Below are 288,358 nucleotides of genomic sequence, written 5' to 3' on the forward strand. Positions count from 1 at the left end.
AAGAAGAGGTTAGAGTTTGTCCCCTTCCTTCACATCTCTTATCAGTGGGTCTGCTATGCAAGGAAAGAGGATCAATCACTTTGAAAACAGCAGACTGTACATTGCCAGGGACCTTCCACACTCCTTCAGCATGGAAAGAGTGGAATCCCAAGGGTGGGAGGGATGAGGGAGCCTGCAAGGTATAACTAAGACCTTCTCCCTATAGTCAGAGTCACTACCTGGGGGTCGAGCAAGCAGGCTGTAGGCGACGAGAGATTTCTTGTGGAGGACCCCCCCACTTCAGGATTGTAGGATACGGTTCTGTCTTTTTTTCCTTTTATTTTATTTCTGAAATTTGCATTTAAAACTTGTGTGTACTTTTAAAATCATTGTAAAATCTTGTAACTATTTTCTAAAGCTCTGTAGTATTTCTAGGAATAAATAATACATATTCCCAGTTCTGGTTCTGTGTTCCTAAGACTCATTAGCCTCGGAAGAGAACGGCTGAAAAACGTTACCATTGTTATCTTGTATTGTGTGGTCAGGGGCGAGCCAAGCCGCCCCTTGCGCAGTTTCAGGCGCTAAAATCAGGTTTTGGCTGGTGGCAGTGTACCTCAAGGAAAGGACCCGAGTGTCCTGAGTGAACCCCAGTCACGGCCGGCGCTGCTCAGATTGACGTATCGGAGCAGGCGACCGGTGGGTCCGTGACAGTATGTAACACAGTCATCGGTCATAGTATGTAACACAGTCATCGGTCATAGTATGTAACACAGTCATCGGTCATAGTATGTAACACAGTCATCGGTCATAGTATGTAACACAGTAATCTGTCATAGTATGTAACACAGTAATCTGTCATAGTATGTAACACAGTAATCGGTCATAGTATGTAACACAGTCATCGGTCATAGTATGTAACACAGTCATCGGTCATAGTATGTAACACAGTCATCGGTCATAGTATGTAACACATTCATCGGTCATAGTATGTAACACAGTAATCGGTCATAGTATGTAACACAGTCATCGGTCATAGTATGTAACACAGAAATCGGTCATAGTATGTAACACAGTAATCGGTCATAGTATGTAACACAGTAATCGGTCATAGTATGTAACACAGTCATCGGTCATAGTATGTAACACAGAAATCGTCCATAGTATGTAACACAGTAATCGGTCATAGTATGTAACACAGTAATCGGTCATAGTATGTAACACAGTCATCGGTCATAGTATGTAACACAGTAATCTGTCATAGTATGTAACAAAGTAATCTGTCATAGTATGTAACACAGTCATCGGTCATAGTATGTAACACAGTCATCGGTCATAGTATGTAACACAGTCATCGGTCATAGTATGTAACACAGTCATCGGTCATAGTATGTAACACAGTCATCGGTCATAGTATGTAACACAGTAATCGGTCATAGTATGTAACACAGTCATCGGTCATAGTATGTAACACAGTGCAAATATCAGGCGCTATACAGAGTAATGTAACCAGTGGTACTTATCTGTATTTTCTGCTGCAGACCCTCGGCCACAGAAAGGCACTGCCCCAGGAGAAACTTCAGCTGCTGAATTGTAGAAAGCCCCCAGCTCAGCGGTGCCAAGTCTGCAGCCAGGAAGAGACTATTAGGTACTCTTTTCCTAGCACGGCGGTCATCGCGGGCATTGAATGCACTAAAAAATCGGGTGCGACGCGACCGACGCGATGCCCGCGATTTCCCATAGGGACCAATGTTAAATTTCTCAATTGACCCGATTTTTCTGTTCAATGCCTCAATTGACACGATTTTTCCATAGGAATCAATGTTAAATGGCCCACAGAGGCCAAATAGCCACCCTGAAGTGTGAAATGGCCCCCACGATTGTTAACGCCACCCCACGATCAACGTGAACCCGAAGCGTGGCGAGCGCAGCGAGCCCACGAGGGGCGGCGGTACGCGTCCTACGACCTTTTCATACCCCCACTATACACGTCGGCGTGGAGTTGAGAATAGAATAGTGTGGCGAGCGCAGCGAGCCACCGAGCCCGAAGCGTGGCGAGCGCAGCGAGCCCCGCGAGGGGACGAGGATACCTGTGAAGCCCGCGAAGGGACGCGTTTACCTGTGAAGGTATCCGCGTCCGCTCGCCACGCTTCGGGCTCGGTGGCTCGCTGCGCTCGCCACACTATTCTATTCTCAACTCCACGCCGATGTGGATAGTGGGGGTATGAAAAGGTCGTAGGACGCGTACCGCCGCCCCTCGCGGGCTCGCTGCGCTCGCCACGCTTCGGGTTGACGTTGATCGTGGGGTGGCGTTAACAATTGTGGGGGCCATTTCACACTTCAGGGTGCCTATTTGGCCTCTGTGGGCCATTTAACATTGTTTCCTATGGAAAAATCGTGTCAATTGAGGCATTGAACAGTAAAATCGGGTCAATTGAGAAATTTAACATTGTTCCCTATGGGAAATCGCGGGCATCGCGTCGGTCGCGTCGCACCTGAGTTTTAGTGCATTCAACGGCCGCGATGCCCGCGATTTTTTTACCTGCGATGCCCACGATCAAAATCGTGGGCGCCGTGCTAGGTAAAGAGTACTGACTATTGTGTATCAAGCTTCAAAAGTGATAAAAAAGAGAGTGATAAACAGCCAGCCAATCAGCTCCTACCTGTCATGTCACAGACTGTGTTTGAAAAATATCAGGCAGGAGCTGATTGGCTGGCTGTTTATCACTTTCCATTTTATCACTTTTGAAGCTTGATACATCTGGCCCAAAGAGAGAGATTCTCTAAGCTAGAAATGCGGTAAAAACCCCGTTATCAGGGTTCTTACCGCATTTTGGGATACTGTAAGCATCCCCCGCCGGGTTACCGCGGCGGGGGGCATCGCCAGAAAAATGGCGATGCCCCATAGAAGCCTATGGGCTTCTATCGCATCCCACTGCCGCCCCGCAACGACCCCCTGCCGCCCCGCACGGACCCCCGCCGCCCCGCCCCTTCACCTGTGTCCGGGCAGCACAGAGCTGTGCTGCCCGGACCTGTGACCTCCTCCCTACACTGATCCTCTTCCGGGTGCAGGGAGGAGGAGAGCCCAGCACAGCAGCAGCAGCGCCGGGTGTGTGAGTGAGGGGGGAGCCGCCGGGATCTGCTGGGACCCGGCGACTCTCACCGCAAAGGACAGCTCTTAACGCAAGAGCTGTTCTTTGCTATAATTATCGCATATGTTACAACATATGCGATAATTATAATTGCGAAGAGAGGCGAAGGGGGGGGGGGGCGGAGATTCTTAGAGAATCTCCCCCCAAAACCCCTGGTTCAGCAGGGAGACAATGGGGTAGATATATGAAGCAGTGATACGGGAGAGGTGCCTGGGGTACTTGTGTATTTTGGCGGCGCCCATCGCATCGCATACCATAAGGCATACGATGGTATGCGATGCGACGCGATATCGCGCAATATTGTACATGGCATACAATGCCATACAATGCGATGCGATGCGATTAAACATTGTATAAGCACCCTAATGGGTGCTTACAATGTTAAATGCACCCCCACGCCACCCCCCCCACTATAAACGTGAACCCGAAGCGTGGCGAGCGCAGCGAGCCCATGAGGGGCGGCGTTACGCGTCCTCCGACCTTTTCATACCCCCACTATCCACGTCAGCGTGGAGTTGAGAATAGAAAGTGTGGCGAGCGCAGTGAGCCACCGAGCCCGAAGCGTGGCGAGCCCCGCGCGGGGACGCGGACACCTGTGAAGCCCGCGAGGGGACGCGGATACCTGTGAAGGTATCCGCATCCCCTCGCAGGGCTCGCCACACTTTCTGTTCTCAACTCCACGCCGACGTGGATAGTGGTGGTATGAAAAGGTCGGAGGACGCGTACCGCCGCCGCTCGCCACGCTTCGGGTTCACGTTTATAGTGGGGGGGTGGCGTCGGGGTGCATTTAACATTGTAAGCACCCATTAGGGTGCTTAAAAGCACCCTTTAGGGTGCTTATACAATCTTTCATCGAATAGGGGGCAAAAATCGCATCGCATCGCATGCCATGCGATGCGACGCGATGTACTCATCGTGCGATGGAGATCGGGGGCGCCGCCAAAATACACAAGTACCGTGCCTGGTACTTTATCACCGGCCTATCAGCTCCTGACTGTTGGCCCATCTAGCCTGCCCATTTTATAAACATGTTACCTGAAACCATATTTGATCCTTTTTTCTTTGCAGGGATATCAATATGCCAATACCAAGCATGCTACCCCCTTTTAGCCTTGAGCTCAAAGGACGCGGACAGGCAGCACTTCTGCCAGCCCCTGTCCCACTGAACATCAATGAAAGGAGTTTTCCTTAGTGTCTGTCGCTAGCTAGAACACATTTATAAAATAAAAAATCCTAACAATTCTGGGGCTGCAGCACCCCCTCCCCCCCCCCCCCCCACAGAATATACACCCACTCATGTGGGCACCTACATAAAACGGAGGTCTTCTGGGATGCAGCAGGGGAGGAGCCTGCCACTTAGTGACAGTGTAGGTGCCCTGGCTCCTCCGGACCCACTACATCCCATGGTTAGCTGTTCCACCAGGATGATTGAAAGAGAAATGGGGGTAACATGAGCACCCTCAATTATTCTGAATAGCACCTATGAAGTATGAACCCAACAATTAGGAAACAAGGGGCATACACACATTGAGACGTGTGCGAAGCTATTTAAGGTAGGCAATTTCCTGAAGTCCATACACATGCAGCGATGTGTGCCTAATGATTTTGGGTAGTGGTTGGGGATGACCTAGATCGCGATCTCATCTCATCTAGTCAGATTGCTTAGAAAAGAGCACAACTTTGCTCCGTGTGTATGCCCCTTACGGAATACTGATGGAACAGTGTGGCCCTATGGCATGTAGGGACCACTACTGTAATATGGTGTTTCAAACATTTTGAAGTTGATAGCCTATTTAATAGTCTTATAAAAATAAAACAATAAATATATTTCTAATAGTACTGTACTTACATAGTTCAAGCAAATGATGAGAGGCTAGAATCTGTTCGGGAAGAATGGGGTGGTTCAGCAGGGAGACAATGGGGTAGATATATGAAGCAGTGATACGGGAGAAGTGCGGGGGAAGGATGGGGTGGTTCAGGATGTAGATCTACACTGTTTAGATAGACAGTCAATAGATCTATCACAAAACGTCAACAAGGTAAAAAGGTCGACAGATTCAAAATGTCAACATGCAATTGGTCAACAGGGTAAAAAGGTTGACAGAGTCAAAATTTCAACAAGGTCAAAATGTTCAACATTTTAAGGATGGATTTTTTGGAAGATTCACAGAAAAAAGAAAAGTGCACGGAGAGCTTTTTTGACCCATGGGAAAGCTATATTGCCACCTTAATCCCATTGCTTAGGGATCAGCTCTGGAAATGTTTCCATAATACACCATGGTATGAAAATATACTTCCAGGATCCCCTTCTGAAGGCAACTCCTTCTCTGGATGGCTGGAGTTTTATGTTTTTTTATCACAGGGATAATGCTTCCTTACTATAGTCCAGCAGGATGCTATAAGTGCATAGGCTGCACAACATGCAGTTCGATGCTAATTGGTAACACGGTAAATCATCCATATACTGGTAAAAAATTCCATATCAGGCATCCTGTCACATGTACAACCCGTTATGTGGTATACATTCTGACTTGTCCATGTGGTCTTTATTACGTGGGCAAGACAGAATGCCAATTCAAAGAACGTATGGCAAACCACAGACTGGCCATTAGACAGGCAGTGACTACTGGGAATAGTGATCAACCGGTGGCTAGACACTGTCTGTTAAAAAATCATAATGTGGCCAGTATCAGGACAAAAATAATTGATCACATCCCGATCCCAGCAAGAGGTGGTAATAGAACTAAAATGCTCTTGCAGGCTGAGGCTAAATGGATATTCCTACTGGATACCCTGTCACCCAAGGGGTTAAATGAACAACATGGCTTATACCACTATTTATGATTATTATAAAGTATTACTTATTATTGCGAATTATGTATATGTGTATAAGTGGTATATAACCATTGTCCCCTATGTGAGCACTGTCGGGATACACTTAGGCAGATCTGTCTGGTAGTTCTGACAGAGGCTCACGCAATGTGTATGATACGATTGTTCATAAACATCTGTAACATGATTTTTTAACCTTAGATGTGCACACGCATGACCCAATGGGTCTCTTAATGTGGCAATTGTAAGCCTCTTATATTCACATTTTTTTTGTATTTTAGATGTGTTTATTTGTTGTCATGACAACACCACACAGCAGGGAAGGAGACGCTTCCGGGTTCCAGAGCCAACTGCATGGACGTGCGTGATGACGTCAGGGGGATGAGCCGGACGGAGATTCCCGAAAGGCACCCTAAGATGACGTCAGCAACATGGGAATCCGTGCTGCGGCAACGGGAATCGGGAGACGTTGGACCCCCGCAGGTGAGGTGTATTTTATTGTAATTGTGGGGCGGGATTTTCTGTGAGTATTTTTACACGTGTGATGCACTTTGTATTTGATCCCTGAGGACGGGCCAGGTGGCTCGAAACATGTCGGATCTCTAAATATGCAATAAACTTGCATTTTCTTCACTGAAAAATCCGTGAGTGCCGCCTATTTCTGCGATTTACATGTGGGCTGAGAAGTCTAGTCAGGAAGGCACCGGGTAAGAAATTGATTGGAAGCGACTTGGGGAGTGCTGGTTCTTTGGACGATATATATATATATATATATATATATATATATATATATATATATATATATATATATATATAATGTCTTAAATAATGCTTTGGTTATATCTGTCACATGTGTATCTTATTTTGGATGATTTCTGTACTTATGCTTCAATAAACAAAAGACATGTTAACAAAAAAAGTACTTTTGTATGAAAGGACCTTCTGCCATCGGGACCCAGTGCATATCTGGAGTTCCATGAAAACATTAAGCTGGCTCAGATGCTTACTCATTACTCTTCCTTCCCATGCTACTCCCATGTAGGAGGCTATCTGGTAAGGCCTCTGTTTCCTGAAAGGGACTGGGATCTCAGCAGCCCACAAAGAGCAATAGGGAAGTGAGCAATTTTTTAGCAAATTTTGGCTTAAAGGGCCTACGAAGGGGGTGTTTAATTGCAGCGGCGATGGAACCTCGCACCCTTTGCATTTAATAGGCTCTTCCCCTTTGTATTGGTGTCCCACACAAGGCTTTGACCACTGCAGCTTTTAGATTTGTCAATAAAAGATTTATGCATTGCTTTATTTTGTGCCCAGCACTTGGGGTACACCACTTCACAGTCCTGGGACACTTCCCTGCCTAGCTGTGACCACCAGCCAGATAAAGAGGCGGAATTTAGCCTTTAAATGCTGATTGTACCGTGAGCTACTTTCCTGGTCCCCAGCATTCTGCCAAAACCATGGTGCCCACCACTCGACTACCCCTTCTGCAGCCTGGAGCCCCTGTGTGCAGTCTTGGCTGCAGTCGCTACCTTCTCTCCATGTCCTTAGCTTACATGGTCAGTCTGATGTCTTTTACTTGCACAAGCTGTGATGTGTCAGAGACGCTTGGCCCAATATAAAGAAAAAAATAGCTTCCAATACCTGAAAATACAATAAGAAAGATCTCACGTTCCCTAGCACCCTGACATAAACGTACAGTACATGGCCAAGCAGTATTACAGGAGGAAAAAAATGATGGAGAAACGCAAGTGTCTACACTTTCCATCAAGCAGAGGACTGCGAGTGATTTGCTAATGGAGAGCTGATCGTATTCCATCTGTGCAAGTGTAGGTAATGCTGCCCCTTCCTCAGCTCTGCGACGGACACAGGCTGATCGAGGCCGGAACAGACGTCACAGACCCTCCCTTAAATGCCACGCCTCATATTTCCAGACACTCCCAGAAAACGGTAGGTTGCCACCCACAAACACCGGTTTCCTGTCAGTCAAATTTTCAAGGGGATTGCGATTGGATTTGCTATTTTCTTCTGCTGTGTTTCCTTGCGCACCACGATCTGTAGGCATAGGCATTTGTTTGATAATCAATAGGATTGGGAATTTGCACAACAGCAATGAACTCTGAATTACCCCCATTATGCAGTAATGCATCAGACTCAGCATGATGGCTAATCTCCGCAGTTTGGCCTCAGCTCAGAATAGCTGTTCCTTGCAGTTTGCAGAAATGCAGCGATATATGCGATAAGGGTCGATATGCATCGCATGGAAAACACAATCCACACATACCGCCCATAGCGTGGACGTGGCAGGTAAGATCTAGGTGTGACCAGGTTTTTGGTTCTGCACTGAGTACTAGTCACCTATAGTTCCACTAATCCCCGAATGATGGGGCGACCCTTCTCTAATTCGGTATGGATCATATTGTCGACTCGACTTAGGTTGACAGGCAGCAAGGTCAACAGGGTTCTAGGTCGACCTGGGTTAGGTCGACATGGGTTTTTTCACAGTTTTTTTTACCCGAATGAAGACACAGTTGGAAGTCAACCGCTTCACTCGCGATGCTTCAGGCACGGAGCCTCGCTGCGCTCAGCACACTATTTTATTCTCCCACCACGCCCTAGTGGATGGCAGGGCATGAAATACCGCCTGTCGGCACATGTCAGCTCAAAAAAGTAAAAAAAAAACATGTCGACCTCGGAACCTGTCGAACTAACGCATTTGTCGACCTAAAACCATGTCGACCTTGTCCCATGTCGACCTTCATCCATGTTGACCTAGAACCCTGTTGACCTTGTTGCCTGTCGACCCAACGGTGTCGACATAAGTCGACAATACGATCGAGAGAGAGAGACATATCTATAGATATATATAGTGGCTTGTCCAACTGAAATATTTCCTAAAACTTAACTTTTTTTTTTTACAAAATGTAAAATAAAGGTCATTAGAAATGTATTAAAATAAAGGATGTGCAGATAAAATGATACATTATATAAATGATAAATTATAGTTTGTATATTTTGTGCTCTCTCACGATGTTATTGAGGTCACTGATTATTTCGGCAGGATTCGTGTCCCTCTCCTATTGTACTTTATAATAATACAATTCAAAAAGTACAATAGGAGAGGGACACGAATCCTGGGGAAATCATCAGTGACCTCAATACCATCGGGAGAGAGCACAAAATATACAAACACACGGAATCCCATTTTTAATCACCATTTCTACAACTTATTTTGCACATTCTTTATTTTAAAAAAATTGATAATAAAGGCTGTCCACTATAGTACCATGAATGCACCCTATCACCTCTCTCTATGGGGTTTATTCTAGTTCATTATTTCTGACAAAATCCTTCTTAGATGGACAAAACCATGTGCACTGCAGGGGGGCAGATGTAACATGTGCAGAGAGAATTAGATTTGGGTGAGTTTTTTTGTTTCTGTGCAGGGTAAATACTGGCTGCTTTATTTTTACACTGCAATATAGATCTCACTTTGAAGTAAAACCCCACCCAAATCTAATTCTATCTGCACATGTTACATCTACCCCCCTGCAGTGCACATGGTTTTGTCCATCTAAGAAGGATTTTGTCAGAAAGAATGAACTAGAATAACCCCCTATGTCCTTTCTTTTTGATGTATAAGATATAGGTGTGGTTTGGGGAGATCTGAAAGGAGCTTATTTTGTTCCAGCTGCGTCATCAGTGATAGTACCAAGTAGCTGTTTGTGATACAGAGAAAACCTTCACACCACTGACACTAAGGAAGGGAAGCAGCCATGAAACAGATTGTCCCGGTATCCAGGCGATAGGTTGTCCCGGTATCCAGGCGATAGGTTGGCCCGGTATACAGGCGATAGGTTGGCCCGGTATCCAGGCGATAGGTTGGCCCGGTATCCAGGCGATAGGTTGGCCCGGTATCCAGGCAATAGGTTGGCCACCTACAGTATGGTCAACATGTAACAGGTCGACTGTGTCTAAGTTCTACAGGTACAAAAAGTCAACATGACAATGATCAACTCACATGGTCAACATATTTTATTGTTACTTTTTTCATGCTCTACCATCGTAGAATAGTATCCAAGACATTTACGGCATGAAAAATGTTGTGTCAACCTTGTTGCGTACGTCTACCACAGACCCTGTCGGCTTTTAATAGGTTAACATAACTACCATGTTGATATTGACCATATGTGCATTGATCCACACTCATTTGTGCCCTATGTGTTACGGTGTTTGTATAAAACGAGGACAGCATTTCCTAAATCTAATTGGCTCCTGTTTGGTTCTCTGCTTTCCTGCTTACACTGACTTCAGTCCCACATTGTCACAGGACAGCTTTCATTTTGTTGTAAATAAAAAACATATACATTCCATATCATTTTAATATATTATTTAATAATTAAGTTCTAATTAACCACATTTTTAGATCAGTTTGTTTGACCCGACTTCCAATATACTTAAATCCATATTTAAAGGACAACTCCCCTTTATATAAAACAGTGAAATATGGTGGACCAGTCTCCTGACATCCCATTTCCCTGCTCTTGTGGGGTCCCCTTGATGAAACAGATGTAACCCACAACTATTGGCACATGACATTACAATGTTATTATGGCCTCAGGATAAATGTTGGTATATGAATTGTTAGCTCAACTACCCATAGACACTTAAAGGATTTCACCTGTATACATATAAGGAAACATTAAACAGGGGTGGTTGTGGGTAATTTCAGGAGAATGACAGTAATACATGTCTCTTAAAGGTTAACATTTACTGATTTTCCTTTTAAGATGACAGAAAAGTGCTTGGTTCATTTGGTCCTTGGCACATGTGACTGAAAGCATACCTCCCAACTGTCACGATTCCGTCGGGACAGTCCCGATTTTCGGGTCCTGTCCCGACGTCCCACCCGCGGCAGGCATTGTCCCGCTGCGGGGGGTGGCAGTTGGGAGACCCCCCAATCTAGTAGAATAGACGCTGTGCGCATGCGCACAGCGTCTATTCTCGTATGAAAATGAGGTCGCGGCTAATTAGCATAAGCCGCGCCCTCATTTGCATACGCCCCGCCCCCTTTTCGGGCGCTCGCGCGGCAAATCCCTATTTCCTCCGGACGGAAGTTGGGAGGTATGCTGAAAGGCTGAGAGCTGAGCTTGCATAGTGGATCACACATATGACTGTCTGCAAACCTGCGTAATTCTGGTATTCATATTTATCAGAGTCTGCAGCAGTAAAGGAATGGGCGTCATAATGAAGCAGATGCGTTTAAAAAAAAAAATGGAAACAAAAAGTTTAAAAACATGAGCATCAGTTTATACAAACCAATTCCATATGCTACGGATGTGTGCATGTGTACATGGCGTATTGCGTTAAAGTTCTGCATCAGGCCCCTAGTGCTTTGAGTCTGTCCCTTTTTGTTGAAATGAAAGAGACCTCCCCCACGTGCTTTGAGTGCCCGTTGTCTGGCACTTATAGACAGGTATTAGCTGTGTGCTCAGCTGCTACAATCTCTTCCTTTGGTCACACCCGCTCTGTATGACTCCGCACTGTCCGTGTTACATTCAGTCTATTATCAGATTATAGGCAATTTTATTGTCCCAGATTACATTCATAAAGGCAAGGGTTTAAGAGTTGATCACTGGAAGACATGTACAGTATATATGTATGTACAAAGCTATTAATGTAGGTCATCCTTTCCTGACAATACTCCTCAAGAACAAAAGCTCTTTATTATTCCCAGAACACAAATTAACGCCTAATTATTTTTCATTGCAAATATCTCCATTGCACAGAATGTTTTTTAACCCCTTCACAGTTTTTTTTAATCCATACCTGAATTAACAGTGGGTAAAAAAAAATCACTGCCCACTATGGAAATCATTTGCCCCCCCCCCCCCCCCCTTTCATTTTTAATTACAGTCTCACTTTTCTTCTTCCCATTTAATGTATCAAGATTTTGTAATATAAAAACCTTTCACATGTCTTGTTTTATATGCTCTCAATTACTTACTTTTATTTTCTTCTTCCCCTAAACAAAAGTCTCTGTTAGTGGTTTTTACCTTTACCACATGTATACACTTAATTCAGTGTTTGACATATTTTTGCAGTTGCATCCCACGGAACGTTCACTGTCCTTTAATAAATGACCAAACCTCCTGATTGTTTATTTTTTAAGTTGTATTGGCTCTCTACATCTTCACTTCACTGACCATCAATGACACAACCCTCCCATTTCCTGCTTTCTGCATTTAGTTCTCTGCTACTTTTGTACAGTCATCGGTTGTTTCTTCACAGTTGTTGGCTCCACCCCTGAGTATCTTGGCACCACCTTCGCGGGGCAAAGTTCCAGTGAATGCTTCTTCTTGTGTTCTTTTAAGACTCAGAACTTCTGCCTGAAGCTGTGCTCTTCCCTCTTGTTCCTGCACAACAGATAAATAAATGGTTATTACTGGTATCAACAAGCTATTTCTAAATGTATAGATATAATATAGAATGTACAATTCTTGTCTTCAATTTAATCATTTACTTTTTCTTCTTTTCTTATATTATTTAGCTTTCAACTTCTACTTTAACGCATGTTATCTGGATAGAATTGCTTGAATCCTATAGAGGAGCAAGTAAAACGAGTACGGTCGTTGTCCCATAATTACCCATAATAAGCACAGCCATACATCAAGTTAGCAAATGTAGTCTTAAGTCAATCTATTACAGTAATCAGATTCATGAAATATTATTAATATTTAAAGAATAAAAAAAAAATCTTAACCAAAATGCTCGGGACCAGAAGCATTTTGGATAACTGATTATTTAGTATTTCAGAATATTTTTATATTTCAATGAGGTATCTTAAATGTATATTGTATAAACACATGAAATACACACAAATATACAGATGGAGCCGGCCTCTTCCTTGCAGGGGCTGGCGATTCTATCGTCAGCCCCCACCAGCGGACGGCTCTCGCCAGGGGCTCGCACACGCCCCGTGGCTATGGAGCTGGCTCCGCCTTCCCCGGTGACCCTTGCCTCCCCGCTGTTCACCCTATCCCTGCCCGTCTCCCTGAAGTGGAGACGGTCAGGCACCCGCAGCGGCGTCATCCTGAAACTGGGACACTCATGCGTTTGAGAGGCACGCACATCCCAGTCAGATGGAGCGCCGGCGATCACTAACGGAGACATGCTGGCGATCCCCGGCCAAAGAAGAGAGGCGCTCCATCTGCATTTTATTTGTGCATGAAACAACAGTTTGTCTGCTATCTCAGGCAATGAATGTCGATGCCAAACACGTGTATGGCCAGCTTACGGGAGCACTAGAACTCTGCATGTTTCAGTTAGATACTAAAGTATATTTAATGCCAATATATGTGTCAGCTGAATGAATGTTTGTAAAACGACTGAACTTGATTACACTGTGATGTTAGCAGCTGAAAGGGAAAATCTCTGGAAAGATAAAGGAGGTTATAAGAGCTCTCTGTGATTCTGGTGACATCAACACTACATTTAAAGTGGCAATTCGTTATTAAGGCTGATTTTCCCTTTCTAGCCAATTGCCAGAATATATTATACAGCAGGACAGGCCAACCTGTGGCTCTCCAGATGTCGTGAAACTTCAAATCCCAGCATAACACTAATTTAACACTGCTTATACAAAAACTGTCGCAAGGCATGATGGGATTTGTAGTTTCACAACATCTGGAGAGCCACAGGTTGGCCAGGCCTGTTATACAGTATAACAACATAAATGATGTATTCATTAATATTTCTGATTCAGACACAACGTTTAGGGATCTCGCTAGAGTTGCGGAACAGATGCAAATCTACCAGAGTAATCCAGTACAGCCTCAGAGAGGGAGCAGTAGCTGTCCCCGCGATCCCTACCACTCGAACTTCCGCTGTTAGCAAAAGCTAACACCCCCAGTTGGAACGGAGCTTAGTCATACAATTGGCAAGGTTCTGAGGGAGTGGCCGGCCCCAAATGGATCTCTCCCAGTAAAATGGATCTCATTCCAATAGGAGATAGAAGTGGATTTGGTGCTGCAAGGTATGCAGGAAATTGGCAACATAACGAATGACAAATTTCACATATTAATAACCAAGAAAAAAAAAAAAGATGAATAAGCTTCTAAGGGCGAGATGTATTAAGCTGAAAATACGGTAAAACCCCGGTTTTTCCGCATTTTCCTATGTATCAAAACCCATCCGCACCGATACCGCATTGTAGGGTATCGCCACCTTTGGGAAGCCTCGCCGACCCCCCCCTCTCCCCGTCCCTCCGGCTTACCTTCCTGAAAGGTCCTCCTGGACCCCGGAAGGTAAACCCCTCCTCCGCCTAGTGAAGCAGCCGGACGTCCTTCCGGCTGCAGGGGGGAGGAGGAGGCGCCGGGGACAGCCTGCTTAGCTGTCCCCGGCGTGAGGGGAGCAGGAGGCGGCAGGAAGGTGACGGGAGACCCTCCGCACACCACAGTACAGGTATCGCGGGGGGCCTCCATCACTGCACCGCGATGCCAGCCGCATATGTTAATTCATATGCGCTGGCATCGCGGCGGGCGGGCGGCAATGTATTTTAATACATCCCACCCTAAAGGAGAAATAAATTAAAGTGCTATATATATCTCTGTACGATCACAGGGTCCAAATGCTTGTGATCGCTGGCCACTCGCTGTGTGATTGACAGCGAATGGCTGTATGGGGAGGTGACGCAGGCGTTCCTTGGCCGATGGGAGGGACTGCTGCTGATGTAATCTGCGGCCGCCTCCTCATCCTAGCCATCTAAGTGCTGAGTAAAGGTTATGCGAATTGGGCCCAATTTCACCCGATTCCGATGGATCGGGATGAAAAATCAGGTGAAAATCGCATGTGTCTGATCCAATGTGCATAATTGGACGCATCAGCAGTGCATCACATTGCATGGGGAAAATGCTCCATGTATGGGCACCTTTAGACTATCATTATCTAGACAAAATCGCTTAGTCAAAAACTCCAGTGCATCTAGTCAAAATCGATTAGTCAAAATTGGCCATTAGCCAATATCTCACCGTGTGTACACGGCTTAACACTTTATTAGACTGAGCTTCGTCGGCCTGTAGGCACGACACCTCGCCACTTATAGGAAACGGAATCCTGGTGTGTCAGAGCAAACGGAATCCGGGGGCGAAATGTAATAGGGTGCGATTTTTTTCGTAAGAAAAATATCGCACCAAATCGCACATTAAAAAAATCTCATTTTTTGACACGAATTTGCATATGTAATGAGATGCGAATTTGCGGCAAAAAAGTGCGATATGGTGCGATTTCGAGCGATATTTAGTCATAAAATGTGCGCATTTTAAAACATGCGATTTTGTGGGAAAAACAAAACAGGAAACAGGACTTAGAGAACCACAAGTCCCAGCATGTGGGGCATTAAAGGGCCCGCTGGCACTTGTAGTTCCACAGTAAAAGAAATAGTTAAACACACTGAAACCCATTAACCCCTTCCCGACGCAGCATGTTTTTGCCTTCCTGACAGAGGCCTTTTTTTCAAATCTGACATGTATCACTTAAGTGGGGATAACTTTTTTTTGCTTTTACTTATCCCAGTGATTTTGAGATTGTTTTCCCGTGACACATTGTACTTTAAATTAGTGGTAAATTTTGGTCGATACAGTTTTTTTTCTTTTTTGTGAAAAATACCAAAATGTCGTAAAAAAATGGAACATTTTGCTATTTGCAAAATGTAAAATTTTCTGCTTGTGAGACAAATAATCATACCACTCAAAATAGTTAATAACTAACATAGACCATATCTAAACTTTATTTTTAAATCATTATTTCAACCTCCTTTAATTTTTTTGGACACTAGGGGGCAGCAGAGTCTAAATTTTACACATCACACATTAAAACGCTGTTTTTGGCTGTTCACGTTTGAACAGCCAATCGCAGCGATCGCCCATGACGGGGGGCATCTCTGCCCCCCCCTGGGCAATGAGGGAGGATGTCTGCTGTCAGGGACAGCAGACATCGTCCCTCTGTCACCGCGTCTGTAGACGCGGTGGTACTTTGAAGTCATGACGTACATGTACGTCATGTGTCGGGAAGTACATCCCGGCCATGACGTACATGTACGTCAAATGTCGGGAAGGGGTTAAAAATAAAACTTTAATACATACAAAGCCCATACATACTGATACTTACCTATCTTGAGCCCGTCGGTAGGTCCCAGGGTCCGGTTCCAGTGCCTTGGTTCCGGTCATTGCTGGTCATCCTGCACATTCTCCGCACTGCCCCTTACTGGCATCACTTTTCCAGCTCTTCTGCGCTGACGGTCATCAGGTGATCATTGCTGGTCATCCTGCACATTCACCGCACTGCCCCTTACTGGCATCACTTCTCCAGCTCTTCTGCGCTGACAGTCATCAGGTGATCATTGCTGGTCATCCTGCACATTTTCCTCACTGCCCCTTACTGGCATCTCTTCTCCAACTCTTCTGCGCTGACAGTCATCAGGTGATCATTTCTGGTCATCCTGCACATTCTCCGCACTGCCCCTTACTGGCATCACCCCTTGTCAGGCTCTTCTGCGCTGACAGTCATCAGGTGATCATTGCTGGTCATCCTGCACATTCTCCTCACTGCCCCTTACTGGCATCACTTCAGCTCTTTGCTGCCACTACATTTACAGCATACTGTAGCTCTCCTGCCAGTGATGACTCAGGCAGCCCAGAGGTCTCCTCCCTCAGAGGAACGGCCACCAGGCTCAAGCACCGCTCACTGGCAATCACACTACCTCACACTGGATGATTGACAGTTGGGACACACAGCTTCTGGAATCTTCTCCTCTGTCCTGGTCACGGATGTATACACACTATTTTTGGCCTATACCTCAGTACACATATACGGTTTTGGTTTTTCTCTAGTGTATATACACATCCATATACATATACAAGGACATTTTACCTCATATACACTACACAGATTAAAGTGTTACACATAGAAAACGGTTCTTTTCAGAACTGGCTGTACATCGTACCTTCCCATTCAAGAATGGCTCTTTAACATACAGTTTTACAAATTACATTATCCATATGAAATACACCTTATACCAAATGCAATTTACTGTGCTCTCCCCCGTTCGATAATCTGCAGTCTTAAAGAGGTCCGAAAGCCAGATACACCCTCAGCCACATTGGCACACATATGTGTGTTCTCTGTGTGGGCATCGGGCCAGAGTGTTCAGGGACACTGACTTTAGAAAAAGCTTAAAATATTTCAACAATGCTACAAAAAGCAATAGCAAAATCTTATGTTACTCCAGGACTATAATACACAGTCCCATTGTTATAATTAATGACATTTTTATCTGAACAAAATGTAACTAAAAATTAAGATTTAAATTCCTGTCATGTTAACAAGAACTGTAGACGTAACGCAAGTAGATGGTTTGGCTGCCAACCAGCAGCATCACTTCTCCGGAGACATTCTGATTTCTATTTTATTTCTTACAAATACCACATGTTCCAAAGCTCCTGAGGTGATTTCCCAAAAACCACATTTACATTTAACAAATAAATCTTGTTTTAAAATTCCTCCACTGGCAAATATAATTTTATTCTAATATAAAACAATGTTTTATCCATATTGAGAGGTTCACTGCGTTCAGAGTTTTCTTAAAAATATCCACTGGACATCCCCTTTCTAAGATGGCATAATATAGAATATGGGTGTGGGTACTTGTGTATTATAGCGGCGCCCCCGATGTGCATCGTGCGATGTTTTCATTGCGTCGCATCGCATGGCATGCATCGCATGGCATGCCATGCGACGCGATTTTTGCCCCCTATGCGATGAAAGATCGTATAAGCACCATAAAGGGTGCTTTTAAGCACCCTAATGGGTGCTTACAATGTGAAATGCACCCCCATGCCACCCCCCCACACTATAAACGTGAACCCGAAGCGTGGCGAGCACAGCGAGCCCGCGAGGGGCGGCGGTACGCGTCCTCCGACCTTTTCATACCCCCACTATCCACGTCGGCGTGTAGTTGAGAATAGAAAGTGTGGCGAGCGCAGCGAGCCACCGAGCCCGAAGCGTGGCGAGCGCACGCGGATACCTTCACAGGTATCGGAGTCCCCTCGCGGGCTTCACAGGTATCCGCTGCGCTCGCCACGCTTCGGGCTCGGTGGCTCGCTGTGCTCGCCACACTTTCTCTTCTCAACTACACGCCGACGTGGATAGTGGGGGTATGAAAAGGTCGGAGGACGCGTACCGCCGCCCCTCGCGGGCTCGCTGTGCTCGCCACGCTTCGGGTTCACGTTTATAGTGGGGGGGGGGTGGCATGGGGGTGCATTTCACATTGTAAGCACCCATTGGGGTGCTTATACAATGTTTAAATGCATCGCATTGTATGGCATTGTATGCCATGTACAATGTCATACAATTTTAAAATTGTATGACATTGTACAGTATCGCGCAATATCGCATCGCATCCCATCGCATGCCTTATGGTATGCGATGGGATGGGCGCCGCCAAAATACACAAGTACCTGGGTGTGTTCTAATATGTGTTTGATGAGCAAATAATTATCCTACATGAACTCAATCATTATGCATGACTTATAAAAGGAAAGGTTTGCTGCCATAATATAGTTATCTATATCACAATAACTACTCACTGTGGAGGATATTGAGTCTCTTCTCTCAGTTTCTCTCTACATGATCCCATTCCCTCCCACCACCTCCTTGCTGCCTCACTCAATGACCACCTACAGCTCACCCACCTTTTCAAAGTTTACATCTTTTCCGGTACTTATGTATTATCTGGGCTCCCATGTTAAATGCACCCCATTTTTTCATACCCCTACTATCCAACTACGCATGGGGTTGATTTTATATAGTGTGGCGAGCGCAGCGAGCCACCGTGCCCAAAGTGTGCGAGCGCAGCGAGCCCCGCGAGGGGACACGGTCTCATAAGAAAAACGGGAGCTCAGATATTACATAAGTATCTCTTTTCCTCCTCCTTTAAAACATGCCCTCCTGTCCCTCATCCTTAATAACATTTGATTCACCCCACCTCTGTGTCAAAGTAATTTCCAATCTATTTCCTTCCCTTTACTTCTGGAATCCGTGAGGCTTATCTAAATCTCTTCTCCACCTTACACTCATTTAACTCCGTCCTAGACCCCTATAATCCAAATTTCCTCCCTTCACTCTAAATCAGGGGTGTCCAAACTTTTTGCAACGAGGGCCAGATTTGATGAAGTGTAAATATGTGGGGGCCGACCATTCAGCCTGACATTCTTTGAATCATTAATCACATCAGAATGGTCCCCCACTCTGCCCCCATTCACTGTAAGTCCCCCAGCCTGCCCCTCCTTCACTGTATGTCCCCCATTCACTGTATGTTCCCCACTCTGCACCCATTCACTCTGTCCCCCAGCCTGCCCCCCTTCTCTTAATGTCCATCAGTGCCTCCATTCATTGTATGTCCCCAAGCCTGAACCTCCTTCACTTTATGACTCCCACTCACTGTATGACCCCCATTAACTATGTACCCCTCTTTTCCCCCATTCACTGTATGTCCCCCAGCCTGCCCCCTTCTGTGAATGGCCATCACTGCCTCCATTCACTGTATGTCCTCCAGCCTGACCCTCCTTCACTGTATGTCCCCCGCTCTGCCCCCTCCCTTCCCTGTATGTTTCCCAGCCCCTTGTGTGAGCCAGAGGAAGGAGAGGCAAAGCAGGCACTGCAAGGACAGGAGATGGTTGGGCTCCCACTGCTGCCCTCCTCCGCTCTGCATGTTACGGGAGCAAGCTTCCCCCCTCCCCAAACACTGCTGTCACTGTGATTGTGGAGTAGGGTGATATACGATTGCAGCAGCAGGGGTAGGACGCCAAACACATCTGACTGTGGCGGCCTGCACCTCCTCAGCAGACAGCAAGGTAAATGCATGCTCGCCGGGGCCCCACCTTTAGTGTCCTGTGCTGTGCCTCCTACATCTGATGCTCTGCCCGATTCCAGCTGGAGGCTGCGGGCCGCTTGAAATGACAGCACGGGCCGCAATTGGCCCCCGGGCCTGACTTTGGACATGCCTGCTCTAAGTCCATGGGCCATATCTCGCCTTTGATAGCGTCAATCAAATACTGTATGTCTTAACTCAAATGGTTTCAGAGAAACAGTCTCATTCACTCCCCGGAAGCAGTCACTGTACCACTCCGGAACATTGCCTGAATTGGCCCCTTCCTCTTTCTCTGTAGTACCAATGCTTGCATACTCCATTTTCATCTCTCTTTTCAACTACTGCAACCTTAATTCTAGACTTTACCTCACCCTGTAATCAGGAAGCACTCTGTAATTCCTGACAAAGCCTGCCAGACCCATGGCCGCCGAGAGGGGGAGGGGGTGGGGGTGCGGGTACTAATTACACAGGCCCGGGCTTGCTGGAGGGGCCTGGCGTGGGCCTTGCTCCAACCCCCTTCGCCCCTCCTGGCAGCAGCAGCACACACGTACAGCAGCATGTGGTGTGCTGACAGCAGGCTCGGCGTGAGCGTCTGTACAGCACATGCTGTAGGTGTTTGCTGCTACTGCTGAAGGGGGGGGGGGGAATAACACTCCCCTCTCCATTTTTTTCACTGACCTCACAATAATTTGGGAGGTGTGGCCTCATCACGGAATGTCACTACGCCTTCCGCGGTTAGGCCACATACCCAATTTTACCAGAACCCGGCATTCCTCTCAGCAGCCCTGGCCAGACCAGGTAACATATGTTGGAGATTAGAGGAAATCACTTATTAAGAATTTTGCTGGCAACATATTAGTAGCAAAAGAACTTCCCATATGAGAACAGAGTACTCCCAGAGTAATGACATCAAGACCCAATGAGGATATGGAGCTGTCCAAAGTGGGATAACTTACTATGGGGCGAGCAAACATGATAGAGGGTTATTCTATTATGTCTACAACATTAGAATCACAACCAGGATTAGGATTATTGTGACGCTTTCAAAAACAAGTTAAAGAAGGGTTCAAAATCCTGATGGCCAAAATACAGAACACCACTGGCCGAGGGCCAAACTTCCAACAAGGTCAAAATAAGGACATGGTCAAAATCTTAAAATGTTGACAGGTCAAAAAGTAGACATGATTTTTTTTTTACTTTTATTGGGTGTCTATGTCAACATAAACACCATTTTTGGATGGCGTCTGCATGCCATGCTTCGGCATGGTGCCTCACGGGTAAAGTATGAACGTCGGTTTCAAAGAAAAAAACATGAAACTCGTATCGACTTTTTGACTTGTCAACATTTTAAATTGTAGTATTTTGCAGTATTTTGACCATGTCTCCATTTTGATCATGTCGGCATAATGAATGTCGGTATTTTGACCGTCCGCCAATGGTGGTCCACACTTTGACCATTTGGATTTTGACTATAGGTAAATTGACTGCATCCCTTCAAGAATTCTATCAGTATTTGTTATATGGTTTCATGTTTAAGTTTTGTCTGTGTTGTATTAGTAGTTTAGTTTTAAGGAAAATACCAATATTATTCATAATTTTATCGATTTAGGCAATATTTTTTTTTTAATAAAGCCAGTAATTACCTAAAAGAACAATATATGTGTATTATAAGCGGTGACACTTCCACCTGGTCATTATTAACTTGTAATTGTCAGGCATTCTGAGTATAATACAGTACATGTGACGCATTAAGCCTATATTACGCTATTGTTTGATATTAGTTTACTTTCTGTGCCAAAGGTTTACATTTATAGCAAACGTTTAAACAGAATCGTGAACATACTCTATAGTTATTACTTCCTAATGAACCTCTGAAGTAGGATAGGTTACCATGTGCTTGTGCTTAACTTATAATTCATATATGTGTAGGAAATGAATTGTTGTAAATTATACCCCTTTTAGACATAGTACCCAGGAATTACCCAGGATTTTGACTGCTGAGTCATTTTCCCGGGTGCAGCCTGCACCCTTTCACACTTACAGCAGCAAATTACCGGGTGAAGCAGTTCTACCTGGTAATTTGCGGAAAAACCTGGGTTTTTCTTATGTCTGAAAGGGTCAACCCGGGTATAAAATCCTGGGTCCTCAACCCAGGTAAAAAGAAGGGTCGGAGACCCGGGTTGTAACACCCGGGTTGACCCTTTCAGACATACCAAAATCCCGGGTTGATGCGCGTTCATGTGCAAAAACCTGGGATTTTGGAGTATGTCTGAAAGGGGTATTAGTTTATTTTTGGTATTCTTTTTATATTGTATATTAATAAATGTACTTTTATTGGCTTGATGATCTCAAGTTCTATAGAACCATTGATGCTGCCCATAGTGTGATTTTTGTACTGTATAACAAACATGTTCCCCACCAAAACCATTATGTCACTAGTGTTTGTCGGAATATTTCCCCCTCACCCTTCTAAGGTCTTCCTGCAGTTTCTTCAGCTTCATTTCCAGCTCTGTGACTTTGTCATTGAGATTTCTGAAAGAAGAGGGATGTGTATTAGAGTAAAGGAAGCTACAGCGATTGTCCCAAACAGAAAAGCCCTGAGAATGCCGTCTGCCTCTTACCCAGATGATGCTGGGATCGAGCTGTGAGCTCCTAAATCATTTTTAAAGGCTGGTACCTGTTCTGTAAAAACACAAAAAGTATAAAAACAAAATAAACCTCTTTATTACAATGTGTAACTGATAAAACATGTCTACAAAGTGTCTGAAGCCTAAAATATCTTATACTGTATGACAAATGTATTGTGTCGTTTCATTATATGGGTTATAGCCGGGGTAGCCAACTCCAGTCCTCCAGAGCTACCAACAGTGCACGTTTTCCAGATCTCCTCACAGAATCACAAGTGAAGTAATTAGCTCCACCTGTGGATCTTTTATAATGTGTCAGTCAGTAATGAGTGCACCTGTGAGGTGAGCTGGAAAACGTGCACTGTTGGTAGCTCTGGAGGACTGGAGTTGGCTACCCCTGGGTTAATGCATCCCCTACCATAAAATAAAAGTATATTGGAAGCCTAGAAGGATATAACTGACTACTCTAGAAACTCAGTCTAAAAGATGCAAGATAAAAGTGTAAAGTAACTGAAACAAAAATAATATATATTATGTGTGTGTGTGTGTGTGTGTGTGACAAAGACAGCACAAATTAGCATGGGGGTAGAATGGCAGAATTGTGGCTGAAGAGAATCCAGGCCAGGTCTTGCTGTTGTCCAGGGTGGAGATGCCATGGCTGACTTGTGAATCTTGCACCTGCCTGTGTTGAAAATAAATTATCTTGGATTTTACCCCGGTTTATGAGATTTCTGGCACATTGCCCATATGGGGTCCTTTTCTGGGAGTTTCTATGCAGCAAGAAACCGAATATTGTGACCAAATCCACAGCAGCAATATGATGCATTGCGGGACACTAACTGCTGCACATCTGCTAAGTAAGTCTACACCGCTAGGTCGACATGCATGTTAACACCTCATTGGGAGAAACGTGAAATTCTGAACAATACTGTCACCTGTTTGTCTCTGATTTACACAGAGGAGCACAGGAGGCCGGATTCAGACACTGCACGCATGTATGAGCCCTGAACCTGCAAGAGATCTTGCTGAAACAGGAGGTCGCAGTTTCGGTGCTTAAAAGGGTGGGGAAGGATCGCAGCGTTTTGTAGGAGCGGTCCGGACAAAGCAGGTGTATTTGGGAAAGGGGGGAGCATGGTTGACACATGACGCCGCTTGTAGCCACTGCGACCTGGAAAGTGGCCGACCTGCACCTGGTTCATAGCTGGGCTCCGCAGCCAGGGAGCAGCTGGTAATGTGCAAGCCCTTTGCTGTGTAGCCAAGGACTCACATTTTAGGTATGTGCCCACAATGTTTTATGGGCACATCTCAGGGCAGGTGGACTTGCCCAGTGCCGGATGGCCTCCCTACAGCCTAGCATCACCTTTATCAAAACTGCCCAAGGTCTGAATCAGGCCCTAGAATGCAAACAGGGCTTTGCTATAACATCAGAAGGTTAATTAGCCTATGACCTCCTATGTGACAGTCCCCATGACCTGTCCAAGTCAGTGCATTGTAGAACCAGGAGAACTCACATTACTATGACGTTCCTTGTCCATGCAATGTGAACGTGGAGTTCTAAAACCATGTATAGGCAATATATATAGGCGGACGTGGGGGCGGCGGCACTCGGAAATGAAACACAGCAGGCAGTTGAATTCCTGACGTTTCGAGACCTCTAGGTCCCTTTATCAAAGGTGCATGTTCTCACATGCACCTTTGATAAAGGGACCTAGAGGTCTCGAAACGTCAGGAATTCAACTGCCTGCTGTGTTTCATTTCCGAGTGCCGCCGCCCCCACGTCCGCCTACATACCTGACAGTCTGTCAGTTCGGAGGGCACCGGTTTGTTTGCTGACTCCCTTGGTGGGAGACAACATTGCTGCCATCATTGTGGAGTGCCGTCCCAGGACAGTATATAGGCAATATATATATATATATATATATATATATATATATATTACATTACACAGCAGGTTAATACACATTACAGTACATGATGACTACCGTGGATTTGTTCATGGTGAATCCGCTCCAAGTGTATCCTGTGCGCCGTGCCTCCGGCCACCAGCTGCTTTATAGTAGGCAGCCTAGAGAGATTCTAGATCTCTTATAGGAGGGCTCTAGAGCCTAATACTGTTCAGTTTGTGTCTCAGTTATATGGCTGCCTAAGGCAAATTGAGCTTCTAGTAAAAAAGCATTTGAACCAGGCTCAACGTCAGAAACTTAATTATGTCACAGTCTAGCTTCCCTGATGAGGGACACCAATTATTTGCAGTCCCAGCAGTGCAATCCTCTAGTTTTTCAAATGCTTGTGCATGATGAACCCCTAAGTCCAGTGAGGGAGTATTAATGTAAGCGGCTGTAAGCAGCTGATAGACAGCCGGAGTACCTTAGCTAGTAATCCAAACTCCCGTGTGCCGGCCGGACACTAGATGGGTAGGGCAAGTTAGGCTGACGCGTTTCTCCGCCTGCGTCTGTCGGCGGCTTTATCACTTTATCTTTGATAAAGTTCATCATGCACAAGCATTTGAAAAACTAGAGGATTGCACTGCTGGGACTGCAAATAATTGGTGTCCCTCATCAGGGAAGCTAAAGACACCCCCACCAGTTCCATTTGTTCATACATGCGCACACAATCTGTCTGTTTATTGTATCGGCCGGGACACTTTCTGAATAAATATTAAATGTTATATATTTTATTTTTATTTATTATTTTTTATGTGTTTTTTTATGTATCTAATATGTTTTTATTTACATTGAGAAATTAATATAAATTTATTTTTCTACAATTTATATGACTGGCATTATTGATTTATTCCCATTATTGATTAGTAATATTTTAGGTACTTGTGTACTAGCACGGTGCCCATTGCATCGCAGACTATAAGGCATGCGATGGCAGCCGATGTTATACAATTTAAAATTGTATACCATCGCATTGTATGCCATTGTATCGTATATACAATGGTATGCGATTTAAAATTGTATAAGCACCCTTATGGGTTTTCGCAAGTTAAAAGTGGCCCCTATAAGTTAATTAAACGTGTTGGGTGCTTACTAGGTTAAAAGCACCCCCAACGGCACCCCCACTATCAACGCCAACCCGAATCGTGGCGAGCACAGCGAGCCCGCAAGGGGCGGCGGTACGCGTCCTACGACCTTTTCATACCCCCACTATCCACGTCGGCGTGGAGTCGATGTTATATAGTGTGGCGAGCACAGCGAGCCACCGAGCCCGAAGCGTGGCAAGGGGACGTGGAATACATGTAAAGTAATACGCGTCCGCTCGCCACGCTTCGGGCTTGGTGGCTCGCCACAATATATAACATCGACTCCACGCTGACGTGGATAGTGGGGGTATGAAAAGGTCGTAGGACTCGTACCACCGCTGCGCTCGCCATGCTACGGGTTGGCGTTTGGGTGCATTTAACATAGTAAGCCCCCATTAGGGTGCTTATACAATTAAACATCGTATAGGGGGCTTATACAATTTAAAATCGCATCGGGTGTATGCAATGCGATGGCATGCGATGCGATTATATGTCATGCGACCTAATAACGTGGGCGCCGTGCTAGTACACAAGTACCATATTTTATTAATTCATTAATTTTATAATCATTTTAGTGCATCGGTTCCTAGCGCTACTGTTATTTTCTTTTTTTCCCAATCACAAGTGTCAGGCCACAGACTATTCAGTGCTGTCCTAATTGCAAGCACCTGCAATAAAGACAGCTGCAAAGGGATCTCGTCTTTGTCGCACGCATAATTACAGCCTTCACATTTCCATTCAACCATTGCGTTGCACTCTATGCGAACGGCCGCCACCATAGAATGTATGGAGTATAAGGTAATTTTTCCAGCAAGACCGTTCCCCTTGCAGCAAGGCAGTGGCATAACTACTTAATGTGCGCCCCCCACTGCAAATATTTCTGCGACCTCCTCTAGCATCCTCAAAAACTGTTGGGTTATGTGTCCAGGAACAGAGCATTTTGTCCCTCCTGGAATGGGTCATGAGAGGTATGGGGTTGTGATGTAAAGTGAGCGATATTGTGGTCACTATGTTCCATTATTATGAATGTACCAGTAAGGGTTAATGACATTGATTTGTTACTGTTGCCCCACATTCATCATCTGTGCAAATCCTGGTTACTATAACTTGCAAATATGAGGTAAGAATATTCAGGGTGTAGAACTGTGGTTGGCATACTGGCCTACCTAAATACACAAGCAATACTGTATGTATCATTCCCAATGCATACTCATAGGTGAGGCAATACTGCCCCCTGCTGCTTCATTATTTGTATTATTCTAATCATTTTTGTAGTCAAAACCCTTGGAGTATGACCGGTACTTCACAGGGCATAAAGTGGTCATGCAGAGGTGGGGGAACTCAGTTCCACCCCGTTCCCCCTCACTTTAAATCCTGGTACCTCATGTTGCTGGACTGTAGCATTATGTATCTAGAAAAAAGAATTATTAGACTATAGCCATTTATCACAGTAATGGAAAGACCACTAACACTGCAATTTAAAACTGAATAAGATGGTCACAAGCAAACTTGGGTGGATACCTGCTTCTATATATTATTATTATTTATACACACGCAACCTTTAGCCATTAAACCAGTAATAGGTTAAAGGTGCCCATACACAGTGCAATAGCAGCGCGCAATGCGATGCGCGCTCCCGCGGGCATCGCATCGCACAGTACAAAAAGTATGTGCTGGACACACTTGATTGTACTGCCCGCAGATCGCATCGCACGCAAATCGCATGCAAAACGCATGCATTGCAATGCGATCGAGCTTATAACGCATCGCAACGCATATGGGCACCTTAAGTGAGTAACATTGGTTATCTCATTACAGTGGCACCTGTCGATGGGCAGGATATATTAGACAGAAGGTGAACACTCTGGAAATACATGTATTGGAAGTAGATATACGCAGTTATGGATTTACGCTGTTATATTTGAATCTCTTATTGGATATCATGTGATTTGGATAACCAATAAGATAAATCCATATAAATCTGAACTTGCACTATTTTGGTAAAAAGGCCATGCAAATCGGAACCAACAGATCACTAGCTGAAAGCAGGAAACATGGACACACATCATAATTTGAGCGACTAGCAAGGGAAACAATGTGATGGCTAGGCAAGAGCAAGTACAAAATGGCCGACCTTGTGGGATGTTACCGGTATGCAGAGGCCAGTGCCTACCAAAAGTGCTCCAAGGGAGGAGAGCTGGTGATCCAGCAACATGCCCTCTGATGGGCATGGGGAATAAAGGCTAGCCCAACTGGACCGATCCCACAGAAGAGCCACTGTAGCACTAAATCTAAAGCCCCCCTCCCCCCATACACAGGTATGATTTGTCACGCTTTCATTTGATTCCAATGGATCAGATGAAATCTGGCCAAATCTGACAGCTGACATAACCTTTCGGCTGTCAGGCGGATCAGAGTCCTGCTGTCGGTGAGCTGCCCCACCCACAAACTTCACATCAGACTTTTGTAACTAAAATCTACAGTAAAGAACGGGGTCAGTTTTGGAAGAAGGAGCGCAATAAATTAAGAGGGTGCAGCCCTGCAGCACATATTACATTGTTTGACATATTTACTTATTGATCTAACTTACCTTCTTTAGACATGGCTTCCAGTATACTGTTACAGGCTAAAGTTAGATCTGATATACTCTGCCACTCATCTTCAAGAGACTGGGGAGCTGGTGAAAGGGCTGAAAAGGGGAAAGTAAAACATTAAAGTGGTTCAACAACTAATTTGTATTTCTTTTCTTTTGCATTTTATTCATATCGCCCAAGGGTTTGTCATGTCCGAACTGCTCAAATACAAGAATATGGGGTAATTGAACAACATTTTTGCGCACATTTTTCAGGTACTTCTGTTATGTCCGGTCTTTCGCCATTTTTGTGGCCATGAAAAGGGGCAGTTATCAGGGATTTTGTTTCAGCTAAGAAAGCAGAAGCTAATCCAGTCTATTCAGAATGAACACAACATGGCCAAGGAATGCCGATACCCGAACATCACACCCATATGTGTGATTAATGCGATGTTGGTCCCATTCCTTGCTGCGCTTTCAGCCATCTACTGGGTAGGCCATACAGTAGATTTTGGAATATGGCTGCAGGTATTTGACTCCAGTCAAAGGAGAGTGAACCACAGGTGTTGCTAAAGCAGCTGTATCGGGAGGGTGTGAGGCTCCCAAAAAGTACAATGGCAAAAGGTGAATAATCTATGATACAGTGCTAGGTTTCTATTATAATACATTTATTACAAATAAATAAAAAAACAGAACATTAATATAAAAATATCACAATGTATATTTCATATGAGAATTCTCAAGAAACACAATGGGGGGAATTTAAAACTGTAAATTAATTCCAGCTAGATGCAAATGCGTTGGAGAGGAGACTCCAGCTCCTGATGAAGGCGTGTGAACACCCCGAAACGCGTTGAGAAACAGCACCAGTATTCCAGCTCATATTTGGAGAGAAATCCCATTCCACACCTTTCTCCAACTTTGGAGCTATTATACCAGACCCCATCCGGACCAGTTTTCTGCCATCTCCTTGGACCTCATTGGTGAATCCACACTGCAGGACTCAAGCTCGGTATAGTTATATCACAAAACTGCACGATTCCAAATTGGAGTATCATTATTGGCACCCACCACTGGGCAATCACCGGGACCTTGTATAAGCTCTCATTCAATCAAGGACATCCACCTATTCTGGTAATTATACATCTATAGTGTTCCTGTGATAGCAACTGACTCTCTCCAACGCATTTGCATCTAGCTGGAATTCATTTACAGTTTTAAATTCCCCCCCTTGTGTTTCTTTGAGAATTCTCATATGAAATATACATTGTGATATTTTTATATTAATGTACTGTCAGGAGCAGACAGACAGATATAAGTGGGAACAGCTGACCAAGGCCCAGCCGAAGCTGAGTGGAGCCGGCAGGATAGGTAGCTAACGGAAAGCTATCACCGATAGGACTGTGCTGGACTGACTCCCTTTAAGAGGCCAAATAACCAATGACCTGAGGAGTCCAACTACCCCCCCCCCCCCCCTCCCCTCCCAGACCTGGTTACGCCAGCCGTGTTTAGGCTGCATTTACAGTAGACTGTGACAGCTCTAACAAGGAGAAACTTGTTGGACTGACTTGTTGGGAAGCTGGATTCCTATGACAATGTTCATTTAAATTCACTGTGATTTTCAGTATGACCAATCCTACTGCTAATGTATAAGTATGAAGAATGTATGGCTGTAAGCACCGAACGGGCAGGCCGACATACCTTTGGCCATGTATTGTACATGGCATAAGATTAAGGATCTATAAAATAATAAATGACTACAAGGCTACAGTGATGTATATAATATCAGCAGGCCGGTATGTAGTACACAGTGATGTATATAATATCAGCAGGCCGGTATGTAGTACACAGTGATGTATATGATATCAGCAGGCCGGCATGTAGTACACAGTGATGTATATAATATCAGCAGGCCGGTATGTAGTACACAGTGATGTATATAATATCAGCAGGCCGGTATGTAGTACACAGTGATGTATATAATATCAGAAGGCCGGCATGTAGTACACAGTGATGTATATAATATCAGCAGGCCGGTATGTAGTACACAGTGATGTATATGATATCAGCAGGCCGGTATGTAGTACACAGTGATGTATATAATATCAGCAGGCCGGTATGTAGTACACAGTGACGTATATGATATCAGCAGGCCGGTATGTAGTACACAGTGACGTATATAATATCAGCAGGCCGGTATGTAGTACACAGTGATGTATATAATATCAGCAGGCCGGTATGTAGTACACAGTGATGTATATAACATCAGCAGGCCGGTATGTAGTACACAGTGATGTATATGATATCAGCAGGCCGGTATGTAGTACACAGTGACGTATATAATATCAGCAGGCCGGCATGTAGTACACAGTGACGTATATAATATCAGCAGGCCGGCATGTAGTACACAGTGACGTATATGATATCAGCAGGCCGGTATGTAGTACACAGTGATGTATATAATATCAGCAGGCCGGTATGTAGTACACAGTGATGTATATAATATCAGCAGGCCGGTATGTAGTACACAGTGATGTATATAATATCAGCAGGCCGGCATGTAGTACACAGTGACGTATATAATATCAGCAGGCCGGTATGTAGTACACAGTGACGTATATAATATCAGCAGGCCGGTATGTAGTACACAGTGACGTATATAATATCAGCAGGCCGGTATGTAGTACACAGTGACGTATATAATATCAGCAGGCCGGTATGTAGTACACAGTGACGTATATAATATCAGCAGGCCGGTATGTAGTACACAGTGATGTATATAATATCAGCAGGCCGGTATGTAGTACACAGTGATGTATATAATATCAGCAGGCCGGTATGTAGTACACAGTGATGTATATAATATCAGCAGGCCGGTATGTAGTACACAGTGATGTATATAATATCAGCAGGCCGGTATGTAGTACACAGTGATGTATATAATATCAGCAAGCCGGTATGTAGTACACAGTGATGTATATGATATCAGCAGGCCGGTATGTAGTACACAGTGATGTATATGATATCAGCAGGCCGGTATGTAGTACACAGTGATGTATATGATATCAGCAGGCCGGTATGTAGTACACAGTGATGTATATAATATCAGCAGGCCGGTATGTAGTACACAGTGATGTATATAATATCAGAAGGCCGGCATGTAGTACACAGTGATGTATATAATATCAGCAGGCCGGTATGTAGTACACAGTGACGTATATAATATCAGCAGGCCGGTATGTAGTACACAGTGACGTATATAATATCAGCAGGCCGGCATGTAGTACACAGTGACGTATATAATATCAGCAGGCCGGTATGTAGTACACAGTGACGTATATAATATCAGCAGGCCGGTATGTAGTACACAGTGACGTATATAATATCAGCAGGCCGGTATGTAGTACACAGTGACGTATATAATATCAGCAGGCCGGTATGTAGTACACAGTGATGTATATAATATCAGCAGGCCGGCATGTAGTACACAGTGATGTATATGATATCAGCAGGCCGGTATGTAGTACACAGTGATCTATATAATATCAGCAGGCCGGTATGTAGTACACAGTGACGTATATAATATCAGCAGGCCGGTATGTAGTACACAGTGATGTATATAATATCAGCAGGCCGGTATGTAGTACACAGTGATGTATATGATATCAGCAGGCCGGTATGTAGTACACAGTGATGTATATAATATCAGCAGGCCGGTATGTAGTACACAGTGATGTATATAATATCAGCAGGCCGGTATGTAGTACACAGTGATGTATATAATATCAGCAGGCCGGTATGTAGTACACAGTGATGTATATAATATCAGCAGGCCGGTATGTAGTACACAGTGATGTATATAATATCAGCAGGCCGGTATGTAGTACACAGTGATGTATATAATATCAGCAGGCCGGTATGTAGTACACAGTGATGTATATAATATCAGCAGGCCGGTATGTAGTACACAGTGATGTATATATCAGCAGGCCGGTATGTAGTACACAGTGATGTATATAATATCAGCAGGCCGGCATGTAGTACACAGTGACGTATATAATATCAGCAGGCCGGCATGTAGTACACAGTGATGTATATGATATCAGCAGGCCGGTATGTAGTACACAGTGATGTATATAATATCAGCAGGCCGGTATGTAGTACACAGTGATGTATATAATATCAGCAGGCCGGTATGTAGTACACAGTGATGTATATAATATCAGCAGGCCGGCATGTAGTACACAGTGATGTATATAATATCAGCAGGCCGGTATGTAGTACACAGTGATGTATATAATATCAGCAGGCCGGTATGTAGTACACAGTGATGTATATAACATCAGCAGGCCGGTATGTAGTACACAGTGATGTATATGATATCAGCAGGCCGGTATGTAGTACACAGTGATGTATATAATATCAGCAGGCCGGCATGTAGTACACAGTGACGTATATAATATCAGCAGGCCGGCATGTAGTACACAGTGACGTATATAATATCAGCAGGCCAGCATGTAGTACACAGTGATGTATATGATATCAGCAGGCCGGTATGTAGTACACAGTGATGTATATAATATCAGCAGGCCGGTATGTAGTACACAGTGATGTATATAATATCAGCAGGCCGGTATGTAGTACACAGTGATGTATATAATATCAGCAGGCCGGTATGTAGTACACAGTGATGTATATAATATCAGCAGGCCGGTATGTAGTACACAGTGATGTATATAATATCAGCAGGCCGGTATGTAGTACACAGTGATGTATATAATATCAGCAGGCCGGTATGTAGTACACAGTGATGTATATAATATCAGCAGGCCGGTATGTAGTACACAGTGATGTATATAACATACCTCCCAACTTTGGCATTGTAGCAGTCGGGACGTTGCTGCTGCGCGCCGGAGGCGCGTCTAAATTTTCGGGGGCGTGACCTAATTTGGGGGGCGTGGCCTATATGCACGGCTCTACCGCGAGGCCACGCCCCCATTTTGCCGCTATGGGGGCATGACCCAGAGGCTCTGTGAGCCTCTAGCCATGCCCCCAGCCCCCTGGCTGCGGGAATAGACGCTGTGCGCATGCGCACAGCGTTTATTCCCTGCTGCTTAGCAGCTGACGGGGGACTCCCAACAGCCCCCCCCACACCGCGGGACACTGCCGCCCGCGGGTGGGACATCGGGACAGGCCCTGACAATCGGGACTGTCCCGATAAAATCGGGACTGTTGGGAGATATGATATAATATCAGCAGGCCAGTATGTAGTACACAGTGATGTATATAATATCAGCAGGCCGGTATGTAGTACACAGTGATGTATATAACATCAGCAGGCCGGTATGTAGTACACAGTGATGTATATAATATCAGCAGGCTGGTATGTAGTACACAGTGATGTACAGTATATAATATCAGCAGGCCGGCATGTAGTACACAGTGACGTATATAATATCAGCAGGCCGGCATGTAGTACACAGTGACGTATATAATATCAGCAGGCCGGCATGTAGTACACAGTGACGTATATAATATCAGCAGGCCGGCATGTAGTACACAGTGATGTATATAATATCAGCAGGCCGGTATGTAGTACACAGTGATGTATATAATATCAGCAGGCCGGTATGTAGTACACAGTGATGTATATAATATCAGCAGGCCGGTATGTAGTACACAGTGATGTATATAATATCAGCAGGCCGGTATGTAGTACACAGTGATGTATATAATATCAGCAGGCCGGTATGTAGTACACAGTGATGTATATGATATCAGCAGGCCGGTATGTAGTACACAGTGATGTATATGATATCAGCAGGCCGGTATGTAGTACACAGTGATGTATATAATATCAGCAGGCCGGTATGTAGTACACAGTGATGTATATGATATCAGCAGGCCGGTATGTAGTACACAGTGATGTATATGATATCAGCAGGCCGGTATGTAGTACACAGTGATGTATATAATATCAGCAGGCCGGTATGTAGTACACAGTGATGTATATAATATCAGCAGGCCGGTATGTAGTACACAGTGATGTATATAATATCAGCAGGCCGGTATGTAGTACACAGTGATGTATATAATATCAGCAAGCCGGTATGTAGTACACAGTGACGTATATAATATCAGCAGGCCGGTATGTAGTACACAGTGACGTATATAATATCAGCAGGCCGGTATGTAGTACACAGTGACGTATATAATATCAGCAGGCCGGTATGTAGTACACAGTGACGTATATAATATCAGCAGGCCGGCATGTAGTACACAGTGACGTATATAATATCAGCAGGCCGGCATGTAGTACACAGTGATGTATATAATATCAGCAGGCCGGTATGTAGTACACAGTGATGTATATAATATCAGCAGGCCGGTATGTAGTACACAGTGATGTATATAATATCAGCAGGCCGGTATGTAGTACACAGTGATGTATATAATATCAGCAGGCCGGTATGTAGTACACAGTGATGTATATAATATCAGCAGGCCGGTATGTAGTACACAGTGATGTATATGATATCAGCAGGCCGGTATGTAGTACACAGTGATGTATATGATATCAGCAGGCCGGTATGTAGTACACAGTGATGTATATAATATCAGCAGGCCGGCATGTAGTACACAGTGATGTATACAGTATAATATCAGCAGGCCGGCATGTAGTACACAGTGATGTATATAATATCAGCAGGCCGGTATGTAGTACACAGTGATGTATATAATATCAGCAGGCCGGTATGTAGTACACAGTGATGTATATAATATCAGCAGGCCGGCATGTAGTACACAGTGATGTATATAATATCAGCAGGCCGGTATGTAGTACACAGTGATGTATATAATATCAGCAGGCCGGTATGTAGTACACAGTGATGTATATAATATCAGCAGGCCGGTATGTAGTACACAGTGATGTATATAATATCAGCAAGCCGGTATGTAGTACACAGTGATGTATATAATATCAGCAGGCTGGTATGTAGTAATCTGCACAAGTCTGGAGTGGCTGGATCAGTGATCCCCAATACGTACATATCTAATATAGAAATATTTTTGGGATCTCCAGAGTTTACTTTAAGTTCAACTAATAAATAAAATATGTTAAAGTTTATTGAATAAAAAATGAAAGAACCGTTTTGAAATAATTTAGCAGCATAGAATAACTAAAATCTAAAATATAATCTAAGCACCCAGATTAACAATAGTTCACTTTGTACTAAACCATTGACGTGGTCACAAGACATAACATAAATACCATTCTGGTCAGCTCGGTTGTTAATACATAGAAATAGGAAAACACATTATACCCTTTTACAAGCTGGGTCACAACCGGGTATTTAAGCACAGCGCCAACCCGGGATGTGACACTTTTTACACAAGCTTCCCTACCCGGCATAATGCCGGTCAGGTGCCGTTACCGGAGGTGGGGCCTGTGCCAAGGCTGGGAGCTGGGAGCATCTGCCAGTGCTGGCTTTTCCATTGCATTGAATGGATGCCACCTGGGTTAACCGTTTACACTACACCGCAATCCGGGTTAAAACCATGTTCAACCTGAAGCGCTTCCCAGGTTGAAATCCCAGATCTGACCCTTTACCCTGCCTGCAAACCCGGGTTTTTGCACACTCCTGTGCAAAAACCCAGGTCATTAGGGCTGGTGTAAAAGGGGTAATAGTTATGTAAATTGATTTTACTGTTTTTGATGGGTTCCTGAGAAGAGGGTACAGGGGAGAGATCTTCTTCTATAACATGAATATCGGTTGCAATTATTTCTTCCTGAGAATCCTCAAAAGTGTCATCCATGTTCTAAAAAAAAGCCAAAAACAATTTAATATAATAACACTCTAAAAATGTTTTTAAAAGTGCAATACCCTATATTATAAACCGCCAGAAATATGTACAGCACTTGAAAAATCTATACATAGATATGTAACAATCTAACATAAAGTGATGACAATGTACAGTAGGACACAAAGTCAGTCATCTGTTAGAAGATGGGAATCATTCTCACCACGTCATCCCTTGTTGGGTCATGTTGTGGAATAATATCAGGAGGAGCCAAGTCAACATTATTGAACCTGGCAAAAGAACAACATGATACAATTTAGTACCAAAAAAAAGAGATGCAATTTAATTGCTAAATGTGAGCTTGCTTTCTGATGTAAACTGAGACCGATAACGGAAAATGATCATCGGAATTGACCTCCAAAATACTGATGCTTAAAGAAATATTTCACAATGAGAATAATAGCTGAAACCAAGGAAAATATAGTAACAAAATACCCCTATACAATAACTGCAGTTACTCCCATACAACATCCCTTCTAGCACCTATCACAGGCTCCCTTCACTACACTCTTCAAGTCATATATTCTATTCATGCTTCCGAAATACTGAAGTTCTGCCTACAAACAAAGTGATGTCTTATGAGGGCGTCTTCCTTATTTAGGGGGATCTTCCCTTCCTATCCCTCATCTTACTCTACACCACCTGACGGTCTTTAAAATAAACAATCAAAAGTATTTTTTTTACTATTTAATACCAGTTATTTATATAGCGCACACATATTCCGCAACGCTTTAAAGAGAATATTTGGATATTCAGTCGCCAATCGTAAAACATGTGAAATCGAGTCCCTCGTCACATAACTGAATATAAAGAGGACATAATAAAATTTACTTAAGGTAATATCTTTTTATAAATGGCCTAGGGACCGTGTACGTTAAAAATATTCTGATAATTTAGTGTTCCATCATTCAAATAAGTTCAGGAACCTCTGACATACTGCCAACAATACACTAGTGCCGTTTGGGCACTTTTCATTGGATTCCGACAGATAAATCGGATGAAGTGTTAAATCTCCCGATCTTTCCCCGAAGGCTGCACTAAGGATTTGTCATATCCGGAATCCCTTGCTGGGACCATATCCGGGCGCCCAGGAAGCTGGAAGGGGAATACTATGTAACCTGTCCCCTTGGTGAAGCTGTATAGTGTATGGGCACTTAACCCTTTTAGTGCCAACGTTGCTGTGAACAATCCTCAAAAAATCCACAAAAAATGCCAGCGCCGCTCACAGCGACTGTTCTTTCAGCGTAACTACATACAGATGCAGCCAGGTCAATTAACTGAAGTTTAGTAAAATATTACACCCAACAAGAGACCAGTCCCAGTGAGCAGCATTTTTTAACAGATATTTGAGGATCAATCAAAGCAACGTTTGCACTCAAAGGGTTAAAGTGGTGTAGGGCAGTGGTTCACAACCTCGGTCCTCAAGAACCCCTAACAGTGCACGTTTCTCAGGTCACCCGGCAGGTGCACAGGTGTACTCCTTATTCACTGACACATTTTAAAAGATCCACAGGTGGAGCTAATTATGTCGCCTGTGATTCTGTGAGGAGACCTGGAAAACGGCCACTGTTGGCGATACTTGGGGACCGAGGTTGAGAACCACTGGCGTAGAGTACTGGAATGTTTCAGCAGCACTGACATAGATCAGCTAATTCCCAACATCCTAGGCAAGTGCGAGAAGGACGGGAGTTTGGTCATTATTGTGTGGCCAATTCTTCCTGTCAAATATGGAACAAAGTTGACAATTTTTTTTAAATAAACCATTAAATTGATAAATGTTTATATTTTGTCTTTTCTAGACTTCAATGCATTGTGCTACCTGAAATCTGTCCTCTCCTCCTGCACAGAAAGAGTGCGCAGGATGTTCTTAGTCTCTGGAGCAGGATCTGCTTTTCTGGATGTCCCGTCATCCTTTTCTTCTAAATCTCCATCTGAACGTCTCAGGATTCTCTGTTCCTGCAGTGACCTCACATACAGCTCAGAGAAGCTCCTGAGGATCAAGATTTAAATAATGAAGCACTTAGACATTTAAATGGCCATGTAAGTAATTACTCTTGCTTTTATTTACCTGCGGGGCTTGGCCGATTCATCTGGCGGCAGAGTAGTTACGGTCACCTTCTTTGCACGAATGAAAAGAGAGCGGACATCCTCAGTGGTCAAAGAACAGAAGGGCTGCCCGCAAATGGCTACCAGTCTTGCTCCAGGACAAAGTCCTACAGTCTCTGCCATGCTAAACCTCTCCACCTCCGTCACAAAGCCACCGGAATCTGCATTAAAACCGAGCTGCCCAAGACCATTTCTCAGCAATGGAATTTCCCGGGTCTCACAGCCACCAGACACAACCTAAAGTGATAAATATATGTGGAGTTAACGAAGTTCAGGATAGAATGTGGAGGGATTTCAAAGTTGATAGTTTGGCTTCTTCACCTGCACATTTACGGTGTTCTCTAAACAGATATTTAAGCACATCCCATGAAGCAGACACACAGACTGAACTGAGACAGCAAGGCAATGTATACCCCTTCAGATGCTGCATGACCTCCACACTCTCTAACACTTCCATAGTTACATTACATGACCATAGGCTTCTGTTCTCTCTCTCGTTAGAAACAAAGAATGAAGTAGTCCCAAGGTGCAGAATCCTGCTGCCCCCATGGAAAGCGAGGGTCACCAAAAATCCTCCTGTGATCAACGTATTGAGAAAACCAAAGTTGTATAGGTGCTGGATTCTGGTTTGTCCAATTATGATGTATCAGATGTAGGTGTCTCACATGAGAATGTTATATACAAAAGTAAAAGAGAATTAAAAAATGGATTAGGTTGGCAATATGCAAGTGGGGAATGAGGGGGAGAGGATTCCCAATAAGATATCGTAAAGTACATTAAGGCGCTGTTTAACGTGGTCCTGGAGAAAAAGCTGGGAGTCCCCCAGCGAAATGCGTCAGCAACGGACACCCCCCACAGGCACAAACCCCTCATCACCAATCCTCTAACCTGTGGATTACAAACTTGGATTCCTGAACCAGGATGTGGTACTCAGCGCCAGCAAAAGTCTTTGGCCCACCAGCAGGACATAAAGCCATCGGCACCACTCCAGAGGGTCACCATCTTCATCCGCAACTCAGCGCATGACTTTACCCCGGAATCGTGAGTGGTTCAAAAAGAACTGTCCAGACAAATTTTTGGTGTACACAGTCCACATACAGGATCCCATATAAGAGGAAGCCTAACCCAGCAACTAAGCCTCACAGCTACTGGTTTATAACTGCACCACTATTCCAGATTGTCCATTTTTATTAATTACCATTTTTTATCTTTTTTCTTATTATTAATTTTATACCCACAAATTTATGTATTGTAATTAATGTAATTAAAGGTTATTGGTCTATAATAATATAAAATAACCATTGATACAGCAGGTTGTGTGACATATTTATGTCCTCTTTTCTCTTCCAGTCTATTGTGGTCCTGGAGAGGTTGTGACACTTATTTTACCTGCCACTGACCCCCTCCCCTCATTAGGCGGAGCCTGGGTCAGTGCCAGGGTTTTCGACAGCCCCTGCAAACTACAAATGTGTGCCCTACCTGCCAGCGGGCAGCAGTACCCCGTATTATGCCAGTCACTTGCATTGGTTTTGTCTATCACATTGAACATAAGTCATCTGATTTGGTGCAGAGCAAGCGAGAACGGTTATGGTATAAAACATCTGCAGTCATATGGTCGCCCACTAATCACGGTCCAAAGGTCGGCATTGAAAAGGTCGACAGGGTCCAAAGGTCGACATGTAAAAGGTCAACATGGTCAAAAGGTCAACATGGTCAAAAGGTCAACATGAGTTTTTAATGTTTATAGGGTGTCTATATCGACATAGGTTGACATGGACACTGTCTTAGTGTACCGCATCCACTTGCCTTACTGCACTCGGCACACTATTTTATTCTCCCACCACACCCTACTGGATGGTAGGGCATGAAATACCGCCTGTCGGCACATGTCGGCTAAAAATTTTGTAAAAAAATGCATGTCGACCTTTTTCATGTCCAGCTTTTGGCCATGTTGACATATTGTCTATTGAACTTTAACCCCTGTCGACCTTTTGAGTGTCAACCTTTAGACCCTGTCGACCTTTTGAGTGTCGACCTAGAGTCATTCTATGATCAGTCCGGATACCTTTGCGAACTATGGTCGCTTCAGGGAGATGGGCAACCTGTGCCATGTGACAGGATGAGATTGGAAAATGACAGTTAGGCGCTGATTAGTTGGTGGTTTATCACTCTGTATTTTGTCAGTTTTCAAGTCTTAGTACATCTCGCCCCAAAGTGTGGGAAAGGAGTGCTGCCCAAATAAGTACCAAACACACTAATCATAGTAAAACATAAAAACACTGTATCACTCAGAAGCACCGTTCTGAGCCGTATCTTTTACCATATCGCCTAGTATGTGCACTACATGTCCTCTATGCAACCTCTATGCTGATAATACTAAAATCTACCGCTCCCCTCCTGATCTCTCTCCCTCTATCCTCACTCACCTCTATGCTGATAACACTATAATCTACCACCCCTCTCCTGGGGCGGGATGCTATATAGCAGAAATGCGGTAAAAACCCCGTTTTCGGGGTTTCTACCGCATTTCTATATGCTATATGGCGCCTCCGCAGTGTCAGCGCTGCGGAGGGAATCGCCAGCTAAAGCTGGCGAATCCCTGCAGAAGCCTATGGGCTTCTTACCGCAGCGCTGTTTGAGGGATCCGTCACGGATCCCTCCCAGCGTGCCCTGCGGCCGGCGCCGGGGTCTGCGCATGCGCAGATGGACTCCCGGGTCACAGACCCGGAAGTCCAGTGCCGGCACCGCATCGCAAGGGACAGCTCTTACCGCAAGAGCTGTCCCTTGCATGAATAACGGCATATGTTATAGCATATGCCGTTATTAAAAATGCGATGTCCGGCGAAGGGGGGCCGCGGATGTTATAACATCCCGCCCCTGATCTCTCTCCCTCTATCCTCACTCACCTCTATGCTGATAACACTGTAATCTACCTCTCCTCTCCTGATCTCTCTCCCTCTATCCTCACTCACCTCTATGCTGATAACACTGTAATCTACCGCTCCTCTCCTGATCTCTCTCCCTCTATCCTCACTCACCTCTATGCTGATAACACTGTAATCTACCTCTCCTCTCCTGATGTCTCTCCCTCTATCCTCACTCACCTCTATGCTGACAATACTGTAATCTACCGCTCCTCTCCTGATCTCTCTCCCTCTATCCTCACTCACCTCTATGCTGATAATACTGTAATCTACCTCTCCTCTCCTGATCTCTCTCCCTCTGTCCTCACTCACCTCTATGCTGATAACACTGTAATCTACCGCTCCTCTCCTGATCTCTCTCCCTCTATCCTCACTCACCTCTATGCTGATAATACTGTAATCTACCTCTCCTCTCCTGATCTCTCTCCCTCTGTCCTCACTCACCTCTATGCTGATAACACTGTAATCTACCTCTCCTCTCCTGATCTCTCTCCCTCTATCCTCACTCACCTCTATGCTGATAACACTGTAATCTACCTCTCCTCTCCTGATCTCTCTCCCTCTGTCCTCACTCACCTCTATGCTGATAACACTGTAATCTACCTCTCCTCTCCTGATCTCTCTCCCTCTATCCTCACTCACCTCTATGCTGATAACACTGTAATCTACCTCTCCTCTCCTGATCTCTCTCCCTCTATCCTTACTCACCTCTATGCTGATAATACTGTAATCTACCTCTCCTCTCCTGATCTCTCTCCCTCTATCCTCACTCACCTCTATGCTGATAATACTGTAATCTACCTCTCCTCTCCTGATCTCTCTCCCTCTGTCCTCACTCACCTCTATGCTGATAACACTGTAATCTACCTCTCCTCTCCTGATCTCTCTCCCTATCCTCACTCACCTCTATGCTGATAATACTGTAATCTACCTCTCCTCTCCTGATCTCTCTCTATCCTCACTCACCTCTATGCTGATAATACTGTAATCTACCGCTCCTCTCCTGATCTCTCTCCCTCTATCCTCACTCACATCTATGCTGATAATACTGTAATCTACCTCTCCTCTCCTGATCTCTCTCCCTCTATCCTCACTCACCTCTATGCTGATAACACTGTAATCTACCTCTCCTCTCCTGATCTCTCTTCCTCTATCCTCACTCACCTCTATGCTGATAACACTGTAATCTACCTCTCCTCTCCTGATCTCTCTCCCTCTATCCTCACTCACCTCTATGCTGATAACACTGTAATCTACCTCTCCTCTCCTGATCTCTCTTCCTCTATCCTCACTCACCTCTATGCTGATCATACTGTAATCTACCTCTCCTCTCCTGATCTCTCTCCCTCTATCCTCACTCACCTCTATGCTGATAATACTGAAATCTACCGCTCCTCTCCTGATCTCTCTCCCTCTATCCTCACTCACCTCTATGCTGATAACACTGTAATCTACCTCTCCTCTCCTGATCTCTCTCCCTCTATCCTCACTCACCTCTATGCTGATAACACTGTGATCTACCTCTCCTCTCCTGATCTCTCTCCCTCTGTCCTCACTCACATCTATGCTGATAATACTGTAATCTACCTCTCCTCTCCTGATCTCTCTCCCTCTGTCCTCACTCACCTCTATGCTGATAACACTGTAATCTACCTCTCCTCTCCTGATCTCTCTCCCTCTGTCCTCACTCACCTCTATGCTGATAACACTGTAATCTACCTCTCCTCTCCTGATCTCTCACCCTCTGTCCTCACTCACCTCTATGCTGATAATACTGTAATCTACCTCTCCTCTCCTGATCTCTCTCCCTCTATCCTCACTCACCTCTATGCTGATAATACTGGAATCTACCTCTCCTCTCCTGATCTCTCTCCCTCTATCCTCACTCACATCTATGCTGATAACACTGTAATCTACCGCTCCTCTCCTGATCTCTCTCCCTCTATCCTCACTCACCTCTATGCTGATAACACTGTAATCTACCTCTCCTCTCCTGATCTCTCTGCCTCCATCCTCACTCACCTCTATGCTGATAATACTGTAATCTACCGCTCCTCTCCTGATCTCTCTCCCTCTGTCCTCACTCACCTCTATGCTGATAATACTGTAATCTACCTCTCCTCTCCTGATCTCTCTCCCTCTATCCTCACTCACCTCTATGCTGATAACACTGTAATCTACCTCTCCTCTCCTGATCTCTCTCCCTCTATCCTCACTCACCTCTATGCTGATAACACTGTAATCTACCTCTCCTCTCCTGATCTCTCTCCCTCTATCCTCACTCACATCTATGCTGATAATACTGTAATCTACCGTTCCTCTCCTGATCTCCCTCCCTCTATCCTCACTCACCTCTATGCTGATAACACTGTAATCTACCTCTCCTCTCCTGATCTCTCTCCCTCTATCCTCACTCACCTCTATGCTGATAACACTGTAATCTACCTCTCCTCTCCTGATCTCTCTCTATCCTCACTCACCTCTATGCTGATAACACTGTAATCTACCTCTCCTCTCCTGATCTCTCTCCCTCTATCCTCACTCACCTCTATGCTGATAACACTGTAATCTACTGCTCCTCTCCTGATCTCTCTCCCTCTATCCTCACTCACCTCTATGCTGATAACACTGTAATCTACCTCTCCTCTCCTGATCTCTCTCCCTCTATCCTCACTCACCTCTATGCTGATAACACTGTAATCTACCTCTCCTCTCCTGATCTCTCTCCCTCTATCCTCACTCACCTCTATGCTGATAACACTGTAATCTACCTCTCCTCTCCTGATCTCTCTCCCTCTATCCTCACTCACCTCTATGCTGATAACACTGTAATCTACCTCTCCTCTCCTGATCTCTCTCCCTCTATCCTCACTCACCTCTATGCTGATAACACTGTAATCTACCGCTCCTCTCCTGATCTCTCTCCCTCTATCCTCACTCACCTCTATGCTGATAACACTGTAATCTACCTCTCCTCTCCTGATCTCTCTCCCTCTATCCTCACTCACCTCTATGCTGACAACACTGTAATCTACCTCTCCTCTCCTGATCTCTCTCCCTCTGTCCTCACTCACCTCTATGCTGATAATACTGTAATCTACCTCTCCTCTCCTGATCTCTCTCCCTCTATCCTCACTCACCTCTATGCTGATAATACTGTAATCTACCTCTCCTCTCCTGATCTCTCTCCCTCTATCCTCACTCACCTCTATGCTGATAACACTGTAATCTACCTCTCCTCTCCTGATCTCTCTCCCTCTGTCCTCACTCACCTCTATGCTGATAACACTGTAATCTACCGCTCCTTTCCTGATCTCTCTCCCTCTATCCTCACTCACCTCTATGCTGATAACACTGTAATCTACCTCTCCTCTCCTGATCTCTCTCCCTCTGTCCTCACTCACCTCTATGCTGATAATACTGTAATCTACCGCTCCTCTCCTGATCTCTGTCCTCACTCACCTCTATGCTGATAACACTGTAATCTACCTCTCCTCTCCTGATCTCTCTCCCTCTGTCCTCACTCACCTCTATGCTGATAACACTGTAATCTACCTCTCCTCTCCTGATCTCTCTCCCTCTATCCTCACTCACCTCTATGCTGATAATACTGTAATCTACCGCTCCTCTCCTGATCTCTCTCCCTCTATCCTCACTCACCTCTATGCTGATAATACTGTAATCTACCGCTCCTCTCCTGATCTCTCTCCCTCTATCCTCACTCACCTCTTTGCTGATAACACTGTAATCTACCGCTCCTCTCCTGATCTCTCTCCCTCTATCCTCACTCACCTCTATGCTGATAACACTGTAATCTACCTCTCCTCTCCTGATCTCTCTCCCTCTATCCTCACTCACCTCTATGCTGATAACACTGTAACCTACCGCTCCCCTCATCATCTCTCTCCCTCTATCCTCACTCATTTCTCCATCTGTCTCTCTGCTGTCTACTCTTGGATGCCCCAGAGCTTTTTTAGACTTACAATATAAAACACTAAGCTGACCTCTTCCCACCCTCCTGCATAAAACCTGACCATCTCTCATCCTAACCTGTTTATGCTCACCTCTTTCCCTTCTGTGTTACCCCTGTCTGTCTAACCCTCCGGTTTAGAATGTAAGCTCTCACGAGCAGGGCCCTCTCTCCTCATGTGCCTTTATTAGAATATAGAAACCACTGCCACCCTGATGATTGCTTCAGTGTCCGGTCCCCTGATGTAACTATCCATATTAACCATGTACTTGTCCTAAACTGTCTTGTGCTGTAATTCGTTATGTGTTTTTGCTCATAACTATGCTCTGTACAGCGCTGCGGAATATGTGTGCGCTATATAAGAACCTGTTAATAAATAAATAAAATGTCGTTACCGATGCGGCGGGACCGTGCCTTGTTAATGACCCCCTCCCTCGTCCTATTTGTTCTGATGAGGAAGGTCCTGGCTGCAGCATGGTCATCGCTCCCCGCACCAACACTCCCTTCCCCACCGGCAAGTATGTATTCACTTACTGATGCCGCAAGTGTGTATGGGGATTTTCATAGGCACCCAACCCAAGAAAAAAGACCCAATGTCGTTGGCTTCTTAGCAAAAAATTTAATTGTGCTCAATAGCTCCATCTACTGTTTCATAGACTGCATTGCTTCAGTTATTATAGCAAATTTTACTGGGCTACATAAATGGAGGATGTACCTGTTACAAGAGGCCCCATTCTCAGGTTATTTGGCTATATTACTGCATAGTGCTTTGTGCAACATGTATTTAACAAAATAAACATGATAAGTTAGACATAAAGGGTGAGATTTAATAGGATGAGAGATTCAGAAAGTGAGAGATTTGGTAAGAAATCTCCAGTTTTTTAAAAGCGGCAATCATTTACACTGCAACATCAAACTGGTTTTACAATGATTGCCGCTTTAAATATACTGGAGATTTCTTACCAAATCTCTCACTTTCTGAATCTCTCATTCTATTAAATCTCACCCAAAGGGTAGGAAGTTCAGCGGCCATGCGGGGTGTTGGTCAAACGCAGGCATTTTTTAAAGGGGCAATCATTCACAAGTCATGGTTTTGCTTTGTAAATGATAGCCCCTTTAAAAATGTACACATTTGGCTGCTGAACTCAGACGCTATTACCTCCCACCCCAAGAATCTACAGCAGGCATGTCCAAACTGTGGCCCTCCAGCTGTTGTGAAACTACAAGTCCCATCATGCCTTGCCACAGTTTTGCTTTTAGGGAATACTAAAACTGTGGCCAGGCATGCTGGGATGTGTAGTTTCACAACAGCTGGAGGGCCGCAGTTTGGACATGCCTGATCTACACTAAGAACATGATTGGAGTACAGCATGTTCTCGCCTAGGTAATCTTCCTCCGTACCTTCCCTTTACTCGCTATGCTTCGGGAAGTATGCACAGATCTATATTCCCCCTCAACGTATAAGTGAACCCAGTGCATGATGGGAAATGTAAAAAACAGAAGTGGTTGTAGCCGCATCTCGTATTGTAAGTGCTCCATGGAAGAAGGAACAGCAAAAGAGTTGCACAGGCAGAATATACCTAAACAGAACTGTATTACTGTTTCTATGTTCTGCTTTTGAAAAATATCTGGTCTGCAGCTCAGCGGACAGGAAACCTTGTCCCCTGCAACATATGGTGCATGTCCTTGCTATGCCCTCATAGTGACCCTAATATGTTACTGTAGCCATGCTCCAAAAGTGCAATTACCTTTAATTATATTTATAATTTCTTATTAGTCTTATGTTGGGTACACACCAGAACGACCATGATCATGTGAAGATCGTGAAACGGATTTCCTTGAAATCATACAATGCTCGCCCGATGGATTGGAGTAATCTGGACACGATCGGTACCCAATTCAATGTAGATAACGAATCTTTAGTGCAGCAGGTAAAATCTCCAGTCTAACAAATGACCAGATCGGATCAGAATCGTACTGAAAACAGGTACAATTCTGCACCTACCCTTCCCAACCACACCAGGGCAACAGCTGCTGCAGCAGCCAGAGCAGGTCTCCAACTAGACACCTTCCCTTCCCAACCACAGCAGGGCAGGTGCTGCTGCAGAAGCCAGAGCAGGTCTCCAACTATCCACCTTCCCTTTCCCACCACAGCAGGGCAGAAGCTGCTGCAGCAGCCAGAGCAGGTCTCCAACTATCCACCTTCCCTTCCCAACCACAGCAGGACAGGAGCTGCTGCAGCAGCCAGAGCAAGTCTCCAACTATCCACCTTCCCTTCCCAACCACAGCAGGACAGGAGCTGCTGCAGCAGTCAGAGCAGGTTTCCAACTAGACACCTTCCCTTCCCAACCACAGCAGGGCAGGAGCTGCTGCAGAAGCCAGAGCAAGTCTCAAACTATCCACCTTCCCTTCCCAACCACAGCAGGGCAGGAGCTGCTGCAGCAGGTACAGCAAGTCTCCAACTACCCACCTACCCTTCCCAACCACGGCAGGTCAGAAGATGCTGCAGCAGCCAGAGCAACTATCCACCTACCCTTCCCAACTACGGCAGGGCAGTAGCTGCTGCCTCAGCCAGAGCAACTATCCACCTACCCTCGCCAACCACAACTGGGCAGAAGCTACTGCAGCAGCCAGAGCAAATCTCCAACTATCCACCTACCCAACCACAGCAGGACAGAAGCTGCTGCAGCAGCCACAGCAGGTCTCCAACTATCCACCTACTCTTCCCAACCACAGCAGGGCAGAAGAAGATGAGATAGATACATTTACATTGAATCATCACCCCCATTTCCCAGTACAAAATTTTCCAGCAAATCTCTCAGCTGAGGTCTCGTACAGAACCTGCTTGATGTACTAAATATTATTGTGAAAAAAGGAATGTATCTCCAGCCAATGTCTGCCTCAACAGCATAGCACAGCGATGGCTAACCTTGACACTCCAGCTGTTGTTGAACTACACATCCCAGCATGCCCTGCATCAGTTTTAGCATGGCCAAATAGTAAAACAGTAGCAGGACATGCTGGGATGTGTAGTTCAACAACAGCTGGAGTGTCAAGGTTAGCCATCACTGGCATAGCAGGTAAGAGTCACACACATGTGTGAGCCAGTTCAGCCTTTTACATGTGAAGAGAACTGGAAGAGTAGGAGATGCCCAAATCGGATGTGTTTAAGATCCCATCCGACCCCCATGCACGGTCCCAAGCGAATCGGATCTGATCATAGAGACTGAACATAAAATCTATTGGATCGGACCTATAAGCGATTCCGTAGGTGTGGGACATCTAGGGTGAGGTTTAATAGGATGAGAGATTCAGAAAGTGAGAGATTTGGGAAGAAATCTCCAGTTTTTTTAAAGCGGCAATCATTTACACTGCAAATATAGTTTGATTTTGCAGTGTAAATGATTGCCGATTTAAAAAAAACTGGAGATTTCTTCCCAAATCTCTCACTATCTGATTCTCTCATCCTATTAAATCTCACCCCAAGTGTCAAATTGTTAGGGAGTTCTCCTGAGGATATTGGGTCCGTAATAACCAGTGGCTGCCATCCTCACTTGAGGGACTTTCACCAATAGGTATAAGCTCCATCTTCTGAGAACAAACCATTTTTGCCTAAAAAACATTTTTTCTTCTTTTCCTTTTAATAAACCATCCAATACTTTTAGAGTCAGGGAAATGTAAATTTCACTATGCCAAACCTCATACTCAAAAATGGACCCGAGATCAGAGATGACATCACAGATAAATCCCATGATATCGCAGGTCCCAGCAGCTGTTTATCGGGGATTATGTTTTGTGTGCTTGAGGCACGTGAAGCATAATCCCAGATAACAGTGGGAATTGGCAGAAGAGATGCCGTCAACAGGGCTAATAGGATGCACCAACATTAACAATTTGATCATTTAGGGGTCTGATGGGAAAAAGTGTCACTCTGCAGCTTTTAAAGATCATCATACTCTTACCATTCTATTAATCTTCAGACCCCCATCCACACCCATATTACATTGACACTTTATGTACATATTTCAAGCAATTTCACATCTTTGTACATTCTTTGTAACCCTATTACTCACCTGCAGTCTCTTGACAATGTGGTTCACCTCTTCTTCCACCGCACTGTCACTGTTAGCAATTGGACAGAGCGACAGTCTTCCTGCCCGTCCGTAGTACAGGTCCAGTCCCCCTTTAGATGAGTATGTCCACCCAAGTACATCTCTGCATGAGCAGTGAAAGCATACCGCTCCCTCTCGCTCCTTTTTTGGATCTACTAACACAAGCATCTCAGACGAAATCCCCAGCATGTAGACACTTTCAGGAATGCAGACATTTGTGGCTTTAACTGTCCACACTAAGGCCCCAGAGCTATGGAATTCTGGAGGAACAGTGTATGCCCAACGACTTCCTTTTCCAGCTTTGTCCCCAGGGCCAGTGCTGCCAGCCCGGTCCCTTTTCTTAGAAAGACTCAAAATAGTGAGTTTAGAAGAGCATGACTCCAAAGTAGTGGTGGTAACATGATCGCAAGCTAGGTCCTTCAAGTATTCTTCTCTGGTTCGTGTGGCCATGGCTAAAAACTTTCCACCGCGCTCGGCTGCGTTTTCGCCATTTACAGCCTTAGAGAGCAGGAAGTCCCTAAGTTCAGGTGAGTGTCGGAATAGAGTAGTGGGCAGAGGCGGACCGAAGGGTGGTGTGTCGGCTGTGCGGGTAACAGCAACAGTGTAGGTGGTATGAGGAGTGCACGGATTGTGAACGCAGACCACAATGAACACATGCTGGAAATGGGACCGGATGGTCTGGGGAGTAAAGGGTAGAGCCCCTGGTTCTTGGAAAATAATCGTCACAATGTCATTACCAATATGTCTCTTGCGAAGCAACTGCAGAGAAAACAGATAAAAGTATAGTTTAAGAAAATGACAAGAAAAAAACTCTAGAAAACCCAAATCAAAAATAAAAGAAAAAATTCAGTAATTAATTAAAGTCAGTGATGGAATCAGTGTTCATGAAAGGTTACTATGGGCTCAGTACAGACCTGTCCGCTAAGCGGCGTGTATTCGGGTAAATGCTGCACGTATGGCCCCGCACTAGCATGCCACCGCGTATGTATACATGGGACCGAATGGAGGAAAGATCATTCAATGGTCGCACACCATCAAATGATTTTTCCACCCTTTGGTCCGAAATGGGGGCAGGCGCTGACGTGATGTGACATCCGCCCCAAGCAGAGATAAGGAGAACAAATGACACATAGAGATATAGTGGGTGCACCCTGAGACTACGTATTATAACCTAATACACTAATAGCAATTGCTTAAAACTTTTTATTTTGTATTTCAAGAAAATGATTTATAAAAATTAGAGAACCTGCAAAATAAATAAAAAAGTTAAAGGTGTGTGCACACGGTCAACGGCCGCGCTATTGGATCTCGATGTGATACTATATAGTATAGTCAATGCAGTCCTGTCTATCTGGCTTCCATTTGTGCTGTGCGGGATCGTGCATCGGGATCGCAAGGTAAAACTATATAGTCAAAATATCCTGCCAAATCTCCCCGTGTGTACACACTTAAACAATGTGATTTAATGTGCTGAACATTTCTAGGGGTGCACCCATGAAACGCTGAGCGGACCCCAGCGACCTTCCCCATCAATAAGCGAACTCCCCAGAGAGTGCAAAACTCCCCAAAGGCATTCATTAACCCTTTAATTGCCAACATCTCTGTTGAGAGATGCTCAAAATATTTGCGAAATTGCCAGCGTCGCTCACATTTGTTATATAAATCCAAATAAAAATCGTTTTCCTATATAAGGTAAACATTACAGGTCATTACGGTGAATACAAATGTTTGCTTGGAAATCTTCACACCTATGTAGACAAATTCACTTGGCACTCAAACGGTTAATATAAAATACAATTTTGAGGTAATATCATAAAATCTGAATACATAATAAAACTCTTTTACTTTTTAGTAAGGTTTTAATAATGTCACCATATGTTGTAAACATTCTTTACAGCTATCAAATTGCTTTCATTCAATTATATTAACCCTGATACCGAGATATTATGTTATAATTTAATCAAACTCATTTTCATTGCTTAATATGCAAATTAATAAGTCTTACCATAACATTACAGTAAATGCGGATGGCCTAATATGAAGTACTACAGTATATCACAAACCAAAGGGATTTTCCTTTTTAATGAAATAAAGCATTTAACCTTGCCAACATCTTATACCTGTGGAATAATAATTATTAATACAGTATCTGAACAAACAAGCACACTACAATTACCCTCATATCCTACAAATAAGATTTTTTGCCTGAGTTTTTTTTAAACTGTGATCTGTGCCTTATTAGTGTAAACCAGTGGTGTATTTATAAAGGGACAAATGTGCGCGTTGCACATGGGCTTCTGAGTTCAAGGGGCCCCACACAATACACACATTTTCTGAATACTTACCCTCTGGAGTCCCATGATGAAGGCAGCAGCACTGCTGCAATCGCCGGTAAAATGTCCGCTGCACCTTTTTTCAAGAGGTCTGCACATGTGTAGTACAGTCTGAGCGCTTTGGGCGGCGCAGCGCATCGGCTAGCAGAGAGGAGGGGCCCGAATTAAGGAGGCTGCACATGCGTAGTACAGTCTGAGCGCTCTAGTGCTCAGACTCTACTGCACTGGGCGGCGCAGCGCATCGGCTAGCAGAGAGGAGGGGCCCGAATTAAGGAGGCTGCACATGCGTAGTACAGTCTGAGCGCTCTAGTGCTCAGACTCTACTGCACTGGGCGGCGCAGCGCATCGGCTAGCAGAGAGGAGGGGCCCGAATTAAGGAGGCTGCACATGCGTAGTACAGTCTGAGCACTCTAGTGCTCAGACTCTACTGCACTGGGCGGCGCAGCGCATCGGCTAGCAGAGAGGAGGGGCCCGAATTAAGGAGGCTGCACATGCGTAGTACAGTCTGAGCGCTCTAGTGCTCAGACTCTACTGCACTGGGCGGCGCAGCGCATCGGCTAGCAGAGAGGAGGGGCCCGAATTAAGGAGGCTGCACATGCGTAGTACAGTCTGAGCGCTCTAGTGCTCAGACTCTACTGCACTGGGCGGCGCAGCGCATCGGCTAGCAGAGAGGAGGGGCCCGAATTAAGGAGGCTGCACATGCGTAGTACAGTCTGAGCGCTCTAGTGCTCAGACTCTACTGCACTGGGCGGCGAAGCGCATCGGCTAGCAGAGAGGAGGTGCCCGAATTAAGGAGGCTGCACATGTGTAATACAGTCTGAGCGCTCTAGGGCTCAGACTCTACTGCACTGGGTGGCGCAGTGCATCGGCTAGCAGAGAGGAGGGGCCCGAATTAAGGAGGCTGCACATGTGTAGTACAGTCTGAGCGCTCTAGTGCTCAGACTCTAGTGCACTGGGCGGCGCAGTGCATCGGCTAGCAGAGAGGAGGGGCCCGAATTAAGGAGGCTGCACATGTGTAGTACAGTCTGAGCGCTCTAGTGCTCAGACTCTAGTGCACTGGGCGGCGCAGCGCATCGGCTAGCAGAGAGGAGGGGCCCGAATTAAGGAGGCAGCACATGTGTAGTACAGTCTGAGCGCTCTAGGGCTCAGACTCTACTGCACTGGGTGGCGCAGTGCATCGGCTAGCAGAGAGGAGGGGCCCGAATTAAGGAGGCTGCACATGTGTAGTACAGTCTGAGCGCTCTAGTGCTCAGACTCTACCGCACTGGGCGGCGCGGCGGCTAACAGAGAGGAGAGGCCCGAATAAAGGAGGCTGCACATGCGTAGTACAGTCTGAGCGCTCTAGTGCTCAGACTCTAGTGCACTGGGCGGCGCAGCGCAACGGCTAGCAGAGAGGACGGACATGAATGAAGGAGGCTGTACATGTGTAGTACAGTCTGAGCGCTCTAGTGCTCAGACTCTACTGCACTGGGCGGTGCAGCGGCTAACAGAGAGGAGAGGCCCGAATAAAGGAGGCTGCACATGCGTAGTACAGTCTGAGCGCTCTAGTGCTCAGACTCTACCGCACTGGGCGGCGCGGCGCATCGGCTAGCAGAGAGGACGGACATGAATAAAGGAGGCTGCACATGCGTAGTACAGTCTGAGCGCTCTAGTGCTCAGACTCTACCGCACTGGGCGGCGCGGCGCATCGGCTAGCAGAGAGGAGGGGCCCGAATTAAGGAGGCTGCACATGCGTAGTACAGTCTCTACCGCACTGGGTAGTGCAGCGCAGCGGCTAGCAGAGAGGAGGTCCCCAAATGAAGGAGGCTGCACACGGGCCACCTCCTCCTCCTCTCTTAAAGCGCCCCTGGTGTAAACTACAACATTGGAGCACATAAGTACATATACCTGCTTGCACAGATCACTTGTTACTATTAATGAAACCATTACTGTTTATTTTAGTTACCTGTTGACTGTTGTTTGCGGTAAAGGGAAGCATTGTTGAAACATGGAACATGATCTCATAGTCTTGGTAGCGAGTGTAAAGAGAGTGAGTACCCGTACTGTCAGCTGTGAACAAGTAGAGTGCAATGAGTGGGAGGAGTTACACATTAAAGTGAAAAATACATTTACAAGAAAAGTAACAAGAACTGAGGGGTAGATGTATGAAGCAGTGATAAGGGAGGGGAGGTGAGCCGGTGGAGATGTAGCCCATGGCAACCAATTAGCACTGAAGTCATTTGCATACATTATACAGAGCAGCTGATTGGTTGCCATGGGCCACTTCTCCTCCCTTATCACTGCTTCATACATACTGTATACACCTGGATGCTTTTCTGGTTTGCCTGTAAGTATGTGAAGAGACGGATCTCTTACTTTTGTTGTCCAGCTGTGCTCGGTACTTCTCAAACCCCTTCAGCCTGACTTTATCCCCCAATAGGCCTAGGAACTCTTGGAGGGCTGGTCCTGCCATCTCATTGTTATACATCTCTTCCTCAGATGCCTGTCCACTTCGGCAGTACAAAACACCAATCTTTCTCTGAAAGCTGAGCTGGAGCCAAAGAGGTAGAAATGAAATAAATAAAAATACTAAAAACATATACACATCCACAATTATATGTACACTGCATATATAAACATATTGGGTGAGATTTAATAGGATGAGAGATTCAGAAAGTGAGAGATTTGGTAAGAAAGCTCCAGGTTATTGCAGTGTAAATGATTGCCGCATTAAAAAAAGGTGGAGATTTCTCACCAAATCTCTCACTTTCTGAAACTCTCATCCTATTAAATCTCACCCCTTATATTCTTCACATTGGGACATTAATTATATTATATTATTATGCACACACACACACACACACACACAATACACAAGTTTTAGGCAGGTGTGGTAAGAATGCTGCAAAGTAAGAATACTTTAAAAAAAATAAGTTAATTGTTTAGTTTTTATATTAACAAAATGCAAAGTGAATGAACGGAAGAGAAATTTAAAATTTTTTTGTTGCAACCACCCTTTGCACAAAGTCAGGTATTTTGTAGAATTTTAGTCAGATGTATGATTAACCAACCAGGTGATAATGATCTTCATCTTCCTATGCAGGTTAAAACACAATACTTTAAACAAAAACCGCTGTGTATGAGGCATTAAACTGGGTGGAGAACAGGCAAACTCTGCTCCAAGGTGAGGTTGTGGAAGACCGTTTCATGTCACATGTCATACACCATAGTAACTGTATTAAGACACAGTATAGTTAAACTGCATCAGCAAGGTCTCTCCCAGGCAGAATTCAAAGCAGACTGGGTTTTCTAGATGGGCTGTTCAAGCTCTTTTACAGAAGCACAAAGTAACTGGCAATGGTGAGGACCATAGACAGGTGGCCAGCAAAGAAAACTTTAAGCATGATGTGTCTTTCATCTGATCCACATTTCCCTTCAAATTCAGAAGATGTCCAGAAGCACCAGGTTTTTTTTAAGAGAAGACTGGCCAGCAGTGGTCTTCATGGAAGAATTGTGGCCAAAAAGGCAAGCAACTCAACTATACCTAATAACATAAGAACTGGGGTGCAGAAAAATGGGAGGCGTTTTGGACTGGTGAGTCAAAATGTTCAATATTTGCCTGTACAGAAGGCAGTTTGTTTGCTGAAGGGCTAGACAGCGGTACGATAAGGCGTGTCTGCAGACAACAGTGAATGATGGAGGTTCCTACTAAGTTTAGGCTGCATTTCAGCAAATGGAGTTGGGAATTTGGTCAGGATTAAGAGTCCTCAATGCTAATAAATATACAGGCAGCTACAGTATTTATCCATCAGGCAATAACATCAGGGTCCGATTGGCTCCTGCAGCAGGACAACAACCCCAAACCCCCAGCCAATGTCATTAAGATCTATCTTCAGCGTAAAGAAGAACAAGGAGCCCTGGGAGTGATGATATGGCCACCACAGAGCCCTAATCTCAACACCGTCATGTCTGTCTGGGATTACATGAAGAGAAAGAAGCCTTCACAAACTGTGTGCAAGTGTACCTATAACTGAATTCATTTTGTTTTAAAGGGCAAAAGGTGGTCACACCAAATATTGATTTTATTTCTTCTGTTCATTCACTTTACATTTTGTTAATTTGCTAAAAAGAAAATATTGATAACATTTCTATCTTTGAAAGCAATCTTACTTTGCAGCAAACTTTTGTACAGTATTGTGTGAATATGTATTTATCATTTTTTATAAACATATCTATATCTATATCGGTACTCTTTACCTAGCACGGCGCCCATCGCGGGCATTGAATGCACTAAAAAATTGGGTGCGACGCGACCAACGCGATGCCCGCGATTTCCCATAGGGAACAATGTTAAATTTCTCAATTGACCCGATTTTTCCATAGGAAACAATGTTAAATGGCCCACAGAGGCCAAATAGGCACCCTAAAGTGTGAAATGGCCCCCACAATTGTTAACGCCACCCCACGATCAACGTGAACCCGAAGCGTGGCGAGCGCAGCGAGCCCGCGCGGGGCGGCGGTACGCGTCCTACGACCTTTTCATGCCCCCAATATCCACGTCGGCGTGGAGTTGAGAATATAAAGTGTGGCGAGCGCAGCGAGCCACTGAGCCCGAAGCGTGGCGAGCGCAGCGAGCCCCGCGAGGGGACGCGGATACCTGTGAAGCCCGCAAAGGGACGCGTTTACCTGTGAAGGTATCCGCGTCCCCTCGCCACGCTTCGGGCTCGGTGGCTCGCCACACTATTCTATTCTCAACTCCACGCCAACGTGGATAGTGGGGGTATGAAAAGGTCGTAGGACGCGTACCGCTGCGCTCGCCACGCTTCGGGTTGACGTTGATCGTGGGGTGGCGTTAACAATTGTGGGGGCCATTTCACACTTCAGGGTGGCTATTTAGCCTCTGTGGGCCATTTAACATTGTTTCCTATGGAAAAATCGGGTCAATTGAGGCATTGAACAGTAAAATTGGGTCAATTGAGAAATTTGATCCCTATGGGAAATCGCGGGCATCGCGTCGTTCGCGTCGCACCCGATTTTTAGTGCATTCAATGGCCGCGATGCCCGCGATTTTTTTACCTGCGATGTCCACGATCAAAATCGTGGGCGCCGTGCTAGGTAAAGAGTACCTCTATATCTATAGAGTAGGACCACAAGGGCTCTGAGTAGAACAATGAACCCTTCCAACATCCAGCATGAAAAAAATGAAAACCCTATTTAACTTGTATGCAAAGAAGGGGTATTGTTATCTGAGAAATAGGGCTGGATGTAAAGCATGGCCACCAAATTCTGACTGCCGTGCCGGGAGCCGACCAAACTCAGAGGTTTTTTTAAAGGGGCAATCATTTACAAGGAAAAACCATGCTTTGTAAATGATTGCCTCTTTAAAAAAACAATCCCCGTTCAGGCGGCACCCTGCATGGCCGCCAAATCCGACTGCATTAGGTTTAGAGTGCATTTTATATATTTTTATTTTAAATGTGCCTAAAAACATAAGCAGTTCCAAAAAACAGGCAGAAACCAGCAGTCATTTCATATATAAGCATATGAAGACTTGTGGAAGCGATTACAAAGTTCACATCAGTTTGTACCGTTAGAACAGCACTGTTACTCTGAATACTGCTACGTTTTTACTGCTACACAAGGCAAAGCCTTTTCTCACTTTGTGACGTGGGTCTGCAATGAGGTTGTACACTCGCTCTGTGTTTTTGTAGGTTTCCTCTGAGCTTTCACATTTCCTCTCACTGTGCAAACACAAACTAGCAGGTTTATTGGCTTCTCGGTAACCTGGGGTGCTGGGCTGTGTGTGTGTGGTGAGGATATATGTAGTAGGGACAGAGGAGTTTGCATAAAGTTTTCTATATGTATATAGAATAAGAATATGTCAGTGCAATGTAAATAAATGAGACTAAGAATAGCCTGCACAGTGTCTGCATTACCATACCCTGCCTAGCACAAAGCCAAGATACCGAAGAGCAAACCTGTATAATATAATATCAGATGTTAAATTCAAAGTAACACATAAAATATTCTGCAGAAATCTTCATTTTAGAAACAGAACAGAAACGCTGAGTTAAAAGCCTACCCCCTGTTCATCCAACTTTAGTAATGTTTCTGGCACTTTGGGGGAGTTGGATGCCAATCGCAGGTTTTGCAGGTTGACTTCTGGTACAATGTATTCCAGAAGTTTTTTCGGGGATATAGCCCTTGAAGAGTTAGGTCGGATTGATGACGGAAAAGCTTCCTCGAGTATGGATCCTCGAAGAGTCTTCAACTGCACATGGAAAAGAAAGCAGTAAGAAAAAATACAAACTACACACAAACAACGTAGGCAACATGGTATACTGAGAGCAGAACAGATGACCTCATTGGCACTCAACAACTTCTGGAAAATCAGAAAATGAAAGATGACAGAATAATCAGATTTCATAGAAACAGTTATTAAATGTTGTAGGACTTCAGTGTAACTTTTCTATAAACCCAATTAATGTTTGCAGTACCTATGACAACACTATCGTTACCATTGCAATATAAGGGCACATTACTGAAAGAATTATCTTACAGAACAATCAACTTTGATGAACAGAATTTATGTTGATGATATCACCTTAACTCTAGGAGGGAGATTTATCAAACCTACTAAGGAGGACAAGTGGAGATGTTTTCCATAGCAAGCAATCAACTTCTAGGGGCTAAATGTACTAAAGCTTCTAAAAATGAAAAGACATGATGTTGCCCATATTAACCAAACAGATTCTGTCTATCATTTCTCTATTGCAGTCTAGAAAATTATAGATTCTGATTGGTTGCTATGAGCAACATCATGGGTGAAATTCAATAGGATGAGAGATTCAGAAAGTGAGAGATTTGATAAGAAATTTCCATTATTTTTTGTAAAGCGGCAATCATTTACACTGCAAAACCAGTTTGATTTAGCAGTGTAAATGATTGCCGCTTTTAAAAAACTGGAGATTTCTTACCAAATCTCTCACTTCCGGAATCTCTCATCCTATTACATTTCACCCCATCTCTTTCATGTTTAGAAGCTTTATAGAATCCACCCCCTAGGTGTCAGTTTATAGTAATGTAGTAAATGATAGCTAAAACCTTTACCTCAGTTGTTCGAAATACAATTCTATAATTATACTGCATTCCTTGGACACCTTCTCTCTCGTCGCGTCGTAAGCTTATGGCCACAGGTCCCAGTCTTTCATCAACTCCAAAAAAGTTCTGATGTTCTAGCAAAAAAAAAAAAAAGGTAAAAGCAGGCCAGTCATACACATACATGGGATTAACTATATAAAAAAATACATTATAGACAAAAAAAATTGATAATTTTACTAACCTTTGCCATAAAAATACTTTCGGTAATATAGTGCACCCAGGTCTTGATATTCTACAAAGTAGCTGCTATCCCTAATCCTCTCCCTAGCTTCTTCTAATACAGATACAGATGCATTGGGACCTCTAACAGGACAACTTAAAAGTGGAGCATTTAGAGAGAACAGAGAAGAAAAGTCCCATCCTTCATCTTTTTGGTCCTCTGCTGCTTCTCCTGCCACTTCATTGCGGAAATACGGACAGCTGAGCAGGAGCTCATTGTCTTTTCCATCTCCAGGGTCCCCGGGATCTTCAGGAGATGATAAAGATCTTCTGGGGGAAGAAGTACAAGTTCTGATCTGAGAGGCCGCAGAAGCTCCACTTCTAACATTCTTTCGACCTTCAGATTCTCTTCTTCGAAAAGGATCAAACAATATACTTTGGATATCGTGGTGAGAAAAACTCTTTGGCCGAGGGGTTACGGGATCTACTTCAGGAGGCTTTTCCTTCACCTCATGGACTTGAGGCCCTTGGCTGTTCCCAGCCAGCCCAAGCAGTATGAAGGGATCTTTAAAACGTGGGGCAGATGGGCTGCCTGTCCCTTTATCCCGAAGTTCAAACTCTGATTCTGAAAGGGACCGTGCCCCACAGTTATGTCTATTGTTCCCTGTGGCTATCAGTGATTTAGAGTCATGGGAGCTTTTGTGAGGGGAAGATCGTGATGGAGGTTGGCGCAATTTACGTACAAAAAGGTCATCGGACTGCATCTCATGAGGAAGGACTCATTGATGTTGTTTTAAAAGGTTGCTAGTCTTCCATTTCTTGATGGTGTTTGATTATAATAATTGTTTCTTTTCTGTTTGTTTTTCCTATGTACTTTTTGACTTTGGTGCTGGGTTTAACTGTATACCTATCACCTGGCTGTTTGATGATTAACTTTCTTTGTATGTAACAAACTGTTCTCTCATATTATGTGCTGAAATATCTTTCTCAGAGTTTATCAGTTTAGGTATTTGCAATTTTCGTTGACTTTAGATATTATTTTCCTGTACCATACGAGAGGAAATTAGTTTTCTTGCGTTAGATTGTTTTTTTATGTTCTTAGTTCCTCTTATTGTTTCCTCAAGTTGGCTCTTTTCTTTTTTTACATCCTCTCTCTTTGGTAGTTTTGTTACTTTTATTTGTCCCCATGTGCTTTATGTTCTGTTGAATATTCCATGGCAAAACGAAGAGACTGCAGCAAACAATCTATCCTTCCCCCCATGCAGATTAGTCCACACAAAAGTATTCAGCTCTACAAAGAAATACAAAGGAAAATAAGAGAGCTATTAGAACAAATGTGCTCGGAGAGAATGTTTGCATACGACATAACATGACTGCGGCTTATCATGCATTACCCACCCGGTGCAGCAAGGATAAGGGGCCAATTCAGAACAGTTTGGTTGTGTCTGAATTTGGCCCCGGTTTTTAAGATGGTGGGGGTCTGTGAATATGGGCATGTGAAAACCCCCTGTGCAAATGCCTTCGGCAAGTATCACACTCGCCGAGGTGTTCGCATTGTGATAGGAGGCGTGGTGAGGCCTGCTGGGGCGTCAGACATCAGCACCTGCCCCGAATTCAGCCATCTCCGGCCAAGATAAAAGTATCGTTAGACTGACTTTTATCTGCGAATGGCGAAATTTTTTTTGCCCAGTTGGCGCACACATACCCTAGCATTCTACAGAGGGGATTTGGGCGGGCATTCAGCAGGGCATCGGGTGGCTCTTACCTGTTCGCTAGGCTGCAAGTATATGCATCCTAGCGAACAGGTCTGAATCAGGCCGTAAGTAAGGTGAACAGTGGAGTCCTGAATAGAATGGCGGCAGAAAGAAGCTTCCGGAGCTCTGGTGATGCTCAGGCCGGAATGAGTGATTTATGGAAGCGGTATTTAGATAGAATTCTACAATTCAACAGAACATTGGCCCTTATTCTGATCTGTGCGGCCAGATCAGAATATGCGGCCAGGACCGTGCAGGCGAATCCCCGCCTTCCATACGGATCGCCACCTCCGTCCGTACGCGGATATGTGGCGGTCCGCATGAAAGTGGACGGGGATACGCCTCCTCCATCTTGGGAGCAGCCCCTGCATTCGATGGTCGCCGAACATCGAATGCAGGGCCGCACGCTCCACCAGCGCCCGCCACCCTAGACCACACGGACACTTGTCCGTATGAAATCATGTATGGGGGCGGGCAGCTGACATCCGGCGATGTCAGATGCCCGCCCCCTACACATGCGTCACGGCTTCATTACCATGCATACGCCCTGCGTTTGCATGGGAACGCCCATGAAACGCGGGGCGTATGCATAGGGTAATGAGGCTAAGTAGCCCTTCACGCCCCTCTCCGCCCCCTGTGCGGCGTCTAAAGAATACGTGCGGCGAAACCGCTTGCACATGCGCAGAGTGACCTCTGCACATGCGCAGTCGAAAACCATCGGCGGTACGACCGCATGCGGAAAAATCCGCACCGATCAGAATAAGGGCCATTGTTACAAACCTTATAGAATAATACAATGATTTCAACCTGCTCCAGATCTTTATACCAATTGTTTGCTGTAGTATCGTATTTTTATGCATAAAGGAAATACATTTTAAGATTACATTTACTCCAATTAGCAGAGAAGAAATTACATTTGTAATCGCTCATTAAAAATGGTTCTGATGAAAATGTTGAGAAATGATAAATATGTAGATAAATATAGTTTGAGTGCGGATTGAACTCAGGAACTAATGCATGTAAAGCAGACCTGATAACCACCCTACTATGACAACATAACAAAAGGTAGCGAGACACTCTCCATTTTTTTAGTTGACTACAATCGTGACAATATTTAAAAAAATCAAAGGCCCCAATATCTGAGCTGCACCGATTGTAACAGATTTTCTGCCACTGAATTTGCCTTTGTACACCCACAGGGAGCATTACATAGGGGGTATTCAATGCGGCCTCTATTTCGGCCGTGGGAAATAGCGACCGTCGCCTATTCACTGCTATCATTTCCGACAGCATTGAAGGCAGAAACTGACAAAACAGATTTGACTTTAAAACAAGTCAGATTTGTTTTGTCGGAAACCGCAGATTATGAAATTCTAATTTTTCGACAATTTGATGCCATTTTCACCAACACGAACACGTTACAACACGCGACAGCCGGAACATTGAATTCTGGCTGTCGGGTTTCAGTCGAGCTGGGCAAAAACAGCCCGGGATTCCAACTATTGGCATGTTCCAACAGTTGGAATCCGGGATTGACTACAGCCCATAGTTACAGAAAGTCACATAGTCCCCACACACTGAACTATATTGTGGCGGAGATTTTCGGTCTTGGCCAACCAAGCTGATAACTGAAGTGGCATGCGAATGTGGCCATGATTTCTCTGGTTCATCTGCGAAAGGCAAAAACTATTTATTGTACACTCTATACAATACAACAACAGGACAAGTACCCTATTATTTCCGAATTGGAAAAATGATTGTATTGTGTGTACCTAGGTAAAGATAATTGTAAGGTGATCAAACATTTAATATAAAAAGACCAATAATATGTATATACATTTCAAATAAAGCATTTTATAAAGTGAATGATGTCTAACATCTTGTAATATAATTGTAGTGTATTTTATGGGAAGATTTTATTTATCAAGCACAATTCAATCTGATTGTAAACAATTTCAACATTAAACATATATTCTTTATTATAACCAAGAACATTATGTCGGAGGAACAGTCACTCAAATTCAGTTGGGGTTTCTGATAATCATATTTGGTAATAATAATGGGAAATCCAACTTAGCACCTACTGTAAAATACTTTCAATCACAAGTAGGACGTAATAAATTTGGCATTGTGTTTATGAAACAGTCCGTATGCCGGGTGGGATGCCTCTGCGGTCACTTCTCCACCATTGTGTATGTTTGGTTTTGTAGCTATCATCAGTACAAGTCCTATTCATGGTGTAAAATAGGATTGTTACAGCCCGCAAGTTTAAACATTCTCAATAATCTCAGATTACAGGAAAATGTCCCTTCCCCACTAGCTACAGTCCATCAGATATACATGGTGATACAACCAAACTGTATACACATCAGCAACACACTATGATGTGCATTCAACACGCATTTGGCATCAGTCAATCTAACAATCTATAATCAATACAAAAAAAAACCTAATAAAAAACGCACATATGTTTTTTAATCAAGAAGCCAAACAAACTAGCAGCAGTGTAGTAGTTATGACCTTTTATAGGAAAGTGAGATTTAGTAAGGAAAACTCCCCTAAAACCTAAATCTGAGGTGTCTATCATAAAAATGGGGGAGGGAGGAAGGAAGGGTTGGGGTTTAGGCACTGGGGGGGGGGGGGGGGGGGGCGTCATCAACAACTGGAGAGCCTGCCAATAGACAGTTAACAGACCAAGCATACCATGAATACTCTAAATCAGTGGTGCTCAACCTCTGTCTTCTGCTGGGTACACAACTCTATGATCACACTTTTGATACGATTTTACTGTCAATGCCACTTACAGTCGGAAGTCCCAACCACAGTGCTGTGAGGTATGTACACACCTGTACAAGCTAACCTGCTATCTTCAACCCCCATTTGTCTAAAATATCAGATGAAAAGACACAAAGGCACAAAAGCAGCTGGAAGTCAAGATGTTGCATAAACGGGACGGAATACTATTTTGGCTGTGGCCCTAAGTGTATCCATTGATACCTAGTAAACAATCACAGCACAAAATATGTTCATCTAGGTTCGGCATGGTGTTTTATACAGTACAGGTAGCTTCTGCTGTGTACTTAAATCATATTAGTAAAGACAAACAATGTGCAGACCATCCATCCTTACCTTGCACATGTTTGCCTGGTACCTGATCATGTTTCCTTTGAGGACTTACAGGCCGGAGTGAGGTCAGACACAGCTATTGTTGTTGTTTCTGGGAGTCACAACCTTGTCACTAGATGAATCGATTCACTGTAACTTGCCCACTGACCTCTCATGTACAGAACGTCTCCATGACAAGATACCATGAAGGTCATTTATCAAACTGCTGCCTGTTTTGTGAGAGCTAAGACAATAAATAACCCAGAGAGCTTTGGAATAGTGCAATAACGGTGTAAAGCACCTTCCTTAAGATAAGTCCAGATGCATGCCATACAGTATGTACCGCTGGTTTATATAGAACAATACACAGAATGCACAGTTTTCTCCTGCCATTCTGGAAGTATACTAAGAAAACACAATACTGTAATACCGCTTTCACACTGCCAAAACTTTTCAAAAACTGGTATTTTTAAACAGTATTTAAAACGGGTCTGAGCCTTCACATTGCAGTAGATTACCGTTTTAAATACCGTTTAAATACCATTCACATCAGTCAACCCGTTTAATCCCCTGAACATGTTTTAAGGCAGAATGCAGGGGACAGCCAATCGCAGGTCTGTAATCTGTTGTTTTTACTAAATACCGTTTCAGAGCCATTCTCACTGCATAATAACCGGCTCTGTAACGTGTAGGACTCTGCTTTTTAGACGTTTTGAAATACCGGTTATCTTTAACAGGTAAATCAACTCTGGCGCTTTCCCACTGCAGCCTTAAACGTTTAGAAATGGGGAAAAAATGGCAATATACCGTTTAACAAGTGCGGTGTGAAAGGGGTATAATACAGGTAAGTAACATCCTAGCATGTAGTGTTATGAATGAAGATGTCAGTGTTATACTGTATCACACACTTCTTAAAGGAAATATTTACCTATAATTAATGCTTTAACTTACTAAATATGATCCCTGATTACCTTGTGAGAATTGCGTGTTGTCTGTTTTGTGAGCTCGATCGCTGCTAACATGACAAGTTTATCATTGTAATCTACTGATGAATATTTGTGCAGCACACCGCAGGTGCATGGAAACCTGCAGGCAAGTACAAGCCTTACAAGTACAAGTAACCCTAAAGGTGCGAGAATCGGATCGTTCCCACAGAGCAAGGCAATGCTCTCCTATTCCCGAACACCTTCTGCTACACACGTATACACAATAATGATCTTATCTGAAAGGTTCAGCTGAATCTGCCATTTCCCTCTATACAGATGTACAGTATATGACATGGAATGTTTTTATTCGCTATACCCATTGGCACTGTAAGCTGAAACGCTGACCAGACACATATAGATGACACTGATATGAGAAGAAGTCAGGGTGCAGATCTTAGAACAGAAAAAGGGCAGAATACAATGTTTCACAGGGCATAAAGAGAAATAAACCTTACCTTGAAAATGACCTTGCCTCGGTCTTGTACAGTGTATGAGATGGAGACTTACTGAGACACGAGTGAGATAAAGGAGAACAGCAAAAGGTTGTGGTACATGATGGGGAAATGAAATTCCAATGAAAGATAAAGGAGGAACCAACAGTTACATAGGGGGTAGATGTATCAAACCATGGAGTAAGATAAAGTGAAAGGAGATAAAATACCAACAATCATCTTCTACCTAGACTGTTAGGCACATGTATCAAAGTTAACAGAGAGATAAAGTGGAGAGAGATAAAGTGGAGAGAGATAAAGTGGGGAGAGATAAAGTGGGGAGAGATAAAGTGGGGAGAGATAAAGTGGGGAGAGAGAGATAAAGTAACAGCCAATCAACTGCTAACAGTCATGCTACAGACTATGTTTGGGTGGTAATTTATCTCTCCCTCCTCTATCTCGCATCAAGTTTTGATGCATCTTCTCCATAGACACAGACACAAAAATTTGGCAGAAAAATAATGGCAGCTTATTATTAATAAGTCAAATATGGCAGCACAATAACCACACAACAAACAGTGGTATTCTACACAACAATAACACAAACAAAGGTCCTGCTATCCTGACAATCCACCTGCCGGGGTCGTGTCGCTGCATCTAACTGGCCAGCCAATGACTGGCATCGGGACTGGTGACCTACCATTCTTCCTGCTAAGAATATAATAGCCACTGCAACGGTATAGGGTCAGTAGATGTACAGCAACTAGGCAACAAGCATTAGGATGACACCACTAGGTCGACATGCACGAAGATAGACATGACTGGTGGTCGACACAAGCATTAGGACGACAGTCAAAAGGTCAACATGGCGGTACTTCATGTCCTACCATCCACTAGGTCATGGTGGGAGAATAAAATAGTTTGCCGAGCGCAGCAAGCGATGTGAAAAAAACCCATGTCGAGCTTTGACCTTCGACCTAATGCTTGTGTCGATCTAATGACCCGTCGACCTTCAGTCATGTCGACCTAGTGGTGTCTATCCAATTATCCCATTAACATCAAATCCAAGCAAAACAAATAGAGGGGGAGCAAAGCCAGATAAAGGGGACAATTGCCCCTGGTCCCCCCTCTCTCCCATATTAGGAAGAGGCCTTATTCTCCCAGGGCCACCCTAATCCTCTAACCAGATCCACTTGGCCCAAACTCTGCCGCTGTTCGGGACAATTCAGCACATCTCCAGCCGCCGCCGACAGCCCGTCAGCAGGGACTCCCCCAGCTGCAATGCAGCAACAGTTGCCATGGGGAGCTGCTGCTGGTAGCGAAGGCGAAAGATTAGCAGAAACAGGGGTCGATTTATTAAGCTTGGTGAAGTGAAAAACTGTCTGTTTTTTTATCACCGACCAATCAGCTCCTAACTGTGAAGTTACAGGCTTGGTTTGAAAAATGACAGGTAGGAGCGGATTGGCCGGTGATAAAAAACAGACACTTTATCACTTCAGCGAGCTTAATAAATCTCAGTCCTGGTTGCCACAAAGAGGTTAGGTAGTGTGCCCCTCTTGTAGGAGGACGTGTAGAACCTACACATGGATGTGGTGGGGGAGGGGTTACACAGCAGCCACCGCTACAGTAGTTGATGTAAGATTGACAAGGGGGGCAGGGGAGGTGCTGGGTATGAAGACATGTTGAGGGCCCCAAGCCCCGGAGAGGAAGGGTGGGAAGCACGCACAGTATGCCAAAGCCTAAACTACAAATACCTCCTAAACACACCATTTACAACCATAGGAATGCCACATGTGATGTACACACAAGCCCCAGTCTACAGGTTTGCAATCATCCAGTTCCCCTAATGTACAAACTGGTTTAAAATGTAAAATGATTAAAAATATATTGATTGATGAAACGGTTTGGTTGGGGTCGGTTTAGGAGGTAAAACTACTAAAAGAACAGTTAATATTAGCAGAAGTGCCAAGCAGCTATTCCTAATGGCATATTATCAGTACAGACAGCTCTATATACCAAGATCTTCTCCTGCCCAAAACTAACGCCAACACAGCAGCACATTAATTACATCTGCATCAACCTGACAACGGCACTCGCACTACATCTACATGTCATTTATTATGAGAACTTGCTGGAACCCCTTGCTGTCTGAAGAGGGAACACTACAGGAACATTTATTTTGCCTTACAGGCCACACTGTGACGATTGTTATTGTACACTGATATTGCTGTATGCAGGTTAAAACTAAATTCATTGAACATTTATTGTCACGTCACAAAAAACATTTAATCAACCTAAATACCAAAAAAAATGTCAGATTTACAAAATGTATTCCCCTGCGCCTTTATGTGAACAGCATCTTGTAGGCAGGTCAGTATTTCGTCATTTCTCTGTGCTGAACAATGTAGCTCTTATTTTGGGAAATTCTACAGCGGCCTACAGAGGTTTTTAGCTTGCCAAATTACAGTGAGTCTCCTGATACCACTGAAAACTGCTGCCTCCACCGCTGTGTAACTTGAAAGCAATACGCAGGATTATGTTGTATATACTGTAGTAAGTTACTGAATTCTTACAAACTCTCTATTGTGAGCGATGCCAGCAAAACACTTAATGCTACTGCATCACATTATTTGGACGTAATATTTAGTTGCATATTGAGAGATGGACGCAGTCGGTCTTTGGATGCAACACGATGTGAAAATCCGTAGCAGCAAACAGCTTGAGTAAATAGACGCCTCCTGCCTGCTTCTGTGATTCGCTATTGTGTCCGAAGACGGATCACGATACTCAGAATGGCTGGCCGTAGACACGGCCGGTAAATCTGTGTTGGAAGACACAGAGCCTTTCCTCGACACTCAGAAAACAAGCCCCAGGTTTCGAGAACGCTGCCATTCCAGTCCCCAAATGTCCGCAACCTCTCAAGGCTATGGCTTTGGGGAACTGAGAAAATATCTTGCAGTAAAAGACCGGAGCGTAGTACATATCCTGTGCATGAAATGATATTCTGACCTCATAGACGTTCGCACACCATCAGTTTACTACTCTGAATTAGGCCCATACCCCTCTGCACTCTGCACAGTTACGGAAACCGCAGGTTTTTGTGATGTCGGAACCTTTTTCACCTTTGTCATCTTCCAACCAACAAAATGCAAATGATAAACACGGAAAATAAACCGAAATACGAACCCACCACCCTAGTTGCATAAATGTGACACTACTGCTCCTGATGAAGACGTTTGATACGTCGAAACGCGTTGAGCCCCACCACTTTTAAGGCCCGAATCAAGAGCCTCAACATATATCTGCTCCAGCCCTTGCCATCGGTGTATTTACATTCCGGACCAAACTTCCATCATTGTGCTTCCACAGTCTATACCTCCTCCGCAGTGATATTGACAGTGCCTCATATACCATCTCATCTGCCATTCCTGCCTTACCATCGGAGGTACTTGGATCCACACACTGGGCAATTAGCCGGAACCAACATCTTGGCCAATTTATGAGGTTTCACCATTTAACCTCCACCGTCGGTAACTATATCCAAACCACTTGGCTTATTTGAACTGCCTATTCTATTTTTATCTGGAGCTTATATGCATGCTAATGACTGTCCATTAATATCCCAACGGGTCTTTTTATTCAACATTATCCCCATATTTTTTTTCTTTTCTTTTTTAGAGAATGTATTTTAATATTGTATAATAAATGTATGGTTATAATTATTTTACACAATTGTGATTGGTTATTATTCAGATCAACCTAGCGCTGTATACTCCCTTTTGTATCTCTTTTTGCGTAAATGTGTACACCTGAAGTGAATACTTTGTACATGCACACATTTCTTTCATTAAAGCAGTGTGTCTTTTTGAGTGTTACCTTCTGTACTTCCAATGTCCATCAAATTGCAAGGTGACCTCATGTACACAGCCCTCTTTAGGGTTTACAGTACCACAGATTTTCATTGGGATTAGGTCTGAGTTCTGTCTTGGCCAGTCTAAGGTGGAGATATACTAAGGCCATGGAAAGTGAGAAATTGAGGGGGGGGGGGGGGGGGGACTAGCAGTCAACCAGCTCCTAACTGCCATGCCCACAGACTGTTTGAAAAAATGTCAGGAGCAGATTTGCTGGTACTTTATCTCTCTCCAAAAATTAGTACATCCGCCCCTAAAACATTGATCTTTTCTTTTACGAAGGCAATCCTTGGTTGACCTAGGTATATTCCTTGCATGGCCGTCTTGAGGGCCATTCCAGCAGAGCAGACATACAGGATCACAACCGCTTAGAAGGCTCAATGTGGCTGCTGCTGGGAGCAACAACGGTCACTGACCACTGTCGCTAGTCCGTACATTAAACCTTTTAGGTCAGGTAGCTCAACTCCCGACACTACCTGGTCCATGACACATAATTGGTGGAAGCAGGAAGGTAGTTTGAGAGGTGAATCCTGGCGGGAAATTAGTCATGGAGCAAACAGGCCTGAGGCCTGTGACATCAATGGAGGTGCGGACTGCTACAGAGAGGTGAGAATGTCATCTGTCAGAGTAATAGAATAGAATCAACTTCATTGGCCATGTGTGCTTGCGCACACTAGGATTTTTTTGTGGATTACAGTGCAGCATCAAGCAGGGATGAAAAGGGGGGGAGGGAGACATTACATATATTACATAAAGACATTACAAGCATTTAATTTCTAGCTACGACTATGGTGGTCAGGTCGCCAAGTAGGGACACGTTGTTTGGCTGTTGATATTGGGATTGCATTCGCTTTGATTGGATTGTTCAGGTGATGGACGGCTAACGGAAAGAAGCTTCTTGCGGATCTGGACGTTTTGACGGGGATGGACCTGAACCGTCTTCTGGATGGTAGGATGTCGAACAGGTTGTGGCCAGGATGCAGCTTGTCGTTTGCGATCTTCTCAGCATGTTTCCTTACCCTGGATGAGAACAGATCCCTTATCGGGGGGGGGAGGTCGGTCCCTATGATCCTTTCCGCAGTCTTCACTACCCTCTGCAGTTTTTGTTTGTCGTTCTCGCTTGCACCACCGTACCATGGAGCAGCACCGAGAGAATGCAGAGGAGCCTGAGTGATTGATGTACTCCGCACACTGTATGAACAGAGCAAATAGCGTCTGAACCCAGAGCGGAGCGTCCCCTGGGAAATGCATCTGAGCGGTAAGGACCTGGATCATGATCACGTTTGGTTCTCCTTGGTGATTAGCACTTTCCACCAATGAGGTCCTCTACATGTTTGAAAACTCTGTGGAAACCATGACGACTTGAGAAACCAGCAAGGAAATCTGAATGGCTCAGCTTAGATTTATCTGGGTTTAATAACATTTAGTTTTACTTATTTCAGTTGTATTCACATTTTCTTTAAATATCATTCTGAATATGATTGGATAATCTGAGCACACCTCCAGGTCTTGTACAGTTTCATGCTCAAACTCTTCTTAAATGTCTTGTTTTTCTGGTTGATCCAATATGCCATTGTGATGCTACAGTACCTACTGTACGTGCAGTATATATACTGTTGCCACAGGAATCTGAGTAATATCTGGTTTTGGAAAAGCTTCGTATTCTGGGCAAATACTGACCTTCCTCTTTCAATTTGGCATGCCTGAAGCGGAGACTACTTTATGTACGAAACCACCAGTATGCATTTCAACAATAATTTTTATCTTAATGTTATCCTGACATGATTACATTTCACAGTTGATACCTACCAGCCATTCATTTAAATTATTAGACTAGTTTAAAAAATGTCAATGTACTTTCACTTTGAGCTGTGACAGTTTTTACATTCGCTTTGAGCTGTGACCGTTTTAGCCGACAAACTCTCCATCTACCCCCTATCTGCCCCTACCGCCGATCTCGGTCTTCACAGCTCCCACTCACTATATCCAGCAATTCTGAAACAGATCAGGGTCCCTGAAAAAATAGCTTTTCTTTCTGTTATGACATCTTTTAGCACACAAAGGAGTAGTTTGGTCCGTTGCGTGTCTTCTAGTGGTCAGTGGCGGTACTTCATCTCATAGAGGTGAGAAGTAGTTAGCCTTTTATATATAGACTGTACATGCAATTCAAAGTAGACTGTACATGGAAGATGTTTAACTAGCGGGAAATGTTTATATAAAAAGGATTGTACCTAAGATGATTTGCCTTTTGAAATTCTATACACAACAAACTCTGATTAAGCAACATTCAGATGTGTTTTATGCAACAATTTGCAGCAGGTTCCGGTCTGTGATGTAATACGGCCAGCGTTGGCTCTTTGCCGGCAGCCAGTGCCAATCCCTTGAGTAAGGCGAATAGAAGACCACAGTCTGTCGTTTCTGGTACTTATTTTTCAGCAGTGACATATTAATAGTGCCACGTCCCATGTTTTATTCTGTATATTATGTATATGTGAAATATTCACAATTCTTGTTTTCTAAATAATTGTATTTAAAGTGGTAATTCGTTCAGCATCTTACAAATAAAAGACCTTAAAACTGGATCTACAATCCTTTACCTGTGAAGAAAGAAGTCTGAGTGCCTGACAGGGATGCTATGTGCCCACAGCCCATATGTCCTGCAGCGGGTAGAATATGGCCACAGACTTTTATTTACAATCTTGTGATGTAACTCATAGGGTAAGGGGGCACACTGGCCAACGAACTGTAGAACGTGCCAGATAATACAAGAATAACACTTACATTGTCAGTTAAACACCTGCTGGTCAATCCGATCAACAGTCCAAAACTGAGATTTAATAATACCGGTAATAACCCAAAGCCATGGGATCTCCTCCAAACAATTCTTGGGGTGCCCCTCAAGTTTAACTGTGCACCATTACTTTAAGTGGGGGCAACTAAAACGGCAACATACAGTAAGCTGGCAACATAAGCTGGGTACAGACAGGGCGATATCTTTAATGATATTCACGATACTGATAATGTTAACGATACATTACGTCACTGACCGATATCGTGAAGTGTTCTCCCGCGGCACCGCCAATATAGTGAACTATAACGGCGGCCACAGGAATCAGTTATTGTGTACCTAGCAATAGAATGTGCAATAACATAAAGAACAACAAAATCTAAAAATTTTGACCTGGTTAATATACCCGCGGCTAATTCAGTAAGCCCCACAGTACAGTGAAGCGTTCGCAACTGTGCGACTGCAATATTTTACACTTGTGTCGAGGGGAGGGACCCGGCATGCAGGGCTGCGTACAGTCTGGCGCTGTGCCGGACTGACCCCCAAATACTAGTATAAGGAGTCGTAGTTTTGTGATTGCTAGTAAACTTACAAGTCATCTCCCCATATGCACGGCTGCATGCGCGTTCACAGCAGTGTACCGGGGCGAAGACCATGTAGGGGAAGAGCGATCGATGTGCCGGGCAGGTCTGAATCAGATCCTTAGCCTCCAGTGACAGGTGAGGATTCTCTCATTAAGCATAGAAGGCAGTCAGATCACATTGCGTCAGATCACATTGCGTAGGCTTTTAGCAAGATGGGACCTTTTGCAGTAGTTATATGGAGGGAGGTGATAGGTTGACCAAGCTTAATCTTCTGATAACTGGGAAAATAAATAAATGAGCCAATGAGTACAGATGTGTCCTCATACATCGCGCCTCAATATGCCATGCAGTGCGAGATGTGTCCTCATACATCGCGCCTCAATACGCCATGCAGTGCGAGATGTGTCCTCATACATCGCGCCTCAATACGCCATGCAGTGCGAGATGTGTCCTCATACATCGTGCCCCAATACGCCATGCAGTGCGAGATGTGTCCTCATACATCGTGCCCCAATACACCATGCAGTGCGAGATGTGTCCTCATACATCGCGCCTCAATATGCCATGCAGTGCGAGATGTGTCCTCATACATCGCGCCTCAATACGCCATGCAGTGCGAGATGTGTCCTCATACATCGCGCCTCAATACGCCATGCAGTGCGAGATGTGTCCTCATACATCGCGCCTCAATACGCCATGCAGTGCGAGATGTGTCCTCATACATCGCGCCTCAATACGCCATGCAGTGCGAGATGTGTCCTCATACATCGCGCCTCAATACGCCATGCAGTGCGAGATGTGTCCTCATACATCTCGCCTCAATACGCCATGCAGTGCGAGATGTGTCCTCATACATCGCGCCTCAATACGCCATGCAGTGCGAGATGTGTCCTCATACATCGCGCCTCAATACGCCATGCAGTGCGAGATGTGTCCTCATACATCGTGCCCCAATACGCCATGCAGTGCGAGATGTGTCCTCATACATCGTGCCCCAATACGCCATGCAGTGCGAGATGTGTCCTCATACATCGTGCCCCAATACGCCATGCACTGCGAGATTTGTCCTCATACATCGCGCCTCAATACGCCATGCAGTGCGAGATGTGTCCTCATACATCGCGCCTCAATACGCCATGCAGTGCGAGATGTGTCCTCATACATCGCGCCTCAATACGCCATGCAGTGCGAGATGTGTCCTCATACATCGTGCCCCAATACGCCATGCAGTGCGAGATGTGTCTTCATACATCGCGCCTCAATACGCCATGCAGTGCGAGATGTGTCCTCATACATCGCGCCTCGATACGCCATGCACTGCGAGATGTGTCCTCATACATCGCGCCTCAATAAGCCATGCAGTGCGAGATGTGTCCTCATACATCGTGCCCCAATAAGCCATGCAGTGCGAGATGTGTCCTCATACATCGCGCCCCAATACGCCATGCAGTGCGAGATGTGTCCTCATACATCGCGCCCCAATACGCCATGCACTGCGAGATGTGTCCTCATACATCGTGCCCCAATACGCCATGCAGTGCGAGATGTGTCCTCATACATCGCACCTCAATACGCCATGCACTGCGAGATGTGTCCTCATACATCGTGCCTCGATACACCATGCAGTGCGAGATGTGTCCTCATACATCGTGCCCCAATACGCCATGCAGTGCGAGATGTGTCCTCATACATCGTGCCTCGATACACCATGCACTGTGAGATGCGTCCTCATACATCGTGCCCCAATACGCCATGCAGTGCGAGATGTGTCCTCATACATCGTGCCTCGATACGCCATGCAGTGCGAGATGTGTCCTCATACATCGTGCCCCAATACGCCATGCAGTGCGAGATGTGTCCTCATACATCGCGCCTCAATACGCCATGCAGTGCGAGATGTGTCCTCATACATCGCGCCTCGATACGCCATGCACTGCGAGATGTGTCCTCATACATCGTGCCTCGATACGCCATGCACTGCGAGATGCGTGGCGTCAGTGAGCCAGCACTTCCCAATCAACTCTACCCTAACGTTTTGGCAAAATCTATCTGCATCTCCCACCTCGGCCATTCTGCCCTTGTAATTAGTAATAGTCGGACACATTGCTACAGACCCTTTGGGTCTCCACATTCTATACATCTATCCCTAATCTTACCTGAATAGTCTGCCTTCATTTCTTTACAGCAATCAGCACTATTTTATATGCTTCTTTGTTGCCTGACTTAAAAGGCAAAAGGTGCCCATACACTAGTAAGATTTATCTTCAGATCTGGCTGGTTGGAACAAAAACATGGTTATGGATGAGTGACAGTTTGTCAGTTTTCCAGCATTTCCAAGCAAATGGTCAACTGTCATTTGCCCTCATCCATTACCAGGTTTTTGTTCCAACCAGACAGATCTGCAGATAAATCTGCGTGTGTATGGCCACCTAAAGTCTCGTGCGTTTAATCGGACATCGCCGTTTAACAATGGCTTGTCATTAGGAAACAATGTAACAGCCTTACGCTCAGTTCCGCTTTCCACACAACACCCTACAATCAACAAAGTCAAAGATTCAACATCAATGGACCCACCCTCCATGTCCTCCTCAATAAGCATACTCCAATCGGTAAACCGGAAAGTATCTTGGAGTCTTTCCATGGCCCCCTACGGCGAAATAGTCATACATTTCTTTACAGGCCCACGTTCCTTAGCTAACGGTTTATCAACCGGAATTAAACAGAGATATGTGGTCTGAATTACCAATATGAGGACGACTCAGTCTCATATACAATCTGAAATTTTGGATAAACTTGATCTGAGATCTGATCACGTTGAGTGGGGCCGTAACATACTTGTTAAATTAGAAGTGGGACAAGGGGTCTACAGCAAATAGGCAGACAACCATTAGGTTGCATTGCAAAAAAGGTCGACACAAGCATTAGATCGACAGTGTCTAGGTTGACTGTCAAAAGGTCACCATTGGGGTTTTTCACTGTTTTTTTACCCGAATGTCAACAAAGTCAACATGGAGACCTTTTGAAGTGCACCGCATCCCCTTGCATCGCTCGCTGCACTTGCGATGCGTCGGGCACGGTGCCTCGCTATGCTCGGCACACTTTTTTAATCTCCCACCATGCCCTAGTGGATGGTAGGGCATGAAATACCGCCTGTCGGCACATGTCGGATCAAAAAAACTGTGAAAACCCCATGTCGACCTTTTGACTGTCAACCCAATGCTTGTAACGACCTTTTTGAATGTCAACCTTTTTGCATGTCAGCCTTTTTGCTTGTCGAACTAATGTTGTCGATCTAATGGTTGTTGACCTTTTTGCTGTAGACCCGTTGTCCGGATCCCGTTAAATTTTGGCAATGCTGCTTTTAGGTCCAATCCGATTAATATCTCCCTCACGACTGTGAGCAGGAGAAAAATGATTTTCTCCCTGTGTGCGCGGCTGCATGCGCGTTCACCGCGGGCACTAAGGTTTCTAGTAATCTTACACGGTCAACTAATGTCTTAACCATTTTAAGGAAAGTACAACAATGAAGAAGATTGAGAGCGGTAGGTGTGAGTAGAGACATTCGTGTAAAGTTTTACCGCTGTACCAGTGTTCTCGCATGTGGTATAATATCATGGTATGAAAACTGCACTAGAGGAGAGAGGGAGGTTAGAACGTCTTGTTAGGTCTGCAAGCAGAATGATAGGGGTTCGGCTATTTAGTGTGCGTGACCTTGGGTGTTGAAATAAGCCCGCAATATTATGCATGACCCGGGTCACCGACACACTGCGCTTTATGTAAAGTTGCAATCAAACATGACGTTTAGAGAATCAAAGTCTCGTCCCAACCGACTACATGATAGTTTTTACCATCATCTATTCGCTGATATGTTGATAAACAATCGATGTCCTGTGTCAGAAACAGTCCTTTCAGTATTTTCAGTGCGGTTCATGAAATTCGGTTTAACTCATTCTTGTTTTTTTAATGACAATAAAGCTCTTTGATTTGATTTGATTTATGACCCGTTTGGTTTTGCTCTGCTGCCCATTACGCAGACGCAAATAGGAGCCAATGAACAAATAGCTTTCATCTCTCTGTATTTATCAAGTGGATACTGCATATAAACCTCATAGTAATGCGCCAGGCTATGCTTATACATTTTTTTTATTAAACCAGCGGGAGGTTTACAAGTACTTACAAGTTTTGATACATATTTTTGTTTTCATTGTATGGTACAGGTTTATGGTGTATAATTGTTAATAAATAGATTTTTAATTAAACGGAGCACATCATCTAGTGCCACATAGAAGTGTTTTTGGTACTTGTGTATTAACCGGGGCGCCCATCACATCGCATACCACTAATTAAGGAATGCGATGGGATCCAATTTCCGGTCGCACAGACCCGCACTGTGCGATAAAATATGGCATGCGATGCAATATTAAATTGTACAGGCACCCTGATGGGTGATTACTATGTTAAATGCACCCCCATTGTTAACGCCACCCCCACTATCAACGGCCACCCGAATCGTGGCGAGCGGCGGTGGTACGCGTCCTGCGACCTTTTCATACCCCCACTATCCACGTCGGCGTGGAGTTGATTTTAGATAGTGTGGCGAGCGCAGCAAGCCCCGCGAGGGGACGCGGAATACATGTAAAGTAATATGCGTCCCCTCGCCACGCTTCGGGTGGGCATTGATAGTGGGGGTGGCGTTAACAATGGGGGTGCATTTAACATAGTAACCACCCCATAGCCTGTACAATTAAAAATGCGATGCGACCAAAACAATATCCTACGATGGAAATCTTGGGCGCACAGATAATACACAAGTCCTTTAGACTGGCATAGGCTGGCATACCTCCACTATTGTGGCAGCTGATAAACCCGTCTACTAGCTCACTAGCTGCTCTAGCGCCATATAACATACAGCAGTTTCCTGTCTTTTCTGCTAAAATTGTAATGATACTGTACCATTTCCAATCACAGCTCAGATGAGTGACTGCAATGATGAACTACTCACTAAAGTAACAACAATCTGTAAAGTGAAAGTTTTCAATAAGAGAACTGAAATGGCTGCTTGCTTGGGACCCACTTATATATATGTGTGTGTGTGTGTGTGTGTGTGTGTGTGTGTGTGTGTGTGTGTGTGTGTGTGTGTGTGTGCGCGCGCTTGTGTGTGCGCACGTTTTAAGGTGGCATCATATAGATAGAGCACAACAAAAAGCCAGATGATGGGCCTGATTTGATTGTGGCTCTGTGCAACAGTGTCCAACAGTGGGTGGACAGGGGGCGGGCGCTTGGGGGTGCCCAGTGTTTCCTGGGTATGCACACAAAAACTGTGGGTGCACCCAGGAAAACGCACCCACAATTCAACGACAGTACTGTATATTGATGTTAAAAGCTCTTTGCACTGTTGTGTGAGTATTGACGGACGATGATCTGTCCCTTCCATTCCCACTTCCAGCACTTGTTCCAGCTGAACACCAGGTTGCTCACAGTGCTTTGTGCCCTATTTATACCCCTTTTTATACACCAAAATCCTGGATCCGACCCGGTATTTGGAATACGGTTCCAAGCCAGGTCGGATACAGGATTTATGGTGCCGGCCCGCAGTGTAAACAGGGGTGGTGCTTAGAGATGACATCTCCAAGTGCCGGGGCACCAGACCACCATGCTGGGGGCAAGCCCACCACCAAGGTAATCTGCTGGACTGCCCGAGCCTCCGTGCACCCCCCTAGCCCCCTTCCGCAAGGTGAATGGATGCTGCACACAGGCACCGATTCACCTCCTCCCTGCCTCCGCTGCTGTCTGCACAGTACAGTAGCGGAGGCTGTGTGCGCCCCCGCCCAACCTCCATACTGACCGCAGGCCGCTGCGGTCCGGAGGCTGGGCATCCCCACGGCTGTAAACGGGAGCCGGGTCAGACAACCCGGCATACCAGTTTACACTGCCCGTGTTCCACCCTGGTCAGGACCTGGGTAAAAGTCCTGTGTAAATGGACCGCCACTGACCCAGGTCCACGAGTGAAAAACCTTGGTTTTTGCGACGTTGTAAAAGGGGTATTATTCTTTAGAATTGTTCCCTATTAATTCTTCAGTGTCATTGTGCTATTCTATAGGTAGCATACACCACACACATAAGCCACATGAATGCACTGCTGGTATGATTATTAGTCAGAGGAGTCGCTGGAACGGACTATTATGACCAAATTGAAATTCATATTGAAGACATATGAAAAGTGCCGAATATGATGAAAGTCCAGCCATCCTTATTAGAGAAGGGAGTGCGTGTATCAATTACATAAAATGTAATAATCCCAGAAAGACAGTCCGGACACTGGATAAAGTCACACAACATTTTCTGCTTTTCTGCAGCCGTCTGCCAGTATTAGGAATACGTTGTCTTTGCTGTTATCCTTGACATTGATTACATCATTTTACACCAATATTTATTTCTTCTGCTTGTAAAGCCGAACTTTCTGTACATGAGCAGTGATAGATACAGTACAGTGATTTACATATATACCCCACACACCAAGTATATAGTATTACTGCGCACCGATCACATTACCGAGAGAACTGCTATAGGTTCATACCACATAATGGATGCCTTTACTTTTTTGCACTTTACAAAACTACATCAATATCACTGTTTCAAGCGCTATATATGTAAATATTTTTTTTAGAATATAATAAATTGTAATAATGTCAAAAGTTATACAGAATGAATTCCTTTATAGTAAATGTAAGTTTAGTTACATTGTTTCACCGACATTATCTAATATCAAGGTGGCAGCTAGGATGTCGCTTCTTGTTATGTATGAATATGAATGGTGAGACGTATTCAGAGCACATTTCCTGTTCTTGCGACTTTACATCTGTTTCCTGGATTTAGAGAAAGTAGCGATTCGCACCTCTTCATTATAACCTTAAATATAGGATCCGAAAGTGACAGGACAGGCTCAATAACAGCCCCTTGTCTACCGATACATAGCACCTGGCTGTCAGGTTCATAAGACACCTACTTTTAGGGCAAACTGGCAGGAATGCTGACAATCTTCAGGGTAAACTGGCTAAAGAAAATATACAGTGTGCATGTAGTGTGTAGTGAGTATGTGTATGCGTGTAGTGTGTATGCGTGTAGTGTTTATGTATATGTGTATGTTTATGCGTGTAGTGTGTATGCATGTAGTCAGTATGTGTAATCGTGTAGTCAGTATGTGTATGCGTGTAGTGTGTATGCGTGTAGTGTGTATGCGTGTAGTGTGTATGCGTGTAGTGTGTATGCGTATGTGTATGCGTGTAGTGTGTATGCATGTAGTCAGTATGTGTATGCGTGTAGTGTGTATGCGTGTAGTGTGTATGCGTGTAGTGTGTATGCGTGTAGTGTGTATGTGTATGCGTGTAGTGTGTATGCATGTAGTCAGTATGTGTATGTGTGTAGTGTGTATGCGTGTAGTGTGTATGCATGTAGTGTGTACGTGTATGCGTGTAGTGTGTATGCGTGTAGTGTGTATGTGATGATAGTCTATGAGGAAGAATAATGGTTGCACTGATGCCAAACGAGCTGGAAACTATAGTGTTAAAAAGTGAAGTCATTAGTATAAATTGATAGTGCATGGCCGCATGTAACCAGAGATTCCGAACGCCATTCTTCCTGGAGATTAAGCAAAAGTGAAAACTTTCATTTACAGGCCAAGCATAGAAGCTACAACACAGCATTAGAATCTCTATTTGAAAAAAAAAATGCAATTAAAAAGGGACAACTACAGAATTCTAACACATTTTATTTTCTTCCTCTCCCCAATAACATCCCCGCCTTACGCTCTCTGAAAACCCAGCGAGAGTCTCTTATCACTGCCGTCTCCATTCTACGCCTATCTGGACGAGCCACAGCCCCTGCAATACATACAATTACATATTCTAGAACCGAAAAGACCACCTGGGCCAATCAATCATGTTCTACACAGATTATGGCACAGACGGTATGAAGGATGGATAGTAGGAACACAAAGGAGGATTGGTCTGCACCGGAAAATACATATACTGAGAGTTTCTTTCATTGACACGTCCACTAGAACACACACTGTTAATTAAATAACTGTTAGGTCCAAAAATAAAATGTGCCTAGCACATGAACAGAAGCGTGACAAGTAGTCAGTGTGGCTAACCTGATCATCTATCCATCTTGTATTGAAACCTCGGGGCACTCAGGTTGCAGGCAGTTGCGGGTGATCGCATATTGACTTGTCTAACACAAGTACAAACTTGCCTATGGTTTCAAATCCATTGTTGAATATGTCATTTTCTTCCACATTTATTTCGGAATCACAGCACTTAAGCCTTATACTGGATTTCTTGTGGTTTTTTTCTCATGTTCAAGTAACTTTTCTTATAAAATTAGCCTCAGTGTGAGTTTGTGTGACTGCTTGTGTGACTGTTTGTGTGACTGCTTGTGTGACTGTTTGTGTGACTGATGGAATGAGATGCTTGTATAATGTTCTCGAATGGCAGCACAGTCAGTGCCTGATTAACCAATAGGGCGCCAGGACTGGAGGGCACTTGGCACGTTGCAGGTGACAGCTAAAGAGTAAAACGAAGGCCTAATTTATTCCATGCTTGTTAGATACCACCCATCCCGATGTACTAGGGGGGTAAAGTTATTAAGGTGACTGCCATGTGGCAGTGCCAATGTTACACCTACTGATGGAATCATTACTTCATGTACATTGTGCTACAAACGCAGGGTTTTTAAGGGAGGGGGGGTCCAGTTATGCGAAGTGCTGGTTTTTGCCATGTTTTGAAACTTCTCACCAACCAGACCTAGTGCCTAGTCACTTGCTGATGAACTTGTTACTTTGGATCACCCCTTGACCCTCCCACTGAATCTGCAGGAGGACGTCGGACGGCTCCTCAGGTCAGTCGGCCTCACCTAGTTAGGGCAGGGGCAGAAAGGGTTCAGTTCAGGGCAGAAGCGGAGCATAGGGCCTGCTAGGGCAGGGGGGCAGCCCAGGCAGCCCACACAGGGCTGGATCTCTGCTAAGTGGGGTGGGCGGCGGAGGGCTCCGTCAGGAGTCAGGACACTGGGACTGGGGTCTGGTGTCAGCCTGCCCTATGGAGAACATAGAGTAGGAGGGCCCTGCTAGTACAGGGGCCCCTCAGCTGAAAGAAGAAGTGGAGCCACAGGCCCACACGGGGCTGAAACACTGCACTGGGGTGTCAGAGCCTAGGGCTCAGGATACTGGCACTGGGACAGGATGGCCACCACCATCCTGGTGTAGTGTCAGCGGCTGCCAGGGTGCCTTGTTGTGGAGAACAACCAGCATAAACAGGGAATAATAGGGAATAAGGGGTTCACATACCCCGGGGTGCTGCCTCACCCCCCACTTCCAGCACCTGGATCTAAGCTAAGCCGCAGCACCCAGAGACAGCAGCTGTAAGACCTGCCTCTTCACCATCATCATTTGCAATTATTACTATAAACACTTGCTCCTTCCCTCCCTTCTCCCTCCAGGGGTTGGAGCGGCTGTCTGTCAATCACATGCTGCACCCCCTGCCCGGCTCAGCAGCAGCAGCTCCACAGCAGCCGCATCTAGGAGACAAGGTCCAAGAGGCGCTATATTCACATACACGCCCCAGCTTTCTCTCCCGGCGGCGCACAGCATGCACAGTCTCAGCATCGATGAGTCAGTGACGCCGGCTGGTGATGTGCGCTCGGCAGAGGAGGAGACGAGGTGCAAGGTCCCCGCATTGGTAACCTGGGAGCAGAGCTGTGTGTGCCGACTGCTGTTGCTGTGAATGTGCGGCAGCAGATGGTGGCTGCAGACTACTGTATAGACCGAAACAGAGCTGAATGTCAGGGGGGTTTCCAGGTACTCTGAACCCCCCCTGCGTGCACCACTGCGCTGGGCAGTCTAAAGCCAAAGTCTCCTTCACCGGCCACAAGCGTTAGATCCTACATGCCAGTTGTATATCCCTCATTACATGCACATGGTCAGTACGAGTGGCGAGCCCCTGAGCGCCCATACACTGCATGTGTATTAACCTAGGGCCCCTGCCCTGGCCCTGAGCACAGTGGCACAATAGTTGGCTTGCTGCCTCACTGTACTAAGTTCTAGAGTTAGATTCTCACATGCTTTGTACTCACTGATCCACTGGACACTCCCCGAATAATCAGAAGTATTGATTATAGATATATCTATGTTCTCTATAATGACAATGGTACCAGAGGAGGTCCCAATATGGTGGACACAGATTACTGTACTAGGTATACAAGAGAATTTGAGGCCTGGGACAGGTTCATTAATCTATTACCACCACTGCGTTCACACGTATACAGTATACTCTTCATAAACAACATGACATATAAGACATATGTTCTGCAAGGAGACCACGGCTACCATTGGTCCTGTGTTGGGACTATACAAGCCTATCTGATTTTACATGGAAGCACCATGGTAATGTCTCTGGGCAGAATGTACTAAAGGTAAAATGTGGTGATATCTTCAGAACCCGCCATGTTATTATTGGTTTGCTGCAATCCCCAGTAATCCTTATTTTCCAGAGCTCGGCCTTATAGGCAGCGCCAGCTGTAGCTGATGTTCCCTATTATCTTCTGTCCTTTGTATCCCCAGCCGCTTACACATACCCAGACCAATGGGACTGCCGGGTCATAACCCAGAAGTCTTCACTGTGTAAAGGTCAGATTATTTTAGGAGAATAAATGCTGCTATGCATGGGGTAAGTGGTGGGGTGTATTGCATACAATCGGGGATTACACGGGGGTTGCACCTGCGCCCATTGTTGCAAAGTTCAGATCTTAGGTATTTTGCACAAGTACATAACCCATACTGCATGTGTGCGAGTGTGTGTGTGTGTGTGTGTGTGTGTGTGTGTGTGTGTGTGGAGAGGGGGCAGATAAGAGCTCCATGGGTGCCACAAGCCTCCAGATGTTTGGTGCTTTGATCAGATCCTCGGACCACAACTGCAGCAGGAGGCTTCTTATAAATGAACCTACTGTATCTGCGGAATTACCATATCACTGCTGCTTACAACTCCAACCGTACCTGAATGACCTCCCGCATGCAATGCATGATACATCCCACCACCTATGTGTATAAAGGTTTACACCAGTGGTTCCCAATCGGTGCGCTGTGACACCCTGGGTGCACCCTGAGGGACTTACCGGGGTGCCCTGGGTTGGTGGTCCATGACCCTTTCAAATGATTTATGTAATAGGTAAATTATGGACAAACAGCAGTGAATCCTGTCCCTTACCACATACTGGAACTGACCCTAACAATGGAGGGATTATTAACTTCATTTAACAGGTTTTATTTTATTTTGTCAAGGAGAAACTTTTGGCCTAAGAAAAGACATAATGGCTACATTTAGTATATTTATGCTGCTAAATGCTACTGATGAACTTATGGTTCAGTGACAGATGATGTAGTTAACGTTGGTGACTGGTTCTATGTTGAATATTATGCAAAGATTTGCACCCGTGAGAGACCAAGGACATCAGAGATGATAAATACATAGTAAGCACAATGTAGCAAGCTGGCAGCAAATAAAATGCCCATCACCACCAGCTGAAACATTTTATATATCTTCACAGTGCAGAAGATAAACAGGCCTACAGCATACAGCATACATCACAACCCATTCCTGTAGGGACAACAGGCTCTTTATCTGGACTTCACTCTTAATATACGATTGGCGTCACCAGTGTTGATTTAATTACTACTAAAGGAATTTCAAAATGTACGATTGTAATCAGATAGAGATTATTTTCTCCCTCGAGGAATGAATAAATTCAGGGGAAATGTATCATAGCGGCACTTACAAAAGTGGGTGGCTGGGTCCGAGGATGCAGGTATGTTGGGAGACTTGCCAGAAGGATCAACCAATTTTTGGAAGCTTCCCGGCCAATCTGGGAGAGCAGCCAAGTATGATATAAACAATAAAATGTAACAACACTAAAGCCCCCATCCACTACAGATAACCCACCATCTCAACCAGCAGCTCCCGCGCTGGAAGATCGCTTGCGAGAAATAGTTTGTGGCTGGCTGTGGGATCCAATGGATCCTTGCTACAGCAGTGACGATTTCCAGCTCCGATCCAAAGTGCTCAGGACCATGCATCGGATTGGAATTGGAATTAACATGTGATTTTTGCCATTTTTCATCAGATTCCTCAGCCCGATGCCTCGGAGCTAGATAGAAAGTGCCCAGATCGCGCAGGTGAATGGGAGTGCACTAATTAGCACCTATCCTATATGATATTGTCATTTTTAAGATGTGGAATTTCAGCTTTTCTTTTGTGTGTGATGCATTTAAACTCCTAAAATGTAGTATGAAATGTAGAGTCACATGGAATGAGCTAAGTGCACTGTATTCCCAGGATCATGGTAGGAGGCATACTGTAGATTCTATTGATTTTTAGGATGAGGCCGTGTTTTATTCTTGTAATTGGGCACTTTTAGGCGTATTCCACTTCCATTCTCGCAGTTCTAATGAGGTAAATGAGGTTGTGCCACTTGAACTGTGCAATGGAAACAGATAGGTTACATGAAAAAAGCATTATTCCATTTATAAATGACCAAGGCTTTAGATTGGTAAATCATGGGCACAACTAATTTAGCCATAGCTTATTATACAGACGGTTAACCCCGGTTAAATGTTGGTTTTACAACAAATGATATAGTTTGCTTACAAAAGAAAAGAAAACGTAGTTATATATGAACTTCCTCTATTTCCTCGGAACTATACACTGTACTTACAATAACCAACTCATTGAACTGTACTGGATTGTCTGATACTATGGTGCAAGAATTATATAAAGTCCTGAGACATTGAGAAATAGTGCAAAAATGTAAACGATATAATTGTATTTGCTTTATTCCACGTGAAATACTTCTCAGCCAAGTGTCGCCAATTCTCCAACCCTAAGTGTTTGAGGAATGTGTGTAAGCAAACAATCACTGCAATAAGTGACACACTATAAGCACCGGGGGTAATAGTCTGTGACTGTACCTGGAGAACAGCCTCCGACAGTATAATTATGTGACATTGCCCATTTTACTGTCTACGCCTACGCACAGGTAAAATGACTGCTATTGTGCCTGTGAAGGCCCATGCTTTATTGTGTTCTTCACAAGCACCTCTCACAACAGCAATGCCCCCTTTATGTATCTTCTAAATTCCACATTTGGGTTGTCACATACATTGTAAATCTGAAAGTAAATACGTTCTGTTATGTCACATACAATATAAATACAAAGTAGTGCTGTTTAGTGCACTAAAAGGGTCATTTGTCCTCTGTACAGCTCATATTAAAATTGTTTAACTACAAATGGAATCAGACATCAGTTGAGGTAATTCACATGTTGAAAACATTTTTTTATTTTAAAAAGGGTATTTACATTGGACACATTGCTGGAACAGTAAATGGCTATGCCACAGTCTGGCACTTCATTGTGAGAAGAACACATGTACACCTTATGAATAAATGATTATAGTACAAGATGAGGGAGAACGGGGGGGAGCAGATGAATCCAGTGGTGGGGGAAGATATGTGCTAACAATGATAAGTATTGAGGAGCGAACAGAGGTCTCTCTGTATAAGGAAACCGCCTCCTAGCATTACGTACTCCTCAATACTATCTAACCCAGAAGAGTTCGCGGAATATGTAAATAACCACATACGAGGAACAGAGCACAGAATAACACACACAACCCTACAGCAATATCTGGGAATGCCGGGTACAGCAATGCAAAATATACCAATCTGTCAGATCTAGAAAGAAGAATATTCATTAAATAAGGAGATCAAATGAACTGGGATGGATAGTACATAACAAGAGCAGAGGAATATCCCCATTACAAGCAGACTAGATGAGACTAGACAGTAGTGACACAGAACCAGCGGCCAAGACTACAAAGACCAGAATGCATTGCAAGCATAAGCACAAGGATATACTAAATGGTCAGGACCAAGCTGTACTAATGTCACTGGAAGTGACAAATCTCTCCCCCATTTGTGGATCACACATCTCGCTGTCTTTTCCTTTCCCTCCCTTATTTTACTGACATGCACCTCTCCCCTCCTCCTCCTCCTCCTCTCCCCCCATCTAGGTCAGTCACTTCCTCTGTCTGTTTCTGCTCCACATGCCCTTTTTCCTCTGTCATCCCAGCGGAAATCACAGACTGAACAAGAAAAATGACTTTCATGGATTGTGCATCTAAGCTGTCAGTTCTCTGCTTCATGCAAAACACATTCCCCAGAAAATCATCATTAATAGACTCAGCTCCCCGTGTGTTATGTACAATGTAACACGTGTATCCCGCAGTCACAGCTCGCTACAACCACAGCACAGCATGTAATACACTATAACATTCACTATGAACACCACTGACAGACCATACAGTACGTGTGACATCTATATTCCGAGGCGGATGGTGTCTGCTGGCAGTTTGTACCCACAGTGATACAAACACACCGCTATACGCTGGCACCACAGGAATGTTATATATAGGTGCCGCATACATACACACCGCTATACGCTGGCACCACAGGAATGTTATATACAGGTGCCGCATACATACACACCGCTATACGCTGGCACCACAGGAATGGTATATATAGGTGCTGCATACATACACACCGCTATACGCTGGCACCACAGGAATGTTATATACAGGCGCTGCATACATACACACCGCTATACGCTGGCATCACATGAATGGTATATACAGGCGCTGCATACATACACACCGCTATACGCTGGCACCACAGGAATGTTATATACAGGCGCCGCATACATACACACCGCTATACACTGGCACCACAGGAATGTTATATACAGGCGCTGCATACATACACACCGCTATACACTGGCACCACAGGAATGTTATATATAGGTGCCGCATACATACACACCGCTATACGCTGGCACCACAGGAATGTTATATATAGGTGCCGCATACATACACACCGCTATACGCTGGCACCACAGGAATGTTATATACAGATGCTGCATACATACACACCGCTATACACTGGCATCACAGGAATGTTATATACAGGCGCTGCATACATACACACCGCTATACACTGGCACCACAGGAATGTTATATACAGATGCTGCATACATACACACCGCTATACACTGGCATCACAGGAATGTTATATACAGGCGCCGCATACATACACACCGCTATACACTGGCACCACAGGAATGTTATATACAGGCGCCGCATACATACACACCGCTATACACTGGCACCACAGGAATGTTATATACAGGCGCTGCATACATACACACCGCTATACACTGGCACCACAGGAATGTTATATACAGGCGCTGCATACATACACACCGCTATACACTGGCACCACAGGAATGTTATATACAGGCGCGGCATACATACACACCGCTATACACTGGCACCACAGGAATGTTATATATAGGCGCCGCATACATACACACCGCTATACGCTGGCACCACAGGAATGTTATATACAGGCGCTGCATACATACACACCGCTATACACTGGCACCACAGGAATGGTATATACAGGCGCCGCATACAAACACACCGCTATACACTGGCACCACAGGAATGTTATATACAGGCGCTGCATACATACACACCGCTATACGCTGGCATCACAGGAATGTTATATATAGGCGCTGCATACATACACACCGCTATACGCTGGCACCACAGGAATGTTATATACAGGCGCTGCATACATACACCGCTATACACTGGCACCACAGGAATGGTATATACAGGTGCTGCATACATACACACCGCTATACACTGGCATCACAGGAATGTTATATATAGGTGCTGCATACATACACACCGCTATACACTGGCACCACAGGAATGTTATATACAGGCGCTGCATACATACACACCACTATACACTGGCATCACAGGAATGTTGTATATAGGTGCTGCATACATACACACCGCTATACACTGGCACCACAGGAATGTTATATACAGGCGCTGCATACATACACACCACTATACACTGGCATCACAGGAATGTTGTATATAGGTGCCGCATACATACACACCGCTATACGCTGGTATCACATGAATGTTGTATATAGGCACCGCATACATACACACCGCTATACACTGGCACCACATGAATGTTGTATATAGGTGCCGCATACATACACACCGCTATACGCTGGTATCACATGAATGTTGTATATAGGCACCGCATACATACACACCGCTATACACTGGCACCACATGAATGTTATATATAGGTGCCGCATACATACACACCGCTATACGCTGGCATCACATGTATGTTGTATATAGGTGCTGCATACATACACACCGCTATACACTGGCACCACAGGAATGTTATATACAGGCGCTGCATACATACACACCACTATACACTGGCACCACATGAATGTTATATATAGGTGCTGCATACATACACACCGCTATACACTGGCATCACATGAATGTTGTATATAGGTGCTGCATACATACACACCGCTATACACTGGCACCACAGGAATGTTATATACAGGCGCTGCATACATACACACCACTATACACTGGCACCACATGAATGTTATATATAGGTGCCGCATACATACACACCGCTATACGCTGGTATCACATGAATGTTGTATATAGGCACCGCATACATACACACCGCTATACACTGGCACCACATGAATGTTGTATATAGGTGCCGCATACATACACACCGCTATACACTGGCATCACATGTATGTTGTATATAGGCGCCGCATACATACACACCGCTATACACTGGCATCACATGAATGTTGTATATAGGTGCCGCATACATACACACCGCTATACGCTGGTATCACATGAATGTTGTATATAGGCACCGCATACATACACACCGCTATACACTGGCACCACATGAATGTTGTATATAGGTGCCGCATACATACACACCGCTATACGCTGGTATCACATGAATGTTGTATATAGGTGCCGCATACATACACACCGCTATACGCTGGTATCACATGAATGTTGTATATAGGCACCGCATACATACACACCGCTATACACTGGCACCACATGAATGTTGTATATAGGTGCCGCATACATACACACCGCTATACGCTGGTATCACATGAATGTTGTATATAGGTGCCGCATACATACACACCGCTATACGCTGGTATCACATGAATGTTGTATATAGGCACTGCATACATACACACCGCTATACACTGGCATCACATGACTGTTATATATAGGCACTGCATACATACACACCGCTATACACTGGCATCACAGGAATGTTATATATAGGCGCTGCATACATACACACCGCTATACGCTGGTATCACATGAATGTTGTATATAGGTGCCGCATACATACACACCGCTATACGCTGGTATCACATGAATGTATTATATAGGCACCGCATACATACACACCGCTATACACTGGCACCACATGAATGTTGTATATAGGTGCCGCATACATACACACCGCTATACGCTGGTATCACATGAATGTTGTATATAGGTGCCGCATACATACACACCGCTATACGCTGGTATCACATGAATGTTGTATATAGGCACTGCATACATACACACCGCTATACACTGGCATCACATGACTGTTATATATAGGCACTGCATACATACACACCGCTATACGCTGGCAGCACAGGAATGTTATATATAGGCGCTGCATACATACACACCGCTATACACTGGCATCACAGGAATGTTGTATATAGGCGCTGCATACATACACACCGCTATACACTGGCATCACATGAATGTTGTATATAGGCACTGCATACATACACACCGCTATACACTGGCACCACATGTATGTTGTATGTAGGCACCGCATACAAGCGACATGTCATGGACACACATATACACAAAGAATGACAAAGGAAGGTCCCTGAATGAGTAGAGGACGGACGTACCTCTGTGGTCACCATGTACCATCTATACTGTGCTTCTCTCCCGTCTGTGCTCTCCCCCAATCTGTCCCTTACACACAGCTGCAGGCTGCTGCTGCTGCTTCTCTCTGTCAGTTTCCTCCCATCAGCATCTCCTCCTCTGACCTCTCTCTTCCTCCACCCCCCTCCATTTCCTCGCTCCCTTCCTCCCATCCTCCTCCTGCAGGGTGTCATAGTGAATACTGTAAGCTTCCTCTCACTGGGGGACTCGTACTAAGAGCTATGGTAATATAGTATAATATAGTGATCTGTAGACGCCCAAGCAGTTATACAGTATATGAACATGTATTTCCAGCCTTCTGCAGACGTCACACATGTAACATGATATATGTCCTGTTCATGGTAACAATCATACACCCTACATCTTCTTTCTTCTCCCAAATAAAACGCCCTTTACAAGGTTATTTGGGTCAGTTTTAGCAGTTTTCTTGTTGCCTGTAAAACTGACAAAGGGGTGACGCTGACATTGTGGGCAGACCAACAGCGGGTATGGTCACTCACTGGTTTGTCTGTAACTTCAAGGTATATGGCAACAATACTATCAGTAATAATGCCAGTTGCCAGTCATAATGCCAGTTTCATGCTGTGCAAAGTGCAGGTGATAGGCAAATCTGTTATTATAAAACAGAGCAGAAAGCCCAGGGGTGGGCAATGGTGGCATCACAAAATGGTAAAAGGTCTCTGCAGTTACACAGTACAGATGATGCCACCGTAAGGAGATGTTTTCCAGCTGATTATGTGACTTTATTTGCATAGAGAAAAGATAAATACATTCCAGTACCTGTCACACAACCAAGACATGAGGTCACAGGAAGCCACAAACATGGTGCATTGCTTGTCAGAGATGTGCTATTGTGGTCATTGCACCAGACATTATACTGAAACAATATTACTTTAATGAGAAGTATAGGAGTCATCACTACACAATGCGCCTAGGAGATCATTCCTGCTCCGTAAGTGGTGTCCATTCCGCTCCCCACATCGTCACATCATGGCCCCACTCATTTTCATCATTCTTCTCACAGGCCTCTGTCTCTGGTACAGGCATGGCCGCCGAGAGGGGAGGGGAGCGGGTACATTTTACCGGGGCCCGGGCCTGTGAGGGGGCCCTGGTCCGGAGACACACATTTAGACAGCGGTTGCCCATGTGTAGTGGTGGGAGCGGGGGCCGGAGCACGGGTGGGAGAGGGGGCGGGCGCTGTATAATGGAGGAGTAGGAGAGAGAGGTCAGCTGTCACTCACAGTGTGTGCAGTGGCAGCGGCCAGCGGCAGCAGTCAGCCACCGCTACAGAGCTTCAGCGCAGGCAGGAGAATGCTCGCTGCTCCTGCTGTCCTGACTCCTCTGCGCAGCTCAGCTAGGCGTCGGGCGATAGGAAGATCTGGCAGGCAGGAGCTAACAGAAAATTACTGCCCACATGCCGGGCTACAAAAAGATGGCTGCCGTTGACCAATAGGGAGCCTGGTTTCCTTTCAATCACAAGAGTGAAAAAAGGGGCGGGGCTTATCGGGGCTGCTGCCTCTGAAGGAAGAAGAGAAGCTGTATCCTCCTGTGATCTAGAAGAGAGACTGACTGATCCATGGATTGGAGGAGAGAGCCAGAAAGGTAGAGGGAGTGCCTGCTCCTCTCCTCTTGCACATACAAACAAGATTTTGTATATATTGATTGTTGTGTATACAAATTATGTGGAAAAAAATTGCTGCCAGATTTTTGGCAAGCAAAATCCTACATGAGGATTTTTTTTTTAATTAGCCTGTGGATTATTGTCGATGCTGTGTGTAAGTGCAGGGGGATAGCGTAGTGTATGAGGGGAGTGTGTCCAGGTTAGAGGTGATAGTATAGTGTGTGTGGCAGTGGCCTAACAAGAAATAATGCGCCCCCCCTGCCAGGAAAATTATGGCACCACCACCACCATGACTGGTACAGATATACCAGGGTGGCAGGGGGAGGCGAGGTGGTACTCCATACCTATGGGTGCGGCAAAGGGGACAGAAGGGTGCCGGGGGACCTGGTGCGGCGTCCGCAGTGCCTGGGAACTGAAGTGCTGAGAGCGGACACTGCAGATGGAGAGAGGCGGCAGAGTTTCACAATTCAAAAGATAGGCCGCTGAGTGTGCGCTCTCTCTCAGCGGCCTCGGCTGACACTGCCTCCGTCCACAGTGTCCGCTCTCAGGGCTTCAGTTCCATGACACTGTGGCGCTGTTGCTTTATGCCGGGGGGGGGGGTGCGTAACAATAGCGCCCGCAGACCCCTGGCGCCCACACTTAGTCTGCGCCTCCCCGCCGTCGTGGGGTCTGCGGAGCTATAGTTACACCACTGGTGTGTGGGGAGCAGGTGCAGGGATAGCTGTAGTATAGTGTGCATGGGGAGCGGGTGCAGGTTTAGCGGTGATAGTATAGTGTGCGGGGAGCGGGTGCAGGGTTAGCAGTGATAGTATAGTGTGTGTGTGTGGGGAGCAGATGCAGGGTTAGCAGTGATAGTATAGTGTGCATGGGGAGCGGGTGCAGGGTTAGCGGTGACAGTGTAGTGTGCGTGGGGAGCAGGTGCAGGGTTAGCAGTGATAGTATAGTGTGCATGGGGAGCGGGTGCAGGGTTAGCGGTGACAGTGTAGTGTGCATGGGGAGTGGGTACAGTGTGCGTTGGGAGTTGGTGAAGGGATAGTGACTGTATAGTATGTGTGGGGAGCGGGTACAGGGTTAGCGGTAGGGTTACTAACTCATCCCTTTAATCCGGGACACATATTAATTACAGGTTAAAACCAGGTGAAATGGAGTCTTGAAGTCAGCCAGCCACAGAACCTGTGTAATTAATATGTGTCCTGAATTAAAGGGATGAGTTGGTCACCCTAGTTAGCGGTGACAGTATAGTGTGCAGGGTTAGTGGCAGTATAGTGTGTGTGGGAAACAGGTGCAGGTTTAGGGGTAGTGTGCGAAAGAAGCAGGGTAAAGGGTAGTGTAGCGTGTGAGGAAAGCTGGTGCAGGGTTAGTGGTACTATAGTTAAGGTAATGTGTGGGGAGCAGGTGCAGTTTTAGAGGTAAAGAGTTAGGGATAGCACCTGTCCTGTGCCTGGTCTATGGACAGAACTGCAGGTGAGCTATTAAGGACTAATTAGTTTAATTGGAAAATTTAATTTAATTAGTCGTTAATTGCATTGCAGAGCAAGTGCTGACCGTTTTTTCTTAAAATATGGATTTTAGGTTTAAACTGAGCTGTGTACATAGCTTTACACTAACACTATACTGAGCTGTGTACATAGCTTTACACTTACACTATACTGAGCTGTGTACATAGCTTTACACTAAAGGGCCCCATACACTAGGGCGACTTGTCCTAAGGACAAGTCAGCCCCGATTTCCCCCGGAAGCTTGATAAGATTTGGCACTTGATGTGCCATTTTTTACATGTGATAAATCGGATGCGATTTATCACATGTTAAAATCCAGGGAGCTGCAGGGGAGCTAGCGGTCCGTGGGAGCGGGGAGCGGTCCGAGGGGGGGCGGGAGCGGCAGAAACAGGCTGGGAGTGGGGACCGGCAGGAGCAGGCTGGGAGTGGGGACCTGTCCAGGGGAGCGGCACAAGATGTAGTGACAGGCAGGGAGCGGGGACCGCGGCGCAGTGCAGAGCAGAGAGACCGGGGGCGCAGCGGGAGAATAGAAAGAAATCCTATTCAAAAGACTGGGCGCCACTGATTGGCTGGGAACTCAGCCAATCAGCAGCCGCCCAGTCTTTTGAATAGGATGGTTTCTATTCTCCCGCTCGCCGTGGGGACCGCAGAGCAGCGGGAGAATAGAAACCATCCTATTCAAAAGACTGGGCGGCCGCTGATTGGCTGAGTTCCCAGCCAATCAGCAGCCGCCCAGTCTTTTGAATAGGATTTCCACCTATTCTCCCACCGCGCCCCCGGTCTCTCTGCTCTGCACTGCACCGCGGTCCCCACTCCCTGCCTGCAGCTACATCTCGCGCTGCTCCCCTGGACCGGTCCCCACTCCCAGCCTGCTCCTGCCACTCCCCCAGACGGCTGCACATGATTTATCTTATGTGCAGACCGTCCGACATCCGGATCTGATCCGATGCGCATCGGATCAGATGTCATACCATACGCAATTTGGCCAATGTCACTCGATTTCTCGGCCCAATCCTCCAGAATCGGGTGAAATTGGGGCCAAATCGCGTAGTGTATGGGGGCCTTAACACTATACTGAGCTGTGTACATAGCTTTACACTTTAACTATACTGAACTTTTGGGGTTATTCAGACCTGATTGCTGGGCTACTAATTTGCAGAGCCCTGCAATCAATCATATGCTGCCCAGTGAAATCTCACCCCATGGAAGATGAAAAACCTCCATATAAGGATGCAATGTTAATTATGGGCCAGTGCTCTGGACTGCCCCCAGGCCAAAAGTTGCCAGCCAGCGCCTGCTATGACCGGATGAGCTCGCTGCTCAAACTGATCCATTAACGCTGTCTGTTCTGCAAGTACATTTGTCTGCACTTGGTATATTTGATGCATCAGCTCAGACTCTGTGGTCTTATTTGCGAATATTTGAAAAGTTCCTTGCGTGCAGCACCTTTAGTATAGTGTATGTATGTATGTATGTATATATATATATAGAGAGAGAGAGAGAGAGAATGATATCTCCATCAATGCAATAACTGCCACTCAGTAAGCACCAACCTTGGAAGCAGTGGCATAACAACGGATTGGGGGGAGCCAGCGCCGGCGGAGTCTGCGGGGAGCGCCCTCCATGGGGGCCCTGGAAAGTTGTTGTACCGGGGCCCATGATTTCTCTTGACTGCCCTGGGTACAGGCCGGGTTAGACACGAAGACGCAGGGAAAGGATCAAAGGTTCAACACTGTCTAGACAAGCAGTCAAAAAGATTGTCACCAAAAGGTCGACATGCACAGTGTTATTGGTGTCAACATCATGCACAAGCTGTTAAGCTACGTAAACATGGAGCAATATGATCGCTGAGCAATACTGGCTTAATATTGGGGCAGTACGGACGGTGTAATGGTTACATTACTGCCTCACAGCGCTGAGGTCATGGGTTCTATCCCCACCATGTGTTATATATACAGGGCAGTACGGATGGTGTAATGGTTAAATTACTGCCTCACAGCACTGAGGTCATGGGTTCTATTCCCACCATGTGTTATATATACGGGGAAGTACGGATGGTGTAATGGTTACATTACTGCCTCACAGCACTGAGGTCATGGGCTCTATCCCCACCATGTGTTATATATACAGAACAGTACGGATGGTGTAATGGTTGCATTACTGCCTCACAGCACTGAGGTCATGGATTCTATCCCCACCATGTGTTATATATATGGGCAGTACGGACGGTGTAATGGTTAGCATTACTGCCTCACAGCACTGAGGTCATGGGTTCTATCCCCACCATGTGTTATATATACAGGGCAGTACGGACGGTGTAATGGTTAGCATTACTGCCTCACAGCACTGAGGTCATGGGTTCTATCCCCACCATGTGATATATATACGGGGCAGTACGGACGGTGTAATGGTTACATTACTGCCATACAGCGCTGAGGTCATGGGTTCTATCCCCACCATGTGTTATATATACAGGGCAGTACGGATGGTGTAATGGTTACATTACTGCCTCACAGTGCTGAGGTCATGGGTTCTATCCCCACCATGTGTTATATATACGGGGCAGTACGGATGGTGTAATGGTTACATTACTGCCTCACAGCGCTGAGGTCATGGGTTCTATCCCCACCATGTGTTATATATACGGGGCAGTACGGATGGTGTAATGGTTACATTACTGCCTCACAGCACTGAGGTCATGGGTTCTATTCCCACCATGTGTTATATATACGGGGAAGTACGGATGGTGTAATGGTTAGTATTACTGCCTCACAGCACTGAGGTCATGGGTTCTATCCCCACCATGTGTTATATATACGGGGCAGTACGGATGGTGTAATGGTTAGTATTACTGCCTCACAGCACTGAGGTCATGGGTTCTATCCCCACCATGTGTTATATATACGGGGCAGTACGGATGGTGTAATGGTTACATTACTGCCTCACAGCACTGAGGTCATGGGTTCTATCCCCACCATGTGTTATATATACGGGGCAGTACGGATGGTGTAATGGTTAGTATTACTGCCTCACAGCACTGAGGTCATGGGTTCTATCCCCACCATGTGTTATATATACGGGGCAGTACGGATGGTGTAATGGTTACATTACTGCCTCACAGTGCTGAGGTCATGGGTTCTATCCCCACCATGTGTTATATATACGGGGCAGTACGGATGGTGTAATGGTTACATTACTGCCTCACAGCGCTGAGGTCATGGGTTCTATCCCCACCATGTGTTATATATACGGGGCAGTACGGATGGTGTAATGGTTACATTACTGCCTCACAGCACTGAGGTCATGGGTTCTATTCCCACCATGTGTTATATATACGGGGAAGTACGGATGGTGTAATGGTTAGTATTACTGCCTCACAGCACTGAGGTCATGGGTTCTATCCCCACCATGTGTTATATATACGGGGCAGTACGGATGGTGTAATGGTTAGTATTACTGCCTCACAGCACTGAGGTCATGGGTTCTATCCCCACCATGTGTTATATATACGGGGCAGTACGGATGGTGTAATGGTTACATTACTGCCTCACAGCACTGAGGTCATGGCTTCTATCCCAACCATGTGTTATATATACTGAACAGTACGGATGGTGTAATGGTTACATTACTGCCTCACAGCGCTGAGGTCATGGGCTCTATTACCACCATGTGTTATATATACGGGGCAGTACGGACGGTGTAATGGTTAGCATTACTGCCTCACAGTGCTGAGGTCATGGGTTCTATCCCCACCATGTGTTATATATATACGGGGCAGTACGGACGGTGTAATGGTTACATTACTGCCTCACAGTGCTGAGGTCATCGGTTCTATCCCCACCATGTGTTATATATATACGGGGCAGTACGGACGGTGTAATGGTTACATTACTGCCATACAGCGCTGAGGTCATGGGTTCTATCCCCATCATGTGTTATATATACAGGGCAGTACGGATGGTGTAATGGTTACATTACTGCCTCACAGCACTGAGGTCATGGCTTCTATCCCCACCATGTGTTATATATACAGAACAGTACGGATGGTGTAATGGTTACATTACTGCCTCACAGCGCTGAGGTCATGGGCTCTATTCCCACCATGTGTTATATATACGGGGCAGTACGGACGGTGTAATGGTTACATTACTGCCTCACAGTGCTGAGGTCATCGGTTCTATCCCCACCATGTGTTATATATAAGGGGCAGTACGGATGGTGTAATGATTAGCATTACTGCCTCACAGCACTGAGGTCATGGGTTCTATCCCCACCATGTGTTATATATAAGGGGCAGTACGTATGGTGTAATGATTAGCATTACTGCCTCACAGCACTGAGGTCATGGCTTCTATCCCCACCATGTGTTATATATACAGAACAGTACGGATGGTGTAATGGTTAGCATTACTGCCTCACAGCACTGAGGTCATGGGTTCTATCCCCACCATGTGTTATATATACGGGGCAGTACGGATGGTGTAATGGTTACATTACTGCCTCACAGCACTGAGGTCATGGGTTCTATCCACGCCATGTGTTATATATACGGGGCAGTACGGACGGTGTAATGGTTACATTACTGCCTCACAGCGCTGAGGTCATGGGTTCTATTCCCAACATGTGTTATATATACGGGGCAGTACGGATGGTGTAATGGTTAGCATTACTGCCTCACAGCACTGAGGTCATGGGTTCTAACCCCACCATGTGTTATATATAAGGGGCAGTACGGACGGTGTAATGGATACATTACTGCCTCACAGCACTGAGATCATGGGTTCTATCCCCACCATGTGTTATATATACGGGGCAGTACGGATGGTGTAATGGTTAGCATTACTGCCTCACAGCACTGAGGTCATGGGTTCTATCCCCACCATGTGTTATATATACGGGGCAGTACGGATGGTGTAATGGTTACATTACTGCCTCACAGCACTGAGGTCATGGGTTCTATCCACGCCATGTGTTATATATACGGGGCAGTACGGATGGTGTAATGGTTACATTACTGCCTCACAGCACTGAGGTCATGGGTTCTATCCACGCCATGTGTTATATATACGGGGCAGTACGGACGGTGTAATGGTTACATTACTGCCTCACAGCACTGAGGTCATGGGTTCTATTCCCAACATGTGTTATATATACGGGGCAGTACGGATGGTGTAATGGTTACATTACTGCCTCACAGCACTGAGGTCATGGGTTCTATCCACGCCATGTGTTATATATACGGGGCAGTACGGACGGTGTAATGGTTACATTACTGCCTCACAGCGCTGAGGTCATGGGTTCTATTCCCAACATGTGTTATATATACGGGGCAGTACGGATGGTGTAATGGTTAGCATTACTGCCTCACAGCACTGAGGTCATGGGTTCTAACCCCACCATGTGTTATATATACAGAACAGTACGGATGGTGTAATGGTTAGCATTACTGCCTCACAGCACTGAGGTCATGGGTTCTATCCCCACCATGTGTTATATATACGGGGCAGTACGGATGGTGTAATGGTTACATTACTGCCTCACAGCACTGAGGTCATGGGTTCTATCCCCGCCATGTGTTATATATACAGGGCAGTACGGGTGGTGTAATGGTTAGCATTACTGCCTCACAGCGCTGAGGTCATGGGTTCTATTCCCACCATGTGTTATATATACGGGGCAGTACGGACGGTGTAATGGTTACATTACTGCCTCACAGCACTGAGGTCACGGGTTCCATTCCCACCACAGCTCTAACTGTTTGGAGTTTGTATGTTCTCCCCGTATTTGCGTGGGTTTTCTCTGTGTACTTCAGTTTCCTCCCACAATCCAAAAATATACTGGTAGTCTAATTGGCTTCCGACAAAATTAACCCTAGAATGTCTGTGTGTGCATGTACATGTGGTAGGGAATATAGATTGTAAGCTCCACTGGGGCAGGGACTGATGTGAATGTTCAAATTATTCTCTGTACAGCGCTGCGGAATATGTGTGCGCTATATAAGAAACTGTTAATAAATAAATATTGCACAGCAATCATAGTGCTCAGTGTCCTGTTTTCATCAGTGACCAGAGATGGTCGCTGATAAAAATGAGACACTACCTGCTCCTCCAACCAGCAATCTCCCCAGGGCTGTCACGGGGGAGCGCGTCCGGCGACCGTCGCTCCTCTGAAAACGCACCGCATGTACAGGACTTCATTGGTATCGACACCTGAGCATATGACCTCCCAATTAGTGCACTGCCTAAAGTAAAGTAGAACGCCAATGGCTTAAATCTCGTAATATGACTGATTTCCTCACATATAAGACTAGCTACCACTCCTACTGCAATGCTTTGGACTCTGCCATACAAACATATTTCCAATCTCTCATCTCTTCTCATGCCACCAACCCTAAGCGACTTTTTAACACATTTATGTCTCTTCTGTACCCTCCCCCTCCTCCCTCACCGGCTACCATCAGTGCACAAGAACTTGCCTCCTACTTTAAGGACAAGATTGATAACATCCGAGATGAAATGGTATGCTCCACAACCTCTAACCCTCTTTCTTCCCCACCTGAACCCTCTGGCACTTTCTCTTCATTTGAGCCCACAAATGAAAAGGAAGTATCCGCACTCTTCTTATCCTCCTACTCTACTACCTCTCCTCTTGATCCTATACCTGCACAAGTCATTAAAAATCTATCTCCTGTGCTTATTCCAACCTCAACTAAAGTCTACAATCTCTCTCTTGATACTGGTACTTTTCCTTCTCTGCTCAAACATGCAGTGATTACTCCCATTCTGAAAAAACACAATTCTAACCCTAACTCTCTCTCTAACTACTGTCCTATCTCTCAGCTCCCATGCCTCTCCAAGCTACTGGAGAGACTTGTCTACTCTCGCCTCATAAACTTTCTTAACTCTCACACCCTCTTAGACCCACTTCAGTCAGGCTTTCGTTCCCAACACTCCACTGAGACAGCACTGACTAATATGGTGAATCATCTTATCAAAGTCTAAAGGCCATTACTCACTACTTATTCTTCGATCTTTCTGCTGCATTTGACACTGTTGATCACACTCTTCTCATACAAACACTGCACTCCCTAGGTCTTAATGATACAGCCCTTTCCTGGTTCTCATCTTACCTATCTGAAGTGTTCACTTCTCTGACTACCTCCTCTTCACTACCTCTGCCAGTCGGAGTTCCACAAGGCTCAGTCTTAGGTCCTCTGTTTTTCTCAATCTATACTTTATCTCTTGTCAAACTAATCAGCTCTTTCGGATTTCAGTATCAATTGTATGTGGACGATACTCAAATCTATCTATCAACCCCAGAGTTGTCACCAGTGGTCTTGGGTCGAGTCTCTGAATGCCTCTCTGACATCTCATCTTGGATGTCTTCTCGTCAACTCAAACTCAATATTTCCAAAACTGAATTACTTATATTCCCACCAGCCAAGAACTGTAACGTGCGTGGGTGTATACAGCGATGGTGGTGGGCTGAGCCCTCAGCCGGGACCGCTGTTTAGAATGGCCACGGCGAAGCCCAACGCTGACTCTGTTGGCCATCCTGGACAAGTGACCGCAGGCTGCAAGGTGCTAGGCTTCTCCTTTAGTCGCCGCGTCTGAAGGAGCGAGTTAAGCCCGCTCCGACCAGGTTTTATGTTGGGACAAACCCACGGCGACTGTCAGGGACTGGACCAAAAGGAAGATCTAACTACCAGGGCCTAACTGAACAGAACACCCTACCTAACGGCACCTGACCAAGGACGGGGAGTGTGACCGAGTCACAGGCACTGGTACTACCAGCAAAGGGGTACCCCAAAACGGGTGTAAATCCCCTAGCGTGAGCCTCTCCGGACCCTGGAGAGCCAGGCAATGCAGGAACAGAACAACTAAGGAATAAAGGGCAGCTCGCCCACAAAGTAACGGATAAAGAACCGGGCTCCACTGGAGCACTTACATGACCGGATAGGAAACTCCAGTGGCAACAGATGGAGAAGTGCACGTCTGGAATAACTTGGCAGGACCAGATGACAATATCGCTGACCAAGGAATGACTGCCGGACCGGCGGTACGGCACGGGACCGGTGCACGGCAGCTGAACAGCAGGGACCGGGACACCAGAGAGCAGCAGACCCTCTGAGGGGAAACAATATCACCGGCGGGGCTGTATTAGGTCAGCTCCCTTAAAAGGGATGTGCTGGCCAATCAGCCTCCGCAGTAGGACCAGGCCCCCATGATTAATTAATTACAGCTGTCCGGGCGCACGCCGCCCAGCGTCCCCTGGTTGCCTGGCAACCCCCAGGCGACGCGGCCAGACTTTCTACATTGTCCCCCGACTGGGCGGAAGTGACGCGCCGCGGCCGGGCGGACGTCACCTCCTCTGCCCAGTCTCTCTACTGGTCTTCCCAAGAACAGACTCTCACCACTGCAATCCCTTTTATATGATGCTGCTAGGCTGATCCTCCTAGCAAGATGCTCATCGTCTGCTGATCCGCTCTGCCAGTCCCTCCATTGGTTGCCTGTATCAATATAAAACACTTCTTCTCGCATATAAAGCTATTACCCATACTGCACCAGCTTATATCTCTCTACTTCTCACAAAATCTCTCCCATCCCGACCACTCCGCTCTGCACAAGATCTGCGTCTCTCTTCTGCATGGATCACCAGCTCCCATTTACTATTACAGGACTTTCATCGGGCTGCTTCCATCCTATGGAATGCCCTTCTGTGCACAATAAGACTCTCCACTAGCCTCCAAACTTTAACGCGTTCCCTGAAAACTCACCTCTTCAGGCAAGCCTATCATATATATATACCACACACATAACCCTCTGAGGCACTTATGTATTATACAGCTTCCCTTCTGGACTTGCAGCGACTGCTATGCTATTACTGGTGCCTGTCCTTGTGTTTCCCTCCTATATCCCTATAGATTGTAAGCTTGCAGCAGGGCCCTCCTACCTCCAAGTCTGTCTGTTGTTACCCAGTTTGTTTTATCACTGTCTACTATTGTAAAGTTGCAGCAGAATCTGCTGCGCTATATTAGAAAGTAGATAAATACTGCCTACCACAAGGAAATTTGGAGCAGTTGTGGTGCAGACCCACCGCCATGGCGAATCCCTGTGCCTCTGCCAACGTATACCCTTGCATGTGCCTGCAGCAGGAAAAAATGATGTTTGAGCCTAATAATACTATTGTACTATGACAATGCAACAAGGAGTTCGCTTTCATCTGCTACATTACCAATATACCAGAGTGTGATTGGCTGTCATGGCATATAGAAAGCAGATGCATATTTCATGGCAGAGCAGTATAACCGTTAGTCCACAATGATGTTGAGGTCTCATCGGATGGTGCACGGTCTAGCACAAGCACTGGATCAGAAGAGATCGCCACTCTTCTAAAAGTAGTCAGGGCTTGGTGCGGGCAAAGGCTTGGGGGGCAGTTGTCATCACTAGGTCCAAATCTAAAGGTGCAAACTAGAACAGGCATAGACAAACTGTGGCCCTCCAGCTGTTATGAAACTACACATACCAGCATGCCTTGCCATAGTTTTAGCATTCCCTAAGAGCAAAACTGTGGCAAGGCATGCTGGGTCATAGCTGGAGGGCCCTAGTTTGGACATGCCTGCACTGGACTATTCTCTCCATGAGCGATATCGTCAATGATTTCCCTTGAACTCCCTGGCAAATTATATAGTGTATACACATTGTACGATATCATTAACAATATCGTTCAGTGATGTTACATAGTAGGTGAGGCTGAATAAAGACTCGCGTCCATCTAGTTCAATCTATGTTTATAGTAGCTAATCCCTTGTTGTATAGTATGTTCTGATATTTTAAAGACAGATTGTTACTTATTCATACCCATGGATGTTTTTAACCAGTAAATGTTTATCCAACCTTATTTTAACCGTATTTATAGTGTCTGCCGACACCACTTCTTCAGGAAGAGAGTTCCAGAGTTTGACTGCTCTGACTGTAAAGAAATGTTTTCTTCTAGATCTAATCTAAACTCGTCCTGATGTCATCAGGTCCCCGTTACGTAAATGCAACCATTGATGATATAGGGATAGATGTACTTAGCTTGAAAAGTGATAAAATGGAGAGTGATAAACCACATGCCAATCAGCTCCTAACTGTCATGTTACAGGCTGTGTGTGAAAAATAACAGGTGGGAGCTGATTGGCTGGTTGTTTATCACTCTCCATTTTATCACTTTTCAAGATTAGTACATCTGGCCCATAGTTATATTGAGCTGCATGTACACACGTTGGGGTGAGGGCGAATCATTCATATCGTACACACTAGGGGATATTTTAAATGATATCGTTAAGAAGGGTGAAAATGAGATATTGCATAGTGTGTATGCGCCTTAAATCTCGCTGCATTATTTTACATCTGTGCCAAGGAGCAAATATCTTTCCCGTACACATTAGACTATGGGCAACACCGCTGATATCATTATCGATAAGTGTGGCAGTACGATATTGTGCATACACACACTGAACACTATCGTTTACCTATATTGCTTAGTGACATCACCGGTCCCCCGCTGTGCATGCAGTCGCTGACGCAAACTAGAGGATTTTATTTTTTTAATGATATCTTTTAAAAAACTCCTCTAGTGTATATGGGGTTTAAGAATGCTGTTTTTTTGCTTTACTCCCACTCTCAGAATCAGGCCCATTGTCTTTCAAAATCATCGATGGTTCATGGCCGATGTTGAATACTTTTGCCATCGATGAGGGAGAACCAGATGGTCTCCCTCCATTGATGGAACAGCAAAACGATGTAATTGACGGGACACGGAACATAGCTCCGCCCCCGACACCAGCGAAGCCCCGCCCCCATGTTTTGATTGGCCCACAGGTCAATCAAACACAATGGATGACCATCGATATGTAAAAATATTGATGGTCATCCATTGCATAGTTTAGCACCATCGATTTGCAGAACTGCCATAGATGGCAACCATCAATGGCAACGATGGCCATCCCTAGCATAATGGTGGCTTATTGAATATACTATGATGTGCCCACTTCTCAGTGTACTGGGGGGGGGGGGGGGGGGGAGAATTACAGATTTACATGTTGTACACGTTAGAAAATAAAACTTCCTCTATACATCCGCTGTAACAGATACTGTGCGCCAAATAAAAGGTAACACTTGATTGGATGAATGAAACGAGGTGCCCTATTTCAAGCTTTTATTTCGTTATAAAATGACTGCCTGAAATCTTTCCAACATACTAAACACATTTGTATTTACATTTACTATTCTGTGATCTAAAAAGCAAAAACAACGGTCATTTCTACCCGCACAACACGATGCACTGAAGTAGGGACAGCACAAAACTCCGACTCTAATGGTGGAATGAGCAGCTCCTGAGAGCAATTATCTGCCCTCTCAGATATAGTGATAATTATAGGATGAAGTGATCAATCTCTCGCGTATCCATTAGTGTCAGAAGATGAAACAAAGAAGCTACTGGACGGGCTTCTGCCTCCCCTATGACAATGACACAATGGCAGAATGAAGCTATGGATGTACTCTACACCAGCCTCTCTGGCAGTGACAAATAGAACATTTCAGAGCAAGATGACACAAACGTAACTGAGCATTTTTCTTTTCAGTCTGTGTAACACCATCTGGGCTCCATGCGGTCAGAAGGAAGCTCTGCATTACTTATAAACGGACAGACAGGGAATGCAGAAATAGGAACAAACAGGGTAATTCTGCACTGAGACAGTGACACAAACAGCAGGAAGCCACAGAATGTGTCACTAATACAGAGAGAACACACTGTAACCCTACACTAGTTCTTCATTATAAAACGTGTAAGCATTTACCTCTGAGATACTGCGCACTTCTGTCTGGTCACATCACCTATTGCGTGTCTCGCTCACATGGCCTTGCACCGAAGTAACCACAGCTTCCTCTATTTCTCACCGGTAACCCACCCCCTGTGCTGCAACAATCACATCCTGAGAGTGCCAGGAAGCCTGAGACAATGAGACAGAGACAGAACCAAAGTGCAAAGGAGGGGAGAGAGAGAACAACAGTGTGCGAGAGAGACACAAACATCCTGCTACTATCCGCCCAATGCACCCCAATATGCTACGGTCAATACTACTGATCAGAAGAATTCAAAAATACTGCGTCCCCCCCACCCCCGGGGTTGTCTTAACAGGAATATAAGTCACAATTCCCAATAGATCCACTGTGTGAGTGTGGGAAAGTGTGTTTCACCAGCTGCTGCGATGTCTGTCCTCTTCCTCTGTGAGACCAGACAACAACTGAATAATACCATTCAAAAACATACAGTATGCATTATTTCATTGTTTGTGAATTAGCAATATAAGTAATGTGGCGTCACATCAATTGGGAACCGATACCTACTCAGTATTATCATGCTAGCAATAGCAGTGCATCTAGATGTAACTTTACATTCTGTATATCAATCTATCTGCATGTTTTTTATTATTGTTTTCTAGTACTAATGTAGCCTACACATGGGGCTATTGCGGGGCATTTTCTAAGCGATATAACTACACTTAGAACAATGATTTTCACCCTTTTTCAACTCGTGGCACACCAAACAAGACATTAATATCACCAAGCCACACCATCAGACCCCGACAGGGAAAATAACATTGGCTCCCACAGGAAAAAAAAAAAACTCATTGGCTCCCATATGAAAAAACGATCAGGTTATACCTCACAAAAATAAAAATACATTGGCCCTCACACGAACACAAGGTGAATAACAGTTGAACTGGTGGTGGCTGTAAACTGGCGTGGACATCTCTAGGTCTGGGGGCACACTGGCGTGGACATCTCTAGGAAAAATGCTGACTTAGAAGATGGCCATACACCGCTCTGTGGTAGGGCCATAGCGATAGAGAGGTGCGGCCCCGCGCGTTGCTATAGCCCGGCGATTAATATCCAGCATGCTGGATAAATCTATAATGCCAGTTAGGTCCAGTGTCCTCACCGGAGAACAGCGTCCCTGACATATCGCTCAGCATGCAGTGCTGACACATGGCCGTGTGCTGAACGATCCTGATCTAGCATCGCTCAGAACGCTCAGCAAATCTCCCCGCTTAAGCTTTGACCTTGTTCTGTTACAATTTGAACCCATTTGTAAATGAACAAAAGCCTTATGAACAGATCTAGGGAGTAATTGCTTAGCTCAGCCCAGAACAATATCTCAGAGGTAAACAACACGCCCAGAGGAACACAGGGTCCACGAGGGAGCCTTTGTCCAGGAAAGGAACACAGCTTAGGAAGGAACTCAGTAGAGAATACTTTATAGAGTTGCAGAATTTATTGCTGAGCATTGTTACAATGTATTAATGATAAAGAGAATAGAGATAAAGTACCAGCAAATCAGCTCCTAACTGCCATATCACAGGCTGTTTGAAAAATGACAGGAGCGGATAGACTGGCTCTGTACTTTATCTCTGCCCACGATATCTCTCTCCATAGCTTATAAGCCGATTTAAGAAATTCTCGCTGCCAATAGTTATTTTTGGAAGGTGCAGTATTGATGGCAACCACTTTTGCTAGCTTCCTCCACAGAAGCCAATTATACAAGCAGAGTGATATATTTTTTCACTAAAGGCTACCAACCCTCCTCTTATCTCATCTCCATCCGCCTCCTCCTTACAAGGTGTCCCCTTACCAGTTGTGCCTCCGTGTACCTCACCATGGTAGAATGTAAGCCTTTGGGCAGGACTCTCTTCTCTGTCTCTGGTCTCACTCTCCCCATCAGTGCATCTGACACGTCCTACTTGCCCATATGATGTAGACAGGATCAATCAATCCGATGTTGTAAATACAAAGTTCTGCAGTCTTCCTAACACTATCAACATCTCAGTATAACACAGGGTTGCCTACCCTCCCGGAATGGGAGGGAGGGTACCGGAAATCGGGTCCCCCTCCCGCCCCCCGTAAAGGGGGGCAACCCTCCTGCATTAACCCCAATCCCCCGCGATCCGCCCCTCGGCTGTGGGGGCCGGGAGTAAAATTACGCGATCGCGTCATTTTAACCCCGCCCCCCGCCGTACAATACCTGAAATACCGGCATTGCACGGCGGGGCTAAAATTACGTGATCACTGTAGGCACGCCCCCCCCAACAGGAAAGCCCGTCTGTGGCTCCGCCCCAAATCTGCCTCTTAAGCTCCCGGCGATAGCCCCGCCCCCCTGTATAACAGAGCTGGCTGCCCTCTCCCGGAAGGCAGCCAGCAAAAGTCGGCAAGTATGGTATAACACAAAAGTTATAAAAGCACAAACACCAGAACACTTGGGGGGTGATTCTAATGCTCTCTGAATGGAGCCCCGTTCCACTGGTTGGGGGACTGCACAAGTGCATGGTCTTTTACATGCACGTCCCTAGCGGGTACAAATTACCCAGGCCCAGGCTTGCTGAAGGGCCCTGGTCCAACCTTCCCCCATACCTTCCATCTCTCCCGGGCTGCTGCAGCAGCGCACACCTACAGCATGTGCTGACAGCAGGCTCAGCATTAGCGTCTCACTGACAGCATGTGAGCTCATGCTGAGTTGCTGTCAGCACAGCACATGCTGTAGGTGTGTGCTGCTGCTGAGGTGGGGTTGGGGGGCAATAACACACCAGCCCCCCTCGATGTGTTTTTTCACCCTCCTTAAACATTTTAGGGGTATGGCCCAAAATTTCAACAGGGCCCAGCATACCTCTCGGCAGCCCTTGCGCCATTGGTGCCTCCCCCACCTCCATTGCTGATCCTCTCAATCTCTGCTTGGGGAGGATCGGGGCCTCTCTTGGAGGTTCGGCCGCGCTCTGCAGTTCGTGTGTTCAGACGTCCAAACACAGGAAAGCCCAAACAGGTGAGCGTCTGAGCATCCGAGCGCTCCTAAACCGCCCAAGTGACCCTGAACTTCTCCAAGCAGGGGAGCAGGGGCTGCTGCAGAAGGCAGCGGCTGCCCCTTCTGTGGTGAGTATTTTTGGGGCAGGATATCCACCACTCAAGGGGTTAAGTGTCCACTGAAAGGAGTCTGTTTATTGTGTTGTATTTAGTGCCATCGAGAGGAGGGTGCTTTTTACCGGTGCCCGGGTCTGCTGGAGGGGCCTGGGGCCCGTTCCCCCCTCCCCCGCTGCAGAGACCAGGCCGCAGCAGCACAGCCTCCCCCCGAACCCCCCACTCAGTACACGCTGCTCTGTGTAGTGTGCTGAGCAGGGGAGAGAAAAATTGTTTTTACAGGGGGTGACCACGCCCTCCCAATGGCCACACCATTTTTTACCGGGGCCCGGAGCCGCTTTCAGTGGCCCTGGTTGTATTCAGAAAGTCATAAGCTTTCCAATGACACATCACAGGTGTATCAGTCCATAACCAATTATAATTATATGTGTACACACAAATGTATATAGCGTTATAAATCCAATGTATGGATTCATCGTCATTTACTGTATACAAGAAACATTTAGACCACACCCACACCACAATAGCCACACCCCCAGCACCTGTCACACCTCCTGACTAGGCACATCCTACATAAGTGTCAGCTCCACGCGCGGATGGAGCTCAGTCTGGCACTGGGATTACGGCTTTAACTTTTATTTCTTAATGATGTTCTGACAACAAAAATTCCAAACTGAAAGCAAATAGATATTTTTATACTTAAAAAATATTTATGATAAATAATGGTGCGTTATCTATTACACCTGCCACGTTCTCTGTGTTATTTACTTGTTTTCAATCAGATAAATCAGCAAATAAATAGAATTAACGTGCTGAAATGTATAATGTTTTGGTTTGTTCCCTGGGAAGCTTGTGGCACACCTAGTGGTCACTCTTGGAAAGACAACCTATATTAGAATGGCTTCATGGTGTGAGAAAACACTACAATCAGCTAACATTTCAAATCCACCCCTTAAATTACCAAAACGCAATATTAAAATGCACTACAGTATGGTGTAGTGAACACCACCCAAAAGCGGTCAGGTCTGGGTTGGTGTAAAGTTCAGTTATTGAAATGCACAGGGCACATCACTAGACATGGTAGTTTTTTTTATTTATTGAAGCATATGCATCTTAACCATAGTTGCCTACCCTCCTGCTTTCTGCAGGAGACTCCCTGAAATAGCAGCAATCTCCCTCTTTCCCTCACTAGTCTAGCAATCTCCCTCATGTCACGTAGTAGTACATTTATTTATAAGGCGCCGCAAAGTTTCCACAGCGCCGTACATAGCAAACAAAAAACAAATTACAAGGTAACGTACAGGGTGTGTTGAAAAATACAGTATGAATAGGGGTATAGCTGGTAGAACTAAAATCAGCATCAGTTCAGAAGTAGGTGTCAAAATGGTCGAGGAGACTGAAGATGAAGTAGAGGAAGGGAAGAACAGGACAGGAGCACAGGTGAGGTAATGAGGTAGGGTGAGTACGTGAGGAAGGAGGACCCTACGCCTAAGAGTTAACATACTAAAAATAGGTGGGTGGACGAACGAAAAACAATAGGATAAGTAGGAACGTAGGCAGGATAGGAGGATCAAAAGAGGTTAGGAGGAGGACCTAGCCCACATTACACTGTTACATCATAGTTACCGCCCCTCCTGCATTCTGCAGGAGACTCCCTGACACAGCAGCAATCGCCCTCTCTCCCTCATTAGTCTAGCAATCTCCCTCATGTCACCTAGCCCACATTACACTGTTACATCATAGTTACCTACCCTCCTGCGTTCTGCAGGAGACTCCCTGAAATAGCAGCAATCTCCCTCTCTCCCTCATTAGTCTAGCAATCTCCCTCATGTCACCTAGCCCACATTACACTGTTATATCATAGTTACCTCCCCTCCTGCATTCTGCAGGAGACTCCCTGACACAGCAGCAATCTCCCTCTCTCCCTCATTAGTCTAGCAATCTCCCTCATGTCACCTAGCCCACATTACACTGTTATATCATAGTTACCTCCCCTCCTGTATTCTGCAGGAGACTCCCTGACACAGCAGCAATCTCCCTCTCTCCCTCATTAGTCTAGCAATCTCCCTCATTTCACCTAGCCCACATTACACTGTTACATCATAGTTACCTCCCCTCCTGCATTCTGCAGGAGACTCCCTGACATAGCAGCAATCTCCCTCTCTCCCTCATTAGTCTAGCAATCTCCCTCATTTCACCTAGCCCACATTACACTATTAAATATTTTGGGGAAAAAGGGAATGAGAGGTAGTTACATTTACATTGATTCATCAGCACCATTTCCCAGCACTTCACCAAGTATAGTAGCTCTTACTAACGGCTTTGGGGCTCATCTACATTTGGATAGAAGTAATTTTCTAATTAAAACCCACGCTTCTAGGTGCCATGTTCAAAATCTCTCCATATATGGAACTTGACACGCCCTTTGGGTGGAGCATGACACGCCCCCTGAATGGGGAGCTGTCCAAAATTCTGTTATCAACTATAATCTCCCTGAAACTAGTTTTCAAAAAAAGGCAAGTATGATCGTAACACATCATTATACAATTAGCAAATATAGTACAAAACGGACACAACGAGGCAGAGTTAAGATAAACTTTACAATACAGTTGAGCTCAACTTCATTCAAATAATTTGCCAGGCTTGAAGAAATATAAACCAGACTGTATGTAATGACAATTAGCTGAGTAACGGATACAAAAGTGAACAAAACAATGCTGCTTTCACATTGCAAACACGTTTGTAAAGGTTTAAAAAAACGGGTGTAAAGCCAGTTAAACCCCTTCACATTTCATCTTCTAAATGGTAAATTACTGTTTCAATAACGTTTTGGGTGCACGAGGGGGGGGGGGGGGTGCAGGGTCTGGCGCTTACCCACTCTGGGAGTCTGCTGACTGGACGTGTGGTGGGGAGCAGGACTGCTGCAGGGGGTCCCTGCGCCAGATGGGCAGACAGCAGCGGGGTCCTTGCGGAGGATCCTCCGCAGGGACCCCTTCGATATCTGCCCATTCAGCGCAGGGACCCCCTGGTTCCCATCCTCTGCAGGGACCGTAGGGTCCATTCACACTACACACTGGATCAGCTCTGAAACGGGTAGGACACTGCTTTTAACCCATTTTGAATTACCGGTTTTCTTAAACCGGTAAATTCAGAATGGACCTTTCACATTACAGCTAGAACCGTTTTAAAGCCCTTATATTGGCAGTATACCATTTTTTAGCTGTAATGTGAAAGGGGTATAATGTACCAATCTGCAGTATAATCAGATGCCATGCTACTAACCACCTTAAATTTCTAATTTTCCAAACCAGAGGGAAAGGACTGGAGCTACGACCATATCTCATATCCTCGGAATATTGCATAGAATACAAAAACATAATACATTTTGGGTTTAAAAGGGGGGGGGGGGGCATGCGAGTAGTGTAACGTATTATGATTGTATACCTACATGAATAGAGGTCAAGAGGTAGACAGGACATAACTGTTTAAGTAGGTGTCAATGCCTATATGGCTTCAAACTCAGAATTATGTGAAAATATATATGCCAAGAACCGCTACATGAGACAAATGCTAAAGTCTAAAAGGCTATGGGGTCACGGCTGTCAAGCTGGCTCAACAGCCGTGACCCTGTCCCGTTCAGCTTGATCGAGAAATCGCAGACAGGACTCAATATCCCGCCTGCCGCTGGGCGAGAAAGGGGCGTGGCCATGAGAAGTGGCCAGGAATCTTCAAGCTGCGTCCGGGAGCTCGTCACTTCCCGGCCGTTCACAGCAGAACAAGCCCGACTGCTTATGAAGTCGGGCCCGTTCTGAGTGATCCCCTGCTCATTGCTGTTGAGGAAGACAGCATTGAATAGGGCCCGGCGGCCATCTCCCCGTCGAGAGGTGGCTGCGGGAGAGATTGAATATACCCAATGAAGCAGAAATAGAGCGTTCATAGGGAACACGTTGTGAGCAAGTACACTAGAACATTAAACGCTGGGATAAGTATTAAACATAATGACGTTAGCAACATTTGCCCCCTTAATTATTGAATGAGTTTAATTAACCAACAATTCCCCGAGACAGAACATTCAGAGGGGTTATGAAAACAAAGATAAGTTAGCAACAATAAAAAGACATTGGTTAAACTGGGAAAACTAAAGGTAGAAATGACATAACACAATCAAATACCGTAGTCATTTAGAGACAAATGAGAGGCCTTAAGGTGCCCATACATGTTACAATTATTGCATACAATATTGTATACAATATCGCATCTCATCACATCTCAGTTTTGCGATGAGATCTAGTACAAAAAGTATGTGCAGCACATACACACACACACATACACACACATGCTGCACATACTTTTTGTACTAGATCTCATCTCATCACAAAACCGAGATGCGATATTGTATACAATAATTGTAACGTGTATGGGCACGTGTAGGTGCTGTTGTTATATTATAGAGTGGCAAGCCAGAATTGTATGCACTTGTCATTCAGGTAACCGCTCCTGGGGGACTGTAAAGTGGAGATGGCATGGGTGCTATGGGGGGGGGAGTGGGTGAAATTTCCGAATAAACAAAGGTAAATTAAAAATATCCAGAGAGATGACACAGAAATTAAATTGGAAGGTTAAAGGTCTGTAGGTAACAGGCAGGGGTGTCTGAGTTGACCAAAAGACATCTGCCTTTGAGATAGATCTCAAGCTGCTAAGCAGGATCTGGTGGGAGACTAGAACAAGTTCTCACTGTCCGGACAATTGGAAGGAAAGCCAGGATTCAGCGGACATTGGGGCAGAAATCATCCCAATGGGAGACAGGATTAAAAAGAAGAGGAGCGTTCTCTCTTGTGTAATTGGTGATAGAACAGAGTAGTCTGATGGGAGGGTGGATTGAAAGGTGAGGTAATGTCTACTTCCATGAGCTGAGGTTTCAAGGAATTAGAATGGGGGTATTACAGGAGCGGGTGGGGCATTCATTATAAGCCCACCGATATCCTTCTGAGAAACAGTAGCATGAGGTGTAAGGTCGGGACACTCCAAGAGTCTAGGGAAGATAATATAGGATTGAATCTAGTATCCATATAAGGATATTATTATTATTACTAGTATTTCACTGGTGTGCTGCTCTGGGATTTCTAGCTTATGCTGGTATTTGGGGTGCTCGTAATGGACATCAACCGTACTGACAACATTAATCTGAAAGAAATTGTGAAATCACTAAAACTCACCTAGTTATTAAGAGCATCCTTAAAAAACCCACTATTAGATATTTTAGACTTAAAGCCGTTATAGTTAAAGCACAAACTGATTTCAGGGACTGTATCAAAATCTAATCCCTTGCAGAACGTATTATCTGCCGAATGGAAAAAAAACCTCCCAGCAATACCAGCAGCTGGCAGACAGTAACTGTCATCAATCGCATCAATCGCACCACCACTACACAGTACTTCCTGACAAGAGGAGATTACAGATGTCCATATGAATATATCAGCCCTACATGTATACATAAATATTATACAGTCCAATAGACCGGCACAGACCACAATAAAATCCAGCAACGTTCCCATTTCAAAAGGAAGGACTATGTCAAAAGTTATCCCGGCCATAGTTTGCCTTCCTGAAATCTTTTGGTATACATAGGAGTTTCACTAAGCTGGATCAATAAAAGCATTTGGTACTTGTGTATTATCATGGCGCCCGGCTACGCTACGTTTTCAGAGTAGCCTAAGGTACATTATCAGCGTAGCCTGCGCCGTGATAATACACAAGTACCAAGCATTTTCTCAGAGCGTGGTATGTATATCATGGACGTGCAGTCAGGGGAGGCAGTGTCTCCCCTGTCATAAATGATCAAACCAGTGGTTCCCAAACGGTGTGCCTAGGCTCCCTGGGGTGCCTCGGTGCACTTGCAGGGGTGCCTCGGTGTGGTGGTCCAGAACCGATTCAAATGATTTATGGTCAATGTAATAGGCGAAAGCAGTGCTTGTGGCTTCCAGTTTTATAATCTGTGGATAAACAAAAGTGAATCCCGTCCCTCACCACGTAACTGGACCTGAGGATGACATATAAGCACAATTTATTTCATCTAATACTGTTTTCTGAAATTCTCGGTAGCAAACTTTGCACCTAGGGGGATAAATATTCTGATAATCTAGGGTGCCGTGATGCAAAAAAGTTTGGGAACCACTGGATTAAACAAAATACTGTACAAATTTACATGGACACTGGGGTTATAGTAAATGCATACAATTAAACTGGATAAAATGTCAGAAATATACATTTTTTTTAATTATTAGTGCAACATTAACCCCTTCAGTGGTGGGGGGTTTTTTGTGAGCGCTCCCCACTACCTCCCTGGGTCCGGGCAGCACCGCGGAACTGTCAATCAGCCGCTGCGGGACCTGCGCCCCGGCACCCCATCCCCACGCCGGGAGGAGGAGGGAGGAGGCGGCACCGCAGAGGGTAGGCCTCTAAACAGTGGCAATCCTGAGAATTTTCAGGGCTTGCCAGGCTGGGCACTGAGGGGGTTATTCTGCTTGGTACGGTGGGACCGTATACGGGTTTTTTTTTTCAACTGTGCATGCATAGCTTTCACTATGCGCATGTGCGGCGACCTGACACCGCTCACGGACGGGTCTCTCCGTGCAAAAAAAACCTGTCCGCAAGAGTACGGTCATTGTGGGCGGCATGTGTGCGTTTTTATGGGAGCGGCCGGAATAATGAGGAAAACTAGGCGTAAATATGGGCGTACACGGGGGTGTGCACACAAAATGCATGGTGCCACAACCGCCTCGATCGGCGAACGCACCGTGCATTTTGGTCCAAAAACAGGAGGACGCCAAAGATTGCTCCAGACCACCCCTAGAGATACTGCATGAGAGCGGATGGCTGGGTCTGCTAATTAACGCTGATTACTACTCAAACACATACACCTGAATGTAATAAGCAATGCTGCAGCCTATTAAGTGAAAACCATGATTTCACTACCTGCAAGCCACACACAGCCCACAAACACATTGGAAGCTTATCTTTCTATCTTTTGTATACTTTAAAAAGCAGGACACTCAATTAACAGAAGTCGACATGTGTCAACTTTTTCACTGTAGCACAAACATGGATTTTATATGGAAAAAGACACATAAACCACGTCGAAGAACAACAATGATGTTTTTGGACTAAATTTTCTACTTGAACTGTGGCGAACGCTCAGATATACGGAAGGTGTCGGTGTGAAAACGGACGAGACCCGTCCGTATACAGTGGCGTACGCTCTGTTGTACGCCAGTTAACGGTGGCTAAGAGGAGATCCGTCCGTGCACGGTGGCGTACGCTCAAGTGTACGCCACTCCCCATTGTCGGTGTTTGGGACCGTCCGTGTGCGGCTGTTCTGTGGGCGGACTTTTGCTCACCGTCCACGTACGGGAAACATACGGTGAAACGGACTGTACGTACGTTTCACCAACCTAACCAGAATAAGGCCCCGAGGCGCAGCCCAGAAAATTCTGGAGATTGCCACTGAAGGGGTTAAGGTGCCCATACACGTCCCGATGCGGGTGTGCGTTTTGAGCTTAAATAGCACGCATCGCATGCCTTGCGCATGCAATGCAATGCGATGAAAAGCAAGTACACAGTATGTGCAGCACATACTTTTTGTACTGTGCGATGAGGTGCCGCGGGAGCGCGCACCTCAAAGCACATATCGCACCGCTGGGATCGGTACGTGTATGGGGACCTTTAATACTACAACAATACACAGGATGTATCACTCCAGTCACTGTGAGATTGTGTTGGTATCAATAGCTTACTGACCGATATCTTCATCTAGATGTCATGTACTATAATAATGTCTTAGTAAAAACTGTTAGGCAACAATAAATCTGTATACAATAATCAATAAATATTATTTCCAATGGGTCCATAACATTTTGCAATATGCCAGCTCTCTGTATATCCATGTAGTATTACGTTATTTAGGACACAATCCCTGCACCAGCTTCCCTTACCTGGATCTGCACCATCAGTCTCTGCTGACATGCTGGAACTAAACATATGGCAAGGAGCCAAGCAGAGAGCGAAGGTTTCCCTTCATTGTAGTCGCTGTCAGCCAGGTGCTGCATATACAGTAATACACCCTACAGACAGAGCGCCCTGCTGCTTCCTGCAGATCTGACAGCTTCTCATTCCAGCCTCACTGCACTGCTTCCTGCTCCCCTGCATGCTCCTGGACTCTGCACATGCTCAGTAGCTCTGTAGCTTGTTAGCCTAGTTACATTTTGCTACAATCTCTGTTGTGGCATTGCAATGCTCTGGGATCAGGTGCTACCAAGTTAAGGCTTCTAGTCATACTTGCCTACTTTTATTTTCACCTCTCCGGGAGAAGCCCGGAGAGTAGGGTGACCAACTCATCCCTTTAATCCAGGACACATATTAATTACACAGGTTCTGTGGCAGTTTAAAACCAGGTGAAAGCCAGACACAGAACCTGTGTAATTAATATGTGTCCCAGATTAAAAGGATGAGTTAGTCACCCTACTGGAGAGCATACTTGCCTACCTGACCCTCTCCATGCGGGAGAAAATGCTCTGTTTCTGGACTTCCCTGGTAATGTATGATTGCCAGCACCTGTGGGGAGCTAGGTAACTGATAAGAAAGGTGTCACCACAGGTGCTGGCAATCATACATTACCAGGGAAGTCCAGGAACAGAGCATTGTGTCCTCCTGGAGAGGGGGCATGCTGGGAGGTATGGATAATGTATGATTGCCAGCACCTGTGGGGAACTAGGTAACTGATAAGAAAGGTGTCACCACAGGTGCTGGCAATCATACATTACCAGGGAAGCCCAGGAGCAGAGCATTGTGTCCTCCTGGAGAGGGGCATGCTGGGAGGTAGGGATAATGTATGATTGCCAGCACCTGTGGGGAGCTAGGTAACTGATGAGAAAGGTGTCACCACAGGTGCTGGCAATCCTACATTACCAGGGAAGTCCAGGAACAGAGCATTGTGTCCTCCTGGAGAGGTGCATGCAGGGAGGTATGGATAATGTATGATTGCCATCGCCTGTGGGGAGCTAGGTAACTGATAAGAAAGGTGTCACCACAGGTGCTGGCAATCAAACATTACCAGGGAAGCCCAGGAGCAGAGCATTGTGTCCTCCTGGAGAGGGGCATGCTGGGAGGTAGGGATAATGTATGATTGCCAGCACCTGTGGGGAACTAGGTAACTGATAAGAAAGGTGTCACCGCAGGTGCTGGCAATCCTACATTACCAGGGAAGCCCAGGAACAGAGCATTGTGTCCTCCTGGAGAGGTGCATGCTGGGAGGTATGGATAATGTATGATTGCCATCGCCTGTGGGGAGCTAGGTAACTGATAAGAAAGGTGTCACCACAGGTGCTGGCAATCAAACATTACCAGGGAAGCCCAGGAGCAGAGCATTGTGTCCTCCTGGAGAGGGGAATGCTGGGAGGTATGGATAATGTATGATTGCCAGCACCTGTGGGGAGCTAGGTAACTGATAAGAAAGGTGTCACCACAGGTGCTGGCAATCATACATTACCAGGGAAGCCCAGGAACAGAGCATTGTGTCCTCCTGGAGAGGGCCATGCTGGGATGTATGGATAATGTAGGATTACCAGCACCTGTGAGGAGCTGGGTAACTGATAAGAAAGGTGTCACCACAGGTGCTGGCAATCATACATTACCAGGAAAGTCCAGGAGCAGAGCATTTTCTCCTGCATGGAGAGGGTCAGGTAGGCAAGTATGCCGGAGAGGCAACACGTCAGGGGGCGGGAGCAAGTCTGACAACCCTTCCCCCCCCCCCCCCCCCCCCATGCCGGAAAGCTCTGTTATTCGTGGGATGCGGAGAGGGGGCGGGGCTTAAATGATGTGAAATGTCGCAATCGCGTCATTTTAGCCCCGCCCCCTCTCCGCTGACCAGCGATTTCAGGTAATTACACCAGCAGGCATGGGGGGGGGGGGATCGGGGGCAATTAGCAGAATGCGGGAGACTTGCCCACCTTGCCGGGGGGCCGGGAGAAGGATTTCCGGGAGGGTAGGCAAGCCTGCTTTTAGTACCATACAGGAAAAAAGAACAATACTGATGCACACTCTAGGTGCTAAGAACACTGATAGTAAAAATAATTTTGATAAACTCTTACAATTAACATGGAGTATAATTGAAGTCCTTAGCACACATTTGCGCAAATATGTGGGCCCATCCACCGCATCCAGGTGAACTTCATTAGATGGGTCCCTAACATTTCTAATACTAACACATTATATAAATGTATCTAGGTCTTATCTTCAAATAGAGCCCATATTAACATGCGGTCAGCAATGTAGGAACCTGTGCTAATTAAAACACCTGAGGGTAGATGGGAGGGGTGCCAGTGCCAGAATGAAGGAGCCTTACCTTCAAGTGTACAATATATAAGGTAAGGCTCCTTTATTCTGGCACTGGCACCCCTCCCATTTACCCTCAGGTGTTTTAATTACAAATGGATTTCTCTGAAGATTTGCAGCCCAGCGAACAGGTCTGAATTGGCATAATTGTCCTGTGGAAATGGGAGAACTTAATGGGGGATCATGGTGGGCATGTGGGGGTAGGCTTCCAGCAAATTGCTGATTGCCATTCTCCCAAACATTACTAGATTTGACATGGAAACATACAATTTGACAGCAGGGGTGTAGATAATTAGATAGACTGGATTTATGGTGACAGTCATTAGTCAACCATTATTGGTCAAAACATGAAAAAAGAGGAGAGGAGGTGAGAAGATCGGTAGTCTCCTTACCTACTCTCCTCTTTGATTGGTGAAATACAACTGTCACTCAGCTAACGGTATAAATATATGTGGTATGGATGGCCATTTAGTTTCCTTTGATCTCCATTGTAATTAAAATATAGGTGTAGTGAATATGTGGGGCAGTGTGTCTGACCTTCAGTCCGCCCCCCCCCCCCCCCGCTCCGCTCCCACAACCCCCCCCCCCCCTGTACCCGCGCCTCCCCTTCCCCGGAACTCACCTCAGCTGACCTCGCTCTCGGTGAACACACAAGTCACAACACAGGCACAATTCTGCCTGCAGAGTGCCGAGCCCCTCTGTGTCCTAGGCTCGGCGCTCTGCAGGCTGCACTGTGTATCGTGCATGCCTGGCTGGGGGGCTGCCATGTGGGGGAGGCGGTGTGCGGGGGGTGTCACTGTGGGCAGCTGCCCGGGCCCCTCCAGAGGCCGGGGCCAAGGACAGCTGTACCCACAGCACCCCCCTGTTGGCGGCCCTGGTGGTGGTGATGTGTGTGTGTGTGGGAGGGAGTTTGAAGGCTCGCTCTCACCAGCTGCTCTGCTCAACAGTGCAAATGGCAAATAGATTCAGTTTATTCACTGGAGAGAGAGAGAGTGTGTGGGCATGCCAGTCAGGGCCGTCTTTCCCATTGGGCTTAATGGGCTCAGCCGCCCGACAGCTTTGATCCCCAATTTTTTGGTGTGCGCCTGTGACACCACAATCGGGCAGGCATTGTTTTTATAGTACTGCTGAGGGGGGCATTGTGTTTATGGCATAATTGTGGGCATTGTATATATATATATATAACACAGTGTCTATTCAGAGAGGCTGGAGGCACGGACAGAAGTTCTCAGATAATTGGCCATACCCCCATAGCGGGAAAAATGGGACATGTGGCCAGGACCGTCTTTTCGTATGGGCTTAATGGGCACTTGCCCCAGGTGTATAAGCACTATTCTGATAGCTGAGGATCTCCTTTTTCCAGGGATACCGGAATTGTGAAAATCGGCCCTGGGGAAATGGAGATATCCAACCTCAAAGCAGCAGTCCACATCCGACCTGTTAATTGCACTTCCCAGTCATATTTCTCAGGTTCTGTCTGACTTTTTCAGAGTTTTTCTGAGAGTATGGGGCAGATGTATTAAACCTTAATAAGAGATAAATTCAACTGTGATCAGGAGAGATAAACGTCTAGCCAATCAGCTCCTTTCTGACTTTTTTCAAACACAGCCTGTAACATGGCAGTTGGCAGGTGATTGGCTGGACATTTATCTCTACTTATCACACTTGCATTTATCTCTTGTTAAGGCTTAATACATCTGCCCCAATATGCCAAAAGCTGGGACTCTCCCCTTTCTGTCGACACTAGCCGCTTATCTTGCCCAAAACCAGAGATATCAGCTTTCCAGCAGCCGGTCCCCCCTCCAGCTCCAAACGTCTGGTGTACAGTTTTATATTTTTGTCAATGGATTGCTCTGGCTCCTGATCTCTGATCCCCAAGTTCCCAGCACCTCCTGAAAGTTGGGACTCTAGGTTTTTATACTATTGAAGGCTAAGAAATCTGATTCCAGATAACGGCGATATCTGCAGTCAAACAAGCTGCCCTTCCACCAGAAAATGACGAATATTAAGCCCACTTCATTATCCAACCCTCCCCTGCGTATAAATCACCCCCTACCTCCCTGGAAGTCATTTACAAGGGACCCTTCATTCAGCTCAGTGCCCCCTTCCACACGTTAGTGTTCCCCCTTCCACACGTTAGTGTTCTCCCTTCCACACGTTAGTGTTCTCCCTTCCACACGTTAGTGTTCTCCCTCCCACCATCTGTGCAGTAAAGGAGTAATTAGCAGAAGTTACTGCTCCCGGTCCTACATGTTGAGTGGAAGATAGAGCGCCCCCTGCCACCCGTGGGACATCAAAGCTGCTGCTGATAGCACCCCCCACCCCTAGGAGGGGAGAATGGGTAAGGGCCCCAGTGCATTGCTTTGCGCAGGGGCCCACACTGCTGTTAAGATGTCCCTGCATGTGGCCTCGTAGGAGTTCCATGGTAGTAGGTCATTTTGGGCGCATGCCTTCGCCACGCGCAGATGTCCCTTCTCCTCTGCCACCAGTGTTGGGAGGTTTGTATGCGGCATATTGGACATTGCAGTGTGTAGTATATTGTGTCTGGGGCATTGCAGTATGTGGCATAATGTGTCAGGGGTCTTTTTATATTTTAGTAGCTCTTCGGGTGGTTTATTTTGCCACGAGTAGCTCATGCCGCAAAAAAAAGGTTGGAGACCACTGGGTTACAGCATACCAGGGATGGCAGGAGAGTCAGGATTAGGCTGCAGGGGGTTATGGAGCATGTAGTGTAATAGAGCACAGGCCGGGGCATGAGGGACTGCGTAAGTATGAGAGCAAGAGCCGCGTGGTGAGGGAGCGCATCAGTGTGATAGAGCGCAGACTGCGGGGGGAGGGAGCATGTCAATGTGATAGAGCGCAGGCCATGGGGTGAGGGAGCGCATCAGTGTGATAGAGCGCAGGCTGCGGGGTGAAGGAGCGCGTCAATTGATAGAGCACAGGCTGCAGGGTAAGGGAGCATGTCAGTGATAGAACGTAGGACGTTGGGTGAGGGAGTGCACCAGTTTGCTAAAGCGCAGAGCGCGGGGTGAGGGAGTACATCAGTGTGATAGAACACAGGCCATGGGGTGAGGGAGTGTGTCAGTGTGATAGAGCGCAGGCTGCGGGGGGAGGGAGCATGTCAGTGATAGAACGCAGGACGCTGGGTGAGGGAGTGCACCAGTTTGCTTAAGCGCAGAGCGCGGGGTGAGAGAGTGCGTCAGTGTGATAGAGCGCAGGCTGCGGGGGGAGGGAGTGTGTCAGTGTGCTAAAGCGCAGACCATGGGGTGAGGGAGTACATCAGTGTGATAGAACACAGGCCATGGGCAAGGGAGTGTGTCAGTATACTAAAGCGCAGACCATGGGGCGAGGGAGTACATCAATGTGATAGTGCACACCCCTCCAGTAATGGGCATGCACTTCCAGTATATGTCCCAGCAAAGGGGGGGGTGATAGTGTTTGAGGGGGCCCTCTGAGATATCAATGTATGGGGCCCCAAAATTTCTGTTGCCGGCTCTTTTTATAGCAAGGAATGTAGCAAATAGTTCATACACACAAACCATGGTTGAACTCAATGGACGCACTTCTTTATTTGGCCTTAACCACTATGTAACTAAGAATTATGCAAAACTATTGTGATAAAACAAACAAAAGAAGGAAGTTAGACATTGAAAGCAAATGTATGAAATTGTTAAACAAGCATCCACAATTAGTTTTCATAGTGTGAACACAAGATGGCACTAGCTCCTCATAAAATTCCCAAATTTCTGGAAGTCAATCTAACACACACACACACACACACACACACACACACACACACACATTTTCTTAGAAATACCCATCTGTATAGTACATTGCTGTTAATGAGAATTCATAGGAAATGAGAACTATTTAGGAAACAGGCACTAACTGTGCCCAGATTACTTTGCTTTTTACAGATAAGGACCAGTACTGACAAACGTACAGGAGATATTCATAATGCAAATTCCCCAATTACAGTAACACCAACATGTTGAAATCTGTCACGACTAGGAGTTTGTGGACTCAGTCGTGAACTTGGTGGTCTGTGGTGGATACAATGTCTGCACATAAACTAGGTAACAAGGGTGTTAACAGAACTTCCTAACAGCGGGTGCGGGGTTTAACTGACCAGCGGTTTTCACTAGGAATCCCCGCAAGGAAGTTTAGACTCAGCTGCGTCTGGTCAGCAGGTCGCAGCCCTCTGCAGGAAGTACCCTCCATTAATCTAGTGTATGTGGTGTCAACTGAATGGAACTCCATAGGAGATATGGAGGAGGTGAGCTGTGGCGAGGACCATAGGAGATATGGAAGAGGTGAGCTGTGGTGAGGACCATCGGAGATATGGAGGAGGTGAGCTGTGGTGAGGACCATAGGAGATATGGAGGAGGTGAGCTGTGGTGAGGACCATAGGAGATATGGAGGAGGGTTGAGCTGTGGTGAGGACCATAGGAGATATGGAGGAGGTGAGCTGTGGTGAGGACCATAGGAGATATCGAAGAGGTGAGCTGTGGTGAGGACCATAGGAGATATGGAAGAGGTGAGCAGTGGTGAGGACCATATGAGATATGGAGGAGGTGAGCTGTGGTGAGGATCATATGAGATATGAAGGAGGTGAGCTGTGGTGAGGACCATAAGAGATATGGAGGAGGTGAGCTGTGGTGAGGACCATATGAGATATGAAGGAGGTGAGCTGTGGTGAGGACCATAGGAGATATGGAGGAGGTGAGCTGTGGTGAAGACCATAGGAGATATGGAGGAGGTGAGCTGTGGTGAGGACCATAGGAGATATGGAGGAGGTGAGCTGTGGCGAGGACCATAGGAGACATGGAGGAGGTGAGCTGTGGCGAGGACCATCGGAGATATAGAGGAGGTGAGCTGTGGTGAGGACCATAGGAGGTATGGAGGAGGTGAGCTGTGGTGAGGACCATAGGAGATATGGAGGAGGTGAGCTGTGGTGAGGACCATATGAGATATGGAGGAGGTGAGCTGTGGTGAGGACCATAGGAGATATGGAGGAGGTGAGCTGTGGTGAGGACCATAGGAGATATGGAGGAGGTGAGCGGTGGTGAGGACCATATGAGATATGGAGGAGGTGAGCTGTGGTGAGGACCATAAGAGATATGAGCTAGTTAGGTGAATTGGGCAATGCTCTGATGTAGACAGAGACTGAAGAACCTTGCTGCAAAGTGAATCAGAGACCTGTCCAATATACATTATACTGTACACAAAGCTGTTTGCAGAACAGATCACTAACTAAATCCATTAATCTGTAACTGATCCATTCCTATTAAAGAGATTGGAGAACAGAAAGAAGATGACGGTGTGGGAGAATACACTGTTGTCAAATACAGGGAAGGCTGCTATCAAACTATGGAGGGAGAAAGCATAAAAATACTATCCGCAAAGGTTTCACCTGCGCCTCCTCCATCTTCTCACACCATTACTGAGACAGAAGTTACAGGTGAGTGAGACACCGTACTCTAGGTGAGTAAACATTCAACACTTCACCACAGAGTAAAGGATATGTTTTATGAACCCTTCGAATGCCAAGTGAATTTGTCAAAAAAAAAAAACAGTTGGTGTGAAAATAGCCATTTTTTTAAACATTTTTATTCATCATAAGAGCTGTAATGTTACCTTTATATAGGAAATATAATCGCTTTTTAAACAACATTTATTTTATTTAAATTTATACAACAAATGTGGAATTTTTTGCGGATATACTGAACATTTATCACAGAGATGTTGGCACTCAAAGGGTTAAAAATTCTTTATTCAGAAAGTTCAATAATATATTAAAATGAAGGAGAATATAGAGAGAGGGGGAAGGAAGATTCTGTATCTGGACTTGGTTTCTTATCTGTTAGGAAGATTTACTAAAACTCCTAAACATGTAAAGTGAAGGTGGTACCCTGCCCACAGCAGCCAATCAGGGCACAGGTGGAATGGTGTACTGAAACTATAAGGGTATGGAAATGGAAATGTTGCTTCTTTCCAATTCCAGCATATAAGACTTTTGTAGCTGAACTTTTGCACTATTCTGCAGCAATCGGCGCTGGTATCTGAGGTCTCTTGTAGAAGGTGTCCTGTATCCTAGCACATACTTGCCTACTTTTTCAGAGACCAGACTGCAGCATGTCAGGGGGCGGGATGAGGAAGATGTCACCAAGCCCCGCCCCCATAGCAGGCAGAGGAGTCAATTTGCGGGTCCGTGAATTGGAGGTTGGGCTAAAATGACTTGAAATGACACAATTCGCATCATTTTAACCCAGCCCCTCGCCGCGGACCCGCAAAAAACACTATGTAGCATCTCGGAAGGGGGCTGCGGGGACAGCGTGGCTGATGTGGGACACTTGCCCACCATCCGGGGGACCGGGAGGGGGACCCGATTTCCGGGAGCCTCCTGGCCATTCCGGGAGGGTAGGTAAGCCTGCCCTAGCATAAACTATCCTGATCTAAAATTGTATGACATAACGGGCGGGATGTATTATATGTACTAACATATGCGGCCAGCATCGGGTTGCGGTGACAGAGACCCCCGCGATACCTGTGATGTGGTCTGCGGGGGTCTCCGTCAGCTCCCAGCGGCTGCCAGCGTCCCCCTGCGTCTCCTCCTCCCCCCTGAAGCCGGATGTCCTCCCGGCTGTGACACCAGGGGAGGAGGAGATCAAAGGAGGACGGTAGGGGGGGGGGGCACGGACGGCGGGCAGCGAAAGAAGCCCATAGGCTTCTATAGGGTATCGCCACCCAGAGGGTGGTGATACCCTGCCTAGCGAACATTTTCCTCAGTGTTTTCAGTTTACATAAGAGGTTCTGGTGTAATAGATTCTTATGTTATCGGAAATGCTCGATTATCACACAATGTGCCTGATTCAGACCCATCAGCAGCGCTATGAATACGCAGATCTGCTGATTATCGAACAACTGCGCATGTGCGAGCCATCCGTGCAAATGTTGGCATCGATCGATTTGTCATCACTGGCCGTACACAACTTGATTGACAGACGGCCAGCTCTTCTGGGCAGCACACCGGCTTTTGCTAGGAGTGCCCCAAAAATCTGCAGGCGGCATCTGGCCGTTGGGAGGGAGGAACGGAAGTCAGCAGCAGCCCTGATCTCCCAGCAGCCTTTGCAGCGCAGAGTATAGATTTACTACATGGGAACCCATTAGATGGAGGGTGATTGCAGATGGATTCCCCCCCGATGCGCACAGGGGCGGGGATCCACACTGGTGGGTCAGAAGATTCGCAGCCCAGCAATCAGATCTGAATCAGGCCCAATATTACTATCGCAATAGGCTTTCCTGGTGGTTGTTACTGGCAGAATCTGTGGCCACAGTCACTTATTATACAGTAGCTGCTATTTGGGGTTATATTATATTATAAACTCATTGTGTTTCAGTAAAAACTTCAGAAATTAAGGGGACGATTCAGGATCTAATGTAGCGATTCGAATTTGTCCCTAGCCCCATTTCTGCGCATGTTACACACTCGCCGGGCTGTTCCCTGCAGGGTTGGAGGGCCGGACAGGGGTGGACACAGGGCCGGACCAAGGGAACACCCAGCATTTTATAGGCGTCCCCATAAAAACATTCGGTGTTCCGATGGGAACGTGGGCGGGCCAATGCCGATACCCGCCCGTCTTGTTCTAGCGCTCATAAATAAAAGTCAGTTCAAACTGAATGGTGTCTCCTGCTACCGGCTGCATGCGAGGGGATGTGGCCCCGTACACATCCCTTCGCATGGTACCGAGGGGATGTGGCCCCGTACACATTCCTTCGCACGGTACCGATGGGATGTGGCCCCGTACACATCCCTTCGCATGGTACCGAGGGGATGTGGCCCCGTACACATTCCTTCGCATGGTACCGAGGGGATGTGGCCCCGTACACATCCCTTCGCATGGTACCGAGGGGATGTGGCCCCGTACACATCCCTTCGCATGGTACCGAGGGGATGTGGCCCCGTACACATCCCTTCGCATGGTACCGAGGGGATGTGGCCCCGTACACATCCCTTCGCATGGTACCGAGGGGATGTGGCCCCGTACACATCCCTTCGCATGGTACCGAGGGGATGGGGCCCCGTACACATCCCTTCGCATGGTACCGAGGGGATGTGGCCCCGTACACATCCCTTCGCATGGTACCGAGGGGATGGGGCCCCGTACACATCCCTTCGCATTGGTACCGAGGGGATGTGGCCCCGTACACATCCCTTCGCATGGTACCGAAGGGATGTGGCCCCGTACACATCCCTTCGCATTGGTACCGAGGGGATGTGGCCCCGTACACATCCCTTCGCATTGGTACCGAGGGGATGTGGCCCCGTACACATCCCTTCGCATTGGTACCGAGGGGATGTGGCCCCGTACACATCCCTTCGCATGGTACCGAGGGGATGTGGCCCCGTACACATCCCTTCGCATGGTACCGAGGGGATGTGGCCCCGTACACATCCCTTCGCATGGTACCGAGGGGATGTGGCCCCGTACACATCCCTTCGCATGGTACCGAGGGGATGTGGCCCCGTACACATCCCTTCGCATGGTACCGAGGGGATGTGGCCCCGTACACATCCCTTCGCATGGTACCGAGGGGATGTGGCCCCGTACACATCCCTTCGCATGGTACCGAGGGGATGTGGCCCCGTACACATCCCTCCGCATGGTACCGAGGGGATGTGGCCCCGTACACATCCCTCCGCATGGTACCGAGGGGATGTGGCCCCGTACACATCCCTCCGCATGGTACCGAGGGGATGTGGCCCCGTACACATCCCTCCGCATGGTACCGAGGGGATGTGGCCCCGTACACATCCCTCCGCATGGTACCGAGGGGATGTGGCCCCGTACACTTCCCTTCGCATGGTACCGAGGGGATGTGGCCCCGTACACTTCCCTTCGCATGGTACCGAGGGGATGTGGCCCCGTACACTTCCCTTCGCATGGTACCGAGGGGATGTGGCCCCGTACACATTCCTTCGCATGGTACCGAGGGGATGTGGCCCCGTACACATTCCTCCGCATGGTACCGAGGGGATGTGGCCCCGTACACATTCCTTCGCATGGTACCGAGGGGATGTGGCCCCGTACTAATCCCTTCGCATGGTACCGAGGGGATGTGGCCCCGTACACATCCCTTCGCATGGTACCGAGGGGATGTGGCCCCGTACACATCCCTTCGCATGGTACCGAGGGGATGTGGCCCCGTACACATCCCTTCGCATGGTACCGAGGGGATGTGGCCCCGTACACATCCCTTCGCATGGTACCGAGGGGATGTGGCCCCGTACACATCCCTTCGCATGGTACCGAGGGGATGTGGCCCCGTACACATCCCTTCGCATGGTACCGAGGGGATGTGGCCCCGTACACATCCCTTCGCATGGTACCGAGGGGATGTGGCCCCGTACACCACTTCTAGCATTTTGTACAGAGCAGCCCAACAATGTTCACAGTAAGAATCAGAGCGAGAACATTGTTTATCTAATAAGTATCTAACAAGGTGCATGTAGTGTATCTAACAAGGTGTATGTAGTGTATCTAACAAGGTGCATGTAGTGTATCTAACAAGGTGTATGTAGTGTATCTAACAAGGTGCATGTAGTGTATCTAACAAGGTGCATGTAGCGTATCTAACAAGGTGCATGTAGCGTATCTAACAAGGTGCATGTAGCGTATCTAACAAGGTGCATGTAGCGTATCTAACAAGGTGCATGTAGCGTATCTAACAAGGTGCATGTAGCGTATCTAACAAGGTGCATGTAGCGTATCTAACAAGGTGCATGTAGCGTATCTAACAAGGTGCATGTAGCGTATCTTACAGGGTGCATGTAGTGTATCTAACAGGGTGCATGTAGTGTATCTAACAAGGTGCATGTAGTGTATCTAACAAGGTGCAAGTAGTGTATCTAACAAGGTGCATGTAGTGTATCTAACAAGGTGCATGTAGTGTATCTAACAAGGTGCATGTAGCGTATCTAACAAGGTGCATGTAGCGTATCTAACAAGGTGCCTGTAGCGTATCTAACAAGGTGCATGTAGCGTATCTAACAAGGTGCCTGTAGCGTATCTAACAAGGTGCATGTAGCGTATCTAACAAGGTGCCTGTAGCGTATCTAACAAGGTGCATGTAGCGTATCTAACAAGGTGCATGTAGCGTATCTAACAAGGTGCCTGTAGTGTATCTAGCAAGGTGCCTGTAGTGTATCTAACAAGGTGCATGTAGTGTATCTAGCAAGGTGCATGTAGTGTATCTAACAAGGTGCATGTAGTGTATCTAACAAGGTGCATGTAGTGTATCTAACAAGGTGCATGTAGTGTATCTAACAAGGTGCATGTAGTGTATCTAACAAGGTGCATGTAGTGTATCTAACAAGGTGCATGTAGTGTATCTAACAAGGTGCATGTAGTGTATCTAACAAGGTGCATGTAGTGTATCTAACAGGGTGCATGTAGTGTATCTAGCAAGGTGCATGTAGTGTATCTAACAAGGTGCATGTAGTGTATCTAACAAGGTGCATGTAGTGTATCTAACAAGGTGCATGTAGTGTATCTAACAATGTGCATGTAGTGTTTCTAACAAGGTGCATGTAGTGTATCTAGCAAGGTGCATGTAGTGTATCTAACAAGGTGCATGTAGTGTATCTAACAAGGTGCATGTAGTGTATCTAACAAGGTGCATGTAGTGTATCTAGCAAGGTGCATGTAGTGTATCTAACAAGGTGCCTGTAGTGTATCTAGCAAGGTGCATGTAGTGTATCTAACAAGGTGCCTGTAGTGTATCTAACAAGGTGCATGTAGTGTATCTAACAAGGTGCATGTAGTGTATCTAACAAGGTGCCTGTAGTGTATCTAACAAGGTGCCTGTAGTGTATCTAACAAGGTGCCTGTAGTGTATCTAACAAGGTGCATGTAGTGTATCTAACAAGGTGCCTGTAGTGTATCTAACAAGGTGCCTGTAGTGTATCTAACAAGGTGCATGTAGTGTATCTAACAAGGTGCATGTAGTGTATCTAACAAGGTGCATGTAGTGTATCTAACAAGGTGCATGTAGTGTATCTAACAAGGTGCCTGTAGTGTATCTAACAAGGTGCCTGTAGTGTATCTAACAAGGTGCCTGTAGTGTATCTAACAAGGTGCCTGTAGTGTATCTAACAAGGTGCCTGTAGTGTATCTAACAAGGTGCCTGTAGTGTATCTAACAAGGTGCCTGTAGTGTATCTAACAAGGTGCCTGTAGTGTATCTAACAAGGTGCCTGTAGTGTATCTAACAAGGTGCCTGTAGTGTATCTAACAAGGTGCCTGTAGTGTATCTAACAAGGTGCCTGTAGTGTATCTAACAAGGTGCCTGTAGTGTATCTAACAAGGTGCATGTAGTGTATCTAACAAGGTGCATGTAGTGTATCTAACAAGGTGCATGTAGTGTATCTAACAAGGTGCATGTAGTGTATCTAACAAGGTGCCTGTAGTGTATCTAACAAGGTGCATGTAGTGTATCTAACAAGGTGCATGTAGTGTATCTAACAAGGTGCCTGTAGTGTATCTAACAAGGTGCCTGTAGTGTATCTAACAAGGTGCATGTAGTGTATCTAACAAGGTGCCTGTAGTGTATCTAACAAGGTGCATGTAGTGTATCTAACAAGGTGCATGTAGTGTATCTAACAATGTGCATGTAGTGTTTCTAACAAGGTGCATGTAGTGTATCTAGCAAGGTGCATGTAGTGTATCTAACAAGGTGCATGTAGTGTATCTAACAAGGTGCATGTAGTGTATCTAACAAGGTGCATGTAGTGTATCTAACAAGGTGCATGTAGTGTATCTAGCAAGGTGCATGTAGTGTATCTAACAAGGTGCCTGTAGTGTATCTAGCAAGGTGCATGTAGTGTATCTAGCAAGGTGCCTGTAGTGTATCTAACAAGGTGCATGTAGTGTATCTAACAAGGTGCATGTAGTGTATCTAACAAGGTGCCTGTAGTGTATCTAACAAGGTGCCTGTAGTGTATCTAACAAGGTGCCTGTAGTGTATCTAACAAGGTGCCTGTAGTGTATCTAACAAGGTGCCTGTAGTGTATCTAACAAGGTGCCTGTAGTGTATCTAACAAGGTGCCTGTAGTGTATCTAACAAGGTGCATGTAGTGTATCTAACAAGGTGCATGTAGTGTATCTAACAAGGTGCATGTAGTGTATCTAACAAGGTGCATGTAGTGTATCTAACAAGGTGCCTGTAGTGTATCTAACAAGGTGCCTGTAGTGTATCTAACAAGGTGCCTGTAGTGTATCTAACAAGGTGCCTGTAGTGTATCTAACAAGGTGCCTGTAGTGTATCTAACAAGGTGCCTGTAGTGTATCTAACAAGGTGCATGTAGTGTATCTAACAAGGTGCCTGTAGTGTATCTAACAAGGTGCATGTAGTGTATCTAACAAGGTGCATGTAGTGTATCTAACAAGGTGCATGTAGTGTTTCTAACAAGGTGCATGTAGTGTATCTAGCAAGGTGCATGTAGTGTATCTAACAAGGTGCATGTAGTGTATCTAACAAGGTGCATGTAGTGTATCTAACAAGGTGCATGTAGTGTATCTAGCAAGGTGCCTGTAGTGTATCTAACAAGGTGCCTGTAGTGTATCTAGCAAGGTGCATGTAGTGTATCTAACAAGGTGCCTGTAGTGTATCTAACAAGGTGCCTGTAGTGTATCTAACAAGGTGCCTGTAGTGTATCTAACAAGGTGCCTGTAGTGTATCTAACAAGGTGCCTGTAGTGTATCTAACAAGGTGCCTGTAGTGTATCTAACAAGGTGCCTGTAGTGTATCTAACAAGGTGCCTGTAGTGTATCTAACAAGGTGCATGTAGTGTATCTAACAAGGTGCATGTAGTGTATCTAACAAGGTGCATGTAGTGTATCTAACAAGGTGCCTGTAGTGTATCTAACAAGGTGCCTGTAGTGTATCTAACAAGGTGCCTGTAGTGTATCTAACAAGGTGCCTGTAGTGTATCTAACAAGGTGCCTGTAGTGTATCTAACAAGGTGCCTGTAGTGTATCTAACAAGGTGCCTGTAGTGTATCTAACAAGGTGCCTGTAGTGTATCTAACAAGGTGCCTGTAGTGTATCTAACAAGGTGCCTGTAGTGTATCTAACAAGGTGCCTGTAGTGTATCTAACAAGGTGACTGTAGTGTATCTAACAAGGTGCATGTAGTGTATCTAACAAGGTGCATGTAGTGTATCTAACAAGGTGCATGTAGTGTATCTAACAAGGTGCCTGTAGTGTATCTAACAAGGTGCCTGTAGTGTATCTAACAAGGTGCATGTAGTGTATCTAACAAGGTGCATGTAGTGTATCTAACAAGGTGCCTGTAGTGTATCTAACAAGGTGCCTGTAGTGTATCTAACAAGGTGCCTGTAGTGTATCTAACAAGGTGCATGTAGTGTATCTAACAAGGTGCATGTAGTGTATCTAACAATGTGCATGTAGTGTTTCTAACAAGGTGCATGTAGTGTATCTAGCAAGGTGCATGTAGTGTATCTAACAAGGTGCATGTAGTGTATCTAACAAGGTGCATGTAGTGTATCTAACAAGGTGCATGTAGTGTATCTAGCAAGGTGCCTGTAGTGTATCTAACAAGGTGCCTGTAGTGTATCTAGCAAGGTGCATGTAGTGTATCTAACAAGGTGCCTGTAGTGTATCTAACAAGGTGCATGTAGTGTATCTAACAAGGTGCCTGTAGTGTATCTAACAAGGTGCCTGTAGTGTATCTAACAAGGTGCCTGTAGTGTATCTAACAAGGTGCCTGTAGTGTATCTAACAAGGTGCCTGTAGTGTATCTAACAAGGTGCCTGTAGTGTATCTAACAAGGTGCCTGTAGTGTATCTAACAAGGTGCATGTAGTGTATCTAACAAGGTGCATGTAGTGTATCTAACAAGGTGCATGTAGTGTATCTAACAAGGTGCCTGTAGTGTATCTAACAAGGTGCCTGTAGTGTATCTAACAAGGTGCCTGTAGTGTATCTAACAAGGTGCCTGTAGTGTATCTAACAAGGTGCCTGTAGTGTATCTAACAAGGTGCCTGTAGTGTATCTAACAAGGTGCCTGTAGTGTATCTAACAAGGTGCCTGTAGTGTATCTAACAAGGTGCCTGTAGTGTATCTAACAAGGTGCCTGTAGTGTATCTAACAAGGTGCCTGTAGTGTATCTAACAAGGTGCCTGTAGTGTATCTAACAAGGTGCCTGTAGTGTATCTAACAAGGTGCCTGTAGTGTATCTAACAAGGTGCATGTAGTGTATCTAACAAGGTGCATGTAGTGGATCTAACAAGGTGCATGTAGTGTATCTAACAAGGTGCCTGTAGTGTATCTAACAAGGTGCCTGTAGTGTATCTAACAAGGTGCATGTAGTGTATCTAACAAGGTGCATGTAGTGTATCTAACAAGGTGCCTGTAGTGTATCTAACAAGGTGCATGTAGTGTATCTAACAAGGTGCCTGTAGTGTATCTAACAAGGTGCATGTAGTGTATCTAACAAGGTGCATGTAGTGTATCTAACAAGGTGCATGTAGTGTATCTAAAAAGGTGCATGTAGTGTATCTAACAAGGTGCATGTAGTGTATCTAACAAGGTGCATGTAGTGTATCTAGCAAGGTGCATGTAGTGTATGTAACAAGGTGCATGTAGTGTATCTAACAAGGTGCATGTAGTGTATCTAACAAGGTGCATGTAGTGTATCTAACAGGGTGCATGTAGTGTATCTAACAGGGTGCATGTAGTGTATCTAACAGGGTGCATGTAGTGTATCTAACAAGGTGCATGTAGTGTTTCTAACAAGGTGCATGTAGTGTATCTAACAAGGTGCATGTAGTGTATCTAACAAGGTGCATGTAGTGTATCTAACAAGGTGCATGTAGTGTATCTAACAAGGTGCTTGTAGTGTATCTAACAGGGTGCATGTAGTGTATCTAACAAGGTGCATGTAGTGTATCTAACAGGGTGCATGTAGTGTATCTAACAGGGTGCATGTAGTGTATCTAACAAGGTGCATGTAGTGTATCTAACAAGGTGCATGTAGTGTATCTAACAAGGTGCATGTAGTGTATCTAACAAGGTGCATGTAGTGTATCTAACAAGGTGCATGTAGTGTATCTAACAAGGTGCATGTAGTGTATCTAACAGAGGGTGTGTCTTCTCATTTCAGAGCAAAGGTCAATCCTATGGCGCAGCATTGGACGTTTCCTAATAACGGTCTTTATTTCTGCCCCCTTGTGGGGTTATGGCACCCACATTGCAAATGTCACAGTGCAGGAAGGATGGGATCCAGTGTTCTTGGCCTGGCTTTGCAGTCTTACATCTGCGCTAGCCCCTGTGCTGTGCCGTATAGTGTTGTGGGGACGCGGCGAGCAGAGTACCAGGTAAGCGTCAGTGATGATGCATAGACGCTCTTCCTTGTGTATGTATGTACCACACGCACTGGGTAAAGGAATTACATTATCCCTCCTGCGTGGTGCTCACAATAATGCTGACTTTGTTACAGAGAGACCATGCACAGGGGTACACATATTGGGTGACATTTAATAGGATGAGAGATTCAGAAAGTGAGATGAAATCTCCAGTTTTTTTTAAGGTGTCAATCATTCATACTGAAAAATCACACTGGACTGATTTTGCAGTGTAAATGATTGCCGCTTTAAAAAAACCTGGAGATTTCTTAACAAATCTCTCACTTTCTGAATCTCTCATCCTATTACATTTCACCCATTATTTTTTTCTCCTTTGAATATTAATAATAATAATAATAATAATAATAATAATAATAATAATAATAATAATAATAACAAATTAACATGGCTGAAACCTTTCTATTTTCTACCACAATTTTTATTCTATTTCTTTCTTATTGGATTATATTTGAATTCCTGTTATAAACCTAATAATTATATTATAGACACTACTGAATTTACAACAGAAATGTATGTAATGGGGCCAGTGATAGCACGCCGCAGAGAGACTCTGGGAAAACCCAAGCATTTAGTGGAATTTTAGTGCTTGTTATTTGTTTTTATATAAAATGACATTTGCGTCAAGACACGCGGTAGCAGGCTGTAGATTAATGAGGATTTACTAAACTAATAGGATCATCTCAGATTATTGATTTGACCTTATTAAGTCCCTCATGTACCGCTTTGAAAGTAATTGAATTATATTACCTGACTTATCTTCTTAGTCTCTGCCTCCTAAACCTGCTTTGTTCTTCCAGCTGGAAAGCTCTTGGTCCTCACAAAGTTACAGCCATGCTTGCCATGAAGAGAGTCTTTCCTGTCTGTAGCTGCTCTCTGCTTGCCTTGTCCCTCTACCTCCAGGCACTGCCAAATCTATGCACCTTAGAAGTAAATGCACTTTATTCCTGCAACAAGGCTTTGTGCTACCTTCTCTCCTGGATCGTACTAAGGGAACAATTTATGGGGGTCAGAGTAAGTAACACATTGTACCCATACACATTTGCCATTGTGACCATCAGCTATCCGTACATTCCTGTGCAAGGTGCAAGCAGATATTTGTTTCCAGGTTTTGGTCACATTATGCAGTGTATGGCATGTTTATAACTTACAACTAGAGGTCTATTTACTAAGCAACAGGGATAGTAATGATTTTCTAATAAGCAACTGAATGATGGAAATGACCAGGCCCAGGTCAACCATTGTGGAGGTAACTGAGATATCAGCGGACCAGGCCTCATATTTCTGTTCCTGGACCTGCTCCCCCATGGCCAGTATACAAGATTTCACCCATGCTATAGGCCCACTGGCCTGGCTTCTCCTCATTATCAAATGCACAGTCCTAGTGATACTTTCTGTAACCTGCAGACTTGTTTATTGGCCTACTGGCCCCCACTCTCCTGCTTTGCACTGGGCTCTTTGGCTGCCACCATCCCACCTGGACCATCTCCAAAGGCGGCCTAACTGGCTTCCACAACCCCATTTGGGCTGTACAGACACAACATGCATCCACACAGTCCCTCAGATCCCCCTAGCCCCACACATAAGATCGACTCATTCCATACAAAATCAAAGGTGTTGGATTTTAGGATTGCTGATTTTATAGTGACGGGAAAATGTGTAACCGATTCTTGGGCAGAGTGGAGAAACTTATGGTTTGGTGTGGTGTAACATGGTGCAATATGGTCGCAATACGGCTTAATACTGTTTGGGAAATTTACTAAGATGGATTCGTGAAAAAAAATCGTATTTTCATAGGAAAATACGATTTTGGGGGGGGGGGGCGTATTCGTATTTTTGGCATTTACTATGCCAAAAATATGATTTTTCGTATTCGTATTGATGGGACATTCGTATTTGTATTTACAAATACAAATGAATACACCATCGAAAAAATACGACAGGAATCACCAGTCAAAAGAATGGTGATTCCTGATTTACTAAGTGGCCGTATTGAAAATATGGCCGCTAATTGGCGTAAAACGGCCGCGAATGGCCAGGCAAATACGCCAGGAAAATACACTTTATTTTCCTGTCGTATTTGCCAGAAGCCTGCACGGATCAGTCAGATCCATGCAGGCTTCAGTGTGAAAAAAAAAAAAATATATAAAAAAACAGCGTGGGGTCACCCCCACAGCCGTAACCAGCACCAGGCTGAAAGAGCCGGGGCTGGTAATAAAAAATCAGGAAACCCGGAAAATAGAGGTTCCCCGATTTTTTTTTTTAAAACAAGCCCCAGGCTCCAGGGCCGGGGCTGGTTCCCAAAATACGGGGGACAACATGAGTAGGGGGTCCCCCGTATTTTAAGAACCAGCCCCAGGCCCGACCAGCCAGCAGGGTAATGTCACAGCCGGGGGACACTTATATTATAAAAGGTTGCGCGGCCAAAACATTCACCCTACCGACCAGTAGGCTTTCTCAGCTCCCGATTGGTCGCTAGGCAGCCAATAGAATCATCCAGAGGAGAGGCACTGAACATGAAACGTCAGCATCTCCCCTCAGTCCGTCAGCGGGTACCGGCCGGAATAGTCAGTTTTTTTTTTTTTAAAGAAGACCTGGACTACGTCGGAAAGAAGAAGGTGAGTTCTTCGCCGGAGGACCTTGGTGAGTAGGATTTTCTTCCACAGGTACCCCTATGGATTTCTTCGGATCCTGGACCATGGAGCCCCGGACCCAGGGACCTACCTATAGGCTCAAGATAGGTAAGTATCCGTATGAAAGGGCTTTGGATGTATTAAAGTTTTATTTTTCATGTGTCAGTGTGTGTGTGATTATCAGGGCTGCCAATAGGGGGGTGCTGTGAGTACAGCTATCCGGGGCCCCGACCTCTGGAAAGGCTTGGGCAGCTAATTTTGCCCACCGAAAGCCCCCCACCTGTCTCTGCTGCTATGCACTCAGAGCGCTGAACATAGCAGGTCCCGAAGCATTGGCTTATTCAGCCCTGGACGCCGGCGGCCAATTTAAATGCTGCACCGGCTTTTGAGCCAAACAGAATAGCTGCCAGTATGCGAGCTGTGATTGGCTCACCAGCCAGTGCTGCATTTTAATTGGCCGCCGGCATCCTGAGTTGAACAAGCCTGCGCTCCGGGACCTACAAGCTGCAGCTCAGTGGAAGAGGAGATGGGGGAGCAGGAGCTGGGTTACGGTAAGTCAGGAGGGGGGCCCGGACTGGAAATGAGTCCCAGGCCCCAAAATTGCTGATGGCAGCCCTGCGTGAGACTCTTCCAGGTGTGCCTCAGGTTGCTGGTCCAGAACCAGTTAAAGTGATAGGCAAAACAAGTGCTAGTGGCTGCCAATCATAAAGCATGTGGATAATCAGAAGCATTAAGGTGCCCATACACGGTACAATTATTGTATGCAATTTGGACTAGATCGCATTGCATCGGTTTTGCAAGGAGATGAGATCTAGTACAATGTGCAGCACATACTATCTGAGCTGTGCGATGAGATGTGTGACAGGTGCTGCAATTCAAACAAGTTTGGGAACCACTGGCATACACACTGAGCAATATGACGAACGACTAGACTTACCTGCCTGCAATGTGGATGAACGAACAGCAGGATCGCGCATCATCTCTCGTCGTTCGTAGCACACACACTCAGAATGATATTGGTCAAAAAATCGTATAGTGTATATGGACACTATAGACATTCATAGATAAGAGTGTGATTTTATAGCAATAATCCTCACATATACAGTAGGGCCTTATTCAGATCTGAGCTCAGTACACTCAGCCCCTAACACTGATGAAAGTTGATGATATCAAGGTTTCATTAAGTGACATTGTTAGAACCCATTACCTTATTTGAACTTACCCCTGATGAAGTCTTAGGATGAAACGCATTGAGTCTGTCTCAATCAATGATATTATCTGAATTGTACCTATGAACGTCTAAGACACCGAATCAGATGTATGATGCTGATCTTTTATGTAGGATCGGATTTATTTGCACGCATTAAGATGACAAAGTTTTGTTCCTTTAAAACTGTATTTCATATTGCAAAATTGGCATTAAAGGTTCTATATGGTCCATTGACGTTGCACTCTCCAATATCTTTGTGTGTATATATATATATATATATATATATATATATATATATATATATATATATATATATTGGCATGGTCATACCCCTCTAACAATGTAAAATATACAGCTTTGAGGTGTCACATACTGCTGGTGGGACCCAGGTAGTTATTAGCTGCCCCTCTCTGCACCACCAAAACAGGCTCATTCATATCTAGCATGGTGAAAGCAATCAAAGGCTATAGCCAGCGAATACTGCCTGGGGTGGGGGAACTTGGTAAATAAGGAGAAGGCCTACATCTGGTGGAAACAAATTCTCATCAGATTTATGTTTTATTCCACCTCTATGCGGCATGTAGTGCTATCACCTTACTGCTTTCCTGTCTTGCTCTCTCTTTATTGTACCTGTTATGCAAAATGTCCTGTAGGTTGTAGCTGTTATTTTCTGCATGGCTGGGGCGGTGATGATGTCATACACAGAAAGCAGTGATGAGAAGGCACCGATTGGCCGAATTCTGACGCTCTCTGCTGCTGCTCTTACAGCGATGAATCAGGTAGTGTAACAAGGATCTATAACAGATCACTATCTGTCGCATTATATTATCGCATTATATTAAGGAATGCCAACATGGTGTTTACTACAATAGTAAGGAAAGAGAAGCCTATTAGTAATACTGCGCTACTGTGTTGTTGTTTTATGTAAACCCGTTTTCCCTACTGTACTGCTCTGTAGATAAGTGCACGTGGACCCGCCTCAATGAACACTGCCCAAAACATTATCTGTGAGGGCACCAAGCAAGTTTTACCCCACTTCATTGGGCAAGCCGGACCACAAACAATATATATATATATAATATAGTGGGGCAAAAAAGTATCTGGACAGCCGCCGATTGTGCAAGTTGACTCACTCAAAAAGATGAGAGGTCTGTAATTTCCATCATAGGTACATTTCAGCTGTGAGAGACAGAATGTGGATAAATAAAAACAGGAGATCTCATTGTATGATTTTTAAACAATTTATTTGTATATTCTTGCGGAAAATAAATATTTGGACACCTGCAAAACAGCGACATTTCTGTCTCTCACAGACCTGTTACTATAAGGGCGGTTTCACACACTCCGGTTCTGACCGGACGGCAAAAAGCCGGATACACTTTGCCTGACATTTGTGCCTTTCACATGCACCGGCTCCCTGATACGATGCAGTAGAAATTTAGGGGGTGGGTTAAAACAGTGACAGGCATGTCCAGCCTGACGTCATGTAGGGCCGCCCCTAACATCACATGGGGCCGACCTTTATTACCTGGCAGTACCAGGTGTGTGAAGAGGACGGGACGGCCACGGCCGCTGCAGTGGTAAGATCCGGCTGTTACCCGGCGGCCGCACCGTGACCGTCCAGTATGAAAGACAGCACAGCAGCCCACTAGTGACTGCAGGGACGGCACGGCTTTTAAGCCGTGCGGTCTTATCCCACCCGGCGGCACCCGGACAGTGTGAAAAAGCCCTAAGAAGCTCTTCTATCCTCCACTCGTTACCTGTATTAATGGTTATCTGTATAAAAGACACCTGTCCACACCCTCAAACAGTCAGACTGCGACCTCCCCACCATGGCCAAGACCAGAGAGCTGTGTAAGGACACCAGGGACAATATTGTAGAACTGCACAAGGCTGGGATGAGCTATCCGACAATATGCAGCAGCTTGGCGGGAAGAGATCCACTGTTGGCGCAATTATTACAATATGGAAGAAATAGAAGATCACTGACAATCTCCCTCGACCTGGGGCTCCATGCAAGATCTCACCTTGTGGGGTATCAATGATCTTGAGAATGGTGAGGAATCAGCCCAGCCCAAAACTACGCGCGGGGGGACCTGGTCAATGACTTCAATAGAGTTGGGACCACAGTCACAAAGGTTACCATTAGTAACACACCTAAAAAGGCCCTACCCAAATCCCAATTGGTAAAAGCCGGCCAGAATCACCAGTGGAAAAACCATGCTACCTTCGGTCCTAGCTGACTCATTTTTCAAAAAGAGACTATGACCGGGAAACGCTTGTTCAACAAAAGAAGGATCTACAGTACTAACAATGAGAAGATTCCAGGAATTTGGTTTGTGATGTTTTTGTCGTTCTGTGACACTGACTAGAACAACAGGTGACTTCTGCATCTGGATAATGTCCACAATCTCTATCATGTGGACTTTTTCTAAGCATACCCTATGGTTTCACACAGTGCCTCAAAAGGGAGGCATGAGGCTTAGGTGATAGACATAAGAACCCATTAGGGCCAACATTCTTTTTCAGGCCATACACATAAGTAAATGAAAGAACAAGAACTGTATGTGCTTTGGAAAAATATTTGAGATTTATTTTAGCCGGTTTATATATAATTTGTCCGGGTCAAGTTCACCCATATATTACAGAGGGGACATTCTCAATGTGAGCTAATAGTCACATTAATTATACGTAGTCTGATTAATACTCTGACACAGACACTTATAATTAATTGTGTGTAATCTTTATTTCATCACACTTTTCGGTGGAACAAGAGGGGGGCATTGTGTTCAGTGTGAAATGAGTCATGTTATTTGCTCTGTATTTTTGGGGCCTTGCCAGTCACATCAACCACAGACAAGGATTTTCTTTGAACCTGGTACCACTTACTTTTGCAGGTACTATTCCGCCTTCTTGTCGGTAGATTGAATTGTCAGGATACAGCCACTTTCTTGGGCCTATGTGGGATTTGCAGCAGCCTGTTACTGTGGTGGGTTCCCCTACTGGTATATCTGAAGCAGAACAAGGACGATTCTGGGCTGTTGGTTACACCCCCCATGGACTATTTATGTGTAACAATATTCATCTTCTTTTGTAAGTACTTCTATTTACTGCTGTATGCTTTAGGAAAGCTCTACCAGATGATAACTTATTCCCCCATTAAGCACATACATCGTTATGATGATAACAATAATGTCCACAATGGCTGATAGTATGCCCGGAATAACTCAGTATGCGGATTAGTAGAGATGTGCGGGTCCGGATTCCAGCTCTTTTCTCAGAATTTATGGCAAGTTCGTATTTCTCTGTATTTATCTTATTAGGTATACAAAACATGAGCGTGCTGATAGCCAATAAGATGCTGTGTTGGGATCCAAGTATTATAAATCCGGGTAAATCCAAACACACAAATCTCTAGATAAAGGAATACAAAGCTAACCCCCCCCCCCCCCCCCCCCCCCCAATGTTGTCTCCCCTCTAGTATGTGTGGCTGAATTAGTGGAGTTATATTCTTTCATTCGTTATTACATTACATACAGTATGTACTATGTTATCTGACCCTTACAATATACCTAGAGGTAATATATACATTTCCCTAGATATTTTGATTAAAAGGATATCTCATTCTGTTTGTATCTGTCTGTATTATTACCCTGGGCCATGTTGGCTTTCTCTTGATGTATCACTACAGAGAACCTTGTTTGTGATAATTATATTGTTTATTATACTGAAAACCTTTAATCAACATATTTAAAAAAAGCGTTCCGAGTACAAGTTTAACCTCGATGGTTTATGTATTGCAGGACACCCACTATGGTGCATAGTACATGGCAGCACCTTCAGTCTGGTGCCTAGCCTAGTATATGTCAGAACAATTCAGCATGATAACTAGTAAGTGACAGGACTCTGTCTACTGACTGCTACTCACAAGGGTATGAATGCTAGCTGGCAGAAATATCTAGCTAGTAGCTCCTCACAGAGAGGGCCGGATGGACTTACAGGGGGGTCCACCACCCCAATAGAGAGAGAATAGAACTTGTGGGAAGCACAGCGAGCCACTGAGCCCCATAATATAAGGGAACCACGGTGGAGGAGACCTGGTAATTTGTCCAGTGGCAGCCCCACTTCTACTCACAGATACTGTGGGAGCCACTGCTGGTGGTAAATGTCTATAATTGAATATTAGGGCTACCCTCCATATAATGTGTAGGGGGCTGAAAAGCGCTAAACAGTGTAGTATGTTTAAAACAACACATGTATATACAGATACACCACCAATAATCGGGCACCCTCGGTTCCAGCGCTGGGCTGAATTATCAGTTTTGCCTCATTATTGGTGGTCTCTAGCATCATGATCCCCCATAGCCCAACTACCTCTCCATGCACAATCCACCTCCTCCATGCAGCCCAACTATCCTGCCGTACAGTACCCCCCCACTGCTTATCTCCCCTTGCTGTGCACCCCCTCTGTTGCCTCACTAAACTCGCTGCCCCTCCAAGCCCTCGCCCACCCGAATCCTCATTTCCCATGGCACCTGATGTGTCAGGATAGAAGAGATGTGCTGTACAATCGGTGGTCTACACGTATACACAGCACAGCGCAAACTGCTTAATAATAATTCTATATTTTCTGTCTACGCTCCGACATTTGTGAGTCCATAGCAATGCATCAGTTCATATTATCCTTTATTCACCTTTATTGTCTCTGTATATAAAATAAAACATTTTTGGCTTCTAAATTATAACATCCCAGACAAATGGCCTTGAAAGCTTCCAGATAAAATGTTCTGCCAGACTAACGGGTCTATGACAATTATTTCTCATTCCATCGTCCTTCAGTGTTGGAGCTGCTGGAGAAGATTGGAAGTCATTTGTTCTCGGTATCTGGAGTGTCTCTGGGTGTATTTCTGAGTGTCGCCGTTGTTCAAGGTGAGTTACTTGTAATTAACAATTTCAGATAAAAAAATAAAATTTGAATTGATGTCAGGAGGGACAGCAAGGATCAGCTAGAGTTGGTGTTTAATGATTGGGCCTGGATCAGAATTTAGCAAAACTGCAATCCTTGGCAATAGTCTGCGTTGGATGTTGGGAGGGGGGGGGCGCGATGGGGGCGGCCAGCACAGGGCAAGGCTACCCCACACGCTGGGTCATGCCCAGAGGCAAATTTTCCACCAGGCAACCCAGAGGAGCATTGCTCGACTACCAGGTGATGTCATGACATCACACAGACCTGCCCAACTCCCAAAGTCCCTTTAATGTTCTTTGATAGGATAAAAAATATTTGGACACACAAAATGGTGTCATCCACTGTATGTGGACAGTTAGTTTACTTTAAATGTGACACAGTTAGCAAGACTACTTAGAGCCGGATTCAGATTTGTACACAATTTATTATTATTTATTTACAGTATCTTATATAGCGCTTTACAATTGGTATCAACAGTGATAGGACAAACTGGGTAATCACAGACAGACATAGAGGAAGGAGATCGCTGCATCAGTGGCGTAACTATGAAATATTCTCCCCCTGCCACAAATCTTGGCAGCACCCCAACCCCTCCACCTCAACCCCGACCCCCCCAACCCCTCCACATAGTGCGGCTGCCTTCTGCCCCGGGACCTTCCGTCACTCAGAAAATGGCTGCCCTCATACAGCAGACTGTTTTTAAGGATGCTAGAGGAGGCCTCCGCCTCCTCTAGCTTCCTCAAAAACGGTCGGCAGTATGGGGCAGCCATTTTTTGTGTGTCACATTTTTTATGGCAGCAGGAGCAGGGAGAGCAGACTGATTCGCAGGCAGCAGGTCCCGGGCAGACGCAGCGGCTAACAATAGCCCCGCACGCCATGTTCCTCCCCCTTAATGCCGCGTTGTAGACCCTAGGGCTGCCCGTCATGTCTTCGTTGGCCCTCATTGGAACTTAAACTACTATCATGAGCCAATCCCAGTTTTAGTGTTCGCACCTGCGCATCTCTGAAAATCATAATCTGCATTTGGATCCGTGTATCCGTGTATTCTGTGACATATGTTCACATTGCTGTTATTTTGTTATTTTCTTGTATAATGCCACAATGTAAGTAAAATGTATATATTTCAGGGATGAGCGTGTTCGGATCTCCAAGATCCGAGCCCCCCGAACTTTACAATTGAGGCGGGATCCAAGCAGCTAAGTTGCAATGAAGACACACAATGGAGTATGATATGGGTACTGTGGGACAGAGGTGCTGTACCAAAAATTGCCCTCATACCCACCATTGACCACCCGCCAGTGCATACAGTGCAGCATCCCTATGCAGCATCAAACTCTCTCTCTCTCACATACTGTAGATAATAAAATGCTAGACAAGATAAATATAGGGTTAACTAAGAGACACCAAGACTATAATGAAATTGTTCCATCTTTGGAAATTCCTAATTATAACTGTACAGAAGCTGTAGATGGAGAAAATACTGGACAATATGAACATGTTGGGTATATATATATATATATATATATATATATATATATATATATATATATATATATATATATACACATACAATGCTTTGTTTATTGATCATTGTCATTTAGATGGCCCTTTCCTGCCTACAGTATCACACTTGGGAAAGAATATGATAAAAATCTTCCATTTTATCTCTTATGTTGCCTGAGGTTTATTGACCTCACTCACCTACGGTGGCTGGAACATTTTTCACATTTTTGGCATACACCACTGACACCTGCATTATAGAGTCCAAACATCATTGCACATCTGCATGTCCATACATTTTCTGAAAGTGGACACTTCAAAATGCATATCCGTGTTTTGGCGCTCCGCATTATGCACTGTAGCCCCCAACACGGGATGTAGTGAGACTATTAACATTGACAATCTCAACACCACAATGTCGCCCATTATGATGTCGATATTGCTAGAATGACATCTGACAACATTCTTAGCATAGGGCTATCCTGAGGATGGGAAGGTTAGTGTCACAGCCTGGTGGAGAGTTTATGGTTAGGTACTAGGGGAGTGATAGGGATTACAGTGAGGGATAGGATAATAATGCTGTAGGCACTAGGGGAGTGATAGGGATGACAGTGAGGGATAGGATAATAATGCTGTAGGTACTAGGGGAGTGATAGGGATGACAGTGAGGGGTAGGATAATAATGCTGTAGGCACTAGGGGAGTGATAGGGATGACAGTGAGGGGTAGGATAATAATGCTGTAGGTACTAGGGGAGTGATAGGGATTACAGTGAGGGGTAGGATAATAATGCTGTAGGCACTAGGGGAGTGATAGGGATGACAGTGAGGGGTAGGATAATAATGCTGTAGGCACTAGGGGAGTGATAGGGATGACAGTGAGGGGTAGGATAATAATGCTGTAGGCACTAGGGGAGTGATAGGGATGACAGTGAGGGATAGGATAATAATGCTGTAGGTACTAGGGGAGTGATAGGGATGACAGTGAGGGGTAGGATAATAATGCTGTAGGCACTAGGGGAGTGATAGGGATGACAGTGAGGGGTAGGATAATAATGCTGTAGGCACTAGGGGAGTGATAGGGATGACAGTGAGGGGTAGGATAATAATGCTGTAGGCACTAGGGGAGTGATAGGGATGACAGTGAGGGGTAGGATAATAATGCTGTAGGCACTAGGGGAGTGATAGGGATGACAGTGAGGGGTAGGATAATAATGCTGTAGGCACTAGGGGAGTGATAGGGATGACAGTGAGGGGTAGGATATTAATGCTGTAGGCACTAGGGGAGTGATAGGGATGACAGTGAGGGATAGGATAATAATGCTTACAGCAATACCAGAAGTGACTTGGCCTCTGGGACCTGGAAGCTTTGCTGGAGCTGCTGCAGCCACCAAGAGCAGGTACGTCACCTCTGGGCCACCAGGGACTATATGTCGGCATTCTAAGATGACTGCTTACATGATGAAAGGCGACGCGGTCCATATCAATGTTATGACCGACGTGCTGCCGTTGTCATGTCAGAATGATGAATATATACATACAGTGTCATACCACACCCTCCGCCCACAGTGACGCCCCCCCTCGGATGTAGTACCCCCCGCACAGCTGTGAATAGATTATTTACATAATCATCCATTCGGAGGCGGGGAAATCATTTGATTGTCGCCGACCATCGAATGCTTTCTCCCGCGCACGCAGTTCAGACAGACCTATATAGCGACTCTAAACTGCGGGCACCCTGTGCGAGGACGGGGCGGGCAGCTGATATCCGGTGATGTCCGCTGCCCCCCCCCCCGCATGTCCGGCACAGCCTAATTAGCCTGAGAACACCCATGGAACGCTGTGGGTTCCCATATGCTAATGGGGCTGCCCGGCGCCCCGCCCTTCTCTGCCCCCCGCTCAGCGTGTAGGGTGCGTGCACCCGGCGAACCGAAAGTTCACCGCGGGTGCACACACCCTGTGTCTGCACATGCGCAATAACGCACCTGCACATGTGCAGACAGAAAACATAAGAATCTGAATAAGGCCCATGAGGTAATATAAATGATGTCATATATTCGCCATCAGCTGATCACACGTCACGAGCTTGTACTCGCAGACATCACCATTATCATCAATGGACCAGTCCACAGGCACCAGCAGGTGACACAGACAATGAAGGCAGATACTGTGAGTCTGACTACTGTACGTTGCTGTCACATATTTACCTTCTATTCTAGTATTGGACACCAATAAATGACAAGGACATAAATACAGTATTGCTGTACATGGTGAGCCACCATAAGTATGCCTGTGTCCCTCTTGTGTCTATTAGTATCAGACCACTAGTTACTTACATAGGGACTGATTAAGACCTGGCCAAGCGATTATAGATAGACTGCGCCTGCGCACAGCCCATAGAAGGATGTACGTCATACTATGGCGTGTGGCTGTCCGACGATAAAATCCTGCTACGTTTGTCCCATAGTAGTGATAGGGACCTGTCTGATAGAGGTCACCTGGGCAGCCATCATTTATGCCAAGAACCTCTGAAATGCAATATAGCAATATTAGTAATAGGTTTAGCATTTGTACTCCCTGCCTTCTGCTTGCTGCACTACAAGTCTCAGCAGGCCTTTGAAGGAAAAATTGTCGGCCTGATTTTTATCAATTGGATAGCGTGAGAATTGGGGGCTTGCAAAGCAGTGCTGGTCATGGTAGCCATGTTAGGTTTATGGGAAAATTTACACGGTCAATGTTTATTCATGACCTGTCAATCACTCATCTAGAATAGAATAGAATAGAATTAACTTTATTGGCCATGTGTGCTTGCGCACACTAGGAATTTTTTGTGGATTACAGTGCAGCATCATTTTATCTAAGATAAAACTTTGGAAAGGATTTCTAAGTACACAAAACTTACGACTGACAACCAATGAAAGGGGATGTGGTATATGAAGTCGGCAATGTCTACATCGAACCAAAAAGGTCAACATGCACAAGGTCATCACTGGTAAAGGTCAAAATGTAAAAGGTAAGTACATAAAAAGGTTGACATGAGTTTCCTTGTTGTCAACGTCAACACTTGAGTAAGTAAACCGCCCTGCTTGCCATGCCTGAGACCTCGTGGATGGTAAGAAACTCTCAAAAAGTCATGTTAACCTTTTTAAATGTGTGGGCCTAATTCAGACCTTATTGCTCAACGGAAAATTTTCCAGACATCTGCGAATGGTAAGCTGCCAGACAGAGTTACCCCTCCTGGGTAGGCGTTTTTTCAGACACTCCCCGAAAACAGCCGGTTACCTCTCAGACACCTACGTTCTGCCCGTAAATTGTGAGAGGATTGCAATTCGGTATTTTCTCTGTTTCTGTCACCAATTTGCAGGATTGCGAATTTGCATAGTAGCGTTCAACTCTGAATCAGGCCCACAGCCTTGTCGACCATATATACGTTAACAATATGGTGTCGACCTATTAACTATCGACTTAGACATTGTCAGCCATTTGGGTAATAATAAAATAAATGAAAGAAATTGATATATATTGTAAATTGTAAAACATGTCAGCAGCAAGATTCCAATTGCTTTTGTTATTTTGTGTTGCTAGCTATGGAGAAGCAATGGCAGCTCCCCTCTGATGAACATGTGATGGCAATCTCGGCTATTGGTATAGGATTCTTCTTACTCATCATACCAGAAGACTGGCAAGAACATCTCGGTTTTACCCCTAATGAACAAGGTCACCATGAGGATACCCTCTTTGAAGACAGGGGCAGGGGCAGTATTCCAGCCATTTAAACTAGACACATTTCTAAACACAGACCTAATGCAACATACTGTATGTAATAAGAAGCACTTTTCACTTATTGCCTGCATTATTCAATGTCATTACTTTATACGATGATGAATTCACCTTATGTGAGACGGTGTCACTTAATCTACAGCCAGAAAAGACTGACACCTTTTGCACATGAACTATGCTACAAAGCGACTGTATAACATTACACAGTACAGTGTTCTATGTGAGTTTGTTTAATCTAAAGAAACCGCTTCTATATGTAAGAATGTATTTGTACTCCAGTAAAAAAATGTTCAATTTAAATAGTCTTCTAAAGTGATTTTGTTGCCTGAGACCTACTGAACAATGAGATTGTAACAACTCAGCGATGTCACCTACCTGTATGTAGAAGGGGGACTTCCACTGGCCGGACTGTTAGTCTGGAGAAGGAGAGGAGTGGTCCTGCCACTGCTCAGTGGCCCGCACACACACATGCCACGACTGGTGTATTCCCACAAGAGGTGGTTTGATTGTAAATCACAAACCATCGGCTTCTATGGACAACTGCATCAGATGCAGCCCATAGGAGCCAGCTAGGGCTGCGATCAATCCTGGAGTGGCTTTTTACAGTAAGTCAGCTCTCTGCTTATTGCAGCCCAGTCTGGCAGTCACAGATGGAGGAAACGGGATGCGATCAGCGTCCCAGTGGTTGGAATGCCGGCATTCAGTATAACGAACCTGGCATCTTGACTACCTCTGGGAGAACGGTGCTTGAATCCTGACATCAATTAGCATGCCGGCATCATAATCCTGACCTGGGGATGCCGAACAGTAAGAGCGTGGGCTGCACTAGTGTGCAACCAGGGAAAGGGGGGGTTATATTTAGGCATTACTTGGGGGACTTAGGGTTAGGCTGCAGGTAGGGGAAGGTTAGGGTTAGGCTATCAGGAGGGAGGGATAGACTGTGGAGTGTGGGGGGAGGTTAGGTTTAGGTGGTGGGGTATGGGCACTAGGTTTAGGCACAAGCAGGTAGGGTTAGGCTCAGGTTGCAGGGAGAGGGGGTCAGGGTGCTGGAAGGGAGGGGGAGAGTAAGTAGACTTATCTGACCCATGTTGGTACTCTAACTGATAGCATCCTGACATATGGATCCCAAGGGAACATCTCGTAATTGGAGGTCTAGGAAACAATGTATCAGAACATGTTTTATGCAAATAAAATCACAATTCCGTTAAAAAAGAAAAATTGTAATCTGCACACTATGTTGTATGTTTGTCCTTCCCCAAAAGGTAAAGGAAAAAGAAGCTGTACAGTATTTCAAAACATTGCACTGAAAAGCCGCCTTAGTATGGGTCACACCCCTGACCCATACACCATATACAACAAAAGTTGCAAATGGAACCAATCTCAGGTAGTACGGTTACAGAATATTAAATGAATAATACAATATGTTCCTTTTCGCGTTGAAGGGGGAACTTTTCCAAACGACCTCTTTGTGATCGTGCACTTATTGTAAAGTCGGATAATCTCCATAATAAATACGAGAAAAAAACAATGTGTAATAAAGTCACAAAAATGATACAATCCATAAACTGGGAGCAAAGAAGAATTAAGGTAAAAAATATGGGAGTACCCCACTCACAATACTCGATGTGGGAGTAGACGTATAAAGGTTTCTTTCTTTTCTTTACAGGTGAAACATGTAATATCTTCCCCCAAAGATTGTGAAGAAAGTGATGTGTACCCTGACTCACATAAAGATGTTCTGTGCCCGATGTCTAAAGGTATCTTTATGTGTGTAATTCCATTTGTTGGGGTCAAGGCAGTTTCTGTACAAAGACCCCAACAAATGGAATTACATCTAAGGGGTTTTACAGATGTGGCAGCTGACTTGCATGCAAAAATACTAAGAGCCTGGGCAATAACAAAAGACAAGATTATTTGATCAATGGGTATAACATCAAAGTAAAAGAATTCACATCCTGCAATTCTAGAAATGTTGTCTACATGGTGAAGTGCAGCTGCAATAAATATTATATCGGGAGGACATCCAGACCCCTGACAACCATTTAGGGGAACATCTCAGGAACATTAAAAAAGGGCTAGAGACCCATGCCCTGGCACTGCACTTCAAACTGGTTCATAACAGCTCCACCAATGAGATTATCGATTTTGGTAAGACAACCAGACTGCTCAACTATCTTAGCCAAAGCAGAAATGAACCTGATTTTTAATTGCAGTACTCTTATGCCCAATGGGCTCAATAGTGATTTCGAGCTCAAGTGGTTTTTATAACCACGGGGCTCCATACATATCCATTGTAAAATGTCACTGCCTTGTACTGCCATATCTGTCGCTCTGCATGCTTTTCCTGTCACATTTACAAATATTGAAACAGGAATAAATTGTATATGGGAAAAGAATTGTGATACATATGTAAAGTGTAATATTGGCACAGTCTGTAACTTTGTAACACCGCCTGCATTATATCTTATGCTTTGTTTATATACTTCACAGGATGTGGATGTTCGTTGCCATGGCGACAATACAAGCTCCGTGTCCTTTTGAGCATACTACTTCCGCTTTATGCGGTTCACAGCATCACCATCCTATCCAAATATCGCTTCCTAGTAAACGCCTACAGCGGAGGAAATAGATGGACGCTGTGCGTTCCACCAGCAACCTATCAGGAGAAAGGAGTTCCGGCGGCGTGCGTGTCACCACCGGAGCATGGACTTCCGGGTACACGGAGCTGCCTACAACTACGCTCTCTCTGCCGCATTTACAGAACTCCCGGCTACCTGAACATAAGCGCTGACATCGCGCTGTTCCCCTGCACTTTCTGATGTGTCTAAAAATTTATATCAGACAATTTACGGGACACTCTAAACGGAAGCCTAATACGTTTCCATGGCAACGGCCTTTGACATCTGCTCCTTTGGTTATATATGTGTATTTGGGTTCATAATTTCCTTCAGGCCCCTATGTGGGATCACTTTAGCCTATTCAAGTGTTTTTATACTTATGGTCCTATTGTAAAAAGATAATTTTTAAATTGTATAAATATATTATCTGACATCACTTCCTGTAAACTGATGATTGGCTGTTCACCAGTTAAATATCGGCTTCTCACTTCACTCCAGTACATCTTGAGAAAGTTCCTTGACCGAAACGCGTTGATGCCATTGGAGAGGAGTGAACAGCCACCACCCCCCGGATGTATGTATCAGACTTGGTTCTGCTTTTGTTTTTAACCCCTTCATGACAGAGCCAGTTTTTGCCTTCCTGACAGAGCCCTTTTTTTCAAATCTGGCATGTATCACTTAAGTGGGGATAACTTTTTTTTGCTTTTACTTATCCCAGTGATTTTGAGATTGTTTTCTCGTGACACATTGTACTTCAAGTTAGTGGTAAATTTTCGTCGATACAGTCTGTGTTTTTTTGTGAAAAATACCAAAATGTCGTAAAAAAATGGAAAATTTTGCGATTTGCAAAATGTTAAATTTTCTGCTTGTGAGACAAATAATCTTACCACTCAAAATAGTGAATAACTAACATAGACCATATGTCTACTTTATGTTGCCATCATTATTTCAACCTCATTTTCATTTTTTTGGACACTAGGAGGCTTCAAATATGAATAGCAAATTCTCAAATTTTCAAGAAAATTTCAAACTCTGATTTTTTTAGGGACCAGGTCAGTTATGATGTGACTTTGAGTGACTTGTATGTGAGACACCCCCATAAATGATGCCATTTCAAAAACTGCACCCCTCACAGTATTCAAAACAGCATTTTGGAAGTTTGTTAACCCTTTAGGTGTTTCACAGGAATTAAAAGAAAGTGTAAGTGAAATTTCCAAATTTCATTTTTTTTGCAGATTTGCAATTTTAATACATTTTTCTAAGGAACACAGTAGATTTTACTAGAGAAATGTGACTAAAAATTGATTCCCCCAATTCTTTGGTTTTCATAAATATCCTATATGTGGCCCTAGTGTGCACGGTGACCAAACCACAGGCTTCATAATAGAAGGAGCACCTACTTGATTTTGGAGCCTCCTTTTTATGAGATTATTTTTTAGGCACCATGTAGGTTTCTAGGCACCATAAGATGCTAAAAGTTAGGTACCCCCCCACAAGTGACCCCATTTTGCAAACTACACCCTTCAGGGAATTCATCTAGGGGTATAGTGTACATTTCAAACCCCCAGGGGTTTCACCAATTGTGGTACAACTGGGCAGTGAAAATTAAAAAAATTAATTTTTCATTTTCACAGCTCAGTTGTATCAAAATTGGTGAAACCCCGGGGGGTTTGAAATGTACACTATACCCCTTGATGAATTCCCTGAAGGGTGTAGTTTGCAAAATGGGGTCACTTGTGGGGGGGTTCCACTGTATGGGTGTTTCGGGGGTCATTCAACCAGAATCTGTGCTGCAAAATCCAAAAATCACTCCTATTTTCACAAGGAATGAAGGAGACAAAGCACCCCAAAATCTGTGCCCCAATTTCTCCCGAGTACGGCAATGCCTCATGTGTGACCAAAAAATACCAGTTGGGTGCATGGCAGGACTCAGAAGGGAAGGAGTGATTTTTGGTGGTGGAATGAATGGTGGGTGCTATGTCGCATTAGCAAGACCCCCGAAGCACCAATACAGTGGAACCCCCCCACAAGTGACCCCATTTTAGTCACCAGCTTTGGGAGGGGGGCTGGCGCTGCGGCTGGCGGGGGGGTGGGAGGGGTGCTGGCGCTGCGGCAGCCGGGTGGGTGGGAGGGAGGGGGGCTGCCGGGTGGGAGGGGGGGGGGGGGGGGGGCTGGCGATCGGTGGTAATCGGTGCGGTATACACACACACACACACACACATATATATATATATATATGTGTGTGTATATATATATAAATATATAAATATATTTTTCAGTGCATATGTTTATTTTTTTACTTTTTCTGCAGCTTGATGCTGCTGCTGCGGGGGGGGGAGGGGGGAGGAGGGCAGCGCTGCGTGCGCTCCAGACGCTCCGGGGGAGCCGCTGCTGCTGCCGGGTGAGTGCCCGGCGGGTTCGAGGGGGGGCTGCACATCGGTGGTGATCGGTGCTGTACTTGACAGCACCGATCACCAGTGAATCCCTGTGTTACCGAGCGGCTTAGCCGCCGGTAACACAGGAAACGCTGTGAATGGCTGTTCAGATTTGAACAGCCAATCACAGCGATCGCCGACCGGGGGGGGGCACCCCTGCCCCCCCTGGGCGGCGAGGGGGGATGTCTGCTGTCAGGGACAGCAGACATCACCTAACTGTCACTGCGTCTCTAGACGCAGTGACAGTTAGAAGTCATGACGTATATATACGTCATGTGTCGGGAAGTACTTCCCAACCATGACGTATATATACGTCAAATGTCGTGAAGGGGTTAAATTGTGTTTTTACACCATTTTGGTGTTCTATTGGACTGTTTTGAATGTTTTGAGCCATTGATGGTTTTTTTGCTCTATTTGGATGTATTGGATTAAAGCTTTTTGCACGCATTTTAAAAAAACGTAATCAGTATCCATTATTGGAAGGTTATAAAGAAACTGCTACAGGCGTGGTGCCGCCACCTTAAGTGGTGAGTAAGGTACGCCAAGAGTTTTTGGCTTATCTGATATCCATATATAATAGAAACAATATCTACATTGGGGATATACTTTCTCTTTATATGTGCCCTGGATGACATATGGTGAATAGTGCCCATCAACTCCATGCCTTGGTGAAATAAAGAAACCTTTATGAGTGGACTACCCAGCACACAAGTGTGAGTTAGGGTACGCCTGCCCCATACATTTGTTTCCAATTTTAATTGAAGATTGTGTAGTTTTGATATTCTCTGATACTTGGTATACCAAACTTTCCTCCGAGATAAACTGGGAGATCTCCATACAGCAACCTGAGGAGACAGATACCCTTACGTGCCTGAATAACATCTTAAACACCGTGAGTTGGGGTACGCCCATTTTTTCAATAAAGAAACCTTTACATATTTATCAATCTTCACTATTTTGTGAGTGAGGTACGCTAATCCAGCTCCTCACACATAATTCCCACGTTTTTGCACATGACAAATCTACACATGTTGCACTTTCTTTCTTGTTTTTCTATCTTGAGCACACCTTGAAAGAAATATCTTCTGCTTCAAGCAAAATATCTTCTGCTTCAAGCAAATTTTTTCGGAACACCACCAAAAGATACCTTTATAAGCTTCATATCAGCGTAAACAAACGTGAGTTTGGTACGCATACGTCACTTTGATCTTTGATTAAAATATATCTATTCTAAAGAAATAATTGAATCACACACTGTACATATTGTAAAAATTCTTTATTGTTTTGTTTATCCTTTGGGATCTCTATACATCGGCAACGGGCAAAAACGGTGCGGACCCCAATACCACCGAAAAGGGATACTACCAACAAAGGAGGACTATACCCTGTTGGATTTCTAAGCGCCTTACTGTATATCAGCTTCACAATTTTCTTTGTCTGTATGGTAATTTAAGTGTGGGTGACACTTACGTGAGTTGTAACTCGAGGGCAGCATAGCGCCATATATTATTTCTGTCATTTCCAGTTGTCTAGGGCGCCCACTATAGTTAGTACGCTCATACCCCCACTACCCATGTAGGCATGGAGTTTATGTTATTTAGCGTGGCGAGCGCAGCGATCCCCGCGAGGGGACACGGAAAACTAAGCAAAAAGCTTAGTGGGCGCCCAACTAACATATAAGTACCATCTTTTTTTGCATGTTATACATCGGATAAAATTGGAATAAGTGCTTTATTGCGAAGTGGAATAAGATAAAGCTTCTTAGATCTTTCTGTTTGTGTTGGTAACATGTGAAAGGGCCTAGGCGCATACGTGTTGGGAGTTGTTACTGTTTCAGGTACTTGTGTATTTTGGCGGCGCCCACATTTGCTACGCACGCAAGCGTAGCGAAATCGCGTCGCATCGCGTCGCGTACGATCGTATCTATGCCATGCGACGCTATGCGATGCGACGAGATTTCCCCGTTCCCGCTCTCTATGTCCCCCGCAAGTAGGCCCATCTGTACAAATGGGCAATATTTACCCACATAACAAAACATCTGCACAGCAACTGAGTTTTGATACGGCCACAGATAATGTGGCCATATCAAGTGTGCACAGTAACAGACTTTTGATTTGCCCACAGATATGTGTCAATATTTATAATTTTTCTCTGGCAACCCAGCCCCTTCTCACATCTGTCCTGCAATTTCTTTGTGGGTTAGTTGTTGACAGAGAAGGTGGTGTTTGAGAGTTACTGAGAGCTGGATTGATTTTTGGATTATATTTGCTGCTGTTTCTGCATTTGCCGGTGTTTCTATATTTGGTGCTGTTTCCTGATTTGCTGACACTGGTTTGCTGACTTGCTGATACTGGTACAAGACTGCTGATACTTCTACAGGATGGCAGAAGCCAAGCATCTATAACCTCCCTAAGGATGATGAGGAGGCTATTGGATTCCTGCAGGTGCATAACCTCCTACCACAGACGCGGACGTGCAAGAATGGGCACCCTATGCGGCTCGCAGTGAAGGAGGGAATGTGGCGGTGCCATATCAAGTCCTGCAGAGCCAAGGTGAGCGTCAGAGAGGGGACTTTCTTCTCTGGCTGTCGACTCCCTTTGTACACCATTGTGAGGTTCACCTACTTCTGGTCCCAGGAGCTGACCTCCATAGCATTTTCCGACAAGGAACTGAAGCTATCCAACAAAACTGTTGTGCAGTACAACAGGTGGATGAGAGAGGCCTGTACTGCAGACTTGTTAGCCCAGCCGCAGCGGCGCATTGGAGGCCCTGGACTCATAGTCGAGGTTGACGAGACACTTTACGTAAAACGTAAATATAATGTTGGCCGTGTACTTCCCCAACAATGGGTCTTTGGAGGTATATGCCGCGAAAGTGGAATGTGCTTTCTTGCACAAGTGGCTACCCGGGAGGCAGTGACTCTAATGGCTGTGATTAGAGACAATGTGGAGCCAGGCACAACCATAATGTCGGACTGCTGGAGAGGGTACAGCACGACACAACTTGAGGAGGCTGGGTACACACATGCCCGTGTGAACCATCACTTCAATTTTGTGGACCCTGAAACAGGCGCACATACGCAGACGATTGAACGTCTTTGGGGAGCTGCTAAATGGCGTAACAAGCGCCAAAGGGGGACTGCACGCCAACATCTGCAGTCATATTTAGAAGAATTCATGTGGAGGAAATGTTTGGCAAGAGACAAGCCGTTTGAGCGCATTCTGCAGGCACTGACTTTAATTTAAATATAGAATTTCTACTTATTCATTCATGAATGTTTTCAAATCAGTTGTTTTTTGTCATTCAAATGTTCTTTATTCATTATGTTCCAATTTTACTAAATTTATACTGTTTACCGTTCAAATTTTTTGTGGTTACTGTGTCAGAAGAATGATATTTAAGGTGTGAATGTGGAGTTGATGTGGATAGTGGGGGTTTGTAAAAAGTCGGCGGACGCGTTCCGCCGCCTTTTGCCACGCTTCGGGATGGCGTGGATACTGCGGGTGGCCGTGGATAGTGGAGGGGGGGGGGGTTGTGTTGATAGTGCTGGGTAGGGGGTGGCCAGGTATAGTGGGGGGACACCCTAAATGTCATCTCTGGTGCCATTTAGGGGTATAGGCCATGGCAAACCTCGGGTGCGATGTAACATCGTACACCATCGCATCTTGTAGCATACAATGCCATGAGACGCGACGAGATGATTGTATGTAATGTATTACATGGGAACACCCATTTAATACATTACAAACATAGCATACGATCATCTCGTCGCGTCTCATGGCATTGTATGCCACAAGATGCGATGGTGTACGATGTTACATCACACCCGAGGTTTGCCATGGCCTATACCCCTAAATGGCACCAGAGATGACATTTAGGGTGTCCCCCCCCACTCTCTACGCCCACCCCCACTATCCACACCATCCCGAAGCGTGGCGAGCGCAGCGGAACGCGTCCTCCGACTTTTTTCATACCCCCACTATCCACGTCGGCGTGGAGTTGAGAATAGAATAGTGTGGCGAGCGCAGCGAGCCACCGAGCCCGAAGCGTGGCGAGCGTAGCGAGCCCCGCGAGGGGATGAGGATACCTTCACAGGTCTCTGCGTCCCATCGCGGGCTTCACAGGTATCCGCTTCCCCTCGCCACGCTTCGGGCTCGGTGGCTCGCTGCGCTCGCCACACTATTCTATTCTCAACTCCACGCCGACGTGGATAGTGGGGGTATGAAAAAAGTCGGAGGACGCGTTCCGCCGCCCCTTGCGGGGCTCGCTGCGCTCGCCACGTTTCGGGATGGCGTGGATAGTGGGGGTGGGCGTAAAGAGTGGGGGGGGGACACCCTAAATGTCATCTCTGGTGCCATTTAGGGGTATAGGCCATGGCAAACCTCGGGTGCGATGTAACATCGTACACCATCGCATCTTGTGGCATACAATGCCATGAGACGCGACGAGATGATTGTATGTAATGTATTACATGGGAACACCCATTTAATACATTACATCACAGGTCTCTGCGTCCCATCGCGGGCTTCACAGGTATCCGCGTCCCCTCGCCACGCTTCGGGCTCGGTGGCTCGCTGCGCTCGCCACACTATTCTATTCTCAACTCCACGCCGACGTGGATAGTGGGGGTATGAAAAAAGTCGGAGGACGCGTTCCGCCGCCGCTCGCCACGCTTCAGGATGGCGTGGATAGTGGGGGTGGGCGTAGAGAGTGGGGGGGACACCCTAAATGTCATCTCTGGTGCCATTTAGGGGTATAGGCCATGGCAAACCTCGGGTGCGATGTAACATCGTACACCATCGCATCTTGTGGCATATAATGCCATGAGACGCGACGAGATGATTGTATGTAATGTATTACATGGGAACACCCATTTAATACATTACAAACATAGCATACGATCATCTCGTCGCGTCGCAAACGTATGGCATACATTTGCCATGAGACGCGACGAGATGATCGTATGCTATGTTTGTAATGTATTAAATGGGTGTTCCCATGTAAAGCTGGGTACACATATGTACAATTTCATTTTTCTTGCGACCGTTCGATCGACCGAATACACGTTCGACCGTCCAAAACATACGACCGATCTGCGCGTACACATATGTACAATTTTACTTGCGACGTCCGATGTACTCCCGTCCAAACAATCGCAAGAAAAAGATTGTACCACCGTACACACTCTCCCGATCTGGCTATATACTAACTATATCTGTCAGGAATGCACACACAACGATTATTTATTTCAAAAGGAATGCACACACAACGAATATTCTTTAACAGCATGGCGCGGAAAGTACGGGGGAGAAGACTTCCTGTTGTTTACATGCTGCGCTGATGGAGGGATGACGCAGATAGTCAACACCCACATGGGCGTGCTGCTTTTGGGAGGAATGATCGCAGGAACGGGCTGCATATCGATCGAACGTGCGTACACATGTCACTTTTCTTTCGATATGGAGCCGTCCTGTCGGAAGAATATTAAGCAGCAAAGAACCTTCGACCGACCGACCGTGGACGGCCAAGAGCGTTTTTGGCCGTTTATCGATCGCAACGAAGGGATCGGGACTGCGTACATATATATACAATCGAACGGCCGTTCGTCCGCAGAACGGAAGAACGGCCCGACGATTGTACATATGTGTACCCAGCTTAATACATTACATACAATCATCTCGTCGCGGCTCATGGCATTGTATGCCACAAGATGCGATGGTGTACGATGTTACATCGCACCCGAGGTTTGCCATGGCCTATACCCCTAAATGGCACCAGAGATGACATTTAGGGTGTCCCCCCCCACTCTCTACGCCCACCCCCACTATCCACGCCATCCCGAAGCGTGGCGAGCGGCGGCGGAACGCGTCCTCCGACTTTTTTCATACCCCCACTATCCACGTCGGCGTGGAGTTGAGTATAGAATAGTGTGGCGAGCGCAGCGAGCCACCGAGCCCGAAGCGTGGCGAGGGGACGCGGATACCTTCACAAGTCTCTGCGTCCCATCGCGGGGGGTGAGAGGGGATCATGTGCAGGGGGGTGGATGGGGGGGATCATGTGCAGGTGGGGTGGGGGAAGGGGGGGGTTGATGTGCAGGTGGGGGGATCAAGTGCAGGGTGGGGGTTTTGTTACCAGGTGTTTCATGTGCAGTGTGTGTTTAATGATGATTGTGTGCAGTGTGTGCTTAATGATGATTGTGTGCAGTGTGTGCTCAATGATGATTGTGTGCAGTGTGTGCTTAATGATGATTGTGTGCAGTGTGTGCTCAATGATGATTGTGTGCAGTGTGTGCTTAATGATGATTGTGTGCAGTGTGTGCTCAATGATGATTGTGTGCAGTGTGTGCTTAATGATGATTGTGTGCAGGGTGTGTTTAATGGTGAGGAAGTGTCAAGGGAGATATGTGCAGAGTGTGTATAATGGTCAGAATGTGTAGGGGTGCTATTGATGTGCTGTGATGTGTTGTTATTAAGGTACAATGTGAAATGCACCCCCACACTATAAACGTGAACCCAAAGCGTGGCGAGGGGCGGCGTTACGCATCCTCCGACCTTTTCATACCCCCACTATCCACGTCGGCGTGGAGTTGAGAATAGAAAGTTTGGCGAGCCACCGACCCCGAAGCGTGGCGAGCGCAGCAGATACCTGTGAAGCCTGCAAGGGGACTCCGATACCTGTGAAGGTATCCGCGTCCCCTCGCGGGGCTCGCTGCGCTCACCACGCTTCGGGCTCGCCACACTATTCTATTCTCAACTCCACGCCGACGTGGATAGTGGGGGTATGAAAAGGTCAGAGGATGCGTAACGCCGCCCCTCGCGGGCTCGCTGCGCTCGCCACGCTTCGGGCTCACGTTTATAGTGGGGGGGTGGCGTGGGGTATTGTATGCCATATACAATGTCATACAATTGTAAAATTGTATGATATTGTACAGTATCGCGCGGCATCGCATCGCATGCCTTATGGTATGGTATGGTATGCGATGGGCGCCGCCAAAATACACAAGTACCGACTTTAATGTCTACTTTATATTGTGTTTGCTGTGTTATGTTATTTATAAGGTGTGTACACACGGTGGCAGTTAACAATTTGTGCACATTGGTGGAACATTTGGGTCGCAAGGCCTAAAAATAAAATGTGAAGTGCATGTGACAAGGCTTCCGATGTTGACTATATCGCCAACATCGGAAGCCATATCTCACCGTCTGGGCACACCATTATTGTACTGTTGTAGCAGACTGCAGTTTTATGCTACGGTCAGTAATGTGGTATTTTACTTTTAAATTAGGCGAGTTGTAAGATTTTCATTGCAGTTTAAAAGCGAAGGTTGCTGTTTTATGATCTTATTATTTTACTGCTGTAGCATACTGTGTTGTCATGGTGTTATTGCGGATTGCTGTGCATGTTTTTAATAGGATAGTACCTACAAGTACATAATTTTATTTTACTGGTGGAGTAGCATGTGGTTCAATGTAATTAACATCTGCGGTAGATTTTCAAAAATGTACTAACATATTAATATGTATTTTTTTGTTTTTCACTTTTGTTTTGTAGACGCTGTTATCAGGTTGAAAATCCCCATTTTTTTTTTGAATTTTCCCCTTTCCAGAGATTTGGTAATTTTTATTAAATTCTGTTTACACTTGTATTTGTAATATTAACCATTGCAGTTCATGGTATTTGACATAATACATAGCCTTCATTGATGTTGTTTTCTTTCTATTTTTTAGTCATGTCACGGCCGATAGACAATCGCTTCTGGGGTCAATTTATTGACATGTACAAGGAGAACCGCTGCTTGTGGAAGAGAAATCACAGGGAATACCGTAACCCAGAGAAACGTAATCAGGCATACCAGAAAATGGCTGATTTCAGTAGGAAGTTTCACCGTGCTGCAGACTCTGCCTGGGTTCGGAAGAAGATTGCAAATCTGCGAACCGTGCTGGTAAAGGAGCACAAACGGGTCTTGGGTTCAGGATGTTCAGGAGCCGAGACTGATGACCAATACAGACCGAAATTGTGGTACTACGAGCGAATGAAATTTATCGTCGAGCAAGAATCAGGGAGAAGAACAGAGGGAAGTTCAACGGAGGAAGGCTCTCAGCACTCACAATCTGAGAGTGCTGACGTTGTAAGTTTTGGATATGAAATGTATTGTATGTAACCAAGTCTAACATTGATAGACATTATAATTAATTGTTTTTTTTTTCTAGGGATTTTCCCCTGAGCCGGAAGAAGAAGCTGGTCAACAGGCGGAAGCAGTGCCCTGTCCTGAGGCACCGGCAACATCTGGTGCTCCGCCAAGGAGGCTGAGGAGGAGACCTGTCTCCCAGCCGACCAGCTCTCTTCAGACGAGCCAGGGGTATTGCTGTCCGTACGCGGCGGAGGCACTCAGGAATCCTCCTGATTATTTCTCTCAATTTGGAACCCACATTGGCGGGGAGATGCGGAACATGGCTCCCGACCAGTTCTGCTTCTTCAAGCGTGTGGTGCATCTTGGTTTGTTACGCGCATCACAAGGAAACTTGACTGCTGCGAGTACCATACTGGAAGCACCATCAGCCCCCACACAATTACCCCCACTGCCCAACTACCCACAACACCCCCGTATGCACTCTGCGCCGGTTAACCCGCCGCCTCACCCTACTTTTTATGCGCCGGGCCCCCCTGCAGGACCCCCTGCAGCCACCACCTCTCATGATCCCTCGTCGTTACCTGGTGTCATGTACACATCTTTGATGTGTACACAGTCCCCGGCACCAGATAACAATAGTTCCTGGTAAATTGACACTGAATTTGTTATCATTATTGTTTAAGTACTGACAGCAATGCCCTTGTTCTTCTCCCTGAATTATTCGACGATAAAGTTTGATGCTCGTTGGTATCACAATTTCGGTTTGTTATGGTCACAGTCTGGGACTTCTGAACATTCTGATGCCCGGACTTGTTGTGCTCCTTTGACCACCACTGTTTGGCAGATTTGCAACTTCTTCTGAAACCAGGTGAAGTTTTCAGCACGGTGACGCCCTACTATATCAGCCAATCCTGGTTGAGATGCCGCTGGTTACGGTATTCCCTTCCACAAAGGCAGCTGTTCTCCTTGTACATTTCAATGATTGATCCCAGGTCCCCCCCTAAAGTTTAAAACATCCCCTTTTAAAAAAAAAAAAAAAAAAAACTTAAATAAAAAAATTAAGTTATATTTAAAAAAAACGAGTCGTGTGTACTTATTTTAGAATTGTAGTGTTATTAATTGTTGGTTGTAAGAATTGATGTCTCTAATTGTATTATTTATTCCCTCAGGTACTATGGGTAAGAGAGGGGTGGAAGAACAGATCCTCCAATGTACAAGCACCCATCACGACCAGATGCTGCGGTGTCATTGTAGAAGCACCCATCACAGCATATGTGATGGGTGCTTCCACAAGTTGTAATCACAGCATATGTGATGGATGCTTCCACAAGTTTTCAGCTGTTTGCACATCTGTTTGGGTGCAGCACTCGCCACACTTTGGGTGCTGCACGCAAAACTGAAATGATAGGGTGTCATTGTGCAAGCACCCATCACAGTAATTGCAATGTGTGCTTGTACAATTCATTAGTTTGCACATCTGTTTGCGTAGCCACTGTTTGCGTACAGCGCTCGGCACACTTTGGGCGCTGCACGCAAAAAAAACACCACACTTTCAATGGCATACAATGCGATGCGATTAAACATTGTATAAGCACCCTAATGGGTGCTTATACAATGTTAAGCACCCTAATGGGTGCTTACAATGTTAAATGCACCCCCACTATAAATGTGAACCCGAAGCGTGGCGAGCGCAGCGAGGCCGCGAGGGGTGGCGGTACGCGTCCTACGACCTTTTCATACCCCTACTATCCACGCCGGCGTGGAGTTGAGAATAGATTAGTGTGGCGAGCGCAGCGAGCCACCGAGCCCGAAGCGTGGCGAGCGGACGCGGATACCTTCACAGGTATCCGCGTCCCCTGGCGAGCTTCACAGGTGTCCGCATGGCGAGGGGACGCGGGCACCTGTCAGGCCCACCAGAGGACGCGGATACCTGTGAAGGTATCCGCGTGCGCTCGCCACGCTTCGGGCTCGGTGGCTCGCTGCGCTCGCCACACTAATCTATTCTCAACTCCACGCCGACGTGGATAGTAGGGGTATGAAAAGGTCGTAGGACGCGTACCGCCGCCCCTCGCGGGCTCGCTGCGCTCGCCACGCTTCGGGTTCATGTTTATAGTGGGGGGGTGGCATGGGGGTGCATTTAACATTGTAAGCACCCATTAAGGTGCTCCATAGCACAAATGTGATGGGTGCTTGTACAATTTTTGCTCGCATCGCATACCGTATACAATGATGTACAATGCGACGCGATATGTAATATGCGACGCGATGTCTCGTCGCGTCGCATTGTACACATCGCACACCATTGTATACGGCATGCGACGCGATGCAATGCGATTTACTTACGCAGAATAGCCCTGTACTCAAATAGCGTACTGGGCGCCGCCAAAATACACAAGTACCCTGTTTCATTTCATCCACTGTGGAGGGATTGTAGAGGAACCTCCTTAACTTCCCCTAAACACATTGCCCTGCCCGAAGGTGCACGATCTGTGACGCCAACCCACTTCACATTACACTTTCGATGGCCATCCCTACACACTACACTATCGATGGCCATCCCTACACACTACACTATCGATGGCCATCCCTACACACTACACTATTGATGGCCCATCCCTACACACTACACTATTGATGGCCCATCCCTACACACTACACTATCGATGGCCCATCCCTACACTATCGATGGCATCCCTACACACTACACTATCGATGGCATCCCTACACACTACACTATCGATGGCATCCCTACACACTACAATCATACCCTCCAACTGTACCGATTTAGCCGGTACAGTACCGTTTTTAAATGGTCTGTACCGGCTAAATCATAGTGTACCGAATGTACCGGTTTTTGGGATCCCGCGCTGGTGTCAGTGCGGTCGGGTGGGCACTGGCGCTGTATCGCCAATGCGGGTCGGGTGGGCACTGGCACAACAAGCTGGGCCACAGAACGGTGACTCCTGCTGCTCCAGTGTTGCCGCCTTCTCCTCCTCCCCCCGCACGCCCGGGACCGGTGCGAGCTTCAGCCGCCGGGCGTGTGCTACGTCGCTTGCTCTGAATGACACCCAAGCAAGTGCAGGAAGGGAAGCGCCGCACAGTCAGTATAATAGGGCTTTCTGTGCAACTACATGTGTGGGTGTATCGGTTAGTTTCTCGTCGTGGAAATGATCCTTCACTGCAGCCAGCCACTCTTCTCCCTGTACTGCCCGTGCGCACGGCAGCACAGGGAGAAGAGTGGCTGGCTGCAGTGAAGAAGACTGACTGAGCGGCGCTTCCCTTCCTGCACTGGCAGTGCAAGCGACGTAGCACACGCGCGGCAGCTGAAGCTCGCACCGGTCCCAGCGTGCGGGGGGAGGAGGAGAAGGCAGATGAACTGGTAAGACCAAGTGGGGTGTCTTGGGGGGTGGATGACTGCTCCCACTATAACACTACTTCCACTCTTCGTCTCTGTTTCCTCAACTTAACTCAGTAGTAGTCGCATCTGCTACTATCTCCTGTTGCGAACTACAAGTCCCAGCATGCACTGCTGGCCACTTGGCGCTGGGGATCCACTATAGTGGTGCTGTTATGGAACTGTAGAATATGACATCCGATGCTGGCTGAAAGGGGAGGTCCACAAGCAACAGGACCAGGGACACCATCAGCATAGGTAACCTGGGTAGTGGGTACATATACATGGGGTGTAGTAGTTGGTGCACAGTACACATTCAGAAAGGGGACGTGGCTGCAGCGGTTTTTTTATTTATTTTTTACCATGGCCACGCCCCCTTGTTAATGGCCACGCCCTCTTTCTGAATGTGTACCGATTTCTTATCTTCAAATGTTGGAGGGTATGTACAATACAGATGGCATCCCTACACACTACACTATCGATGGCATCCCTACAAACTACACTATCGATGGCATCCCTACATACTACACTATCGATGGCCATCCCTACACACTACACTATCGATGGCATCCCTACACACTACACTACACTATCGATGGCCATCCCTACACACTACACTATCGATGGCCATCCCTACACACTACACTATCGATGGCCATCCCTACACACTACACTATCGATGGCATCCCTACACACTACACTATCGATGGCCATCCCTACACACTACACTATCGATGGCCATCCCTACACACTACATAAGGGGCCCGCACTCGCAGTGACAGCAGGCCTGGCCCCTCCCCCAGGCCTGACCAATCTCCTCGGCAACGCGGCCCCGCTCTCCCGTACTCAGTCTCCGCTTCGCTCCGGCTAGGGGCGGGCTCACTTCCGTGACGCAGTTCTTCCCATCTCTGTCCCGCACGAGGAGGAGGAGCCTGCAATCCCATCGTCACCTCCCCCTCCCTACGTCAGGGGCGCCCTGGCCGCTCGCGGTCCTTATCCCGGCCCGCCTACAGACGCCCTGCGCCTGACGTCAGCAGGCCAGCACCACCCCCTAACCCGCCGGCGCCTGGCAGTGACGTATGCAGGTCCTTAGGACGAAGGGGAAGTAACCTATACCATGGCTTTACAGGGTGACGGTGAGCACTGAGACACATGTATATTATAAACGTTTGCGGTACGGTATGTGGTGAGATTAGACGGCTCCTTCATGACGCCGGGATGGGAAGTAGTAATGGGGCTGAGAGGTGACTGATGAGGGGAAGCACGTGGTTCGGGATAATGGCCCCGGCACACAACTGCTCCCAACTCTAAACATTGCTGTAAAAGAGGGCCAGTGCCTTATACCATACTCGGCTACCTGACCCTCTCCAGGAAGACAATACTGTATGATTGCCAGCACCTGTGGGGAGCTAGGTAACTGATAAGAAAGGTGTCACCACAGGTGCTGGCAATCCTACATTACCAGGGAAGCCCAGGAACAGAGCATTGTGTCCTCCCTCCTGGAGAGGTGCATGCTGGGAGGTATGGATAATGTAGGATTGCCAGCACCTGTGGGGAGCTAGGTAATTGATAAGAAAGGTGTCACCACAGGTGATGGCAATCATACATTACCAGGGAAGCCCAGGAGCAGAGCATTGTGTTCTCCTGGAGAGGGGCATGCTGGGAGGTATGGATAATGTAGGATTGCCAGCACCTGTGGGGAGCTAGGTAATTGATAAGAAAGGTGTCACCACAGGTGCTGGCAATCATACATTACCAGGGAAGCCCAGGAACAGAGCACTGTGTCCTCCTGGAGAGGGGCATGCTGGGAGGTATGGATAATGTAGGATTGCCAGCACCTGTGGTGAGCTAGGTAACTGATAAGAAAGGTGTCACTACAGGTGCTGGCAATCCTACATTACCAGGGAAGCCCAGGAACAGAGCACTGTGTCCTCCTGGAGAGGGGCATGCTGGGAGGTATGGATAATGTAGGATTGCCAGCACCTGTGGTGAGCTAGGTAACTGATAAGAAAGGTGTCACCACAGGTGCTGGCAATTATACATTACCAGGGAAGCCCAGGAGCAGAGCATTGTGTCCTCCTGGAGAGGGGCATGCTGGGAGGTATGGATAATGTAGGATTGCCAGCACCTGTGGGGAGCTAGGTAACTGATAAGAAAGGTGTCACCACAGGTGCTGGCAATCATACATTACCAGGGAAGCCCAGGAACAGAGCATTGTGTCCTCCTGGAGAGGGGCATGCTGGGAGGTATGGATAATGTATGATTGCCATCACCTGTGGGGAGCTAGGTAACTGATCAGAAAGTTGTAACCACAGGTGCTGGCAATCCTACATTACCAGGGAAGCCCAGGAACAGAGCATTGTGTCCTCCTGGAGAGGGGCATGCTGGGAGGTATGGATAATGTAGGATTGCCGTCACCTGTGGGGAGCTGGGTAACTGATAAGAAAGGTGTCACCACAGGTGCTGGCAATCCTACATTACCAGGGAAGCCCAGGAACAGAGCATTGTGTCCTCCTGGAGAGGAGCATGCTGGGAGGTATGGATAATGTAGGATTGCCAGCACCTGTGGGGAGCTGGGTAACTGATAAGAAAGGTGTCACCACAGGTGCTGGCAATCCTACATTACCAGGGAAGCCCAGGAACAGAGCATTGTGTCCTCCTGGAGAGGGGCATGCTGGGAGGTATGGGTAATGTAGGATTGCCAGCACCTGTGGGGAGCCGGGTAACTGATAAGAAAGGTGTCACCACAGGTGCTGGCAATCATACATTACCAGGGAAGCCCAGGGACAGAGCATTGTGTCCTCCTGGAGAGGGGCATGCTGGGAGGTATGGATAATGTAGGATTGCCAGCACCTGTGGGGAGCTAGGTAACTGATAAGAAAGGTGTCACCACAGGTGCTGGCAATCATACATTACCAGGGAAGTCCAGGTACAGAGCATTGTGTCCTCCTGGAGAGGGGCATGCTGGGAGGTATGGGTAATGTATGATTGCCAGCACCTGTGGGGAGCTGGGTAACTGATAAGAAAGGGGTCACCACAGGTGCTGGCAGTCATACATTACCAGGGAAGCCCAGGAACAGAGAATTGTGTCCTCCTGGAGAGAGGCATGCTGGGAGGTATGGATAATGTATGATTGCCAGCACCTGTGGGGAGCTAGGTAACTGATAAGAGAGGTGTCACCACAGGTGCTGGCAATCATACATTACCAGGGAAGCCCAGGAACAGAGCAGTGTGTCCTCCTGGAGAGGGGCATGCTGGGAGGTATGGATAATGTATGATTGCCAGCACCTGTGGGGAGCTAGGTAACTGATAAGAAAGGTGTCACCACAGGTGCTGGCAATCATACATTACCAGGGAAGCCCAGGAGCAGAGCATTGTGTCCTCCTGGAAAGGGGCATGCTGGAAGGTATGGATAATATAGGATTGGCAGCACCTGTGGGGAGCTAGGTAACTGATAAGAAAGGTGTCCCCACAGGTGATGGCAATCGTACATTACCAGGGAAGCCCAGGAGCAGAGCATTGTGTCCTCCTGGAGAGGGGCATGCTGGGAGGTATGGATAATGTAGGATTACCATCGCCTGTGGGGAGCTGGGTAACTGATAAGAAAGGTGTCACCACAGGTGCTGGCAATCCTACATTACCAGGGAAGCCCAGGGACAGAGCATTGTGTCCTCCTGGAGAGGGGCATGCTGGGAGGTATGGATAATGTATGATTGCCAGCACCTGTGGGGAGCTGGGTAACTGATAAGAAAGGTGTCACCACAGGTGCTGGCAATCATATGTTACCACATGTATGTAATATGAATTTTATATACCTTTGACACTAGGGTGACCAACTCATCCCTTTAATCCGGGACACATATTAATTACAAAGGTTCTGTGGCTGACTTTCACCTGGTTTTAAACTGCCACAGAACCTGTGTAATGGTACTTGTGGAGTATCACCGCTCCCACGATGGCCATCGCACAGGAAAAAATCGCATGCGATTTGATCGCATGTGTTTTTTTAACAGAAAAGCATCCAAATGCATTGAAATTAGTATCAAACATGTTCAATGGCCCCCAAATGTCATTTTTGAGGCTGTACCACCCCCACTATCAACACAAACCCGAAGCGTGGCGAGTGCAGCGGTACGCGTCCTACGACCTTTTCATACCCCCACTATCCACGTCGGCGTGGAGTTGAGAATAAAAAGTGTGGCGAGCCCGAAGCATGGCGAGTGGACATGGATACCTTCACATCGTTGTACACATTTATCTTTCTGAGAGTAGTTCCATACGATATGCCCCTTTATGTAATAAGCTGGATAAGCAGATGTACTCTTTAAGCCCATTGCTTCGCTGTCATGTCTCGTCTTGTTTTTGCTTCCCCTTAAGATTTAGTTTATTTTTTCTCCATTGACTTGTAATTCTTCTTCAGCTACTATTTGCTTTACCTTCATTCATATCCGTTTGCAGTTACTATGTATACCCTCATTACTGGGATATGGCATTGAAAAATGCTCAATCCTGGGATTGTCAGGGTCCCAGGATTGGCATCCCTAGTTAGCAGGTGTGTGTCCGCCCCCACACCGGGAGCGGTGCAAACAGCACTGGGTGCAGGGATGCACGGTTCCTCCAGGTGCGTGGCACTGGCAGGAGAAGGGCGCCACCGGACGGCAGCAGCAGAGTGGGTGGTCACCAGATGGCGGCAGCAGCACTCCGCTGTTCAGGCTGCACGCCGGGGTCGGAAACAGCTGTGCAGCATCTGAGCAGGTGCTAAGACACTGCCCAGCATTTGACTGCACATGCGCCGTCTAATCCGGAAATCCTGGGATTGTATGCTCCAATTGTATACAGAGTTTTTGGGGCCAGATCCCAGGATCCCGCCGATGCCAATCCCTGGATTAGCCATCCTACCCCTGACCATTATTGCTGCATACTGTATCAGATGGTTCACTAAGGACCAGATCAGCCAGTCAGTCAGCTCCTACCTACCATGTTACAGGATGGGTTTGAAAATTGTTTATCTCTCTCCACGTTATCACTTTTTAATGCTTGTTACATGTGGCCCTAAGGACTTGCAGTCTGGTTGGGCCAATATATAATATATAGTGCGTAGCTCAGGTATCAAGCTTCCGAGCATGGTCATCCTTACATCTATCCCAGCCCTGTTTGTTCATGTTGGCTTCCAAGTAGTAAAACACAACGAGGTACAGTATACAGATGCGGAATAAGTAAATGCTAATAATAATATGCCTCACTACTGGGGTACGGGATTGACAAATGCTCAATCCTGGGATTCTCAGAGTCCCAGATACAGATGCGGAATAAGTAAATAATGCTAATAATAATATGCCTCACTACTGGGGTACGGGATTGACAAATGCTCAATCCTGGGATTCTCAGGGTCCCAGATACAGATGCGGAATAAGTAAATGCTAATAATAATAGTATTGTCACTGCTGCGTCTTGTATACATTTTGTTGTTTAATTCCTGTACTTTTTATCAGGTGATGATACGTGGTCTCCTCCGTCTGAGTCAGAAATGAAAATTCTGAGAGCAAGGCGAGAACGTCAGGACAAAATTAGCCGATTGATGGGAGATTACCTGTTAAAGGGGTACAGAATGCTGGGAGACACCTGTGACATGTGTGGGGTAAGTGAATGTGAGGCGCAGTAAATACTATCCTTTTGCTGAAGTTCATCAAACTGACCTGTTTCCTCCTCACGTCTATAGACCATATTATTACAGGACCGACAAAAAAAATTACTCTGCGTCTCCTGTCAAGATCTTGATTCTGATACTGAAAAGGATAACCCAGGTAAAGAACGATTCCGTTTTCCACTGTATTTTCTATTTGCCTTCCCAGTTTTTTCTACCATTTTTAGGCAATGCCTTTGCGCGGGATACAGTAGGTTGACGCATTGTTCGCGAATACACGCTATAGCGCATATTTTGCTCTACTTTGCGCACCCGGGACTCAGTTTTACAAACTAGGCAGGTCACCCGGGACACAATCTGATGCAGCAAGTTGTGTGGAAGCTGCCGGGTGTCCTCTGAAGGGGAGCGGATGCCAAGCGTCCAGAGCAGGTGATAGAGACAAGCAGCGGCCGGTGCTGGGGACCAGGAAATCCGCTGATCTTCCCCCGTCGCCTCACCGCATTACCCTGTCAACTCCTAACCTCTCGTCCCCCCCCCCATCACACACCCCCCGGCACCTTTCCCTTTCTATTGCTCCCTGTTGCCTTGCCCCATCGCCTTACCTGTCACCTCACCCTGTATCACCTTACCCTCTCTCGTGCCATCTCCTCACCCCTCCCCACCTCTCCTCATTTTGTCTCTCTCCACTGTCCCCTTTTTCTCTCTCCCACCATCTGCCCCTCCTAGTGCATTTTGGCATCCTGTAACCATTATTTGTAGATCTAAATTGTCATTGTTTCTCTTGATTTACTACCTCCTGACATTTATCCATTATAGGTATATGGTGTGTGTGTGTTTTGTAATACAACTACGCTGTATAATATGTTTGTATTCCATATGTTTTTTTTCTTAGCCCTCAACCCTCAAGCTGCTCTGTCTCAGGTGCGCGAGCATCAGCTTCCTTTGCAAGACAACGATGTCCGGGATCTCCCGACTGCCTCAATTCCCAGAACAAACTTTGATCCTGTCCCTGAGAATCCTGTTAGTACCACCTCTAATGTCCCTGAGCCAATCCTTGCTGCCGAGACTGCTCTTATGGAGAAGATTACCTGGGCTTCTCAGCAACTCAAAGAAAACAGTTCTGTGGAATATAATTCCCAGTTATGTGCACTTATTGGCACTTGTGCCAAGAGCTTGCGATCTCTCAAAGATCTTCATCACTAAGTTTAAACCCAGAGTAACTAGTTGCTGAGAACAAGACTTGTTTCAGTACCTCACCCAGCGACCTTCAGCCTCTTTGTTTTCCAGTTTTTATTGCCGTACCCATTGGTCTTTGTGTCATTTGATGCTTGTGCTGGTTATATGCGCTTTCATACAACTGTATATGTTGCCTATTTATTTCACTTTAGTTGATACAAAATTTTGACTTAGTGAAAAGATTGTTTTCAGTTTTCACAATATTTTGTGATATAAATTCATGTATAAATAAATATAAAACCTTTCTGTATACAATGCTAACAACAAAAAATAGTAACAGTTCTTATAGGTAGTAATATGTTTATTGTCATCAAATGCCCACATACACATGAACACTGAAGGAAATTCAGAGGTACAATAACCCTTTATGCTATGCCCGCATGTATGTGTCTGTGTGTGATATTATACAGATGGAGTGGGCCTCGCTCTTGCAGGGGATGGCGGAAGATCCGCCAGCCGCCATCTGCTCTGCGAAAGGGGGCGGCATTTCCCCCGGGTCCCCGCTGTCCGTCTCCCTGAAGTGGAGACGGACAGGGTTCCCGCCGCCCGGAAACTGAGACGCGCGTGTCTCAGTCAGATGGAGCGATTCGCCAGCAAGAGGGAGGCTAGCTCCATTTGTATATATGCCAAAGATGGCACTCAATGTACTGATACATAGAGCATATTCCCTGTGCCCCCACGCACATTACCTCGCACAGCACAAGAGGTATGTGCAGCCCCCAGATCGCATCAATCTAGTACAATAATCACAGAGAACATCGCTCTGTGTATGGACACCTTCAGAAGACCTGCTCTTGTAAACAATACACTGCAGGTTCCAGATAATCAACGTTTCAGACAATACAGTCTAAACAACCTAGACCGTGTATATACCTTATATACTCCGCCACCCCAAGAAACGTGAGCGGCGTTCCATGACCAGACTTCCGGGCCAGGCTGATGCTGATAATGTATTTGTAGGACAAAAGAAGAATTTGTGCGATAGATGCGCACCAAAGACAAAGGTATTTTTTTACAGAGAAAAATACTTGTTGCTAATTTAAAATTTAAACTTTTATTAATCAATTGGAAAAAAAATAAAAAGTTTAAATTAGCAACAAATAATTTTCTCTGTAAACCTCTTTGTCTTTTGTGTGCATCCACCTCGCAAATTCTTCTCTTTCTCCTACAAATAAATTGTCCTGATTTTTGCCGGGCTAGCATCCCTGCCGAGTTATAACTAATAAAGGCGCACATACTCAAATCCCTAAAATTATAAAAGGGACACTGCCTATTTGTGTGCGGATCTCCAATCTCTCTCTCCCCTCAATATGATGCTGATAATGTTCTGGTCAATACCTCAGCCGTTGTGCCACCTGACCTCTGGAGCATTGCCTGGGGAACTATAAACAAAAATGTTAACGTGTGCAAAATGACTAAGGTTCCATACACACTGGGCAATTTTGTCCAGCATCTATGCTGACCGATGATGGGGAAAATCGCAGGGCTGATGACCGCTCAGTGCATACACACTGAGGGATTTTCGCCTGTTTTAGTGATTTTTCTGGGGGTGGTGTCGCTCATCTTTTTAATACCAGCTGATTAGTGGTTGGGCAATCGATGTGCAGCTCCCGTTTCCTGTCAGCAGCAGAGGCAGAGCAGCTTGTCACTGCTACTACAGGAAGTGGTGGTGAATATTGCACCGTCGGGTTCCAGTGCTGCTGGTGCATTTGAAGTGTGGAGCCTCACGCGGGCGGAAAGTGTCAGTATGCCCCTTTCCAGGTCCAGCGCTGCTGCATCTGTTTGGATCTCGCTTTACTCTGCAGCATAGCCGCACAGGAGTCCTGCTCCGGACCGTGCATGCTGCTGCATTTAAAACATGGTATTAAAAAAACGAAAGCGGGTGCAGGGGATGACCTGCTGGAGGATACTGATAGGTGCATAAGAAAAAAGTAACTTAATATAGAGCCAATAAACAGATCCCTTTCTGAAGCCACATTATGGACTGGGGGGGAAATAAATACAGCATCTTCCTTCATTGCATTTTATCTTTTAAATAATACAATATAAGATGTCACAGATCTTTCCTTTGTGGTTGGTAAGTGATTGGTACGTGGCAGGTATGTGGTTGGTACGCGGTTGGTATGTGGTTGGTACGCGGTTGGTATGTGGTAGGTACGTTGTTGGTTCGTGGCAGGTACGTTGTTGGTTCGTGGCAGGTACGTGGTTGGTTTGTGGTAGGTACGTGGTTGGTTCGTGGCAGGTATGTGGTTGGTACGTGGTAGGTACGTGGTTGGTTCGTGGCAGGTATGTGGTTGGTACATGGTAGGTACGTGGTTGGTTCGTGGCAGGTACGTGGTTGGTTCGTGGCAGGTACGTGGTTGGTTCGTGGTTGGTTCGTGGCAGGTATGTGGTTGGTACGTGGTTGGTAGCTGAACAAAACTCCAGCAAAGTGGTTCATTTGCATGTGCGCATAATGTTTCCATAGACCATTAAATTATTATAATTCCACATAATGTAAGTCATAGAGTATTAATAACAATTTTTGTGTTATTAAAGACACATGACACATTCCTATGTGGTATATTTATATATAGGCATTTTACAGCCTATTGGGGTGTTCTCAGTGAGCTACAAATGATTTCTATACACTATGGTTACAGCCGTGGTAATCTGCATGCAGCTGTCTCCCTCACTGAGGGCCTTATTCTAGTTCACTCTTTCTGACAAAATCCTTCTTAGATGGACAAAACCATGTGCACTGCAGGTGGGGTAGATGTAACTTGTGCAGAGAGAATTAGATTTGGGTGGGGTTTTTCTTCAAAGTGAGATCTATATTGCAGTGTAAAAATAAAGCAGTCAGTATTTACCCTGCACAGAAACAAAATACCTCACCCAAATCCAATTCTCTGCACAAGCTACATCTGCCCCACCTGCAGTGCACATGGTTTTGTCCATCTAAGAAGGATTTTGTCAGAAAGAGTGAACTAGAATAAGGCCCTGAGTCAGACGTATGTGAGGTTCATCCTTGTACTGTAAAGTTAGGTTATAGTATTGTATTATGGAGGTCATCCTGATTGACCCACGTAATGCGAGATTCGCGGGTCACCTAAATGTCACCCACACAAACGCACACCCAGCCGCCCGCACGCTGATTTCAACGGCACGCATGCGAATGATGTCGTACATAACCTTCCATTGGCAGCTTGCGTGCAGGGCAGAAATCATGTGAACGATCTAAGTCAGTCTCTGGTGACTGCAGTGGTGAGCAGCTGACATCCACTGGCACTCTCCTTGGGAACGCCCACAAATAGCTGAGCAGTCTGTGCCCACGTGCCCCTCACCAGCACTGCTAGGTGCGAAAGATCAATTCTCTGTGCCCACACAAAGCGGCTGAACATGCGCAATAATGCTTATGTGCAGTTGCAAAACATCGATGCCCTGTGCGAACGCGCAGAGGAGTGATTAAATCAGAACGAGGGCCGATATACGCCGTCGGGTGATGCACTCCTTGCTGAAAAACAAAGGCATTAACGGAGTTAACCAGGTATTTTGGGATCATAATAAATCTGATGGCGAGACTGGGTGCTTTTATTCCTAAATTACAGCCTGATTCAGGCTTGATCGGAAGGGGCCTAATTCGGCCCTGTTTTTGACGGTGAGGGTCTGTAGATTCACAGATATGCGCATGTGCAGACCCCCTGTACGAACATACCACACTTGTTGAGGAGTTTGCAGTGACGGGGGGGGGGGGGGCACCAGAAGAACGCCCATCGTAGTATAGGAGTCCCAATAATAATGCTGGGAACGCAGGCAGCCCATGACGTCAGCGCCCCCCCCCCCCCTCTCAGACATCTCTGGTTGAAATAAAAGACACTGAATGAATTGGATGAATCACAAAAATCAAAAGATTAGAAATCAGTGAAAAATTACAATAAAGTGATCCTGAATTTTCAAAGAAGAGAGAGGAAAAAAGAACCTCGCGTCGGCGGTGTGGTGGATGCCCGTAACATCATTCCGGCGAGAGAAAAAGAAAAACAGATAGAGAGTAATAGGAAGAGTAGTAAGAAAGTAGAAGGACAGAAAGCAAAGAAGAAAGAATGAAATAACGAACGGAAGGGCGACCTCCAACCAAGGTAGCAAAAAAATAAATAAAAAGGGGGAAATAAAAAAGTACTGATAATACTGCTTATACAGAAATGTATTCACTAGTAAATAAATGTAACTGGCAGAATCACATATATATAATGGTAAACTTGGGACCATGAGTCCTGGGTAGGGGTGAGTACTGGGCCCTTTTTCGGTTTTGGTAATGGATCTGGATCTCCTTTGTGTTTTGGATCTGTATTGGTTTTGCCAAAACCACGCTTGTGGGTTTTGGTTTTCTATCATAATCCTAAAATCATCTAAAAAATCATAGAAACAGCTAAAATCAGCGAAATTTGGGGTGTAGTATTATTGACCTCATTAAGTCCCACTCATTTCCAGTCTGTCCTAGAAACCTCACAGCTCACAAGATTATTTTTATCCAGTTTAGGCCAAATAATTGCACCCATGTAGCTGTATGACTAAGCTAAGAGACAGACGTGGGTGGTACAACACACATGGCACATCTAGGAGTGGCGCTGCAGAGGCAGACATGATATCTGTTTCATAAACTGCCCAAAAATGCTCCAAGCACAGAAAAGAGGCGCAAGATGGAATTGTTATTGGGACCTCCCACCCCCATTATGTTGTATATATTAAACAGGACAGGCACATTTACCCAACCAATCATTTCAGCCACAAGACTTAGAAGCACCCCTGGACGGTAGACTGAGATCGACACATGAAATAGATCAAGGTAAACAGGGTTGGAATGTCGACACACGCATTAGCATGGGAAGGTCGACAGTCAAAAGGGCAACATGAGTTTTTCACGTTATTTTTAGCCGGAATGTCGAAATAGTCGACATGGACACTGACAAATTGTACCGTGTCCCCTCCCATGGCTCTCTGGGCTCGCCATCCTTCGGGCGCAGTGCCTCACTGCACTAGGCACACTATTTTATTCTCCCACCATGCCCTAGTGGATGGTAGGGCATGAAATACTGCCTGTCGGCACATGTCGGCAAAAAAAGTGATCGACCTTCATTGGTTGACCCAATGCATGTCGACCAAAATAGGGCCAACTTAATGACCGTATACCATTTAACTGCCCTAACCCATGCTTGCCTACTTTTGAAAACTAGTTTCAGGGAGATTATGGTTGGTAGTAGAATTTTGCACAGCGTCCCATTGAGGGGGCGTGTCATGCTCCACCCAAAGGGCGTGTCTAGTTCCATATATGGAGAGATTGTGAAAAGAGATTGTGAACGTGGCACCTAGAAGCGTGGGTATGTACTGCTACATCTGAGAGGAATCTAGTAAAATGACATATCCAAATGTAGATGAACCCAAAGCAGTTAGTAAGAGATACTATACTTGGTAAGGTGCTGGGAAATGGTGCTGATGATTCAATGTAAACGTATCTGTCTCTAAAAAATGTAACAGTGTAATATCGGCTAGGTGACATGAGGGAGATTGGTAGACTAATGAGGGAAAGAGGGAGATTGCTGCTATGTCAGGGAGTCTCCTGCAGAATGCAGGAGGGGAGGTAACTATGATGTAACAGTGTAATGTGGGCTAGGTGAAATGAGGGAGATTGGTAGACTAATGAGGGAGAGAGGGAGATTGCTGCTATGTCAGGGAGTCTCCTGCAGAATGCAGGAGGGGAGGTAACTGTGATGTTACAGTGTAATGTGGGCTAGGTGACATGAGGGAGATTGGTAGACTAATGAGGGAAAGAGGGAGATTGCTGCTATGTCAGTGAGTCTCCTGCAGAATGCAGGAGGGGAGGTAACTATGATGTAACAGTGTAATGTGGGCTAGGTGACATGAGGGAGATTGCTAGACTAATGAGGGAGAGAGGGAGATTGCTGCTATGTCAGTGAGTCTCCTGCAGAATGCAGGAGGGGAGGTAACTATGATGTAACAGTGTAATGTAGGCTAGGTGACATGAGGGAGATTGCTAGACTAATGAGGGAGAGCGGGAGATTGCTGCTATGTCAGTGAGTCTCCTGCAGAATGCAGGAGGGGAGGTAACTATGATGTTACAGTGTAATGTGGGCTAGGTGACATGAGGGAGATTGCTAGACTAATGAGGGAGAGAGGGAGATTGCTGCTATGTCAGTGAGTCTCCTGCAGAATGCAGGAGGGGAGGTAACTATGATGTTACAGTGTAATGTGGGCTAGGTGACATGAGGGAGATTGGTAGACTAATGAGGGAAAGAGGGAGATTGCTGCTATGTCAGGGAGTCTCCTGCAGAATGCAGGATGGGAGGTAACTATGATGTTACAGTGTAATGTGGGCTAGGTGACATGAGGGAGATTGGTAGACTAATGAGGGAGATAGGGAGATTGCTGCTATGTCAGGGAGTCTCCTGCAGAATGCAGGAGGGGAGGTAACTATGATGTAACCGTGTAATGTGGGCTAGGTGACATGAGGGAGATTGCTAGACTAATGAGGGAGAGAGGGAGATTGCTGCTATATCAGGGAGTCTCCTGCAGAATGCAGGAGGGGAGGTAACTATGATGTAACAGTGTAATGTGGGCTAGGTGACATGAGGGAGATTGCTAGACTAATGAGGGAAAGAGGGAGATTGCTGCTATGTCAGGGAGTCTCCTGCAGAATGCAGGATGGGAGGTAACTATGATGTTACAGTGTAATGTGGGCTAGGTGACATGAGGGAGATTGGTAGACTAATGAGGGAGAGAGGGAGATTGCTGCTATGTCAGGGAGTCTCCTGCAGAATGCAGGAGGGGAGGTAACTATGATGTAACCGTGTAATGTGGGCTAGGTGACATGAGGGAGATTGCTAGACTAATGAGGGAGAGAGGGAGATTGCTGCTATATCAGGGAGTCTCCTGCAGAATGCAGGAGGGGAGGTAACTATGATGTAACAGTGTAATGTGGGCTAGGTGACATGAGGAAGATCGCTAGACTAATGAGGGAGAGATGGAGATTGCTGCTATATCAGGGAGTCTCCTGCAGAATGCAGGAGGGGAGGTAACTATGATGTAACAGTGTAATGTGGGCTAGGTGACATGAGGGAGATTGGTAGACTAATGAGGGAAAGAGGGAGATTGCTGCTATGTCAGGGAGTCTCCTGCAGAATGCAGGATGGGAGGTAACTATGATGTTACAGTGTAATGTGGGCTAGGTGACATGAGGGAGATTGCTAGACTAATGAGGGAGAGAGGGAGATTGCTGCTATGTCAGGGAGTCTCCTGCAGAATGCAGGAGGGGAGGTAACTATGATGTAACCGTGTAATGTGGGCTAGGTGACATGAGGGAGATTGCTAGACTAATGAGGGAGAGAGGGAGATTGCTGCTATGTCAGGGAGTCTCCTGCAGAATGCAGGAGGAGAGGTAACTATGGTGTAACAGTGTAATGTGGGCTAGGTGACATGAGGGAGATTGCTAGACTAATGAGGGAGAGAGGGAGATTGCTGCTATGTCAGGGAGTCTCCTGCAGAATGCAGGATGGGAGGTAACTATGATGTTACAGTGTAATGTGGGCTAGGTGACATGAGGGAGATTGCTGCTATGTCAGGGAGTGTCCTGCAGAATGCAGGAGGGGAGGTAACTATGGTGTAACAGTGTAATGTGGGCTAGGTGACATGAGGGAGATTGCTAGACTAATGAGGGAGAGAGGGAGATTGCTGCTATGTCAGGGAGTCTCCTGCAGAATGCAGGAGGGGAGATAACTGATGTAACAGTGTAATGTGGGCTAGGAGACATGAGGGAGATTGCTAGACTAATGAGGGAGGGAGGGAGATTGCTGCTATGTCAGGGAGTCCCCTGCAGAATGCATGAGAGGAGGTAACTATGATGTAACAGTGTAATGTGGGCTAGGTGACATGAGGGAGATTGCTAGACTAATGAGGGTGAGAGGGAGATTGCTGCTATGTCAGGGAGTCTCCTGCAGAATGCAGGAGGGGAGGTAACTATGGTGTAACAGTGTAATGTGGGCTAGGTGACATGAGGGAGATTGCTAGACTAATGAGGGAGAGAGGGAGATTGCTGCTATGTCAGGGAGTCTCCTGCAGAATGCAGGATGGGAGGTAACTATGATGTTACAGTGTAATGTGGGCTAGGTAACATCAGGGAGATTGCTAGACTAATGAGGGAGAGAGGGAGATTGCTGTTATGTCAGGGAGTCTCCTGCAGAATGCAGGAGGGGAGGTAACTATGATGTAACAGTGTAATGTGGGCTAGGTGACATGAGGGAGATTGCTAGACTAATGAGGGAGAGAGGGAGATTGCTGCTATGTCAGGGAGTCTCCTGCAGAATGCAGGAGGGGAGGTAACTATGATGTAAGTATAATGTGGGCTAGGTGACATGAGGGAGATTGCTAGACTAATGAGGGAGATTGCTGCTATGTCAGGGAGTCCCCTGCAGAATGCAGGAGGGGAGGTAACTATGCCCTAACCGTGAAGAATCCCATCCTTCTATTTGTGCAAAACCTTCTCTCCAGTAGTCTCAGTGGGTACCCTATGCCCTATGCATAGATCTAGGAGTATCAGATCTCCAGACAGTTCCTTATATTGACCCCTGAAGTACTTGTAAATATTAAGTATGTCCCCTCTTAAAGTCTATTTCTCATAGATCAGTGTCTCTAGGCCCTTTATCAATTTAGTTGCCCTTCTCTGATCCTTTTCTAGTTCAACTATGTCCTTTATATGTTGTGGTGCCCAGAACTGGACGCTGTACTCCAGGTGAGGCCCCACTAGAGCTTTATACAGTGGTGGTATAATTGGATCATCCCTTGTCTCTATACTCCGTTATATTCAGGCCAATGTCTTGTTTGCCCTGGTTGCTGCTCCTTGGTTGCTGCTCCTTGCTCCTTGGTTGCTGCTCCTTGCTCCTTGGTTGCTGCTCCTTGCTCCTTGGTTGCTGCTCCTTGCTCCTTCGTTGCTGCTCCTTGTCATGTCTCAGATCAGTAATACATATATTTTATCAACAAAATCGATGTAATATTCTATATGGCTGTGAGCTGCTCCGACTTATGCCATTGCTTTATGGGGCAGTGGGGTTGAGTGACAGGGACAGAATTAGTGTCACCTCTAGGAATATCTTGCAGCTGTCATGTCTGTCAGTTCCCCTTACACACAATGACAATGACAGGGGAGATGGGCTGGCAGCTGAGGGAAGGGGATAGAGAAGGGCAGAGGGGTAGAAGTACTTTAACCCCTGACTTCTCATTTGCTTAGCACAATCCTGCAGACTTCCTTATTGCTGAAGTAATGTTACTGACCCTATCCTTGTTACAGAAATCTATAGTGTGATTTCCTGAGTCTATCAGAATGTAAAACACTGTATAATATATGTATAACCATTTGATTTGCCTGTGAATGTGCTGTAAATTGATTAACTAGATCCATAGCTTAAGGACAAACAGAGAAAACTGTCACAGATGATTACATGCAAATCACATGACAGCAAATTGGCCAGATCCTTCTTCGGCTGCACTGACATCACAAACACAGTAACCGTGACTGATCTCATATCTAATTGCAGCGGCATATTTATTGTACAGATGAGGCAAAGGGATTTGGTGCCTCAAGGCAGAGGCCTGGTCTGGTGACACCTGGGAGCTAAACTCATATAACATGAGATCTAAACCCGGAATGGCCGCGAAGGTTTCGGAAATCGGGCAACCTCCCGGGCCCCTGGAAAGGTAGGCCAGCCTCCCGGAATTCAGGCAGCCTCCGGTCCCCGTCCGTGGGAGCAAATTACGCAATTTGCATCTTTGTAGCCCCGCCCACGCTGTGCAATGCCTGAAATACCGGCAGTGCACGTCTTGGGTGTGGCCACAGGGACGTGATGGCGTTGGCCATGCCCCCACACTGATCATCAGCCGGCCGCTCTGCCCCATCCCGCCCTGTCAGTGGCCGCGCCCCCCATGCCTCACTGAACTTGCTGCCCTCTCTCGTGTTGGGCAGTCAGTAGGAAACCCTCATCTAAATACAGCAACATGTATCAAGCTTCAGAAAGTGATCAAACCCAGACTGTAACATGACAGGCAGGAGCTGATTGGCCGTCCCCATCAACCTGATGTACTGTAGCTTATTTTTTAAGCTTTACACACTCCCTCCCAGACAAGGTTACTTCACACGCACCCTTCTAGACATCAGGGACAAGGTGGGTCTCAAACACGCGGGCATTAGCACTGCGCCACAGTGCCTGCCCACAGCTGCCCACAGCTGCACATAGCTCTGAAGCCCTTAATGACATCATCGCTCAACAGCACCACCTCTGGAAGATGTTATAACTACCTGCTTAACAAACGTTAATGCTTGATAAGAGAAGGAACCCCCATAACATCTTACTGCCCACTCAGGTGCCTGCGACCATTACCAGCCTCCTATCACAGGGGCAGATGTATTAAGCAGCATCAGTCAGTCATCTCCTAACTGTCATTTTCCAAGAACAGCCTGTAACTTCACAGTTTGGAGCTGACTGGCTGCTGCATTATCACTTCCCCAGGCTTAATACCTCTGCCCCACAGTAAGGAGTGACATGAGGAGGGATCTGATCTGCCTCCTGTACGTGTGTGAGGGACCTGCCAAGTGCTGCCCATCTGTCACTCTATGACTCTGCCCAGCATTATACACACAGTCACAGAGTGACAGATCTGGGGTAATATATAGGAGATATTCACGCCAAGAGTCATATTTATCACAATCTGCATTTTAAATGGCCTCATTGGTAGTCGTGTGGCTGATATCTGAGATACTGCATCTGCTACATGGTACATCTGGGAGGTCCTTAATATTTGTTCAAACCTCTGGAAACACCCACAAATATTAATTGAAAAATAGACCCCCAAGAGTTTTATCATCCTCCGTAATAGACATTTATGAAAAATGCAGATTGCTATTGTTAACACCATCATTTTATTCACCAGAGCGTTTTAGAATGCATTTGTGAACATATATTTGATATACCGTCCAATGTTTTTTGCTACCTCTCATCTCTCCTGAATTATGTAAAGCAGTTCTGCCTCATCATCAAGATGTTTCTCCTGACTGCTAGGAATGTTGGTGTGGTCGTCTCACACAATGGGGGGCATGAGCCATGTACAGTAGTTTCAATGTTTCAGATTGTTCTAAGCAAGGCTGCAAAAGGTTAATTCAGACTCTGGTACTGCTGTACTCAGCTTACTTCTCTGGTACTGCTGTACTCAGTTTACTTCTCTGGTACTGCTGTACTCAGCTTACTTCTCTGGTACTGCTGTACTCAGCTTACTTCTCTGGTACTGCTGTACTCAACTTACTTCTCTGGTACTGCTGTACTCAGCTTACTTTTCTGGTACTCCTGTACTCAGCTTACTTCACTGGTACTGCTGTACTCAGCTTACTTCTCTGGTATTGCTGTACTCAGCTTACTTCTCTGGTACTGCTGTACTCAGCTTACTTCTCTGGTACTACTGTACTCAGCTTACTTCACTGGTACTGCTGTACTCAGCTTACTTCTCTGGTACTACTGTACTCAGCTTACTTCTCTGGTACTGCTGTACTCAGCTTACTTCTCTGGTATTGCTGTACTCAGCTTACTTCTCTGGTACTGCTGTACTCAGCTTACTTCTCTGGTACTACTGTACTCAGCTTACTTCTCTGGTACTGCTGTACTCAGCTTACTTCTCTGGTACTACTGTACTCAGCTTACTTCTCTGGTACTGCTGTACTCAGCTTACTTCTCTGGTACTGCTGTACTCAGCTTACTTCTCTGGTGCTGCTGTACTCAGCTTACTTCTCTGGTACTGCTGTACTCAGCTTACTTCTCTGGTACTGCTGTACTCAACTTACTTCTCTGGTGCTGCTGTACTCAGCTTACTTCTCTGGTGCTGCTGTACTCAGCTTACTTCTCTGGTACTGCTGTACTCAGCTTACTTCTCTGGTACTGCTGTACTCAGCTTACTTCTCTGGTACTGCTGTACTCAGCTTACTTCTCTGGTACTGCTGTACTCCGCTTACTAATCTGGTACTGCTGTACTCAGCTTACTTCTCTGGTGCTGCTGTACTCAGCTTACTTCTCTGGTACTGCTGTACTCAGCTTACTTCTCTGGTACTGCTGTACTCAGCTTACTTCTCTGGTACTGCTGTACTCAGCTTACTTCTCTGGTACTGCTGTACTCCGCTTACTAATCTGGTACTGCTGTACTCAGCTTACTTCTCTGGTACTGCTGTACTCAGCTTACTTCTCTGGTGCTGCTGTACTTAGCTTACTTCTCTGGTACTGCTGTACTCAGCTTACTTCTCTGGTACTGCTGTACTCAGCTTACTTCTCTGGTGCTGCTGTACTCAGCTTACTTCTCTGGTGCTGCTGTACTCAGCTTACTTCTCTGGTACTGCTGTACTCAGCTTACTTCTCTGGTACTGCTGTGCTCAGCTTACTTCTCTGGTACTGCTGTACTCAGCTTACTTCTCTGGTACTGCTGTGCTCAGCTTACTTCTCTGGTACTGCTGTACTCAGCTTACTTCTCTGGTACTGCTGTACTCAGCTTACTTCTCTGGTACTGCTGTACTCAGCTTACTTCTCTGGTACTGCTGTGCTCAGCTTACTTCTCTGGTACTGCTGTACTCAGCTTACTTCTCTGGTACTGCTGTACTCAGCTTACTTCTCTGGTACTGCTGTACTCAGCTTACTTCTCTGGTACTGCTGTACTCAGCTTACTTCTCTGGTACTGCTGTACTCAGCTTACTTCTCTGGTACTGCTGTACTCAGCTTACTTCTCTGGTACTGCTGTACTCAGGGACGTGCAGTCAGGGTAGGCAGGGGAGGCAGTGCTTCCCCTGTCAATTTGTTTTAAAATAATACAAAGAATATACCTATGACACATATTCTGTGTCATAAGTATTTTCTTTATATTATTTTACTGGTTTGAATGATTTAATCTAGTTTGGGAGGCACGATAAGCGTGCCTTCCACACAGAACTGCAAGGGGATGAAGCGGGGGGCGGGGTTTGGGGCAGGGCTAAGCAGTGGGCTAAAAAGCTCATTAAAAATAACACTAAAAGCGGCACTTCTAGAAGTGCCTAATTGACAGGGGCTGCTGTGAATGGACAGCAGATCCAGCTGCTGTCCAATCACAGGAGCCCCTGTCATGTAAGCCTCTGGCAGTGCCGCGTTTTCTCCCTTCTCCCCTGCTCCCCATGCTGTGACCTGTGCCAGCTCCCTATTCCCGGTTCCCTGCCTGTGTGGCTGCTGCTCCCCTCTCCCGTACCCAGTGAATTACCTTTTTTTATTCAGGGGGGGGGAAGGGGGGCAGCGGGCGTGGACGGAGATGGAGGTTTGCGGCAGGGGACGGATGCTGGCTGCTGCTGGAGGAGGGGGGCAGCCGGTGTTGGCGGCAGCCAGGAGGGGAGGGGGCGGGGTTGCGATGCGGTGGTGGCTGTGACAGTGCCTCTCCGTTTACAGCCACCACCGCACGTCACTGGCTGTACTCAGCTTACTTCTCTGATACTACTGTACTCAGCTTACTTCTCTGGTACTACTGTACTCAGCTTACTTCTCTGGTACTACTGTACTCAGCTTACTTCTCTGGTACTGCTGTACTCAGCTTACTTCTCTGGTACTGCTGTACTCAGCTTACTTCTCTGGTACTACTGTACTCAGCTTACTTCTCTGGTACTGCTGTACTCAGCTTACTTCTCTGGTACTGCTGTACTCCGCTTACTTCTCTGGTACTGCTGTACTCAGCTTACTTCTCTGGTACTGCTGTACTCAGCTTACTTCTCTGGTACTGCTGTACTCAGTTTACTTCTCTGGTACTGCTGTACTCAGCTTACTTCTCTGGTACTGCTGTACTCAGCTTACTTCTCTGGTACTGCTGTACTCAGCTTACTTCTCTGGTACTGCTGTACTCAGCTTACTTCTCTGGTACTGCTGTACTCAGCTTACTTCTCTGGTACTGCTGTTTTACTTCTCTGGTACTGCTGTACTCAGCTTACTTCTCTGGTACTGCTGTTTTACTTCTCTGGTACTGCTGTACTCAGCTTACTTCTCTGGTACTGCTGTACTCAGCTTACTTCTCTGGTACTGCTGTACTCAGCTTACCTCTCTGGTACTGCTGTACTCAGCTTACTTCTCTGGTACTGCTGTACTCAGCTTACTACTCTGGTACTGCTGTACTCAGCTTACTTCTCTGGTACTGCTGTACTCAGCTTACTTCTCTGGTACTGCTGTACTCAGCTTACTTCTCTGGTACTACGGTACTCAGCTTACATCTCTGGTACTGCTGTACTCAGCATACTTCTCTGGTACTGCTGTGCTCCGCTTACTTCTCTGGTACTGCTGTACTCCGCTTACTTCTCTGGTACTGCTGTACTCAGCTTACTTCTCTGGTACTGCTGTACTCAGCTTACTTCTCTGGTACTGCTGTACTCAGCTTACTTCTCTGGTACTGCTGTACTCAGCTTACTTCTCTGGTACTGCTGTACTCAGCATACTTCTCTGGTACTACTGTACTCAGCTTACTTCTCTGGTACTACTGTACTCAGCTTACTTCTCTGGTACTGCTGTACTCAGCTTACTTCTCTGGTACTGCTGTACTCAGCTTACTTCTCTGGTACTGATGTACTCAGCTTACTTCTCTGGTACTGCTGTACTCCGCTTACTTCTCTGGTACTGCTGTACTCAGCTTACTTCTCTGGTACTGCTGTACTCAGCTTACTTCTCTGGTACTGCTGTACTCAGCTTACCTCTCTGGTACTGCTGTACTCAGCTTACTTCTCTGGTACTGCTGTTTTACTTCTCTGGTACTGCTGTACTCAGCTTACTTCTCTGGTACTGCTGTACTCAGCTTACTTCTCTGGTACTGCTGTACTCAGCTTACTTCTCTGGTAATGCTGTACTCAGCTTACTTCTCTGGTACTGCTGTACTCAGCTTACTTCTCTGGTACTGCTGTACTCCGCTTACTTCTCTGGTACTGCTGTACTCCGCTTACTTCTCTGGTACTGCTGTACTCAGCTTACCTCTCTGGTACTGCTGTACTCCGCTTACTTCTCTGGTACTGCTGTACTCAGCTTACTTCTCTGGTACTGCTGTACTCAGTTTACTTCTCTGGTACTGCTGTACTCAGCTTACTTCTCTGGTACTACTGTACTCAGCTTACTTCTCTGGTACTGCTGTACTCCGCTTACTTCTCTGGTACTGCTGTACTCAGCTTACTTCTCTGGTACTGCTGTACTCAGCTTACTTCTCTGGTACTGCTGTACTCAGCTTACCTCTCTGGTACTGCTGTACTCAGCTTACTTCTCTGGTACTGCTGTTTTACTTCTCTGGTACTGCTGTACTCAGCTTACTTCTCTGGTACTGCTGTACTCAGCTTACTTCTCTGGTACTGCTGTACTCAGCTTACTTCTCTGGTACTCCTGTACTCAGCTTACTTCTCTGGTACTGCTGTACTCAGCTTACTTCTCTGGTACTGCTGTACTCAGCTTACTTCTCTGGTACTGCTGTACTCAGCTTACTTCTCTGGTACTGCTGTACTCAGCTTACTTCTCTGGTACTGCTGTACTCAGCTTACTTCTCTGGTACTGCTGTACTCAGCTTACCTCTCTGGTACTGCTGTACTCAGCTTACTTCTCTGGTACTGCTGTTTTACTTCTCTGGTACTGCTGTACTCAGCTTACTTCTCTGGTACTGCTGTACTCAGCTTACTTCTCTGGTACTGCTGTACTCAGCTTACTTCTCTGGTAATGCTGTACTCAGCTTACTTCTCTGGTACTGCTGTACTCAGCTTACTTCTCTGGTACTGCTGTACTCCGCTTACTTCTCTGGTACTGCTGTACTCCGCTTACTTCTCTGGTACTGCTGTACTCAGCTTACCTCTCTGGTACTGCTGTACTCCGCTTACTTCTCTGGTACTGCTGTACTCAGCTTACTTCTCTGGTACTGCTGTACTCAGTTTACTTCTCTGGTACTGCTGTACTCAGCTTACTTCTCTGGTACTGCTGTACTCAGCTTACTTCTCTGGTACTGCTGTACTCAGCTTACTTCTCTGGTACTGCTGTACTCAGCTTACTTCTCTGGTACTGCTGTACTCAGCTTACTTCTCTGGTACTACTGTACTCAGCTTACTTCTCTGGTACTGCTGTACTCCGCTTACTTCTCTGGTACTGCTGTACTCAGCTTACTTCTCTGGTACTGCTGTACTCAGCTTACTTCTCTGGTACTGCTGTACTCAGCTTACCTCTCTGGTACTGCTGTACTCAGCTTACTTCTCTGGTACTGCTGTTTTACTTCTCTGGTACTGCTGTACTCAGCTTACTTCTCTGGTACTGCTGTACTCAGCTTACTTCTCTGGTACTGCTGTACTCAGCTTACTTCTCTGGTACTCCTGTACTCAGCTTACTTCTCTGGTACTGCTGTACTCAGCTTACTTCTCTGGTACTGCTGTACTCAGCTTACTTCTCTGGTACTGCTGTACTCAGCTTACTTCTCTGGTACTGCTGTACTCAGCTTACTTCTCTGGTACTGCTGTACTCAGCTTACTTCTCTGGTACTGCTGTACTCAGCTTACTTCTCTGGTACTGCTGTACTCAGCTTACTTCTCTGGTACTGCTGTACTCCGCTTACTTCTCTGGTACTGCTGTACTCAGCTTACTTCTCTGGTACTGCTGTACTCAGCTTACTTCTCTGGTACTGCTGTACTCCGCTTACTTCTCTGGTACTGCTGTACTCCGCTTACTTCTCTGGTACTGCTGTACTCAGCTTACTTCTCTGGTATTGCTGTACTCTGGTTACTTCTCTGGTACTGCTGTACTCAGCTTACCTCTCTGGTACTGCTGTACTCAGCTTACTTCTCTGGTACTGCTGTACTCAGCTTACTTCTCTGGTACTACTGTACTCAGTTTTCTTCTCTGGTACTGCTGTACTCAGCTTACTTCTCTGGTACTGCTGTACTCAGCTTACTTCTCTGGTACTGCTGTACTCAGCTTACTACTCTGGTACTGCTGTACTCAGCTTACTTCTCTGGTACTGCTGTACTCAGCTTACTTCTCTGGTACTGCTGTACTCAGCTTACTTCTCTGGTACTGCTGTACTCAGCTTACTTCTCTGGTACTGCTGTACTCAGCATACTTCTCTGGTACTGCTGTACTCAGCTTACTTCTCTGGTACTACTGTACTCAGCTTACTTCTCTGGTACTGCTGTACTCAGCTTACTTCTCTGGTACTGCTGTACTCAGCTTACTTCTCTGGTACTGATGTACTCAGCTTACTTCTCTGGTACTGCTGTACTCCGCTTACTTCTCTGGTACTGCTGTACTCAGCTTACTTCTCTGGTACTGCTGTACTCAGCTTACTTCTCTGGTACTGCTGTACTCAGCTTACCTCTCTGGTACTGCTGTACTCAGCTTACTTCTCTGGTACTGCTGTTTTACTTCTCTGGTACTGCTGTACTCAGCTTACTTCTCTGGTACTGCTGTTTTACTTCTCTGGTACTGCTGTACTCAGCTTACTTCTCTGGTACTGCTGTACTCAGCTTACTTCTCTGGTACTGCTGTACTCAGCTTACCTCTCTGGTACTGCTGTACTCAGCTTACTTCTCTGGTACTGCTGTACTCAGTTTACTTCTCTGGTACTGCTGTACTCAGCTTACTTCTCTGGTACTGCTGTACTCAGCTTACTTCTCTGGTACTGCTGTACTCAGCTTACTTCTCTGGTACTGCTGTACTCAGCTTACTTCTCTGGTACTGCTGTACTCAGCTTACTTCTCTGGTACTGCTGTACTCAGCTTACTTCTCTGGTACTGCTGTACTCAGCTTACTTCTCTGGTACTGCTGTACTCAGCTTACTTCTCTGGTACTGCTGTACTCAGCATACTTCTCTGGTACTGCTGTGCTCCGCTTACTTCTCTGGTACTGCTGTACTCCGCTTACTTCTCTGGTACTGCTGTACTCAGCTTACTTCTCTGGTACTGCTGTACTCAGCTTACTTCTCTGGTACTGCTGTGCTCAGCTTACTTCTCTGGTACTGCTGTGCTCAGCTTACTTCTCTGGTACTGCTGTGCTCAGCTTACTTCTCTGGTACTGCTGTGCTCAGCTTACTTCTCTGGTACTGCTGTGCTCAGCTTACTTCTCTGGTACTGCTGTACTCAGCTTACTTCTCTGGTACTGCTGTACTCAGCTTACTTCTCTGGTACTGCGGTACTCAGTTTACTTCTCTGGTACTGTGGTACTCAGCTTACTTCTCTGGTACTGCTGTACTCAGCTTACTTCTCTGGTACTGCTGTACTCAGTTTACTTCTCTGGTACTGCTGTACTCAGCTTACTTCTCTGGTACTGCTGTACTCAGCTTACTTCTCTGGTACTGCTGTACTCAGCTTACTTCTCTGGTACTGCTGTACTCAGCTTACTTTTCTGGTACTCCTGTACTCAGCTTACTTCTCTGGTACTGCTGTACTCCGCTTACTTCTCTGGTACTGCTGTACTCAGCTTACTTCTCTGGTACTGCTGTACTCAGCTTACTTCTCTGGTACTGCTGTACTCCGCTTACTTCTCTGGTACTGCTGTACTCCGCTTACTTCTCTGGTACTGCTGTACTCCGCTTACTTCTCTGGTACTGCTGTACTCAGCTTACTTCTCTGGTACTGCTGTACTCAGCTTACTTCTCTGGTACTGCTGTACTCAGTTTACTTCTCTGGTACTGCTGTACTCAGCTTACTTATCTGGTACTGCTGTACTCAGCTTACTTCTCTGGTACTGCTGTACTCAGCTTACTTCTCTGGTACTGCTGTACTCAGCTTACTTCTCTGGTACTGCTGTACTCAGCTTACTTCTCTGGTACTGCTGTACTCAGCTTACTTCTCTGGTACTGCTGTACTCAACTTACTTCTCTGGTACTGCTGTACTCAGCATACTTCTCTGGTACTGCTGTACTCAGCATACTTCTCTGGTACTACTGTACTCAGCTTACTTCTCTGGTACTGCTGTACTCAGCTTACTTCTCTGGTACTGCTGTACTCAGCTTACTTCTCTGGTACTGCTGTACTCAGCTTACTTCTCTGGTACTACTGTACTCCGCTTACTTCTGTGGTACTGCTGTACTCAGCTTACTTCTCTGGTACTGCTGTACTCAGCTTACTTCTCTGGTACTGCTGTACTCAGCTTACCTCTCTGGTACTGCTGTACTCAGCTTACTTCTCTGGTACTGCTGTTTTACTTCTCTGGTACTGCTGTACTCCGCTTACTTCTCTGGTACTGCTGTACTCAGCTTACCTCTCTGGTACTGCTGTACTCAGCTTACTTCTCTGGTACTGCTGTACTCAGCTTACTTCTCTGGTACTGCTGTACTCAGTTTACTTCTCTGGTACTGCTGTACTCCGCTTACTTCTCTGGTACTGCTGTACTCAGCTTACTTCTCTGGTACTGCTGTACTCAGCTTACTTCTCTGGTACTGCTGTACTCAGCTTACCTCTCTGGTACTGCTGTACTCAGCTTACTTCTCTGGTACTGCTGTTTTACTTCTCTGGTACTGCTGTACTCAGCTTACTTCTCTGGTACTGCTGTTTTACTTCTCTGGTACTGCTGTACTCAGCTTACTTCTCTGGTACTGCTGTACTCAGCTTACTTCTCTGGTACTGCTGTACTCAGCTTACCTCTCTGGTACTGCTGTACTCAGCTTACTTCTCTGGTACTGCTGTACTCAGTTTACTTCTCTGGTACTGCTGTACTCAGCTTACTTCTCTGGTACTGCTGTACTCAGCTTACTTCTCTGGTACTGCTGTACTCAGCTTACTTCTCTGGTACTGCTGTACTCAGCTTACTTCTCTGGTACTGCTGTACTCAGCTTACTTCTCTGGTACTGCTGTACTCAGCTTACTTCTCTGGTACTGCTGTACTCAGCTTACTTCTCTGGTACTGCTGTACTCAGCTTACTTCTCTGGTACTGCTGTACTCAGCATACTTCTCTGGTACTGCTGTGCTCCGCTTACTTCTCTGGTACTGCTGTACTCCGCTTACTTCTCTGGTACTGCTGTACTCAGCTTACTTCTCTGGTACTGCTGTACTCAGCTTACTTCTCTGGTACTGCTGTGCTCAGCTTACTTCTCTGGTACTGCTGTGCTCAGCTTACTTCTCTGGTACTGCTGTGCTCAGCTTACTTCTCTGGTACTGCTGTGCTCAGCTTACTTCTCTGGTACTGCTGTGCTCAGCTTACTTCTCTGGTACTGCTGTACTCAGCTTACTTCTCTGGTACTGCTGTACTCAGCTTACTTCTCTGGTACTGCGGTACTCAGTTTACTTCTCTGGTACTGTGGTACTCAGCTTACTTCTCTGGTACTGCTGTACTCAGCTTACTTCTCTGGTACTGCTGTACTCAGTTTACTTCTCTGGTACTGCTGTACTCAGCTTACTTCTCTGGTACTGCTGTACTCAGCTTACTTCTCTGGTACTGCTGTACTCAGCTTACTTCTCTGGTACTGCTGTACTCAGCTTACTTTTCTGGTACTCCTGTACTCAGCTTACTTCTCTGGTACTGCTGTACTCCGCTTACTTCTCTGGTACTGCTGTACTCAGCTTACTTCTCTGGTACTGCTGTACTCAGCTTACTTCTCTGGTACTGCTGTACTCCGCTTACTTCTCTGGTACTGCTGTACTCCGCTTACTTCTCTGGTACTGCTGTACTCCGCTTACTTCTCTGGTACTGCTGTACTCAGCTTACTTCTCTGGTACTGCTGTACTCAGCTTACTTCTCTGGTACTGCTGTACTCAGTTTACTTCTCTGGTACTGCTGTACTCAGCTTACTTATCTGGTACTGCTGTACTCAGCTTACTTCTCTGGTACTGCTGTACTCAGCTTACTTCTCTGGTACTGCTGTACTCAGCTTACTTCTCTGGTACTGCTGTACTCAGCTTACTTCTCTGGTACTGCTGTACTCAGCTTACTTCTCTGGTACTGCTGTACTCAGCTTACTTCTCTGGTACTGCTGTACTCAGCATACTTCTCTGGTACTGCTGTACTCAGCATACTTCTCTGGTACTACTGTACTCAGCTTACTTCTCTGGTACTGCTGTACTCAGCTTACTTCTCTGGTACTGCTGTACTCAGCTTACTTCTCTGGTACTGCTGTACTCAGCTTACTTCTCTGGTACTACTGTACTCCGCTTACTTCTCTGGTACTGCTGTACTCAGCTTACTTCTCTGGTACTGCTGTACTCAGCTTACTTCTCTGGTACTGCTGTACTCAGCTTACCTCTCTGGTACTGCTGTACTCAGCTTACTTCTCTGGTACTGCTGTTTTACTTCTCTGGTACTGCTGTACTCCGCTTACTTCTCTGGTACTGCTGTACTCAGCTTACCTCTCTGGTACTGCTGTACTCAGCTTACTTCTCTGGTACTGCTGTACTCAGCTTACTTCTCTGGTACTGCTGTACTCAGTTTACTTCTCTGGTACTGCTGTACTCAGCTTACTTCTCTGGTACTGCTGTACTCAGCTTACTTCTCTGGTACTGCTGTACTCAGCTTACTTCTCTGGTACTGCTGTACTCAGCTTACTTCTCTGGTACTGCTGTACTCAGCTTACTTCTCTGGTACTGCTGTACTCAGCTTACTTCTCTGGTACTGCTGTACTCAGTTTACTTCTCTGGTACTACGGTACTCAGCTTACTTCTCTGGTACTACGGTACTCAGCTTACTTCTCTGGTACTACTGTACTCAGCATACTTCTCTGGTACTACTGTACTCAGCTTACTTCTCTGGTACTGCTGTACTCAGTTTACTTCTCTGGTACTGCTGTACTCAGCTTACTTCTCTGGTACTGCTGTACTCAGTTTACTTCTCTGGTACTGCTGTACTCCGCTTACTTCTCTGGTACTGCTGTACTCAGCTTACTTCTCTGGTACTGCTGTACTCAGCTTACTTCTCTGGTACTGCTGTACTCAGCTTACTTCTCTGGTACTGCTGTACTCAGCTTACTTCTCTGGTACTGCTGTACTCAGTTTACTTCTCTGGTACTACGGTACTCAGCTTACTTCTCTGGTACTACTGTACTCAGCATACTTCTCTGGTACTACTGTACTCAGCTTACTTCTCTGGTACTGCTGTACTCAGCTTACTTCTCTGGTACTGCTGTACTCAGCTTACTTCTCTGGTACTGCTGTACTCAGTTTACTTCTCTGGTACTGCTGTACTCCGCTTACTTCTCTGGTACTGCTGTACTCCGCTTACTTCTCTGGTACTGCTGTACTCAGCTTACTTCTCTGGTACTGCTGTACTCAGCTTACTTCTCTGGTACTGCTGTACTCAGTTTACTTCTCTGGTACTGCTGTACTCCGCTTACTTCTCTGGTACTGCTGTACTCAGCATACTTCTCTGGTACTACTGTACTCAGCTTACTTCTCTGGTACTGCTGTACTCAGCTTACTTCTCTGGTACTGCTGTACTCAGCTTACTTCTCTGGTACTACTGTACTCAGCTTACTTCTCTGGTACTACTCAGCTTTTTACACTATTTAGCACTTTATGCTTTTACGTATAGCGCAATGTTTTTGTATATATTCATATATTTGACACACCAAGCCTAGTGATTTTACAGTGATATTGTTGTGACATAATAAGGTTTTTTTATTAAATGTGCCCCAAAATAGACCTACAGTCATGGGCGGATTCAGGGGGGGGTGCCCCCCTGTCATTTGAAATATAGCTGAGGATCGGGGCTTTCCAACGAGCTCAGCCCCATGTCGCTGTCCCCCCCCCCCCGCCGGGAGCCAGAGATATCGCCCGGCAAACCTGGAACGTTTTCCCCATAGGATAACATGGGACCCACTAATTTTGACCCCCACCCGGCTCCGATGGCTGCCAGTTCCCCCCACTGGCATCACAGAAGCTCGAGGTTGATCACTTTCGAACCTAAATCATTGGGCCTTCAATCTGCTATTGGTCCTTATCGGTCAATTGGTTCCTAAGATATTGCGGGTAAACCAATTTTTTTATTTCTGAAATGTCATTTCATGACTGTTCATGTTCTTTGAGGGCAGATTACTCTGGAACCAAGCAGCCCAGATTCACGGGACCAAAATTATTCAAAGCCCGTTCAAATGTTCTTCAATGTGATACTGGTCTCATGTAAATGGGTCAGTTGGTTCCAAAGATGTAGCCGGTTGGTTAAAAGGGGGGGCGGGGGTTGTTTTCTCTCCCCCTCACACCAGAAAATCCAAGGACTAGGCTGGTATAAAAGGGGCCAATCCTTCATGATCCTGGGACCATATTCCCGGGTAAGTCCCTGCATTTTCTGGTGGGAAAGAGTATTATTTCAAATAGCCGGGACCTGCAGTGCTCTGAATACAGCCGGGCAGCCTCCCACTCTCTGCCCGGCTGTCAATGGCTGTCAATGGCTGTCACTTATGCCTGGTGGCGGCTGTCCCCCAGTTACCGCAAGCATGTATTCCCCCTTGGCAATGAGCATGGAACCCCTGGCAATGAGCATGGAACCCTTGGCAATGAGCATGTAGGTAAGCAGCACTTATGTAGCATAATTTTTAATAGACATTATGGTGTTTGACATTATACATAATGGACATTATGATTTGTGGCTTAACATGTAATGGGCATTATGGTGTCAATTTTTAATGCGCGCCTATGGCGCACAATGTCCCTACTTATAAAGCATATTGTGGATTATGGCTCAATCCGTGTGGCATTATGTGAAATTTGGCTCATACCATTTAGCATCATGTGTAAAGGGGCAAGTATAATGTGGTCTAGTATTTTGTTGCATAATGTGTAGAAGTTGTATATGGTGTGGTACACTACACTCAAGGACACGCCTCCTTTCGAGTGGCCACACCCCCTTTTCCGAAGCGCGCAGCTACATCCTTCACTTGTGTCGCCAAGGTGGGCCTGTGTACTGTAAACACCAGGGCCTATTTTTAATCCCATTCCCGCCCTCTCTCTGCTCTCCTCTCTCTGCCGCTCTCTTAGCATTTACAATGACACCACAAATACCCCCCCCCCCCAAACCCTCTCCTATCATGGTGCCCCCCTGTCACTTTCTCCTGGATCCGCCACTGCCTACAGTTTAGGCTACTTTTATGTAAATCTAAGTAAAGATCCCGCTGACTAGTTTGCTGGAAAGATTTGTTGTGGGAGTAACACCAACTAGAACTACAGCTATGATACTGAGATAACCCTACACATTGATAGATATCTGTGGACATTCATTTCCAGTGTGGCTTCAAATACCTTCTGTTTTAACCCTTTGAGTGCCAACGTTGCTGTGAGAAATCCTCAAAATATCTGCTAAAAATGCCAACGTTAAACATCCCAACATCTCATGTCATAATATAAACGTTCTTAACTTAACATAACTAAACCTGAAATAAAGACTCGGAGGCAGAGGTTTGGCAGAAATTGTTAACTGATTTATTTGTAGCAACTTTTTAAGCTAATTTGATTATTTAAATTAATTTGATTCATTAATTAATGGTGGCCAAGAAAGAACGGCTACTAATGTAACTCCACCCCAACTCTGACGTAACTGGTCTAAATCAAAAACAGGCGGTATCCAACTCTACTCAACACATTGACTACCCACCCAGCCGGGTGGGGTCGCTGTCCCCGAACGGGTGATACAACGAAAGGCCTAAGCCAATGAGAGGTGAGTGCACCGCAAACGAGCCATAAAAACGCCCACAAAACACGTGGTGTGAGCTAATTGATTAAATCTGCCGTTCTTTCCCGCCAAAGCGGGGGATTTAACTGAAATACCCCCGCCCCTCCACCAACTAGACAACCGAATCTATAACCCCGAGCAGACCCTCCTGAAACATAAACAAACCCTCACTCACTAGATGAACCCCATCCGGCCGGAATAGGTGCTGACAGCTAAATCTTATCCTAACGTGAGGGACGACAGCCCCCCATTATCCAGCACCCAACGAGCAGTCCCAGCTTGCGGGGGAGGCTTGCTGTGACTCATAGTTCCACAGTTTTAAACAATAGTTTGTCATCTATTCTTTTACACAGAATCAGCCCGGTGGCCACCGCACAGGGCCACCGGGGACAGCACCAGGCTTCAGCCTGGTCAGGTAAGTCCTGGAGGGGGGGTCCCCTTTATTGGGGGGGGTCCCCACTCCCCCAGGGCCCCTGGCCAGGCTGACCCGGTCAGGGGGTTAAAGTTTTGGCCACGGGACCTTATATAATAAGTGTCCCCTGGCTGTGACATTACCCTGCTGGCTGGTTGTGCCTGGGGCTGGTTCTTAAAATACGGGGGACCCCTACTCATTTTGTCCCCCGTATTTTGGGAACCAGCCCCGGACCTGGAGCCTGTGGCTGGTTGTTAAAAATCGAGGAAACCCCTATTTGTCGGGTTCTCTGATTTTTAATTACCGGCCCCGGCTCCTTCAGCCTGGTGCTGGTTACGCCGGTTTATTTAATTTTTCTTTTTTTTTTACACTAAAGCCTGCACTGATCTGACTGATCCGTGCAGGCTTAAAGCAAATATGACAGGAACATCAGGGTGTATTTTCCTGTCGTATTTTCGTGCCTGTTTTACACCACTGCTTAGTACATCAGGAACCACCATTCTTTTAAATGGTGATTTCTGTCGTATTCTATCGATGGTGTAGACATTCGTATTTGTAAATACAAATACGAATGTCCCATCTTTAGGAATACAAATTGCTGTATTTTAGGGATTGTAAATTCCGAAAATACAAATGTGTAAAAAATAGGTGTATTCCCCCTAAATGTCAAAAATAAGTGTATTTCTGGGTACAAATACACCTATTTTTTACAAATTTCCTTTAGTAAATTTCCCCCTATATATCTGATTTTAGAATTATGGCTTGGAAGTTTGCATAGCATATGGGTGTGGTATGACTTGTCGACAGTGACCATGTTGACATTCAGTATGTCTTCATGGATATGTCGAAATGATGAACTGTCAACAAACCCTCCCTGGTTGAATAGCGGTCTCTTACCATTTCTCATTGGCAGTTCCAGCTTCTCAGTAGACCTGTAATACTCTTCCTGTCACGCCTGGGGTCTGAGTCAATGTGACGAAGGCCTCAGGCGTAGGCTCGGACCGATGTATGAATCGGGGAGGCTTCATTAGACCCTTGTACATACATTGTACCATAGTGCACCGAGAGGCCGGATGAGCAGGAAGCAGGCAGGAGTAAAAGTACAATCAGTTTTAGTGACACAGATGATAACAAGGAAGACTGTACTTGGCAACTGGCAGAGAGTAACGTACGCACGGCAACAGGAACGGTGCACAACGACTATGACAAAGAAGATGATAAAGACGCAGTACAGCGCTCTGATGAAGTTCATAAGCACTATGATCCGATAACCACACTGAGGGCAAAGTACGTTACTTGGGGTCGCCTGGGAATACTGACAACTTGGAATGATGATTAGAACATCGATGACAGGAACGATGGTTATAACATCGATGATTGTAAGAATGGTTGGAACATCAATGACTGGAATGATGGTTGGAACATCGATGAGAGGAACGATGGTTAGAACATCAATGAGAGGAACGATGGTTAGAACATTGATGACTGGAATGATGGTTGGAACATCGATGACTGGAACGATGGTTAGAACATTGATGACTGGATCGATGGTTAGAACATAGATGACTGTATCGATGTTTAGAACATCGATGACTGGATAGATGGTTAGAACATCGATGACTGGATCGATGGTTAGGACATAGATGACTGGAGCGATGGTTAGAACATCGTCAGGAATAATGGCTGGAACATCAAATGCGGAATTATGGTCAGAACATCCACATTTATGATGGCCTTTAACATCGAATGCACAACGATGGTTAGAAAATCGACAAGAACGATGGCTGGAACATCAAATGCGGAATAATGGTTGAACCACCAAGAGCTAGGCACGGAACTGCTGTGGTAAGTATCCTTTTTCCTACTACTTAGTGTCAGTCACTTTGCACTAGGACAAGCCCGTACTCTCTTTTACTAAGCTAAAGTATATTAATGAACCACTCTAAGACGTCCTGACATAATATAACTAGATCGGAGCATCTTCATACGTTTCGTTATTTTCACCTAAAATGTGAAACTTTAGGTCTCTTGCCGGAACAGAAGATGGTGACTCAGATCAAAATGCTTTTGCACGTTTCTTATTCCGGTCAAGTAACAACTTTTCAACATTTGCCCATTTTGAATTTCTCAATTTCAATGTTTTCACTCCGCCCTAATATATATCCTATTGCATCAGTTTCTTGTATTCTCTACATTGAGCGATAGAAAACACGGTAATAAAAGGGATGATTCAGCACTTTTACATTACTATTATTAAGGCACAATATCATATAGGCTATACCTCCCAACTGTCCCGGTTACAGCAGGATAGTCCCGCTATTTGGAGACTGTCCCGCCATCCCTCCCACGGGTGGCAATGTCCTGCGGGTGGGGTGGTGATCGATCGCTGAAGACATGCCGTGTGCCCGGGAAGTGCAGGGAGGAGGGAGGGAGCCAATGGACAAGATGTCTTCCCCAAAGCTATGCCCACCCATTCAGACGCACCTTTGGTATAGGTATAAATTGGGGTGCTATATGGGAAGTTTTACAATAACCTCCCTAACCCTCTGCCAACATCTGTGTAAGAGATGCGCAAATATATGAGTTCCAACAGCTCTGTGAGAGATATCCAAAATACCGGCTAAAAATGCCAGCGTCGCTCACATTTGTTATATAGATTCAAATAAAATATGTTGTGTAAAAAAGATTATATTTCCTATATAAGAGAAACATTGCACTGCACTATGATGAATAAAAATGTTTGCTTGGCAATTTTTACACCAATTTTAACAAATTCACTTGGCACTCAAAGGGTTAATAAGAGCAGCCGCTGAGATAGGTATCAACCCAAAAGGGTATGTTTGCCAAAATTAGTTTCCACTGTTGGAAGACCAGGACCTGAATAATTGTGTTGTGTTTTTCCAGAGACAGTCACGTTTTTTGTGACTGTCACGCTGTCCCACCAGCGGGCAGCAGTGTCCTGACCTGAAGAGACAGCCGGGAATCCCCCTGCCGCTACGGAGACAGAGGGGCTCGGGAAATGCAAGCTGGCCATGTCCTACAGCAGGCATGTCCAAACTGTGGCCCTCCAGCTGTTGTGAAACTACACATCCCAGCATGCCTTGCAATAGTTTTAGCATTCCCTAATAGCAAAACTGTGACAAGGCATGATGGGACTTGTAGTTTCACAACAGCTGGAGGGCCTTTCAGAGGTGCTGACTCCTGCAGCCAAATATGTATATAGACATTGTAGGGGCTCTGCACACACTAAATTAACTGATAATAAATAGTGGAGATTTGGTTCATGAATTGATCAATGCATTTAAGCCTGCAGCCCCCTTCACGGGACCCCACCTTTCTGCAGGTCCTAACACTATCGCTGAAAATGGCTGCAATACACATAGCTATCACATCAATGTTTGATTCCAGGCATGCTATCTGGTCTGAAGCTCACAGCTCACTTTGCTTTTATAGGTGAGCAGTTACCAACACACCTGTCACTAATCATATATATATATATATATATCTGCATTGCTTAGTGTGTACCTGCCATTGCATGCTCCTGTGCCGTTATCATGGGCCGACCCCATTGATGACAGCATACCTCCCAACTTTGTAAGCTCAGCAGGCGGGACGCCGCTGCTGCGCGCCGCAGGCGCGTTGAATTTTTCGGGGGGTGTGTGGCCTAATTTGGGGGCGTGGCCTATACTCGCGGCTCTCCCGCGAGGCCATGCCCCCATTTTGCCGCTATGGGGGCATGACCCAGAGGCTCTGTGAGCCTCTAGCCATGTCTCCAGCCAATGTTCCCTCTAATGTCATGAAGGCTTTGTGCAGAAAAAGATATTGGCTGTGCAACTTTGGAAGGAAATGTACATTTTTGTGCGTCACATAACGTATACAGGCCTAGGTTTCGAGTTCTGTTGAGTTAATAAAGCAATTTGAATTTTTACAGACTTCACACACCACACATATAGGCATATATAGCAGTGATTTTCAACCTTATTAAACTCGTGGCACACTAAACAAGATTTTAATCTTTGTGCGCTCAGTTGAAATTTCTGTGCGCGGACTCGGCGAGTTGTGTGCGCGCGCACACGCGCACAGCTTAGAGGGAACACTGCCCCCAGCCCCCTGGCTTCGGGAATAGACGCTGTGCGCATGCGCACAGCGTTTATTCCCCGCTGCTTAGCAGCCGACAGGGGGAACTCCCAACAGCCCCCCCCACACCGCGGGACACTGCCGCCCGCGGGTGGGACAGCGGGACAGGCCCTGATAATCGGGACTGTCCCGCTAAAATCGGGACTGTTGGGAGGTATGTGACAGTATGAAGGAAGATGTGGTGGAAACAATATATACTGTGCGACTTACACTGAATTGTGCTGTGTGTACACCCAGGCAGTCATTGTATCCCACCTTAGGGGGTGATACTCTTAGCGCAATGATTTTGTGGGTGCGAATCATCATGGCAGTGGCTGGAAATCACATAAAAGTACTGACCACCCATAGAGCAGCGAGTTATCGCTATAGGTGCCCTGGCAATGTCGCCCTTCGCATTCAATAGGAAAACTATCAGTTTAAAATATTTAAGAACATTTTGTTCAAATTCCTAGAGAAAATAGTTTTATACTATGTAAATGTGCATTATTGACCTATTTATTATACACATAGGTAGTGTTAGACAGACAGTCAGTTCTGTATGTGTATATACAGTATATACACACACAATGAGACACACCCTCCCCCTCCCTCCTCCTTGTAAGAAGTTTTACTTCTGCTTAGCTGAGGGGAATAGGCTGTCTCTTACTCAGAGGCAAAGAGCACAGAGACAGACTGTAAGAGAGATAAAGAGAGACAGAGAGTCACAACACAGAGGCAGGACCTTAGACTGAGAGACTGAAAGAGACACCTTAGAGTGTGACTAGGAAGCTGTCAGTGACAGACAGGAAAGAAGTGATCGTTACTGTGCTGAAGCATAGAAGCTGTCACTGACAGACGATATAATTACTCTGAGACAGTGTGACTGCAGCAGTCACAGACTGACAAAGGGAGTGAAAGACCCCTGCACTAAATTAGGCTGGATCGTTTACTAAAAATAGAGAGAACATGGGGACAGATTAAAAAAGTGAATGTAGTTTTTTAAGAAAATGACAGACACACTGAGTGAGACAGACTGAAAAAGCATACAGGAAGGGAGAGGCAAGAAGAGAGAGTACGACTGAGTCACCATCAAGGAGAGTGTTTCTTTGCGAAAGATCATGCTGGAGTGTACCAGAGACTGACACTAAGAGACAGCCATGACTTCAGTATGGAAAAGACTGCAGCGGACTGGAAAGAGAGCATCCCGCTTCCAATTTGTGGCTTCTTACCAGGAACTAATATTAGAGTGCACCCAGAAATGGTGAGATGATTGTAACATTATCTATAGTGCATTGCGGTGAGCTCGTCATACACTGTCACTTACACTGTCACTTACACTGTCACATACACTGTCACTTACACTGTCACTTACACTGTCACTTACACCGTCACATACACCGTCACATACACCGTCACATACACCGTCACATACACCGTCACATACACCGTCACATACACCGTCACTTACACCGTCACTTACACCGTCACATACACCGTCACATACACTGTCACTTACACCGTCACATACACCGTCACTTACACCGTCACATACACCGTCACATACACTGTGGAGGTGACTTGTGACTTGTCTGTGCAGTATACTGTAAGTGCTCAAACTTCTTGCTAATGGGATTGATGGTGTTATTCTTGTTATTGTAAGTCTTTTCTGAGTTCTGAACATGGTGTTATATATCTGAGTTGTGACGACTTGTTTCTGTATACAAAATCCCTAGCCCATGCAGTGTGACAGATGTGTAGTATGTCATTGTTACCATGTCTTTGTAAAACACATTAGAACACTGTATTTTCCTTTATATTGCTTGGTTGCGGTACTTTTAGGTAGCATAACTGGCCGATATACAATGCAGGTTGTGAGGCTTCTCTCAGGGATATCACCTGTCTTGTAAGTGTCACTGCAGTTTGTGGCGGGGCTTGGTTGAGGTGACGGTATAGATAATAGGGGGCTGATGCAGATCTGAATGTATACACATTGCATGTGACTGTACAGCGCATGCTCTAGAACCAAGCATCTGCAAGTTTGAGCAATGCAGTCGTGCCTCAGCGGCGTGACTGGGCTATCACAGGGCGTTCTGATGTGGCCAAAGTTCATAGAGGGCGTGTTGTCGGAATTGTAGCATTTGTACAATTGGACAGAAGCATACACAGATTTTCATTTAATGCTGCAAAGAAACAATGCTTTCAACAATAGAAGTGTTAATAGTTTATCTTTATCAATTAACAAAATGAAAGTGAATGATCAGAAGAGAAATCTAAATCAAATCAATTTTTTGGTGTGATAATTCTTTGCCTTCAAAACGGCCACATTTCTTCTAGGTAAACAGTCAGGTGATAATGATCATCTTCTAGCACAGTCAGGTGATAATAATGATCATCATTTTCATATGTAGGCTTAAACACATGATCTGAAACAGAGACAGCTGTGTAGGAGGCTTAAAACTGGGTGCAGAACAGCCAAAGCCAAGCAGATTTCAAAGCAGACTGGGGTTTTGCTGTTCGATGTGCTGTTCGAGCTATACTGTATTGCAGTAGCCAAATATATGGACAACGTGAAGGATCGTAGGAAGGAAAGAATGCATCAGATGACATCATGCTTACTTCTCATAAGTCCAGCAGTGCCCTCAACTCAGAACTAGAAGACACCAGGGGGACCCAGGTACAGCCATCTACTGTTTAGAGAAATCTGGCCAGATGTGGTCTTAGAGTGAGAATTACACCCAAAAGCCATACTTTTGGCATGGAAACAAGGCCAAGAGACTTAGCTATACCTGAAAACATAGGAACTGGGGTGCAGAACAATGGCATTAGATGCTCTGAACAGATGAGTCTGTATTGTAGCAGAAGCTGGTTTGTTCACTGACGGGCCTGAGAGTGGTACAATAATGAGTGAAGCATGGTGGAGCACTACCATAATAGTGAAGCATGGTGGAGGTTCCTTGCATTTCAGCAATGGAGTTGGGGATTTGGTCAGGATTAATGGTGTCCTCAATGCTGAGAAATAAAAGCAGGTGCTTATCAATCATGCAATACCATCAGGGAGGCATCTCATTGGCTTCAAATTTATTCTTCGGCAGATCAATGACCCCAAACATACAGCCAATGTCATTAAAAACTATCTTCAGCATAAAGAAGAACAAGGAGTCCTGGAAGTGATGATATGGCCACCACGGAGCCCTAATCTCAACACCGTCACGTCTGTCTGGGATTACATGAAGAAACAGAAGGATTTGTGCAAGCCTACATCGTACATCCACAGATCTGTGGTTAGTCTCCTACATTTGACACAACCTCCCTCCCAAGTTCTTGCAAAATCCGGTGCTCACACCAAATATGGATTCTGTTCATTCTACATTTTGGTCATTGGTAAAAATAAACTATTAACACTTCTATTTTTGAAAGCATTTTCTTTGCAGCATTGTTTCCAGATCTGCCTAAAATGTTTGCACAGTACTATACAAGTGGGCACCGATGGTGATAACGAAGAGTATTATATCAAACTAAGGGAGCGAATAGGTACCTCGGCCTACAGCTTTATGGGTGAAAACATGCCTTTATTTCAGAGCAGGCAATACAGAACCATTTACTGCCAACCTGCCTTCAACATAGTCCCTAGGTCTCCACTTATTTGATGTGGTGTTTTATATAAATGTTATTTATTGATATTTTCATATTTCTAAATGAACTGGAGCCACAACTAACAGATTGTGCCCATTTCAAAGCTGTCCTCTTCTGCGTGGACTACTCTGCTCTATGCTTATTGATCTATGTGAAACACAATCAGAGTTTATATTGTCTGTTCCTAAGGAATACGTCCAATCCCTATTGGGTTTATAATTATTGTGATATATCATGATTATTTGACAGTGAGGCCATTACTTATAAGATACATTCTATGCGGTCACTTTCCATTCTATGTATCGCATGCAATTCTTGTCTTGTCTCCACTGCGTGATAAGATCATTGTCTCCTTATTGCAGCAGTGTTAACCCCTTCAGTGGTGTTTTTTTTTTTTTAGGGAGCGCTCCCCACTGGGCAAGTTTTTTGGGGGGAGCACTCCCTAACCCCCCCCCCCCCCCCCCGCGCGTTTCCCGGGGCCCTGGTAACCCGGCTGTGTGCAGTGTGAAGTTAGCAAGGTCACACCGCACACCGCCGGAGGAAGGAGGCAGGGCCGGGCTGCAGGAGCCGGGCAGCAGCTGAAGCTGAGCGCAGGGCTGATGTCAGTGTCCAGCTGAGCGGCGCTGCCTGGCAGAAGGGAGCGCAGGCAGCGGCACTACCGATAATTTTCTGGGTTTGCCAGTCTGCCCACTGGAGCATAACCCGGAACATTCTCGGGAGAACCAGTGAAGGGGTTAATCTCTGGATCCTATCTGTCCAGTGTGCTTTAGATTGGAAGTAAAACATATACAATTTCACACCTTTCAGACGATTAATCGGCCAACATTGTGTGAAAAGGGCCCAAATCGCACTAGTGTATGGGATCCTTAAGTTTTCACTGAACTGAGTATGGGGTAATCAGAAGAAATTGGTGTCTAAAATGTAAACAGACCCTAGCTACAGGCCCTCGTGATAAAACTGTTTGAGCAGTTCCCTATTGTCTGCTGATATACAGAAACAACAGGCTTTAGTGACCTTTGTATTATTTGACCATGATAGCACTCAGCCATGTTCTTGTTAGATCTGAGCAATGATCTCTGATTAGGCTGGAGACAAACATGCTCTGGCTTGGTGTTTGCTGTAGGCTGATTGTCATCACATATGTTATACTTTTCATGGCTTTTAAACTACATTTCAGAATGTGGAAAGTACATTTTTCTGCACCTTTTCAAGTACTTTTACTTTTTCCCTTATATCGGCTTGTCCAATTGAATGGCAGATATTGATCCACCATCGGCCAGTGTGTATGAACAATATCTCTGTGAACAGCGTAATATATATATATCTATATATATATATATATATATATATATATATACCCAATACATATAACGATATATCAGTGCATCGTTCTGTGTGTATGGGAGATCCGAGGAGACGCCGGTGATTTACAGCTCAATGGACATGCAATTGTCAGTCCCGACAGATCGGGCAGGGTGTGTGGAGAACACGTTGCCCGATCCGTCTGTAGATATATCTGCCAGTGTATACCCAGCTTTACAGTATGTAGTATTGTACATTACTAATTAATACCTTCCAACTTTAGGAGGCACCCGTTCTGAGGTGTGGCTGCAGCTGAAAAGGGGCGGGCTTCAGGTGGAAGGGGTGGAGCATCAGGTGGACAGGCAGGGCCTTGCTGCGTGCCCTCCCCACACGGTTAGATGGTGCGTGCACAGCATCTATTCAGTAATCGCTGTCTGATCACAGGATCCTCCAACTGATCTCCCCACTACCTCCCAAATATACCGATTTTAGAAGAAAATTCTGAAAAAGTTCAGCTTTGGAGACAGTGCCCCATGGGCCGCAGTGCCCGGTGGGTGAGAACGTTGTGAGGGCTCTCACCTGCTCCACACAATGCAGAGGGAGACTGGGGGTAGTCCGGCAGATTGGGAAGCAGTGGTCACATGTGCAGTGTGATGAGATATGCGGTTGTCTAATGCTGTGAAGATTTACCCCCTACACAAAGTCCCAATGTCCTTCTCCAAAGTGTTGGGAGGTACGTTAGGGTAAGACCACCTGAGAGGGCGGGCATGGATCTGCAGTGATTAACACACCACTAGTGACCACTAAATGCACAAGAGTGATGGTGGTATTGCCCTATACATACCATGAGTAGCGTCATTCCGTCATCACTGCTTTATATCCCCCGGATTCTGTATCACATGGAGGGAAGGCAGATATGTAATATTATAGCAATTAACATTATAATGTGCTGTGCTATATCATTGTACATCAGATGTAATATTAGTGGGGGGAGATATGGATTTTACAGTCTCCCTATGTTTACTGCAGTACTTACAGTAAGCCCCATACACATAGAGGATATAATGAAAGGGATCTGTTGCTATATCTTCTAGTGTGTACACTCAATATCGGTAATGATGTGTGCTCCCACACACCGATAATGACGCCCTCCCTTGTCCTGCATGGTCCTTGATACCAACGGTCATGCTACAGTATGGCCCCAGCTTCCTCTGTCACCCCCCTGCTGTCACCTTCCCCGCCGGGTTCCTACTGCTGCCAATATCAGCGTCGGTGGGGATTGCCTAGTGTGTATGGGGCTTATTGGTCACATAATTGCTTTCAAATTATTTTCAATAAAGTTATCAGATGTTGCTGTATATAAAACCTCAGACAGTCATTGTATTTCCATCATGTTATGTCTGAGCGCACTGAGGAAAATGTGAGAATATTCATTATTGCAGCCTGGGGCAGAGAAGGGGACGGTTCCCATTACGATCCCTAGGCATCTGCTATCTGGGTGCGGATCATTGGTTACACAGTGTCGACAGTCAATACGGTGACACCAAAAGATTGACATTGACACAAACAAAATATCGACATAGAAATGGTCAGCATATGAAAATGTCGACATGAGTTATTTAATGTCAGTGTCGACACCTGAGCACGTGGACCCAAATGTGTACCGTCCATGTGGATGTTAAAGTATGGAAAACGGAAAAATAAATGTGTTGACATTTGCTGGTGTCGACCATTGCCATATTGACCTTTTGCTTCTGTCAAACTTTTGCTTATGTTGACCTAATGCATGTCAGCCTTTTGGTGTCAACCTATTGACTGTTGATGTAGACACTTTTGACCTATCATCCGGATCCCCTGCTATCTCTACCCTGGAGACGGATGTAATGCATGTCTACAGGGCCGGCGCCACCACTAGGCAGGACTAGGCATTTGCCTAGGGCGCCGGCCACTGGAGGGCGGTAATGAGCCGCCGAGGAGAGGTACCATAGAGGTACCCTAGAAAGCTGGGAGCAGGTAAGACAAATTGTTTCCCTCTTCCCCCACCCCCGAACCCGCCTGTGAATCAACGCTGCTTCCCCCCCCTGGACGCAGGGGCTACGGCAGCAGTATTGCCCGCATCCCCCCACAGTGCGCGCGCCCGCTGTAGTATCGCCCGCAAACCCCCCCCCGGGAGTCCGAGTGCCCGCCGCAGTATCGCCCGCCCCGAAGCACGTGGGGGGGGGGGGGTGCATCGGGCGGCTCGCGGAGGATTTGCCTGGGGCGGGGGGAGGCTTGCACCGGCCCTGCATGTCTATAGAATGTCTATGTCAGAGCGGCAGGGCCCGGGACTCAAGTACCCCCAGACCCCCCCTGTCTGCAGCCCGGATCACCCTGGAGATGGATGTAATGCCTGTCTAATGAATGTCTATGTCAAAACGGTGGGGCCCGGGACTCGAGTACCCCCAGACTCCCCCCTGTCGGCAGCCCTGATCATCCGGATCCCCTGCTATCTCTACCCTGGAGACGGATGTAATGCCTGTCTATTGAATGTCTCTGTCAGAGCGGCGGGGCCTGGGACTCGAGTACCCCCAGACTCCCCCTGTCGGCAGCCCTGATCATCCAGATGCCCTGCTATCTCTACCCTGGAGACGGATGTAATGCCTGTCTAATGAATGTCTATGTCAAAACGGTGGGGCCCGGGACTCGAGTACCCCCAGACTCCCCCTGTCGGCAGCCCTGATCATCCAGATGCCCTGCTATCTCTACCCTGGAGACGGATGTAATGCCTGTCTAATGAATGTCTATGTCAAAACGGTGGGGCCCGGGACTCAAGTACCCCCAGACTCCCCCTGTCGGCAGCCCTGATCATCCGGATCCCCTGCTATCTCTACCCTGGAGACGGATGTAATGCCTGTCTAATGAATGTCTATGTCAAAACGGTGGGGCCCGGGACTCAAGTACCCCCAGACTCCCCCCTGTTGGCAGCCCTGATCATCCGGATCCCCTGCTATCTCTACCCTGGAGACGGATGTAATGCCTGTCTATAGAATGTCTCTGTCAGAGCGGCGGGGCCCGGGACTTGAGTACCCCCAGACCCCCCTGTCGGCAGCCCTGATCATCCGGATCCCCTGCTATCTCTACCCTGGAGACGGATGTAATGCCTGTCTATTGAATGTCTCTGTCAGAGCGGCGGGGCCCGGGACTCGAGTACCCCCAGACCCCCCTGTCGGCAGCCCTGATCATCCGGATCCCCTGCTATCTCTACCCTGGAGATGGATGTAATGCCTGTCTATAGAATGTCTCTGTCAGAGCGGCGGGGCCCGGGACTCGAGTACCCCCAGACCCCCCTGTCGGCAGCCCTGAGCATCCAGATCCCCTGCTATCTCTACCCTGGAGACGGATGTAATGCCTGTCTATAGAATGTCTATGTCAGAGCTGCGGGGCCCGGGACTCGAGTACCCCCAGACTCCCCCTGTCGGCAGCCCTGATCATCCGGATCCCCTGCTATCTCTACCCTGGAGACGGATGTAATGCCTGTCTAATGAATGTCTATGTCAAAACGGTGGGGCCCGGGACTCGAGTACCCCCAGACTCCCCCCTGTTGGCAGCCCTGATCATCCGGATCCCCTGCTATCTCTACCCTGGAGACGGATGTAATGCCTGTCTATTGAATGTCTCTGTCAGAGCGGCGGGGCCCGGGACTTGAGTACCCCCAGACTCCCCCTGTCGGCAGCCCTGATCATCCGGATCCCCTGCTATCTCTACCCTGGAGACGGATGTAATGCCTGTCTATAGAATGTCTATGTCAGAGCGGCGGGGCCCGGGACTTGAGTACCCCCAGACCCCCCCTGTCGGCAGCCCTGATCATCCGGATCCCCTGCTATCTCTACCCTGGAGACGGATGTAATGCCTGTCTATAGAATGTCTATGTCAGAGCTGCGGGGCCCGGGACTCGAGTACCTCCAGACCCCCTGTGGGCAGCCCTGATTATCCGGATCCCCTGCTATCTCTACCCTGGAGATGGATGTAATACACAGTGATATCAGATGTGATGTATGATGTATTAATGTAATGTGATGTAGTGCCTGTCTATTGGCTGTCTGTGATTATATTTGTGGGTATACAATAACCTAGCTGCGGTTCTATCTATGGCAAAAGGTACAGAGATTACTATAGTACAATGTAATCCACTAGCCATACAGTATATTATTTGTCTGTTTTATTATGTTTTACCCCTGTCTTTGGTCGTATGCACAATATATGGATCTTCTTAAGGAACAGGGCCGGAACTATTGTTAGGACTTAAGATAAAGGCTTAGAATCATGGTTAGCAATAGAATTAGTATAAGATACAGTTTGGCATTTTGTTTTCTGTAGGTCACACGACCACAAGAACCTTTGTTTGATGAGTAGAAGTTGCCTCTCTAAACAAAGGATCTGTTGTCTCTTAGTATACTGGGAGGCTAAGGTAGAGACTCATTTATACCGTCGCTATACCACAAGGCTTCACGGACAGGACATGTATTTGTGGGCCTGGAAATATACATTCTTTTTCTATTTAACCCCTTCACTATGGATGAAGAGTAACAGCATTTCATTCGCATGCACTGCAAACTGTCTTTGAATAATCTTTCTTATTTCCAGTGGGGTAACTGTGGTGTGGCAGCCCCAACTATGACTTGGGGGAGCCAGCGGTCTTGGGGTGCACTCTGAAATACCTGCTGTCCTGTATGAATACACAGTTTGCTGCATAGGTGCGGATTCTGTGGGTGCTTGAGGGCCCGAGCACCCATGGAAATTAATGAGCACCCACCCGCTCAGTAGCGGCCCACACGCCCGTGTCCCACTGCACTCAACCCCTCCCTCGTCGCTGGCACAGGTACTGTGTGGGCATTTATGTACCTGCACTGTGGGGGCATTTATGTATTTGGCACTGAGGGGGGTATTTTTGTACCTGCACTGTGGGGGCATTTATGTATTTGGCACTGTTGCCATAATTTGAATATTGGAGACAACTGTGCTGCATAATATAAATCAGGATTATTTTGTGGCCACGCCCCTTTCCCATGATGCCACTCCCCTATATTTTTGTCTTGAGCACCCACCAGCAAAAACATAAATCGGCACCTATGGTTTGCTGTCACTCAGTAGTAGTGGGCAGCGGTGGCTGTGTACTGTAGCTGCGTACCGTAGGTGACAGCTGGGCCTCTCAGCACCGAATTATCATCATAGGATTTCTGTCCAGGGCTCCAGGTTATAACCAAAATATCTATACCATGGGGCGTGTATGAATTTGCAGGTTTACATTTCAATTTATTTTAATGTATGTGTATTATTTGTATGTAATTTACATTGCTTGTACAAGCTAATTAATACATTTTACAGTAATTATCCATCCAGTTGTGTGGCCTTTCTGAGGTATATACATAGAGGTAGGTACAAGCTCTGTGTATCTATATCTAACCTTGTCCTTTTAGTGTTTACTGAGCAGCTTTCAGTTTGCCATTGGGAGCAGCCACCATTAGTTTTCATACAATCCATATAAATTGATTATTCATTTTAATTAATATCTAATTTATAATCATTTGGCCAATATTTGCGCCCGATCGGTTTTCTTTGTTTATCTTAGCCACGCCCACATTATCGCCCATTAAATGTCAATTCATCTGCATCCAATCCCACACAATAAGCAGCGTCAAAATATCATCGCGGTACATGCATAGAAGCAAACATTGGCTTCACCACCTCTAGATCAGACCCAGATTGCACTGTTGTTCTTTGTATGTGGACCATTGTTTTATTATGATATTGTCACTGGGGTTTTTTAGTGCTACTTTTGTTTGCTAAAAGCACTTCTGGGGACATCTATAACTGGCACTACTGAGGGCATCTATAACTGGCACTACTGGGGACATCTGTAACTGGCACTACTGAGGGCATCTATAACTGGCACTACTGAGGGCATCTATAACTGGCACTACTGGGGACATCTGTAACTGGCACTACTGAGGGCATCTATAACTGGCACTACTGGGGACATCTGTAACTGGCACTACTGAGGACATCTATAACTGGCACTACTGAGGACATCTGTAACTGGCACTACTGAGGGCATCTGTAACTGGCACTACTGGGGACATCTGTAACTGGCACTACTGAGGGCATCTAGAACTGGCACTACTGGGGACATCTGTAACTGGCGCTACTGGTGACATGATATGTAACTGGCACTACTGGGGACATCTGTAACTGGCACTACTGGGAACATCTGTAACTGGCACTACTGGGGACATCTGTAACTGGCGCTACTGGTGACATGATATGTAACTGGCACTACTGGGGACATCTGTAACTGGCACTACTGGGGACATCTGTAACTGGCACTACTGAGGACATCTGTAACTGGCACTACTGGGGACATCTGTAACTGGCACTACTGAGGGCATCTAGAACTGGCACTACTGGGGACATCTGTAACTGGCGCTACTGGTGACATCTGTAACTGGCACTACTGGGGACATCTGTAACTGGCACTACTGGGAACATCTGTAACTGGCACTACTGGGAACATCTGTAACTGGCACTACTGGGGACATCTGTAACTGGCGCTACTGGTGACATGATATGTAACTGGCACTACTGGGGACATCTGTAACTGGCACTACTGGGAACATCTGTAACTGGCACTACTGGGGACATCTGTAACTGGCACTACTGGTGACATGATATGTAACTGGCACTGCTGGGGACATGATACGTAACTGGCACTACTGGGGACATCTGTAACTGGCACTACTGGGGACATCTGTAACATCCATTACTGGGGAAATAATGTAACTGGCACTAAATATGTACAATAAAATGATTGCTTAGCATTCACATTCAGCACAAGATATAGTACACACATTTTGTTTCATGTTTTGAAACCATATTTCATAAACAAATTAAATGTCTGTGTGTATTTCATGTGTTTATACAACATATAGTACGCACATGGGTCCCGTCCTCAAGATATCTCATTGAAATATAAAAATATTCAGAAATACAGAATAATCTGTTATCAAAAAGGCTTCTGGCCCGAGCATTTTGCATAAGGGATACTCAACCTGTATTGCAATATATATGGCTATGCCTTAAGATGCAGAAAACATATGTACTAGTTACTGTATAAGAACTGAAAAAGCAGCCATTACCAACAAAGTAAATATGACATTTTCTGCAGTCATAAAGAGCTTCAGTGCTAGGGCCTCGGAGTCACACTGCCTGCATTGTGCCAGGTTTCCAGGGGAAGAGGTACCCTGCACTCACCACATCTGCCACCATCATAAAGTAGTGCAATATTCACCGTTCGGTTACCTTAGAATCTGTTATCAACGGATCCTTCTTTTTACTTAAACATGACTCTTACCCATTCATATACTATTTATAGGGAAGTAAAAACAACCCCCCAAAATAGTTATAACAAGTCTTTACTCAGCTCTAAGGCATCTGAAAACCAGTGCTGGTAGCTGCCAGTAATAAAATATGTGTAAAATCAGAAGCAAATCATGTCGCTCACCTCATAACTGAACCCAAGGATGACATATAAACACAACCTACTTATATACTTATCACAAAAGGTGCAATACCGTATGTGTTCATTATATACAATGGCAGCAGAACCACACAGCAAAGAGTATGGGTGAAAACCGGACCAACACAAAACCTCCGGACCTCCGGACCAGACATCAAACTCTGCATTTTGTAGCTTGTAGCCTCCGGTCCGGGGGGTGTCCTGTCCGGGGGTGTCCTGTCCGGGGGGGCTGCCTGTCACACCTGTCACCAGGTAGAGGAGGGAGGGTAGAATAAAGCCTCCCTGTATGGTCCGGGCATGTAGCAAAAACCGGACGGTCCGGACCACCCGGGGAGGCTGTAATCTCCCCTCCCCCATGTACCTGGTGATAGCTATCACAGGGACCCCCCCCCGGACAAGACACCCCTGGACAGGACACCCCCCGGACCGGACCCTACAAGCTCCGGACTGCAGATTTTGATGTCCTGTCCGGCAGTCCGGGGTTTAGTCCGGTCCGGTTTTTACATAGTCTCCACAGCAAAGGCTTGTCCAAAGTTTGTTTGCATCAAGGGCGCAGCCTACATGAAAATAGTTCTTGTCCAGTTATATATTAGGAATGATCATTATTGTGTCTCGCATTGCAATCCATATTTAAACATTTTCCAACACTGACAATGTTAGAAGTGAAATAATATAACGATAGCATTATACTGTGCGCTTTAAAAACAAACCAATAACAAGGGTTGCTCCCGGGATCTTCTTCAGGGTACTGGCCAGTATGGTACGTGTGAAAGGGTAACTCGGGTCCGAATCCCGTTGGAAGTATGGAGGACGCCGCCCCTCGACGATGCGTTGTCACTCCGCCCTGCCCCCATGTGACGTCACGTCTGAGCTTTCGGATCACAAATGCCGGGTTGCTCCTGGAATGCACCCTAATCCCAGGTGCGACCCGGCATTTGTGGTATGGAAGAAGTATTACTTATCTATAAATTCTATATTCTCTGAAGCATATTAGGTTTGTATGTTGTATAAATGGGTGATATACATTATTGTAGTACTTTCCGTAGGAACCATTGGTACAAGTAGAAGTGTGGTTCCTGCTTTTCCAGCGTATTTTAGACACATATTGATCATTGTACAGATTGAGACAAATATACTCCGCTTCCGTTTCTGCTTCTGTGTCAGGGCCCGGGGTACATGTTCTAAGAGTTCTATTGAAGAAGAATACGGCCGCCGAACTCGAAGGCTATTACATGTGTTAGCGATATTGCCCAAAGCAACCAATCAGATTCTACTTATCTATTTAGCACCTTCTAGAAGATAATATATTGAATCTAATTGCTTGCTATGGGAAACATCCCATCTTAGTAAATGTACCCTTTAGAATTTAATTCATAATACAGTACTTTTTATACATTGTTTTTTAGCACAATAAACCCGCAACACAGTCTGCAACAGAGGCTGTCTGACCGCACTCGGACTGATCCGACTCAATCAGAATAAGGGCCACAGTGTGTGCAACAGAGGCTGTCTGACCGCACTCGGACTGATCCGACTCAATCAGAATAAGGGCCACAGTGTGTGCAACAGAGGCTGTCTGACCGCGCTCGGACTGATCCGACTCAATCAGAATAAGGGCCACAGTGTGTGCAACAGAGGCTGTCTGACCGTGCTCGGACTGATCCGACTCAATCAGAATAAGGGCCACAGTGTGTGCAAACAGAGGCTGTCTGCCCGCACTCGGACTGATCCGACTCAATCAGAATAAGGGCCACAGTGTGTGCAAACAAAGGCTGTCTGACCGCGCACGGACTGATCCGTCTCAATCAGAATAAGGGCCACAGTGTGTGCAAACAGAGGCTGTCTGACCGCGCTCGGACTGATCCGACTCAATCAGAATCTGGGCCACAGTGTGTGCAAACAGAGGCTGTCTGACCGCGCTCGGACTGATCCGACTCAATCAGAATAAGGGCCACAGTGCGTGCAAACAGAGGCTGTCTGACCGCGCTCGGACTGATCCGACTCAATCAGAATAAGGGCCACAGTGTCTGCAACCAGAGGCTGTCTGACCGCACTCGGACTGATCCGACTCAATCAGAATAAGGGCCACAGTGTGTGCAACAGAGGCTGTCTGACCGCACTCGGACTGATCCGACTCAATCAGAATAAGGGCCACAGTGTGTGCAACAGAGGCTGTCTGACCACGCTCGGATTGATCCGACTCAATCAGAATAAGGGCCACAGTGTGTGCAACAGAGGCTGTCTGACCGTGCTCGGACTGATCCGACTCAATCAGAATAAGGGCCACAGTGTGTGCAAACAGAGGCTGTCTGACCACGCTCGGACTGATCCGACTCAATCAGAATAAGGGACACAGTGTGTGCAAACAGAGGCTGTCTGACCGCGCTCGGACTGATCCGATTCAATCAGAATAAGGGCCACAGTGTGTGCAAACAGAGGCTGTCTGACCGCGCTCTGACTGATCCGACTCAATCAGAATCTGGGCCACAGTGTGTGCAAACAGAGGCTGTCTGACCGCGCTCGGACTGATCCGACTCAATCAGAATAAGGGCCACAGTGTGTGCAAACAGAGGCTGTCTGACCGCGCACGGACTGATCCGACTCAATCAGAATAAGGGACACAGTGTGTGCAAACAGAGGCTGTCTGACCGCGCTCGGACTGATCCGACTCAATCAGAATAAGGGCCACAGTGTGTGCAAACAGAGGCTGTCTGACCGCGCTCTGACTGATCCGACTCAATCAGAATCTGGGCCACAGTGTGTGCAAACAGAGGCTGTCTGACCGCGCTCGGACTGATCCGACTCAATCAGAATAAGGGCCACAGTGTGTGCAAACAGAGGCTGTCTGCCCACACTCGGACTGATCCGACTCAATCAGAATAAGGGACACAGTGTGTGCAAACAGAGGCTGTCTGACCGCACTCGGACTGATCCGACTCAATCAGAATAAGGGCCACAGTGTGTGCAAACAGAGGTTGTCTGCCCGCACTCGGACTGATCCGACTCAATCAGAATAAGGGCCACAGTGTGTGCAAACAGAGGCTGTCTGACCGCGCTCGGACTGATCCGACTCAATCAGAATAAGGGACACAGTGTGTGCAAACAGAGGCTGTCTGACCGCACTCGGACTGATCCGACTCAATCAGAATAAGGGCCACAGTGTGTGCAAACAGAGGTTGTCTGCCCGCACTCGGACTGATCCGACTCAATCAGAATAAGGGCCACAGTGTGTGCAAACAGAGGCTGTCTGACCGCGCTCGGACTGATCCGACTCAATCAGAATAAGGGCCACAGTGTGTGCAAACAGAGGCTGTCTGACCGCGCACGGACTGATCTGACTCAATCAGAATAAGGGCCACAGTGTGTGCAAACAGAGGCTGTCCGACCGCGCTCGGACTGATCTGACTCAATCAGAATAAGGGCCACAGTGTGTGCAAACAGAGGCTGTCCGACCGCGCTCGGACTGATCCGACTCAATCAGAATAAGGGCCACAGTGTCTGCAACCAGAGGCTGTCCGACCGCACTCGGACTGATCCGACTCAATCAAAATAAGGGCCACAGTATGTGCAAACAGAGGCTGTCTGACCGCACTCGGACTGATCCGACTCAATCAGAATAAGGGCCACAGTGTCTGCAACCAGAGGCTGTCCGACCGCACTCGGACTGATCCGACTCAATCAGAATAAGGGCCACAGTGCGTGCAAACAGAGGCTGTCCGACCGCACTCGGACTGATCCGACTCAATCAGAATAAGGGCCACAGTGTGTGCAACAGAGGCTGTCTGCCCGCACTCGGACTGATCCGACTCAATCAGAATAAGGGCCACAGTGTCTGCAACCAGAGGCTGTCCGACCGCACTCGGACTGATCCGACTCAATCAGACTAAGGGCCACAGTGTGTGCAAACAGAGGCTGCCCGACCGCACTCGGACTGATCCGACTCAATCAGAATAAGGGCCACAGTGTGTGCAACAGAGGCTGTCTGACCGCACTCGGACTGATCTGACTCAATCAGAATAAGGGCCACAGTGTGTGCAAACAGAGGCTGTCTGACCGCACTCGGACTGATCCGACTCAATCAGAATAAGGGCCACAGTGTGTGCAAACAGAGGCTGCCTGACCGCACTCGGACTGATCCGACTCAATCAGAATAAGGGCCACAGTGTGTGCAAACAGAGGCTGTCTGACCGCACTCGGACTGATCCGACTCAATCAGTATAAGGGCCACAGTGTGTACAAACAGAGGCTGTCCGACCGCGCTCGGACTGATCCGACTCAATCAGAATAAGGGCCACAGTGTCTGCAACCAGAGGCTGTCCGACCGCACTCGGACTGATCTGACTCAATCAGAATAAGGGCCACAGTATGTGCAAACAGAGGCTGTCTGACCGCACTCGGACTGATCCGACTCAATCAGAATAAGGGCCACAGTGTCTGCAACCAGAGGCTGTCCGACCGCACTCGGACTGATCCGACTAAATCAGAATAAGGGCCACAGTGCGTGCAAACAGAGGCTGTCCGACCGCACTCGGACTGATCCGACTCAATCAGAATAAGGGCCACAGTGTGTGCAACAGAGGCTGTCTGCCCGCACTCGGACTGATCCGACTCAATCAGAATAAGGGCCACAGTGTCTGCAACCAGAGGCTGTCCGACCGCACTCGGACTGATCCGACTCAATCAGAATAAGGGCCACAGTGTGTGCAAACAGAGGCTGCCCGACCGCACTCGGACTGATCCGACTCAATCAGAATAAGGGCCACAGTGTGTGCAACAGAGGCTGTCTGACCGCACTCGGACTGATCTGACTCAATCAGAATAAGGGCCACAGTGTGTGCAAACAGAGGCTGCCTGATCGCACTCGGACTGATCCGACTGAATCAGAATAAGGGCCACAGTGTGTGCAAACAGAGGCTATCTGACCGCACTCGGACTGATCCGACTCAATCAGAATAAGGGCCACAGTGTGTGCAAACAGAGGCTGTCTGACCGCACTCGGACTGATCCGACTCAATCAGATTAAGGGCCACAGTGTGTGCTAACAGAGCCTGTCTGACCGCACTCGGACTGATCCGACTCAATCAGAATAAGGGCCACAGTGTGTGCAAACAGAGGCTGTCTGCCCGCACTCGGATTGATCCGACTCAATCAGAATAAGGGCCACAGTGTGTGCAAACAGAGGCTGTCCGACCGCACTCGGACTGATCCGACTCAATCAGAATAAGGGCCACAGTGTGTGCAAAGAGAGGCTGTCTGACCGCACTCGGACTGATTCGACTCAATCAGAATAAGGGCCACAGGGTGTGCAAACAGAGGCTGTCTGCCCGCACTCGGATTGATCCGACTCAATCAGAATAAGGGCCACAGTGTGTGCAAACAGAGGCTGTCCGACCGCACTCGGACTGATCCGACTCAATCAGAATAAGGGCCACAGTGTGTGCAAACAGAGGCTGTCTGACCGCACTCGGACTGATCCGACTCAATCAGAATAAGGGCCACATTGTGTGCAAAGAGAGGCTGTCTGACCGCACTCGGACTGATCCGACTCAATCAGAATAAGGGCCACAGTGTGTGCAAACAGAGCCTGTCTGACCGCACTCGGACTGATCCGACTCAATCAGAATAAGGGCCACAGTGTGTGCAAACAAAGGCTGTCTGCCCGCACTCGGATTGATCCGACTCAATCAGAATAAGGGCCACAGTGTGTGCAAACAGAGGCTGTCTGACCGCACTCGTACTGATCCGACTCAATCAGAATAAGGGCCACAGGGTGTGCAAACAGAGGCTGTCTGCCCGCACTCGGATTGATCCGACTCAATCAGAATAAGGGCCACAGTGTGTGCAAACAGAGGCTGTCCGACCGCACTCGGACTGATCCGACTCAATCAGAATAAGGGCCACAGTGTGTGCAAACAGAGGCTGTCTGACCGCACTCGGACTGATCCGACTCAATCAGAATAAGGGCCACAGTGTGTGCAAAGAGAGGCTGTCTGACCGCACTTGGACTGATCCGACTCAATCAGAATAAGGGCCACAGTATGTGCAAACAGAGGCTGTCTGACCGCACTCGGACTGATCCGACTCAATCAGAATAAGGGCCACAGTGTGTGCAAACAGAGGCTGTCCGACCGCACTTGGACTGATCCGACTCAATCAGAATAAGGGCCACAGTGTGTGCAAACAGAGGCTGCCCGACCGCACTCGGACTGATCCGACTCAATCAGAATAAGGGCCACAGTGCGTGCAACAGAGGCTGTCTGACCGCACTCGAACTGATCTGACTCAATCAGAATAAGGGCCACAGTGTGTGCAAACAGAGGCTGCCTGATCGCACTCGGACTGATCCGACTGAATCAGAATAAGGGCCACAGTGTGTGCAAACAGAGGCTATCTGACCGCACTCGGACTGATCCGACTCAATCAGAATAAGGGCCACAGTGTGTGCAAACAGAGGCTGTCTGACCGCACTCGGACTGATCCGACTCAATCAGATTAAGGGCCACAGTGTGTGCAAACAGAGCCTGTCTGACCGCACTCGGACTGATCCGACTCAATCAGAATAAGGGCCACAGTGTGTGCAAACAGAGGCTGTCTGCCCGCACTCGGATTGATCCGACTCAATCAGAATAAGGGCCACAGTGTGTGCAAACAGAGGCTGTCCGACCGCACTCGGACTGATCCGACTCAATCAGAATAAGGGCCACAGTGTGTGCAAAGAGAGGCTGTCTGACCGCACTCGGACTGATTCGACTCAATCAGAATAAGGGCCACAGGGTGTGCAAACAGAGGCTGTCTGCCCGCACTCGGATTGATCCGACTCAATCAGAATAAGGGCCACAGTGTGTGCAAACAGAGGCTGTCCGACCGCACTCGGACTGATCCGACTCAATCAGAATAAGGGCCACAGTGTGTGCAAACAGAGGCTGTCCGACCGCACTCGGACTGATCCGACTCAATCAGAATAAGGGCCACATTGTGTGCAAAGAGAGGCTGTCTGACCGCACTCGGACTGATCCGACTCAATCAGAATAAGGGCCACAGTGTGTGCAAACAGAGCCTGTCTGACCGCACTCGGACTGATCCGACTCAATCAGAATAAGGGCCACAGTGTGTGCAAACAAAGGCTGTCTGCCCGCACTCGGATTGATCCGACTCAATCAGAATAAGGGCCACAGTGTGTGCAAACAGAGGCTGTCTGACCGCACTCGTACTGATCCGACTCAATCAGAATAAGGGCCACAGGGTGTGCAAACAGAGGCTGTCTGCCCGCACTTGGATTGATCCGACTCAATCAGAATAAGGGCCACAGTGTGTGCAAACAGAGGCTGTCCGACCGCACTCGGGCTGATCCGACTCAATCAGAATAAGGGCCACAGTGTGTGCAAACAGAGGCTGTCTGACCGCACTCGGACTGATCCGACTCAATCAGAATAAGGGCCACAGTGTGTGCAAAGAGAGGCTGTCTGACCGCACTCGGACTGATCCGACTCAATCAGAATAAGGGCCACAGTATGTGCAAACAGAGGCTGTCTGACCGCACTCGGACTGATCCGACTCAATCAGAATAAGGGCCACAGTGTGTGCAAACAGAGGCTGTCCGACCGCACTCGGACTGATCCGACTCAATCAGAATAAGGGCCACAGTGTGTGCAAACAGAGGCTGTCCGACCGCGCTCGGACTGATCCGACTCAATCAGTATAAGGGCCACAGTGTGTGCAAACAGAGGCTGTCCGACCGCGCTCGGACTGATCCGACTCAATCAGAATAAGGGCCACAGTGTCTGCAACCAGAGGCTGTCCGACCGCACTCGGACTGATCTGACTCAATCAGAATAAGGGCCACAGTATGTGCAAACAGAGGCTGTCCGACCGCACTCGGACTGATCCGACTCAATCAGAATAAGGGCCACAGTGTCTGCAACCAGAGGCTGTCCGACCGCACTCGGACTGATCCGACTCAATCAGAATAAGGGCCACAGTGTGTGCAAACAGAGGCTGTCCGACCGCACTCGGACTGATCCGACTCAATCAGAATAAGGGCCACAGTGTGTGCAAACAGAGGCGTAGCTCAGACAGTTCAATAACAAAACACAATTTCAGGCTAGAACAAGTATCTAACGATGTCTGGACCATTCTTGTTTAGTACTGCGCATACTTCTCCTACATGAATACAACAATATGGGAAAAGGTTACAAAACGTATATATTTGGCCTTATCGGAATGTGCAGCTTTATTAAAGGAAAGGATTTTTACTGCCTCCCCGGTCTGTGCATTTGCAATAGAGAATTCTGCGCTCCAGCAAAGGCAATATTGCAGGCGCCCGGTATGGACTTCTCAAGGTTAATCACTGTTGATAAATTGCAGCAGTTCTACATTAAATAAAAGATCATAATGTTGGAATTGTGTATAAAAAGGAGACAAGACACCGCTTCATACCTCCCAACAGTCCCGATTAACAAGGGAATGTCCCGGTTTTCGGGGACATTCCCACATCCCTCCCGCGGCCGGCAGTGTCCTGAGGGGGGGGGACACGACTGTTGGGAGTCCCTCTGTCGGCTGCTGAGCAGCGGAGAATGCGCACAGCGTCTATTCCCGCAGCCAGGGGGCTGGGGGCATGGCTAGAGGCTCTGGGTCATGCCCCCATAGCGTAAAAATGGGGGCGTGGCCTTGCGGGAGAACCGTGAGTACAGGCCACGACCCTTTAATTAGGCCACGCCCCAAAAGGTTTTTGGCGCACATCCCCGAGTTTTGCTGCTTACTGAGCCAAGCAGAATTAGGCCAAAAGTCGGCATTAAGTACTGTATTTGGATGTGCAGAGAAGAAATATTGAAACCACAGCTGAAAATTATCAACCCGTTTCAGCGCTCGGCAAGCAGTGAATTTTTGCTGCTTACCGAGCCAAGCTGAATAAGGCCAAAAGTCGGCATTAAGCTCAGACAAGTACTGTATTAATACCTACATTAATGGTATTAGCGCAATGCAAGCTGAGAGAGAGTCACGCATACATGCCAATCAGTAGCTGTATCAATCGCGTGACTGACAAAATGGCATACCTCCCAACTTACAAAGGGGCGGAAGAGGGACAGATGGAACCTCGAACATGCAAGTGGTACAGTCCAAGCAAAGGACTACGGGCCTTATTCTGGTTGGAGCGGCCGGGCCGTACGCGTACGTCCCGGGGTTTTTCATGATCTGCGCATGTGCAGATACGCTAATGCGCCGGCGCGAACACTCCACAACGCTTACGGCCGGGGGTCTCAACGTGCGAAAAAACCTGTACACGAGTGTACGGGTAATGGGGCGGCATAGGGGCGTGTTGATGGGAGCGGCCGAAATAATGAGGGAAAATGGGCGTAAATATGGGCGTACACGGGGGTGTGCACCAAAAATGAGCGGTGCTACTACCGCACGATCGACTAAGGCACCGTTCATTTCGGACACCAAACAGGCGGCCGCCAACCGCCAGCTCAAACCACCCCTACAGATACCGCATGCCAGCGTGCGCCTGAGTTGGCTAATTAACGCTGATTACTACTCAAACACATACACCTGAATGTAATAAGCAATGCTGCAGTCTATTAAGTCCAAACCATGATTTCACTGCCTGCAAGCCACACACACAGCACGCAAACACATTGGAAGCTTATGTTTCTATACTTCTCCACATTTAAAGGTTTGTTTAATTTAAGGTAAGAATCTTTTTATACGCTAAGGTAGGTATTTGCTAAACAGTTAGACACATTCACTACGTGCTTTCATAGACTTTACGCAGTAGCACACTCAATCTACACAAGTCGACATGTGTCAACGTGTTCACTCTAATACTAACATAGGTTTTGTATTTAGGATACAATAACATAAACCACATCTAACACCTACAAAGGATGTTTCAGCAATGTTTTAATCCCATGGCCACTATTTTGCACATTAATTAATTCAATCAATTAATTAATTTTCATAATTATAGTTGAAAGGCAACATTTGCAGGTCCATATATGTGAAGGGTATGCCAGCGTGCACGGACGTACGCTCACTCTCACGAGCGGTGACAAGCTGAGTTTTCCATTGAAAACAATAGGGACCCGTCCGTGCAAGCTGGCGTACGCTCAGATAGCCGCAAGAAGTCGGTGGGAAGACGGACGAAAGACGTCCGTAAACGGCGCCGTACGCTCAGTTGTACGCCAGTTGTCGGAGTGCAAGGGCTGGGCCGTCCGCGTACGTTGCCGTACGCTCATTTGTACGCCACTCCCCTTCTACGGTATTTCTGCCCGTACGTAAGCGGCTGATTTGTGGGTGGACCTAACCCTAACGGCCGCGTACGGCTAGCGTACGTTAATAGCGAACGTACGCACGTTTGGCCGCTCCGATCAGAATAACCTCCTACGTCAGCCATTGCAAGTGGTACAGTCCAAGCAAAGGACTACGTTAGCCATTGTTTGCAAAATTGTAAACATTGCCTAACGTAGTCCTTTGCTTGGACTGTACCACTTGCAATGGCTGACATAGTCCTTTGCTTGGACTGTACCACTTGCAATGGCTGACGTAGTCCTTTGCTTGGACTGTACCACTTGCATGTTCGAGGTTCCATCTGTCCCTCCTCCGTCCCTTTGTAAGTTGGGAGGTATGCCATTTTGTCAGTCACGTGATTGATACAGCTACTGATTGGCATGTATGCGCGACTCTCTCTCAGCTTGCATTGTGCTAATACCATTAATGTAGGTATTAATACAGTACTTGTCTGAGCTTAATGCCGACTTTTGGCCTTATTCAGCTTGGCTCGGTAAGCAGCAAAAATTCACTGCTTGCCGAGCGCTGAAACAGGTTGACAATTTTCAGCTGTGGTTTCAATATTTCTTCTCTGCACATCGTCATCTAATATGTCCTCTATGATGTCTACATTGCTTCCCAAATTCCTGCTTGTTGGTTCAGGCTCATTTATCAGGGTGTCTTCTGCCTTCTCCACTATACAGTACTTTGTATCAGTTGAACCATCTACTTCATTATTGTTGTTTCCCATTTGATTCATCATCTCGTTTTGACAATTGTGAAATACAGTTCTTAAGAACTTCTTCTTCTAGCTTCCTCTTCATAAAAATACACATGGAAAGTCCCATCGTTTGCAGATCTGCAGAGGGAAGTTATCAGTTGTGTGAGTAACACCAACTTACTGTATCCTTAAAGGAGGGAGATTTATCAAAGCTCGGAGAGAGATAAAGTAGTCAGCTACTGTCATTTTCAGGGCTGTAACTAGATGGGGCTGAGTGCGCTCGGCACAAAGTGCATATGGCGCGGATAGGTTCTGTGGGCGGAAAACGGGCACTTCCGTATCCTCTGTGTGTATCCACTCCACCTCTCTCCAAGCATAGATAAATCTCTCCCAAAGTTTGATGTTGTTGACACTGGGCATGTGGTTCCGCACCTGTGGCTTTCCGGTATCAAGAAGCGCCCGTCTCTGTCCTCATTCTTTAAGTGCAGCACTCACCAGTGACAATATTCCTTCCCCAAATACCTGTTGATCAGGACAATGCTGGTCCCTTCAGGATAGCGACACAGAGCCCTCCATGCAACAGCTGGAAAGTACAATGTATACAAAATAAATATTCTGCTGCTTCGGTGAAGGTATTGCTACATTTTTCACATGGCTTCCGCTAATGTCCCATGTTACTGTTTTTTCTATAATTTCTGTAGCGCCTGACATACTGGATAGCCTTTGTATGTTTAGTATATCTGACAACAAAGGTTCTGTTATTTGAAAGTGAGATTGATTATGGTGTATTTGGTATATTTGCTGTGGAATGTTTTGAAAGGGTTCAAATTTTCTGTAAAATTTTAATTTGATAAATTTTTCATAATGTCGAATGTCTTCTTGTGACTTTTTGTCATCTGCGTTAGGTTGAAGTCAGTGCAGTTTCAGTTTCCCGAATGGAATCCTATTTTAGCACCTTGGGTTGTGTATGTGTGGTCTCTCCGCTTCCTATAACACTACAGCTATATACTGTGTTTCACTTCGTTTCTCATCCATTTCTTCCGTCTCCTTTTCTTCTCTTTCCTCTCTCGAACTGCTCCTGTCCTTTTATGGAACTTTCCCAGATGTTTACACACATGGAATCTTCCTATGGAAACTTAGCAGGGATAGTGCTGTTATGAGGTTGTGGTATGGAACTGGTTAATAATACTGAGATGACTTACAGCCCTGGGGTAGAAGATAAGTCCGGCCATCATTTCATAAATCTATCTAGTGGGAATCCAAATTTGGTGTCTGCTTCTCACTAATGCAGAAAGTTCTGTTCTTATAAAGCAGTTCTACAGTAAACTTGAGAAATATTTCCATCCACCAACAAACCCCCCCCCCCCCCACCACCTCCCCTCCTCCCTCTCGCTGCATCCAAGTCCAGTTCTTTCCACGCTTTGGCTGCTGCCTCCCTGTGTATTCCCAGTATTCTTGTTTGCTGCTGCCGCACAGAATATTAAGGGGGATTTATGTTACAAATGTAAGAACGACACATGTATACAAGGAGTGACAAGGGCCCTTATTCTGATCGGTGCGGATATTCCCGCATGCGGACGGACCGCCGATGTTGATCGTCTGCGCATGTGCAGAGGTCACTCTGCGCATGTGCAGGCGATTTCGCCGCACGGATTCTTTATACGCCGCACAGGGGGCGTAGAGGGGCGTGAGGGGCTACTTAGCCTCATTACCCTATGCATACGCCCCGCGTTTCATGGGCGTTCCCATGCAAACGCGGGGCGTATGCATGGTAATGAGGCCGTGACGCGTGGGTACGGGGCGGGCATCTGACATCGCCGGATGCCAGCTGCCCGCCCCCATACATGATTTCACACGGACAAGTGTCCGTGTGGTCTTGTGTTGCGGGACCTGGTGGAGCGTGCGGCCCTGCATTCGATGTTCGGCGACCATCGAATGCAGGGGCTGCTCCCAAGACGGAGGAGGCGTATCCCCGTCCAATTTCATGCGGATCGCCACATATCCGCGTACGGACGGCAGGTGACGATCCGTATGGAAGGCGGGGATTCGCCTGCACGGTTGCGGCCGCATATTCTGATCGGGCCGCACCGATCAGAATAAGGCCCAATGACACATGACACTTCTCTAGCACGCTGGTGTAACTTCGCTGGCCAAAAATGATTGACAAATGTGTTCATTTTATAATCACCCTAATGGCCCATACACACTGGGGACTGATCTGAAAGCAGCTCAATGTACTCATCGGAGCTAAAACAGTAACACGGAGCAGCGATGAGCAGTGAGCGCTAATACCTGCTCCTGTATTACCAGCAGATGAGCAACGGGGTAGCGGCCTGCTATAGAAAGTCATCCACCCCCGAGAAAATCGGACTAAGGGGCCCATTGCTCCCCAATCCAGCAATGAGTTATCTCCTGATCCTTTTGAGCAATGTTCTTCTGCTTTCACACTGCAAAACCTGCTTAGAACCTGGAACCAGCACAGTGCATATTTAACTAGCGGGCCGCTCATTACATATGCGCATATGTACTGCGCTGGTTCCAGCGGAACCAATAGTGCTCACTGCTGCCTGGGTGCCGTTTCAGACCCGTTCAGACAGCAAAAAAACGGGTTTTAAAATACCAATTATTTTAAAATGGTAAATTCACTATGGACCTTTCAGACTGCACAGTTTACCGTTTTAAAACGGTTAAAAATTGCCAAAATACCATTTTTTTAGTGCGGTCTGAAAGGGGCATTAGATGAATGAGGTGGTTTCCACTGCTTGAGAGACCTGGCCCTTACTTTAGGAAGGCAGGAATGACCTTGTGTTCCAGACTGATGGCACAGTCCGGCCACCTATCAGGGCTGATGATCACAGTCACATGCTGCCTCTAATTAACAGACAGTTGTACAACTTTTTCTGAATCACTTCTGTCTATGAATTAAGGCAGCTCACAACCAGTGTAATTCCGATGGTGGGATTCCGACAGTCATTAGCCCGACTGCGGGGACTCAGACAGCGGGGGGAGCGCAACATAGGGCCTTATTCTGATCTGAGCTCAGTACAAATTTGTTCTTAAAATGGGCAAAACCATGTGCACTGCAGGTGGGGCAGATGTAACATGTGCAGAGAGAGTTAGGTTTGTGTGAGTTATTTTGTTTCTGTGCAGGGTAAATACTGGCTGCATTATTTTTACACTGCAATTTAGATTTCAGTTTCAGCACACCCCACCCAAATTTAATTCTCTTTGCACAGGTTACATCTGCTCCTCCTGCAGTGCACATGGTTTTGCCCATTTTAAGAACAAATTTGTACTGAGCTCAGATCAGAATAAGGCCCATAGTCCCCTGTGGGCTCACTACACTCGCCACCTACTTTATTCTCCCTCTGGGGGTCGTGGACCTCCACAAGGGAGAATAGCCACTGCCCGAATAATGGGCTTTTTGTCGGTGTAATGACTGTCAGTCATCCGGCACCCGTCTACTCCTCCCACCCTCCCTGGCACACTATGCCTCCCCCTGTGTTACTTACACTGTCACTATCTTCCTTATGCTTACTGTGAACTTGGCTTAGGGGGAAGAGGACCTACATTATATGTTTGCACCTGGCTCACAACCCACTGGCAGTGTACATGTACAGTAACGGTAGCAAGCTGACCTGCAGAGGACAATGAATCCTAGGCTTCCTTAATATCAGCAAACATAGGGCCTTATTCTGATTGCATTGCTCCCCGTGCGTTCCCATGGGGAGCGATGTATAGTGCATGTGAACTGCTAGTTCACCATACCGTTTGCATTGTGGATGGGGGGCATGGGGCGGTGGCGACAGGCTGTGCCCATGGGAACGGCCAACATTTTATGGGCGTTCCTATGTAAATGCACCCCTGATGCAGGTGCGGGGGGCGGGCAGCTGACATCAGTGGATATTAGCTGCCTGTTTACTTCCCATACAGGGAACATGGAAGTGTAACACACCAGAGAGGTGTCTTCCATCTGCGCGGACCTTCCAAATCATTCCCACACCCAAGGCTGCGAAGGGATGTCTATGCTAAACATCCCTTCGGAGCTGTGCTGGGAATCTCTGCGTCCAGAATAAGGACCTTAGCCACAAACAATTACAGCTTGAGCATAACATTGGAGTGTTTTTTCACTTTATTATTTAATTAATAATTATTTATTGCAATCACCATTCTACGGTGTGCATTGTGAATACTGCGAATTACTGGTAAAACACTTGTGATAGCGCTGCAGGTGCACCACACACCCCCTGAGCATAACATTAATAAAACATTTCCAGCATGAAAAGAACAAACAGACTCAGGTCAGCAACTAAAGGGGTGATAATTAGCAATTGTCATCAAATCCAGTGTTACAGACTGATATGTTATATTTTCTCCTTAACCTATGGGATGTTAATAGCTACTGTACCTTCCTTATAAACTCATTACATGGGGATTCTCAGAAAGGCTTCATGTGCCCTACACCAGAGGTAGCCAACTACCAACAGTGCACCAACAGTGAGAGCTACCAACAGTGCACCAACAATGAGAGCTACCAACAGTGCACCAACAGTGAGAGCTACCAACAGTGCACCAACAGTGAGAGCTACCAACAGTGCACCAACAGAGAGAGCTACCAACAGTGAGAGCTATCAACAGTGAGAGCTACCAACAGTGAGAGCTACCAACAGTGCACCAACAGTGAGAGCTACCCACAGTGAGAGCTACCAACAGTGAGAGCTACCAACAGTGAGAGCTATCAACAGTGAGAGCTACCAACAGTGAGAGCTACCAACAGTGCACCAACAGTGAGAGCTACCAACAGTGAGAGCTACCAACAGTGAGAGCTACCAACAGTGAGAGCTACCAACAGTAAGAGCTACCAACAGTGAGAGATAACAACAGTTAGAGCTACCAACAGTGAGAGCTACCAACAGTGCACCAACAGTGAGAGCTACCAACAGTGAGAGCTACCAACAGTGAGAGCTACCAATAGTGCACCAACAGTGCACCAACAGTGAGAGCTACCAACAGTGTACCAACAATGCACCAGCAGTGAGAGCTACCAACAGTGCACCAACAGTGAGAGCTACCAACAGTGAGAGCTACCAACAGTGAGAGCTACCAATAGTGCACCAACAGTGCACCAACAGTGAGAGCTACCAACAATGCACCAGCAGTGAGAGCTACAAACAGTGCACCAACAGTGAGAGCTACCAACAGTGAGAGCTACCAACAGTGAGAGCTACCAACAGTGCACCAACAGTGAGAGCTACCAACAGTGCACCAACAGTAAGAGCTACCAACAGTGCACCAACAGTGAGAGCTACCAACAGTGCACCAACCGTGAGAGCTACCAACAGTGCACGTTTTCCAGCTCACCCTGCAGGTACACAGGTACACTCATTACTGACACAATTTAAAGATCCCCAGGTGGAGCTAAATACTTCCCTTATGATTCTGTGAGGAGACCTGGAAAACGTTAACTGTTGGTAGCTCTCGAGGACTGGAGTTGGCTACCCCTGCACTAGACAATCCCCACTGCTGCCGATATCGGCAGCAGGGGGAACCCAGCGGGGTGCAGGCATCGGCAAGTGCATACACTATTGCTGATGCCAGCATGGAAGGGAGTGATGGGTAGCAGGGGCCATGCTGCAGTTAACTAGGACCATCCTCGTCTGTACATCCAGGACAAGGGAGGAGGTCATTAACAATGTGCGGGGGCACACATCATTAATGATATTGAAAACAAATTTGCTATAGTGATATGAAACTTTATTTTTCTGTATTCATGATAGTTTTTAACTATGACCTTCCCAAACCCCGGACTGCTTCCTCAGAATAGGTATCACTCTGATTGATACGTACTCTCTTTGAGGAAGCCGCTGATGCTGACAGCAGGCGGGGAAATGTGTTGGAGACTGAATATAGAGGTTGTTCACCCATTATGGCAGCTGTGGCCATTTTCTGGTGATTCACGCATGCATAATAGAGGTGTCCTCAGGTGCATGACGTGGGCACCATTTTCCCGGAGACAGGAACTCCAGGAACATGTAATATGAATATGGGCCATTACACACTGTGTTTTCTGAATATGGGTCACTATAAACTGTATAATGTAATCATGGGTCAATACGAGCTGTGAAATGTAAATATGGGTCACTACGTGCTGTGTAATGTGACTATGGGTCACTACATGCTGTGTAATGTTAATATGGGTAACTACGTGCTGTGTAATGTGAATATGGGTCACTACGTGCTGTTTAATGTGAATATGGGTCACTACGTGCTGTGTAATGTGAATATGGGTCACTACGTGCTGTGTAATGTGACTATGGGTCACTACATGCTGTGTAATGTTAATATGGGTAACTACGTGCTGTGTAATGTGAATATGGGTCACTACGTGCTGTTTAATGTGAATATGGGTCACTACGCACTGTGTAATGTGACTATGGGTCACTACGTGCTGTGTAATGTGAATATAGGTCACTACGAGCTGTGTAATGTGACTATGGGTCACTACGCGCTGTGTAATGTGACTATGGGTCACTACGTGCTGTGTAATGTGACTATGGGTCACTACGCGCTGTGTAATGTGAATATGGGTAACTACGTGCTGTGTAATGTGAATATGGGTCACTACGTGCTATGTAATGTGACTATGGGTCACTACGTGCTGTGTAATGTGACTATGGGTCACTACGTGCTATGTAATGTGACTATGGGTAACTACGTGCTGTGTAATGTGACTATGGGTCACTACGCGCTGTGTAATGTGAATATGGGTCATTACGTGCTGTGTAAAGTGACTATGGGTCACTATGCGCTGTGTAATGTGAATATGGGTCACTACGCGCTGTGTAATGTGACTATGGGTCACTACGTGCTGTGTAATGTGAATATGGGTCACTACGCGCTGTGTAATGTGACTATGGGTCACTACATGCTGTGTAATGTGAATATGGGTCACTACGCACTGTGTAATGTGACTATGGGTCACTACGTGCTGTGTAATGTGAATATAGGTCACTACGAGCTGTGTAATGTGACTATGGGTCACTACGCGCTGTGTAATGTGACTATGGGTCACTACGTGCTGTGTGATGTGACTATGGGTCACTACGCGCTGTGTAATGTGAATATGGGTCACTACGTGCTGTGTAATGTGAATATGGGTCACTACGTGCTGTGTAATGTGACTATGGGTCACTACGTGCTGTGTAATGTGACTATGGGTCACTACGTGTTGTGTAATGTGAATATGGGTCACTACGTGCTGTGTAATGTGAATATGGGTCACTACGGGCTGTGCAATGGGACTATGGGTCACTACGTGCTGTGTAATGTGACTATGGGTCACTACGTGCTGTGTAATGTAAAAATGGGTCACTACATGCTGTGTAATATGAATATGGGTCACTACGCGCTGTGTAATGTGACTATGGGTCACTACGTGCTGTGTAATGTGAATATGGGTCACTACTCACTGTGTAATGTGACTATGGGTCACTACGTGCTGTGTAATGTGAATATGGGTCTCTACGGGCTGTGTAATGTGACTATGGGTCACTACGTGCTGTGTAATGTGACTATGGGTCACTACGTGCTGTGTAATGTGACTATGGGTCACTACGTGCTGTGTAATGTGAAAATGGGTCACTACATGCTGTGTAATGTGAATATGGGTCACTACGCACTGTGTAATGTGACTATGGGTCACTACGTGCTGTGTAATGTGAATATGGGTCACTACTCACTGTGTAATGTGACTATGGGTCACTACGTGCTGTGTAATGTGACTATGGGTAACTACGTGCTGTGTAATGTGACTATGGGTCACTACGCGCTGTGTAATGTGAATATGGGTCACTACGTGCTGTGTAATGTGAATATGGGTCACTACGTGCTGTGTAATGTGAATATGGGTCACTACGTGCTGTGTAATGTGACTATGGGTCACTACGTGCTGTGTAATATGAATATGGGTCACTACGAGCTGTGTAATGTGACTATGGGTCACTACGTGCTGTGTAATGTGACTATGGGTAACTACGCGCTGTGTAATGTGACTATGGGTCACTACGCGCTGTGTAATGTGAATATGGGTCACTACGTGCTGTGTAATGTGAATATGGGTCACTACGTGCTGTGTAATGTGAATATGGGTCACTACGTGCTGTGTAATGTGACTATGGGTCACTACGTGCTGTGTAATGTGAATATGGGTCACTACGAGCTGTGTAATGTGAATACGGGTCACTACGTGCTGTGTAATGTGAATATGGGTCACTACGTGCTGTGTAATGTGAATATGGGTCTCCAGACTCCTATCTATCTAACTATCTATCTATCTATCTATATATATATATATATATATATATATATATATATATATGTACACATACAATTATACAATTCGGTATCATCGGCACTCCTTGAAGAAATCACCTGTCACTTGCTCAGGTGCCTTCTTAGAACATGTAGTTCAATATAGCAAGCAGAAATAAAGCTGCACTCACGAGACTTTTCTTTTTAAGTGAATCAACACAGTATTTTATTCCGACAGGTTTCGAGATGTCCTCTCGTCGTCAAGGATATATATATATATATATATATATATATATATATATATATATATATATATACACTCCTCAATAAAATATACTCAGAATTCCCTTCATCCTCCTCCCTCCCCCCTGTACAACCCTCACACAGGGGGTTATTTTGGATTTTGGTTCACTCTTTCTGACAAATTCCTTCTTAGAAGGACACAACTATGTGCACTGCAGGTGGGGCAGATGCAAAATGTGCAGAGAGAATCAGATTTGGGTGAGTTATTTTGTTTCTGTGCAGGGTAAATACTGGCTGCTTTATTTTTACACTGCAATATAGATCTCACTTTGAAGTAAAACCCCACCCAAATCTAACTCTCTGCACGTGTTACATCTGCCCCACCTGCAGAGCACATGGTTTTGTCCAGCTAAGAAGGAATTTGTCAGAAAGAGGGAACCAAAATAACCCTCACAGTCCACACCTGGGTCAGAGGCCGGATCTCTGTAGAAGCTGCTTGGTTGTGTCCATCGGGAGCCTGTCAGCAATTGCATCCATTTAATTATGTCGGGATGCTGGCAGTGTAATATCCATTGAGAGGTTCGGGAGCGGCGGCTGGCAGGGCTCCAGACATGTTTGCCCACAGTGGCAGTGTAATCTCAAGGGGGGGTGGTGCCCCCTGGGGCTCTGGACATGATGCAGTGGCAGTGTAATCTCCAAGTGGGAGGGGGGCTGACGGGGCTCCTGCAATGGTGGTGTAATCTGTACGGATAGAGGGAGGGCTCCTGGCTGGGCTCTGGAAGAGAGAGCCTGTGGTAGAGGGTGGGAGCTTGGGATCAGTGTTCCACTCATCACCGCCGCTCCCGCAGCTGTAGTGGGGCTTTAATGAGCATGCAGATCTATCCGTGCCATCTGATACATTTTGGGCGGCGACGGCATACCTCCCAACTGTCACGATTACAGCGGAACAGTCCCGATTTTCGGGTCCTGTCCCGCTGTCCCACCCGCGGCAGGCATTGTATGGCCACGGCATCCTTGCTCCTCATTCCTTGAAATAGCATTTGCGGTTTTAGCCGGGGGGGGGGGGGGGGGGGGGGGGGAGAGGGGACCCCACACCATTTTTAAAATGATTTATTCATTTTTTTACACAGAGAAGCCTGCACGGATCTGACTGATCCACCCTTGCTGCGATTCGTATTTGTATATGAATACGTATGCATACAGCCTTTCAGGGGGCCTAATTCACACCTGACTGCTCATCTGCGAATTTGCAGATGACTGCGAGTTGTTAGTCGCCGCCTGTGCAAATCTGCAAGAGAATATCACAATCTGCAATCTTGTCGCACCTGCGTCCACAATTCACTCACCATCAATCGACTTTTCTAGACTATGCAAATGTGAGTAACGTGTCACTGTTCACCTATGGGACCCATCTGACATGTCAGAAGCCGCAGTACTAGGCGGGATATGTCCCGTCCCCAATCGCAGTTGTTAACAGGGCTTCTGAAGCACCAGCAGTGTGCAACACAGAACACCGTTAGTCACACCCTGATCCTGAACTACACAGGTGCTGCTGTACATGCAGGTGCCCTTTTAGAGCTTGGAGCCCGGAGACTTGTGACTCCATTGCCTCTGAAAGTTACACCTCAGGTCCCACAGGCAGCAGCCATCACTGGTTATAATACAATAGAATTTTTGGGGACATCCAGATGGCTGTAGTCAACATTATTAGTAATATTGACAAAAAAAATGGAAACATTTGGAATATGTTTTAATTTGGAAACCAGCATTGGCAGGTATTCAATGCGGCCGACGAGAGGGTTAAACAGCAAGGATTGCAGAAAACCAGCGATCCTCGCTTTTTAACCCCCCGCGCCGGCCGCTCACCCTACTCAATGTTCTGGGGAAATCCTCGCCGTCATAGGACGGGGAGAATTCCCCAAAATCGCGAGACCCGCGGCTTATGCAGAAAACTCGCTGTATTTAGCCGCGGGTCTCGCTGCTTCTGCAGCCGCATACGCCAATTCCCCCTCGCTCAAAAAATGGAGTGAGGGGAAATTGCCGTATGAGGGCGCTGCGTTGAATACTGACACTGCGAGTGGTGACAGCGAGCAGGAAGCTCTGCTCATTGTCACCACTCACCCACAGCATTGAATACCTGCCATTGTGGCAAGTAAATAGAGAAATGAGGAGCATAGGTAGGGAACCAGCAGTATATGTGTGTGTGTCGGCACTGTTGTTAGGCAATAACTCATGTGCTGGGGATTTGGGGAATGTGTGAGCTCATTTGGTTTACAAAAGCTGCGTTACCCTGGATCAGATGACACCGGTAATTTTAGAAAAGCTAATTTTATTCTAGTAATGTCATCACTGAGGCCTGAAGAGAAAGATGTATTCCTTACTGGAAATCCTGAAACAATATAACAGACACAAAGGGGGTTATAAATATAGAGAATATACCACAAGCAGGGGATATATCAGAGCTGTATTTATAGTGGGTGCAGTGTGTTTATATGTGTACCTGAGACCGGGGGGGGGGGGGGTATGCGGCACCAGAGCACCAGAGGTATGCGGATTACAGTTTGAGCCCTCCAGTGCTCGGCATATTGCCCTACTTTGATTTTCACCTCTGCAGGAGAAGCCCAGAGAGGCAACACGTGACGCGCCATTTTAGCCCCGCCCCCTCTCCACAGACCCACAATTTGGTGTAATGGAACCAGAGGGGAAGCGGGGGTTCTGGCTAGAAAGCGGGAGACTTGCCAACCTTCCCGGTGGGCCGGGAGGCAGACCTGATTTTCTGGAGCCTCCCGGATATTCCAGAAGAGTAGACAAGCCTAGTGCTCAGACTGTATAGTGATACCATGCATTGCTGCCCACACAATGTTGCATACTTATGATCACAAATAGTTACAAGTTTCCTATAAAGTAGGTGTTTAACGTGTCCTGTTGCGACTCGCCCTGTTTATGTCTAAAAGGGATCAGAAGCTTGTAACTAATATGCCGTCAGCTCTTTCAGATCTGCCTGCTTCTTGTGTACGGCAATTCTTCCCGGGGTGTCATTGCGTAACCTCTCCAGTTACATTTATAGAGCAGAACTGACTTTGAATAGGAGAAACACATGGCACTGACACTGCAGGGTACAATAAGAATCACACATATGCCAGGAATAACCAGTGTGTGACCTTCGTTAAGTCTCCATTTCTTCAAAGCATCAAATAGTAGATTTGTTGTTAAATTCATACAAATATTATGCTTGATATATGTAGTTGTATATGTAGTTGCCATTGTATGTGCCACGAGGGCCTCAACTTTTAACAGTCAACATCTATGATGGTAAATCATCCTGCACTCTCCTTTTCTCCTAGAATGGGCAGGAGACTCCCACAAATTTTGGGGTTCTCACTTATGCAAAGAAGTGTGTAGGATGTTGCCAGGATTTGCTGTGAATCCATACCCCCCAACTTTTGATCTGACGGAGGCGGGACGGTGCTGCTGCGCGCCACAGGCGTGACGAAAATTTCGGGGGGGGGGGGGGGGGGGGGTGGCCTAATTCCAGGGCGTGGCCTATACTCACGGCTCCCCCGCGAGGCCACGCCCCCATTTTGCAGCTATGGGGGCATGACCCAGAGGCTCTGTGAGCCACTAGCCATACCCCCAGCCCCCTGGCTGCGGGAATAGACGCTCCTTTAATTTATTCCCCGCTGCTTAGCAGCCTACAGGGGGGACTCCCAACAGCCCCCCCTCACCGTGGGACACTGCCGGCCGCGGGAGAGACAGCGGGACAGGCCCTGATAATCGGGACTGTCCCGCTGAAATCGGGACTGTTGGGAGGTAGAATCACATGATAGCGGACCTCCTTCCCACAGCACTGTGAGGAGAGGCTGTGATGTTGTGATTCATGGAGCCAATCCCTGTAGAAGCCCCTCCTGGCAAGGATCTCTCCAGGCCATTCTGGGGGGCACACACATTGATGGCTCATATCCCCCTGAGGAACCCGGTCCTGTGCCAGCTGGCCTGGCGCTGATTGATATCACATGATTACATTGTTGTAAAGTTTTGATAAATAAAACTTCCCATAATTCAGGACAAACAGAAATGTTTAGACGTATTTAGCTGAATTCAAGCTATTTTCCATAACATGGGTATTATATATATATATATACGTGGCACTATAGCTATTGTGAGACTACACACCCCAGCATGTCCTACCACCGTTGTAGGGTGCTCTAATAGCAAAACTGGAGCAGAGCATGCTGGGATGTGTAGTTCCACAAACCTGGATGGCCGCATTTTGTAGGGTATGGATCATTAGGTCACCAGCATTATGGTAGACAAGCATTAGGTCGACACCATTAGGTCGACATGCATTTAGATTGACATGAGTTAATTACCATAGGTGCAAGGGGTGCAGCTGCTATGGGGCCCTGAGCTGAAGGGGGCCCATCTTTACAGTCTAAGTTCTATTGTCTATATACATTTATTACCATCAGTTGCTAAATAGGGGCCCTTACAAACCTTTGCTATGGGGCCTACGAATATCTAGTTACGCCCCTGCCAGTTCCACTTGTTTTACAGTATTCCAGAAAACTTGGGAGCAGCCGTCCAGAGTGTTTATATTCTTATTGTCTTTTTGGTCAGTATTTGATATATTGATATAGTATGATATTATCATTTTATGCAGCTGATTTTAATATAGTGTCAAAGTTCCATCTTCGCCTTTCAGAGAAATATTTTGTTCCAATGTATATTTCTCCTTAAATACCACGTATATACAGTAGGTGCTGCATACTCCTACACATCTATATTTGGGAGACTTACGCCCGGTGTTTGGACAAGTGTGCCGTCACAAGCGAAGTCCCAGCAACTGTCTTTTGGAAGTGAAGTCCCGCTCACCACCTGACAGATGGGTAAGAATGGAGGTCACAGCTCACCTTCCAACACAATTACCATCCACTACAATCATCGGGACCCCTGCTGGGAGTATCGGGAGCCTGATACCACAGTGGTTGTTTGCGGCAACTAAATCTACACCATCAATTACGGCAATAATTTAGTTAATTTTCACCGGGCATGATATAAGATTGTCCACTACAGGTGTCATCTAGATCTTAATTTCACAGCACTGTTTTGAAATACCAGCGAATTATATCCTTATAAAAAGATATACATTTTGATATAATATATCTTTTTGGGGTTATTTGTAACTTCATGTATATAATGTGCATATTTTAATAAACGATTATTATTATTCCTAAATAAATATAAACATTGTATTAACTGATTGGTCTTGTGAATTCATACGTGGTGTGATCATATAAATTCCGCGCAGGGCTTCCATTTCTTTTCTATACTCGTATAAATTGACACTGTTTGTACCTAAAGTCTAAACAGCGCCAAAATAACAAGTGTGTAGACATCAACACACTAGAAGCCTGCAGCTTAAATTCTTTTTCATATAATTGAATATATATTAGACTTATTTTAACTATATTGTTGTGTATTTTAATAAGCGCCTAATAATTTAGTGTATTATTTGGGAGACTAAAATTGGGAAAATGTATGTATAGTGTTGTGGCGCTTTGTCTCCGTCAACAAGGTGTAAACTGAGCAACAATGGTGTGAGGAATACTTAGCTCTGGAGTTTCTCTGAGGTCCTGGTGTTTCCTGGCGAAGTTCTCAGTGGTGCTCCCGTCCCAATTTATGGGTATGTGGGAAAAAAATTCATATATGTGTAAGTTTCAACAGGTCGAATTTGATCACTTTGTGGAACACGCTGTGGTAGTGTAGCTTCTCTGTAGCGCACCTCACTCATATCAGGAAACTATGATTTTTGGAATAATTTGAATAACGGTTATTTGGATAAGGGATACTCAATCTGTAATGTGTTAGCACATATGCGATTAGCATTTTCCCGATGGGTGGCGGGATGTTGTACAATTTTCAGCATTGTTTCTCTTACTCCAGTTGACAAGCATGCGCAGGAGCCAACACGGGTTTTCCACTCTGAGACCCTCTGCCACATTATGGCCTACACCCCCCCCCCCCCAATCAGGACATAGAGTGGTTACCTGGGCGACCAGGTGAGAAGACAATGTCTCAGAGGAAGGAGTGGAGGCGTTGAGAGTCGGCAGAGGGGAGAAGTCCCTGTGTTGGCTCCTGCACGCACCCCTATGCTATGGTTACAGCCCTAATTCCCAAACTCCTCAGCATTTTCTCTGGACTGTTACTCATTGCCGTTTACTTTTTACTTCCAGGCAGCCAGATAAAGTTGTCGTTGTGTGGACCAGAAGAAACAGAAGAGTCTCCTCTAAGGTACCCAAATCCGGTAGTGCCTTCAATTCTTGCTCTTCCATCCATCCTCTTATCATTCTTTCTTCATCTGCCATTCATTGTTTTAGTTTAAGGCATGGATACGTAATAATGTAGGATATCATTTACAATTGACACTTGCTCTTTGTAGTTTTATATGTAGAATTGTGCACCGCTGCAATCTGCAATATATAAGTTCTGGGTTTTGTACATAGGCGGTTAGTACAGTGCATTGAGATTCCAGTGAACCATATTCAGTATCTTTTACAAAGGCCCAGATGTAGTAAGCTTGAAAGGTTATAACATGGATAGTGTTGAAGTCTGGGCGGGACACCCCCTGCCCATCGTGATGATGGTAATGCCGATAAACGGCGGCAGCCGCAGGAAATGATGGGAGACGTGTCAGATCACACTGACAATGCTGTGGATAGGCTTCTATGTTACCCTACACAATGGGGCCCCACTGGAGCGGGCTTTAGTTTATTAGGAAATGCAGCGAAAACCCAGAAAACTGGGTTTTTATCGCATTTTTCTTTAATAAATCCCGTCAGATGCACCAAGCTTAAAAAAGTGATGAAGTGGAGACAGATAAAGCAGCAGCCAATCAGCTCTTCGCTGTCATGTTACAGGCTATGTTTGAAAAATGACAGTAGCTGATTGGCTGGTTGTTTATCACTATCCATTTTATCACCTTTTCTATTTTTTCCACCTTTTTGTGTTTCTTTGATTGCATGGGCTGGGCCCCTTAATATATATATATATATATATATATATATATATATATATATATATATATATATGTCCATGCATGATTAAATACCAGATTAGTAACAGCAATGACCTGTAGAAAGTAAAGCATAGCCCTGCGCCATATAATGTAACATATGAATGATGTGTAATTTGAGTGCACAGACTGATCTCTAGAGGGATCCATTGTTTAGGATTGGGGGTAGCACTTGTACTTTTGGGCCTCTCCCCAAGGAAGCGGGCATTATATTCAGCTTATGGAAGGTTTGTGATGCGGTTGCTGACAGCACATCTGTGTCTCCGTGTGGGTCTACATCTGTCTGCGGTTATGGAAATATGCCCATATAGTACTCACTCTGTATTTGTGAAATGTTTAAGAAGCCTCCTCGGTGCCACAGTTAATCATTATTAATGAGAAAGATAATATTTAAAAACTCAATCAAATGACATTTTTCTTTTATAACTCCAATATCTTACCTTCTTTTTCTTATTCATCTGTCCCTTCTATGTGCCTCTCGGTATGACACGCAGAAATTGCAAACTATAACCATATGTCCTTTGTCTTAGGCTCATAGCTGGCAGCCTGGGATCAAGAACCCATTCCGTGGATCTGTTGTTTGGCCTGTTCCCGAAAATGTGGACATCACAGCTACACTATACAGAGTAAGTGACTACCATACAGAGTAAGTGACTACCATACAGAGTAAGTGACTACTATACAGAGTAAGTGACTACTATACAGAGTAAGTGACTACTATACAGAGTAAGTAACTACCATACAGAGTAAGTGACTACTATACAGAGTAAGTGACTACCATACAGAGTAAGTGACTACTATACAGAGTAAGTGACTACCACACAGAGTAAGTGACTACCATACAGAGTGACTACCACACAGAGTAAGTGACTACCATACAGAGTAAGTGACTACCACACAGAGTAAGTGACTACCATACAGAGCAAGTGACTACTATACAGAGCAAGTGACTACCATACAAAGTAAGTGACTACTATACAGAGCAAGTAACTACTATACAAAGTAAGTGACTACTATACAGAGCAAGTGACTACCATACAAAGTAAGTGACTACTGTACAGAGCAAGTAACTACTATACAGAGTAAGTGACTACTATACAGAGCAAGTGACTACCATACAGAGCAAGTGACTACTATACAGAGTAAATGACTACTATACAGAGTAAGTGACTACTATACAGATTAAGTGACTACTATACAGAGTAAGTGACTACTATACACAGTAATTGACTACTATACAGAGTAAGTGACTATTATACAGGGTACATGACTACTATACAGAATGACTACTATACAGAGCAAGTGACTTCTATACAGAGTAAGTGACTACCATACAAAGTAAGTGACTACTATACAGAATGACTACCATACAGAGTAAGTGACTACTATACAGAACTAGTGACTACTATACAGAGCTAGTGACTACTATACAGAGTAAGTGACTACTATACAGAGCAAGTGACTACTATACAGAATGAATGACTACTAGACAGAGTAAGTGACTACTATACAGAGTAAATGACTACTATACAGAGTAAGTGACTACTATACAGAGTAAGTGACTACTATACAGACAGAGTAAATGACTACTAGACTGAGTAAGTGACTACTGTACAGAGTAAGTGACTACTATACAGAGTAAATGACTACAATACAGAGTAAATTACTACTATACAGATTAAGTAACTACTATACAGAGTAAGTGACTACTATACAGAATGAATGATTACTAGACAGAGTAAGTGACTACTATACAGAGTAAGTGACTACCACACAGAGTAAGTGACTACCATACAGAGTGACTACCACACAGAGTAAGTGACTACCATACAGAGTAAGTGACTACCATACAGAGTAAGTGACTACCACACAGAGTAAGTGACTACCATACAGAGCAAGTGACTACTATACAGAGCAAGTGACTACCATACAAAGTAAGTGACTACTATACAGAGCAAGTAACTACTATACAAAGTAAGTGACTACTATACAGAGCAAGTGACTACCATACAAAGTAAGTGACTACTGTACAGAGCAAGTAACTACTATACAGAGTAAGTGACTACTATACAGAGCAAGTGACTACCATACAGAGCAAGTGACTACTATACAGAGTAAATGACTACTATACAGAGTAAGTGACTACTATACAGATTAAGTGACTACTATACAGAGTAAGTGACTACTATACACAGTAATTGACTACTATACAGAGTAAGTGACTATTATACAGGGTACATGACTACTATACAGAATGACTACTATACAGAGCAAGTGACTTCTATACAGAGTAAGTGACTACCATACAAAGTAAGTGACTACTATACAGAATGACTACCATACAGAGTAAGTGACTACTATACAGAACTAGTGACTACTATACAGAGCTAGTGACTACTATACAGAGTAAGTGACTACTATACAGAGCAAGTGACTACTATACAGAATGAATGACTACTAGACAGAGTAAGTGACTACTATACAGAGTAAATGACTACTATACAGAGTAAGTGACTACTATACAGAGTAAGTGACTACTATACAGAGTAAATGACTACTAGACTGAGTAAGTGACTACTGTACAGAGTAAGTGACTACTATACAGAGTAAATGACTACAATACAGAGTAAATTACTACTATACAGATTAAGTAACTATTATACAGAGTAAGTGACTACTATACAGAATGAATGACTACTAGACAGAGTAAATGACTACTATACAGAGTAAGTGACTACTATACAGAATGAATGACTACTAGACAGAGTAAGTGACTACTAGACAGAGTAAGTGACTACTATACAGAGTAAGTGACTGGTTGATTACGCTTTAAACCCCAACATATATGCGTATCTACTGTTTATGCATAAATACTGCCTATACTGTACGTGAATATGTCTAATGTTAGCTTATGTAACACAGTAGATATCACATCTATACTTTGAACCGATGTATTGTAACAATTAAAAATAACCTGTTGCTGCATAAAAACTTTTGTTTGAATCCTCACATTTTACAATGAGGCGAAGCCCCTGGTAAAGAATTTTGACTTTCAGAACAGTGTGGTGTCTACCCCTTCATTTGTTGGCATAATATGGGAACACGGGCGGGCAGCCTTCCACCTCTTGGGCAGATCTACTGGTAAACCTCTCTCTTTATGCGTAGAGCTAGCAAACTGCTTAACATGAATGAAAGAAAGCCAGATCATTAGAATACTCACCAGCATAATCTGGCATTCTTTCGTGTTAAGCAGCTTGCTAGCTCTATGCTCTTTATTTGATGCCAGTACATGTGTCCAACCCCCTAGAGAAGATGGTACAATTGCCACTTATATTGCGGATGAACAGTTCCATGCGCTAAAACTGTTACTTTTTCCAGTGTACTACTTGAAAGCCTCTACAGGTATTATGTCATGGAAAGAACATTTTTCTCATTTAACAGTAAATGTTCATTACAGGGCAAGATTAAATTGTTATCACCAGCAGCTGTCACTGCCAGGTGCCCAACAAGTTGACAATAAATGAGTGTAGAATGGAGGGCAAAGACAGCTACATTGGGGAGGAAGCAAGGGGAGAAAGGTAAACAATCGGAGTATGGGAGTGACACAACAAAATACAATTATTGTCTGAGATACTAATTTACCATTTCAGGAACCTTCTGCAGCTGTAACATGAGCTGAAATGCCATTACCTCAATGATAGGAGTTTAAATGGTAAAATGGAGGAACAAGAGACCCTAGTTTTGGAGGAAGATTTTGATCTCATAGGTATCAGGGTATATGGTTTCCCCCAGCTCGCTGAATGATATTGCGAACAAGTCTAGAACACTACATGATAAAATAATTCAACGATATTGGTTACATATATTTGTGCACATTTATTTGTAAGCCCCCACGCCGTTGTCAAGGCTTCTCTGTAAATTGGGGGGCTCTAGCGCTATATCTAGGTGCAGGTTGCGGCACCCCCCAAAAAAACAGCATAAGCTATAAAGCTCAGAGCAGCACACCAGTGAAAATACTACAGTGTTAATAAATATTAGTGACAAGAAGCCGACGCTATATATAGAAAGTGAGAGTTACTAAAATAATTGAGTTCTGTCATAGCACTACCGTTACTGTATGTCTGATATTCGAGGAATCAATAATCTCAAAAAAAAAAACTGGCGTAAAGCTAAAGTAGTACCAATATGGAAGAAAGGTAGCAAAACTAACCCGGAAAATGATAGACCGGTCAGCCTTACATCCATTTTGGGGAAAATATTAGAAGGAATAATAAGAGATAGTTTTCAAAATTTCTTAGATCAGGAGAAGGTCCATCAAAAATAGAACGATCCAGACTAATTTAATTGGCTTCTATGAGAAAGTCAGTAAGGGGGTGGATTTAGGGAAATCTGTTGATGTAATACTTCTTGATTCCGCCAAAGCTTTTAACGGTGCCTCATAAAAGGTTAATAACAAAACTAGGTAATTTAGGGTTAGGAGATAAAATTTGTAATTGGATTATAAACTGGTTGCACAATTGGGTACAGAGAGTGGTGGAAATTGGCATACATTCCAACAGGGGTAAGGTCCAAAGTGGAGTCCCACAAAGTTTAGTATTGGGACCCACCTTGTTTAATATATTCATTAATGATATAGGTAATGACTTAGGGGTATATTCAATGGTGACAGTGAGCCTCTAATGGCAAGCTATAGGGCGAGCAGTGATGATAGTTTGCTGTCAGAATATTTAACGGTGTCCACCTCGCTGGTTCTTTTCAGTGAGGTGGAAACAGTGAGTGTGGCTGCAATTGTGGCAAAATTCACTGTTCCGGGGTATCCTCGCCGTCCTCTGACCGAAACAAGCCATCCTCGCCATACAAACCCCCTCGCCGGCAGCATTGAATATACCCCATAGTGAGTAAGATTGCAATATTTGTGGATGACACAAAAGTGAGTAAGGAAATTGACTCATGAGAGGATATAGCAAAAAGAGGAAAGAAAGGCACTCTCTTTTTTGGGGGCACTCTAAGTTATGTTTTTATATAAGAGTGCCCCCCAATAAAGAGAGTGCCTTTCTTTCCTCTTTTTACTACATATAGACTCTCAGGGGAGCACCGCCATGTGAGTCATTGTCATTAAAGACTTTTTAGTCTAGACCCCATATATTGTGAAGTGTATCTATACAGGATACCCAATAGCTAGTGCACAGCCCCTCCCACAATCCCCTTTTTCCCTGTTAATTACTCATAAGAGGATATATATATATATATATATATATATACACTACAGAGGGCGAGATGTACTAAGCCTTAGAAAGTGATAGAATGGAAATTGATAAACCTCCAGCCAATCAACTCATACCTGTCATTTTTCAAACGCAGCCTGTGGCATTGTCAGTTATGAGCTGATTGGCTGGTTGTTTATCACTTTCAAGATTAGTACATCCAGCCCATAGTGACTTAATTAAACTGGAAACGTGAAAAATGTGGTTTAATGTTGAAAAATGTAAAGTTATTCATTATGGGAACAAAAATGAACAAACTACTTATAGGCTAAACAGAGTTATTATAGGGAATTCTGCTGTAGAGAAGGACTTAGGCGTCATCATAGGTAATAAATTGAGTGCACACTATAGATATGACTTTCTCCAGTGAGTAGGTACAAGTTACATAGGTTGGACTCGATGGACTAACGTCTTTTTTCAGCCTTAATTATTATGTTACTGTGCTACTAAGTTGCTCTGTTCGGGCGTGAACAGCTGCTGGTGCCAACATTGAAGCTTACGGTATCTTAAGGTGGCGAGCGTAAATGAGCGAAAAGTGACCCTTTGGCATGCCCAGCACTTTGGTTGTTCAGGTTGTCTGGGCATGATCCCTGTGAAAATAAAAAAGAATACCCCACCTCCCAATCCCGTCACTTTAGACCGCAGATTGGGTGCGATAAACTCTCACTCTTATATCACAATGCTTATAATCCCCAAAGAGTAATATTCAAATTGTAAAGACTTATAATAGATGTCCAAAATGTGAAGCCAAATCACCATCTAGTTAACCCCTTCTTCCTCGCACCTAATTGGGTTATATTTGGTCTATTGAAATGAGGCACCATATGGTCTGAAACTTGGTTGTTCCTTTTGACCCTATCTTTGTTGCATTATCCTAATGCTTTAAATAAAAAACTAATAAAAAACTCTGCCGCCACTGTCCTGTGTGGGGATGGCAGTCTGCATAGGTATAGCCATCCGTGGTGCCTGCATTAATGGTTACCAACAATGGTGATGATGACACAACCCATCAATGCCACATAACTATTTTGTGTGGAGCCATCAATGGTTTAAACAGTGTTCTTTCTGGGCATATGCCAAGTCTGGGGCTGCTTAAATGTGAGAGCCTGGGGAGGAGCTGACCTGTGATCAGCCTGTAAAAGCGGTGGAACCTTTGTGTGTACGGGTCAGGGTTGACGCGCGGCTGTCTGCTAACATTATCTGTAGCAGCAGAAACCCTAAAACCATCATGGAAGGGGAAGTGTGAGGGACATCAGGCATATATCTACCATCAATGGCGGGAAACCATCATGGAAGGGGAAGTGTGAGGGACATCAGGCATATATCTACCATCAATGGCGGGAAACCATCATGGAAGGGGAAGTGTGAGGGACATCAGGCATAAATCTACCATCAATGGCGGGAAACCATCATGGAAGGGGAAGTGTGAGGGACATCAGGCATATACCTACCATCAATGGCGGGAAACCATCATGGAAGGGGAAGTGTGAGGGACATCAGGCATATACCTACCATCAATGGCGGGAAACCATCATGGAAGGGGAAGTGTGAGGGTGGGGGGACGGGGACGACATCAGGCATATATCTACAATCAATGGCGGGAAACCATCATGGAAGGGGAAGTGTGAGGGGGGACGGACGACATCAGGCATATATCTACCATCAATGGCGGGAAATCATCAGCCTATATGACATCAATGGTAAAAGTATTCAACATTGGCTATATACCATCAAGGATTATACCGTCGCGATATTCCAAGAGTGCTGATCAGCGATGTAGCTAGGTGTCATGGTGCCCGGAGCAAGGCCATATTTCGCGCCCCCCCCCTGGGAATGAATTGGGGGCGTGGCTAACATGTGTTGGCATGTTACATTTGAAATATATAAGACGCTGTAACGGAATCTGCTGCGCTATATAAGACACTGTAACGGAATCTGCTGCGCTATATAAGACACTGTAACGGAATCTGCTGCGCTATATAAGACACTGTAACGGAATCTGCTGCGCTATATAAGACGCTGTAACGGAATCTGCTGCGCTATATAAGACGCTGTAACGGAATAAACTGCGCTATATAAGACGCTGTAACAGAATCTGCTGCGCTATATAAGACACTGTAACGGAATCTGCTGCGCTATATAAGATGCTGTAATGGAATCTTCTGCGCTATATAAGATGCTGTAACGGAATCTGCTGCGCTATATAAGACGCTGTAATGGAATCTGATGCGCTATATAAGACACTGTAACGGAATCAGCTGCGCTATATAAGACACTGTAAAGGAATCTGCTGCGCTATATAAGACACTGTAACGGAATCAGCTGCGCTATATAAGACACTGTAAAGGAATCTGCTGCGCTATATAAGACGCTGTAACGGAATCTGCTGCGCTATATAAGACGCTGTAACGGAATCTGCTGCGCTATATAAGACACTGTAACGGAATCTGCTGCGCTATATAACACCCTGTAATGGGACCTGCTGCGCTATATAAGACGCTGTAACAGGACCTGCTGCGCTATTATTTCTAGTTATGCCACTGGGTGTGAATTGAGGGATACATTTGATATATTATTTAATTTCCTGCAGTGACAGAATGGGAATGAGCTGGGTTTTGGGTTACTCACACTGCTGTTGTGCCCCCCAGTCCAGTGCACTGTAGCTTGGCTGTGAGTCTCCAATCAGGGAAAAGCTGCTGGTGTTGAGACTCAGTTCCATTCTAGAACAGTTTAAAACTGACTTTTTCTCTGGTGTGCTTAGCTTCAACAGCCCCTCGTTTTATGTCCATGGCGGCACTGTTGGTGATGTCACCACCTCCGCACACAGCGCTGGAGCCGGCGTCTGAGTAGCAGCAGAGAGAGATGAGGAGCGGGGTGTGCTGCTAGGTAACATCAGACGCCCGGCACAGTAGCCAGCAACAGCGCAGCCAGGATTCTGCATGGCTGACTGCTCGTGCGGCACTGTGTGTGACATCAGCACACAGCGCTGTAACCGGCATCTGAGCAGTAGCAGTCAGAGAAGAGATGAGGAGCGGGGCGTGCTAACATCCAGCGCAGCAGACAGACACACGACCCGGCTATAGTTACTACAGTGGTGAGCTTGTTGGATTGGGGCACTAAGCCACCCATCAGCCGGGATGTTCCGCCACTGGCGTCACGGGCGGCATCAGAACACCTTCTAGCAGACTCAGGCAGGTGACTCTGGGAGGAGTCTGTAGAGCTTCGCTGCGCTGCCCGGAAGCCGGACCGAGCAGCAGCAGCAGCAGCAAGGAGAGAGGACATAGGAGTGTCAGCCCGCCGCCCGGCCTCACCGTCTGTGATGCTTGGCGGCAGGGACCGGGCGAGCAGGGCAGGAGGCAGGCGCCGAGGGCAGCTGCCGGCGCACGCTGCCCGTTATTTAGTAGATACTTTAACTTCTGCACTGTGCAGGGATCATTTGCGGAGGGGGGGCGGGCCAGTGGCCCCATTTGACCAATCTGCGCCTGGAGCATGAGCTCCGGTGGCTCCGCCCTCCCTACGCCTCTGGTGCTGATGTGCTGTTTCTGCTCCTGACTGGCACCACTGGGCATGCGTGAGCTCTCGCTACTAGAGTAACATCTCCTGTGCATCCCAGAGCCGGCAGCTCCCGTTGCCAAGGACAGGTATGCCCTGCTTTGGTGTATGGGCAATGACACCTGCAGTTGTTGGAACGGTTGTACTGGGCGTTTATACTGTACTTTGTTCCTGCATATCAGTGTGCTATCTTTCATACATGGGGAGAAATGGTCTCAGCGCACATAATGATGCTGGTACCGTATCTCCCTCATTACAACACTTTTACATCTACCCCTAAATCTGCAGCTGGAATTAGGCACAGTGAAAATGATAGAGTTTTAAACCAAAGTACAGGTGTGAGGGGAAGAGCAGGTTACTGGCATTTGAAATGTTACATTTGATTATTTATGTCTTTGTCCCAGGACCCACATTCTGATCACTTTGAAGAGAAAGAATGGACGTTCCAGGTTGAAGGGGTAAGTGTGACTTCTGATGTGACCTTTTCCTGGATGTCCTCAGCTGTTTGCTAATAATCTTCTAGTTATCCATTTGTGGCCCTCATTGTAGTGTAACATCAATGTACAGAATGTAATTACATCTTCATAATTATACTGTCTAAGGCAGACATAGAAACCACAACACAAATATCCATCATTTGCATAACTCAATAGAAAAAAATTATATATTTCCGATTAATGATATGAAGATGCTAATTTAAGGAAAACAAATGCAAATTTTAAAGGACCTTCTTCATAGTTCATAGTTCACTATAATCCAGATCCCGTTTCCTGAGGTGACAGTGCACCAGCCATCCTCATTGTTGGGTCGCTCCTGGTTACAGCGATTTGCAGCAACACAGAATATTAAATGTGCCCTGATTAATTAGTGCACAATCATGCATGCTGTGTGCACAAGCCAAATCAGTGTACAGATTACAGAGTAATTGCAATATTCAAAGCTGGGCATTTGTAGGTATTGGCAAGAATAGCTGTTGGGTCAGTGTTTTTGTATGACATGCAATCAAATTCAATCCCAAATTATACGGGGGGTTATGGCAAATTTTGAACAACTATATATTTTGGGAGTTGATGTAGGAGATAGGATACCCCATCCAGGGGCAAAGGCAGTACATTTAGGAGGAGCAGCATGCAGTAGATGGGAGGAGAGCAGGTACAATATTAGGAAGCCTTGCCCCCTCATGCATCATTTTGGCGCCGATCCCTCCCCATTGACCCACGGGGAGAGGGGCTTAGTAATATTGTGCCTAGTCTCTCTCCTCTGCGTGCGCTACTTTAGGATTTATTTGTGTTGCCGACAATACATTTTCTGCAGGGACCTAAGCTGATATTTTGATGGGTTCATTGACCTAAACAATTTCATTTCCAGTACCTGGAAGATTAAATGAAAAGAACAAATGATAGCGGTGTTACCCGTAAGCCATATTTATAAGGGAGTCCTAATTATGGCACAATTACTGTACATAGTTCATGGCTGTTGTACTTACTTTCCATTGTGTGCAATTCCCTTGCTGGATATACAAATGGAAAGATGCGGTAAAGCTGTTTTCAGGGATTTTACCACATTTCCGTATGTACTAAGCCCAGGCTTTGGTGCAGAGGGTAACACCAGCTAATGCTGTAGTCACCCTATAGAAGCCTGTGGGCTTCTTTCTGCATTCTTCCCTTCCGGCATCCCCCATGGAAACCATCGTCACTCTGGGAAGGTGCAAACCCCTGGTCATAAACCTGGAAGTCCAGCATCCAGCGCTCACTGCAGAGGGCAGCTGTTATTGGGAGCCTGTTGCTGTCTTACTAATTGCATATGTTAGTACATGTGATGTGCAGTTAGTAACAATGCGGTAGGTGGTGACATGTTCCGCAAATGGCTGGTAAATTCCTCCATTACTCTTATAAGTAGTCCTGCCAACATAGACCAAGCCAGCAGACAGGGGTGAGGTGAAGACGTATAAGGAACAACATTGTAATCCCCAAACTTGTTTTGCCTTTGCAGCTGCTTATTGGCACACAGTATACTATTGCTAGTCCTTTGCTGTCTCTATTTCCCCAGTTATATTCCATTTAAATCTATAAGTGGCAAGTTATTAGCCCGGCCTTTATACACAGAGCTACCTTTATCCATTCCAATTCCTGCCATACATGTTCCAGTTTTTGTCTTAATCTTTCTCCAGTTACTTTACTGATCTATGTTAATGATATTAAATAAGTGACGTCTACAGTCCCGGATACATTTAGGGGGGTATTCAATGTGTAGGTCACAGCTTGCTCGACCACCATGGTATTCAATGTCCCGGCTGCTGGGGAGCGAGAAGGGGGCGTGGCCGCGAGTTGCGGCAAGGGAAGAGACGAGCTGCAGCCAGCAGCTCGTCACTTCCCGGCCGTTCTCGACAGAAAGAGCCCGACAGCTTGTGATGTCTGCAGGGCCGGCTCTACCACTAGGCAGCTTTAGGCAGCTGCCTAGGGTGCCAGGATCTTGGGGGGCACCACTGAGTCTGGATCCTGGGATAAAGCCATATAACTATGTGGGTGCACCACAGAGCTCTAGTGTAAGAGCAGTGATCACACATGGATCCCGCTGTGAACCGCACAGGTGCTGCTGTATATGCAGGTGCCCCTCCGGTGCTGTTAATCTGGAGGATGGCGTCCCCATTGCCTCTGGGAGTTATGTTCCTGAGGGGGCAGAAGGTTGATGTTTTGCCTAGGGTTCCGAGAAACCTTACACCGGCCCTGGATGTCGGGCTCGTTCTGCCGAGATACCCTGCTCAACGCTGTCGGGGAAGATTTAATTTTTAAGCAATATATGAGGTGTACATGGACAATGGCTACACAACCTATTTCCCAGCACCTTTTCTTTCATTTAAAAAGTATATATAGGATTAGCTCTATCTTTGTCTTTTAGAATTTATGGTTTAATGGACACATTTTATGATTTTATTTTCCTTGCTATGTCAATTTTGGGATTAAACTTGTTATCTTTAGCGATCCATTTTCCCGCTGCATTTCTTGCTAGCCTGCTTCTGTTCCACTCCATATAGTTCCATAATGAATTATCGTCCATTATTGATTTAATTTGTTCTACTTTTCCTTTTTTTTTTTAGATCAGCTTAATGTGTTTCTAGGAACACATATTTTTAATATACTTCCCATTTCCCATTGTATAAATGTTTGTATAAATGTTTCTCTTTGCCTAAATAAACCATGTATTATGTTGCTCCCATATATTAAATTGTAATTAAAGTTACATTTACTAATGGCCCCCCATACATCAGTTATTCATTTGTGCAATATCCTGATCTCCCAACAGACAAATCGGGGAATCAGGCATCTTAAACTCCTTTAAAAATACCCTGATCCTGTTTTCGGGAGTAGTGCCCCTTATTCACATTATGTCACACAGTATTGCCCTTTATTCATATTTATCCACCCAGCATTGCCCCTTATTTACATTATACCTCACAGTAGTGCAACTTTTTGACATTACTCCACAACAGTAGTGATACTTATTCAATTCACATCATGCAGTAGTGCCCATTATTCACATTACGCCACACATTAGTGCCCCTCATTCACATTATGCCACACATTAGTGCCCCTCATTCACATTACGCCACACATTAATGCCCCTCATTCACATTACACCATACAGTAATGCCTTTTATAAATTATGCCACACAAGGTATTGTCCCTTATACATTATTTCATACAGTATTTTCCCTATACATCATGCCACACACAGTATTCTCCATTATACATTATGCTACACAGTATTGCCCCTTATACATTATTCCACACACAGTATTGCTACTTATACTTTAATATGCCACACAGTAGTATTGATTGGACAGTGACAGCTGAGCCTGTAGCGCCTTCTAGGATGACTGGGAAACAGCCGTCTTTCTCCTATAACCTGACCCAGCTGTACTCACTGTCATACGTTTTTCCCAGCATGCAGCTGTTCTGTTATACCTCCTGTGGCCATGCATGCCACTAGCAACATGCATACACTGCAGCAGGTACCTGTGGCTGGTTCTGCTCCCATTATATCCTGCACTCTGTGTGGCGGCAATACCCTAGTAAGGGCCTACAATGTCCCTATTTCAAATATGTGGGGGCTCAATGCTCTTAATGGCACCAAAATGACTAGTTATGGCTCTGATCCGGTGCTCTGTACGGTGGAACTGGCTATAGCACCGAGTTACATTGCTGGTCTGTTTTTATTTATGCAATAAGTGAGTACGCAGAAAAATATTTTATTACAATATAAAGTGTAACAAATGTATTAGAAGCCTGTGCAAAACAGTTCCCATATTATTTATAGCAGTCAAAGAGTGTCCATATTACATAATAAAACTCTAAAGGGGAAATGTAATAGGACGAGAGAATCAGAAAGTAAGAGATTTGGTGAGAAATCTCCAGTATTTTTAAAGCGGCAATCATTGTAAAACCACTTTGATATTGCAGTGTAAATGATTGCCACTGGAGATTTCTTACCAAATCCCTCACTTTCCGAAACTCTCATCCTATGAAATTTCACCCCCAGATCATTGAAAATATATCATCTACAATGTTAAGTTGAGGGCTTACCCCGTGTGCTCCAGTTTCCTGGTAGGTTTATTGGCTGCTGACACAAAATAAAAGCTACTGGGGGGAATTTACTAAGATGGAAATTAGACTTCACATGTGATGTTGCTATGGGCAACGAATCAGAATCAACTTCTTATTTATTTAGCACCCTATAGAACATAGTAGACAGGATCTGATTGGTTGCCCATAGCAACATCACATGTGAAGTCTAATTCCCATCTTTCTCCCACTGTGTGCTAATAAATAAATGTGATAGTTTGTCCTGTATATGGTATGATAGTACAGTATATGGTATGATAGTACAGTATATGGTAAGGTGCAGTATATGGTATGATAGTACAGTATATGGTATGATAGTACAGTATATGGTAAGGTGCAGTATATGGTATGATAGTACAGTATATGGTATGATAGTACAGTATATGGTAAGGTGCAGTATATGGTATGATAGTACAGTATATGGTATGATAGTACAGTATATGGTAAGGTGCAGTATATGGTATGATAGTACAGTATACGGTAAGGTGCAGTATATGGTATGATAGTACAGTATATGGTATGATAGTACAGTATATGGTAAGGTGCAGTATATGGTATTATAGTACAGTATATGGTAAGGTGCAGTATATGGTATGATAGTACTGTATATGGTATGATAGTACAGTATATGGTAAGGTGCAGTATATGGTATGATAGTACAGTATATGGTATGATAGTACAGTATACGGTAAGGTGCAGTATATGGTATGATAGTACAGTATATGGTAAGGTGCAGTATATGGTATGATAGTACTGTATATGGTATGATAGTACAGTATATGGTAAGGTGCAGTATATGGTATTATAGTACAGTATATGGTAAGGTGCAGTATATGGTATGATAGTACTGTATATGGTATGATAGTACAGTATATGGTAAGGTGCAGTATATGGTATGATAGCACTGTATATGGTATGATAGCACTGTATATGGTATGATAGTACAGTATATGGTAAGGTGCAGTATATGGTATGATAGTACAGTATATGGTATGATAGTATAGTATATGGTAAGGTGCAGTATATGGTATGATAGCACTGTATATGGTATGATAGTAAAGTATACGGTAAGGTGCAGTATATGGTATGATAGTACTGTATATGGTATGATAGTACAGTATATGGTAAGGTGCAGTATATGGTATTATAGTACAGTATATGGTAAGGTGCAGTATATGGTATGATAGTACTGTATATGGTATGATAGTACAGTATATGGTAAGGTGCAGTATATGGTATGATAGCACTGTATATGGTATGATAGCACTGTATATGGTATGATAGTACTGTATATGGTATGATAGTACAGTATATGGTATGATAGTACAGTATATGGTAAGGTGCAGTATATGGTATGATAGTACAGTATATGGTATGATAGTACAGTATATGGTATGATAGTACAGTATACGGTAAGGTGCAGTATATGGTATGATAGTACAGTATATGGTATGATAGTACAGTATATGGTAAGGTGCAGTATATGGTATGATAGTACAGTATATGGTAAGGTGCAGTATATGGTATGATAGTACTGTATATGGTATGATAGTACAGTATATGGTAAGGTGCAGTATATGGTATGATAGTACAGTATATGGTATGATAGCACAGTATATGGTATGATAGCACAGTATATGGTAAGGTGCAGTATATGGTATGATAGTACAGTATATGGTATGATAGTACAGTATATGGTATGATAGTACAGTATACGGTAAGGTGCAGTATATGGTATGATAGTACAGTATATGGTATGATAGTACAGTATATGGTAAGGTGCAGTATATGGTATGATAGTACAGTATATGGTAAGGTGCAGTATATGGTAAGGTGCAGTATATGGTATGATAGTACAGTATATGGTATGATAGTACAGTATATGGTATGATAGTACAGTATACGGTAAGGTGCAGTATATGGTATGATAGTACAGTATATGGTATGATAGTACAGTATATGGTAAGGTGCAGTATATGGTATGATAGTACAGTATATGGTATGATAGTACAGTATATGGTATGATAGTACAGTATATGGTAAGGTGCAGTATATGGTATGATAGTACAGTATATGGTATGATAGTACAGTATATGGTAAGGTGCAGTATATGGTATGATAGTACAGTATATGGTAAGGTGCAGTATATGGTATGATAGTACAGTATATGGTATGATAGTACAGTATATGGTATGATAGTACAGTATACGGTAAGGTGCAGTATATGGTATGATAGTACAGTATATGGTATGATAGTACAGTATATGGTAAGGTGCAGTATATGGTATGATAGTACAGTATATGGTATGATAGTACAGTATATGGTATGATAGTACAGTATATGGTAAGGTGCAGTATATGGTATGATAGTACAGTATATGGTATGATAGTACAGTATACGGTAAGGTGCAGTATATGGTATGATAGTACAGTATATGGTATGATAGTACAGTATATGGTAAGGTGCAGTATATGGTATGATAGTACAGTATATGGTATGATAGTACAGTATATGGTATGATAGTACAGTATATGGTAAGGTGCAGTATATGGTATGATAGTACAGTATATGGTATGATAGTACAGTATACGGTAAGGTGCAGTATTCCAAGGGCTGGAAATTGCTTTGTGCAAAGTGTTTTGCTTCCATGGTATATGACATCTTGTACAGACTTTGCACTGGTTTAGAATCCCTGTATTCCCATGTTTAGTTATAGAACCATGAAGTGAAAGCCAGCTGTAGTCGTACAGAGTGAGCGCTCTGCCTCTGAGGCGTAACTGCTTTGTGTATGTTTCACACAGGTGACATAAAATACTGGTTTCTTATTCGAACTCCTACCGATCTGAATAGGACCCCAGCTCCAATGGATGGGGTTTGGGCATGTGCAAGTCCCGGCACCAAGCCGCTTCGGCGAGTTGCACACTTGCTGGGCCGTTCATTGCAGGCACTAGGGAGGCGGAAACGGGGCTGGACCATGGGAGTGCCCAGGATTTAAGGGCATCCCCATGAAATCACCGGGGTTCCAGTGGCAAAATAGGCCATCCAAAAGGCTGCCGGGGCGGGTGGCTGATGTCACATAAAGTCATCATCCACCTCTTCCTCGGGCTGCTGAGTCACAAATGACTGCTGCTTAGTGAGCCTTGCTGAATCAGGCCCAATATTCCAGGATGACTCTTCTTCATTCCATTTCATGTACGACATTTGTCCCGCTCCCTGGACACATCGTCCTGAGCGTTGTCCTACCTTATGTATGGCGGAAGTACTGTATAACATTTACAGTACTGTGCCAAGGTTTAGGGCAGGTGAGGGAACATGCTGCAAAGTAATACTGCTGCCACAAATAGAAGTGTAAAATGTAAAGGGAATGAATAAAAGAGGAATTAATTTCAGATTAATATTTGGTGTGACCACCCTTTGGCTTCAAAACAGCATCTGCTGTGCTTCTAGACAGAGGAGCACAGGCTTCTTCTACCCCTTCTACACTGCTCGGGAGCCAATCAGAACTTGTGATTGGCTGCTGGGCAGCAAGCTCAGGTTGGCTCACAAGTTGGTACAGGTCGAGTATCCCGTATCCGAATATCCGTTATCCAAATTATTCCGAAATACGGACATTCCAGAAAGTGAAAAATTTTTTTTTGCTAAAAACTCACTGGGGACATTTGTAACAGCATCACTGGGGACATGATATGTAACTGGCACTATATATGTGCAAGACAATGATTGCTTGCCATTCAAATTCAGTGCTGAGATAGTACACACATTTTGTTTCACGTTTTGAAACCTTGTTTTTTGAACAAATAAAATATGTTTGTGTGTATTTTATGTGGTAATAAAATATATTTGTGTGTATATTATGTGTTTATACAGCATAAATGCAAGATACTTCAAAATACATCATTGAAATATTAAAATATTCCGAAATACGGAATAATCCGTTATCCAAAATTCTCCTGGTCCCGAGCATTTTGGATACGGGATACTCAACCTGTACTGTATTTATAATGGCCATGGGCTGCCGGAGTAATAGGAGAAGCCTGTGATGCACTCTGCTCCGCTCAGTGGACAGCAGCAGTGGCGGCAGAGGCTGGACAGGGGAGCAGAGTGAGTACTACGGGGTGTATTATGTATGTGGCGCTACAGGAGGCATTATGTATAAGTGGCACTACAGGGTGTATTATGTATGTGGCGCTACAGGAGGCATTATGTATAAGTGGCACTACAGAGGGCATTATGTATAAGTGGCACTACAGGGGGCATTATGTATTGGCAATACTGAAGGTGGCATTATGTATAAGTGGCATTATGTATAACCATCCCCCGGCTCAATTTTAAAAAGTGCGATATTGTGCGGTTTCGGAAAATGCGATAAAATCGCATCCAATTAAATGTCACCCTCTGTATGAATTCTCCATATACAGAGCCAGATTAAGGTCTAAATGGGCCTGGAGCTGAAAATTATCAAGGGCCTATTATGCACAATAATAGGGGTTGCGGCCAGCACTTAATAATGTGGGGGGCTTGACCAGTGTTCTGGTTGGGTGGTCTGCTCATGGGTCTCTATTTGTGTAAATACTTTCAACTAATTATATATGCCTGGAAAAAGCAGGAGGCTGGCATAGGAAAAATGTAGGAAGATATATTGGCGGGTGCCCTCCAAAGGTGCACCCGCAGGATGCCGATGTCCTAAAATCCTAAGATACTTGCGGGGTGAGGCGGCACTCCAGTCATAAAAAGAATACTGAAAGACAAAACTTGATAGACAACATTTCAGCACCTTTTATGTGGTCATCTAAGTTTACCACACCATATACCGGGATGCGGTCAACATGCCGGTGGTCGGAATCCCAGCGGTCAAAATACTGATGCCAGAATCCCGACAACTGCAATGCACTTTGTCCCTTTATGGGTGTCCCTCGCAAGGAGGAGCGATCCACATCCCCCCTTGTCGGCATTGCGGAGGTCGGGATTCCGGCGTCGGTATTTTGACCGCCGGGATTCCGACCATCAGCATATCATACCGGACCCCATATACCCCTTATACAAATCATGCAACAAAAGAGTAACCCCTTTATATTGTACTTGCCTCTTAGACATTATGCCACATGGAATGAGCAAAAATTCACACCGACTGAGCCAAAATTCACGTTATGCCACACAGATTAAGGCAAAATTTTGCCACATGGATTGAGCCAAAATACACACTATACCAAACAGATTAAGCAATAATGCACAATATGCTTCATAAATGGGCATTGCGCGCCAAAGGTGCGCATTAAAAATTACACTATAATGCCCATTACATGTTAAGCCACACACCATAATGTCCATTAAGTATTATGCCAAACACCATAATGCCTATTAAAAATTATGCTACATAAGTGCTGCTTACCTATATGCTCATTGCCAGGGGTTACATGCTCATTGCCATTTGGGATTGCATGCTCATTGCCAAGGGGGAATACATGCTTGCGGTAACTGGGGGACAGCCGCCGCCGGGCAGAAATGACAGCTGGGCAGAGAGCAGGGGGCTGCCCCGCTGTATTCAGAGCAATGCAGGTCCCGGCTATTTGAAATAATACCCCTTTCACACCAGAAAATGCAGGGATTTACCCGGGCTGGCCCCTATTACCCCAGCCTAGTTCCTGCATTTTCTGGTGTGAGGAGAGAAAACTACCCCCCCCCCCCCTTTAAACTTTAGGGGTAGTTAACCAGCATTATCTTCGGAGCCAACTGACCCATTTACATGTGGGCTTCGAATGATTTTCAAATGATTTTGGTCCTGTGAAACTGGGCCATTTGGTTCCAGAGAAATCTGTCCTCAAACAACATGAACAGCCATGAAATGACATTTCAAACATGAAAAAATCGGTTTACCCGCAATATCTCTAGAACCAATGAACCCATATGGACCAACCTGGTATCAGATTGAAGACCCAGCAATTTGAGTTAGACTGATATCAACCTCGAGCTTCTGTGATGCCGTTGGAACCAGGTGGGGGTCGGAATTAGCAGGTCTCATGTTATCCTATGGGGAAAACGTTCCAACTTTGCCTGGCGGTATCTCCGGTTCCCGGGGGGCTAGCAACGCGGGGCCAGGCTTGTTGGAAAGCCCTGACCCTCAGCTATAAAATGGGCCTATTTAGAGAGTGGGCCTGGAGCTGTAGCTCCATCAGCCCCATTGTTAATCCGGCTCTGTCCATATACCTATAGGTGTATAAGTATAACACTGTACTGATTGGGGTTCAATTACACCAACAGTAGTTATATATAATCTTTATTATGTACAGTGAGAGGAGAAGGAAAAATTATTTATTATAATTCTAAAACACGGAAGACATCATATTTAATGGTAACTTAAGTAGATGCTAAATAATTTTGACACTGATGTCATTGCCATTGAGTATGATTCATCATATGATAAATAAATCCGGCAGTGGACACACTGTACATACATTCAGTATTGTGAACTACAGATCCATATCAAGTGGGATTATTCTGTATTATAACTGAGTATTTCGTTTCTGTATGTGTAATTACTACATTACGATTGTGGCAGTTCTAAATTGTCTACTCCATATCAACGTTACCAGCTGATACAGCGGTTCAGAAAGCTGGTTTTGGGTCTGACGCTGTGAAAAGCAAACTTTATTTTTCAAAGTTTAGCCTTTAAAGGGTATTTAGATAGCACCTTAGATAACACCTTAGATAACACCTTAGATAGCACCTTAGATAGCACCTTAGACAACACCTTAGACAACACCTTAGATAGCACCTTAGACAAAAACTTAGATAACACCGTAAATATCACCATAGATAGCACCTTAGATAACACCTTAGATAACACCTTAGATAGCACCTTAGATAACACCTTAGATAACACCTTAGATAGCACCTTAGATCGCACCTTAGATACCATTTTAGATAACACCTTAGATAACACCTTAGATAGCACCTTAGATAACACCTTAGATAACACCTTAGATAACACCTTAGATACCATTTTAGATAAAACCTTAGATAGCACCTTAGATAACACCTTAGATACCATCTTAGATAAAACCTTAGATAGCACCTTAGATAACACCTTAGATAGCACCTTAGATAACACCTTAGATACCATCTTAGATAAAACCTTAGATAGCACCTTAGATAACACCTTAGATAACACCTTAGATACCATCTTAGATAACACCTTAGATAACACCTTAGATAGCACCTTAGATAACACCTTAGATAGCACCTTAGATAACACCTTAGATAACACCTTAGATAGCACCTTAGATCGCATCTTAGATACCATCTTAGATAACACCTTAGATACCATCTTAGATAAAACCTTAGATAGCACCTTAGATATCACGATAACACCTTAGATAACACCTTAGTTCTCACCTTAGATAGCACCTTAGATAACACCTTAGATAGCACCTTAGATTACACCTTAGATAGCACCTTAGATAGCACCTTAGATAGCACCTTATATAACACCTTAGATAGCACCTTAGATACCATCTTAGATAGCACCTTAGATAAAACCTTAGATAGCACCTTAGATAACACCTTAGATAGCACCTTAGATAGCACCTTAGATAGCACCTTAGGTTACACCTTAGGTAGCACCTTAGATAGCACCTTAGATAACATCTTAGATAGCACCTTAGATAGCACCTTAGATAGCACCTTAGATACCATCTTAGATAGCACCTTAGATAGCACCTTAGATAACACGATAACACCTTAGATAACACCTTAGTTCTCACCTTAGATAGCACCATAGATAGCACCTTAGATAACACCTTAGATAACACCTTAGATAGCACCTTAGATACCACCTTAGATACCATCTTAGATAGCACCTTAGATAGCACCTTAGATGGCACCTTAGATAACACTTCAGGAAGCACCTTAGATAGCACCTTAGATAACACCTTAGATAGCACCTTAGATACCATCTTATATAGCACCTTAGATAACACCTTAGATAACACTTCAGGTAGCACCTTAGATAGCACCTTAGCTAGCACCTTAGATAGCATCTTAGATAGCACCTTAGATAACACCTTTGATAGCACCTTAGATAGCACCTTAGATACCACCTTAGATAGCACCTTAGATAACACCTTAGATAACACTTCGGGTAGCACCTTAGATAACACCTTAGATAACACCTTAGGCAGCACCTTAAATAGCACCTTAGATAGCACCTTAGATACCATCTTAGATAGCACCTTAGATAGCACCTTAGATAGCACCTTAGATAACACTTCAGGTAGCACCTTAGATAACACCTTAGATAACACCTTAGATAGCACCTTAGATAACACCTTAGATAACACCTTAGATAGCACCTTAGATAACACCTTAGATAGCACCTTAGATAACTCCTTAGATAGCACCTTAGTTAGCACCTTAGATAACACGATAACACCTTAGATAACACCTTAGTTCTCACCTTAGATAGCACCTTAGATAGCACCTTAGATACCATCTTAGATAGCACCTTAGATAACACCTTAGATAACACTTCAGGTAGCACCTTAGATAGCACCTTAGATAGCACCTTAGATAGCATCTTAGATAGCACCTTAGATAACACCTTTGATAGCACCTTAGATAGCACCTTAGATAGCACCTTAGATAACACCTTAGATAACACTTCAGGTAGCACCTTAGATAACACCTTAGATAACACTTTAGGCAGCACCTTAGATAGCACCTTAGATAGCACCTTAGATACCATCTTAGATAGCACCTTAGATAGCACCTTAGATAGCACCTTAGATAACACTTCAGGTATCACCTTAGATAACACCTTAGATAACACCTTAGATAGCACCTTAGATAACACCTTAGATAACACCTTAGATAGCACCTTAGGTAGCACCTTAGATAACACCTTAGATAACACCTTATATATCACCTTAGATAGCACCTTAGATAACACCTTAGATAGCACCTTAGATGACTCCTTAGATAGCACCTTAGATAGCACCTTAGATAACACGATAACACCTTAGATAACACCTTAGTTCTCACCTTAGATAGCACCTTAGATAGCGCCTTAGATTCCATCTTAAATAGCACCTTAGATAACACCTTAGATAACACTTCAGGTAGCACCTTAGATAGCACCTTAGATAGCACCTTAGATAGCATCTTAGATAGCACCTTAGATAACACCTTTGATAGCACCTTAGATAGCACCTTAGATACCATCTTAGATAGCACCTTAGATAACACCTTAGATAACACTTCAGGTAGCACCTTAGATAACACCTTAGATAACACCTTAGATAACACCTTAGGCAGTACCTTAGGCAGCACCTTAAATAGCACCTTAGATAGCACCTTAGATACCATCTTAGATAGCACCTTAGATAACACCTTTGATAGCACCTTAGATAGCACCTTAGATAACACTTCAGGTAGCACCTTAGATAACACCTTAGGTAGCACCTTAGATAACACCTTAGATAGCACCTTAGATAGCACCTTAGATAACACCTTAGATAGCACCTTAGATAACACCTTAGATAACACCTTAGATAGCACCTTAGATAACACCTTAGATAGCACCTTAGATACCATCTTAGATAGAACCTTAGATATTCATACCAAACAGACAGTCATGCAATATACATTTTGGTAGAACAATAACAGGTCACATCATGTTTACGGCAAGGTTATTATTATTCATAGGATTGTGCACCGTTTTCCCAGGGCATACAGAATGAATACAGTAATGACACCTGACTTGAAGGAATCGCTGTAACCCACAGCGACAGCCACATCAGCCAATGGTGGAACATGTATATATAACTCATGTAATTTGAATAGGAAGGTGATCCCCTCATCACTCTAGACCCATAGCAGCTGCCATTCTGGTACCTATGGTAGTAACGCTCTTGATGTTAAATCAAATTGTTTTACAATATAAAAAAATATTTTAAAAATGCTGTTTTAGGTTAATTTGCTTATTTATGTTTATGTTCATTGTACTTTTTGTTTTGTATTGTCCATATTTTCTCAGGAATCTCGAGGTCACAAAAAACTCCTAGCGGTGGCCCCTATTGACCTGCGTAAGTTTGCAGCCATCAGTTCTGCTCCTCGGGAGGTAAAGCTAGCACTCACCCCACGTTCTGTCAAGGTTGTGTCGGCAACACTCACCGTCACCATCACCTGCAGTTTGTTGCGAGAAGGCAAAGCTACGTGAGTCCAATAGAGCAAAACAAATGTTATTTTAGATTTAGGGTTGAAGACAACTTTTTGCATGATTTTAAATATTTTTTTTGATCAGTGTCGGAAATGTCCCCTACTGTACGTGGAAGTGTCATATACTGTAGCTCACGCATTGGAAATCACTATCTGCATCTACAGTTACTTAAAGTAAAATCAGTTCCTCATGAAACTTCCTCTCAAGTCACTGTTGTCACTTTCAGAATGTCCCACAACTAATTAGGTTATGTGCAACTAAATATTAATAGTCAAAAAAACTACGAGGTATTATAAATAGAGATGTGCAGGTTCTGATTTACTCTGATTTACTCTGATTTCAAAGCAGGATCTTATTGGCTATCAACTGTCAACAACTGTCATGTGATTAGGGATAGCCAATAAGATCCTGCTGTGAAATCAGAGTAAATCAGAGTAAATCAGAACCTGCACATCTCGAATTTTAAATCATAGTATTCATTGCCAGTGCTGTAATGAGAGCTATAACAGAAGCTGGGCCCCATGGAAGAGAGTAATACAGAAGCACGATATGAACTAAATTGTGATTACAATACTTTAAAGACATAAAATATTGTTGTATATCAATTCTACTGAAATAATTACTGAATAGTATTTAAATATACACTTGATTTTAATACTCCTATATACTGTATCCAATAATGTTCAATCAACTGATAACTGCTGTGTCCGATATATGTATAATAGGAGTTTGTAGCCATAATTCTATTAAAGTTTATACGCCTACCACATATTAATTAAATTGTGCATAACTGAAATGTATTTTGTTGCACTTCACCATTAGTCATTGTGGACAGCTGATGTCCTGGGTCCAACAGTGTCTCATCCCTCTCTTACTAGTTTGGTCTGGCTGTACAGTATGTGATGGGGATCCCTGCTAATAATTGTTAGACAAGAGCCTGGAGTGTGGCTCAGAAGGGGCCATCAGTGTCTCATCCCTCTCTTACTAGTTTGGTCTGGCTGTACAGTATTTGATGGGGATCCCTGCTAGTGATTGTAAGACAAGAGCCTGGAGTGTGGCTCAGAAGGGGCCATCAGTGTCTCATCCCTCTCTTACTAGTTTGGTCTGGCTGTACAGTATGTGATGGGGATCCCTGCTAATGATTGTAAGACAAGAGCCTGGAGTGTGGCTCAGAAGGGGCCATCAGTGTCTCATCCCTCTCTTACTAGTTTGGTCTGGCTGTACAGTATGTGATGGGGATCCCTGCTAATGATTGTAAGACAAGAGCCTGGAGTGTGGCTCAGAAGGGGCCATCAGTGTAAAAAAACTTTTACAATAAGTAACAATTTCCTTCTGGTTTGTAAAATTTGATTTGAATGTGAAAATATGAGAAACCAAATGACTAACATAAGAAAAGAGGTGGTTTAAACATCTAGGGCAGTGGTTCTCAAACTCAGTCCTCAGGACCCCAAACAGTGCACGTTTCCCAGGTCACCCGGCAGGTGCACAGGTGCACAGGTGCATTCATTACTCACTGACACATTTTAAAAGATCCACAGGTGGAGCTAATTATTTTACTTGATTCCGTAAAGGAGACATGCAAAACATGCACTGTGTGGGGTCCTGAAGACCGGGTTTGACAACCTGTGCTCTAGGATGAAGGTTGCCATGGGTGCTGATCACTATATTTTAGTAGCCTATAGCAATGTAGGTGCACAGGTATGTGGGTTGTTTCTTTAATGGTCGGATGTTACAGGCAAAAGCCTCTCTGCTTCCAGGCTCCCCACACTCCTTCCCCTTTTGTTGAAGTTTGTGGATTTTGACGTTGGCTGTTTTGCGGGGTGGAAAGAACTGCAGGTCACCTGTAAGGGAGAAATTGGTTAGCTGGGGTGTACTTCTATTGTGGCTGGGTAGCTGGCTGTAAGGGGGGGGAGGGGGGGATAGTATCATCCCTTAAATCCAAATGTGTGGCTAGTCAAGGTTTGCTATGTTTGTGCACTCCCAGTGGTTTTTCCTACAATGCCTGTTGTTGGTTGTATTTGGGCATTGCAGAACTCCTGCCTGTTGTTTCTTTGCCACCAAACTTCATTATATAACAATAATTTGCCTTTAATAAATAGCGAACAGTTTCTGTGCCAACATCTACCCCTCAGCGTCTTTATTTACTTTCTAGTTTAAGGTTACGTGATCTGAACCCATGACTCACCTCATATGATAGAAGGTTAGAAATATGAAGTTTATGAGACACATTTGGCTGCGGATATTTCTGCATCATCCTCAATGACTACTTTTGTTTTGTTCAAATGCAAAGTGTTATGGGATCATCATGGGCCTGATTCAGAACATGGAAAGCCCTAAAAACTCGCACTGCATCGTTGTTTCACAGAGAATACGCATAAAGGCGCTGTTGCGATTGCAGTGCGTGGTATCAGCGATGTCTTTTAAAAGTGCTGGGTGGTGACTGATACGGTAGCTAAACAGATGCATGAGGGTGGTCCATCTTATGGGCGTGTTATGGGCGTGTTATGGGAGAGTTCCCCTGCAGAACACATGCAAAGCTAAGACACCTGAGAGAGTCATCATTTTACGTGTACCTTCCACATCATTCGATGGTCGACGATGTGCTAATGTGCAACACGGGGTTAATATAGGGCTCATACTGCACCAGATGTACTAATAACCCAGCCTGCTAATGTGCAACACTGGGTTAATATAGGGGTTATACTGCACCAGATGTACTAATAACCCAGCCTGCTAATGTGCAACACTGGGTTAATATAGGGGTTATACTGCACCAGATGTACTAATAACCCAGCCTGCTAATGTGCAACACTGGGTTAATATAGGGGTTATACTGCACCAGATGTACTAATAACCCAGCCTGCTAATGTGCAACACTGGGTTAATATAGGGGTTATACTGCACCAGATGTACTAATAACCCAGCCTGCTAATGTGCAACACTGGGTTAATATAGGGGTTATACTGCACCAGATGTACTAATAACCCAGCCTGCTAATGTGCAACACTGGGTTAATATAGGGCTCATACTGCACCAGATGTACTAATAACCCAGCCTGCTAATGTGCAACACTGGGTTAATATAGGGGTTATACTGCACCAGATGTACTAATAACCCAGCCTGCTAATGTGCAACACGGGGTTAATATAGGGGTTATACTGCACCAGATGTACTAATAACACAGCCTGCTAATGTGCAACACTGGGTTAATATAGGGGTTATACTGCACCTGATGTACTAATAACACAGCCTGCTAATGTGCAACACTGGGTTAATATAGGGGTTATACTGCACCTGATGTACTAATAACCCAGCCTGCTAATGTGCAACACTGGGGTAATATAGGGGTTATACTGCACCAGATGTACTAATAACCCAGCCTGCTAATGTGCAACACTGGGTTAATATAGGGGTTATACTGCACCAGATGTACTAATAACCCAGCCTGCTAATGTGCAACACTGGGTTAATATAGGGGTTATACTGCACCAGATGTACTAATAACCCAGCCTGCTAATGTGCAACACTGGGTTAATATAGGGCTCATACTGCACCAGATGTACTAATAACCCAGCCTGCTAATGTGCAACACTGGGTTAATATAGGGGTTATACTGCACCAGATGTACTAATAACCCAGCCTGCTAATGTGCAACACGGGGTTAATATAGGGGTTATACTGCACCAGATGTACTAATAACACAGCCTGCTAATGTGCAACACTGGGTTAATATAGGGGTTATACTGCACCTGATGTACTAATAACACAGCCTGCTAATGTGCAACACTGGGTTAATATAGGGGTTATACTGCACCTGATGTACTAATAACCCAGCCTGCTAATGTGCAACACTGGGGTAATATAGGGGTTATACTGCACCAGATGTACTAATAACACAGCCTGCTAATGTGCAACACTGGGTTAATATAGGGGTTATACTGCACCTGATGTACTAATAACACAGCCTGCTAATGTGCAACACTGGGTTAATATAGGGGTTATACTGCAGTCACCGCTAAGAAATGCCAGACAGTTATTCTACGATTTTCCATGACCATGTGGCAGTCCTGGAATTCAGAGTCTGCAAATACATTTCATTTAATGTCAACAGAGCAACTTAAACGAGAGTTGCTACTTATATCTGGAAGCATAGTTACTTTCTTTCTTTTTATAGCTGGACCAATGGTCAATGCGTGTGATCCGTTCTGTAGGAACGAGCACTATATAGGTGATACTGTAGTAATGAGCACTATATAGGTGATACTGTAGTAATGAGCACTATATAGGTGATACTGTAGGAATGAGCACTATATAGGTGATACTGTAGTAATGAGCACTATATAGGTGATACTGTAGTAATGAGCACTATATAGGTGATACTGTAGGAGCGAGCACTATATAGGTGATACTGTAGGAACGAGCACTATATAGGTGATACTGTAGGAATGAGCACTATATAGGTGATACTGTAGTAATGAGCACTATATAGGCGATACTGTAGGAACGAGCACTATATAGGTGATACTGTAGGAAGGAGCACTATATAGGTGATACTGTAGGAAGGAGCACTATATAGGTGATACTGTAGGAACGAGCACTATATAGGTGATACTGCAGGAACGAGCACTATATAGGTGATACTGTAGTAATGAGAACTATATAGGTGATACTGTAGTAATGAGCACTATATAGGTGATACTGTAGGAACGAGCACTATATAGGTGATACTGTAGGAACAAGCACTATATAGGTGATACTGTAGGAACGAGCACTATATAGGTGATACTGTAGGAACGAGCACTATATAGGTGATACTGTAGGAAGAGCACTATATAGGTGATACTGTAGGAACGAGCACTATATAGGTGATACTGTAGGAACGAGCACTATATAGGTGATACTGCAGGAACAAGCACTATATAGGTGATGCTCCTTTTCTATGTTTAGGTGCAGATTTATTAAGCCTGGTGATACTGTAGGAACGAGCACTATATAGGTGATACTGTAGGAACGAGCACTATATAGGTGATACTGTAGGAACGAGTACTATATAGGTAATACTGTAGGAACGAGCACTATATAGGTGATACTGTAGGAACGAGCACTATATAGGTGATACTGTAGTAACGAGCACTATATAGGTGATACTGTAGGAACGAGCACTATATAGGTGATACTGTAGGAACGAGCACTATATAGGTGATACTGTAGGGACGAGCACTATATAGGTGATACTGTAGGAGCGAGCACTATATAGGTGATACTGTAGGGACGAGCACTATATAGGTGATACTGTAGGAGCGAGCACTATATAGGTGATACTGTAGGAACCAGCACTATATAGGTGATACTGTAGGAGCGAGCACTATATAGGTGATACTGTAGTAACGAGCACTATATAGGTGATACTGTAGGAACGAGCACTATATAGGTGATACTGTAGGAACGAGCACTATATAGGTGATACTGCAGGAACGAGCACTATATAGGTGATACTGCAGGAACGAGCACTATATAGGTGATACTGTAGCAACGAGCACTATATAGGTGATACTGTAGGAACGAGCACTATATAGGTGATACTGTAGCAATGAGCACTATATAGGTGATACTGTAGGAACAAGCACTATATAGGTGATACTGTAGGAACAAGCACTATATAGGTGATACTGTAGGAACGAGCACTATATAGGTGATACTGCAGGAACGAGCACTATATAGGTGATACTGTAGGAACGAGCACTATATAGGTGATACTGCAGGGACGAGCACTATATAGGTGATACTGTAGGAACAAGCACTATATAGGTGATACTGTAGGAACGAGCACTATATAGGTGATACTGTAGGAACGAGCACTATATAGGTGATACAGTAGGAACGAGCACTATATAGGTGATACTGTAGGAAACAAGCACTATATAGGTGATACTGTAGGAACGAGCACTATATAGGTGATACTGTAGGAACGAGCACTATATAGGTGATACTGTAGGAACGAGCACTATATAGGTGATACTGTAGGAACGAGCACTATATAGGTGATACTGTAGGAACGAGCACTATATAGGTGATACTGCAGGAACGAGCACTATATAGGTGATACTGTAGGAACAAGCACTATATAGGTGATACTGTAGGAACGAGCACTATATAGGTGATACTGTAGGAACGAGCACTATATAGGTGATACGGCAGGAACAAGCACTATATAGGTGATACTGCAGGAACAAGCACTATATAGGTGATGCTCCTTTTCTATGTTTAGGTGCAGATTTATTAAGCCTGGTGATACTGTAGGAACGAGCACTATATAGGTGATACTGTAGGAACGAGCACTATATAGGTGATACTGTAGGAACGAGTACTATATAGGTAATACTGTAGGAACGAGCACTATATAGGTGATACTGTAGGAACGAGCACTATATAGGTGATACTGTAGTAACGAGCACTATATAGGTGATACTGTAGTAACGAGCACTATATAGGTGATACTGTAGGAACGAGCACTATATAGGTGATACTGTAGGAACGAGCACTATATAGGTGATACTGTAGGAACGAGCACTATATAGGTGATACTGCAGGAATGAGCACTATATAGGTGATGCTCCTTTTCTATGTTTAGGTGCAGATTTATTAAGCCTGGTGATACTGTAGGAGCGAGCACTATATAGGTGATACTGTAGTAACGAGCACTATATAGGTGATACTGTAGGAACGAGCACTATATAGGTGATACTGTAGTAACGAGCACTATATAGGTGATACTGTAGGAACGAGCACTATATAGGTGATACTGTAGGAACGAGCACTATATAGGTGATACTGTAGGAACGAGCACTATATAGGTGATTCTGCAGGAACGAGCACTATATGGGTGATACTGTAGGAACGAGCACTATATAGGTGATACTGTAGCAACGAGCACTATATAGGTGATACTGTAGGAACGAGCACTATATAGGTGATACTGTAGGAACGAGCACTATATAGGTGATACTGTAGGAACGAGCACTATATAGGTGATACTGTAGGAACGAGCACTATATAGGTGATACTGTAGGAACGAGCACTATATAGGTGATACTGTAGGAAACGAGCACTATATAGGTGATACTGTAGGAACGAGCACTATATAGGTGATACTGTAGGAACGAGCACTATATAGGTGATACTGTAGGAACGAGCACTATATAGGTGATACTGTAGGAACGAGCACTATATAGATGATACTGTAGGAACGAGCACTATATAGGTGATACTGTAGGAACGAGCACTATATAGGTGATACTGTAGGAACGAGCACTATATAGGTGATGCTGTAGGAACGAGCACTATATAGGTGATACTGCAGGAACGAGCACTATATAGGTGATGCTCCTTTTCTATGTTTAGGTGCAGATTTATTAAGCCTGGTGATACTGTAGGAACGAGCACTATATAGGTGATACTGTAGGAACGAGCACTATATAGGTGATACTGTAGGAACGAGCACTATATAGTTGATACTGTAGGAACGAGCACTATATAGGTGATACTGTAGGAACGAGCACTATATAGGTGATACTGTAGGAACGAGCACTATATAGGTGATACTGTAGGAACGAGCACTATATAGGTGATACTATAGGAACGAGCACTATATAGGTGATACTGTAGGAATGAGCACTATATAGGTGATACTGTAGGAACGAGCACTATATAGGTGATACTGTAGGAACGAGCACTATATAGGTGATGCTGTAGGAAGGAGCACTATATAGGTGATACTGTAGGAACGAGCACTATATAGGTGATACTGTAGGAACGAGCACTATATAGGTGATACTGTAGGAAGGAGCACTATATAGGTGATACTGTAGGAACGAGCACTATATAGGTGATGCTGTAGGAACGAGCACTATATAGGTGATACTGTAGGAACGAGCACTATATAGGCGATACTGTAGGGACGAGCACTATATAGGTGATACTGTAGGAGCGAGCACTATATAGGTGATACTGTAGGAGCGAGCACTATATAGGTGATACTGTAGGAACGAGCACTATATAGGTGATACTGTAGAAACGAGCACTATATAGGTGATACTGTAGGAATGAGCACTATATAGGTGATGCTCCTTTTCTATGTTTAGGTGCAGATTTATTAAGCCTGGTGAAGTGATAATGTGGCCGGTGATAACTGTCAAGTTACAAGCTGGGTTTGCGAAATGAAAGTTAGGAGCTGGTTTTTGTTTTTATCACAGACACCTTTTCACTTCACCAGGCTTAATAAATCTACCCCTTAAAGGGGCAATCATTTACAAGGCATGGGTTCGAGTTCGGCTGGCATCCTGCACGGCTATTACGTATGTCAGTAAGTCTTTTGTGCCACTAGAGATGTTCAGTAACTCCCTCTGTAATTGTCCACCAGAGATGATGACATGCAGAGCATTGCCAGTCTCCTGAGCCTAAAGCCATCAGACATTGCAGACTTGGACGACTTCAATGAGGAAGAAGAGGAGGAGAAGTCACATAGACCGAATCGCAGTTCTTTAGGGACAGCACCTCGAGGTGATCAACTCAAATCCTTTTACTATCATGTTATCCCACTTCTTCTCTGCACAAGAACTTGCTGATCATAGAGCCATATAACTGACATCTTTACTATGAATTCAGCCCTGTGATTGGCAGCCTGTACCCAAATATTGCTATGGAAGGTGGCCCAGACCACAGCATTGCCAGGGTGAAAGCTATTTTGTTTTTACTATTATTTATTCTATTTGAATTATCTCCCTAATCGTCATCATCGTCATCGTGTTTATTACTGGTTTATTTAGTATGCAGCCACGTTCTTGTGCAATATTTTTCCGCTACGGTATTTGTTACATAGAATTTGATGGCAGGTAAAATCTATTCTGCCCTAAACACCTTTACATGCCCATACTGACACACTAGGGTTCATTTTCATTGTGAGACAAACAACCTTCCAGTATATATTTATATTGTGGTAGGAAACTTAAGCATCGGGAGGAAACCCACACAGGTACGGGGAGAATATACAAACTCCGCACAGTTAGGGCCATGGTGGGGATAGAACCCATGACCTCAACGCTGTGAGGCAGTAATGCTAACCATTACACTATCCGTACTACCCTGTATATATAACACATGGTGGGGATAGAAACTATGACCATAGCGCTGTGAGGCAGTAATGTAACCATTACACCACCCGTACTTCCCTGTATATATATAACACATGGTGGGAATAGAACCCATGACCTCAGCGCTGAGAGGCTGTAATGTAACCATTACACCATCCGTACTGCCCAGTATATATAACACATGGTGGGGATAGAACCCATGACCTCAGCGCTGTGAGGCGCTAATGCTAACCATTACACCATCCGTACTGCCCGTATATATAACACATGGTGGGGATAGAACCCATGACCTCAGTGCTATGAGGCAGTAATGCTAACCATTACACCATCCGTACTGCCCTGTATATATATAACACATGGTGGGGATAGAACCCATGACCTCAGTGCTGTGAGGCAGTAATATAACCATTACACCATCCGTGCTGCCCCGTATATATAACACATGGTGGGGACCCATGACCTCAGCTCTGTGAGGCAGTAATGCTAACCATTACACCGTCCGTGCTGCCCCGTATATATAACACATGGTGGGGATAGAACCCATGACCTCAGCGCTGTGAGGCAGTAATGCTAACCATTACACCGTCCGTACTGCCCCGTATATATAACACATGGTGGGGATAGAACCCATGACCTCAGCGCTGTGAGGCAGTAATATAACCATTACACCGTCCGTACTGCCCCGTATATATAACACATGGTGGGGATAGAACCCATGACCTCAGTGCTGTGAGGCAGTAATGTAACCATTACACCATCCGTGCTGCCCCGTATATAGATAACACATGGTGGGGAAAGAACCCATGACCTCAGCGCTGTGAGGCAGTAATGTAACCATCACACCGTCCGTACTGCCCCGTATATATAACACATGGTGGGGATAGAACCCATGACCTCAGCGCTGTGAGGCAGTAATGCTAACCATTACACCATCCGTGCTGCCCCGTATATAGATAACACATGGTGGGGATGGAACCCATGACCTCAGCGCTGTGAGGCAGTAATGCTAACCATTACACCATCCGTGCTGCCCCGTATATAGATAACACATGGTGGGGATAGAACCCATGACCTCAGCGCTGTGAGGCGGTAATGTAACCATTGCACCATCCGTACTGCCCTGTATATATAACACATGGTGGGGATAGAACCCATGACCTCAGTGCTGTGAGGCAGTAATGTAACCATTACACCATCCGTACTGCCCCGTATATATAACACATGGTGGGGATAGAACCCATGACCTCAGCGCTGTGAGGCGGTAATGTAACCATTGCACCATCCGTACTGCCCTGTATATATAACACATGGTGGGGATAGAACCCATGACCTCAGCGCTGTGAGGCGGTAATGTAACCATTGCACCATCCGTACTGCCCTGTATATATAACACATGGTGGGGATAGAACCCATGACCTCAGCGCTGTGAGGCGGTAATGTAACCATTGCACCATCCGTACTGCCCCTATGCTATGATATGTGCAGGAACAAACATATTCTTATGTATATATTTAGCCACAAAATTGCCCCCTGTGCACATGATCAACACGTTTATAATAATCTCAGCTTTTATCTATCTTTATGCCTAACACTTTAAATTAACTTTTAACACTTCAAAATACTGAACCACTTATGAAGAAAAACGCGGACAACAGTGCTGGCGTTTCAAAATGTAATGTCAAATTTAATTGACAAATTCACTATATTAGTTATGACTATGAATGGTGGCGGTACTAAAGAACGATCAAGGGTAACATAAACACACACACACATACCAAACAGCCACTGGTGATCAACTCTCTCAGTGGTGTAACCCATCTCCCGTCCAGGACAATGGCAATGTCAGGAGAGCGCACCCACTAACCACTTTAAACTAGTATATATAAAGGGGACCATTCTTTACCGCCAAAGCCAGGCCTCCGACGCAGCACCGCCACCCAATAACCTAAACGCTCACAACCTAGAACTCAACCAGCCAAACAAATCTGCCAGGAAAATCGCTATGCCCTTGGAGCTGAGGTGTACCCCATTGCTCTGGTAAAGGCTGTCCCGCTGAAATCTGATGCTGTCATGATGAATGGCACCTCAACTCCCCCCCCCCCAGCATTCACCAACAAATACCTCTCAACTGCCACATTGATTTTCCTGCAAGCACCTTCTAAGCGAGGACCATATCTGGCATTACGCCACACTTCTGGGATTCAAAGCAGATCACACACATGTACAGCAGGACATGATGTGCAGATCACGGATAATAACCGACCTCAGCTCTAAAGCGGTCCCATAGCCAAGATCGTTGCCACCCAGATGCAAGATCAGCACCTTCGGCACACAAACCTCACATAAAGCTTGTAGTAGCTGAGCCTGCAAATAGAACCATCTCATCCCCCTAAATCCCAACCATCGAACCAAGTGAGCCTGTGGGAAAGTAACTGAGTCAGTAGCCAACTGAGACCGGGGGGGGTCAAAATACAAAATAATGACCCAAACCCGACACCGTCTTGCAATCCGGTCCACCTGTAATATGTAACAAAACGTTAGCAACTCAGCGAGACACAGCAAATATCCACAGCCACACACTGACAGATGAGACAGGACCTTGAGGCGAAAGCACAAAACCCCCAGAGTAAACTAAGTCAGAATTATGTCAGATCAGAATTGGAAGCCAATTTTGTCCCCCAGGGGAAAGTGAGAGACCTGAAAGACTACGGCAGCATGTCGGCCAGTGGTTAGCCCTACAGTTGACCATGGTCTTACAGACAAACAGAAAAACCAGGATGAATGTATGAACGTAAAGCGACAGAACGCCATCGACCCAATTCATGTCAATGCTTACTTAGCATAAGCTTCTAATGTAAGCTATAGAAGAGGAAAAGGACATTTTTTTGCTGCATACAAATAAGTTATATTGTATTATACATCATTGTACATAAGATTGCTCTAAACCAAAGTCTTCTTTTCCTTTTCTGTAGCGTTACAGTGTTATATTGACTCTTGGTAGCACCACCAACTCACACTACCCCCTATAATCGAGGGTTTGATTGAATTTTGTTGGGTATTAAATCTTCATAATTATCAATATAGTGTTAAAATTCACAGACAGGATTATGGCCCTTATTCTGGTTCACTCGCTAAGGCAAAATCCTTCTCAATTGGGCAAAACCATGTGCACTGCAGGGGGCAGATGTATCTTGTGCAGAGAGAATTAGATTTGGGTGAGTTATTTTGTTTCTGTGCAGGGAAAATACTGACTGCATCATTTTTACACTGCAATATAGATCTCACTTTGAAGTAAAACCCCACCCAAATCTCTCTCTCTGCACAAGTTACATCTGCCCCACCTGCAGTGCACATGGTTTTCTACATTTGAGAAGGTTTTTGCCTTTGCGAGTGAACCAGAATAACCCCCTATGTGCAGACTTAACACACTTCCTCCCCAATGTAGACACTAATGTATCAGATTTATAATACACTGTTGGGAGGCGGGCTATGGCTGCTGATAAATGTAATGCCTTAAATGGTAAGGGGCATTTATCGAATACCCTGTGAGCAGCATTACTACATACTTACCAGGGTTACTCTCTTTGTACTATTTCATACCTCCCAACTTTCGCAGCCCAGCAGGCGGGACGCCGAAATTTTCGGGGGAGGGGGCGTGACCTAATTTGGGGGCATGGCCTATACTCGCGGCTCTCCCGCGAGGCCACGCCCCCATTTTGCCGCTATGGGGCCATGACCCAGAGGCTCTGTGAGCCTCTAGCCATGCCCCCAGCCCCCTGGCTGCGGGAATAGACGCTGTGCGCATGCGCACAGCGTTTATTCCCCGCTGCTTAGCAGCTGACATGGGGGACTCCCAACAGCCCCCCCACACCGCGGGACACTGCCGCCCGCGGGTGGGACAGCGGGATAGGCCCTGACAATCGGGACTGTCCCGCTAAAATCGGGACTGTTGGGAGGTATGCTATTTTGTGTGTTATTCCTTTATATTGCTCTCTTATCTTACATTCTACTTTATTTCTTGTTATGTTTTGTGTTTTTTTTATGTGGTAATTATGTTTTCCATTCTTTACCTTTACTTCTTGTCATACACTTTCTCTCCATACTCTCTTCTTCAGGTTATCTAAAAAGTGTATTGTCTGACTACATGTCAGGTAAACCCAGCTCTCATTTCCTTGCATTATACTATCTTGTGCTCATCATACTTATCCATTATTTGATGTTGTATTTATCACTTTATTTGTCCTGTTGAACTATTTCTCAGAGCCTGTCCGGGAGCTGAACACTCTTACTGAGGAAGACGATGAAACGTCTCTTTCTACAAGTAGGTGGCTAACAATTCAATTCACTTTTAAATTCTCTTTCTTATTACCCACTTACCTTCTATCTCCATCTTTCTGTTTCTTTCAGAGACTTCTCATTCTTTTCATATTTCTTCGCGATCTTCTTTCACTTCTCCCCCACCTATTCCACCATTTCCTCCCAGGTTGATTACTAAAGAAAAATCTTACAAGCATATTCTTCTTACAGCCAAAAATGAAAGCATTAAACCCTTATATGCTGACAAACAAACCCATCCCAGCAATCATAATGGGAGGCAGCCATCTAAAAAACATCTGGAACCTACTTCTGGAGCAGCTGCTGCTGCAGGCCAAGATCAAAGGTGCGTAGAAATAGAGATATCAGGTTCAGCGAATTGTAATACACAATTATAACTGTTAATTATTTTATATTTAATGTCCATTAGACTTCAATTGGTTTTTGCAATTTGACAGAAAATTAGACCAAATCGAACCGTGTGTACAGGGCATAACACGACAGTATTAACAAACAAACAGTACAGCGTCCGATCTACAGGCCTCACTCCCAATCCATCCAGACCACAATTCCAGCATTGTTTTACTATACAGTGCCACGGAATCAGCAGGCCACGCCTTGTTTCTAGCAACTAGCCCGAAGCTTCCAGATCGGTTAGACTGTTTTATTTATTATATGAATATACTAAGTAATAGTTGTGTCATTTATCTATTTTACTGTTACATATCTAATTTCAGAAATGTTCTAGATTGTATGCTTTATTGTTAAAGAATTATGGGGCCCAGTTATCATGGATCACATTTACAATGCAATCTGGGCGGAATCCCAGGATCGCATTGTAAAATGGGATCATATCACATGGATGTATCACTCCTGACATGCAGGGACAGGACCCCGCTGACAGTACTCCCTTTACAGGAGTGTGGTATGTAGCCCATAGGCTACAGTGGGCTACAGCCATCTCAGAATGGTGGTAGCCCGGGGATGCAATGCGCTGCTGCCCGATGTTGATACATCGGGCAGCTTTGCGTTTCCAATAGAAACCTATGGGGATGTGGCCGGCGGCGGTACAGGAGGGATCCCTCCTACATACATGGGAGTGATACTTAATATTTGCAGCTATATGCCAGAAATATTGAACAATAAATGGGCAGAAAACTCACACACAGAATGATATAGTCACTTAATATCTGAGCGCAGTTCTGCAGCAGTCCCTGAATTATTCCTTATATCTCTCTCATTAGGTCTAACGAGGTATGGAAGACGCGGGAGGTCAGCTCTGACCATAAGCCACTTGTCAATGAGAAAGCCATGGAACAGCCCGAGTCAGCCCCTAGGGATGGGTATAGGGAGAGCAGGGAAAGTGTGCGGGAATCTGAGACATTGTATACTCCAGAGATTGCAGCAAGAAAGAAGAGAGGTCTGGAAAGGGGAACTGTACAACATACGATAGCAGCAAGAGATGAAACACAACTGCAGACAACGCAAACACCAATTATTCCAAATAGGACTAAGACAGTCAACATACAAGTGCAGGCCCAACAGGTAGCGAAGACAGCAGTGGAGACCTTCCCTGAAATTGTGCAAGCATCAAATATAGGATTTAGGACAAATGATCTGCAAAATCCAGAGATGGCACAAAATATATGTTTCCGGAAAGATGTATCATTTCCTGAGACGTTAACCAAGGTAGAGAAGAACTCTATTGAGACTGCAGACAGGCCAGCATCAAAACATCTAGAGACAAAAGAAGAACAAGATATATCATGCAAGTCAGCTGACAGCATGGTAATGATATGTGACACACACAATACACCAGAGGCAAACAATTCAGAGGATATAGAGAGAGCTCACATTACACAACACATAGTACAGGAACCAGCTCCTCCAGTGGACGCAATGAGTAATGCAGATGAGACGGTAGATACAACAGATATCAACATACATCTCATATCAACAAATTCCGAAGTTCAGGAGAATGCAGCTATTACAGGACTACAAGTGCAAAAAGGCACAGAACAAAGATTGTTTGCTACAGAAATTCTAAATGAATTTGCAGCAACAGCAAAACAAAATGTACAGGAGACGAGTAGTGAACAAAGCATAGGGAATACCATAGAACAAAGAGCACAGGAGATATCGGAGGAGAACAGTGAGTGTAATTCCATGCAAGACAAAATAGCTCATAGAGATCCAGAAACAGCTAACACCGAACTGACTTTGCAGTGGGAACAAATAACGCACAAGACTGCAGAAAATTGGGAAAATACAGAGTGTGAACCAAAGGTTGTAGAAGAAAATGCTACTTGGTTAGATGAACGACAGCAAGATTCAGCAGTTACTACATATGAGACATTGCGAGACACTTCTGTTACCACAGATACACCAGTCAGTGGCAGAGGGGAAGATATAGAGAGCAATATTAAACATAATACTGTACACAAAGTACAAGAGGAACTATGCTTACAATATCAGCAGAGTACAGATAAAGGAAAGGTTATAGTAGATGAGACAGTCCCCAGAAAAGAGCATACACAGGAGGTAACGGTTATACAAGACAAAGTACAACAATCACTGACTGGCAAAGAAAAACTAGTGCAAGATACAGGAGACATAAATAAAGAGGATACAGCAGAAGAAACAAACAAGGGAAGGCAGGATGCAGTGGCAACGCCTGGGAAGACCATACAGGAGGGAAGAGGAATCCAAGAGACTGCAAATAGAGTGAGTGAACCTGAAATGCTGGAAGAGAAAACAGCATGGACAGATGATAGACTGCACATGACAACACTTACAGACAAGAGACTGAAAGACCCAACAGTGACTACAGGTGACAGAGGACAGGAGACAGTCATTGACATTACACATGATATATTGCAAGATATAAAAGGAGAAGTTTGTGAGGAGGGAAGTAAAAGAGAGGACAATATACATAGGACTGAAATGCAGAATGTGTTTGAGACCGACAAAACATATGGACAGATGGATACATCTGTATTAGAAAGTGGAACACTTAGTGAGAGTGAAATAAAACAGGTAGGAGAGCTGGAAAGTAATATTACTGAGGCACACAGCATAATAGTCATAGGAGGGCAAGATCTACATAACACGAATAAGGAATTTGTACAGGAGAGAGTTATTATCACAGAGGCAGAAAAGGTCAGTGAGCCAGGCAGAGAAGTAGAGAAGGCATCTGGGGAGGACCAGGGACTGCAGGAGACAGTGGAAGATAGACTTACTGAGAAATATCATCGGACAAATGAAAGCTGGGAAGAAGCGGCTGAAGCTAATGAGGCAGTGGATCAAGATATAGTGAAAAAGACATCTCTATTTTTGATTCAGAGGCTCAATGAGGAAACAGCTGAAATTGGAAAGGCAGCTGTTCTTGAAGATACAATGGAAGAAACACCAGTTAGGATAAATGAGCAACTGTTTGAGGAAGTCCAAAGACCCAAACATGCGGCAGATAAAGATGGAGTGAAAGAGACATGCCTTTTGACCATGGCGAAGATGGAAGAGGATGCAGCGTCAACTGGAAAAGCAGCAGATGAAGAGAATAGGGTTGAAAATATGAATCTTTTGACAAACAAGATATTCCAAGAGGAAGCAATTAGAACAGAAGAGACAGCAGTACCAACCGACAGAGTGGGAGAGACAAGTCTTTGTCAGACTGAGAGACTGCTTGAGATAACAGCTGAAGCTGAAATGGTAGTGGAACAAGACAGAGTGGAAGAGACATGCCTTTGGGAAATTAAAATGCTGAGTGATAAAGGAGATACAGATGTTAAGGCCATAGATCAAGAAGACAGGGTGGTAAATACTTGTCTTAGGACAGACAACAAAATACTTGAAGAAGCATTTATCACTAATGAGTCAGTTGGTCCAGATAGTTTCAAAGAAACAACGGATAGACTGGAAGAAGAAGTAGCTAGAGCTGGAAAGCCAATGGAGCATGATGACATGGTGAAAGACACTGGCCTGGGGGCAAATGAGGAACTGTCTGAAGAAGCAGTTCATGTCGAAGAGTCAATAGATGAAACATGTATAGTAGAAGATAATGTACATGGGATAAACGAGAAATGTCCGGTGCTGACAGATATTTCATTTAGAGCAGTAAGTGAGAATGAGGAAGATAAGGAAGAGGCTTCATTATGGATAAAGGAAGGAGTAATAAAAAACAACATACATGTGTTGCAGGAAGCAGTGGAGACCAGATATGTTCCAAGAGGTGGGGCAGAAGAGATTGTGGCTGGGGAGGTTCTAGCTGGTGAATTACAAGAATTAGTGGATAGAGGAGAAGAAGAAGAAGAGCTGAGCAGTCTAAATGAGACAAAACCAACAGTTGAATTAAGAATAAATAAGAAAGTTCAAGATGCTACATATATATTCAATAATAGTGTGCAGGACATGTCTAGTGAGGAAGTGGAGAGAGTGCAGGAGAGAGAAGGTGTGCAAGAAACAGATTTACAAGGAGTACATGTAACGGAAAAGAGAGCCCAGGAAGAGAAGGAAATAACACGTTCCTTGTCCACAACAATTGGTATACACAATGCAGCACAGGGAATAAGTATATCCCCAGATACAGAACATATAAAAAAGTCAGTGCAAGGGGAGGATGTAATGCAGGAACCCTCACTTATATCAGAGCAGAGGATTAATGAGGAAGGACAGATAGCCGAAAGAGAACAAGGTGATCTAGCCATAAGTGAAGAGAAAGCACACAAGGAAAGTATATGGCAAGGAGAGACGGCTAGTATAACAACTGAAACAAACATACTGCAAATGAAAACATATGTGCCGGAAAATGGAATGCAACCGGCAACGCAGACGGTGGATAAAGAACAATTGCATGGCGTTCTTGGAGGAGCAGATAGTGAGGGTGTGCTGGAGAGGGTAGTGGAGCAAGAGGCCGCACTTTCCTGGGGAGAGAGCAAACCTTTACCCCAAGAGTTTGATCTTCTTTTCTCTCACAGCAACACCACCCCCACCTACCCTCTCAGTAATAGATTATCAGGGGCTGAACACATGTTAGCAGAGGGCAGTGTTTCTGTTCCCCTATCTCAGACCATTGGACAACAGAAGAGTGCACAAAAGAAGAGACTGAGCAAGAGCACAGGGCAAGTAGGGGAGGTATGTGACAGTCTGCGACCAGAAGAGGAAGAGACAGTCTGCATGGGATGTGTTCAATATTGTAATCCTCTGCAAGGGGAGGGAGAGTGATGTTCTGCAGAAATGGGGCTTGTAGTATTAACTGTGCTGACACTCTGCCGTTGGAGGGAAAACAAAGGAAGCAGAAGGCTGACACACTGTTATATATATATATATATATATATATATATATATATATATATATATATATATATATATATATACAGTTTGTGGAGTCCGGCAACTCCTCCGCTGACAGGTGCAGCCAATTTACTTGCCCAGGTGCCCGTACAGGAGGCGAAGATTCACCAACATGTATAACTAAACAAAATACAAGTCACTCCGGGTCTGGTGTCAAACAGGAAAAGTTTTTACTCAGTAATGTCTACGCCGTTTCGGGCTGGGCCCATCTTTAGGACATTAACTGAAGACAAAAGCACCAGAGCGCAAGCTGCGGGCCACGCTGGGAGGACACTAACTGTGACAAAAGCACCAGAGCGCAAGCTGCGAGCCACGCTGGGAGCACACTAACTGTGACAAAAGCACCAGTGCGCAAGCTGCGGGCCACGCTGGGAGCACACTAACTGTGACAAAAGCACCAGAACGCAAGCTGCGGGCCACACTGGGAGCACACTAACTGTGACAAAAGCACCAGAGAGCAAGCTGCGGGCCACACTGGGAGCACACTAACTGTGACAAAAGCACCAGAGCGCAAGCTGCGAGCCACGCTGGGAGCACACTTACTGTGACAAAAGCACCAGAGCGCAAGCTGCGGGCCACACTGGGAGCACACTAACTGTGACAAAAGCACCAGAGTGCAAGCTGCGAGCCACGCTGGGAGCACACTAACTGTGACAAAAGCATCAGAGCGCAAGCTGCGAGCCACGCTGGGAGCACACTAACTGTGACAAAAGCACCAGAGCGCAAGCTGCAAGCCACGCTGGGAGCACACTAACTGTGACAAAAGCACCAGAACGCAAGCTGCGGGCCACACTGGGAGCACACTAACTGTGACAAAAGCACCAGAGTGCAAGCTGCGAGCCACGCTGGGAGCACACTAACTGTGACAAAAGCACCAGAGCGCAAGCTGCGAGCCACGCTGGGAGCACACTAACTGTGACAAAAGCACCAGAGCGCAAGCTGCAAGCCACGCTGGGAGCACACTAACTGTGACAAAAGCACCAGTGCGCAAGCTGCGGGCCATGCTGGGAGCACACTAACTGTGACAAAAGCACCAGTGCGCAAGCTGCGGGCCATGCTGGGAGCACACTAACTGTGACAAAAGCACCAGAGCGCAAGCTGCGGGTTCACACAAATGTCCTGAAGACGGGCCCAGCCCGAAACGGCGTAGACATTACGCAGTAAAAACTTTTCCTGTTTGACACCAGACCCGGAGTGACGTGTATTTTGTTTAGTTATATATATATACACACACATTGTATAACTGAAAAGTGAATCTATTATATTTCTGGCAGCATGTATATAACATGACATACTGTAATTGCACATTGCTAATCTAATCTATGAATTAAGTTGATATCATTTACATTTGGTGTCATCAGTCACTGTACGATCAGACGTTTTTGGCATTATCACTTCAGTAATTGCAGAAAATGATGTATGATATGAAAACACCCCACATTTACATATTTGATGAAAATCACAGACGATGCTTCACCATGTAGTGCTCCTGCTCCTCGTGCAGTCTGTGCCCCTGTTTTCTATTTTTGAATGGCTTTTAATTATTACTTAGAACACCAGTGATGGATATGTCACATCCAATAATATCCTTTTCTTCCAACCAAAGTTAAATGTGTCAATTGAAAGGTTCTAGATGGACCTGATTGGACAGGTATTGCTGCTTCTCTGGAAAGCTGCTTCTCCGCTCTATTTTAATATACCTCCCCGAATCTAGAACAGTAAGGTAGAGTACCTATAGGGGTTAGTTCTATGCACACTACAGTATGGGTTCCTTGCCATGGACCCCTGTGATTTATTGTAGATATGTAGAAAGTTGCTTAGCTAGACTTCTCCTATAAACATACATTATATGTATAGTGACATCTCTGCATTCAGGGAAGCAGGAACCTTCTAGCGCTCAAAGCTATTTACTTGAATGGGGACTCTTCAAAGTTTAGGGATAAATTAGTTTGAGTCCAGCAGTCAGTACAGTAGCTGTTGCCATGACAATTATACAACACTGCAGCACTGTCTGTCTTTGTTCCCTACTGTAACTGCAGAGTGTCATCCATTGCCTCCAGACTAACATCAGTCGCTCTCTCCATTGTCTTCCCAAGATCATTGCAATATTGTTTTACTCTCTTGCTTCAATTTCATTTGGTCCTGTCTGCTTTTATGTAGAACTATCCTGTGTTCTGTGCTTTTGCTGGAATGTTTAACTGCATCCCCATGGCCTTTATATTAATTAATGCAACATGTGAATATTATAAATACTGCATCTCGCTCCATCACGCTACTGTAGTCTTTACATTATACCTCTCGACTTGGCTGCATTCTTCATTGTACTGTACCTAGTCAATGGCTGCTATAGGTGTAGTGTGTCGCTGTAGCTTTTGTTATGCGCCTATAGTGTATGGGTAGTTTCTTAGACTTAACAAAAACATTTGCCATCACCTAAAACTTGTAACAGTGTAGCCCACAGAACAGTAGCTGCAGCATTTATATGAAATGTGTGCAGATTGCTGACTATATTATTGCAGGTCATTTGCAGATCCCATCAAGGATTGTAGAGCTTCCATCGTCTGTGTCCTGTGCTGAGCCTAGTTACCTTCCCTTGTAGTATTTCCTGATTTCTGCCAGATCTACATTCCAGCTATTGCTTTATCTCTCAGTACATACTGTAGGTGGCAAAGTTTCAGTTCCTCCGTGGTGCTCTGTAATGCATAAAATGCCGCTCCTCGCGCTAATCCTAATCCTAGATTACAGAGTCTCTGAGCATAGAAGAACATTTCTCTCCTGCTACAATCCTGCAGATTAAACCTACTACCCTCAAACTTATATTGTGCATGTAGCATTGGGGCTATCTGTGGCTGTTCTGGCAACCTCTGAGCTGCAGGTCCTGTGTTGGGGGTATTAGTGGTATGATATAATACGTGGTTTGCTACATTATTAGTATTTTGGTACTAATAATTTGTCAATTTCATTTTCTACTTTTGTATTTTTGGATAACCAAATGCTTCGCCCATGTATATAATACTGTATATAATACTGCTTTATATTCTGACAGGGAGCGCTGAGCACGGACTCCCTTCTGTGCTGGTGTCAGGAGGCGATTTCAGGGTACCGTGGTGTGCGTGTAAATAACTTCACGACATCCTGGAGGAATGGCCTGGCCTTCTGTGCGATACTTCATCACTTCCATCCTGAAAGAATGTAAGAGACCTTATCTACCTGTACATGCAAAGTGTAGCTTCATTATGACATAAGAGAATCTGTGAGGTTATCATCTAGTTGGTCGACAGTGTCTAGAATGATCATGTAATGGCGGAACGCGCTTAGTCGAACATGTCTAGTTAGATGCCTTATGATAGTCAACAGCATCTAGACTGACAGTAAAGAAAGTTAGACGCAAGCATTAGGTCGATGGGAGCGTGATTGATAGTCACAAGGCCCACAACAGGTAATCTACCATCGATTTAATGATGCCAACATATTGTCTGTCGCCAGCATTACGTTCGACAAAGTAACTACCTCCTGATAAAACAGGAGGGGTCATAAATGGAATATTGTTCTTTTTTTTTGGGGGGGGGGGGGGGGGGGGGAATTACCATGTAAATAAAAAGGTGGAATTCATTGTAGCAAACCAGAGAAGAGGGAAAACATTTGTTATACAAAGAGACAATGGGGCCAATTTATCACCATTCGCACCTGAGGATGTGACGCTGTCATAATATCGGCCTAATCTGCAATGCGAGAATTGATACACATATGTATCAATAATCAAATGTAGGAACAAAGCTTGTGTAAAAACTCTGTCCCTGCTAATACCTCGATTATATGCTGCACATGCGCCACCCCGACATTGCAGCTACCGCCACTGGAGCACCGCTTCCATTGTCCCCAACCGAACCTTACCTACCACCGCCTCTAATACTTACCAACCCCCGGCATCATTGTTTGGGGCTCCTGGAGGGCTACCGTCATCGGAGTGCTCTACTGCTGTGACCTATAGTGCTGTAAAGTGAGCTGCCATCAGTGCACCATGGGTTAGAGGAGTATCCCGGAGCCCCACTGACCAACAGCCCTCACCAGAGCACTGATTGCCAGTCCCTGGGAAGGTGAGTATCATTTATTTAGTTGTTTTTTTTACATTGTGATCAGCTTGCGTGTCCATCGTGAGTAGGGGGTTCACAGTAAATCCTGTCATGCGATTTTTGTCCAGTTAATTTGTCTAGATCACATTTAGTATTATAAGCATGGCAAATGCGAAGAGGGCAACAACTAGCAAAAATAGTTATAAATAGTTCTGAAAAATAAATCCCGACAGATCATATCAGACCAATATTGGCAGCGGTAAGATTTGGGAACGTTCACTATGCTGATCCATCCCGCTGATATAGCCTTCAATCTCTTTCAGTAACTATGAAGACTTGGACCCACTAAATGTAAAGGAAAATAACAAAAAGGTGCGTTTGCTCCCTATGTATTGAAACAAAATATTTTCTATAATAAATAATTATATCATATTTCATATTTTACACCATTTTTTCTTTCTGTAGGCATATGATGGTTTTGCTGCACTTGGGATACCACCGCTTCTTTCTCCCTCAGACATGCTGCACCGTTCCGTCCCAGACAAGCTTATTATCCTCACGTACCTCTGCCAAATTCGATCACATTTCACAAGCAATCAGAATGTTGATAATCCACCTGTATCTTATCAGGCTCCTGCCGTAGATCTTCCTGTTGCTTCATCAGTATTAATCGAGGGCTTGGCCTCAGATCCTCAGCAACAAAGTGTTAACCCTATGGAATCTAACACCAAAAGGTCTGACTCTGGTGAAGCCATTGCTCCACACCCTTCCACTAGTGACAAGGATGTTCTAAGTGCAGGTTCTGATAACCAAAGGTTTTCAGCTCCAGCCACTGCTGAGAAGGGGGGTACAACACCTCTTTCTGAGTCACAGACAATGTTATATGCCACAATAGAGGGAAATAGGACAGAGAAACATATCCCTCATGAAAGCCAGGTGTCACTTAATTCTCTTGAACAGAAGAAGAAAGTAGACACATCACCTGAGGCCAAGCATAAAGCGAAGCAGGATCTGCCAATATTGGCAGATCCTGGGGCACCAGTACCTCAACCAGAAAAGGAAAAGACAAAGATCCCTGTTCCTCAGAGGCAGGACATTACAGATACTGAGGAACAGAAGCTACTAAACTCTGCTGTCAAGGGGGTTGTTCCACCCCCTCGCATTAAAAAGAGACTAAGTGTTAATGGAGCATTATTTGATGGGAACCTGGAGGAGGGAGATACCTTTGCTGCAACAGGATCTTTTCCAGTAGCTCCTCCTCGTAAGGCTGGAGGTCTAAGTCACCTGCGTGATGCTGACCTTGTGAAGAAAAGGCGTTCTCTAATTCGTTCTCAGTCACTTTCTCAAGAAGAGGTCAGCCCTATTTCCATATCTTACTATTGATCCTGTTGACTTATTGTTATTTATTTTTTGTTCATGTCTATTCATTTGTAAGGTAAGTCCTCATGTTGTTATTCTGCCTTCTACAGGAGATGGATCTCACACCAAAAAGTCATGAGATAGGTTCCAGACCTTCTTCCCAAATTATCAATGGTTAGTATCCTATGAAATTGGCTTTTTTTAATGGAAGTTCACATTTACAAAAATAGGGCCTGTTTCTGCAACTACGAATTTATTTAAAAGCAAGGAAAATCACCTGCTCCAGGTCTATAGCTTTGCATGCTGGACGCAGCAGGAGCGATGCAGGCACCATGTTTCTCTATGTACATTACTGTATGTACATGATCGCAGCTGACAGCATTTAAACCTTCAGAAAAGGAACACACTGTACTGTACAAAGGAACAGTACATTGG

The 288,358-nt window shown here is 45.5% G+C and overlaps 5 protein-coding genes across 11 annotated transcripts in view; 4 read left to right on the forward strand and 1 right to left on the reverse strand.

Annotated features, from left to right (window-relative positions):
• Nucleotides 1-10,329: 10,329 nt before the first annotated feature.
• On the reverse strand, nt 10,330-116,556 carry SIPA1 (signal-induced proliferation-associated 1). 4 transcript variants are annotated; one of them, XM_083165549.1, is made up of 15 exons: nt 116,335-116,556; nt 58,738-60,006; nt 58,506-58,630; nt 57,478-57,666; nt 53,772-53,946; nt 53,362-53,465; nt 49,045-49,842; nt 38,040-38,314; nt 37,791-37,961; nt 36,135-36,201; nt 35,818-35,929; nt 28,127-28,225; nt 22,503-22,563; nt 22,347-22,413; nt 10,330-12,370 (listed from the first exon to the last, which is right to left on the reverse strand). In XM_083165549.1, the coding sequence occupies exons 2-15, from the start codon at nt 59,477-59,479 to the stop codon at nt 12,200-12,202; spliced, it is 3,156 nt and encodes a 1,051-aa protein (XP_083021675.1). In that variant the 5' UTR covers nt 59,480-60,006; nt 116,335-116,556; the 3' UTR covers nt 10,330-12,199. The 4 variants fall into 4 exon arrangements, with proteins under 4 accessions (XP_083021675.1, XP_083021676.1, XP_083021674.1 ...); XM_083165550.1 differs by lacking the exon at nt 116,335-116,556 and adding an exon at nt 105,235-105,362; XM_083165548.1 differs by lacking the exon at nt 116,335-116,556 and adding an exon at nt 90,233-90,386.
• LOC146046301 (solute carrier family 35 member F3-like) lies at nt 91,773-148,561 on the forward strand. Its single transcript, XM_083165553.1, has 8 exons — nt 91,773-91,871; nt 124,026-124,193; nt 133,916-134,129; nt 134,975-135,188; nt 138,671-138,796; nt 140,915-141,110; nt 142,857-142,946; nt 148,067-148,561. The coding sequence occupies exons 2-8, from the start codon at nt 124,103-124,105 to the stop codon at nt 148,255-148,257; spliced, it is 1,122 nt and encodes a 373-aa protein (XP_083021679.1). The 5' UTR covers nt 91,773-91,871; nt 124,026-124,102; the 3' UTR covers nt 148,258-148,561.
• An 11,685-nt stretch (nt 148,562-160,246) lies between these two features.
• LOC146045373 (uncharacterized) lies at nt 160,247-162,431 on the forward strand. Of its 2 annotated transcripts, XM_083164153.1 has the most exons (3): nt 160,247-160,927; nt 161,042-161,442; nt 161,525-162,431. In XM_083164153.1, exons 2-3 carry the CDS (start codon nt 161,044-161,046, stop codon nt 162,092-162,094), a joined length of 969 nt encoding a protein of 322 aa, XP_083020279.1. In that variant the 5' UTR covers nt 160,247-160,927; nt 161,042-161,043; the 3' UTR covers nt 162,095-162,431. The 2 variants fall into 2 exon arrangements, with proteins under 2 accessions (XP_083020279.1, XP_083020278.1); XM_083164152.1 differs by having other exon boundaries at nt 160,247-161,442.
• A 3,340-nt stretch (nt 162,432-165,771) lies between these two features.
• ZNRD2 (zinc ribbon domain containing 2) lies at nt 165,772-172,146 on the forward strand. The gene is made up of 4 exons (XM_083164158.1): nt 165,772-165,975; nt 170,332-170,477; nt 170,559-170,643; nt 171,376-172,146. The coding sequence occupies exons 1-4, from the start codon at nt 165,957-165,959 to the stop codon at nt 171,684-171,686; spliced, it is 561 nt and encodes a 186-aa protein (XP_083020284.1). The 5' UTR covers nt 165,772-165,956; the 3' UTR covers nt 171,687-172,146.
• A 29,415-nt stretch (nt 172,147-201,561) lies between these two features.
• EHBP1L1 (EH domain binding protein 1 like 1) overlaps nt 201,562-288,358 on the forward strand; it is a 99,313-nt gene continuing 12,516 nt past the window's right edge. Inside the window, exons 1-13 of one of the 3 annotated variants that reach the window (XM_083164978.1) lie at nt 201,562-202,189; nt 239,189-239,246; nt 240,558-240,653; nt 249,248-249,301; nt 263,497-263,675; nt 272,099-272,238; nt 277,090-277,149; nt 277,356-277,488; nt 278,387-282,272; nt 285,538-285,683; nt 286,888-286,936; nt 287,030-287,917; nt 288,034-288,097. In XM_083164978.1, the coding sequence (XP_083021104.1) occupies nt 202,086-202,189; nt 239,189-239,246; nt 240,558-240,653; nt 249,248-249,301; nt 263,497-263,675; nt 272,099-272,238; nt 277,090-277,149; nt 277,356-277,488; nt 278,387-282,272; nt 285,538-285,683; nt 286,888-286,936; nt 287,030-287,917; nt 288,034-288,097 (5,857 nt within the window). In that variant the 5' untranslated portion in view covers nt 201,562-202,085. Of the gene's footprint in view, nt 202,190-239,188; nt 239,247-240,557; nt 240,654-248,650; nt 248,933-249,247; nt 249,302-263,496; nt 263,676-272,098; nt 272,239-276,771; nt 276,980-277,089; nt 277,150-277,355; nt 277,489-278,386; nt 282,273-285,537; nt 285,684-286,887; nt 286,937-287,029; nt 287,918-288,033; nt 288,098-288,358 lie in introns of those variants that run through there. The other 2 variants (XM_083164980.1, XM_083164979.1) reach the window with 2 other exon arrangements.

The sequence above is a fragment of the Crinia signifera genome, chromosome 11 (assembly GCF_055691185.1).
Source record: "Crinia signifera chromosome 11, ASM5569118v1, whole genome shotgun sequence".
NCBI lineage: Eukaryota > Metazoa > Chordata > Amphibia > Anura > Myobatrachidae > Crinia > Crinia signifera.

What these genes read in the sequence shown, in the direction of transcription:
- LOC146046301 (XM_083165553.1), top strand. Translation starts at nt 124,103, where the DNA reads ATGGAGGGAGAAAGCATAAAAATACTATCCGCAAAGGTTTCACCTGCG. An exon ending in TACTGAGACAGAAGTTACAG is followed by an intron (nt 124,194 to 133,915) that starts GTGAGTGAGACA and finishes TTCTCATTTCAG; the next exon opens with AGCAAAGGTCAATCCTATGG. An exon ending in AACAATTTATGGGGGTCAGA is followed by an intron (nt 135,189 to 138,670) that starts GTAAGTAACACA and finishes AATGTCCTGTAG; the next exon opens with GTTGTAGCTGTTATTTTCTG.
- ZNRD2 (XM_083164158.1), top strand. An exon ending in ACACCTGTGACATGTGTGGG is followed by an intron (nt 170,478 to 170,558) that starts GTAAGTGAATGT and finishes TCACGTCTATAG; the next exon opens with ACCATATTATTACAGGACCG. An exon ending in TACTGAAAAGGATAACCCAG is followed by an intron (nt 170,644 to 171,375) that starts GTAAAGAACGAT and finishes TTTTTTTCTTAG; the next exon opens with CCCTCAACCCTCAAGCTGCT.
- LOC146045373 (XM_083164152.1), top strand. Translation starts at nt 161,017, where the DNA reads ATGTTGTTTTCTTTCTATTTTTTAGTCATGTCACGGCCGATAGACAAT. An exon ending in AATCTGAGAGTGCTGACGTT is followed by an intron (nt 161,443 to 161,524) that starts GTAAGTTTTGGA and finishes TTTTTTTTCTAG; the next exon opens with GGATTTTCCCCTGAGCCGGA.
- SIPA1 (XM_083165549.1), bottom strand. Translation starts at nt 59,479, where the DNA reads ATGCAGTCCGATGACCTTTTTGTACGTAAATTGCGCCAACCTCCATCA. An exon ending in AGCACAGCTGGACAACAAAA is followed by an intron (nt 53,466 to 53,771) that starts GTAAGAGATCCG and finishes ACTTGTTCACAG; the next exon opens with CTGACAGTACGGGTACTCAC. An exon ending in TCAGGAACCCATCAAAAACA is followed by an intron (nt 28,226 to 35,817) that starts GTAAAATCAATT and finishes TCCCCTTTTCAG; the next exon opens with CCCTTTCACCAGCTCCCCAG.